Raw genomic sequence first — 288358 nt, 5'->3', positions numbered from 1 at the left:
CCATGTACAAAGTAAAGTCTCTGGGGTCAAGCATTGTTGCTACCGATTTCTTCCATCAAGAAACTTGTGTTGTTTCTCTGCACCTGAACCCTCCGGTCAGAATCTGAGTATAAAATCAAAGAATGCCATGAAGTATCTTTACCCGAACTTTCCAGCTTACTCCATTAAAGTGCTTGATCGATCTTATTGGAGTGTGCACTGTAGTCCAAAGAACAACACAGATGCCTTCTTTATTTTTTAATGCACGTGAGGTAAGCTGGTTAATATTATAAGATTATCAATCTGTAAGGACCCTTTTCAGAATTCTGTTTGTAGAGCTGATATTAATCCCTTCTTGATTCTATCTTCCAGATCTAACAGGAGCACTTTGGAAGACAGTTTGCCAGTTATAACTGACCCCCTACCCCCCCCAAAAAAAAACATAGACCACCTGGTTGATGACGTTGATAGAAAAAGACAAACACCGCTCAAAACCTGGTAGAGATGTAAGTCATGCACTCGTAAAATAAAATAAAAATATAATGTTGCCACTCCCTTAGGAGGCAATCACCTGTAGATATGTGACTTACGAATTGCCTCTGATGTGCCTATACCTGATCCCGGATTAATTAGGATCTTTAACTCCTTTAGTGTGGGCAATGTGGTGGTCTCGTTATGTGCCCTACCTTGCACCAATGACTGGGAGACCCTCTGGTGAATGAACCAGAGGGCTTCTCTTTATTGGCTCCCACATTGAGCTACTGGGCATCGCAACATCAGGCCTCGCTCCCTACCATTTTTACGGTCGAGCCTGCGTTGCATTCGCTTGCGCATTCGTATCGCAGCGAGATGCTTTAGTTATTAGAAAAGGGCTCGGAGCCCTGTCGACGTCACGTCAGTGTGTTTGATTGGTTCGTGGGCTTGCCTAGTAAATTCTGCTTGTTTTCATTAGTGGAAGGCATGCTCACGTCCTGCCTTTTCCGGTGGTTAGCCCTCCTCGAGCGCAGCGACCAAGTACCGAAAACATGCGTGCCTCGCACTTTTTCTGTCGGATCGTGGACTACTTTTTCTCTATTTTCCTAGCGCAATTTTGCTTGGCAGAAGTCGAGCGCTTAAACATTTCACTTCTTTACGTACATAAAAGCACTTTTGCCGATAGATGAAAAGTCGGGTTAGGAGTTTACAACGCGATCAGCTCTAACATGAGCAAACGCGAGACCCGTTGCATTGCAAATGCTTGTTTTAAAAAATGAAATGGGTGGGTGCTGGGGTACCCTGGGTGATTTCCCACTACACACCAGATAAAATATCCTTTAAAAAACAAAATTGTGAACGACCAGTTCATCCTAGCACCATTTTGCCTCACACCCATGCTTGACATTTTTTCTGTCACTCTGGGAGCAGACGTTGATGGCTTTACTTGTAGTCTATCTGCCCAGAAATGCAGAACGCTTACTAGGTACGAGGTAAAATATTGATGGGCAAGGAGCCAGCCCATCCTGGCATCGGGAATCCCCTCAGCCACATGCCCTAGCCAGGGAATGGCTGCAGCATTCATGCTTTGGGTCGGCAGGCAACCAGGGATTCCTACCAACATTTCTGCAAATAGGCACAGGGGAAACCAGATTATTGCGGCTTGCATGGAACACAATTTTCTTTCAAATCCAGAATGCACTGACTGTCGAAATTATGCCTCAAAACACCCAAATTCCTATTTCAAAAGGCGATACCTACAATTTTTGGACCGGGGTCATTCACCACTCAGGGAATCCTCCCAATAATGTGCATTTCTAAAATGTAGAGTCCCTGGGGATTCTCGGGTGGTGTGGCTTGGCTGGATCCCAGCATTTGGTACCCAGAATGCCCCAACTTGTTTCCCAAGCTTATGTGATGGGGATCGCTGGCTATTCCAGCCAATGGCAAAAGTCTTACAATTCAGCAATACTACATGTATCTGGAGAAAAGTGGTACCCCACATGTATGGGTGGGCCCAACTGATTTGACGCAAATGGATTCAAATGGTAACCCTGTAAAGACCATATTGACATGACATTGAATTAACATAGTCCAAGCTTTGACATGTTCCTGTATGGTACAATAATGCCATCCACAATTAGTTCTCATAAAAAGACTGAAGGTAAAACAAACAAGCATTTTCAATGCAACGGGGCTCGCATTTGCTCGAGGTGGAGCTATTTGAGTTGTAAACTCCTAACCTAACTTTTCTTGCCACACAAATTAAAAGAAAAAAAACACAGCGCGATCGCGCTATGTAAAATGCAGTGCAATTGCGCTGAAATTAAAAACGGAAAAACGGAGCGCGATCGCGCTATGTAAACCTCAGCGCGATCGCTCTGCAGGGAAAATTAACAGATAAATTAGTCCAGAAACCAGGCTCAAAACATCGAACCTCGTATGTTTCTAGTAGTTTACCGGTGCTGTGTAGGCGGGCTAAACACTGGAAAAGGCATGACATGTGCATGCCTTTTACAAATGAAAGCAAGCAGATTTTAAAGAGCAAGCCCAGGAACCAATGAAAGAGTCTGACGTGACCTGGGTGTGGTTTGAAGCCCAAAGAGAGATTACTTTATGGAGGGAGCGTTTTGCGCTCGCCCATAAAAAGGAAGTTTAGCAATTCTCTGTCACATAAATATGAGAAAATTATTTCATTGATACTTTGAAAAGTACACAGCATTCTGATTAATAAAATATGAAGTGATCTATACAAGCCACATCATCTCGGACTCCCCAATGTTTCTAATTTTCAGACAGGTTTCCTGGGTTCTGGCTCACACAAACCCAATTCCTGGTATGCAAACGTACTGAGATCAATAAATGCCACACCACACTGGATTTCCCTGCATCTCTAGGTTTCAGAAAACTCCAGGGTTGATAAAGCTCCATGTGTACCAGCTGATCACAGGTTCAACTAATGCAGTCGTCCACCAAACACCTCAAGAGGAATTTGGGTGTTTTTAGACATAGTTAAGAATTTGTCAGGACATTCTGGGTAAGAAAAAATAGGATGTGCACACAAGCCACACCACTCTGGACCCAACTGGACATCCATTTTTCAGAAAGGCCTGGGACTGATAGGTTTCCATGAGTGCAGGCTAGCTTGAGACCAAAAAGTGCACCTACTCACATCCCCAGAATTATTACAATGCAACGGAAAAATCTTAATGCTTCGATGACAACAGATATGCCCACCCACACAATCAGACACTGGCCCTCATTCCAACCCCGGCGGTCTCAGACCGCCGGGGCCAGGGTCGGCGGGAGCACCGCCGACAGACCGGCGGTGCCCCGCAGGGCATTCTGACCGCGGCGGTTTGGCTGCGGTCAGAAAGGGTAAACCGGCGGTCTCCCGCCGGTTTACCGCTGCCCTTAGAATCCCCCATGGCGGCGCAGCTTGCTGCGCCGCCATGGGGGATTCTGACACCCCCTACCGCCATCCTGTTCCTGGCGGTTCGCCCGCCAGGAATAGGATGGCGGTAGGGGGTGCCGCGGGGCCCCTGGGGGCTCCTGCCGTGCCCATGCCAATGGCATGGGCACGGCAGGGGCCCCCGTAAGAGGGCCCCACAAAGTATTTCAGTGTCTGCCTAGCAGACACTGAAATACGCGACGGGTGCAACTGCACCCGTCGCACCTTCCCACTCCGCCGGCTCAATTCTGAGCCGGCATCTTAGTAGGAAGGTTGATTTGCCCTGGGCTGGCGGGCGGCCTTTTGGCGGCCGCCCGCCAGCCCAGGGCAAATCCCAAAATACCCTCAGCGGTCTTTCGACCGCGGAGCGGTATTTTGGTGGGGGAACTTCGGCGGGCGGCCTCCGCCGCCCGCCGAAGTTAGAATCACCCCCCCTATTTCTATTGGGAGAAGTATGGTAAGATTAGGCAGTAGGTCTTTTGTCAGTCTCCATAGATACCAGAAATTTACCTCACAGGCAATAATATTATTTGTAGTGCCCAAATTAGCAGTCGTACAAATTACCCCTATTCCTAAACTGAGATTCGTGGGCCCATTTTAACAATCCATAGCTTTCCTTCATAAACATCAGTATTGATTAGATTTTACATTTTGAATTGATGCATAATTGAAACAATTGAAAAATCATTATGACACAACTCAGTTGGTGCCTCTTGGTATCAAGTTCTTTGCATAGCTGACAAGCACAATATCTCTCTGTGACTGCAAGAGTGTGAAAGATGTAAAGGTACATTACTTACGTAGATTTGCTTTTCGTACAAAAAAAATACAAATGAAAACATTCTCACCGGCTTCTATTTTTTCCAACTTGCATCCATTATTCTGTTATTTCAATTATTAGTGCCTTTGAGAAACCCGTAAGGAAATCTACACAAATGTCCCTTGTAGGAAAGTACCCCTTTATGTGTAGTCATCCCCCCCTTTTTGCCCCAATTCTGATGTATATGACTCTGTTAGTTCACTGGAAACCTGCTATCCAGACCCCAGTGCCTGTGTTCTCTCCCTAAATTGTTATGTCAACTTGGTGATTACTTAATTGGCAAGAATTTACCCACTTATAAGGCCTTAGTAAATAGTACCCAGGGTATGGGTGGTAAAGGGGTCCCCAGGGCTGCAGCATGAGCTTGTGCCACCCTGAGTGATTCTCACAACATACTGATGGCAGACCTGCAAATGCAGACTGCCAGAGAGGTGCAAACTGCTCGAGTTCAATTGTGCCCTCATCAAGAGGGGCACAATACTGTGCACTACCTTACATATATGGCCGACACCCTAAGGTAGGCCTCTGCAACCCAGCAGGCATGGGGTATTATATTTAAGGTGCAGACATGAAAGCATGAGCTTCTATGTCTCTAAAGAGCCCTTTCCATTAAGGTACTCTGTAAAGTGCAGGTCGATCCATAGGATAACATGGGACTTAAGCCCGGTTGACCAGGGCTGTTAGCTACAGTATGGTCCTGCCTAGATATGTCAAGTGTGGTGTCAAACAACCTGCCTTTTCTCCCCCCCAACATGATTCTCATGTCGAGGGATGGCTGATATGCACTCAGGTGGCATGCTAGTGCTTGCCCACCTGTTTGCCATCCTCCTTTGTGCTCTGGCTGAGCAGCCTGTGCTTTTTTTCCACACTTGCTGCTGCCAAGACGGTGTTGTGACCTCCTTCCAGGCAGCCTGGGTTCTCCCAGATGTCAGAACTAAGGGCTGAGGAGAGCAGGAGGTCACACCTCCCACCCCTCAGTCTTGCTAATGAATAGAGCAATCAGACTGGTGAGCTTCAAAGGCTGCATCCTCCTGATAGACATCAGCGCTTTCCTCCAGTGAAAAAATAGCCCTCCCACTGCCCCAAACACACATTTGTTCGTGGTCAGGTGGGAAATTAGATATGCAGGGCTGTGCACACTCCCACCTAGCTGACCAAACCTCTAGGCTGAGCAGCCCGGTCTGTGCACTAAATTTTAGTTTCTGCCATCTCAGAAGTGACACAAGAGAGGGTTCTGGGTAGCTAAGGTGATCTGTCCCACCAGATGTGGTCACCTCAGGGGCAGATTAGATAAAGCAGCTTGTGGCCATTGGTCACTAGTCTCCATGCCTCTAACTCCCCTAAATCCAGGATATAAGGGACACCCTGACACCAGAACCTCAGATTTAATCAACTTACTTTGAAGTAGAACCAGAAAAAGCTCTGCATCACCAACAACCAGACTTTGCCCACTGCTCCAAAGCAAAAGAGGGAAACTCTGTTCCTGAGGCAACAGACTGGGAACTGCATTATCAACCTTTGTCCTTGGCTAAACTTATCACTCTCGGCCAGGGAGACACCTGTGGAAGCCAGTCTCCCATGGACTAGTGGCAATAGTCCCCTGCAAACTGCAGGTAAATATTACCACTAATTCTGACGTTGCACCTGCCATCGGGCCCTCCAGGGTATTTTTAAAAAACAGGTGGTCCAATGTCTTCTGGGAGCTGTAGTCCAGCCTTCCACAAAGTTGCATGTCCCTCCCTTACTCCTTTGGACCCCTGCTACTTCCCAAAGGATCCCGGCACCCTTACCGCTATCAAGGCTTGTTGATCACCAGCCCAGTGAGTAATACCATCACTCAACACTGCAGGTGTAGGGCACAGTGTGTAACCTGCATCTGACATCTGCAACCCAGCTAAGATTTTGCATCTCCTTGTCAGCAGTGTCGTGCCAGTGGTAAAACTGTTTTGGCGTGAGTCCTGTTCAACACCACGGACAGCCAGGACACCTCTGCAACCGGACTCCAAGTACCTGGTCAAAGTGAACTGGCTGTTGTGTCCTGGTCCCAGGGCCATCACTAGCTAAACCTTGCAAGGGTTCCCTGCAACTCGGCCTCCAAGTGGTCATTTTTTCACCAGAGGCATCCCTGCCATTGACTTTAACATGAGTCCCGTTCAGCACCACAGACAGCCAAAACCACTCAGCACCCGGACTCCACAGGCCAGGTAAAACTACTCTGACTGTCGTTATTTGGTCTCAGGGACTGCACTAACTTAACCCCGTAAGGGTTCCATCCAAGTCGTTTGTTAAGTGCATTTCTGCTATATGTGACATTTTCTCTATTGGCTTCAATGCAACATTAAATGCCATATCTGCAGTGATTTTCTATTACTTCTAAAATTGCTATCTTGGTTCTCCTGAACCAATACTGTTTGTTTTGGTGTCTTAATGGATACAAAAATAAGCACAATTTTTTATAAATTGGTGTCAGATTACTTTCAAGTCATGTCAATTACTTATTGTCCATGTTTGTGCTGTGAAATGCATAACACATGCTTCTCTAAGTAAAGCCTGACTGCTCTTTGCCACACTACCAGGACTGAGCTAAGAATTTACTAGTGTGAATCCAAGGCCCATTTCTGGGGTATTGTGAGAGTACTGTATGGTGAGGACTAACCCACACACCACATAATACACTACTTTCCTACATCCTTTTCCTGAATTCAGAATTTTGTCTTCGTTTCAAAAGTGAATAGCTATTGGTGTCCAACTACGGGTTTCATGCTTCTTTTCCCCACAAACTGCAAGTAGGCAGAAACTGCAACACTTGGAAGTATTGACCAGCGCTCAGAAAATTCCAAAGACTCTGTGAAATATATTTTTTAAAACTTTGCCCGTTTCTGGAAGCTGAGAAGAGGGCAATATGAGAATAGCAATTTATATTTGTGCCAATTCCTGAAAAACAATGCACACTTTTTTGGACAACACATTCTTTCCCATTTTTCAAAAGAGAAGACAAACCATTGCCTTATTTCAGCTTTTTTCTTTTCTCTCTGTATGAAATACCACAAGCCCTAGGTACCTATTGAGCCCCAACACGTTGAGAAAAAGAACACAAATTAGGCCTGAGCAGTTTGTGTAAAAATAGTTATGAAACTCCTTGAAATATCAGAAACGTGCTCAGCAATGGGAATGGGAAGAGCGTGATGGATTCAGACTGGGTGGAGGACTGGAAGCCACAACATTTAAGATGGGGTTCAACTTACTGGAAATATGTTATGGTTTAGTGTTGGACCTGGCCCTTTTACAGGGTCATTCCCCAGACTTTTTGCGTTTTGCCTCATTATTTTCCTGCCTTTTGTTGGCTGACGTTTTGTATCTGAGTACCTTTTCACTGCTAACCAGTGCTAAAGTGCATGTGCTCTCTCTTACAAATTTGGTATGATTGGATTATACCTGATTGGCATATTTAATTTACCTATAAGTCCCTTATAAAGTGGTATCTCTATACCCAGGACCTGTAAATTAAATGCTACCAGTGGGCCTGCAGCGCTGCTTGCGCCACCCACTGAAGTAGCCTGTCAAACCTATCTAAGGCCTGCTAGCACAGAGCCTGTGTGCGCAGTTTTCTGCCACAGGGACATGGCATCTAAATTTACTTGCCAGGCCCAGAACTCCCCTTTTACTAAATGTAAGTCACCACTAAGGTACGCCCTAGCTAGCCCTTTGGGCAGGGTGCCATGTATGTAGAAGGCAGGACATGTGCCATGTTGCTTGGCCTGTCCTGGTAGTGACAAACAGCCTAACTTGGTGTCTCACTGCTGTGAGTGCTGCCTCCTCATAGGATTGCATTGGGAATGCCCTGTCTTATGTGTAAGGGGTATTGTCTGATTTATGAGGGGTAGCGTAGGCATTTTTGGTATGGTTGTGATGGTGGTAAGAAATGCTACGTACTGGTGTAGGTGTATTTTTTATTACTATCACAGAAATGCCACTTCTAGAAAGTGTGCATTTATCTGTGCTTATGACTTTGGTGTTTTGCAGCTTGTCTCCAATCCACGTCTGGGCAGACTGGCAGTTGGGGCTTTGTGCATACTTCTCAGACAGCCTGAACACAGGGAGGGTGGAGGTGTCACAGAGGTGCCTCTACATATTGTAAAGCCTTCCTGGGCTGAGAGAAGGGAGAGGCGGGGCACACCTGCGTTTGTAAAGACTGTGCGCCCTGGCCTCACACAAATAGGGTTGTTAAACCCCCACTGATGTTTGGAGCCTGTGCTGAAAGGAGAGAGGGGGCACTCCCAGAACCAGTTGTAACTGGATGGAACCTCCTCTCCCTACCATTGTAAAACACACTGTAAACCCAGTATAAGTACAGGGGAATTTTCCCCACAATTTGAACATTCTTGGACCTTGAACCTGGAGACATAGCGCTGATGAATGGACTCACCAGGAAACCACCTTGGACTGCTGCTGCGCTGATCTGTGACCGCCTGGTCACTAGAAGAAACTGCCACCATCTGCAACCCTTGTGCTGGCCTGTAGCTGGGCCCACCAGCCCTGTGCTTCATTGTGTCCTGTTTGTTCACAGGGGCAGGGTGCTGTGGCCCCTGACCCCTGCACCGATCTCTGTAGACTCTAGCTAAGCGCTTGGAAAGAGCGCTCTCTTTAACTGCAGAAAAAGATCACCGCCGCAGCCCAGGCTTTAGCTTTGCCCTAAGCGCTCTGAAAAGTGCTTTACTTCTACCCAAGAACACCGCCGCAGCCCGGGTCTCAAGCTTGCTTTAGCGCTTTGAAAAGTGCTTTATTTTATCCCCCGGATCACAGCTGCAGCCGGGTTTACTAATTAACTCGGAGTGCAGTGATCACTCTCATCTCAGTGCCCCCGGGGCACACAAACAGAAGAGCCGGAGCAAGCGTGCTCCTCCCGGCGCCCCGAGGCACTTCCCGCTTCTGGGAGCGCCCCCGGGGCATCAGCCACCTTCAGTTTCTGCAAGAAGCCTCCCGGCGACCCGGGAGCAGCTTCTCACACTTACGCACCACATATGGGCATGTCTAGCTGATATGTATTTGTATGACTTGGGAGATATTCTCTAATGTTTCTTTTATGGGTATTTAGGAATTGTTCATGACAAGTGCATATATCTTTTGCTATAACTCCTGACTACTGCTTATGTTGCAGAATCATGAGTACTTACGTGTGCTACTGTGACCACTGCATATTCTTGCAGAGTATTAGTAACTTGTGTAACATTCTGACAACTGCTAAGGTAGCAGGGTATTACTTACGTGTAATGTTGGTCTAATTATGTTTTGTCCAATACAGAATATTTTTACATAGCTCAGTGTTGTGTTTACTTTGTGGTGTACATTTTGCATCACTTGTGTTGTGTGTGTTGTGCAAACACTTTACAAATTGCCTCCAGGTTAAGCCTGACTGCTCGTGCCAAGCTACCAAGGGGGTGAGCAGGGGTTATCTTGGACGCGTAACTCCCTAGCCCTGACTAGAGTGGGTAGGTTCTGCCTGGCTGAGGTGCATACCCTAGCCAACCAGAAACCCCATTTCTAACATTTAGCATATCTGCTTTATAGTCATTGTTCATCTATCCCTCCGTGGAGGACCAATCTAAGCATATATAATGGCTCGCTGCATAATGCCCTTTCCCATAGATTATGTCTCTTCCACACAGATATGGAGTCCATTGGATATACTGGTATATGATGCAAGATTGAACTCAACAAGTATTCCACCTTTTCACGTCTGAACACTCCCTATGCTCATCTTCAGTGTGATCTAAACTGTACAATACAGACCCTTCATAAGCTGGTAGGTCTTTGTATACATTTTTCTCTTACAACATGCCTAGGAGTAGCTAAATGCATGCTGCAACAACACGATTTTACATCTGCCACACGTGCATGACACCAAAACACTTTCTATATAGGCCACATGTCACTCACATACTTCCACTCCATCCATACATTAGCATTTAATACTTAGGTATCATTCCCCTCACTCTTTTCTTCACACTTATGCACAGGCATAGCAACAAACATGATAAGAGCACACCTGTTATTCTCACACAAGACATCAAAACACTGCCCATACAGACCATATGACAAATATATGTCCACCCTTAGCACTCCCACACAAATAGAGAGCCACACGTCTGCAAATGTACTTAAGTACTCATCAGGGGAGTGAAGCGCTCTATGAAAGTTAGTATGAGGCAAAACAGTTCAATAACATTACAAATGAGCATTGCAGAGCTAATTGTTTTGTCAGTTATGTAGTCCAAACGATTTTCCAAGCTTTAAATAGTGCACAAAGAAGAGGTACACTGCCAAGTTGCAATGGCAACGTCCTTGCACACACAGGAGAGGTAAAGCAAAGACACAGCCAGCAGTGCAAACTTCACTCACACACATAGGACTGCTATAGTAGGGGCAGTAATAGGATACATTTCTCTTAAACACCCAGGGCGAATAGAGTACACACATCAAACAATGTTAGCATATAAAATAACAATGTTATCTTCCCTCACACACACAGAATATTGTAACACATGCAGTGACTGAGCAAGAGTGCTTCATACACTTAGAGCATGGACAGCATGAGAAGGTTACCAGACGGCTCAATACCCCCTGAAGATGCAATACTCCAGTCATGGGCATTTGAGCAAGAACCTCATTCCTCTATTACTCATAATCAGTCTTGATTACAATCAGTGAAGCTAGTTGGACAAAACTACCGGATTACAATGGTGGATAAATGTGAACTAAGGGCTAGAGCACTGCATCCTTGGTGAAAATCTCAAGCAAGGTCAGCATCAAGCCAAGCTTCCTTTAAAAAAGGGCAGGAGCTACAGGGGTAGTAGACCTGCAAGCTTCTCTTACCCACTGATCAGGTATACATCAAGAATTTAAAAAATGCTATGGACAGCATGAAATTTAAATATTAATCTCTCTTTACATAAACTACAATCTTGTCATCATGCCTCTGTGCTGGGAGAACTCTGGGCTAGGATTTACTCCAGACTCTATAGTAGCTCCTCTGCCAGTTCCCTACTCGTTGTAAGATACCCGCTCATTGCAGTGTCCTTCGTTCTAAAAGGAGAGCCCTCCGAATCTTGCTCGCATCCACTAACATGCATCCCAGGGTACAATTATTGTGAGCCATTTTTAAGGAATCAGAAGAGATCTCACTCATCCGCATAAACAATGGTCACACAGGTTTTTATGGAGTTTCACACACAAGGATCATCTTTCATTTTAAATCTTCGCATGTCATACCTGCGAGATGGCTGAACATTTAGATCTCTGCATTAGCTCTTCCGTATCCCATCACTCGCCATTTGACCCCACTTTCACATCCCATGTTGTTCTACATTACACTTCTATGGCCCCTCCATGCGTCTTCAAGCCTCACACTTCAGTCACTAATCTACAACTTGGCACTATTCTCTGTCCACAATATTGTGCATTTGAAATAATTTTTATATCAGTCAGTATAAATCACATTTACTTAAATCAGTGGCTCAACTTATTCTAGGTTTCACATAAGCACTACTAGAATTTGAACTTGCCAGTCAGAAAGGTACCTGTAGTAAAACTCCAGATTTACACATCATGTGCCATTCCAAGAGCAGCAGAGTGCCTGGGAGGGCCTTTCACACACAAAGTTCTATACTTTGATGAGCCCTCACACCACATCTCAGATTGAAGGCGATGTACCTCAGTTCCGCAGATGACTGATGCTCACTTCTTCATTAGACAAATTGCTAAAATGCTAGAAAACATATCTTCTTTTGTCTTCCACACAACTTAGCATCCTGACCTGCTGTCCTATTGACATTTATTACTCTTCCATCCACCTGCCCAACTAGCCTTTCCCCACAAGGAAGGTCCTAACCTTATTAAGTTGAGCTCTGTTCACAGGCATAAGACATGCAAAGCACATTAAGGTTGGGAGGGATGAGTGTATGGGCAATGTCGTTTTTAAGAAAGACAGATTCAACTAAAAACATTTAACCGGAGATCTTGCTCAGAAAATTTGCCTAGAAACAGATCATCTCCTGAATTACAGAAGCCCTTATGTGGGCCTTGTGATCACAGACTCTTACCTGGCTGTCTTACACTCTCCGGCAGCACATAAAGACACTCAATAAACTTGAAGAAAATCAACGGTAGATATCGAACAATGACAAACTGAGCCTAAGCCACCCTCTTAGATCTTCTGTCAGTCAGGAGTCAACCTTAGCTAACACCTAACAGTCCTCATGGAACAATAACCAACCATAGACCCCTCCTCCCCGCCTGTGAGTCATCCTTAGTCTTGTGGTTCCTCAATTTACCGTCATACCCACATGTAGCCCCCCTCTTGCTGGTACTCAGTGTTTATCAACCCCACCCCCACTATGTGTCCTTCACCTTTACCTGAACATCTCAAACTGCTGGCAGCCCAGCAGCTCCTGGCCCTCACAGGACCTGATGAATCCAAGGTTGTCCCTCACAGGGTTTGATAGAAAGATAGAAAGCCCTTTCCTAACCCTGAGAAGCAGTTAGCTGGGCCCACTTTCTCAAAAGCAGCCAAAGACTATGAACTGGCTCTCATAGACCCTTAGTTACTATGCATATGCCCTCAGTCAGTTATCAAATGCCCTAAGCTCTGCTCAGCCAGCCACATTAGCCACCAAGATTGCCTTTTCAGGCTCTGAGATTATTCATTCATCTAGTCCTGAAGAGCACCACAGACGTTCTCTCATGTCCCTGTGATGGCAGGTCTTTTACCCTCTAATCGTCTCTGTGAGCCCTGAAAAAGCAATCTCTCTTTTGAGGCTTATGGATACCTTTAGACACCCTTCACTAATCCCCCTATCGACGATCCTAGTGCATGCCACTGCCTACCAGCAGGGACCCAACCGCCCCAGACTTCCATGCACCTTTATTATTTTTGCAGCAAGGCCTCCGGTAACCTACAACTCGTCCACCTTCGCTGAAAGCAAAATCAAAACCACAAGCCTTGCTCAATTACAAAAAGAGATGGTGTGTGAGTGTGTGTGTTTGTGTGTCTGGGGGGATGTTTGTGTGTGTGAATGCATTCCAAGGTTCTTTCTTGAAAATCCAAATTCATTAATTATTTCCTTTTCCCATTAGTTTGTATAATTCTAACGTTTTCAAATGGTCAGGATATCAGGCCAACGCGTATTTCGCGAGATTAACATCCCTTCCTCAGAGCCACTAACACATGAGAAGTATCTAATTTACTTCACCAAAAGTGTAATCTTGACATCTGGTCACAAATCTTACATGTGCTCTTTAGTGCAAAGCAAGCACCTCAAGTTTAGAATTGTTTCATAGGAAACTTAATGTGACTTCTGATTAACAATACTTGAAGCCAGCAAGTCATAGGTTCCAATAATACTAAAATATCTCTGGGGGTTTATGAAGCTGTTGTACACGTACTTGTGTAACCTGCAACCCTCAAGTTTCAACCCTGATGTTATGAAACAGGTGCAGACATTTGCATATGATTTGAGTGGCGTAACTTTGAAATTATACAGGGGAATAAGCTTCATTGTTTGATTAACGAAAATCATCCACAATACTGTAAAAAACATGAAAATGATATCAAACCGTCCTATACAATAAAAATAATCACAGCCGTCCTTTTAGTATCATATACAAGTGCAAAGGTTCGTAAAAGAAAATGTTACAAGCAGAATTCATTAGTACTACTCACATTTCTATAGGCATAACAATGTATTCACTTCCTCTCTAGAAAGTGCATACGTGCTATAGACAAATAGGGAAGAGAAAGAGCTACAGCTCGAAGCTATAAGTGGCCGCTGTTCAACTGAGGCATTATGGGTGTGGTGGGCCTGCCATCACCACCGTACAAGCCCAGGATCAGGCCCACTGATCGATGCAGCCAACACAAGGGATGTACTTAGCTGGTTAGCAATGAGGTGGACCACGAGTGGTCGCTGCCCCCTTTATTTAAAAGCACGATACAATGTATGGTAGTGTCCGAGTGGCTCACTGCAATGAGTTACAAGATGTAAAGAAAAGCTAAATTGTTCATTTTCGCATTGTACATAGCTATATAAGGCAAGATTTTACATATAAGCAGAAGGTATACAGAAGCAGCTGTAAGGCATTCAGGGCCATATGTATCATGTACTTTTGCAGTTGCAAACGTCTGTTGAAAAATGCATTTTGGTATGTATGAATTCCAATTTGTGATTCGGTAATATGTTACCAAATCACAATTTGGAATTGCGCATACATACCTATTCAGTATTAGGAAGGGGCGTGTCAAGGGCGTCCCCTCCTAATACCAAATCACAGCGGTATGCTGACATTTTTTGTGACTGAAATGTGGCCACAAAAATTCACATTTTACTACCTACTTCAAGTAGGTGGCAGCCCATTCACAAAGGGGAAGGGGTCACCAAGGGACCCCTTCCCCTTTGAGAATGCATGCAAAAACATTTTTTTAAAGCAGGCAGTGGTCTCACGGACCACTGCCTACTCTTAAAAAATGAAAAGAAAACCTTTCATTTTTCTTTTTTAAAGACATCCTGATTTCCTTTAAGCAAAACAGGCTACGTTAAAAAAAAAAATGCTTTATGTAAAAGCAATCACAGGCTTGGCATTCTGCTGAGCCCAGCAGGCTACCTTCCCTGTGATTTTTGTCTTCCCTATTGGGTGGCAAAATGCAACCTACCGCATGAATATTAATGAGGTAGGTTGATTTGCGAGCCATTGGAAAACGCTAAATGAAACTCGTGGAGCTTCATACATTCAAATAGCAATTACCTAATTGCGATGCGCAGAAAATCGCAATTAGTTAATTTCTATTCAAAATAATGATACATCTGGCACTAAATCCTCATCAGTATGTGTGAAAGGAACGGCTCAGAGCCGCCCGGGGCTGAGTAATTCCAGCTAAACCAGGCGCTCCACTTCAAGGGCTGTAAGACTAGCAAGTACATAGGAGTCTTCTGCTGTCATTGGCCTGGGTTGTAACTGTTGCCTTGCTAGTTCTATGCAGCGTCAATGAACCTGACTTCCCTGCAAAACAACTGACTGTCTTCCCCCATAATGCACGCAGAGGTCGCCTTCCTAATTCTACCAACTCCCAGTCTTAAAAAAACAGGGCTTCAATTAAATTCCCGTTAGACTAAAGAGATATTGACCCACACATAAAACATGGGATAGTGATTCAGTTTTGTAGCAACGTCCTCTGCAGCAATGGCAGGATATCCCAGGCTGAGTACTCCAGTTTGCTCCTGTGCCGCCCAATGCTAGCCGTTGAAATCTGATGCCTCAAAAGTGTCGATAATATTTCAGGGTTGAAGTTTATAGATGCATAGCTCTGGTACCCAAATGAGCCCTAACATTGAAAGATCGTTTGCATTCTCCGTAAATTACACTGTTAATGAAGATTCTTTTACTAATTTCTTGAAAAAGTTTAATCAATGCCCTATCCCAGGCCTCATTAAGTCTCACGTCATCTATGATTCGAATGAGGTTCTTAATGCCATTCAGTTTATGGGCTTCCTGATATCTGCAGAGATTTCTCCAAAGAGCTTTCTTAAGTGTGCCGGTGCTACCTTTTTCAGGCCAAAACAGTACTTAATAAATGATAGATCAGCCGTCCTAACCCATTTGACAAGCCCAAATTCCAACCTTATCTGACAGACTGGGGTACATTTGGAGGCTCCAAAAATGGTTCTGATGGCAGTAGACAAAATTATTTCTAGATTTTTATGTACTATTATGCCATATGTGGATGAGCCATATAAAATTGCAGAAACAGGGCGATGGATGGAATGCTTGAATGAATCTCAGCTACTGTCAATCACTGAGGGCAGCATCTCAATCCATCATTTTTCACCCACCATGCCACCTCAGTTTGGTCCCAGCCAAATGCAAATCAGTCGTGACCCTGTTCCTCATGGAAACAGTCCACCCGAACTGCAGGCCATATAGAATTGTCAGCAGACATTTTGATCTAAGGAGTTTCAGTATGCAATCTCCAGAGGGGTGTTGGACCTGGCACTTTTTACGGGTTCATCCCAGACTTTTTGCCTCCCTCCTCCTATTTTATCTGACCTCTTGCTGTTGGTTGTAGGATTCTGAGCACTATATCACTGCTGATCGGTGCTAAAGTGCAGGTGCTCTGCCTTCTAAAGTTGGAATGATTGGCTTACACCTAATTGGCATATTTAATTTACCTGTAACTCTCTTGTACAGTGGTATCTCTATGCCCAGGGCCTGTAAACTAAATGCTACTAGTGGGCCTGCAGCGCTGCTTGTGCCACCCACAGAAGTAGCCTTTCAAACCTGTCTAAGGCCTGCTTGCGCAGGGTCTGCATGCACAGTTTGCTGCCACAGGGACCTGGCATTTAAATTTACTTGCCAGGTCCAGAACACCCTTTTTACTACATGTAAATCACCCCTAAGGTAGGCCCTAGCTAGCCTTACGGACAGGGTGCTATGTATGTAGAAGGCAGGACATGTGCCTGGTTGTGTAGCCTGTGCTGGTAGTGACAAACAGCCTATTTGGTTTCTCACTGCTGTGAGTGCTGCCTTTTCATAGGATTGCATTGGAAATGCCCTGCCTTGTGTAGGGGGAATTGTCTGATTTACGAGAGGTAGTGTAGGCATGTTTGGTATGGTTGTAATGATAGTGAGAAATGCTGTTACTGGCATAGGTGAATTTTTTATTATCATTATAGAAATGCCACTTCTAGAAAATGAGCATTTCTCTGTGCTTATGACTAGTGTTTTGCAGCTTGACTCTAATCCACGTCTGGGCAGATTGACAGCTGGGCTTTGTGCACACTTTTCAGACAGCATGTACACAGGGAGGGTGGAGGTGTCACAGAGGTGCATCTACATTTTGAAAGGTCTTCCTGGGCTGAGAGAAGGGGAGGAGGGGGAACACTTGCATCTGTAAAGGCTGTGCCCTGGCCTCACACAAAGGGCTTGTTTACCCCCAACTGATGTCTGGAGCCTGTGCTGGAGGAGACAAGGGGCACTCCTGGAATCAATCAATCAATCAATCAATCATTGAATTTATAAAGCACTCTACGTACCCGTGAGGGTTTCAAGGCGCTGGGGGGGGGGGGGAGCTGCTGTTACTGATCGAAGAGCCAGGACTTGAGGAGTCTTCTGAAGGTGAGTAGGTCTTGGGTCTGTCGCAGGTTGGTAGGGAGGGTGTTCCAGGTCTTGGCAGCAAGGTATGAGAAGGATCTGCCGCCGGAGGTTGTTCGTTGGATGCGGGGAACAACGGCAAGGGCGAGGATTGCAGAGCGGAGCTGACGGGTGGGGGTGTAGAAGCAGAGTCTGTTGTTCAGGTAGGCTGGTCCGGTGTCGTGGAGTGCTTTGTGAGCGTGGTTAAGAAGCTTGAAAGTGATCCTCTCATCCATGGGGAGCCAGTGAAGGTTTCTCAGGTGGTGGGAGATGTGGCTGCGGCGGGGTACGTCGAAGATCAGCTGGGCGGAGGCGTTTTGGATGTGTTGGAGGCGTCGTAGGTCTTTTGCTGGGATGCCTGTGTAGAGTGCATTGCCACAGTCTAGCCTGCTGCTGACGATGGCCTGTGTCACCGTTCTTCTTGTTTCTGTCGGGATCCACTTGAAGATCCTACAGAGCATGCGGAGTGTGTTGTAGCAGGAGGAGTAAACTGCATTGACCTGTTTAGACATGGTGAGGGAGGAGTCGAGGACGAAGCCCAGGTTGCATGCGTGGTTGGTCGGTGTCGGTGGGGTTCCTAGTGAGGTAGGCCACCTGGAGTCATCCCAGGCGGAGGGGGTGGGCCTGAGGATGAAGACCTCCGTCTTGTCCGAATTCAGTTTCAAACGGCTGCTTCTCATCCATTCGGCGATGGATTTCATTCCCTCGTGGAGGTTGGTTTTGGCGGTGCGCGGGTCCTTGGTGAGGGAGAGGGTGAGCTGGGTGTCGTTGGCGTAGGAGAGAATGTTGAGCTTGTGTTGTCGGGCCACTTGTGCGAGGGGGGCCATGTAGATGTTGAACAGGGTCGGGCTGAGGGATGAGCCTTGGGGGACGCCACAGATTATGTCGGTGGCTTCGGAGAGGAAGGGGGGAGGAGGACTCTCTGGGTTCTGTCGGAGAGGAATGAGATGATCCAGTCGAGGGCTTTTCCTTGAATTCCGGTTTCGTGGAGGCGTGTTTTCAGGGTGCGGTGGCAGACTGTGTCGAAGGCAGCAGATAGGTCCAGGAGGATGAGGGCTGATGTTTCGCCGTTGTCCATTTGGCGCCTGATGTCGTTTGTGGCGGCGAGAAGGGCGGTCTCAGTGCTGTGGTTTCGTCTGAAGCTGGACTGGGAGGGGTCCAGCATGTCGTTGTCTTCGAGGTGGCTGGTTAGTTGTGTGTTGACGATTTTTTCAATGACCTTCGCTGGGAAAGGGAGTAGGGATATCGGTCGGAAATTCTTGAGGTCCTTGGGGTCGGCTTTGGGCTTCTTGAGGAGGGCGCAGATTTCGGCGTGCTTCCAACTTTCCGGGAATGTCGCTGTTTCGAAGGAGATGTTGATGATCTTCCGTAGTTGGGGGGCGATGGTAGAGTCGGCTTTGTTGTATACGTGCTGGGGGCAAGGGTCTGACGGAGATCCTGAGTGGATGGAGTTTATGATCTTGCGTGTCTCTGTGTCGTTGACGTTGGTCCAGGAGGTCAGGCGGTTTGCACAGGTGGAGCTTTCGGGGGTGGGGTCTGGCGTGGGTGTGGCATTGAAGCTGTCGTGGATGTCGGTGATCTTCCGGTGGAAAAAGGTGGACAGCGCGTTGCAGAGTTCTTGGGATGATGGGATGCCATTGACGTTGGCGCTGGGGTTGGAGAGTTCTTTCACGATGCTGAAGAGCTCTTTGCTGTTGTGTGCGTTGTTGTCCAGGCGGTGTTTGAAGTGGGATCGTTTGGCTTGTCTGATGAGTTGGTGATGCCTGCGGGTGGCGTCCTTGTGGGCTGTGAGGGTGTCAGGTGTGCGTTCAAGGAGCCATTCCTTTTTTAGTTTCCGGCAGTTGCGCTTGGAGTTTAGGAGCTCGTCGGTGAACCAGGTGGCTTTTCTTCTGGCTTGGTTGTCGGTGGGTTTCTTGAGTGGCGCAAGGTTGTTGGCACAATTGTTGATCCACAGTGTGAGGTTGTGGGCGGCAGTGTCTGGGTCGGTGGGGTCAGAGGGTGGGTTCTAGGCGAGGGTGTTGGTAAGCTGGTCTTCGGTAACTTTGCTCCAGCATCGGCGGGTGGTTGTTGGGTGCGGTAGTGCTCGGTATGTTTCTTGTAAGTGAAGTGGATACAGTGGTGGTCGGTCCAGTGGAGTTCAGTGGTATGGTTGAAGGTGACGTGGGCGCTTGAGGAGAAGATGGGATCAAGCGTGTGGCCGGCGATGTGGGTGGATGTGTTGACGAGTTGTCTGAGGCCGTGGTTGGTGAGGTTGTCGATCAGAGTTGTGGAGTTGGTGTCGTCGTTGTTCTCCAGGTGGAAATTTAGGTCCCCGAGGAGGATGTAGTCCGTTGAGGTGAGTGGGTGGGTGCTGGTGAGGTCGGCGATGGATTCGCTGAATGGTGCTCGTGGTCCGGGAGGTCTGTAGATGAGTGTTCCTCTGAGAGTGGTGTTGGGGGTCGGTGTGGATACGGAAGTGCAGGTGTTCGGCGGTCTTGAGGGTGTCGTCCGTGTGGGTGTAGACTTTGAGGGTGGATTCGTGGGCGATGGCTATTCCCCCTCCGATTCCGTTGGTGCGATCCCTTCGGATGATCTTGTAGCCGTCCGGGATGGCTATTGCAATGTCGGGCGCCAAGAAGTCATTCCACCAGGTTTCGGTCAGGAAGGCTACGTCTGGGGCGGTGGAGTTGTGCAGGTCCCAGAGCTCGATGGCGTGCTTGCGTGCGGAGCGGGTGTTGAGGAGTATGCAGTGGAGGTGGTTTGTTCCGGTCTTTGTAGGTTTCCTTGTTCTGTCGCAGGTGAATTTGCAGGCGCGGCAGGAGAAGTGTCCATTGGTGTTCCTCTGTGAGGACTGGAAGCATGCTGTGATGTGGCCGGGATTGAGGGCGTTGAGCTGGTCGGCCGTATAGCAGCATCTGGAGGTGCAGGGGTCATGCGGACCAGGGGGGGGTGGCGCTGGGCGCGGTCCAGGTGCAAACGGGCGCAGGAGGGCTTGCCTCTGGTGCGCCTGTGGCGCGACCGCCATTAAGAAGGGAGTGGGGAGGGAGGAGCAGTTGGGAGGCGGGAGGGAGCGGCGAATGGGGGCGCGAGGGGGCGGGGCCACAGGGAGGCAGCGGTGGGGAAGCGGCTCAGAGAGAGCTGGCAAGGAGAGTGCACAAGGGGCAAAAGCAGGCAGAAATCCAGGAAAAAGGCACAAAAGGAAAACGGATGAATAAACGGTACAATAAATCAAGGCACAGAAAAACAAGTCACAATAACGAAACGGCACAATGCACAAGTCTAGCGATGCTTACCAAGCCCACTAGACACCAGGGATGAGGCGCAGGCGGATGCCTGTGGTGGAGGAGGGCCTCGAACACGCGAACAGCCGCGTGGGCGGGGGGTCAAGGACACGGGCACAGCTAGGTGGTGCTGCGGACGTGGGGGAGCGATCTCCTGACCAAAGGCAGTTGGAACTGTTTGGAACCTCTTCTTGCCCTCTTTGTTAAACCTCTGTAAAACTGAGTGTAAGTACAGGGGATTTTTCCCCACAATGAGAGACACAGAAACATATTTGGAACTGGACACAGAATCCTGCTGGAGGGACTCACCAGGAACCGCCTTGGACTGCTGCTGCTGTGCTGACCTATGAGTCACTAGGAGGAACTGACACTGTCTGCATCCCATTTGCGCTGGCCTGGTGCTTGGCCCTGCCGCCATGTGCTCCACCTGGGTGTCTCCAGAGGCTAGGTGCTGTGGCCCCTGCCTCTACAACCTTTGGAATTCCAGTGCTAAAGCACATGAGGAGCGCTCCGATTTATTATCCTAAAGTACCTTGAGAGTGCCTTCTTCAAACCTGCTGAAGCGCCTAAAGAGCACTTTCTGTTTTATTGCTTGACCGCCTTGAAAGAGCTTCCTACGCTCTGTTGGACAGGAAAAACACTGCCACGACCCAGGCAGCTTGTCAGACGAAGCGTGTCTGAAGCGCACTGTGTTGTGTGCCCCAGGGGCACCAGGAGCTGAGGAGTGGAGCGACCGTGCTCCTGGTAGTGTCTCAGGGTGGAGGCGTGCTGAGGGAGGCAGCCCCCTGGGCACTGGCAGGCATCCAATTTGGTGCCTGTTCATCCCTGCGGCACAGGCTGACTGTGATTGACTCGCGCACCAGATCAGGTGCAGGCAAGTTCTCGTCGGAGCACAGGCAGGGAGGAAGCCTCACTAGTGGCTCCCCATCCCCCAGGTCCCAAATGAGTGCCATGTGGATGGGTGAGAGGAGGCCTCATCAGAGGCTCCCCGCCCCACCGGCCCACACATTTGCTAGGAGGTCACACTGCTTGGCACCCTTGTTCGGTTTTTAGGCTCTGGTCCCCGTTCCCCCGGAGGGCCGGTCATATCCCGGGTGGCTACAGAGATTGTAGGCACCTTCTTTGGGCACAGGCCCCAGGAGGGGCCCATGTATAAAAACAGAGGAGGAGCGTGCTGCCCACCTCCCCCCAACCATAAAACAGCCCCCGTTTTGATGTGAAGGAGTGCCAGGAGCCCCCCTTTTCTTCCTTGTGGCACTGGAGGTGTCTCCAATATATAAATACAGGTACTTTGGGTGGCAGCATAATCATTTGAGGCCTTATGGGCTGATATGTTTTCTGAGACTTGCCTTATACTTTTTTAATGTTCCTTTAATGGGCATGCTGGAAATGTTATGCTAGCCTGTTTCTTTTTGTGATGTGCCATATGCTTGCTAATGTTCCTTTAATGGGCATTTATGCTAATATGTTTTTATGACTTGCCATGTGTTTCCTAATGTTCCTGGTATGGGAATTTCTAAGGATTTTATGATGTGCGCTATTGTAGTAATGCTTTTTCTGACTACTGCTTATGTTGCAGAATAATGAGTAACCTGCGTGTTATATGTGACAGTATTGTGTAATGCAGGGTATTACTGACATGTTGTGTTTGGTCTAATGATGTTGTGTACAATACAGTTTATTTTTATATAACTTGGTGTTTGTGTTTCCTTTGTGGTGGGGATAGTGTGTCAACGGTATTGTGTGTGTTATGTAAATGCTTTACAATTGTCACTGGGATAAACCTGACTGCTCGTGCCAAGCTACCAAGGGGGTGAGCAGGGGTTATCTTAGGTGTGTAACTCCCTTCCCCTAACTAGAGTGGATGGGTTCTACCTGGCTTAGGTGCATACTCTAGCCAACCTCAAACCTCATTAATAATAAGGGGCTAAGAATTTTTTAATTGTTTTGCTGAAGTTGGTAACACAGATAACTGGGTCTACTTAACAAAGCCTTGTACTGGATATTGTGGTGCAGGACACTGTCTTGCCAAACCCCCAAATACTGATAGGCATTGACTTCTTTGATGTGTTCACCAACAATTGACCGAATAAACTGCTATTTAGATGTTCCAAAAGAGATAGTGTCAGTCTTAGAAACATTAATTTTTAAGCTGTTGTCAGTGATAAATTTATAGAGGCAAGCCAAGGAATGCTTTAAAACAATGGTGGTAAGGTCGAGAAGAACTGTGTTATCTGAGTACTGGAGTGTGGGAGCATGCTTGGAATCTAACTTCAGGGTAAAGACCCTCATTATATTCAGTTCTGGAAGTAAATCTCCATATAAAGATGAAAAAGAAGCAGTGCCAATGGAGAGCCCTGTTTTAGCTTGCAATTAGTGGGGATATTTCTGAAGACCCTAGTGCCATCCCCAATTTCACCCTGACCCATGTATTCGTATACCACAGGTGGATGACTTCTAAAAGTGTCTCTGGTGTGTCCACATTTTTTAATTTATTCTGCAGAAACGCTCTATTAATCTTATGAAATGGTGCACTAAAATTGAGGAGGCAAACATAGAGCCCTGTACCACTATCAATTGCCTTTTGTGCCATTAGATTAATTGCACACCTTCTGAAACCTTCTCTGAAACATAGTTAGAAGATTGTTGACCTCTACCCAATCCTCTAATTGCCAGAGTCTAATACACGCAAAGAGTTTCCCCTCGCTATCGAGGAAGGCAATGGTTGTAAAGTTCTTCCGTTCATGAAGGCTGCCCTTTTTGTCCACGGGATGTAGGATTGAACCTCCCAAAAATCAATCATTATTTGTGTTTCCAAGATAAATTATACAGATGACAAAGTGGGGCTTCCATTGTCTCCTTGTTTGATTTAAATATAAAAATGGGAATCCCATATCAGGCCTGGAGCAGTTTTCTCTCAGCCTACTTCAAATGCCATGACAACCATTTTCACTTGAATGTGTGCTAAATATAGGTCTATGCATTCCAGTTTTTCAACTGAATACAATTCGGAAACAAACCTTATCCAAGTGTCTGCACCTAAGTTATTAATCAAATTTTTTGCACTTTCTGATGACCTGATTAGCACTCACATTTTTTTTTAGAGTCATGTTGGCTGCCCGTTCTTTAATATCTTGCAATTTCTTTAAATTGAACATATGATTTTCTTCCAGCATTTGCACCTATAGACAAGTGTTAAGACTTTCAGTTCCTGAGAATAGGAAATATTTCTGGAGTTAACATTTTTCCTCCTCTGGCGAGCAAATTGCTTTTTAATAAGGTCCAGTTCTTGTGTATACCAGTTGTTCGGCTCCTGCCCACGGGAGCCCTTGGCTCATTCTGTTGCGAGAACACAAAACAGTTAATTGACTTTGAAAGGACCAGGGACCATTCTGTAATGATTCTAGGACCCATTGACTGGAAAGCCAATCTGTTGATACAGCTACTATCAGTGGTGCTAATCCAATTGTCATAGAGCCTGGTTGAGTGCAAGTTCTATTTTATGTTCTTCAGTATTGGTGCTTTCTCCTTTACTGAGATGGCTTCAAATCACTTGTTTTGGCTAAGTCTCCAGTTCAGTTTGATAGCCCATGGGCAATGGTCGTTCTCTTTTCTATTTATTATTTTGTATGATCCAAATTGTTGGAATTGAAATGGCAACTCCAAGCTGTAGTCTAATAGATTGCCATTGGTAGCCCCAAAATGAGAAGGTTTTACAGCAATATGAGGAAGGATGTGATGATTCAAATTAAGTGGTGATATCCTAAACAGCCTCTCCCAATGGGTATGGTCAAACCTATCATTAGACTTGAATCAGATTCCATGGGAAGTATACCCCATAGGTCTGCAGAATCCTTTATTGGATCGGGCAGTAGATGCTCATAGTCGAGGACACTATTCGAGTCACCTGTAAGCAATAACTCAACATGTGTTGGTAAAGGTAACTGTGTTGCCAACTGTTTAAATAAAGCACTTTAAACTGAGCGTAGGACTTCGCAATGATAAAGGTAATACCATTGAGTTGGGTAGCCATGCTAATTAGTGCCAAAAACCTAATCCATTTGTATCGTCTGGTAGAATGTTCACTATTATAATTATACATATGTGTGACATTTTGGATATTTGTGGAGCGGTGCGGACTCCACCGGACGTCGCCTTCATCACTGAGACCTGGATGAACGCCTATTCGGCCCCCGACATCGCCACAGCCATCCCCGACGGCTACAAGATCTCCAGGAGAGACCGCACCAACCAAGTCAGTGGAGGAATCGCCATCATCTTCAAGGACTCCATCAACGTCACCACCTCCACCGAAGACACCCCCCTCGCTGCCGAACACCTGCACTTCCAGATCCACACAGACCCCAGGACCACCCTCAGAGGAACTCTCATCTACAGACCCCCTGGACCACGCGCCCTCTTCAGCGACTCTATCACTGACTTCATCTCCCCTCACGCCCTTGCCTCGCCGGACTACATCCTCCTCGGTGACCTCAACTTCCACCTGGAACAGAACAACGACCCCAACATCACCGCCCTGCTTGACAACCTCGCCAACCTCGGTCTCAAGCAACTGGTGAACACCCCCACCCACATCGCCGGACACACGCTCGACCCCATCTTCTCCACCAGCAACCACGTATCCTTCAGCCACTCCTCCATAATACACTGGACCGACCACAGATGTGTCCACTTCACCTTCCGACGTGAGACTCGCCACCTCCACACACAATCCATCCCACGCAGACATTGGAACAAAATCCCCGCAGAACAGCTTCTCTCCACTCTCAGCGACAACCAACCCACCTTCTCCACCGACCCCAACGACGCAGCCCTCAGCCTCACGCATTGGATCACCAACTGCGCAGACAACCTCGCACCCCTCAGACGCCTCCCAAGACAGACCAACACCAAGAAACCTCTTTGGTTCACAGACACGCTCAAGGAATCTAAAAAAAACTGCCGCACCCTCGAGAAAGCCTGGCGCAAGGACCACACCGCAGAAAACATGTCTACCCTCAAAAATGCCACCCGCGAACACCACCAACTGATCCGCGCCACCAAAAGAAATTCCTTCACAGACAGACTGGACAAGAACACTCACAACAGCAAAGAACTCTTCAGCATTGTCAAAGAGCTCTCCAACCCTAACGCCAACGCCAACGCCATCACGCCATCACAAGACCTCTGCAACTCCCTCGCCACCTTCTTCCATTGTAAGATCACCAACCTACATGACAACTTCGGACACCAGACCCGGCCAACCACCTCAGAACCTACAAACCCAGCCATCACCCTCAACGCCTGGACTCACATCAGCACGGAAGAGACCAAAGCTACCATGAACTCCATCCACTCCGGTGCCCCCTCGGACCCCTGCCCACACTTCATCTTCAACAAAGCCGACGACATCATCGCCCCGCATCTCCAGACCATTATCAACAGCTCGTTTGCCTCTGCCACCTTCCCCGAGAGCTGGAAACATGCAGAAGTCAATGCCCTACTGAAGAAACCTACGGTGGACCCCAGCGACCTGAAGAACTTCCGCCCCATCTCGCTCCTCCCCTTCCCTGCCAAAGTCATAGAGAAGACCGTCAATAAGCAACTTACCAACTTCCTTGAAGACAACAACCTACTCGACCCCTCTCAGTCCGGATTCCGAGCCAATCACAGCACAGAAACCGCCCTCATCTCAGTCACAGACGACATCAGAACTCTGATGGACAACGGAGAAACAGTCGCCCTCATCCTCCTCGACCTCTCGGCTGCCTTCGACGCCGTCTGCCAGCGAACCCTAATATCCCGCCTCCGCTCCACCAGTATCCAAGGACAGGCCCTGGACTGGATCACCTCCTTCCTCTCCAACCGCTCCCAAAGAGTCTACCTCCCACCGTTCCGCTCAGACCCCACCGAGATCATCTGCGGCGTCCAACAAGGCTCCTCGCTCAGCCCGACTCTCTTCAATGTCTACATGAGCCCCCTTGCCGACATCGTACGCAAACACAACATCAACATCACCTCCTACGCCGACGACACTCAGCTGATACTTTCCCTCACCAAGGACCCCACCAGCGCCAAGACCAACCTGCAAGATGGAATGAAAGACGTCGCAGAATGGATGAAACTCAGCCGTCTGAAACTGAACTCAGACAAAACGGAAGTCCTCATCCTCGGGAACACCCCGTCTGCCTGGGACGACTCCAGCCGAGGCCCACGGCCTTTGGCACCGCACCAACCCCCTCAGACCACGCACGCAACCTCGGATTCATCCTGGACCCACTTCTCACCATGACCAAACAAGTCAATGCCGTATCATCCTCCTGCTTCCTCAACCTCCACATACTCCGAAAGATCTTCCGTTGGATCCCCGCCGACACCAGAAAGACCGTTACCCAAGCCCTCGTCACGACCCGCCTGGACTACGGCAACACCCTATACGCAAGAACCACCGCTAAACTCCAGAAACATCTGCAGCAAATTCAAAATGCCTCCGCCCGCCTCATCCTCGACATACCCCGCAACAACCACATCTCCGCCCCCCTGAGACACCTGCACTGGCTTCCCGTCAACAAAAGGATCACCTTCCGGCTCCTCACCCACGCACACAAAGCCCTCCACAACAAGGGACCCGAATACCTCAACCGTCGCCTCAGTTTCTACACGTCCACCCGTCAACTTCGCTCCGCCAACCTCGCGCTCGCCGCCGTCCCTCGCATCTGCCGCACCACGGCAGGTGGGAAATCCTTCTCCTACCTTGCGGCCAAGACATGGAATTCCCTCCCCACCAACCTCAGGAACACCCAGGACCACCTCGCATTCCGGAGGCAACTCAAGACCTGGCTCTTCGAGCAGCAGTAACCCCCTCCCCCTAGCGCCTTGAGACCCTCACGGGTGAGTAGCGCGCTTTATAAATGTTTTTGATTTGATTTGATTTGATTTGATTATTAAATTAATGCCCATAGAACACAACATATCTGCTCTCTTTCTCTTGTTCGTTTGAATTAATCACTTAAAGGCACATTTGTTTGCCATGCTCGCATGCTACATGTGGCAGCAGAAGTTGAAATTATTTTTGGCACCTCATCCCTCACACCCAGGGCAACAGTTGCAAGCAGACTGGTGGGCCGTTTTGTTTAACTACATTGTGCTCTAATTTATGGCCAGAGCTGAGCCTGTAGTGCTGCAACTTGCTTCATTCTCCATTTGGCTCTTATTTTCGGTGGCTCCCTCCAACGTCCCCAGCCTGAAGGTGGCTGCTTTAGGCAATGCTGCTGCACTATGGGGCTGCTGGTTGGTGGCAGTGCCTTACAAATACTGAAGCCCCTGAAGGGATGGGTTTTTCAGTCTCAAGCATTGGCGCTGCAGAGTTGCATGAGAAGCTGAGCTGCTATAATGGGCATTCAGATGCAGAGCTGGCACTCAGAGGACATTTGTCCCGCAGCCACAAAGAAGAAGCTTTCTTTGTGGTTGTCTCATGGCGTATCTGCTACTAGAAAGCTTGCTGTTCAAGCAAATAAGGAAATGGCTAATACATCTGGTGTTCTGGCCTGAAATTCAGTGGATTCAGAGAAGTGTCCCCAGGGATAGCTGGCTTTCAAGGTAAGTGCTGGGGCATGTTCAAGATAAGCGCTAAGGCATGTTCAAGATAAGTATAAAGGTATGAGTGCAGATATGGGCTTTCCTTTTACCACTTCGTGATTCATTATACAAGTTTGACATGGGGGCGTGGTTCATGCCCAACTAAAATGTCCACACTGCAGGGCATTCCACTGCACAATTCTTACTACAAAGCTCTTTTGGAGCCTCTACCTCGCTGATCAATGCTGAGATGCGCAGCTGAAACACAGGGGAAAGCATATAACCAACCTGTGCTCTCTGGTTACAGTGATTCCCTTAAAGTGATCATCTGAGCCTGATCACACGTGCTGACTTATAACATGGCGCCCACCGAACGCCCCAAGTGAAGGCACATATCAACGGCAAATTGGTGCTGCCTGGGAACTGACTGGAGAGTTCAGCTCAGAAACAGAATTGGGCATACAAAAGACCCCAACTGTGATGTTCCATTGTCAAGTTGGATCAGATGCGCAGACATCCATCATCATGCATGCCTTGCACCCCAGTGCAATCAAAATATACAAGATACACTGTAACATTCTCTGTACACCTTTGTTCCTTTGTTCCACTCACAGGGAACTAGCTCGGTTTCAAAACTTAAGTTCAAATGTTAATATTGTCCATAGGAACCAATGTTACTAACATTGTGTAATTTGGAGATGCTATGTTATTCCCCGAGTGTATTAAACGTTTCTGGTTGTATTTGTTGATCACCGGTTTAATTAGCCTATATTTCCTCCATATAAATAACGACTATTATTTTAAAAGTAATAGTACTATCTAGAAATTGAGGGCTTGATTGTCTGAAAAGTCGAAAATTACTTCCCCACAACAGTGCAAATTGATGACTTTTTGGAATTCTGAAGTTTGTTTTTTGGTGTGCTTGGAAAATAGCATGATTTCCAGTCGTGGTCCTGGAAAGATTTTGAGAAAACAGCCCACAAAAATATACAGACTATGTAATCAGCATTCGGAAAACACCCTTGCCTGTATGAGGAAAGTTAAGTCAATATAATGCCTAGGTGCATGATCTCCACTTCACAGAGTTTTGATACAAATGCACTTACCAGGAGGCAAAACTTGCTAGCTCTCAGGAGAAAGCTTGCAGAGAAATCAATTCACACTTCTTCAATGGCGCTTCTAAATTTAAAATCATATTTAATGTAAAAGCACTGTTTTCATTGAGCCTTTGGGATCTTTCGTGGAGAACACATTTGAAGGAAAATGGATGAAGTTACCACCGCCTCAAGGAACACTTTTTTCACTGACTTGAGTTTCTCCTGTGGTCTCATGCAGCTTTGCCCGAGATTCTGACTACTTGCTGTTTGAAATTAACATTCACTTGGTCTTCTTAGTATGTATTTATTATTGTCATACTCGTTGCTCTGATACAGAATGTATCTCCCTGAGCTCTACTTACGATGACATTACAGCACTTCCTGTTCCTCCTTGCTTGAGCCACAGTATGGACAATGGAAAAGCTATTCTGCCTGCATTACTGGCAATCACTCATATCCATTTTGAGGTTTTGTGTGAATAATTATGCTCCCACTTTCACAAGTTGTATTTTCTCTGTTTCCATTAGCTCATGTGGTTTTAAACTTAATTCCTAGATTTATGGTTTCTTACGCCAACAATTATCAGTTGTATTCTTGTCTTGATTGTCTTTCTGCTTTTTAGGTGCAAAGGCCGTTCACTTGCATGGTTACCTCCACACTTCCTGTTACTAACTTCACCTGATGGGATTTTCATCTGTTTTGGGAGAGTTTTTTATGCTGTATTGTTCCTACAACTGCTTTGATACCTTCTATTGCCAGTCATACCCTATCATGTGGTCTACAATCACTTTACACTTCATCCTCTGCTCAGGAACCCCTGCTTAGATTCCCACATCACCAATTCACTTACCATACTTGCTAAAAACTATCCCATGCATACCTTGAAAGTGGTACCCCTTAACACCAAAGGGCTGAACAATACAGTAAAATACAAAAAGTCTGCAATAGACCTAAAAGTGACTTAATATTTCTTCAGTAGACTAAAATTGGTTAGAAAGAGGCTTACCCATGCTTTGTGGTTGGATATTTGATTTGTGTTGTCCAGCAGCAGTTTTAAAAAAAATTAACGATTAGTGTTATATCAAAAAATTAGCGCATCTCAGTAATTGCAGTGGAGCAACGCAATGAGGGCATATGGTCAATTACCTGCCTATAACGTGCTGACATTAAAATCTATGCTGCAAACATCCATGCTCCTAACATTGATGATGCACAGTTCTTGCCACATTTGATGGTCAAAATGGTTAACTTACCCCCTCATTGCTCAAATCGTTTTGGGAGGTGACTTGAACCTGCCAATGGATTCTGTCTTAGGTAGGCATTCTGCATTGAAATATAGAACTCCTAAACCTCACAAAAGAGTCTCAATCTCTGTACCACACATGGCCTATCTGATGGATGCAGACTCCATCATCCCATAAGCAATGATTTCACCTTCTTTTCACCACCACATGACTCTTTCTCGATGCTAAATTACATGCTAGTTGATGCCTCTCCTCCATGGTGTCATTGAACCTATGTTAGGTTCTGGCCACATCACTGTTATTATTACCCTGAAAATTAGCAATCATCTATACAAACAATACTTTTGGTGCATGAATACTGAAGTACTAGAGTCTGAAACTGAAGGTAAAAAGTGACTTGGCTCTGTTTATTCAAGACAACGACAATTATGTCTCCTCCCCAGTCACTCTTGGGGATGCCTTGAAATGCACCTTTAGAGGAACTTACATCAGTCGTATGGGTAAGAGAAACAAAGACATCAGATTGTCCCTAAACAAACTAGGGAATAATATTAAAGCAAAAGAAATTCTTTACAGACAGTCTAAGGGCTTGTCTCTTATCAGTGCCCTCAAATGGCTCAAATATGGAAATAACACGATAATAGGTGGGCAGGCGTATCTAGGATTCCAGGCTCAAAAGAGCAAAAAACGTTCTTACCTCGATGAAGCAGGGAACTCACTAGTAGCATACCTACAATTCAAACATAATAGTAGTGTAATAGCATTGATTACAGATTGTCACTGGACTGTTAAATCTAAAACAACTGAAAACCTAGAGGTTTCCAATTAATTATGTACCTCACTTTGCAGACCAGAAAAAAATGTTAGTATAAACTCATGCCCAGCCTTCTTGGGAAACACTTCAATAAAATCTTTATTTAACAATGATAGTCTCTCTTTAAAAAAAAAACAATAGAGAAAAATTAAATCATGAACACAATTAAACTATTTCTCAGTGGCAAAGTACCTGGGTCTGATGGTCTTCCTATTAACGTCTATAAAAAACTAGCTCCTACTCTTTTGGACCCTCTTTAATAATTGCTTAATCATTTTGCTTCTTTGGATAAAGTTTCTAGCACAGCATCCGAAGCCACCAAAAGACAGAAAGACCACTCTTACCTTAAGATCTTTAGACCCATCTTGCTGATAAATATGTAAGCAAAAATGGATGCTAAAAATCTGGCTAAACACCTTGAACCCCTTACAACCAAATTAATCCATATCTAACAGTTGGGCTTTGACAAAGGCAGGCTAGCAAGCGATAAAATCGGAATGTTCTGACATATCATCGAAAAAGCCTGTTTACCTCAGTCGCCTGCTACCGTTGCCGTAGTACGAGACACAGAGAATGGGGTTTGCGAAGTTGCCTGGCCATGCTTAGAGACAGTGTTTATAGATACACGGTGGCATTAGGGGGGTGCTGAGGGGTGCAAGGAAAGTGGTGCTCCATTGGGTGCAGTGCCACTTTCCTTAAATCATGCCCTAAGTTTCTTAAGTATCTAGACATGTGGTTCTGCAGTGACCTACCTGAGTTGATCACATATGAACACAAAATGTTCCAGAAAATCAAAGACCTACTTTCAACACCGTACCCTAAATACATTTCATGGTGAGACAGATTGGAATTCTTGAAAATGATGATGACCCCTCTACTAATGTTCTTTTTAGCATGTTACCTGTTCTTCTCCCTGAGACGTTTTTGAAGAGACCCCTGTTATGAGACCTACCCGTGGCCGCATACCCAACAAATAGTGACGATAGCCCTTCGGCCAGCATTTTTCCAATGGTGTACTTGCCTTAATATAGGAGGGTCTTTCGCCAAGTGTGGCGTTTTTTGCGTAGCTGTTCATGTATGTTTCATTTTTGTTTTTTTGAGTAGCTAAGTTTTTTTTGGTCCTGATGAAACGCCATTGATCCTTAGGGACTCCTGAGGCATGAAACATGTCGACCTAATAGGTAGGGCTGAAGTCAATGTCCTTTGCCCTATGTGTGTTTTGTTAGAGTAGAGGAACATTATTTCCCAGATACTCCTCTTGTTTTTAACCTTGACCGAGACCCACCATTCACAATAAACTGATTGTAGGGTGGCTCCAGAGCCAATTTTAGTTGTTTCTAGCTCTCTGTCTCACTTGGTAGGTCTGAATTCTTTCCTACTTTCCTTAATGGCACGTGCTCCTAAAAGATCTTGGGTATAGAGCCCCCTCACAGTGACCAGTTGGGCATTGCAGTGCCAGCCCGACGATGATCAAACTCGAGGATGAAGCATGACATCCAATGGATGTGTGAGGGTTTTAACTTCTAAAGCTAGAAGTGATTTTGAAAGTCACAATTAGGGGTGCATGACATTTTTTGTTGCAAAAGAATCTGTGAAGTCACGCTTTTAGAGTGAACTGTAAGCTGACAGTTTCTCGTATAACTTTTTTCACCCAACCGTGCACTTCAAGAAAAAAGACTCAGGAGATACCGACAAGAGACTAGTGCAGGCAGAAAAAGGTTTCTTGGTGAAATATTTTCTGTGGAAATGCAAAGTATAGAGAAATTTTGTGTAACGTGACATTCAGGAAGTAAGTTAATATCTTTGCTGTAATCAGACGTTTGCCCAGGCCTATGTGAAGAAGAGAACAGTGTAAAATATGTAGAAAAGAGAATGCAAATTAATTTTGACGAAGGGACGAACCATAGAGCCAACACCGAGGACTGCTGAGGGCGGAGGGACTGTACAATGAATGAGTCATATTTCCTTTTTATACATTTCAGCAATATTTTAATATCGTCTTCGTCCCTGAAGCACATGAAAGAAACCACTTTGGTGACGGAAGCAGTTCTTGTGCCAGCCCCCCGGCTGCTCATTCGCCTTTGACATGCAAGGAGCGTTTTCTGAAAAAAATGTAATCACGGATGTCTCATACCTCGGCGACTGATTCAGCTTTACTTTTTTAGACATAGCCAGAGTGTGGCGTTGTTTCGGGGGAAGTCTCTGGCGCTTTTTTTCTTCCACTGCATAAAAAACATCGATTTTTGTTTTCACCGTCGCAGCCATCATAACTTTAAAGGCAGGTGCATACACACAAAAAATCTCCTTTGGAAACTCCTCCCTAATGAGCGAGAGCCTTTCAGTGCATCCTTGTTAGTGGTGCTGTGGGGGAAAGGCAGGGACACTTAATTATGCGGCACGAGAGGACCAAATTACGTGGCACAACTGACTATCTGTGGCAAGAAAGGGCAAGCTAAGCAGCATGGTGCTGTACATTTAGTGGCAGTGTTACTTTATTATTTTCTCATTTCAACCATGCCTTAGCAAAGGTTTCGCCTCATTACAAACCACTTTAACACTCATATACAGCAATAAGATACTGAATAGTGAAGAGTAATGTTTTTGTTTCGGCTTTCTACGGTTTCTTGAAAATATAAAGAGAATGTTCAAAATTGGTTTATCTAGTATGAGAAAACTGAAGAAGAGAGTTTTTGTTACAGACCGCGTGTTTGTTAAAGTCACAGTTTCTGTCGGAAGGCTATTGCTTATCTTAGACAAACTTTTTCAAAGGAGCAGTTGGGGAAGTTTTGTTGCAAGTACCCGACTTGATAATCAAAACGTCTGGTTTCTTTATTTGATTCTGTTTCTGACTGAGAAAGACATTGGAAGCTTGTTTTCATATGCACGTCAAATATCAGTTCACACGCACATTTGCTCTATTTCTCAACAAAGTTAATTTTGCTTAACGTGTGTTTGCAAAGTATTCCTACACGGGGTTTGCGAAACATATTACCCTTTGAAAGCATGGTTTCTGCTGCTTATGTTTTTGCTCCAATTATCTGAACTCTGTACTATGGCAGGAGTGATTTGTGGGAGGCTCACGAAGATATGAAAACTGTGGCTATTAACTACTCTCCTGTTTATTACCCTTGGTTAAATGTGGGGCTATCATTACGTTTTATTTACACTCTTTGTCTCTTGAATTGACACTCATTTTTATAAACTTAGTGGTGAAGTGGCTGATTAGTGTCATGGCTGTTTAAGAGTTATGTTTACATTTTGTTGGCATGTGCATACTTTATTTCAAGCCTCTTAACTGAGGCCATTTGTTTGTCTGTGCCACCTTTTCATATCCTGAAATTTAGCCTCCAATATCTCCTTTTGTTGATAGTATTCCTGAATACCAGGTGGCAGATTTTTTTGAATTTCTTATTTTTCTGGCAATTTTACAATTGTCGGTTTTCTGCAATGTTTTTCCTCCTTGAAATCATTCAAGGGAACTACAATAATTGTTCTCATACCTCTTCATTAATATGTTCGTGTTTGCATATCTTACCCTGGGAATCTAAGACACTCCTGTTGGAAGCTTACAGTGAAAGAGCTAAGAATGTCTGTTTGCAGTCTGACTCTGTGTTCCCCCCTTAGCCAGGGGAGACGCACCTGCACCTCCTTCTTGTTTTTTGTTTTTAACAGAGGGGATTTAATATCCCCATTCTGAAATGTGATGGAATGTTTTTTGTTCAACTACTACCGGCTTTACATCAGTAACATTTTGCACAGATGGCTGATCCAAACGAATAATATATGATTACATCTGTTAGACTTTGCTTGATGCTTGTGCAGAAGTCCATGATACACAGGCAATGCTTAATTTGTAAATAAAAACGTTAAACACGCGGCTGCTGCAATTAAATGTGAGAACATGGAATAATGAGGCAGAGCAATACTGAAGCCATCTGGGGCTTCTTAATCAATTTACAGCCACTCCCTGCCCCTTCGGCTCATTCTTGCAGCTTTCTTCTTTCTCCCCTTGTGACGCTTTTTCGTTTTTCTCTTCCTTCGTCTTTCCCATATGTGTCTTTTACTCACAGTAAATGCGTGATACAGAAAAGTAAGTTCCGGCCCTCAAAAATAAGTGCCGGTGGCCCGCATCAGAAACAAGGAGCACAAATTAAGCACTATACACAGGGTCAGCAGTTACGTTGTGGTTTACATTTTTTTCAATGTATAATTGTATTCGTTAGTGTTTTCTTTATCAAGTGCTGTGTGATCTATATATCATTTGTTAAAGAAAATATTAATGACTACAAATTGAGGGCATGTATAAAATCTGTGTATTTTTTAAATGTCCCAGAGAATCTGATTTTAGGGGCAGAGCATCATTTGAATCATTTGCATTTCTGTAAAAAGCGCAATGCCAGGTAATTCAGAGGCGGTTATGTTTTTGTGGATAGTGACTTAAAATAGGAAGCCAATTCATCAATAGTAAATGTCATACCATCCTGCATTCACACACTTTCCCCATTTAAAAAGTTTGCCCCTAGGGTCCAAAGGAACTGAAGAAAGACAGAAAAGACCAAGAACGTGACTGTGAGAAATGCAAGAAAGAAGATTGGGATTAGCATAATTTTGGGGATGTGGTATCTGTTCTGTTGGGGCCCAGCAACTAGGGAAACTTAATCATACATTTTTCAGAAAACCATACACCCGGGGAAGTCCTGTGTTGTGCGGATGCATGTTTTCATGCAGCCAAGGGTATTCTTGCAACCAAAGCAGGTACCCTAAACCAGTGTTGCACTTTCAATTGTTTTGTAAATTTCTCAAGTGCATTACACCGAGCTATGGCCACAGAAAACCCAGGCATGTCTAGCACAGCCACAGACACAGATGGGGGTCAATCCTTGGCATGATTATGTTCCAGTGTGAGGGAAACTGAGGCAAATTACAATTGTTTTGGAAAAGAATTGCTAAAAACCACAAAGGCCATGTTGAGTGTGTTCTGCCAGCCAGCCAGTCAAGGCAAGGGAGTCCTGGCTTGCACCTACAGATTCCATAGGTATACAGAATCAGAAAAATCTATAGCTTTGTATTTTCCAGTGTTTGATATCTGTTTTAAAACGAGCAGTGTCCCGAAAACAATAATTTAGTAGTCTGCTTCATTATTAATTGATTGTATAAATCCTACTCCCTAGAAACCCCCCTCATATTTGGTATTGCTGGAGTCCAGACATTTAAAGCAACATTATCTCCAGGAATTATGTTTAACCATTTCAGAAATGCAACAAAATATTGAGCAAATTTGTTAAAAATGAACACTTCTCCGCATGTTCAAGTTGCAATGTAATGTTGATGTTGGGTTTGCACTATAATTAAATCTAAATATGCTGAAAAACTGTGTCATTTGAACTAGTTCACCAAGAAACCAAAGAGGAACACGCACTTGAACAACTCCATAACGATCTTTGAAAAAGGTCCCGCAAATAGGTGATTTAGTTTGCAGTCATTTTCTAATTTCTTATGAAGATATGACGAAAACAGTGGAAGTACTGGTTCCATTAAATCTTGTTTGCATGCAGACTGATTTACAGAAATGTTTTGTAACCCAAATACTGGGCGTTCCTTCCCAGCTCCAAGATTGCCAGCAAAGTCTGCATGACATTTAAAGGCATCAGCCTCAGAACGGCCAGGATTCGTGCTTAAGGGACAGACGTCCAAGACTTGTACAAAAAAGTCACTGCTTGGTACTTTACTCATACCTTACAAAACAAGCTAAAACATTGTGTATCAAGAACTGTAAAATTCAATGTACTTCAACGTTACCAGAAGTGTTCAGAACAATTCCTGTGAACACATAAATCAAATCATTAACATTTATAAAGCGCGCTACTCACCCGTGCGGGTCTCAAGGCGCTAGGGGAAAGAGGGGGTTACTGCTACTCGAAAAGCCAGGTCTTTAGGAGTCTCCGGAAAGCGGAGTGGTCCTGGGTGGTCCTGAGGCTGGTGGGGAGGGAGTTCCAGGTCCTGGCCGCCAGGAAGGAGAAAGATCTCCCACCCGCCGTGGAGCGGCAGATGCGAGGGACGGAAGCGAGTGCGAGGCCAGAGGAACGGAGGAGGCGGGTGGGGACGTAGAAGCTGAGGCGTCGGTTGAGGTATTCCGGTCCCTTGTCATGGAGGGCTTTGTGTGCGTGGGTGAGAAGTCGAAAGGTGATCCTTTTGCTGACTGGGAGCCAATGCAGGTGTCTCAGGTGTGCGGAGATGTGGCTGTTGCGGAGTACGTCGAGGATGAGTTGGGCCGAGGCGTTTTGAATGCGTTGCAGGCGATTTTGGAGTTTGGCTGTGGTTCCAGCGTAGAGAGTGTTGCCGTAGTCCAGGCGGCTCGTGACGAGGGCGTGGGTCACGGTTTTTCTAGTGTCGGCGGGGATCCAGCGGAAGATCTTGCGGAGCATGCGGAGGGTGAGGAAGCAGGCGGAGGACACGGCATTGACTTGCTTGGTCATGGTGAGAAGAGGGTCCAAGATGAAGCCGAGGTTGTGGGTGTGGTCTGCGGGGGCCGGTGCGGTGCCGAGGGCCGTGGGCCACCAGGAGTCATCCCAGGCGGACGGGGTGTTGCCGAGGATGAGGACTTCCGTTTTTGCAGAGTTCAGCTTTAGGCGGCTGAGCCTCATCCAATCTGCGACGTCCTTCATACCCTCTTGTAGGTTGGTCTTGGCGCTGGCGGGGTCCTTAGTGAGGGAGAGTATAAGTTGGGTGTCGTCGGCGTAGGAGGTGATGATGATGTCGTTCTTGCGTACGATGTTGGCGAGGAGGCTCATGTAGACATTAAAGAGTGTCGGGCTGAGTGATGAGCCTTGGGGTACGCCGCAGATGATCTCGGTGGGTACTGAGCGAAACGGAGGGAGGTAAACTCTTTGGGAACGGTTTGAGAGGAAGGAGGCGATCCAGTCCAGGGCCTGGCCTTGGATCCCGGTGGAGCGGAGGCGGGTGATTAGGGTGCGGTGACAGACGGTGTCGAAGGCAGCCGAAAGGTCGAGGAGAATGAGGGCGACTGTTTCACCGTTGTCCATCAGGGTTCTGATGTCGTCTGTGACTGAGATGAGGGCGGTTTCCGTGCTGTGGTTGGTTCGGAATCCGGTTTGTGAAGGGTCGAGCAGGTTGTTGTTTTCCAGGAAGGTGGTCAGCTGTTTGTTGACGGTCTTCTCTATTACCTTGGCTGGGAAAGGCAGGAGTGAGATGGGGCGGAAGTTTTTCAGGTCGCTCGGGTCAGCCGTAGGTTTCTTTACTAGGGCATTGACTTCGGCGTGTTTCCAGCATTCGGGGAAGGTAGCAGAAGAAAAAGAAGAGTTGATGACGGCTTGGAGGTGCGGGGTGATGATGTCGTCGGCTTTGTTAAAGATGAAGTGAGGGCAGGGGTCCGAAGGGGCGCCGGAGTGGATAGAGTTCATAGTTTGTGTTTAGGTTAGCAATGGACTCTCTTGTGCCCCTGGAGCATCCCTGAATCAGTAGAAGCACAAAGAATACTACTGTGTGACCGGAATACACTTCAGCATTACTGGAATGCACAGGGTACTCTCTGGGACACCACTTTTCCAGTAATGGTAGCCAATTGTTACAGCCTTGCCCCTCCCCCCTCTCCTCATCCAAGATCCTTGACCCTGTGAGAAGGGGGATCCCCAAACCCCTTTATAACTTACTGTGGAAGTAACTAAAGGAAGGTCCCCCTTTAACTGGAAAAATGATTGCTCGCACCATTCATTTCGTTTGGAGTTTGGTGTCTGATGTTTTCATGCATCATTTAGTATTATTACTTAACTGATGTGCCCAAGAAAATATCTAGCAAATACTTAAGAGGTGAGATCACCGGCAGGTGAAAAAGTGGCTCTGCCTAGGACCACCAGACTCCTAATGAGGGCCCTAGTCTTGTTTGTCTCACTGTCAGGGAGGAATACACAAAGCCAGCTGCCAAGCTATTCGCAGTTATGTGCCCCAAGACACAGGCAGCACACACCAAATGATAAAACCAAAAAATGCCAATTTTGTAAAAGTGTCAATTTCCGAATTGTATCTTAAATTCAACTTTACAATTAAAGGGGGCTTAAAATTAAACTCTATTTGAGTGTAAACATCAGTTTCCTATCTACTCCCTGCTGGACCTGGAATCATTGGCTTGGTTTTCCCTCTAACCTTTTGCCTCCAGACCCCCAGTTTTTGCTGCCTTTAAGACTCTGAACTCTTTAACACTGCTAACCAGTGCTAAAGTGCTAGTGCTCGCTCCTTAAAACTTAATAGATTGTCTTACAAACAGTTGGCATATTTAATTTACTTGTATGTCCTTTAACAAAGTGGTGCTATCTATGCCCAGGACCTGTAAACTAAATGCTACTAGTGGACCTGCAGCACGGATTGTGCCACCCACTTAAGCAGTACTTTAAAAATAAATGTTTCAGGCCTACCATTGCAGCCTCTGCATGTTCAGTTTAAAACTGCCATTTTGACCTGGTAAAGAAAACCTTTTACAACCACAAACTTTCCTTTTTAATAAATATGTCACACCCAGGGTAGGCCCTGGACAGCCCAGAGGGCAGAGCACAATGTATTTAAAAAGTTGGACATGTACTTTTAAGTTTTACTTGTCCTAGTATCCTAGTACTGAAAACCCTTAACTTAGTTTTTCTCTACTTCAAGGCCTACCTTTACCATACAATAGCATTGGAGTTACCTTATTACCTTTAATAAGTGTAATTTCCAAATTGGAATAGGTGACCAGGTCATGTTTGGTGTCTTTGAAATTGTAATGAAAAATCCTAACTTATGGTGAAGTCGGATTTTAAAATACAGTTTTGAAAAGGCCACTTTTAGAAAGTTGGCATTTTCCTGCCTTATTGATTTGGTGCGTGTAGCCTCCCTCTGGGTCACATGACTGGATTTAGTTGGGATTTGTATATTCATCGCAGACAGCCACACGCAATGGGGAGTTTAGTTGTGACTGGATGAGCCATCATTGGTAGGATGGGAGGGGGAGCTAGGTCCAACCCCACTTACACTTGAATAGCCTGCATCCTGTCTCCATGCAAATGGTTGCATACCCCCTATAGTTAGTCTGGAGCCAAGGTCAGAAAGGCAAGGTACCTGTACACACCAAAGGCATGTCTCTAGAACCTTCTCCCCATTTCAAAGGCCCAAAGGGGTATATGTACTGTACCTCAGACACCAACCCTTCAGTACACATCTGGACCTGTGGATACTCTACCAGGAAGAAGGGCTTCTTTGCTGCTGAAAGGACTGCTACTCTGCTGAACTGCTGCTCTGAAGGACTGCTGTCCTGCTGACATGCTGCCCTCTTGCCTGGGTGAGAAGGACTGGGCCTGCATCTCTTGAATTTAAACCCTTAGTAACTCCAAAGACTAGTTTGCTGGCCTATTGATCTGAAACCTCAGGGACACAACATACTTACAATAACCTTACACCTGCAGTATGCCATTTGTGAGTCCACCCAGGCAAGTGGTGCCACACCAGTCTTGAACCCTTGGAAGTGGGTTTAAAGGTGTCTACCAGCCTCTGTGGATCCAGCAGAACCAATGCATCTCCTCTGCTGTGCTGCCCAAGCCTGAGTAGAACCTATGCCACTCACTGGTACATAGATTGGACCTGTCACACAGACCTGCATTACATCCGCAGCTTTATTGTAACTGCCATTGCGCAATGCATCCACAGTGCAGGCCCTCATATCCTTCATCGACTGCAGCCTCCATGATGACACCAGAGTCTGCATGTAAGTCTAGCAGCTCTTCAGAACTGATGCATCATTCTGACTGTACACCACATCATCAATGCCAGACTTTGCATACAAGCCCCAGTCGATGGGACCCATGATGAAGCAGGCCATCTCATCGCAGCCCTGTTGCACCTCGGAACCCATGCATTGCTTAGGCTGCACAACACATCCTTGACAGGGATCCTTGCAATGCTCCACAAACCAAGATTCAAGTCACTCTGTTCAGCAGGCCTAACAGGATCCCTGTAGCCGCCCCGTGGTGCCATAGTGGTCAGCCTGAACTTGTTACTTTGTCCTGGTCCAGGGCAACCAGATATCCACAGTGGGTGCTTTGTACTTTTGGTTTCTATTAAAACAAAACAAAATGACTAGCACTGGTTCTCCTGATTAGATTCTGGTTGTTTTGGTCTTAGTTTATTTAACTAAGAAACCGCTATTTGTTTTAAGTTGGTGGGAATCATTTTTGTGTGGTGCTCTAATTATTCTTGCTGTTTGAAGTATTGAAAAAACACTTTCTACATTGTGCCTAAGTCAAGCCTGACTGTTTTGTGGCAAGGTACCAAAGGGTAGAGATCAGGTTAATTTTAGGATTAAATGTGCCTCCCCCTGACAAGGGTTGTAGTTGCTGCTTGACCAGAGCTCAGACCCCAGTCAAGCAGCAACCCAATTTTTAACACTCCCAAACTTCAGTTACTACCGCTTATAAAAAAATCTATATCTATATATATTTTTTTTTTCCACTTTAAAAAAACAAAGGTTACGGGGACGTTGTAGTTAGGCTCACATTTTAAACGCACAAAGTGATAGAATTTCTATGGTTTTGTATGTTTAAATGGTGAGCCTATCCATAACTTCCCTGTAACCTTTGTTTTTTTCAGTGAATTTCTTAGTTTTTTTAACGTAAAGTAATTTTAATTACTATAAGTTAATTCAACCACTGCTGCACACTGCCTTTGGCTGTGCACAGTAGGAGTCCTGTGCAGGGCCTGTGGCCACCCCTCTATAATCACCCAACCCTGCGTTGTGCACAGCCTTTGGCGGGGCGGGCCTCAGCCGCAGTTCACAAGAAAGAACCCACTCATCACAGTCAGTACATGAGATATTGTGCTAAAAAAAGGAAAGGATGCAAACACCTCCATCAAGGATTACAGATAACTTTTCAAGGTGAAAATGCAGAAAAAAACCACTTACTTTGCCCTGACTATGTGCAAGAAATTAGGATGATTAGTACGTTACAGAAGTGGAGCTTCAACTTTAGCATCTGCTTTGTTTACATCTGTAAGTGCTTACCGTTGAGGATTCATTTCTTTGAAATGTGCATCGTGCCAGAATGAATCCTGCCTTGTGTATTTATCAAAGAAGAGCCCACCACTTTGTGCAAAATGTCTACCCAAATGGAGTGCTTTCTACTGGCTAATTAGTAAGTGCTACCTCACTGGTTAAATGTATAGTGCATCACCTACACTACAGCTGCATAAAAGATGGCAGGTAATGTCTCCAGTTACCTGGTTTGTCCATAACTCTGTCAATGTGATTGTTCCTTGAGCCTCTTCATCAAATAATTTTCAAGGTGGAACAGCAGATCTGCAGTTCAACCTTGAAAACTATTTTTTTCCCCAATTTTTGGGGAATGGGGGGGGCCTCAAGGCCCCCGCAGTCCCAGCTGTCTTCCGTCTCCTGCGGGAGCTGTCATTGCTTTAAATATCAGCTCCCTACTTGCAAGAGCAATGTTTTAACCACTTTCCCTGCACGCATATTTGCGTGTGGTGAAACAGATGAAAACTACTTTCAGAAAGGGGGAGCTGTTGGACAGCTCCCACTTGCTGAAAGCAGAGTTATGTTTGCTTTTTCTTGGTGGGAGCTGGAAAAATCAAACAGCTACCTTCTGAGGGTGGGCACCTTGAGAGGTACCAGGAGCTATCCCTAGGGAATATCTGTCCCCAGGGCCATCTATGGCTCAACAAGGGGGGCAGCGTGACTCCCCTTCATCTTTGAATTTAGCCCTGGGAGCTGGTGGTCCACGGGGCTGGGTTTCTGTGACAGATCCCCTACATTGAGGTATTGGAGCCCTGGAAAGGTGGTGGTCACCAAGGGGGCAGCAAGCGTTCCCCCAATACATTGATTGCCCTGGTGAGGTGGCAGCCTCGTGACTGCGAGGGGGCAGCACAAGCACCCTGCTTTTATCAAAGTAAATTTGCCCCAGAGAGGTGGCTGCACGGGGGCTGCACAGGCCTGCATGCATCTATAATGTGGCAGTGCCTGATGCTTTGATAAGCCCTAGAAGGGGGTCTCTATGCACTCCCTCCTATCCCCTATTTTTCCTTCTAATGTACTGGGGACCTGGCCTACCCAGAGGCCAAATAAATGAAGAGAACAGGAGACCACATTAAAAAAAAAATGGTGGAAAAACCTACAGATCCATCTGCGTGTTTTCTGAGATTATTTAAAAAAAATGCTTTTTAGCCCTGGCGGGGTGCCTGGGGATCCCTGTGCAAAGGCTACAGGCTCAGGGTATCCCTACCCCGCACAATTTCATTTTTTTTAAATCATTTTTTTGTGGGACTTGGCTGAAGCTGAGTCCCAAAATGGCTGCCAGCACTTCCTTGTTTAAGTGCTGGCAGCCAATCAGACATCAGCACCGGGACTGCTGGCTCCACGGAGGATCTGTGTCACTAGATATCAATATTTTTCCCCTTGAAAATGTCAGAAACTACTGAACGGATTTACACCAAATCACACAAAACAGAATCTGTGCACCAAGATCTAATTTTCTGCCAAATTTTGTATAATTTCGTTCAGCAGCTCAGCCCGTAGGCACGTCTAAAGACCCTATGGGAATTAACACTGGAAACACACTTTCTTTTAGCCCCCCCCTTTTACTTGACCCCCGCTGGTCAGATCACCCCAAACTTTCCATGTGCAACAAGATCCTATAGGACACTTTTTTGGAAACTTGCATCAAACGGCACCAAAGATATAGGCAAGTCAAAAATTGCTTTTTCTATGGAAACTAGGTCCAAACTATAACTACCTACTAGCAACTACCAGTAGGTTATTTATATATATATATATATATATATATATATATATATATATATATATAAATAAAAGATAAGCATTTCCGATGAACCATTCTCACCGATCTCAGCCACACCATAATCCAGGATATCAACATTCTGCAACACTGGACCCAGCAGGACAGGTGAATTATATTTTATTTGAAGAAAAGCACCAACCAAATATAGCACGCCAGTGCGTTTTAAAACCCAATGTTATCCTATGGGAGATGGGCCTTGCAATGGTGAGAAATGACTTTCGGGGTTTTCCACTACCAGAACATGCAAAACCTAGGCCCACATATCTTAATTTTTGAATGCAAAGCCCTGTAGGGCCTACCTTAAGGGTGACATATATGTACTAACGAACAACTTACTGACCTTCGGTAACAAATAATCTGGTAGAGCCATATTCTAGTTGCAGATTCCTTACCTTAGAATTTTCACCAGGCGTCAGACTGGATCCAGAGATTTTTCTTCAAGCAGTACCCTTGCGCACCATCAGGTGGCATCAGTCAACTCCACATCCGTTGTTGGCATTGTGGTCATCATGTTGATGTCACATCGTATGTAGGGACCACCCCGGCGTGCTGACGTCAGTTTCTTTTCACAACTTTCCACGCCAGAAGCGTGGAGCCATGAATAATACTGAGACTGGTGCGCCAGAACTAGGGCCCTGAAAGGGAGTCCTGCTCCTAGAAATCTGTTCGAATAGCGGGGAGGATGGGTGCGTCGGCAAGGAATCTGCAACTAGAATAGGTCTCTACCAGATAATTTGTTACCAAAAGGTAAGTAACTTGCTCATCTGATAGAGACTTCTAGTTGCAGATTCCTTACCTTAGAATCAACACCCAAGCAATACTGTAGGTGGGTCTGCGAACCAAAATCATAATAAGTAGTCCTTCAGGACCGAACAGCGAAAATAGCTATCCCAGCAGATCTGACTGTCCAAGCAGTAGTGTTTAGTGGGCATGTGCAGGGATGCCCATGTTGCTGCCTGGCAGATATCCAGGACTAGAACTACAGTTGCTACCGCAGTGGTTGCAGTAGTTGCTCTGGTTGAGTGAACACGTAAACCCTCAGGGGATTGCTTCTTATCCAAAACAGAGCACATTTTGATGCAGAGAATAATCCATCTGGAGATGGTTCTCTTCTGCACCCCCCATACTTTCTTTGCACCCACATACCCCAAGAAAAGAGTTGATCTTCCATCCGGAAGTCTTTGGTACGTTTGAGGCAGAATGCCAACACTCTTTTTAGATTCAGATGCTGGAGTCTCTTCTCCTCACGAGGAGGATGTGGGGGTGCATAAAAAGTAGGCAAGGTGATGGAGTGGCCTACTTGAAAGGGCGTGACCACTTTAGGTAGAAAAGAGGCACTAGTACGAAGCACCAATTTATCAGGATGAAGGGTGGCTTCGACGAAAGAGCTTGCAGCTCACTCACTCTCCCTGCAGAGGTGATGGACACAAGGAAGGCTGTTTTTAAGGTGTGGAGCCAAACTGGACAGTTATGAAGAGGAAAAGCACACATGAGCAAAGTGAGTACCAGGTTCAGATTCCACTGGGGCATTATGAACGGGGTAAGCGGAAACATGTGGGTAAGACCTTTGAGGAATCTCACAACAATGGGAGGTTCAAACAAGGAAGGTTGATCAAGGATTCTGAGGAAGGCAGAGATGGCAGACAGATAACCCTTAAGATTACCCAAAGCAGAGCCCTGCTGGGCAAGAGAGAGCATAAACAAAAGAACCCCAGGCAGAGGTGCAGAAAGGGGATCAACAGTTTTGTTGGTACAACATACTTCAAACTTATTTCAACGACTGGCGTATACCGTTTTGGCGGAGGGATGGCTGCCTGCCAAGATAACATCACAGACTTTGGATAGAAGGTCGAAAGCTGCCAACTGCCTCCGCTCAATCTCCATGCAAGAAGGCAGAAACTGGACAGGTTTGGGGGTGGGGGAACCCTTCCCTGCTTCTGTGACAAAAGATCCTCCTGAAGAGGCAGTCTGAGTGCAGGATCGTAGTCCATGCTCAGAAGCTCGGGATACCATACTCTCTGTGTCCAGTCCAGAGCCACAAGAATTACTTGGGCCCGGTCTTTCTTGATCTTCTTGAGAACTCTGGGCAGAAGTGGTATTGGCAGAAAAGCATTCAGGAGGCCTGAGTTCCACTTGAGAGAAAAGTGTTGCCTTGGAAACTCAAACATGCAAACAGCTGATATTGCACATTTTCTGCAGAGGCAAACACATCTGACCACCGCTCTCCCCAGTGCTGAAAGAGACCTTGTGCCACCTCCGGATAGAGACACCATTTGTGATTGACAATTCATTGAAGGCTGAGTTCATCTGCTCTGGTGTTCAGAGAGCCTGCCAGATGTTGAACCACCAGGTATATGCCTCAAAGTTCCAGGCACGTCCAGAAATGCAGGCCTCTTGCCAAAGGGTCCACAACCACACTCTGCCCTGCTTGTTGCAGCACAACATGGTAGTGGGGTTGTCCATGAACACCTGCACTACTTTGCCTTGGAGAGAGGGAAGGAATGATTTCAATGCAAGCCTGAACACCCTGAGCTCCAGATGGTTGATGCCTCTGATCTCCGTCTCTCCCATGTAGCTGCCCCATCCCAGGAGTGGCACATCTGTCACTACGGTCAGATCTGGTTGGGGAAGGTAGAGGGATCTGCCTCTGACCAAATCATGGTTCGATAGCCACCACTGCAGATCTTGTGCCGTTCCCTTCAAGATTTGGACCATGTCGGAGAGATTCTCCGGATGCCGCACCCACTGGAACTTCAGGTCCCACTGCAGAGCCCACATATGCCATCTGGCATGTGTGACCAGTAGGATGCAGGAGGCCATGTGGCCCAGCAGCTTCAAAGTCATTATCAACGAAACGTGGGATAGAGGCTGAAACAACAATGTCATAGCCTGAATATCCTAGACTCGCCGTTCGGGAGGATAAGTGCAAAACTGCACTGTGTCAAGAACAGCTCACTTGAAAGGGAAAGACTGAGAGGGAGTCAGGTGTGACTTTGGCACGTTTATAGTGAACCACAGTGAGTGCAGGAGGTTCACCATAGTCTGGAGGTGGGAGACAACAGCCTGGGACAAACCCACCTTCAACAGCCAGTCATCGAGGTAGAGGAAGACTGAAACCCCTAGCCAGCACAGATGAGCTGTGACCACAGCCATCGCTTTCGTGAATAACCGAGGGGTGCTGGTAAGGCCAAAGGGGAGCACAGTGAACTAAAAGTGCTCATGACTGACCACGAACCTCAAGTAATGTCTGTGGGCAGGCAGGACGGGAATATGAAAGTAGGTGTTCTGTAAGTCCAACGCTACTATCCAGTCTCCAGGGTCTAGGGCAGGTAGACCTGAGCCAGAGTGAGCATTTTGAACTTCTCCTTTCTGAGGAAGCAATTGCGGGACCGGAGGTCCAGGATAGGGCGGAGGCCATTGTCCTTTTTGGGCACCAAAAAGTAGTGGGAATAACAACCACAACCTACTTCTGGCAGAGGGACCCTCTCTATGGCTCCCTTGGCCAATACAGCCATAACCTCCTTGTGGAGAAGTGGCAAGTGATCCTCTGTCGTCTGATCGTAGGATGGTGGCATAGCCAGAGGGGTAGTCTTGAGACAATTTGCAAAACCCACCTGTCCGTCGTGATGGATTCCCAGTGGGCAGGAGATGGTGAATCCTGCCTCCAACTGTTCCGTGATGGAGAAAATTCTGATACCTGTGAAAATCCCTCTCTGTGCCGGGGTCAGAATTCTTTATGCTAATTACGACACCACCACAATTTTTTTCCCTGATCAGTTTCAGTAGGTCCATTCTACAAAAATATAATGGATACAAAGTTGTACTACACAGCATTTCAGGTGAAATTTGGTGCAGAAAGCACCAAACTCTTCATGCAATACCTCATTTACCAGAAGAAACCTAGGAGTAGGAATATTTATGAAAACCGGTAAATACCACTTCTCAGTGTTGATATTAGTCTACCCTCCCCGGATCACTTGTGATCAGGGCCTTTGTGCGCACTAGACTGAACCGGCAACAGGTCCCTTCGAACAGATTTGCTCCAAACGTCGGTAAATTGTCTAAAAACCTCTTTAAAAGCTAATGATCAGAAGAAAAAAAACAGCAGTCATGAGAATGCAATGTGTTGAAGGTTTTTATATAAGTTTAATTTAAAAGTAATAGTTTTTTTGTTTCATCACTGAATGCTTTGCTACAATGAAATCCAGCAGTGGCATGTAGAATTGAAATAACATTAGCTAAGGTCATGCACTAGCCAAACTGTTAGACTGTGTATTTTTCTTTCATAAGTTTACATCCTCAAAAATAGACCACACCGAAAGTAAGAACCTCAAAACCCTTGCATCCCTTTTCGGCAAGTTTCTGAATGAATAGTATTCGGTCCATAAACAGGCAAATTTTATTTCTGCTGGTTTATCACAGGAAAAGTTAGTGGATAAACCACTGTTTTAAAAAAGTTCATCTTGCCACAAAGTTTCTTTTGTAACCACGTTAAAGCTTCGAGTCCCAAAGCTTACTCTATAAGAAATAATTTTAGAAGAAAAAGCTCAATATTTTACATTTAAACTTTACAGCAGAGTGGCCGGTTGCAATTTATTTTCTACTTCGTGAGGTTTTACTAAATACTTTGTAAGCTTTAGAAGCTTCGTGAGGATAGCAAAATTTAAAACAATGCAGAAAAATACAGAGGATTTAAATTTCGCACATAATAACTTTAAAACTGCCATTTAGTGTGAGAATTATACTGGAATGTTGTTTTGTGAGTACAATCCTAAGCAGAACATGTTTAAAAGAAATGTCACCCACAAATGAAGTTGGCATAAGTCGGCACCATCTTAAAGTGAAAAGATTATAAATTTTGCAAAAACACGTTTCCAATCCCTATTTAATTAATAGCCAACTCAAATCAGTAAAAGTCGAATGGCTATGTGGTTGCCTATGAATAAGCAGTCTGAATCTCTTCTATGAAACATCAGTCTAAAGAAAATTTGTAATCCCTCAGGTTTCTCTGGATTTGTTGCACCCAGGCTGCTAAATTAATGTTGTCCGATTTAACGTACAGAAATGATTAAACTAAATCAAATGCGAAATCTCATGGTCCTTTCTTTATCCAATAAATAGCAACCTGGCATCTAAACACTTCTCTAAAAACGTTCAATGTGCTGAAAATTCTACACCACACAAACAGACAAAGGGCATGATTTAGATCCTGGCTAAGGGAATGCTCCATAATAAATGTGCCAGACATCCCGTCCCTCTATTACAATCCCTGTAGGATGTAATGGGACCATTATAAGGCGGATGGGATATCCGTCATGTTTGTGGGGGAGTAACCTCTCCGCCAGGATCAAAATCAAGCCCAAAATCTCCTAAGTGGTATTGAACACGCTGGTTCCTTTCTCTTTATGCATTTAAATAAAAAAACTGTCCACTGTCCTTGGAGTAATGCTTACATTGTGCCTGTAGTTGTAGTTGGTGATTACTAATTTTTGGGAAAGAAAATTTAGTTTGTTTTAAAATTTATTTAAAGACTTTAACCTGAAAGAGAGAGGCAGAAAAGGAAGAATTGGGGAGAAAGAGAACAAAAGAAAGACAGTGACAAAGGGATAAAGAACCAGCCTGAATGAAATGAAGAGACAGTAAGTAAGTGGTGGTGGAAGAAATAAGCATGAAGTGGAATTAGGACATGACAGCCGTGGTATACAGTAACCCAAGTATGTGCCTGGTATTGGACTTTTAAGAAAATATTTTCGCCTCTTCTCTTAGAACTGCTTTGTACTATTTTTGTTGACTTCTCCACATCTGTGCCCTAGTGAACGTGCTTATGTAGAACTAAAATCTAACCCGGATGTACTAAGTGTTTTGAGAGTTGCCAACAGAGTGAATCTCTGTTTGTATCCACAAAAAAGTTTTTGCAATGTTCTAAAGATATTTTAGGAGTTGGTAAATGTTTATAGACTCTTAAATTGGTTGTTGCAGCTCCATACCAAAACGCTATTTGGAAAGAGTATGTTGTGGCCCTTCCAAATTGCATTTCAGTACAAACTGAATCAATAATTTTCAACTGTAACTCAATTTGCAGAGCACTCAAAATTACCAACTTAAAGTTGGGGCGGTAACCCATTTGAATAAAATAGGCTGCATTTGAAAAAAGCTGTCTTTATTTAAACATAGTCACAGACATTATGGTCTGCTAACCCTTTCAATCCTCCATGTGATTGTGGCCAATACGAGTGAGTTGCAATTTGAGACCTCCCACATGAAAATGAATGCGGTAGAAAGGATGGCAACCCACTCTGATTTGGAATTTTGGGAACAGATCTATTGGAACATAGGTTGGTTCCCAAAATTCAACACTGGTCCCAAAAATGGACTGCAAATTATGGTCAGTTTTTGCAACCACTACTAAGGCATATGTGGGCCTTAATGCTAGATTGGGCAAACAGGGCACTCTTTCAAAAGCATAGTGATGTCCTTAATCTGCCTGGATACATTTGTATGGTTCAATTGGAAAAGCTAAACTGCTGAGTCGTTAAGGCTTACGGCACGCTAATGAGGTTTAGAACCAGACCTGAAGAGCTTCCATCTCTGATAACATTGCAAAACAACCTACCATTTCATTTGGAAAACCAAAGATCAATCCTATAAACAAGCAATAGCAAAGCTAATAGAAGTACCTGTTACAAAATAAGAGAAAAACACATCGGAGGGATCTATCAGGGAGGAAAGGTAGAGATACAGGTATAAAGTTGTCACCTATGTAATACAATTCAAACACTTGATTGGAGGCAGTAGGTTTCACACAAACAGCCAATAGCATTAAGTGAAAGATGAATGTTCCACCGAACTGAGCCAAACTGTGATTCACACACTCTTGTGCAAATGGCTAGACGAGCCTGGTTGAAGAAAGTCAGTGTACGCTAGTCCACTCTATCTATATAGATAACAAAAGGTTTGTTTACCAACAATGCGGTCAGGTTCTAGATAGACCTAAAAAATGTTTGGGTTTCTAAAACGTTCCTGACCTAGTAAATGAAAACAATAACACCCGTTTCTGATTTTTCATGGGAGTTGGGTACATAAGAGACAGTAGCCTCTGTTCAATGGAAATGATAAGTCAAAGTGTGTGAGTAGTGGGACTTACTTCATTACAAAATGTCTTAAAATCCTTTGAAGACTGGTCACAACCATTAAAAATGTTAATGTTTTATTACTTGTAAATTAAGCCATCATAGAAAACAGTCGTGGTGTCTGCTGGTTGGAGGCTAGAGTTGGAGAACAGCAGAGAGCACAGTGTTTGGCAGGTATAAAAGGGTTTGATGGAAAAAGTTGTTAGACTAGAGGGACAGTGCATGAATGTGGTCTGGCTATTCCCTTACTCTATATATTAAAATGGTCATCAGCAAGTTTACAAAAACATGAGCATTTTTGACTAGACATAAAACACACACTCCACTGCAGAGTTGCTGCTACTGTCATGTAGAAGAGTGTCAAGCCAGTTATCAAGGGACTGTGGCTCAAGGGCAGTTAGTCAATTCTCATGTTCAGTATTTCCACAGTCCTTTCAAACACAAGAACTGGGTATTATTGTTAGCACACTAGCTTGCCAAGTACCTCTATACTAGGCTTCTGTCTTTTATGGTGTGGCAAGTCAAACAATGCATACTTTGAGGACGGTGTGTAGTAGATTGTCTTGTTCAGGAAGCACATGTATTACATTATTATGTTAATAAAATGTGTTCTTTTAGAAAACAAAATAAGGCTTATTATTAGCAATACAATATGAACATAAACATTTAGACATTTATGGCCTTTACAGTATTTCTGCATAATGTTCATAGTAACTGTAACTTGGTGGTTGTGAAAAATGAAGGATACTGTTACAACTGAACTGACCGTATAGCCAATCTGATAACAATATCGTAAATCAAAGCTACTAACTACAAAACGTCTCATTGTTTGAGGGATCACTGACTTGCTAGGAAGAAGCTTGAGCCATGGTTATTGCCACAGTGATCAGGAAAGAAGGTTTGATGGTCTCAAGCATTCACAGGTGCTACAAGCACTTCTCAAATACTTGCATGCTTCTGTAAAATTTATCATCAATACATGGTTGCCCGATGTAGGTCACAACTACACAGCCAAACTTGGTGATCAATTGACATATGGACAGATGATGAAGGTGCTCTGGCTTCTCGTGTTTACTGAGATGGGTCGGTGGGACAATGTAAGCAGTTCTAACTGGGTAAAGGGGCTAAGAACAGGTGATAGGCAACCACACCAAGGAGCCATGATGTGGGTCACACCGACATCCACACCCATACACACATGGCTCACCCAACGCCCCAGCCTTTTACCAGCTAGAATTCTTGTTTCTCAGTCATGCAGCTTAAAAGGATCAGCTTTTTCTGGTCAGACAGCTAGTGATGTGCCATTGCCAACTTGAAGGGATTTTCCAGCACTGTCTCACAGGATTACAAAACACAACTAGATCTAAGGCTCTGATAGTGCAAGTTAGGTTTTGACCACTACAGGCAGTTAAACTGTTTCTTCATTCAGCAGTGTTGATGACCAAAGGTATCATCATCATTGTTAGGGTATGGTCCTCATCACTCAAAGGGAGTTAGCCAAAGATTCTACTTGTAGTCCTCACATTGCTCAATTATGCTGGTTGGGTTCTCTGAATACACAGCTTGTACCAATCAGGCCCCAAGTATGCATTTTAACTGTGGGTAATAATAGTAATGTTTTAATACTTCACCATTGCATACCTACTACCAGTTTTATAACTCAGTAAAAACACACCCATTAGGGTTAAATGATTTAAAATACTGCTGTAGTGGTGAATCAAACCTCATGAATGATCAATCTTTGTGAGAAATTAGGTAACATCGTACTCACTTCTATTCTCCAGCAGAAATTAATATAAAGCATTATTACAAATCGTACTGCGATGACACTCTACTGATGAACATCCAACCTGGAAGTAAAATGCCACACATTGCCCAACTGCATGATTTCATAAGGCAATACCAAAACAATCTTTGCAAATCACATACTGTGATATTTTAAGTAACTGATCCATTGCAAATTTTCAAATTTGCCTTCACAATTACAGTAGGTTCCATTTTAACCCATTAGGAACGTTACTTGACTACCAGCAAATGTGACCACACGTTTAGCGCTGATCATCTTACCCATCTTAGCTTCCTTCATTTCATACCTTAGACTAATTTTCCTCACAATGATCACCACTCACCTATTATGGCCACCACTCACTCAACGTACCTTTGTTTTTCACCCACTATGCCGCGCTATACTGAGTCTTGTAATTGGCAAATCAGTCTTCATCCTTCTCCAATAGGAATATTTGAGACCGACTTGACTGACTAGGTCACCCAATATGGCCACTGATTAAACAAATGCACAAAATATCCAACATATTTCTCCCCATATGGCCACCACTCTAATCTGGACTTGAGAGAATCACACAAGGAACTGAAAGGAACACAGACTATTCCTCATTGCTCATTAATACAGGTAAAGTTTTAATATTTTTTAATGACTACCTAACATCCCAATAACTCTCCAACATACTAATGAAGACTGATTTCAAAAGCAATCCATATTTATTACACTAAAAGACACTTTGCCGCATTGAGTATGCTATATTTCAGTTAGAAAACTCTTCCAATGAATACTAAAGATTTTCTCTTTTTTTTTAAGTAGCGGTATTGTTACATATCAACACTAACTATTTACACAGGTATTGCACAAGTGTTTTATTGAAACATTTTCCAAATTGTTTTAATTTTGATATTTTGTTTTGATTAATCAATTGGCATAAGAAAGTTATTCTGGAAGATGTATCAGGTTCCAAATTCAAGCACTGGTGTATGAAAGTCAGTAGGGTGCATGTAGGACTTGTGAGGACACAGTCTGTCACGTACTATCGGCCTAATGTGTTGCATGAATGCCACAGTGTGGAATTGTAATGTGTGTCACTTTTTGTGTATTCTCAGAATGAGTAGCACATGAAATTATCATGCAAAAGACAGACACGGGCAGTATCCAAGGCATGAAGGACAGTACTATTAAAGTGTGAGAAAACTGAAAACAAGTAGATCAGAAAACACTACCACCCTCAGGAAGAACACCCTAAACAACACTTATGCTAGAATGAGACATTAATCACACCAGGATTCACTGATGCATTGTCATCGAACCAGAGATAAAATATATACCTTGTCAGAAGTGTGACAAGGAGTTGGGCAGTGGTATTTTGACTAGGAAGAGGCAGAGACAGCATTGCAAAATCCTGTTCCTGTTTAGTTGCCTGCTGTGGGGGCTTTCAGAGGCAATTAAGTAATCAAACATGAGGAATTATTTTATGCTTTTAAAATTAGTTTTGAAATATATTTGTAAGTATGCCAAACAATATTGTGCACAAGCATAAGAACAACCTAGATAGAGCATTAAAATAGGACAAAGAAGACAGCACACTTGTTTCCAACAAAATAACACTGAAGATGTATTTAATGATCCCCAATGCAATACTGAATGTAGTGTAAGTGGGTGCTATTGGGTGTTGAGAGAAGCGAGTATCTATTTGGCAGTTCTATCTGTTGTCCCATCGTATGCCACTGGAACCATAGGCTTTGTAGGGCAGAGAGTAGTGCACTGGAGACTGGTTCAACCATCGGTTCTGTGCATTTTTGGCCTCCTCATTCTCATTCTGCTGGGCTAGTAATCGCTGCACCTGTTCCTGGTCATTAAAGGGGTTCCTGCCATATTCCTGCCGCAGCCACACTCTGTACTGAAACACACAAATAAATATTCATTAGTAGAAAGACTGAGCATATACATGGCATTCCTGGTGCAGTATCCCAGTCGACAAGAAGGCTTGGTTGAGCTCTGACTTTCACACGGCTAAACTGCTAGCAACTTATTGCAGCAACATGACTAAGGACCTCATTACAAGTGTGGCAGTCTTCAGACTGCCACATGGTGGAATCATCACACTCCCGGTGACCTCACTGCCACATTACGACTTTGGTGGGCGGGACCACCTGAAGACCGCTGTCACTGCCAGCAATGTGGTTTTTGACGGGAAGACTGTTGTCTGAGTTGTGCTCAGCCACTGCAGCACTGAACTCAGCACCACCATGCTGATCACAACTCAGCTTTCCGTCAGCTTTTCCATGGTGATCTCCCATGGTGCCTGGACCCGCTGCCAAGCACTGTTGGAATGCGCATTATCTTTGCAAATTCTGAGGGTGCTGGTGTGCTGCGGTATTGGTCGACCAATACCATAGCACTGTTCCCATTAGTCAGCCCAGCAGGAGCATTGTAGTAAAATGCTGGGGAAGGACCCTGTTGGCATGGCAGTGGCATCCTCCCTGTGGTTTTGGCGGTCCTGCGGTGGGACCTCCAAAGTTGTAACGAGGGTATAAGTTTCTTCTTTATATGATTTTTTAATGTCTTTTCTTTCCTAGTTTGCAGCACTGAGACATAGTCATGACAATCATGACACGTAATCATCTCTGGTTATTTATTTTATTGTGGATATAAGTGTGTTTTTTGTAAAGCACAAAGAGGCTCTCATTATAAGTGGCCTCTTAGTTTCGACAATTTAATGTTTCAATTGTACATGATCAGATTGTATCCAGATGCAATTATAAAAATATATAACAAAGGCTTGAGACTTGTAAAACTCCTTCTTTAGAATAAACACTAGCTAATGCCAAGAGCACTAAATGCACTCAGGTGGATGCCAAACAACTAGAAGCAGGGTGCACAATTTTCACATAGCTAAGATTGATAGTCACAATAGATCACAACCACTTCACCAGAACTCCAAAGGTAAAAATGTTTTTTGCACGTCATCTAGGACTTAGGCCCTCATCATGACATTGGCGGTAATGACCACCTACCGCTGCGGCAACGGCTGCCAAAACACGTCGCTACGGCTACCTGCAGTCCGCCATAGACATGACCATATCTGGAATTCCATTAGAAGGCTGGTGGAATTCCGCCTACAGTCATGGCGGCAGACGGCGGTAAGGTGGCGCTGCTGCCAGCAACAGCGCCATGACAGTAGACCGCCACAGACCGTATCATGACCCATGATACGGCCTGGCGGTGTTCTGCTGGCGGACCACGTCCCGTCTCCTGCCTGAGGACCCCCTGCAAGCAGGTAAGTTGGGTACTCTGACAGGGGGGGGGTTGGGGGGTCTTGTGTGTGTGTGTATGTTTGTGTGTGCGTTCATGCGGGTGTGTGGCATGTGGAATGCGTGTGTGCATGAATGGGTGTGAGTGTGCATGTATTTGGTGTTGCGTAAATGCTTTTGTGCTTGTATGTATGTCAGTGTGTGTGGATGTGTGTGTGAATGTATGTATGTATGTATGCACGCGTGGGTGAATGTGGATATGAGTGTGTGTATGTTGGTGTGTGAATGGGCATGTATGTCGTGGGGGTCGGGAGGGGAATGGGGAGGGTGGGGGAGGGCCCTGGGGAGGGGGGAGGGGGAGGGTGGGGGAGACCCCTCTCAATGTCGGGGAAGGAATTGCCTGGCACTGAGAGTCATCATGGTTTTCGTGGCGGTAATAATGCCACAAAAACCATGGCGGTAGGCGGGGTAATAATCCCGCAGGTGGGACAGTGACAGCCACCTGACTGGAGACTGAAGTCTCCAGCCCGGTGGCTGTTACTGCCCTGGCGGATGGAGTGGTACATTGGCGGTTTGGCTTCAGCCAAACCGCCAATGTCATATTTTGGGAAAAGGTACCTCCAGTCTGTTGGCAGTACCTTTCATCAAAATACCGCCATCCGCCAGGGTCGTATTTAGGGCCTTAATGTTTTACATGTGGATCTATGTCACATAGTTCCAATTTCAAGAACTGTCCAGTTTTAGCACAAGAAGGTTGGAAGTGCAACACCATTTTGATAAGGTGTGCAGCTGAGGAAGACTGATATGTGTTCAAGGTCAAGGAATCATCGATAATAAGGACAACATTAATAGTAAGGCGATTGAGTTAAATTTATTAATAGAGGGTGTAGAAATAGGAAGCATACCAAGTAAGAAGTTTTATAGTATTCCTCATGTATGGATAACTACTGATGACACTGACATTCCTTTACTGGTAAATTCAGGTATGATGATCACAAGTATGTTGACCAAGAAATGCAAAGAGTGTTGGCCTGAGAAAGCACTGCTACCACCTGACATAATTAGTACTGCTTTCAAAGGTAGCAGAATTGATTAAAAACAATGTTTATGGGTAGTAATTGGATTTGAAAGTAAAAAAGACTGATGGAAATGTTTGTGTAGCCCAAAAAGGCATCAATGTGTGAGGATGCTGGCATCAAGCTGACTTTTGCATGGTTGTCTTGTTTTTCAAGAAAACGTTTTGGTACACACCATCAAGGTCAAGTAGGGTAGCACTCCAATTAAACACAAGCTACTCTGTGTACCACACACTGTTAAATATGAATTGTCACAAATACTGAAGAAAATACAAGTTGATGGTATAATTGAAACAGTGGATGCTTCTCTATGGCTTTCGCCAGTTGTTTTAACAAAAAGAAAATCTGACAAGTCACGGCTATGCATCAGTGTCAGATGTCTCCACAATGCAACTTCAGTGGAGAATTTCTCTCTTCCATGTACTGAAGACATGATAATGGCTGTAGGTTAGTCCAAATGTTTTTCAAAGTTGGATCTTTGTGGGAATGCCATCAGTTGGAGACAGATGTTAACTCTATTCACCTCACTGCATTTGTAATACCTTTCAATTTTGTTGCATGCCATTTGGACTGGCTTCAGCAGCATCAGTGTTCCAAAAGGTCATGATCAAAATGTTTGATAAGGTTTCCATTGTTATAATTTTTTAAGAAGATTGTTTGGTGTTTTAAAGTAGCAAAGACCTACACAACAGCACTGTTGGGAACGTGCTTAACATGCTACAGGAAAATAGGGTAACACTGAGAAGTGACAAATGCATTTCTAGCATAAACGAAGTCAAATATTTTGGGTATGCTCTTTCCAGTGAAGGGGCCAAACCCAAACAGAGCATTGAAGAGGGCATAGTTAGAATTCTTATCCCACTGGACATAGAACACCTTTGTTCATTCCTTGGGCATTGTGAAATTTACTCAAATCTCACAGAATGATTTAGAACCTTACTTAAGAAAAATACAAAATTTGAACGGTCCTTAATGTGTCAGGAAAATTATGATAAAATGAAGCAAAGTATTGTTTCTGTTATTGCGCTTCACTCTTATGTGAAGGGACACAAAACATTTATCACAGTAAATGCCAGAGCTTATGTAGTGGAGCAGTACTGTCTCAGTTATGCATGGGTAAAGAGGTCACCATCGGTTTCACATTCAGAAGCTTTAAAGATGTTGACACATGTTATTCAGCGATAGAAAAATAGATGCTAGCTTGTATATGGAGGAATTGAGAAGTGCAAGCCATACCTATGGAGAGGAATGTTCTTTTTCATAACTGAATGTAGACTTTTGATGAACATCTTGTTTGGGGCAAAGATCAAGAAAGAAATGGCTACATCAGCAAGACAGGCTACCAAATTGATTGAATTTAATTTCAGATGGGTGCACAGTATAGGCAGAACAATTTTAAAACTGACTTCCTTCCTAGTCTACATGTTTCTGACTAAGCAATTTAGGATAATCCTGAGGAAGATCTAGAAGAAAATATTATAGCCAAGGTGGAGCATTGTGTGGTTTGCCCAGACATGGAGGCGTGGCACACAAAACTAGAGAATGACACTGAATCGGAAAAGCTCATACATTTTGTGAAGATGGGGTGGCCTAAAGAAAGAACTTTGAGCAAACCTTTGCAGTTTTATTGTAAATTAGCAGATGAGTGTCATTGAAAATGGATTGCTTGAAGGGGTTATGTTACATTAATATTTGAAGCCCACTATCACATGCAGGAGTATCTGGGGTAACAAATTACTTCCTCTCTCGTCTTAGGCAAAGAATTTTAGTACCAGCTCACAGAGGTCACTTCAGCATGAGTGTCACTAAACGGAGAATTAGAAATGACTTTTGGTGACCTGAAGTGCAAGGAGAGGTGGAAAGACTGGTGCAAGATTGTATTTGGTGTGTATACAATGACAAACCTTTGGTTACATCAGTTCCAACTCCTGTTCCAGTTTTGTATCCCAGTAAAGTATGGCGAAGGGTGGTTGCCGACTTCTTGGGTCCTTTACAAATTCTTCCTGTTCATATGAGGTATTTTGTTCTGTTGGTGGACCATTTATCAAGATGGGTGGAGGTAAAATGAGTCTCTGAACCAAACACCTGCTCTGTCATTTGTTTTATTCAAGAGGCATTTGCCAGGGATGGAGTGCCAGATGAACTCCTAATTAATAAGGAAGTTCAATCTATGTCTCACAACATGAAAGAATTCTCAGAGAAGAGAAACATATGCGCACAGCATTTTATCACCAGCAAGGAAATAGAAAATATATTACTGGTACAGTGTATTCAAGTGCCATCAAATCAAAAGTTGATTAAGGTGATATTATTAGAAACCTACTTTAGGCTTATAGAACTACACCACATTCAGTCACAGGCAAAGTTTTTTTTTTTAACTCATGGGAAGTAGAAAAACAGTGTCTTCATTGTGTCCGCTTTTGGATGGTCAATCCTCTGAATTAACAATGTTATGTTTTGTCATCCAGCCTTGATGCCAAAGTAGCCAGAAATATACACAGTGTTGCTCAATTTGAACAGGAGGAGGGTGAGGTCTAAGAACTGTAACATCTTAATGGGAAAGTGGGTTTGTATCAAAGATCCATTATTGTTGGGGAAAGGGTTTCCAAGTTAAGAGACCCATCTGTGTAACTGAAGCTCTGGGCAATGCTATGCATGTGTAAATAGACAATGATGGAACACATCACAAATGGCCAAAGTAAGGCTGGATGATCGGACTGATATTTGGGTGGTCAAGGGATTGTAAGCAGAAAGTAAAAAATGTAGAATAGTCCCAATGATATGCTTAGTGTTGAACACAGCCGCAGTCATCTTTATTTCAAATACATTTTCACTGCTGTACTATGTAATTGTATGGACAGCTCTTTTCTTGTAAAGCACTCTCGTCTCTGGATGAGTGTTGCTCCCACTATAGGAAGCTACAACTAAATGAATATAAAAACAAAACATTTCCCTGGAACTCAAACTCATTGATCAGTGTTTTTTTGCCATCCCTCCACCCCAATCTGGAGTGTACCTCCCCACTCCTTGATCCTTAAAATTCTATGGGCAGCACCAAAATAGATTGTTTGTACATCCAATCAGATGCACATGTTTTCAGGGCAGATCGGTTCCTGCTCATGACTCATGCTTTCAGAACTCCCATTCTTCGCACCTTCATACTGAAGGCAATTTTCAGAAAGAGCATGAAGATGAACCTTTCCAACCAGTTTTTGGGCAACTTCACAACTGATAACCCTGGTTCTAGTATCATATTGGCATTACTGTTATCATCTTGTCATTGGGTGATTCTACTATAGACTTTTCACTTTATTAAATACTGCTCATGTGTGCATGCGTGTGCCTATAGATGGTCAATGTAAGACATTGGGTTAATATTTGAGGTAGGAGACTAATCACCTCAAGCAATAAGAACACCCATTATTACGGTGAATCCTTAAAGTAACTAAACTAACTTGATTTCAGACACCTGGTAGCTGTGGCACAGAGCAGACAGGCTTAACTTAGGACAATATCTAAAGTATTTATACAGTACCAAAACAATAATAAAGTCAAACTGCAAAATAATAAAAATCCAAACTGAATTAGAAAAATAGATGAACATTTGATTAACAAAATAATACCAAAATTACACACAAAAAATAATATCAATAAGTGGAAGCAAAGGTATGATTTTATTAAGTTGTAAGTAGACATAGCACTGAAAAACACAGAGTGCCAATGATAGTGACCGGCTGTGGTCGAATAGGACCTAGGCAAAATTTGGAGCTGACCATATTGGAATGCGGGATGGATTTACCAACCAGCTTCATTCTGGTCGAGTATTTTACCTTCTGATGTAGTTTTTAAGTCCAATTCACCACAGAAGTATACTTTTAAACCCCCTAGAAGTCAGGGGAGGCACTTAGGGATTCACAGGTTGCCAGACACAGATCAGCAGCAGAGTCCAATCCAGCTTCTTTTGCCACTGATCAGCTGGGAACTTCCAGGATAAGGCCTCTTGCATCTTGTATCTCTGTAGCTTGAATTGAATAGGAGGTCAGCCTTGAGACCCTTGGAGTCTAGTTCTTTGTGCTGGGTACAAGAAGGGGGCAGGTCCAGTCCTTCAGGCTTCCCTTCAGGTCACAAATAGCAGGTCCAATCCTATTCTGAACTTCCACAGAACTAGGAACTGTTCTGAAGTGGATTCCTGTAGGTGCCACATTTATGCCTGGCACTAGCTAGTGGGTGGGATTGACTACTCGGCATATCCTAAACCATAGGAGTAAAAGTACCTGGGCCAACTCTACTGACTTATACCATTTTCATTATGGCAAAAGTCTTCGCCCATACTAAACGTGGGTGGCTTTGTGCAATGGAGGTGAGTGTGTGAGTCCTCCCACATCTAACACTTACGTCCACCTTGAGGCAGCCTCTGTACCTACAATAAACTTAAAAACAGAAGTCTGGTAGGAAAGAAGAATAGTTCTTCAGCAAACACAAAAAGGACATGGATCCACAAATATTTTCTTGGTATCATGTTCTCTCCCCTTTCAAGTATGCCTCAAGTGATATATGTGAACCCCATATACCCTTCAAGCAGGATTTCACACTGTAGTGTCATAAAGGATGCCCACAGTCCCAATCCTGCATATTCTGTGGGGTTCAGAGGAGTCCTCTCTGCCAAATCAAGTCAGCCTGCTTGCTCCTGGGAGGCATTTCAAACCCATTAACACCTATTCAAGGCTAATTACTGGCTGGGATAATGTAGACAGCCAATGCAAGTTAGCCTACATGAACATCAAGCAGGGTAAAGGTAACTGTCAAAAAGTCATTTTTCCTTATTTACTAAAACTCCAATTTCGTAATTGAATTTGATTTTCAATAGCTATTAAAAATATTTTTCTAGCTTGTCCTGATATATAGTATTAGGCTTTTGTAATATGTACTCTAGTTTTCTAAATGGGACAACTAGGTCTGCCACAGTGAAAACAGCTTTTGAGTGCTAGTTAATGCAAAGATATGTTAACATTAAAGTTATACTTGCCTTACTTTTAAATACTCGCCTCATCTTGACTTTTGGGCTACCACCCCTGTCCAGGGGTGACCTAATAATATTAAATAGGAAGCTTACACTTGTCAAAAGGCGTTTATTTTGACAGGTCACGGTGTATGTTTTACTCTGTTACAGTAAGGCTTCAGTAGTTGACCTGAAGTCCAGTTTGCACTGCCACTATGGAGGATGGCATATAAGGGACTGCACTCCAGCAGTGGCATTTAACTTCCAGGCCCTGGGTATGTTTTATACCATGTATTCAAGACTTGCAAGCCAGTTAAATATACAAATTATGAGTATGCCAATTCGACCATGTTAAAAGGGGGAATATAGGCACTTTACTACTGATTACAGGGATAAAGTGCAGAATTCTAAAGCCAGCAAAATAGTGGGTCAAGCAAAAGGCGAAAAATCTCGAGTGGCTATGCAGAAAAAGCAGATTTCCTACAGTCATGTCTCAATTAAAATGCATGTCTCAATTATTTGTCTATAAACTCAACGATTTTCATGCCAGATTCTTTGGAAATTTGTGGAGTTAATCATGCAAAATCCACCCACTAGGAACCACACGTTTTAGGTTCAATTCCTCAGTGCTATATTGGAGCATTTACATCCCATTAGTTACAAAGAATCAGCTACCACTGTTGTAGACTCATTTCCATTTTGTAGGGTACAAAAACATATACAATATTATTTGTTGTGCAGATCAAAGTTATTATGTTTTTGCATTGTTTGCACATATTGCATTCCCATTCCCGAGTTGCAATAAAGTTGCCACAATTAAACATTTCTGCACTATCCAGGTAAAAATGGCTTTGCAAGCAGTAAAAAGGGGGATGAATAGCAATGCCCTAATTAACACATCAGCCCCTTTCAGAAGCTGCTTTAAGTGTGCAGTAAATGGATTTCCACGCAATTATCACAATTTAGTAAATTTAAGTCATGTAGTATTAGTGCATATACAAATAACATATTTAGCGCTGGAAAGCTGTGTCTGTACTCCCTAGCAAAAAGAACCAGCAATGTCAATAGTCAAGGACAAGCATGAAGTGAGAAGGAATCACATAACTCTCTCAAACCTATGTATCACCTCAATGCTCAGACTTCCAAGGTTAACAGCGTGGTGTTTGGCATCCTCCGCAAACTCTTCCCGCAGCGAGAAATAATCTTGTCAACAAATGGCACTGATTGCCCCTCTGGGTCTATTATGCAGTTAACAAAACCATTACCCTCAAGTCAAAAATCTCCAATCTTAGAAAGAAGCCCCTTGACTGAATATAAAGGTCTTATGGTTGCACCGTCTAGGAGTGATGGAGCATTAAATAAACAAATAACCGGATTACGTTACTTTATATCAGCAGTCTTTAACTTTTTGACTTCTAGACCCTCACTGAATCTCTACAGGGAGCCAGGGACCCCGTCCTACACAATTTCTACCACTGAATCCCAGAAAAATACACAAAAATACACAAACATGTATACATTAAACAAATACACAAATTAATAAATGTTATTTACTTTACAAACAAAAAAATCATAAAATGTTTATTTAATGAGAGCATTGGAGCTATGACAAAGCGATTTGTTTGTCTCTAATATATTACTTTGTCTTTTTTTTGCTTCAGATGAGTTCACCAATCATCAGGCCTAGATTCTGTTTGCTGAACCAGAGCTGCTCCCATGAATCAAGCTGAGGACACCCACTTAGACATATCTATCACCTGGAAATAAAGACGTGTACAAATGGGGGGAAATTAGCCAGCAAAGAAGGCTAGTCTAACTGGCAAATACAACAGTGGGCTGTGTTGAAATGGCAGCTGGATTACTAAGAAATGCATTGTATGACACCACAGGAATAAACCACTTTCAAAGTATTCAGTTATTGTATTTACAAACCGACAAGATACTAAGTCAATAAGGATCAGTCAAAAATCATTCTAATTTTGTTCTAGAGGCAACAGTAATTAGTGCTGGCGTAAAAGATTCGAGGATTGCTATTTGCCACTAGCTGAGTTACACAGTGTTGGTTCATATTCCAAAATGGCACATAATTTTGTTGTGTAGCCATTTTAGCTATAGTTTTATACATGTTATTTTAGCGAACCAGGCTTGCCGCTGTGCACTTTAACATAGATATATTTTATTTATATTATTTTAACATTAGCCACATTTGTGGTCTTGTTTTATTTTCTCTATCTAGCTGTTCTTCGCCTAGGTCAGCACTGCATTCTTAAACAAGACATTTATTTCACTCTGTGTTTTTCTCAAGGCTGCAGTAAGATAGGCTGCTGGGAAAAATGGTACGCTTTGTCTCCAATGTTCACAGAAACATATACACTCTTACATGGAACATCAGCTGATTTATTATAAAAACACTACTTTGACCCATGTACGTTAAAGGGAGATTCCTGCCAGATGACCACGACTGTATGCTGATTGCTTCGCTACAGCTGCTTATGTAGACTACAGGCCTCTTGCTCAGGTATGAGGGATGATGTCTTCCCAGGAGGAACCTGAAGGGCAGAATTAGAGCTTAACATGCTGTGCTCTAACATAGTTTAGGTAGGAACTATCCTTACAAACTTCAGTGACAGTATGGTAGCATTATTCTTGTGTTTTACTCTCCTTGTCACAATTTTAATCTAGTTGTGCTTCATCGTCCTAGTTATTGCAATTCATGCTTTATTATCTGAGATGCAGTTATTTCAATAAAACCTTATTGAACTTTACTCTGTCTCTGATTGTCCTTGCATCTGTGAGACTAATGTAATTGAGAGAAACGGATGAGATCTGAGTGACCACGATTCCCCTGATGAGTCATTTATGTCTTGCGCCTGGTTCCCCCAATCATCCCTACTCTTCAGTGGAGATGAGGCACTGCTAGTTCGCCCGAACCAACCCGGATTAGGCCGACTGGTGTCACATGGCGCGGGATCAGACTCAGTCCCCCGCAGTACAGGTGATTCTGCCGCCCAAATACAGCAGTCTCATGCGGATAATGAGAACCTATGTGACAATTTTAGACACTACCACAGAGTTAGCAAGCAGGGCAGAAAGGATCGTATCTTCAGTGTTTAGTCATTGTCCTCGCTAGCCTTCAGTAATGGGTGCCCATACCTAGGATTTTGCTGGTTTCAACCACGTGTGTGGCATAGCAAGTACAGCAAACTATCAAGCCCTGTGTCTATGACAATGCTTATGGCATAGTCTGGTGCTGCTACCAAGCTTCCGCTGCCCAGTCAGGCCATGTCTGAGGCAGAGAAGCATCGCTAGTTAATACATAGCCTTAGGGCTCATACAAGGTACTTACGAATGTCCAGGAGTCACAACATGAAGAATCCATCTGCCCTTCTGGTCCCCAGGAAGCTATAGCTCAGAGCATGACTCCAGAAGGGAGGGTGAAAGGAAGAGAGATTGAGGGATGCCGCTGCTGCACAGCAGATAGAAATGGGTGTGTCTCAACGGCTTATTGTGTGTTTCTCCTGACGCAGAACTGCACTATGTGGAAATGGAGCAGAAGGTGCGGGTCAGGCAGCATTTGGAATTGAAATGTTATCCTACTCCTTTACTGTTGCTGCAAAATGTGCTGCATTTGTCATACTTCCACTCATTAGCAAAGCACCTTAATGCACTCATCCTGTACCTACATTCCGCGGATCTCACCCAATAAATTGACATGGCATTTTGCACCACTGTCAGTAAAGTACGACTATGCCAAAATGCAAAAACACTACAATATGGTCTGAGATCTGACAAGCAAATCAAAAAACCCAAAAGGCATTCTTTACAGTTAAATTATACAATTACTCCATCACAAATATTGCTGATATCGTGTTCGGCATATTATAAGTGCATTACAGCCCAGTCACAGCCTGTTCTAATGGGCAAAGGGGGTTCAACCCCTCATCTTTTGCCTGAAAAGAACAGTGTGTCAGGCTAACCAAATGTCAGCCTGAAAGACACTCTGGCCAACATTATGAGTTTGGCAGTCAGCGTACCGCCGCTGTGGAGTTGGCAGCTGCACCGCTACAGGCCCCGCGGTGAAGACTGCCATATTACAAGTCCTGGGAAGGTACCTGCAGAACACAGCCTAGTCACCGTTTGGCCCGCCATAGCACAAGGTCTGGCGTGCAGACAGCAGCCATCTCCAACCTGGCGGTCAGGCAGTATCCCACGACCATATTACAAGGTTGCACACCGCCAGGATTTACAGGACGGAACCACCGCCACCAAAAGCCTGGCGGAAATGACTAATATGAAAGGGAACACCTACATTCAGGAACACAGACACGCCCATAGGCGCAATGGCACGCGTGTTGCAACTCCTTCCAGTCCTCTACCTGGCCCTACAACTCCCAGACCAGTGACAGCGACCACAACACCAACCATAACTACACCAGCCTAGCACACACTGGAGGGACTGACGTTAGTACACACACACAAAACATGGGAAGCCATGCCCACACACACACGCAAACAGCCGTACACACACACCCCGATACCCACAAACACCACACATACATGTTTAAGGAAAGCCAGGATTAGGTAGATAAGATCAACACCAACTGTGTAGTGCTGCATAAATATAATGTTTTGCAAAAGTGTGCAATAAACAATGAACATACAGGCCCAAGGGGCAGTCCAAAATCCATAGTGCCCCGAACATACAGGGCACAAGCTGACGCCCCAACTTGACTCCTGACTGCAAAGTGGAGGCCTCCACAGGGAAGGGGCATCAATAGGGAATGCAGGCACCTCAGGGGGGATGCCTTGGCTTGGTGGGGGGGTCCTTCCATCTGGGATTGGAAAGGGGTCCCTAGGGGTGAACTTTGATGAGGGATCCTTGGGCTTGCCCTTGGAGAGGTGGCAGCTTACCAAGGGGTGGGCTTGGCCTTTGAAGTGGAGGAAGTAGCGTTGGCGTGGGAAGTGGAGGGAGTGGGCTTGGGTTTGGCAGCAGGAGCAGTGGACTTGATAGGGGCGTAAGTGGAAGGTGGTGGAGGGACATGGGCAGGGGCAGTGGCAGACTGGGATGCAGAAGGCAAGAGCCTAGTACGGGTAGCAGGGTGCTTGGGCGGGGGGGCAGGGACTGTGTCAGTGGAGGGGAACAGGTAAAATGTTTTTTGGGGACACATGGGAGGTCAATCGAAAGACGTTTAGGAGTGGAGGGAGTGGATATGGTTGTGAAGTGTGTATGTGGATGTGCCTTGGGTGCTGGTGCATGGGTGGATGAAATGTGTGTGCTAGAGGACTGTTGGGTGGGTGAGTGCATGCATTTACATGTACTGGGAGGACGTGGGGAGGGGACGCAGGGAAATGGCATGGGAACGTGTGAGTGTATGTTGGGCTGGTGTCTGCGGGTAGGGTGGATGTGCTGCATGTGGGTGTGTTGATAGTTGTGGTGTCTGCACCAGAGGTGTATGGGGGTGCATAAATGGTGGTCAGAAGATGTGGTGACAGTGGAAGTGAGGGCACATGTGGCAGGATCAGTGACTGATGTGATGCTGACTGCAGGTGTGAGTGGTGTGTAGACTGTGAGGGGGGAGGTGATTGGGAAGTCCATGTAGGGTGTGGCTGTTGTCATGGCTGCATGTGTCTGTTGAGTGCATGGCGTGGTGGTGGCTGTGGTACTTATGTCTGTCCTTGCGTACCATGTTTGTTGATATGGATGCATGTGGGTCAGTAAGTGTGTAGGAAAGTACCATCTTGCCTGGCATGTTACCCCCATATTTCACTGTATATATGTTGTTTTAGTTGTATGTGTCACTGGGACCCTGCCAGCCAGGGCCCCAGTGCTCATAAGTGTGCCTGAATGTGTTACCTGTGTTATGACTAACTGTCTCACTGAGGCTCTGCTATCCAGAACCTCAGTGGTTATGCTCTCTCATTTCTTTCAAATTGTCACTAACAGGCTAGTGACCAATTTTACCAATTTACATTGGCACACTGGAACACCCTTATAATTCCCTAGTATATGGTACTGAGGTACGCAGGGTATTGGGGTTCCAGGAGATCCCTATGGGCTGCAGCATTTCTTTTGCCACCCATAGGGAGCTCTGACAATTCTTACACAGGCCTGCCACTGCAGCCTGAGTGAAATAACGTCCACGTTATTTCACAGCCATTTTACACTGCACTTAAGTAACTTATAAGTCACCTATATGTCTAACCTTTACCTGGTAAAGGTTAGGTGCAAAGTTACTTAGTGTGTGGGCACCCTGGCACTAGCCAAGGTGCCCCCACATTGTTCAGGGCCAATTCCCCGGACTTTGTGAGTGCGGGGACACCATTACACGCGTGCACTACATATAGGTCACTAGCTATGTGTAGCTTGACAATGGTAACTCCGAATATGGCCATGTAACATGTCTATGATCATGGAATTGCCCCCTCTATGCCATCCTGGCATAGTTGGCACAATCCCATGATCCCACGGGTCTCTAGCACAGACCCTGGTACTGCCAAACTGCCTTTCCCGGGGCTTCACTGCAGCTGCTGCTGCTGCCAACCCCTCAGACAGGTTTCTGCCCTCCTGGGGTCCAGCCAGGCTTGGCCCAGGATGGCAGAACAAAGGACTTCCTCAGAGAGAGGGTGTTACACCCTCTCCCTTTGGAAAATGGTGTGAAGGCAGGGGAGGAGTAGCCTCCCCCAGCCTCTGGAAATGCTTTCATGGGCACACATGGTGCCCATTTCTGCATAAGCCAGTCTACACCGGTTCAGGGACCCCTCAGCCCTGCTCTGGCGTGAAACTGGATAAAGGGAAGGGGAGTGACCACTCCCCTGACCTGCACCTCCCCTGGGAGGTGCCCAGAGCTCCTCCAGTGTGCTCCAGACCTCTGCCATCTTGGAAACAGAGGTGCTGCTGGCACACTGGACTGCTCTGAGTGGCCAGGGCCAGCAGGTGACGTCAGAGACTCCTTCTGATAGGCTCCTTCAGGTGTTGCTAGCCTATCTTCTCTCCTAAGTAGCCAAACCCTCTTTTCTGGCTATTTAGGGTCTCTGCTTTGGGGATTTCCTTAGATAACGAATGCAAGAGCTAATCCGAGTTCCTCTGCATCTCTCTCTTCACCTTCTGCCAAGGAATCGACTGCTGACCGCGCTGGAAGCCTGCAAAACTGCAACAAAGTAGCGAAGACGACTACTGCAACTCTGTAACGCTGATCCTGCCGCCTTCTCTACTGTTTTCCTGGTGGTGCATGCTGTGGGGGTAGTCTGCCTCCCCTCTGCACTAGAAGCTCCGAAGAAATCTCCTGTGGGTCGACGGAATCGTCCCCCCTTCTACCGCAGGCACCAAAGAACTGCATCACCGGTACCCTGGGTCTCCTCTCAGCACGACGAGCGAGGTCCCTTGAATCCAGCAACTCTGTTCAAGTGACTCCCACAGTCCAGTGACTCTTCAGTCCAAGTTTGGTGGAGGTAAGTCCTTGCCTCCCCACGCCAGACTACATTGCTGGGAACCACGACTTTTGCAGCTACTCCGGCCTCTGTGCACTTCCGGCAGAAATCCTTTGTACACAGCCAAGCCTGGGTCCACGGCACTCTAACCTGCATTGCACGACTTTCTAAGTTGTCCTCCGGCGGCGTGGGACTCCTTTGTGCAACTTCGGGTGAGCACCATTTCACTCCTCTTTGTAGTGCCTGTTCTGGCACTTCTGCGGGTGCTGCCTGATTCTGAGAGAGCTCCTTGTCTTGCTCGACGCCCCCTCTGTCGCCAGACGCAATTGGCGACATCCTGGTCCCCCCTGGGCCACAGCAGCATCCAAAAACCCTAACCGCACAACTTGCAGCTAGCAAGGCTTGTTTGCAGTCTTTCTTCAGGAAAAACACTTCTGCACAACTCTCCACGGCGTGAGGGATCCGTCCTCCAAAGGAGAAGTTCCTAGCCCTTGTTGTTCCTGCAGAATCCTCAGCTTCTACTGTCCAGTAGCAGCTTCTTTGCACCCACAGCTGGCATTTCCTGGGCATCTGCCCATCTCCGACTTGCTTGTGACTTTTGGACTTGGTCCCCTTGTTCCACAGGTACCCTCGACTGGAAATCCATTGTTGTTGCATTGCTGGTTTGTGTCTTTCCTGCAGAATTCCCCAACACGACTTCTGTGTCCTTTGGGGAACTTTAGTGCACTTTGCACTCACTTTTCAGGGTCTTGGGGTGGGCTATTTTTCTAACCCTCACTGTTTTCTTACAGTCCCATCGACCCTCTACAAGGTCACATAGGTTTGGGGTCCATTCGTGGTTCGCATTCCACTTTTGGAGTATATGGTTTGTGTTGCCCCTATCCCTATGTGTCCCCATTGCATCCTATTGTAACTATACATTGATTGCACTGTTTTCTAATACTATACTGCATATTTTTGGTATTGTGTACATATATCTTGTGTATATTTGCTATCCTCATACTGAGGGTACTCACTGAGATACTTTTGGCATATTGTCATAAAAAATAAAGTACCTTTATTTTTAGTATACCTGTGTATTGTGTTTTCTTATGATATTGTGCATATGACACTAGTGGTACTGTAGGAGCTTCACTCGTCTCCTAGTTCAGCCTAAGCTGCTCTGCTAAGCTACCATTATCTATCAGCCTATGCTGCTAGACACCCTATACACTAATAAGGGATAACTGGGCCTGGTGCAAGGTGTAAGTACCCCTAGGTACTCACTACAAGCCAGTCCAGCCTCCTACAAAGTGTGCCTTGGGTGGGTGAGGGGAGAGGGATGTGGAATTGGGAACAGGTAGCTGGAGGAGGGACGGAAGACGAAGGGACACTGGCTGCTGTCAAGGATGATGCCAGAGCTTCAAATGATCTCTGTAGGCCAGACAAGACACCATGAATGCTTTCCAGGAACGTATTGCACTGTTGCATCTGGGATGTCACTCCCTGGATTGCATTCACGATAGTTGTCTGCCCCACAGAGATGGACCCTTAGGAGGTCAATAGTCTCCTCATTGAGGGAAGCAGGGCTGACTGGGGCAGGGGCAGAGGTGCACAATGATGGTGCTGGGTGGTTCCAGATGGGTCCGCCACTGCCAGGGAGCCACCATCGGAAGATGAATCTGAAGATGTAGTTCTCGATCCAATCTCACCCTTGGCATTCCCCTTTCCCTACTTTCCACTGGTCCCCTCGGCTCTGCTGGTGTCAGCCTCCTGGGTCCCGTGGGCTGCAGCTTCCTCACTTGCCAGTGCCCCTTCTCCTTTGCCCAGATGATGCTGATGCACACAAGGACACAGGAGGACAGGGAGAGGGAGAAAGAGAGACAGGGTGCAAACGGTCACACAAGGTAGAACATCAGCATTTGATGCCATGCCATGATACATTATGCCCACCTCTGAACATCCTACAACTTGGGAACACCATGGGGGAAACCACAACAATGCACATGTCAACCGCTGATGGTCTGACTGATGCAAATATCTACATAAGGAGTGTCATACCCGCACACCTCTTCAGTACCTGCCCATTACTCATGACCATTGAGACAGGCATGCAAAGGACTGCAAACCCAACATGATCCTACACAGCTAGTTGGCAGGCCTCCTTGGCTATTGTCAAGTAGCACTATCACCACTTGGTGCACCCACCCCACTATACTTGCAGTGCCTGCCAGCTGAATGAGGTCATGGATACACCCCTGGCACAGTGGTTGGCCAGGACCAATCTCAATGCCCTGACACCCCAGGTCTAAAGATCATGTTGCCATGTGCTGGCAAGCAAATCTAGCAAGTAGGTAGCCACACAGTTTCAACATTGGAGGAGTCTGCCCCGCTACCATTGACTGCATGGCATTACTTACACCTGTGATGTCAATCCTGCCCAGATAGACACAACCCATAGTGGACATCATTGTACCTAGCTTCCACACCACAGTTACCAAATGGTGCCCACCCAGAGCCACCATGCCAACATATGCTGCAATGAGAGCGAGTACTTACCCCCATATGGCTGATGTGCTGCCCTCAAGCACCCATCCACCTCAGGGTAGGCCACTGCCAATATGCGTGCCATTGGAGGGGTCAGGGTCCGACGGGCACCCCTCCTTCATTGGAGGACATCTCCAGCTGGGCCTCCTCAGTCTTCCGGGTCCAGCGTCTCAGGTCCTCCCACCGGTTTCTGCAGCGAGTGCTCCACCGAGCATGGACCGGCAGGGTCCGCACTTGCTTGGTGAAGGTACACCAAATCCCCTTCTTCTGATGGGCACTGACCTGCATGGGTGACACAGACAGAAGAACACAGTCATGTAGAGTGGCATCACTGGGACAGTAGTGGACAGTACACATCACACTTCCACACCCACACATCATCAGCCAACATAGCCTTAGGCCTCTCACCCATGTTCATGCTCCATTCACACTGCCGCCTACCAAGGCCCCCATCCCCATGCGCACAAATCACATACAGGCCAATGACATTGGGCTCACATGCTGCTCTGATGCCCCATACAACTGTCCAAACAGGGGCAGGACCCTGTCCACAAGCCACTCCAACTCTTCCTTGGTGAAGGCTGGGATCCTGTCTCCTGCAGGACGTGGCATCTTAGCTACCAGAGTCAGTACAAGGCAGCACACGAAGTGGAGGTCTTCAGTGAACAAGGTTCAGTAGTCAAGGGATCATGAGCACATGAAATGACATTCACGGCCACCGTGGTCATCACAGTCACCGCTGGCGGTGATCACCATTGGCTCCTGCCTCCCATTGGCAACAGTGTGAACCAATGGTGAGTCGCGAGGCGGTTGTGACCGCCTACCGCTATGACGTGTTACACCGGTGGAATGATCTCACTTCCACCTGTCCCATGCATGCAGACAGGCGGCTATGATTTTACATTTCCAGCGTGTAATGTGTATGAAAATTTGTGTATCATGGGTCTATCGTGTACGACATTGAACCAACTCTCTCTCCTGTTCCCAGGTACGATGCAGCATTGAGGATGAGAAATGCACTGGTGTACAGGCCCCTAGTCGACCTTGCCACCCTGGAGGAGCGTCACATCATCCAGACCTATTGCCTGAACCGTGTGACCATAATGGAACTGGTGGCCCAGTTTGAGCCGGATCCGTTACCTGCCATTGGCTATCCCAATGCCATCCCTCCCACAGTGCAGGTGTTGTCAGTCCTCCACTACCTGGCCTCAGGCTCCTTTCAGGTCACAGTGGGACTCACAGCTGGGATATCACAGCCTATGCTCAACAACGTCCTGAGGGACGTACTCGGTGCCATGATTAAACATATGTCCATCTACATACGGTTACCCGACGTGCAAAATTGCCCACTGTCAAAACTGCGTTATACCATGTGGCATACGTCCCACATGTGATTGGGGCCGTTGATGGCACTCACATTGCCCTGGTGCCACCCATGGGGAATGAACAGGTGTACAGAAACCTCAAAAACTTTCATCCGGTCAATGTGCAAGTGGTGTGTTTCGCGGACCACTACATCTCCCAGGTGACGGCCAGGTACCCAGGCTTTGTGCATGATTCTTACATCCTACAGAACAGCAGTGTCCCACACATGATGGTACCACTCCAAAGAGACCGGGCCTGGCTCATCGGTATGTACCCCTGCATAAGTATGGCCTTCAGCTCTCTACACCCTTATGTCACTGCCCTATTGCTCTCCCGATCTTCACATGCCTCTTCCCTCAATACACACAGGTGACTCTGGCTATCCCAACCTGCCCTGGCTCATGACACCCGTGAGGCATCCAACCTCGACTGCAGAGAACAGTTATAATGAGGCCCACGGTCCCATTAGACAGGTCATTGAAAGATACTTTGGTCTGTTGAAGGCCAGGTTCCGGTGTTTGCACGTCTACGGGGGTGCCCTGCTCTAAAACCCATGGAATGTGTGCCAGATCATTGTGGCCTGCTGCATGCTGCACAATCTGGCCCTAAGGCGTCACATCCCATTGCTGGATACAGAGGAGGGGGTAGCTGTGCTGGTGGCTGATGAAGGAGACATGGGGAGTGATGAAGAGGAGGATGATGAGGATGCAGCTGACTCCAGTGCGGAGCTGGTTCGACATTACTTTGGCTGAGATGTAGGTATGTGTAAACTGTGTGGTATGTGTCCTCTGCAACTGTCTGCCTTGCCCCTGATGCCACCTGTTGTCTGTGACCACTGACGCTATTGGTTGCAGCTCCGACTCTGGGTGGGTTGGCAGGGTGTCACATGTGTCCATGACTTAGGTGGTCACAGTGTACAGGTCAGGCCTATAGTCAGGCAGCTGTTGTGCTGGTGCACTGGTGCCATCAATGTGTATGTAGTATGTTCCCTGAACTGCCACTGCAAGAGCTATGTGTGTGCCGCACAAGGTTGTTGTATGTGTGCAGCACCTATGCTGGGATTTGACATTGGGTGGCAGTGCTACATTGTTGTTGGTGGCAGTGAGTATGGGGTCAGGTATGGCACTGGGTGCTGTGTGGGTTGGACCACGGGGTTGGTACGTGTTGTTTTTGTGTGTAGGTACTGGCCATATGGTTGTGGACCTGACTGGCATATCTGCAATAGATTCCTGTTCCTACAGTGCATTTGTGTGGAGTTGGCATCTGTGACTCCTACAGTGATTGTTGTCCCTGTCTTGCTCTACTTTCAGGACAATGTTGTAGTGTTCTGTGGTCCCTGCTTTTGCCTGTTGCCTCCATTGACACATATTTCCAGCCACTGCCTGCTACACGTCCGCCCTCCTGGGATTTTGCTACCCCCCTCTGTCACCCTCCTATGAGTGTGCTGGGCAATGGGTTGGCAGTTGTACACGTATTGCCAGTTCCACGCGTACTCATGGCAAATAAATAAGTAGACATGAACAGTGCTCAATTGTCATTTATTTGGTATGTACAAGTGTAAGGGGTGATGAGTGGGATCATGGCGGCGGAGATCATCACAGTGGTGAGTCCAGATGTAGTCCAGGGTGAGTGTGCCATCGGTTGACTGTCCAGTGGCCCCAGGTGGCCCAGGCAAGTCGTGTTCATCCAGACATCCAATGGGGCCTTCATCCTGGGGAGGGCTGTCTGTGACTAGCGTTCTCTGCAGGGTGTCAGGGGTATCTGTGGATGGATACGATGGATGTAAGTTGTGTGACTGTAGTTGTCATGTCTGTTGTGATGCATGCAGTGGCTTGACTATCTTCCCAGTGCTGGCAATGACAGCTGCTGCATAGCAGACATTGATTTGGTTAGGACTATGGGAGCTGTGGTTCTTCACATTGTGGATGACATCCATGCATTAGGGGTTTGTGTGTAGGGATGGTGGGAGTATGGTGGGGTGGCATGCAGAGGAGGGGCATGGGGTGTTTGGGACAGGGGCAGTGGGGTGGGTTGCAGTGGGTTGGAGAGTGCGGGGAGCCATGCTGAGCATGGGTGTTTGGGAGGTATTGCTGACTTACCAGAGTCGAGCCCTCCGCTGATGCAAGTCAGGCCCTCGGGATGCAAGATGTCCAGAGCCTTCTCCTCCCAGGATGTCAACTGAAGGGGAGGAGGTGAGGGCCTACTACCAGTCTACTACCAGTCTTGTTTCTGGCTACCCTCTGCCTGGACGCCATGGATCGGACCTTCCCCCTGAGGTCGTTCCACCTCTTTCTGATGTCCTCCCTTGTGTGTGGGTATGTGCCAACTACGTTTATCCTGTCGTCGATCCGCTGCCACAACTCTTGTCTTTTTGGTTATGGATGTTTGCTGTACCTGAACTCCCATGAGCTGTGGCTCGACTCAGATGATCTCGTCCACCATGACCTGCAACTCATTGTGGGTGAACCGTGACGTGACATGTTGTGGGGTGAGTATGTGTTGTGCATGTCGGGTGCAGTGCAGGGTAATGTGGGGGGATTTTGCTGTGTGTGCTGGTGAGCCGTGGTGTTGATTTGTGAAATGTGTGCAGTGTGATACTTGTTTGTTGTGTTTGGGGTATGCTACGTCGAGTGTGGCTCTGGCTGCTCGTATCTGTCGCAAGGGATTGTTGGTGGGGAGGTGTTTTATGGTGGCATGGTCAGGTGTGCGTGGTGTGTGTATAGATCAGGTGTAGTATATTTGAACTAGGCAATGTGGTGTTGGCTACTTTATGTGGTACCAACAGTTTCCAATGTGCATGTTCCGCTGTGCTGGAGGTTGCTTCATAATATGACGGTAGGAATGGTGTCGGTGTGGCGTGGCTGCCGGTTGATCAGTCACTCTTTTGCCGTGGGTTGACTTGGCAGTGTTGGTTTTGTGTCTGTATTTGGGCAGTTTGTGTTTTGTGACACGTAATCTGTTGGTCGCTATACTGCCACCATTGTCGGTATGGTGGTGCCATTGCGCATGGCAGTCTTGCCCAAAAAATACCAAACTCGTAATGATGACCTCTGTGTTCAGGTCAGGCAGCCAGGAGCTAGACATGCCCTAAATGTGCAGGCTCCTGGGTGCCTGACTTCAACGTTGCCGACCTGAAGAAGTCACAGCTCCTGTGGATGTGACATATTTAGCCAAACAAAAGCACCTCCAGACCCTCCCCCCATGACAAGGGGGAGCATTGCTGATTGCTTTGGACCTGGGCACTTCAGTTCTAAGCCCTGAAGTGCCCAGGGCTGAGTCTCTATCAGTGACACCTCATCACAGAGTGGGGTGGGGTCAGCAACTCTCAATGATCCCATTCCATTCTGTGACAAGATTGGGACTGCTACCTTCTCATTTGCTGAACTTAGGTTAGCCAATGAGGGAAGGCAGCAGTCCAAACCCTCCTGAGACCTTTGAGGCAGAGCGTGCATGAATATATGGGAGTGAGCGTTGTGAATGGATGGGTGTGTGTGCGCACGTGTGAATGCAAGGTTGTGAGTCAGTGTTTGTGTGCGTTTGTGTCCCATCCACCCCCTTCAAGCTATAAGTACCGGCCACTACTGTATTGCCTATTATACTTGTAATAACAATGAATGGAATATCAGTCAAATTTGTGGTAGAAAGCCCTGACCACGAAGTTCTAAGTAAGACTCAAAGTTGTCTGTCTAGAGGTTGGCGAGCTTTAATGAAATATAGAGATAGCTCTGCAAACCAGTAGGGCTGGAGCAGACAGATTCAGGTTTTACACAGGCACCTGGCAGACTCTGGGCCGCCCTTTCAAATGGTCGGAATCCTCCAGAATTTTCTGCAACTAAATCCGCTCTGTGTATATCCACCTAAAATACAATGAAGCACAAGACAGAAAAGGAAGGAAAGCAAATTCAGACACGTTGAGTATAGCTGGGTATAATTATCATTCTGTATGATTAAGGATTAAACTAATAAGTAGCTTACTCTGCATTTATCTCATTTGTAGCACACTGCACTTTAGCCCCTTGAATGATTTTTTGAACTTCCCCTTTTCTTTGAGGTGTAAATTTTCTCAGACTATTCCTGCTTGTTTTATTCAGCTTTCCAGTACACTGTTTGCACAGCTTCTGGTACAGATTGTTTGCTTCTTTGTTTAAGGGCAGTGTGGGCAGGGAAAGCAGGTAATCTGTTAGGGAGCTGTGGGTTGTGTGAGGTGGATCTATGGCACTTGGCCACAAATAATGCAGAATATGTCATAAAGGTTCAAAATCAAAAGGCGTGTTACATTCATCTATAACCACATGTACATGTAGGTGTGTCAGGAGGAATTTTCTCCACATGGTGGGATAGCCAGCAGTGACTGGACAGGTTTCTGAGTACTTGTTTTTAACTGGTGTGCCAAGTATGTGTGGATTTTTTTGCATTGCTTAATAAATGCTAAGTTTTTCTATTTGAGCAGTGAATCTCCAAATGTGCGGTGATTATGAAGGCAAGGTTTACTGTAAGAAGTGATGTGGGTTTGGAACCTAGGGACAACATGACACAAAGTAATCGTCCTCTATAAAGATGGCTAGGCTAATCAGAGTCTATCTTTTAAAGAGTTTCAGGAGGTAATTTAGTCCTACTTGGAAGACCACCAAACCGTTTAGCCAAACTTACTATAAGTTTGTTCCAGGTATCTCAGACAGTGAGGTATAGGCACCAAATACAATGCAATGATGTTTCTTTCTAGGCTGTTCTTCATTCTACTATCTCTGTGGCTCCTGGTCAAGTAGTGAAACCAACAAATCAAATTCTCTGTGACACCAGAAAACTGAACACCTCTTCTAGTCTATATGATGTCTGGCTGGTATTCTACCCGGGAATTAAAGTCTGATGGGCTTTCTCCTTTTAGGGAAACTCATAGGTCTTTATTTGGTTGCATATACTTGATAGTTTCCAAGGGAGCATGGAACAGGAAGATACCTTGTGTTTGGCACCCAAGTGTTTCAAGGTCTTTACAGGCTCAAACTAGTAGTGCAAGCACCCTGTGATCTTTGTAGACTTAACGCCCACTGGAAAAAGGGACACATACTTGAGGTTTAGGATGTCACTGGGACCACAAACCTTGAATCTAGAAAGTTAAATGGTGCAAGGATGGTTCCAAACTAAGTGTTGATATCCGCAAGCAGTGCAATACCCCCAGGTGGTTTAAGATAGAAGAAGCAAGATGCATACATCTTTTAGAGGCCCAGCAATAGGCTATACATGTTACCACAATATCAAACCTCTTTCAGGCCACACATTAATATACCACTGGGCTATGAGCCCAGATGCTTACTTCTGGGCCATATAGAGGGTACTCAATGGGATAAGGTCACAGGGTCAATCCAATGCAGGCTGACATGTAATCACAGACCTTTGTCCCCTCCAGCCCATTCTTGGCCCCGTCATGACAGAAATGGAGGTGCTGCTTCTCAGGTGTTATCCAAGCCATCAGGGCTGGAGATCTTCATGGCTCCTGACATGGACTCTCCTTGAACAATCCTGTACGGATTATGCTGCCCATAAAACACTGTCCCTCTCTGATGCTCTCCTGTACAGATTTAAATATGAGGCACTGGCTTTGGAGGGCCTAACCTGAGCAAATTTGGTGGTAAGTCTAGTCCAATTCAGAATGTGTATCATCCTGATATTTCATAACCCAACCGAGTCAACGAATATAGGTCTCTCTATAGGCTTATTCTTAGACATTCTATGTTCATGGGAGGAGTAAACAAAAAGAGAAACAAAGGCAACCAATGCAATTCAGAAAGGGTTGTATCAGTCTTTTCCAGGCCACACTCCCTGTTTAGCACTGGGATTCAGGTGATCACTACCCAACCTGTAGGACCAGGGTGTAAGGATGCACCTCAAGTAGGCAGTGAAGACTAGCCAGCACATGCAATCCTTCAGTGTCCTTGGCAGTCTCAGCCCTTTCATGAAGGAGATGATCAAGAATCATTCAATTTCATCCCATCAGCTGGCCCCTGGTTAGGGTCTTCTTTTGGAATTGATCATAAATATAGTTGTCAAACAGCTGACCTGGGATCTGTCTTCCTCTCCTTCATTCATGCTCCTCTCTCAGCTAGGGAGCCCATATACCTGTCCTGTGAACAAGTCCTACAAAAAAGCCTTTCCTTCTGGGCCCATGACTAGCCATGGCATTAAAGAAAGCAGCAGAGTTCTACTTGTAGTGTACTATCTCTCAATTCCTACATCATCAGATCTTCCTTTCAAAGCCTAAACATGGATGAGTATTGAATCCAAGGGATCAATATCTATTACAAACTGAAGGACCCCCATCTTCTAACTCAATTTCCTTATCTAACCACAGCAAAAAACTTCTTCATGGTTTCCTGTAAAAGAAAGCGGAGAGCTCGGTCACTCGGATGTGTTTTGGAACCTCAATGCAGGTTCTGCTTTTGTCATTACAATCAACCTGGTTTTATAAATGAATTTTCATGGGATTAAGTCTCTGCAGAATGTACATTGTAGCCTAGAAATCAGACAAGGATGAAACCACTATGTCCAGGATGTCCCATATAGGTCCAAGAGGGCTGGCTAAATGTTAGATTTTCAGAATAATTAATTTTTATGTGAACCCTTTTCATTAAATGAAGCAAATGCACATTTATATTATGTGAATATCCAAAAGATCTGGATGGAACCAGCCCTCTAGGATTTACACTAACACCACTACATTGCAGGGTCTTTAAGTCACAGGCCTCCATGGTTGATATATATATATATATATATATATATATATACACATATATATATACACACATACACTGTGGCCTCAAAAATAACACCATCCTTGTTGGACACAGTCTCCATCCATAATACAGAGGTATACACAAATGTGTTGTGATGGGTGGAATGTCTGATTTAGTTTCACCAATGTGGTCCTGTGCTCATTGTGCCACTGGAACCAAGCTATACCCAACCGAAAAAGGGCAAAGTCAGTCTTGGGGTTTTTGTGTTGTGGTTCAGAGAGGACCTGGCTTGCAGTTTTGGAAGGACTGTTCCTACTGAAGAAAGATCAAGACTGATTTGCATATGGCTGTGACTAATGTGAGGGGGCACAGTAGGAAACAAAAGATTAACTGGGAGGAGGGCCCCAGTAATTACCAGTGGCTGAGATTAATTCAAGCATCCCGCCCATCACTTACTTGATGTGTAATACGATCACACAAAAACACAAAGTGAAGCACCCCAGTTATAGGACACTGAACGTACTTTAATAAGTGGCTCAGTATGCACATTTCCCAGCTGTATGGATAAAAATACTCCTGAATCTTCATATTCATTTAGTGGCATTCAACAGTCAGTGTCCTTTTAACATGTCAAGGGTGCAGAAGTCTCTCTCAATCATGGCTGTGGCCCCGGGGTAAACTTTGGGGATCTGCTGAGACCAGTAGGCAACTAACACAAAATAGGCCTTGCCAGAAAATTTAAAAAAAGAATATGATGGCAAAGCCATCAACGTAGTAGGAGGACCTTTGACTCAACAGTAACAAACTCACAAGATCATTGAAGAGTTTATTTTTGATGCACTACTAATGGTAGTAACAAAGCATGCAAAGATCAACCTAGTGACAGCGCCTTCAGCTCAGTGGTGTCCAAAGTAGTTCCAGGAGGACCAGCTCCATTACAGACTTTTAGGGTAAACTAAACATGAATTTGAGCTTTATTTGGATTCCTGTATGTACCTGCACCTCATGAGTTTTGGAAAGGAAATGAAATATGAAGAAAGTACGCTACATCAGACATCAGAAGAAAAAGTTCACTTGAAAACAGAATGTATGACCACCAAGGTCGTAGTCTGTTATCTTTGTAAATTAAAAATGTGATTGAAGAATGGGAGCAGAAGATTAAATTAGCCTACAGTATACAAAAACTGAGAAGAGATCAAATACACATGCATTCAAGAGTAGTGAATGGTTAGTTTGGTAAGCATTGTTAGAACTGCAATAAAGAATGTGTAAGAATTAGGTTAAGAGACATGATTGAAGTGATTTTGCAATAGGTTTGTAATTGCTAAACTTACTGCTTAACCTTTTTGTATTGTTCATATTTGCTATATAATTGGTTGCCTGTAAAGCAGCAAATTGAGACCAGCTGTTTACCTTTATGGAGATAGCTACTCTCCCTGCTGCAACAGTAAAAAAAACTCTGTATTGCCTTGCAAAGAGGAGTTCTGTCTTTTTTAAATTTCCCCACAATATTTGGAGAGCCAGGAGTCCTTGTTTGCCCTCAGTGGACTACTGTCACCAGAATACCTCCTCCCCCCACTGCATATATTTGTGCAATTCACTGATGAGGTAACCAGACACTATGTTCTCTCTAAATCTCTGCCTATTTGCGAGGGTGGGTTGGATCCAGTGTCTGCCATTTGATAAGGTGAGGACAGATGCAAACTTCATTCCATATTTTTTTTAATAAATTGTCGGACTTGTCAATCTGGCAATAGTAAACACAGATGTTATATAGATAAAAGCATATAAGGGTATTGGCATGCAAGATTGTGTATATGTGTTGCACAATATTAAGTTAAGGCTCTGCATAGTTGGTAGAGTGATTTTACAAACATATACAGTTGGATGATGTCAATGTGTGAGATTTGAAGTTGGGTTTCCAATATCTGTTTCAATATTTTGACATAGACAGATGGCTGAAAAGCCCATGTCATTAAACTTTACCTCCAAATACAATCTGAACACTCAAATTACCGTCCTGGACCTAATGTCCAGAAGTCACTCCATGGTCTATTAAACACCTGGGTTTGAGGGTTATCCTCTCGGACTGTGGAGGAAAGTGACAAGTTGCTAGCAACAGTATTTACTATTTAGAGTTAGAAAAATTGTGTTTCATATTTAGAAGTAGTTGAAGTGTTCATGTTTTTAAAATACTGATGAGTGTATGTGTATGCGTGTTAACAGAAATGTGGCCACAGAGTGATGATGTTAATATTGTATTGCGTTATTATGATGTATAATGTTTAACATTTGATTAGGAAGACAAGTTGGCAGATTTGTTTGTAAGGACTACTGTAAAAAAATTAAAGGGAGAAATATTGAGTGGAAAGATAAAAGTTACATTGCAAATGTTGTTAGAAGTACGGGGGAATTTTGGAGACTCCTTTAGAGCATATGCAAAAGGCCTTTCCAAATGACCAGAAAATAATTTACTGAAATATTGACAGCAGTAGTATAAGGCTACTCAAAAGCATCCGTATCCCTGGCCAAAGGAAGGGACATTTGATAACAAAATAATACAGCATATTTTGACACACCTTAAGAGCAAATATGAAGGAGCTAAACTGCAGAAGCGAAAAGCTACCTTACCCTTAAGGAGAGTTTTTTGTAAGAAGCTTATGGACTCCTCAAATGTTGATACCCCTAGTACCCCGTCCACTCCCCCATCTCTCTATGACTCAATGAGTACCTCCGCTATGACATACCCACTGACACAACTACAGGAAGCCAGAGTGGGATTTGAGAGTCCTGAAATTGAGACCCCTTCACAATCTCCAAAGGAATCCCCTAATGTTGCCATACAGATGTCAAAGCCAAGACATACAAGTACTGCCAGACAAGTAGGGAGTGGGTGATTCTCAGTTTTCAGGACAATTATAAGAGTAATTAGATAATTAGAAGCTGGATTGAGATCCAGCTTCTCCCCAGGAGGGTAGAGGGGAAAAGCAGAGTTTGGGAGACCGTGGCAGTCAGTCGCATGTTTAATTGACAACATCATACATATTACAGAAAAGAGATATAACCGGAAGGAAAGTTAGGGAAAAGATGCCTACCCTGCAATGAAGATATGCAGATGATGCAAGATGCAATGACTATGCAGACAGGGCTGTTTGTAAAGTGTGATGGCCAGTATCCCAAGAAAGAGATAAGGACTCTAGGGTGACTGAAGATAATCTACCACCTTGGCAGAAGGGGAATGTAATAGTTTCACCAGAAAGTGTTTGAGAATGGTTATCATGCAGTGAGGATGGAAGGGATGCAAGAGAAACAAGGGTAGAAGGATATTATGATAATGTCAGGGCAGATTCAGGGAAGGTTTGGTAAGAAGGCAAGTAAAGTAGAGTCAATACATAGGCATGTAGATAACATGGGTGGTATATTCGGATCTCCAGCAATTAGGCACTTCACTTATGATATTAGTACTTAAGAAATGCCTCTTAATGATCTTGACCATGCAAAGGGAGCAAAGAGATTGCCTAATCACACCGATACTAAAGAAAGAGAGAAGGACATGTTCTCTAGAGCTAGGAAACCCAAGCATCTGAGCTTGAGTGATTACGATTTCAGGGAACACATGGACAGCCAGACCCTTGGAGTGGGTCCTGTGAAGCTATGGTAGGATTGACACTACATGATAAACCAATGCAGCAGATGAGTGTTCAATCAGTTTTGTGCAGTACTGATCTCGCCCCTAGTGAAATAGTTGCTGAAAGAGAAAATAGGTGGAACAGTGTTGTACCTTATGTGGATAATTTCTCAGGATGGACGGAAGGGTTAGCCCCACAAATGTGTCCATGGCCATGAGAAGGGTCCTTGATCCAAGTGACAGGGCATTTGCTGAGGACTGTTTTCTTTATGGGGAGGGAGATCCAGACTGAGAATATCCCTACATGAGGAAATGTTTGCGCTTAAATAAACCTGATACCACAACCCCCAACATTTCTGTCACTCCCATATACCAGATGTCCCTGATACTTAAGCAGCTTGGGGCAACTCAGTATGTCCTTGGCCACAAATGCACAAGGAGAATCTTAAAAAGTTATTACCGCCACTTACAGAGAGAGCAGGGAAATGTATTAGGTCTTTTGAAAAGCAAACTGCAGGTATCACCCTGTCAGTAAGTGACATAATGAGTTTTTTAGAAAGCTGGAGAGAGAGGTTTACTCACTGTGACTAGGTATGGTGCTTCCCCATTCAATTTAATAAGGGCAGTAGTTTTGGATCAGTAGAGGAAAATGTATCCTGACAGACCAGATATTGGGTCCCTCATGGCTCAATCAAAGCAGCCAAATCAGGATCCTGCTCAGTTCCTCAGTAGGATGAAAGAAAAGTGGACTCAAGAAGTAGGTCAGGGTTGGGGAGTAATGGGTGAAATGCTGTGCTATTCTACAATGTACTGAAAAAAGGTTTACCCTCTGATGTACAGGACAACCTCGATCACATAGTGGCATTAGAAAACAAGCCCTGGACAGAAATACAGACACATATGATCCATTCCTGTAAAAAAAAAAGCAGGAGAGAGAATCAAGAATAATGTGACAGAGAAAGGAGCAGCCAAGTTAATGCAGCAAAAGCTGACAAAGAATGGAGTAGTGAAGGAGCTGTAATAGCAGCTACCACTCAGATGACTGCGATGTCTGTGGGATCAACCACAGGGACAAGCCAACAATACCCACAACAGCAGAATAGTGTAAGGGCACAGGGAAGTAGCAGAAGAAGATAAAGAAGAATAGGAGGAGGCAGGGTAGGTCCCTAAAGGATAGGTCAAGCCTGCCATTACTTTGGAGTTTGTAGGAGTAAGAGATGGGATGAACAAAATAGAAGGGCAAGTGTTTACAATCAGCCAGGAAATACAGAAGTGCAGCCTCAGTCAAACCTGCAAATAGTATATGTACCTCAGATGCCACAACAAAACGTGCAGCAACCAACAATGCCTCAGGTGCAACAAATGTCACCACAGCAAAGTTGCCAAGCACCCCCAATGACAACTCCACCTCACAGTGGACAGGGAGGTGTGATTATGAGAGGAGGAAATCCTTTACAGACAAATTATGTTGGAGGATACACACAATGAAGGTGCCTACAAAGTAGTTCCATGTTTCCAATATTGTCAGTGACTCGTAGGCCAGATGAGGAACCCACTGCGACAGAGCTGTCAATGATAAGAGGTGTGCATTCCTCATAGATACGGAGCAACCCAATCTTGTATTAGAGAGGGAGACCTTCCAATTGCGAACGGATCAATCGACACACAAGGATTCCCTGGGCCAGTAATGAGGGCTCCATTTACTAAATCAGTACAGGTGGAAATAGGAGGGAGATGCATTGATGGCTGTTTACTGTTCTCTCCATCTGTCCCAGCTAATTTATTGGGGCAAGATTGTCTGGCCAAATTAAAAATGAGTATTCATTTTGAGCCTGGTGGACCTATGATTTCTTCCACCCCTGGAGTTCCACCATCCAGGATCGTGGCTGTAACAGTAGATTCTCCTATAAGACATCAAATCAGAGCTTGACCTGCTAATACAGAAGCTGTCATTACAGCAGTGTATACAATAATAGCAGAAACACCAGAGTTATTAGGAAGAGAGGTCCAGTTACCTAAAGAGTTTCTTTTCCTGCAACAAGGGTAAGATTTTTAGAGACCTAACAATAGGTTTATATTACAAATGGAGTCCTGAAATAGGACACAAACCTATGGCACTCTGATAGCCAATAATCATAACCATGTCTTGTGGGCATGAGTTATATTCAATGAGCCAGGTAAAACGGTTAGAGAAATATTGGATGCTCAACCAATTGATGATGGTTCCAAGAAAACAATTTTCGCATACCATTAAGAATAGTACTAGAAGTAAAGATGCTTACACCAGTTAGAGCTTTTGATTCTGTAAGAGATGCAGATCTTTTCCAAGTACCAGGTACTTTGTGGACTAAGGGCCTCCATGATGTACATCTTATTCATACTGCTACTACATTTAGAATTACACTGAAGGAAGTTGCTATATTCTCTCACCACTGCAGCCTTTGTAGTGTAGAAAAGCACCTCCATTGTTATCGGGGCACCTTTGACGCTCTATGCAGAACATGCAGTGTGCCATCATTCAAAATGCTGACTACTTCAACTACAGAGTGTCAGCATAGGAGGTGATACTGTCACTACCATCTCTGAAGTTTGTGAAGTATTATACAGTGAACCCTGTGACATTCTTTGCTCATCCTATATTAGACTTTGAAGATGATGCGTATAACTGTGCAACATATATCTCTAATAAATCTAGTCAAGCAACAGAGGATCATTATTTACAGTAGTATTGTCTATTTTGTTGATGGTTCCTCTACTATTGACCAGGATACAGGAGAGAGATATGCAAGTTCAGCAGTAGTCAGCGTGATTTGTCAGACACACTCCACATCACAGAGCAGTTAACACTACCAACATATTAATCTGCACAAGGAGCAGAGTTGGTAGCCTTAATTGCGGCTCTTAAGCAAAGAAAAGGAAAAGTCATCATGATATATTCAGATTCAGCTAATGTAATTACACTGTACATTCGAGCATTATGAGATGGAGCAGGAGAGGTTTCCTCAAGTCAGGTGGAAGTCCTGTTCTGCACAGGAATCTTTTAGTGGCTTTAATAGAGGCACTTGTGTTACCAGAGATGGGTGACAGTTGTGGAGTGTGCAAATACAAATGGACAGAATATTGTGCCACAAGGAAATGCACTAGCAGATTGGTCAGCTAAGGATGCAACTGGGTGCACACCCTCACCTGTACCATCAGGTTCACAACATGCCTCTGTTTTGGTGGCCCAGACTGCCTTGCCGTCTGAGTCTGAATCTGACACTACTATTACTAATGTCATGCCTCATTATGTTGAAACAGCAATTTTACACATCTTCAAGAAATACCGGAAGTGTCTCCACTATATGAAAAACTGTTATGGGAGATTAGAGGATGCTCCCAGTCAGGGGATGACTTTGTTTATAGGAAAATGTTTACATATAAACCAGTGAGGCCTCGGGCTTTAATTATGATAGCTCTTGATTAATTGCATTTACCAGCCCACATTTTGAGAGATCATTTGTCTATGCAAATATAACAAGATTGGTTTGTTCCCAGCTTGCATAATATGCTTACTATGTACCTTCATAATTGTACTGTTTGCCAACAATTTTCTTCAAATCCCACACTGAAGGCAATAAATTCTACAATTACACGTCAACAACGTCCTTTTTAAAGCTCTCCATCTTGACATCGTGGACATGTTAGAAAGGTGCAACAACTATCGGTATCTCATCGGTGTAGTGCGTCATTTTTCATGATGGATTGAAGCAGGACTGTGTGTCCATTGTGATGCTAAGTCAGCTACTACTTTTCTGATTCATGAGGTGATTCCCCGCTGAGGAATTCCAGAATGGATAAGATCTGATAACGGTACAAACTTTGTTAATGCAATGTTCACAAATCTCACAACAAGGGATAAAATGTAAATTATATTCCTTTCATCATCCTCAGAGCAACTGAATCAACCGCCTTAATGGTCTGCTTAAGAATAAGATCAGCAAGTTATCCGCCACGTTGCATAAAAAGCGGTTGTACTGCTTACCATTGTCACTATTCTCCCTTAGAAACACACCTAGCCCTGATCATCACTTGATACTCAATTAGATAGTGACAGGGAGTCTTATGAAAAGGCAAATACCTGCCACCAGAAGTAAGGTGCAGGGAGAAAGTACAACTGAAATCGTGAATGACAAAATGCATGTTTATCTCTTAGAATGAACCAAAACAGTAAAATTAATTTCCAAACAGTTAACCAAGGCAAAGGAGAAGTGTGCCACTGCTGAGATCAACCTCCCAGTTGTACACATAGGTGATACAGTTTTTGTTAGGAATTTTGTTAAAAAATGAAGAGAGCTAGGGTTCGATGGACCTTTCACTGTGACTACGGTAACTCCCACTGCCCTCAAGGTAGATGACAGAAGCCTTGGATTAATTTGATTGAATCCTGCATCACGCCAAAAACTGCCAGAGACATAAATAGAACAGGAGGTCAGGAGAGATTGTGACCGTAAAGATACCCCCCTCAATCTCTGCCTTTGGCCAATTCTTTGCGTTTGGCAAACCTTTTGCACCAGCAAAATGAAAGGTATGTATTTTTTTGTTTTCTGTTTTTTTGTATCCTATTACTATCACTTCAACTGTTGCTCTTTCATAGTTATATATATTCTAGTTCTACTAGTTGCATCATATGCCGGCAAAGAGAATTTTCTACATATGATAATGTGTCCCATAGTATTCATACCAAGTAATTGGATAACGTAGCGCCAGCACATCAGACATAGGTTCAGAAAATGCTAATGAATCTTGTTTTGTTTGCTCTTTAATTTCTCAAGCCACAGGTTCAAATAGGTTACATTCAACTAAGGAAGTACCCCCAAGCACAGCTCTATGTCTTTTACATCTCTATTTGTGTAGGATTAAGTCCTGAATGTAGTACAGTTTTTAGTTAACGCCACAAAATATGACTCTTCAGCAGACGTTTTATACAGTCTTACAGATAGACAGTACATTAAAGTTGTAATACCACTACTGAAGAAATAAGGTCATCCTAACACTGCAGACTGTATACAAATGGTTTTAGTTTTATGGTTTTTATGAGTGACATGCCCGTTTACTGAGTGTAATAGTTATTTAATAAATCCTTTCCCCAAAGGTTGTGTTCTTAGGCCAGGATTTAGAATTACTGGATGAGTTTATGTCCTTGAACAATGGCATCCTGATATTGAATTTCCTGTAAGGTTATATCATTATGGAACAGAACTGACAGAAGTTAGTATGAGGTAAAACAGTGTGCAAATATCTGGGACCACAATGTTGCACGTTACATTTGGATAGATATTACAGTAAGTCCTCAGACAGTCACAAAATTAAGTCTGTTTCTTTATGTTTCAGAGGAAACTGCAGCATTAATGTAGGTAGAAATATCAACTTCAGTGCGACAATAGATAATACCTAAATGCAGTGGGGGCACCTCCAGCCTCATGGACTATTATTGGCAGTGTGGAGAACTACTGTAAGTCCAACTAACACCAAACTGGAATGTGCTTTGTACTATGGTCAGCTTGCATGCCCCTATTTTGGTAATTCCTGGAGTCAATTTGTCAATGTTTGATTAACACCCCATTAGCCGTCCAACGACTTTGTTACATTATCATTGAAGGGAAAAAAAATGCAGACTATTACGGCACTACCACTTGGAATGATGTTTCTCAAGAGTACCAGTTCTTTAATGATGCACAGTTGTACTTTGTAAGTATTCTGCCATTTGTGCAGGCAAAAGCAACTGCTCGAAGACTACAGATAACTCAATGGAAACTTATGAAGTCTATAAACACTACTAAAGAAGGACTTCATGCCATAAAAGAAGAGTAGCGCAACAAGAATGATGAAAACGTAGCACCATTATATACTTGACCTTATGAATGGCAGTGGAAGTGAGGTCTGTAAAAAAATTGAGACTGCCTGTTGTACTCACTTCCCAGCAAATTATGCAGCAAATGGAACTGTGTCATAAGCCATAAAAACTTTACATAATCTACAGAAGAAAATGGTAGATGAAGGAGGTGCCCCAGATAATTGGCTTAGTGGGTAGCTTTCTTTACTACCATCCTGGATGTCTGGGCTGTTGGTAGCCTTGTTGTCAGCTCTTGTGGCTCTGTTGTGGATATGCTTTGGTATCCAATTAATTTTAGCATGTTGTAGATGGATTAGTACAAAGGTGGGAGTGATGTTTAAAGTTAGGACACCCAATATGAGTAGTAGATTCTCAAGGATGGAGATATATATATGGATATATATCACCTAGTGACAAGTGCAAACCAAGGTTTAGATTCAATTGTTGATTTTATCAACTAGAGGGGTGAATGCTGGAGAGGAAATGAAATATGAAGAAATTACGCTACATGAGATATCGGTAGAAAGCAATATAAAATCACATGTAGTGAAAAAGCAGTGTAGGACTAAACTTTGTATTGATGGTGAGAAGTGAAGAGTTCACTTGAAAACAGAATACATGACCAGCAAGGTTGTAGTTAAAGGAAAACCCATGTTTTTAAGCCTAAAGGAATCTATAGTCTTAATCACACAGGCACGTATGCTGTTGTCTCACTAAATTAAAAACGTGATTGAAGAATGAGAGCAAGAGATTGAATTAACCTAGGGTATGCAAAAACTGATGAGATCTTGGGAGCAGAGTGATGAAGCACGCACACAAATACACATGCATTCAAGAGTAGTGAATGGTTAAAGGTTAAGGACATGGGTGATGTGATTTTGCAACAAGTATGTAACAGCTAAACATACTGTTTAACCTTTTTATATTGTTCATACTTGCTATATATGTGGCTGCCTGTGAAGCAGGAAATGGAGACCAGCCGTATACCTGTATGACGATAGCTACTTTCCCTGCTGCAACAGTAAAATAAACTCTGTTTTGCTTTACCAAGAGGAGTTAAGGTACCCTGCAACATGAGGATCATGAAAATCAAGCATGGATCAATCCCTCCTGGATCTATATGAGATACTTTGTGTTAGTGTGATGGCTCCTGGTTGATGAAGTGGTCTATCCTTAGGCATTTGAGGTCGATAGATAGTGGGCTTCAAAGAAAACATGAGAAGCTGGGATACAAGCAACTATTAAAACAGTCAGAATTGATAATCACCTCTCTTACTAAAGTCATCTGGTACTCCTGGAGCTGCTGCTGGAAACCCAGGTTTGGCCCCACATAGGGCCGAACAGCCCTCACTGCTGACAGACAGTCCTCCCAACCGAGGTTTGTGACGGTCATGAGGTAAGCCACGAGAATGGTGGTGCTTCGTGAGACTCCTGCCAAGCTGTAAAGGCAAGGTATATATATTAGTTATAGCAGAAATACTCAAGAACAAAAGCAGGTAAATGTGGAGCCAGTTCCGTTAAAAACAAGGACACGTGTAACAAATAAAGTAACACTATTTAGGTGGGGATATGATTTCCCTATGTGTATGTTAATAGGAAATTACAAGTTACTGGGAAGTTATGTCACCACACAGAGGAACAAAGTCCAAGTTCAGAGCACTTCAAAAGCATGGTTACTGAAATTGGGTAATAATTTAACCACTGCATTTTATGCAGAATTATGGGTTTATCATAGTTACCATATAATTTACCATCTGCTCTGTAACTTGCAGGTTTCAACAACAAAATAATGTGTCTAGCTCACACAGATCAAAGATTGCTAGAATAAATGTCCCATGGTGCACCACAGTGGCAGACACTTGGCATATATCAACTGGTCACTTTTCAGTTGCGCATTTCTGTAATCATGTATTAAATCGACACTACTGGGGTGAAAATGTTTCCAGTATTACTCTCCCCAACTGATGAACTGAGGATGGGTTTTTGTTTACCTCATCACACATTTAAAAGTTAATTGCACAAACAAGCTAAAAATAAGAACTCATGACATGATTTACTATTATTTATTCATGCAAATTTGAATTACATCAAAGACTGTGTTACAACCAAAGATATTTGATGGGAACATTCAATGTACAGAAAATATCTGAAGACTTTTTAAATCTCACACATGGCATTGATAGCTTAAATTTCTTCACAAAGCACTTGAAATGTAGATAAGTAATGAAAAATAACTGTTTTGCAAGGACATTTGTTTAATGGAAAGAAGTGCTTATAGATCCTCATAGTGCGGACACCAAGTAAAACTAAAACTGAAGACCAGTTCTAAAACAGAACTGCAATACGCAGACTAAAATAAGCTAATTATTGTTACAGAAAGTGAGCTCTTGTAACAGTCTTTCTACTGAACGCAACATTGTATATTTTTCACAAACTATTTAGCTCTAAGAGTTCAAATGACATTGTCAATATAAATGTATTACTGTACTTCTGTATAGAACAAAATTGCTTGGAGGTGAAAAGCATTTTCAAAAGGATCTTGAATGTGTATTTTGTTCTTTTTTAAGAAACATTTTAGTTGACATAGCATTGGGGTACTTTTGTATCTATGGGTTTAGAAAACGTGTGACAATCTTGCCACAGGAGTTGTTACATATTGCTGCATAAAATGCATTCTTTCCCCATAATTTAGTCAACCTTGCCACAGAAATTAGTCCTCTTTTGGTGCTTATTCCAGTGTCCCTCTTTACAACATTAATGGACTTCTATGTGGGACCCAATGTCTTAACATACAACAAGGAAGTCTTTATTTACTATAAAGCAAAGGGGCCTTGACACACCTCCTCCCCCATCACTTCTGTACTTGGTCTGTTGCTCCCCCTTATTAAGTGTTCTGGTAGACAGCATATGGAACTGTACTGTTTTTCCAACAAATGATGTAAACAGTTTGAGTGACTTTCCATGCTATGTCATTTAGGAGTGTTTGTAACATGCACATAAATGCCTACTGGGTAACTGGCAAAGCATTTTGAAGGCACAAAGTAACCAATCAATTATTTTAGTTAAGCAGTTATTTCATGTTCTTATTACAGGTGAGGGGCCATATCACAAATAGAGCATAAAAATCTACAGGTGTTTGCGAATTGCAAACTTTCATGTTGTTTAAGGGGTGTTACAGATCTTTACTGAGGCCACAAACTACCCTTCTTTATAAAAAAAATTAAAAAAATCTTCCACATAAAACTCTGTTCTGTCGATATTACGTTTATAATTTTAAACCTAGATCTCAGTGGAATGCAACATATTGTGGATATCTACTCAAAGATAACAGTACTACTCTCAGAAAGCAAATGGTTAGTGCTTCAAAAAGTGCATGAAGCACATGAACACAAGTACAACATTACATCACGGAGAGAACATTGGGAGTACCTTTACATTACGATAAGTTACATCAGAAGGGCCTCTACTTTGCACATTATATATCTTTTCTTTCTAAAAAAAATAAACTAATTTTGGAAGTATTTTAATAATATTTATTTTAATATTACAATAACAATAATACTTTTGAATGTAAATAATATTGACTTTAGCTTAAATTACGTTATTAAATTTAATATCATCTTAAACTATGAATCCCTAAAACCCCTTATTACCCTTTAATGCTACCATTCCTTTAACCCTAAAAAACATTTTCTATCCCTAACCACTACCATCCCTGAACACCAAACGTTTCTTACTAGCTCTAGTCATAAATCATCCCTGACCCCCAGATCTCCTTATTAACCCAATAGATTGCACGCCCTTGAATCCTAAAAGCTCCTTTCTATTCCTATCCACTATCCATCTGCAAACCTAAACCCTTTAATAGTCCTAAACACTCATCTCTGAACTCTAAAATCTTGTTACCGCCCCTAAACACTAGCCATCCTTGAACCCTAAAAAATCCTTACTACCTGTAAACACTACCCAACCTTGAACACTAAAACTCCTCAATACTGCTAATTACTACCAATCCCTGAATGTAAAAAAAAAACTTAATACTTATGTAGGTGTGTGTGTGTGTGTGCAACATGTATATATTATTTTTATAACTTACAACAATAATAAAGAAACTCACCTGCAAAGTAAAGACCTGTGAAATAAAAACCTGAAGACTTACCTGTGCTGTGACGGCTCCTGATGTAAATACTACAGATGTAACTCCTGCAATGTAATGGATCCCAGTGTAGAGTCAGCGATGTAAAGGTAACATACCAAAGCACACTGGGCATGAGCTGCATTGTAAGCCACATATGTGGCATTATTATGCTATTGCCTCTGCTCAGAACCTTTGAGTTCACACCTGTACATACTTGCACAATACATGGCCATGGTAGTGCCTTGTGTGCCCTATGCAGCTTGCACAGGTCATGGCTATAGCATCTGAGTACAACACGAAGAGGCCTGGGATATTCCTGTACTTACGGTGATAAGTTTCTGTTGATGTCACCAAAAATGGCATTAGTTAAGCAAATGATAACATTAATGAAAAGGAAATCAACATTCTTAATAAGTTTTCTTTGGGGACTTGGCCCACAAGCCAACATGGCAGATGTGTAACTACACAGTTCCGCTTTGGCCTTTTTAATTCCCATGCAAAATCACAAGCTGGGGGCCCATCTGACCCAGTAACTGCCTTGTAGATGACAGCAATGAGCTGGGCTTCATGGCGTGGAGTTTATTGATGGCCCGAGATGAGGCGGTGAAGCAGTTGTGATGGCCGACCTACGCAGCCTCGTGGAGGAGCGATTGTTTCCTGGTGGTTGGCAGCAGTTGGGGACATATGACCAAGTCACATTACCTGCAGCGGACCAGACTGAGTCTGAGTTAATCCCCAAGAGATGAGCCAACTGTGACTGAGGTAGAGGGGCTCAGTGGTGCGTGGCACCTCGTGTGTGTGGCCTGACTCATGTGTGCAAGCTGCGACCTGGCTGGACTTCCCTGCTTGCTGTGGCTGCCTTATTTGGTGTGGAGGACTTTGTTTACCACCCTTGATGGCATGCTGGCTTCGGGCAGATTACTGTCTCTGGAGACACCCTAGGAGGGGCAATGCTGAATGTGGTGGCATGGCGCAGCAGAGCAAGAATGTGCCATCAATCTGCCTGCAAGGCAACCGACTCTGAACTTGCCTGAGAGAGTGAGGAGCACAGGGACGCAACTCTAGAGAGGCCCAGACTTCGGATTAGGCTGAGCTGAGTACGAAGGAGCAGGTGGTTCTGAAGCGGGCCTCAGGAGAAAGAGGCTGAAGGGCTCAGAGCTGCTGGAGTGTTTAGGGCTAGGGCCCCTTGTAGGCTCTGGCAAGCAACTGGATGGCCTTGTTCCCTTGCCACACCTACCTGCCTACTGCAGGCCTCCTGGAGGCATAGGGAGGACTGGAACTGCCACCTTGGACTATGGCCCAGTCTGCAACCGACTGCCAGATCTACCACTTGCCTGGGATGCACAGAAGGGGTGTGGCCTACTTGCCTAGGAGGCAGCTCTCAGGCTGTTTGTGCATGGTGCTGCCGCTCCCTGCTTTGGAGGGCCAGCTAAGTGTGTGGAGGTGCAGCACCCGATAGCTGGGCAATAAGAGAATGAAAAGGATACTGTGACCAACCACCATCCCTGATGTTTGCTGCCATACTACCAGAGGTGCAGTTTATCACACCACAGTAAGGAGAGCTGCTGTGCGGCTGCCGCCATGGCACTGGTGATGCCCCCATACTGGCCACCTGGGCTGGATTCATGGTTCCCTCTGTAATGACACATGCTCCCTGAGACCCAAGGAGGGGGCTGTGAGGCTGCTTTGTGCAGTGAAGGCTAGAGGACCACCAGTTGACATGGCCTAACACCTCATATTTGGAGAGGCACTGGGAGAGGCGGCATGAGCTTGGGGACCTTGAGTGGGGGTACTCTAGGCTGGCAGGGCCGGGGCTTGGTAGGCAAAGACAGTGGAAACACTTCTACTTGGGAGGCCTGTGACCCCAGAGAAAACCTTAGAGACCAGAGTTCACAGACTTACGAAGAGCTGTTGTGTCCTTCCTGATCATCAGGAAAAAGACTGTGAACGGCTCGCATGTGGGAACCTAGAGGAGATGACTGGCCTTCAGTGGAGTGCCTGGCCATGATACAGCGTAACACTCTTTGTGAACGTACTAGAACTGCCTTACTTATTGATCGCACATGCCCATGCAGCCAGAGGCCCTAGCCCCTGATTGGCATCCCTCTAGAGAGAAATGGGGAAACCCAGGGCCAAACAGACAGATGCAGGTGCATCAGAGCATAGCCAGAACATACGGGTAGAAACAGAGGACCCTGAGGGTTTGGTCCCTCCACTATAACTGGAATTTGTCAGGATTCTGGCCGACACTGCCAACACAAAGGCCACTCTCCAGCAGGACATTGGAACTGTCTTGGTGGAGTTGGGCCTCCTGAGAGCAGAACACCATAAAATCACAGACAGGGTCAAGGAGGTGGAAGTGGGGCTTCAGGAACTGCGCCCAGCACATGTAGACTTAGCTCAGCATGTGGCAGCGTTGACAGAGTACACACCCTAGAATACAGGGCTGAGGATGCAGAGGGATGCAATCAGCAAACAATGTCTGAGTAGTGGGCCTCTCAAAAGGTATTAAAGGCAATGGCATGGGGGTCTAACTGGAGCAATGACTACAGACAAAGGTTGCCCCTAACTTCCTGACACATTTAGTCGCTCTTGAACAGGTGTTTAGAGTGCCTGCTCAGCCACACCACCCAGCAGTTGCAAAGCTCTTCCAATTCAGGGACAGGAAAACCCTCTTGAAGAAGGTGCGAGAGGGTGGCCCATATACTATTGGTAACAGTAAAGTGTCATTATTCCCAGATTACACAGCCATTGTCCAGGCTAAAAGGACCTCTTACTTGGAGGTGAAATGATCACTCAGTGGATACAATACTCCCTGATTTTTCTGGCAAAACTGAAGATCTTTCTTGATGGCAAGTCCCACTTCTGTGAGGACACCCAGGAGGTGTATGATTGGCTGGACACCGATACGTCACTATCAACCCAAGCGAACTCTCGAAGTTAGGCAAGCGACAAACTGTGGAACAAGGAAGAGACCTCAAAAAGCCAGGAGCAAGAGCGTCACTAAGAAACAGACTAGAATGGAGGCAGAGAAAGAATGGGTGACCGCCTAGCAGGCAGTAGCAGAAATCATGACAAGAACAGAGTCGGAGTCAGAACCGAACTCCCAATCTGATAAACTATGGGCAGATTCTGAGGTGGTGACCCCACAATCAGTCGAAGAATTTGTCTGACATTAGGGGCAGATAGCGCATGGATTGTGCTGTTGATAGCTATTGAATGCCCGCTGTGTTATATAACAACGCAATTAGGAGGGGCTACCTCTTTTGTGTGCTGTCCTAAATTACTGCTGCAGCAATGGGGGGGGGGATGGATGACCCAGCAAACCAACTATGCAGCTGTTCTACAGCCTGCTGGAATAAGGGACCGGCCTCCGGTGGGTTTGTCACATTTCAGCTGGAGTGGATCCACAACCTTTGGCTCATTCTCTCCAGCATACCACCACTTGCCCCTTCATAGGAGTTCTGTGGAGTCTATCCTCTGACTCTGTTTCTTGGTTATCATAATTTTGGGCAGGCAGCTATTGCCGTGTGGTTATGTGGAGTTCGTCCAACTCATCCGGACCACCAAAAGATCATTCTACAAACAACACATAGACAACAACACACACAACAGCAAGGAACTCTTTGCCATCATCAAAGAACTCACCAAACCCAAATCTTGCACCATCGACCCCCCACACTCCCAAGACCTCTGCAACTCCCTCTCCAACTACTTTCACCGCAAAATTGCAGACATACACAACAGCTTCACAACACCCTCATCATCAACACCCACCACCGCCACCACCGATACAACCAACAATACAACACCCTACCTCACCAACCGACTAAACACCTGGACACCCACCAATGACGAAGAAATCGGCAAAGCCATGAACTCCATCCACTCAGGCTCCCCAACAGACCCGTGCCCCCACCACATCTTCAACAAGGCCAGCCAAATCATCGCTCCCCATCTCCGTGCCGTCATCAACAGCTCCTTCGACACCGCAACCTTCCCAGACATTTGTAAGAACACCGAAGTCAACGCTCTTCTCAAAAAACCCAAAGCAGACCCGGAAGACCTCACAAACTACCGTCCCATTTCTCTTCTCCCCTTCCCCGCAAAGGTCTCCGAGAAGATAGTCAATGCACAACTATCTCACTTACTTGAAGAAAACAACATACTTGACACCTCCCAATCTGGATTCCGCAAGCACCACAGTACTGAGACCACCCTCATCGCCTGCACAGACATCAGGACCAGAGTGGACAAGGGTGAGATCATTGCCCTTGCCCTCATCATCCTAGTCCTCTCTGCAGCTTTTGACACCGTATGCCACCAAACCCTACGCGCACGCCTGTTTGACCCCGGAATTCACCACAAGGCCCTGAACTGACTCCCTCCTTCCTCTCTGAAAGAACACAAAGAGTTCGCCTCCCTCCTTTCTAGTCTACAGCCACCAAGATCATCTGTGGGGTCCACCAAGGATCCTCCCTCAGCCCCACCCTCTTCAACATCTACATGGCTCCTCTCGCTAACATCTTCCGACCCCACGGCATCACCATCATTTCCTATGCTGACGACACCCAGCTCATCATCTCCCTCACCAAGAACCCTGCTACCGCCAAGGTTAAACTGCACACCGGACTCCTCGACACCGCCAAATAGATGACAACAAACCACCTCAAATTAAACTCAAACAAAACAGAGATCATCATCTTTGGCCCCAACAAGACAGCATGGAACGACTTCTGGAGGCCCACCACCCTCGGACCATCCCGTGCACCCACCACCCACGCATGCGACCTTGGCATCATACTGGATTCATCCCTCTCCATAACCCAGAAAATAAACACCATATCATCCTCCTGTTTCAACACCCTTTGCATGCCACGCAAGACTTTCAAATGGATGCCCCTAGAAACAAGAAGAACAGTCACCCATGCCCTCATCATCAGCAGACTGGATTACGGCAAAATCCTCTATACTGGGACCACAGCCAAACTTCAAAGAAAACTCCAGCGAATCCATAACGCAGCCGCACAACTCATACTCAACCTCCCTCGCCATGAACACATATCCACTCACCTCAGATCCCTACACTGGATGCCCATCAACAAAAGGATCATTTTCAAAGTCCTCATCCACGCTCACAAGGGCCTCCACGACACCGGACCGGCCTACCTCAACGAACGAGTAAACTTCCACATACCTACTCGCCAGCTCCGCTCCGCCGCCCTCGCCACAGTCTCCCGCATCCAATGCACCACCTCCGGCGGCAGATCCTTCTCCCACCTCGCCACCAAGACCTTGGTCTCCCTCCCACCAACCTACGCAAGACCCAAGACCTACTAACATTCAGAAAGCACCTAAAAACATGGCTTTCCAAGCAGTAAGCAGCAACCACCCCCTCCCAGCGCCTTGAGACCCTACCGGGTGAGTAGTGCGCTTAACAAATTATACGATTGATTGATGTATATGTTGTTTTTTTATCTCTGGGGAGCTGTTACTGAGGGAGGAAGCAGTGGGACTGGTTGGGGAGTTGATAGGGACTACCGACAATGCACGTACCCATATGGCCAGCAAGAACACAGAGTTGAAGTGTAAATCCTGGAATGTGAGAGGGATGGGATCTACTGCCAAATGGTACAACATCCATATATATCTGAGATGCAGGAGTGTAAATATCGCAATTCTGCAGGAGACACGCCTTACGGAGATAAGGTGGAGCGACTGTATTGTATATAGCGGAGACAACTATACGCCACCTCTAATTCTGCATATGCCCGTGCATTACTGATATGGGTGAAATCCGGAACCACCTTCAAACCGCTGCAAATGTTGGTGGTCATGGAGGGGCAATATGTGCTGGTGAAGAGCAGGTTATTGGGGAAAGAAGTGACACTGGGAAGCATATACGCACCTAACCATGACCAGGTGCCTTTCTTCCACACTCTGTCGACCCAACTGGGGCAACTGGTAGATGGGGACCTGCTGGCAGGTGGAGATTATAATTGTGTTTCTGATGTGCTCCCGGACCGGTCTATTCCCCCTCTGCCAGGGACTCCTGCTCATAAGATAGCAACTGGCTTCTAGGAGTGGCTTCAGCAGTGGGAGATGACCGATGTCAGGTGTTCACTGCATGGTAATGAGCAGGATAACTCTTTCTATTCCCATATATATTCCCTACACACTCCCTCTTGCAACATTGCCATCTGTGACGCAAGAACACATAGGGAGTCCAGGGACTGCCCAGGATATTGAAAATGCCATTATAGACATGGCTACTGGCAAGGCCCCCTGCCCTGATGGCCTACCATTGGAATTCTATGTGACTGGCCCCTAGGTTGGAGGCACTTTATGCTGAGTCCTTGAGAGAAGGCTGCCTTCCAGATATCACATGAAGAACAAATGTCATCCCTCTCCCTGATACTAAAATCACGGGGGTGCCAGTTTCCGCTTTCAACCCATTGTCCAAGCTTAACTTGGACTTCAATATCCTGAGTAAGACCTTAGCCACTAGATTGCTCCCCCATATGCTGATAGTGGTCCATGGGGACCAGAATCGCTTCATTTCGCTATGTTGTACATCACTACTCTCAAGATACTCTACCACATCCTCTACACCCGTAGGTTCAAACCATACCAGAGGCTATGCCTATGTTGGTATTTCTTGAACAGGTCTTTGATTCAGTGAAATGGGATTACTTGAAGGAGGTTATGAGCAAGTTCGGTATGGGCGAGGCCTAGATTAGGTGGGTCTACCTGCTGTATGCAGACCAACTGAACAGGTTAAGACTAGCACTACCATTTCCATTTCCTATGCCGTCTCCCAGGGCACTAGAAAGGGCTGTCCGCTGTCACCCTGACACTTTGCCCTGGCCATTGAGGGAATTTTTTCAGGGGGAGGGGAGATGTAGTGGTACCCTGGTGGACGGATATGAGCATATCATCTCTCTCTATGCAGATGACCTCCTCCTTTACCTGTCTGGAGGCTGTGCAGGGGCCAGAGACACCTGGATGACTTTGGGGCAATATTTGTGTTGAAAGTTAATACATACAAAACTTGCCTGTTCCCCTGTAAGCAAGGTACTCCTACACCAATGGATCTCCCAGCAGGGTTTACTTGGTCTCCAGTAACTTTCAAATACTCGGGCAACTCGCTCCTGCACCTGGGTACATTTTACTGATATTATGTGGGGTAAGGTATGCCCTGTGAAGGTTAGAGAATTGTATAAATTTTAATCTGGAATTTCTGGATATAATTTTGGGGGTTGCTAGCAATCTCGTCCATTCTGCAGCATACGGTTGAGATCTGTGTCCCATCTTTGACAAAGTGTTTGTAACTATATTCCTAAGCGTGCTCTTAGGCCTCTATACAGCTATCGAATTAGGTTTGTACCCTGGCCCACCGTATGCAATGTATTGAGGAACTCAAATGTCATAGGTTCCATACCATCTGGTGCCCTAGGCTGGCGGACATATCGAATTAAGCTTACATGGATTAAGAGCAGTGTGTCTGGTAAGCCATGTGTCTCTACAAAGTCCAAATGCTGCATCAGTGCTCCGTTCGCGAATAGCAGGGAACAGTCATACTCTCCGGCCCCTCACAGCAGAATGTGGACCCGGCTAGGTATGGCCACATTAGGGCATAACAGCTTATGTAATTGCACATTTTGTATCTGTATTATTGTATACCTTGTTTCATGTAAATTGTAACCTGCTAACCAATACGCCAACCACTGCAATTACGCTGCTATGCAGTGTGCTTTGAGGTCTGGAGCACTCATTCCCCCTTCCAACACTGAAGCTGCAATGTTTTCAAACTTATTCTGCGACACCCTGATCCCCACACCAACCCAGTCAATAACGCATTCAAAGCAGCAAACACTGCGGCCGGAACCACCACTGGCAAATTTGCGAAATGATTTAATAGGTTTGGGAGGAGGACCATTTTTACAAGTGCCAGTCTACCTGCCATCGAAAGAGGCAATGTAATCCAAAAGGCTATTTGTGCTCTAATGAAGTTAACCGCCCGTTGCAAATTACCGTCTAGGAAATCCTGCAGATCTCTGTATATATTGATCCCCAGATAACAAAAAGTCTGGTTTGCCACTGGGATCCAGGCGTCCCCCAACGCTATTGTCCGCTGCTCTAAAAGCGGCTGAAATGCAAAAGCACATGATTTTGCAGCATTCATTGTCAGTCATGAAGTCTGTCGAATGTACACCCGCGATGTTTGGACATATCGTGACGAATATCTCTGATGTATACTATCATGTCATCTGCATAGAGAGAAGTAGCCTGTACCTCACCACTAAACAGGATACCCCAATCCGGTGCACTCTGTCTTAGTAATTGTGCTAGGAGTTCAATTGCCATTACAAATAATAAGGGCGATAAGGAGCAGCTCTGACGTGTACCTCTGGAGATGCTGTACGGTTCTATGATGCATCTCCCTGTTTTTGCCATTGCTGTAGGTAGTGAATATAGCAGACGCACCCATTCAATATAGAAGGTCGGCACTCCGTAGTGGGCAAGTGTGGATAACAGGAACTCCCAGTGCAGCGAGTCAAAGGAATGACGTATATCTAAGGAGAGGCAGCCAGCATGTGGGTGTTTTTCCCATGAACTGTGCATGACATGGAATAAGCGGCGTATGTTTAGCGAAGTGTTACAGTTTGATACAAAACCATTTTGATTGGTATGCAGTATTTGTGGTAGGTGTGGAAGAAGTTGCTTTGCTAGGATTTTGCTCAAAATGTTGTATTCTGTATTCAGAAGAGACAGAGGTCTATACAAGGTCAACTCCAGTAGCAATTTATTTGGTTTCAGTAAAGATGTAACCACCGCTTGCCACATTGTGGGAGGCAAGTGCCTCACCTGTAGTGAGTGATTATATAAGTTCAACAGCTGTGGAGCTAGTTTGTGTATATAAGTACTATAAAATTCAAAGGGCTATCCATCATGTCCCAGAGTCTTATTACGTAACATATCTCCAACTGCACCCTTAATTTGTTCCACTGTAAGGGCAGCTCCCAACTCCTCGTGGACCTGTGGTGTTATCTGTGGTAGGCGAGCCCTATTCAGGTATTCTATCAAGAGTGTGTCATGAGAAGATGTGGGGGCTGTGTACAGGTCAGCATAAAAGTCTTGAAACACCATATTTATCCCCAGTTGCGTACTTACCACTCCTTATATTTCTAAATGAATAGCAAGAATTGGGGTTGAGGGAGGAGCAGGCGTATTAATCGCACCAGCAGTGCACCTGATTTGTCGGCTTCTGTGTGTGACCTTTGGATATATGCCTTGTAATCTAGTAATTGTAAGTGCTCCAGGTGTTCCACAGGAACCACCCTAGTCTCTTGTAACTTCACCAGTTCTGTCTCCCCCTGGCCTCCACTCGTTCAGCCTGAGCCATTGATGTTTCTACTTCTGTCAGGGCTCGTATTATGTCATTACGTGCCCCTATTATCTTCCCAACAGTGCCCCCCAGATCCCCACCTTAAAAGCTTCCCACTCATGTGTTAATGAGGTTGCCGTTCCTGTACTTTCTAAAAAATAATTATATATTGCCTGTGATAGCGTTTTTCAAAAGGGTGCATCTTTCAAATAACTAGGTTGTAATCTCCAGGTGGGTATGGGCGTTGGGATTCTACCCCGCTGCAATTTCAATTCTAGAGGGTTGTGGTCTGATAAGGTCATGGCAAGAAAGGTGGAGTGAGTTATAAGAGGCAGAAGCTGTGGGGAGCACAGAAATCTGTCTATTCGTGTATGTAACTTGTGGTGATACGAGTAGAAAGAGTATTCTCGTAGTCCTATATTTCTGATGCGCCAGGCATTTACTAGGGACAAACCTGATGCCCACTGTTGTAGGGACACCGCCTGTCGCGACATTGCCGCACCAGGCAGTGGGGGATGGGATCGATCCAGGGTCATATCCACTACTGTATTAAAATCATCATCATCATCATCTAACTTTATTTCGGTAAGTAAAAACAAACCATTAAAGTACAATACACAACAAAGAGAAAGAGGACTTCTAAAAGCAGGGGAGTACTAAAAAAATAAGGTAAAAGCACAGTTAAAAGGGACAAGACAAATTTTTAAAAACAAACAAGAAATAAGCAGTCAGATAAACATCACTTAATATAATGAAAAGCAGTACTCAATAATGAGAATAGTTCCATGAATCAGCACTGGTTAAAGATATAATACACCAATATCTGTATACTGTAGAGTAATCACACATCCAATTTGATCAATATAAATAGATAAGTCTAAAAAGTTAATTCCCCACTCTTGCTCCTTAAAATTGCTGATGTCAGAATAATACAAAAATGTTCCCCTTTTTTCCCCATTAAAAAAAAAAATGTCTGGGTGGATGATTTTCGTTTTAAAATTCTCACGACATAAAATAGGGGATCAGTTCCAAAGGTCTATAAATAATCCATAGTGAACCAAACCAAGGTCTATGTCCTATGCAACAAAAACTACAATCATACATCCAAGTTGAGTAAATATACATAGATAAAACTAAACAATAACTACACAATTTTGTCCCTTAAACTTGCTAATCTCAACCGCCAGATAGACTCGAGAAATCTTGCCACTGGTAGAGCTATCTGGACGGACGGGTCGCATTTTAAAATTCTCTCAGCGTGGAGACAGGATCTAACCCCTAATTGTTTGCAAAGCGGGATGAGCCAAAGTGCTCTTTGTTTATGATATGCTTGACAGTGGAAGAAAACGTGTGAAACAGTTTCTTCACTTTTACAACCCATCGAGCAACCTTTAGATCGGTTAGTTGAACTGGACCATTTGTACGTAAGGCAGCACAGAGGGAGAGACCCAATCCTAAACCTGATAAAGAGGGCACGAGCAAATGGAGATAACTTTGCATCCAAAAAGAGCTCAAATTCGTAATGACATTTAACAAGTAAAAAATCACCTCCCAGCAGCCATGGGCAATGTTCCCAGTCACTTAGTATCACTGTTATGCATTCCCAAAAGACATCTTGGTCTGTATTTGGGGCATAAATACAACCCAGGACCACTGGGTCCCCATCATGCCTGCCCTTGACTAATACATATCTACCCTGAGTATCGATATGTGTGACTTGGGCCTCGAAGGGAACCTCAGCCCTGATTCAAATAGCGGCGCCTCTAGCATATCCGGAGTATGACGTATTAAAGAACTACCCCCTCCATCTACTCCGCAATCTAAGCGCCTCTGATGTAAGCAAACCAGTTTCTTGGAAGAATACTATCTGCGTCTGTCTCCTATGTATTTGGGCCAATACTCTATGCCTCTTATGTAATGTGCCTAGGCCTCTGACGTTCCAGGTCATGACTGTATAAGAAGCCATTTCCACCTGCGCCATGTCGTGTGCAGCAACACAATGTTGTGAAACAATTTATACAATAGTACTTGCTGATATGTTGTGACAAGGAAGCCTGCTACTTGCTGTAAACTTTGAAAAACGAAATACTCAGTCCAGCGCCATGTAGTCATTCCACCAAACTTTTTAGGGAACAAAAAACATATGTACCCCAAACCCCGTGTGCCTTCGCTTGTGTGGGGGACAGAAGCCATTAAATGTAGTTTACGTTCATTTGCTGCGGAGAGCAACCTAGACTCAGCCCCAGGCCATCTTATATATTTACTGTGCGGAAGTGTGTACTAGTAAATATTCAAATACAATACATGAACAATGATCCACCCGCTGTATAGTACCCACAGCCACTCATGAGACATGAGGGCCACTTCCATTTTAGTAAATCTGGGCAGTTCGGTCATCCAAATAAATATAATTAAAGATCACGTGCCAACTGTGGAGTCACAGAGGAAAACAAGGTCATACTTCCCACTGAGTCCGAGTCAGAGCCACCCTCCAGCGATGCATCAGCACTGTCCTGAGTCACAACATCGCACAGCTGCTAAGCTGATTGAAGCGCCTCCAGGCAGTCCATCAGAGCCTGTTGGGAGGAGGGCAGACTTCTGCCAGCCCTCTCGGAAGCTCTAGCTTTTTGGGGCTGCAGCTGGCATCTTCTCCTCTGGGGTCTTGGATGCTCCCAGGCCTCTCCACTGGGTTTGTTGAAGTCCGGGACGGTGGTATCAAGCCATGTACATGCCATGTCTGGTGAGTCAAAAACAAATTACTTTCTTGTCATGCTGAACGCATAGTCTGGCAGGGAACAGCAATGCATAAGTAACTCCAACCGTTCTCAAGTCACCTTTGATGGCTTGGAAAGTGGCTCGTCTCCTCTGTACTGCAGGTGTATAATCCGGAAACAATTACATTTTCACATTATTGAACTGAATTGGGGCCTTTACTCGAGAGGCCCTGAGCAGTGCATCTCAGTCACAAAAATGTAAGATTTTTGCGACAATGGGTTGTGGCGGGGCGCCCGGAGCCGTTTAATTTATGGTACTCTGTGGGCCCTTTCCACTACAAATATATCAGAGTCCTTCCGGGGCCACCACCGTCCAGAGCCAGATCTCAATCTATTGTGTTGGCGTCTGTCTGTCCGCTCCCTCCAGGAGCCCCAGGATGCGGACATTGTTCCGGCGGGCCCGTCCTTCAGCGTCCTCGGCCCTCTCCCGCAGGAGCTCCGTCTGTTATCTTTTTGAGCTCTGCATCCCGGGACGTGCTGGCCGGTTCCAAGATGGCAAGTTTGACCTCTCTACTTTTGACTCTGTCCACTAACTTGCGATGTTCATCTTTAATGGAGGATACTTCTGTGGTAAGAGTCCCGATTTTCTGTTGAATGACCAGTCGGGACTCCAGAAAGCTCCAGAGCCGTGGGAGGGGGACATAGAACAGGGAATTCTGAGACATGGAATCACCAGAAGGCAATGAGCAGGAGGGCACCTGGGAACCGCTGAGATCCGGCTTTGCTTTAGACTTACCCATCCCGCTACTGCCTAGATGATATAAATTATTTATTAGTGAGTAGTGTCACCATCAACAGGGGCCACCGGTCACCACTCACAGAAGAGCGATGAAACTGAGAAACTGGAATGTAAACTCCCACTCACTTCAGCCGCCAACTGCCCGCCAGCCTGCACAATTCCAAGGAAGTACCTTCATTCAATGATCACCACTCACATCGTATTTCTACAGTTATAAGTACCGGCAGGAAGTACCATGTGTGCCCTCAGTGCAGTTTCCTCCAACATCACACAGGCCTGAGGAATACTGTCCCGAACATGAGCGTCATGCTGCCCCTCGTCACAACCATGTCTCTGCCTACAAGGGACCTGCGCCTGAGTAATGCGGCTGGCTTAGCACCCGTGCCCCGCTCTGCCGACAGTGCCACCGCTCTCTAACCAGACCTCTCCGAGAGTCAAGGAAATCACATGGCAACATTGAGGTCTACAGCTGATGGCCACACGGAGCCCGTCAGAAGTGAGGTGTGGCCGCCTCTAATAGTCCACCTTCTCCCACTCATCTCTGGGCTTGAAAGGAGGCACCAGAACCAATCCAATCCGCTGCGGGGTCTTGAAGCAGCAGTACGCAGCAACCTAGAGCACCAAACTCCAGCCGCCAGACCCACAAGGTCCGTAGGCCGGCCCGGCACCCAGGCGACCCCGCCACAGCCAACGGGGGTGAGGAGCATGCCCCGGGGCCCAGTAAGACCAGCGGCCCTTCCGCTCCCACTCACCTTCTTCCGGACATGCTTCAGATGGCTCCTCCACCTCTTCACCACCAGGAGGCACCGCCGATTACTCCACCACAAGCTCCGACTACTCCGGGTTGGGTCAACCCAGCCTCACTCAAGCAGCCACACCCATCAGCGAAGGGCCGCGCGGGCTGTGCCATGCATTAGGCTGCCCAACTGCTCTTCCTGGCTGCCCAGCCCCCAGCAGCTATTTTGCAGTGCTGTCGAAGTGGGATGTTCCATTCCACTATTGTTACAGACGGCCTTTTTCTGGGGCTGAAGGATTAACAGAGTAACCGGGGTCGGTCCGGGAGCCCCTCTGCTACACGTCCGCCATCTTGGGCAAATAGCCACGCCCCTATAACCTGTATTAAGTTAATACATCTTAATGCACTTTAATGTGCATTTACAACTGTGAGGCTAAAGGTCAGGATAACATGGCAAAATCTGTGGCACGTACCAAACAAAGCTTTGGATGCATTTTGTGGGTGTTATTGGAAATTCTACTTCAGAAAAACTGAAGACCAAACTGATGAATTAATACAAATTGTACTAGTTTTTTATGTTAATGCGACAAGGATAACACCATTCCAAGTGGAAGAAAGTTCATTGCAGTATATGAATGAGCAAACAGTTCCAGGCAGATCAATAAGTAAACAATGAGAAACAAGTTGAAAATTGGCATGGAGTGTCCAACTAAGGTATTGGCAAGAAACTGATAACTTTCAATTCCATTTGGTTCAGAAAATCATGCTACGATTACTCATAACCTATGTTGGCCATTAAGAGTCTCACAGAGACTACTTACTATTTGGTTTAAAATTATCTTAAGGTGTTTTATGATTAGTCACCAGTAAGTGACATCAAACTTGAATATAGGAAAATGAAGCAATTGCGACAACTGTTAACAGTGGAATTTGGAATTGTATGCAACCATTTACAAATGAATTAATAATATAAGTGTCTGAGAGATATGGGTGGAAATCACCTATTAATTTTTTTTAAGTGTGACGTTAACAAACATTGGTGAGTGTTGTTTAAATTAGACAATAAAGTAATTGCAGCTGAAAGGTTTTATATATCCCTTTTTCAAAATATTGTATTACCACACAGGTTTAAAATAAAGAAAGTTCAATTTAAGGCTAATTTCCTCTTTTTAAATTTTGTATTATCTCTGATGTTCACAAGCTTGTCTGAAACACTTAATGAATACAAAGATTTTTTTAAATAATTTAAAAGGCAAAGTACCAATAAGAATCTTGAGTGAAAGATTTGTATAATTTATGCATATTGGGACATAAAAGAGTAATTACAAATGATTACTATAGATTAAATTTACATAAGGTTTATTTTGGGTTTTTGATGGATACCCTTAAAGCCCTGGAGAACTGGTTTACAAACTACAAAAAATGAATTGACGGCACCAAACGCACAGAAAATTGCTGCAAAGTATACCCAACTTGATTGATCAAAATATGATTAAAGACTCATGCTTTACTGCCTGATTGATGTTTAAAAAGTGTATTATTATACATATGTAACGAAACCAGTAAAATAATATTATGAATTCAGTGGAAAGTACATTTCTTTTTTTTTTTTTTAAATGAAGAAATTAAATAAAAGTGGTTTATTGAAAATTGTTACGAAAGAATCTATCTAGATGCTAATTTATTAAAAATGCTATTTTCCTTTTGATTGATGTTAACATTTGCTTCCCCGCAAATGTTTATTTGCTTGTTTGAATATGTAAGCCAGAGGAGATAAAGGATCCATTTATGAAGCAGCACAGGACCCTGGCTATCAGTTAAACCTCAGTATATATTTATTGGGAGGGCAGCTATGACTGCATAGCCAACCATGAAGGCTAAATTCAATGTGGTTTAAGTGTTTGATCGTGACCATTACATCCCTTGACTGGAAGCTATATTTGTAACACTTTAAATATTTATTTTTTTAAACAGGGAGGCAAGTGAACTTAGTAAAGAACTTAACATCCCTTACCCAAAGGTTATTAATGAATGGCTTACATGCTGTAACAGTTTACTTCCTTTGCTGCCCTGAGGCCATATCCTGTGAGCACAATTGTTGCCTTCAACAATGCCCTACAAGATGTACCGGAGTCTGCAGTACCAAAGAGGCGTGTCTTGTAGCTGTTCACAGTGATCACCACCCCTACCTCCAGCATGGTGTGCCATAATATCATACAGGAGCAAGCAAGTAATGGGCACATAGCATACTCTTAGGTCAATATCAGTGTGTAGCACTCCTGGCCACTGTATTTGACTGGGGCTGTTCCCTCACCTACTGCATACAATGCCATGTAAGCACTGTGTGCTTAGCATGATGGAACTGTATCTATGCCCACAATACATACAAGGGTAAAGAGAAGTGACTATAGCAATGATCTGTATTCCGATGTCATGTTCCCTATATTTCTTAGCATTTTAAGGCTTATTAGTCTAAACCGAGGTCCACTGACATCAAGAAGGATTTTGAAACACCCTTAGTATAAAAAGTTGGCCTAAAACTGTATGAACCTTTCACTGAGTTATGCAAACATTTCTCAAAAAGGAACAAGCTTTGTTGTTAATAGCACCTCTTTAAGCCTCTGGGCTGTTCTCTGGTGCCCAACAGATAATGGGGGTCATCAACCTGGCCCCACAATGCATTAAAAACATTTGCATTTTCAAGGCCTGTGGACCTGGTTTGTAAACATCAAAAAGGAATCTCTGAGGGCGTGCCGAACCATCATGGCCAGGCAGACATGATCCATGCATTTGCTTGAATAATCAAGGTATTGAGGCATCTTTCGCTGATGCTGTAAGGCCCTCCCTGCTGCAGGAGTAGCCAAGAATGGGGTGGGGGCATCTTGAGGGCTGCAACTTATCCTCCTAAAATGGTAAGGAGATACCCACTGGTACCGAAGAAGCTGACCAACACAAGGCTGGAGCTGCAGTGATCAGCCAGGAACTCTCGCTGCGGTGTGCACTACTCCCCTCACACCATAACAGAGGAGAGAGCCGGAGATCATCATTAGGGGCGTCATGCCCCATCCATCTGCACTGTCCAACCATGCTCCGGTGGAACTAACACTAGTGTAGGCAGCCCCCTCATCCAAACTTTGTAGCTAGTTCTTTCTAAGCTCTCTCACTGGAGATCGCCTCCTCTGAAACTACATGCACAAAGCTATCTGGGAATATTTCTGATTAATCAAGGCACTAATGTATCTACCACATGGGACGCCTTCAAGGAGGTGATCAAAGGTAACTGTATCTCCCATTTATTAGCACAAAATAAACAAAAATCCAAAGATAGTCTTGCCTTTGAAGCAGACCAGGTGGCAGAATGAGTTCATAAAAATGCTCCCACTCTACCTGTATAGAGAAAGGTCACAGCCCTGAGTGGGAAATTGAATGCGATTTCAACTAATAGAGCAGGATTCGCCCTGCTCAGCCTCAAACATGACATATAATAGGGGCAACAAGGTGGGCACTCACTTGTCATGACAGTTACGGGTCAAACATGAGAACTACATTAGCCACATTAACACAGATGGTGTTAATCTCTGAGCAAGATAAAGAGAATGCCTAGGTGATTTTTATGAAACCCTATACTGGGCTGAGACGCCCAGCAATGAGAGACAGCTGAAATATTTGGAAAGGGTCAATTTACCCATGTGTTGACTGACAAAAATGAGAAGCTGGATAGCCCCGTTAGTGAGGAAGAAGTTCAAATAGATATCCAGGCACTTAAAGCGCTCAAATCTCCAGGTCCCTGTGGGTTCACAGCCCAATTTTATGAAACCTTCAGTTCTGAATTAACACCTTATCTTACACTCCTATTTAACCACATAGCATCAATAAAATGGTTACTCCCTCTATGAGTGGCACTGCTCATGATCATCCCTAAAACACTATTGTACTTTCTATAGGCCCATAGCTCTGCTTAATCTAGACACAAAACTTTGCAGTAAGATCCTGGACACCAGACTGAAGAGGATCATGCCAGACATGGTCCATCCAGACCAGTTGGGCTTTACTAAAGGGAGACAAACACATGACAACCTAAGAAAGGTGCACCTGGTTGACAAAGCTACCAAAAATCACATCCCAGCAAATCTTTTGGTGCAAGATGATTAAAAAGCCTTCGACTGGGTGGACTCTACCTTTCTTTTCCACACGCTCCCCAAATTTGGCATAGATGAACGCTTCATTGCCATGGTCCAGGTGAACTGTGCAAACCCATGTTTGTGGGTAGTAGTTAATGGAGTAGGCTTAAACTTCTTCAAACTAAGATGTGGCACACTCAGGGGTGCCCAATTTCACCACTTTTATTTGCACTCAGTTTAGAACCCCTGCAGCCAAAATAAGAGCCACACCTGCGATCCAAGGCATCCCCTTCAACTATTTAGACCACAAAATCTCACTTTTCCTAGGTGGCGTGTTACTCTCCTTTACCTCCCCTTCCACATCACTGATGGCCCTGCAACAAGGATTAGCTCATTGTGAAATCGTAACAGGCTACATTATAAACCTCCACATATTTTTCCTTTAAATTTGACCCTTTCAACACCAGAGATGGAGACATTAGTAGGCATGACTCCCTTTCAGTGAGCAAAGAAAGAAATCACATATTTGGTGATTAAAATCACCCCCCAAGATCCCAGAACTCGACCCCACCTATTTTCCTCACTTCTTCACCAACTCAAAGAAGACCTTAAGCGATGGCCACTCATATAATAATTATTGTTAGGCTGCATCAACACTGTTAAAATGACGGTCTTTCCATGGGTTCTATACCTTTTCCAGGGCCTCTCGATCAAGCTACACTGGAACCTTTTATAGGAACTCTGTTCACTGTTGATACATTTCAGATGGCAGAATCATAGAGCCCGTCTCCCTTATAAACAATTACCCTGCCAAAGGAAGCTGGAGGACTGACACTGCCAGACTTCCTCTTATATTACAAAACAGCGCAAGTGACACTAATATCCAAGTGGTTGCTGAGGGAATCTGACAAGCACTGGCTCCTCATGGACAGAAAAGTGGTTAGTCGTTATATGTGGGACATCTTATGGAAACAGAAAATTGATCATGCCCCTAATGCATACCTCAGCACACACACCAGAACAACCTTTAAGGTACGGGACTCTGTGACTCGGATAACAGGATGGACTACTTTCCCCTCCCCCTACACCCCATTTCCACTTTAACCCAGCCTTCCCTCATGCTTTCACTCCAGGTTCCCTTGAACTGTAAAGAGAGAGGAGCTGCCTCACGGTGTGTGAACTGTTCCATGGGTGGGGCATTCTTACTTTTGAACATTGTCAACAAGACTTTGTCTTACCCACCTCTGAGAGATATCAATCACTATTCTCACCAGAAACATTGGGTTCTCCAACACACCATGTGTCTAGCAGCCATCAGAGATCTCCCCCCTGTCGAAAAATGTGTTGGTCAAATGGGAGGAGTTAAAGGTTTAATTTCCTTCCTCTATGCTCTTCTCCTCGCAATCTCCCCTCATCTACACCAAGTCATATATAATTATGGACCAACATTCTCGGTGTCCCAATACCAGATAAACAATTGCAGAACCTATGGAGGGACATTCCTTGATTTAATCACTCCCTGGGGATGAGGGAGGCTCATTATAAAATCCTGCTTAATTGGTATCTTTACCCCACCAAACTCTGTGCAAATTATACTGACACTTCTGACCTGTACTGGAGAGGTTGTTGGTGACTGTGTGACTTCTGACACATTTGGTGGGACTGTCTGATAGTTCAACCCTTCTGGGCAGAAATCATGGCAAGGATCAAAACTATATTGGGATATCCACTTCCATCCGCGCGAGGCTTTGCTCTTTTGGTTTTGCGAGACAAGACCCTTAAGCACCAAACCTCCAACGACTGCTCCATTATGTGGTTGTGTTTAGGAGGAGCTAAAGCAGCCTTAGAAGCAGCCTGGAAAACTAACATGGCACCCTCAATCTCACAACGGCACGCCAGGTTCTGGCTAGCACTAACGATGAAAATAATGGCAGATATATCATTAAGTAACTATAAAAAGGTTGAATATCAGTAGAAACCTCTTGTCACTTTCTTGATGGAGGACTCCTGCTTACCGTCTGTCCCACTCACACAAGAGCACTTCACCTCTTTCAATTCTAAACCTCTTGAAAGGTCTGCAGGCCTCCCCATGGTGACAAGTGATAATCCATTTGCAGTCCCATGACCGCCAGCTCACTTCCCACTCATCACACACTATAAGGACTCATTACACTCACTCACAGTTTATTGTTCAGGGTTTCTAGGAAGTAGGGTGGGTAAGTTGGCCATCAGGAAAACTCAACATTATGCTAACCTGTTGACAGAGAGGCAATTGACCCTGCTAGATATGTTCTGGCTTGTTTTTCTTAGCTGCTGACTATCATTGTCATTTTTAAAATATATATATATATATATGGAAAATGTCACTTACCCAGTGTACATCTGTTCGTGGCATGTTGGGCTGCAGATTCACGTGCTATACATATCGATTCCAACATCTAGTGTTGGGCTCAGAGTCTTACACAGTGTTTTTCTTCGAAGAAGTCTTTTAGAGTCACGGGATCGAGTGACTCCTCTCGGTTCCATTGCGCATGGTCATCGACTCCATTGTTAGATTGTTTTCCCGCAGAGGGTGAAAAAAGGAGTGATAAAGTATATAAGAGAAAAAGAGATGTCCATGCAAATGTAAATGTATATACATATGTACAAATGTGTTAACTTAAATAACTACAAGCTTCCAGGGAGGAGGGAGGGCGCATGCGAATCTGAAGCACAACATGCCACGAACAGATGTACACTGAGTAAGTGACATTTTCCGTTCGATGGCATGTGTAGCTGCAGATACACATGCTATGCATAGACTACAAAGCAGTTAGTCCTCCCAAAAAACAGCGGTGGCTAGCCTGTAGGAGTTGAAGTTGTTTGAAATAATGTTCTTAGGACAGCTTGTCCTACAGTGGCTTGTTGTTGCGATAAAACATCAACACAGTAGTGTTTAGTAAATGTATAAGGTGTTGACCATGTAGCTGCTTCACATATATCAGCCATTGGTATGTTTCCTAAAAAAAAACATTGTTGCGCCTTTCTTTCTTGTAGAATGTGCTTTAGGAGTGGCTAAAAGTTGTATTTTTGCTTTGAAATAACATGTTTGTATACATCTAACAATCCATCCTGCTAAACCTTGTTTTGATATAGGATTGCCTGTATGTGGTTGTTGAAAAGCTACAAAAAGTTGTTTTGTTTTTCTAAACTGTTTAGTTCTGTTTATGTAATACATTAGAGCTCTTTTAAGATCTAGTGTATGCAGAGCTCTTTCTGCAACAGAATCTGGCTGTGGAAAGAAGACTGGCAATTCCACTGCTTGATTGATGTGAAATGATGAGACTACTTTTGGTAGGAATTTTGGATTTGTTCTTAGTACAACCTTGTGTTTGTGTACTTGGAAAAAAGGTTCTTCAAGAGTGAAAGCTTATATTTCACTTACTTCTTTAATTAGAGTAATTGCCACCAGGAAGGCAACTTTCCATGTTAGAAACTGAATTTGGCAAGAGTGCATGTATTCAAAAGGTGGTCCCATAAGTCTTGTAAGCACTATATTTAAATTCCAAGATGGAACTGGTAGTGTTCTTTGTGGAATGGTGCGTTTTAACCCTTCCATGAAAGCTTTAATAACAGGAACTCTAAATAAAGAACTATGTTGAATAGTTCGTAAGTATGCAAATATTGCCGTAAGGTGTATTTTTATGGAGGAAAAAGCTAAATTAAATTTTTGCAAATGAAGTAACATACAATGTCTTGTATTGATGATTTAAGAGGATCTATGGTTTTAGATTGACAATAATAGACAAATCTTTTCCACTTGTTTGCGTAGCACTGTCTAGTAGTGGGTTTTCGTGCTTGTTTAATGACTTCCATACATTCGGATGGGAGTTTTAAATATCCAAATTCTATGACCTCAGGAGCCAAATCCCTAGATTGAGGGCATTGGGGTCTGGGTGTCTGATTTGACCTTTGTTTTGTGTTTGCAAATCTGGTCTGGGTGGGAGTTTGGAGTGAGGTACTACAGATAGATCTGGTAGTGTTGTGTACCACGATTGACATGCCCATGTTGGTGCTATGGGTATCATGTTGAGTGAAGTTCGACGCAACTTGCTTGACTAGAAATGGCAGGAGTGGGATAGGGAGAAAAGCGTAAGCAAATATCCCTGACCAATTGATCCATAGAGCATTGACTCTGGATAGAGGATGTGGGTGTCTGGATGCAAAGTTTTGGCATTTTGTATTTTCGCTTGTAGCGAATAGATCTATGTTTGGTGTTCCCCACTTTTGAAAGTACTTTTGAAGTACTTGAGGGTGAATCTCCCATTCTTGTGTTTGTTGGTGATTTTTGCTGAGGACATCTGCCAACTGATTGTCTATCCCTGGAATGTACTGTGCTAATAGATGAATTTGATTGTGAATTGCCCATTTCCAAATAGTTTGGGCTAGAAGGGACAGTTGAGATGAATGTGTCCCTCCCTGTTTGTTTAGATAATACATGGTTGTCATGTTGTCTGTCTTTATAAGAACATTCTTCTGTTGGAGTAGAGGTTGAAATGCTTTTAGGGCCTGCAACACAGCTAATAATTCTAAATGGTTTTTGTGTAGCTGTTTCTGTTTGACATCCCATTGCCCTTGAATGCTGTGATTGTTTAGGTGAGCTCCCCAACCAATCATTAATGCATCTGTTGCAATTATGGTCTGAGGCACAGGGTCTTGAAACAACCGCCCCTTTATTAAGTTACTGCGATTCCACCACTGAAGGGACATATGTGTCTGGTGGTCTACCAACACTAGATCTTGAAGTTGACTGTATGCCTGTGACCATTGTTGTGCAAGGCACTGTTGTAAGGGCCTCATGTTTAATCTTGCATGTAGGACTATTGCTATGCAAGATGCCATCATTCCTAAGATTTTCATGACAAATCTTACAGTGTATTGTTGATTTTGTTGTATAAGTGGAATTAGATATTGAAAAGCTTGTATCCTTTGTGCATTTGGATACGCTAGAGCTAGTTGATTATTTAAGATAGCACCTAAATAGGGTTGTACTTGTGCTGGTTGATGGTGTGACTTTTGGTAGTTTATAGAACAACCTAGAGTGTGCAGAGTTTCTATTACGTAAAGTGTAGGATTTTGGCATTGTGTACGATTGTTTGATTTTATTAGCCAATCAACTAGATATGGAAAGACATGGATGTGTTGTCTTCTTAGGTAAGCTGCTACTACTGCTAAGCAACTTGCGAACACCCTTGGAGCTGCTGTTATGCCGAAAGGTAACACCTTGAATTGGAAGTGTTTTCCTGGTATGACAAACATGAGGTATTTTCTGTGAGCTGGATGGATGGGTGTGTGGAAATACACATCTTTGAGGTCTAGGGCTGTCACAAAGTCTTGTTTTTGTAGCAGTGGGATAACATCTTGCAGAGTTACCATGTGAAAATGTTCTGATAGGATGTACAAACTTAGGGGCCTGAGGTCTAATATTGGCCTGAGGGTGCCATCTTTTTGGGGATTTAGAAAGTATAGTAAGTAAACTCATTCCTAGTTTAGACTATGGAACTAATTCTATTGTATGTTTGAGTAGTAGAGATTGAACCTCTTGTTGTAACAGAACTGTATGTTCTGGAGTTAATTTGTGATAGCTCGGTGGAATAGTAGGAGTGTTTATCAATTCTAGGCAATAGCCATTGCGGATAATTGATAACACCCACTTGTCTGTGGTGATATTTGGCCAATGTGCATGGAACTGCTGTAGTGTCCCCCCCCCACAGGAGATGTGTGGAGTGGAAGGGAGTGAGGAACGTCGCGTTTTGGTTGTGTTGCTGGTTGTTTAGAGGTTTGGAATTTACCTCTATTTCTAGCGTATTGTCCTCTGTATGTTCCTCTAAACCCACCTCACTGGTACTGGGTTTGATAAGTTGGTTTTGCTTGCGAAGTTGATGCCTTGGAGGATTATGGTCTAAAACCTCCTTGAAACTGAGGCTTACAAAATGACCACCTATATGGTTTAGTATCCAGAGAACCCATTGCCTTGGCTGTATAGGAGTCTTTTCGCAATTTTTCTATTGTAGTGTCCACCTCTGGCCCAAAAAGATGTTTCTTGACAAAAGGCATGGTTAGCACTGCCTGTTGGATTTCTGGTTTAAAACCAGAGGAGTGCATCCATGCATGTCTTCTAATGGTAATTGCTGTGTTCACGCTCCCTGCAGCTGTATCAGCCGCATCAAGGGCAGACCTTATCTGGTTGTTACTGATAGCTTGCCCTTCCTCTACTACCTAAAATGCTCTCTTTTGGTGCTCTTTTGGGAGATGCTGTATGATATCCTTCATCTCATCTCAATGGGCTCTATCATAACAGGCTAGTAGTGCCTGGGAATTAGCTATCCTCCATTGATTTGCTGCTTGGGACACAACTCTCTCCCATGCAGTGTCAAATGTCCTACTCTCTTTATCAGGAGGGGGTGCATCTCCTGAAGACTGGCTATTTGCCCTCTTTTGTGCAGCACTAACCACCACTGAATAGAGAGGCACCTGATGGGTGATGTAATCAGGGTCAGAGGGTGCAGGCTTGTACTTCTTCTCTATTCTAGGTGTGATTATTCTTGCTTTCACAGTCTCATTAAAACTTTGGTCTGCGTGCTTTACCATGCCTGGTAGCATTGGGAAGCATTGGTACCTAGAATGTGTTGAGGATAACATGTTAAACAAAAATACTTCCTCTAATGGTTCTGTGTGCATTGTTATCCCATGATATGCTGCAGCCCTGGCTATAACCTGATTGCATACTGTAGTATCTTCAGGTGGAGATGGTTTAGAGGGATAGGTGTCTGGGTCATTATCTGGGATGGGATCAGGATCATAAAGGTCCCATGATCTACAATGTCTTCTTGGGAATCAAAACAATGTGTTGGAGAAGGCATTGGAGGAGGGCTGGTGTGAGGTAGGTAGGTGTGGAGAATGAGGAGGAGAAGACTGAGGAGGTACGGGCTTCTCTTTTTGCTTTGGCACTTTAGCTGGGCGCTATGCAGTGTCCAGTTATTCTTGGAATGCCAGCTTTCTCTTTGTCTTTAGAGGAGCTGCTGTAATAATTCTCCCCGTCTCTTTATGGATGTGTATCCTAGATTGTCTCTCATCCATAACTTGTAGAATGGGCTCAATGTCCGACTCTTCCTTAGAGGTTTTATGGCTTTCTCGTTATGTTTTGGAAAGTCCTTGCCCCTCTGTATAACCTGTCTTTTTCGGTTCCGAAGTTTGATATTTTTTCGGTATAGAAAATGCTGTGGAAGGTCTCGGGTCCGAAACTGTTTTTCCAATGTTCGACTCCGAAAATTGCTGTTTTTTGCTAGAGTCCAAAATAGAGCTCTTGATATTTTTTGTCGACTCCGAAGTAGTCGGATGTGTGGCCTTTTTCGGTGCTGAACCCGAAGGTCAGTCACTGACCGTCTTTTTCGGGCTGAACCATGGCCTTACGGCAGTGATGTATCCAAGGCCTTCTGATGTTTCTTGTGTGGGTGGTGCAGGGGCAGACGTACTCACATACTGGCCGTCTGTGATGGGTCTGTCGTCTTTGGACTCCTGCTCAGACTCTCTGTCTTGGATATAGACTGCTGTTTCATCTGCTCCTCTTCGGTGACGTCGAGATGTTCACTGCTCTTCGACGCCATTTCCAGCCTTTTTGCTTTTTGGTCTCTAAGAGTCTTTTTTGATCGAAATGATTGACAGGCCTCACAGTTTTCCTCTCGATGGTCTGGAGAAAGGCACAGGTTGCAAACAAAATGCTGGTCTGTGTATGAGTACTTGGCGTGGCACTAAGGGCAGAATCTGAATGGCGTCAGATCCATCAGGCTCTCCACGTGGTCTGCCCAAATAGGCCCGAGTTGGGCGCGTGCACCCCGAAGGGCGAGCAAAGTGGTTTCTCAACGGTACTACTGGTTCGATGCTAGTTGGATAACGCGATCGAGACAATACCGATGAAAAGAAATGTCATTGAACATATACATAAATATATACACATACACACACACACAGATAAACTTCCAATTACGGGAAGAAATCACGCACAAGCCTGAAAAAAATTAATCCAATGAGGCTTGTTGCAGGCAACGCACCCAATGCGTTTCTACACTACACGTGTTTTGTTCACAAGTGACCAGTGAATAGTGAAACACACTTAAAAGGAAGTATCAACATAAACAAAGGACTGCAGAACAGTGGCAACAATCAGCGCCATATTGGAACTGACTTCTTCATCCAAAGAAATTATGAATAATTAAAAAGGCCTATACATAAAGGATGCAACAAAGTTCTCTGTGAATATATGGACTTTGAAAAGATTGTGCATACATATGAAAAAATATACATAACCTAATAGGCACTTGAAAAATTCTACCTGCCACTAGGCAAAACAATAAATTGCAGAAAAATTCTGTCAAAGTAAATAATAGCAATACACACAAACCAAACAAAGCATACATTTTCAGCATCATAATGCGAACTAATGAGCAGTACTGCCCAAGTGGGCACATAAACTGCTTCCACACCAAAAAGCACTGAACTACTGTATTAATTGGAATCTAATGAATATCAAGTATATCTGCTTTGGGCTCACCTCAGTAGGCTAAGAATAGTTTGGACAGGCTGGACAAAATCAAACGCAGCCCTAGTGGGATAAAATGCAACAATTGAATATTGTCTGACAATAAACAAAGAAAACAAAATAGCATCATCAGCTCTAACGATTAGGTGCTTTTCCACAGTCATCCCATCAACCACTTGTGTGAATAATAATAAAATAGGTTTGAAACTACAATATCAGAAAACTAGGGAAAAACAGAGAAACAGTTCTTATACAATACATATTAGCCCCAATGTTCAGCTAATTCTTCATCCACATTAAGTCCAAAAGGGTGAAGAGTACTGAATCTGATAATGTGCTTGGACTTCAGTCTGCACAGGAACAACACTCTGTCACCTCCACACACGTTGAGAGGGTCCTGGTCAATAAAAAAATTGCAAAAGGGTGTGTTTGCTGAAAAGGAATTGTTTAAAATGCCTCACAGCTGGATATTGCTTGTCTTGGTGAACTATGGCTCTCATATGCTCAAACACTCATTTTTTGGCACTGTGAATAGTGTTTCTTACGTAATACAGGTTACAGGGACATTTAAGCACAAACACACAAAAGTCAGAATTACATGAGAACCCTTTTCATAATATAAATTCCTGTCTGGAACCAGATGAAGTGAAGGATTGCACCCTGACACTGTTTACAAGTTTTGCAATTTCTGGAGGGTACAAACCCAGAATTATGCATCAGAGCAGCTGAATTGTGTGTCTGAAGGATCATATTTCTGCACAGAATGTCCTCCAAATTCTTGGAGAATCTAAATGTAATACTAGGCTGTGGGGACATATGTTGTGATAAGGTGTCTACTGTGTGAAGGACATGCCAGTGTTTCCTGAGGATGCCCCTAATGTTGCCAGACTGTCTGCTGTAGTCGATGATAAACCTGATTTGCCCTTGTTCCACTGGGACTTTTTGAGGGCTATCAGAAGATTTTCCCTTTTCATTGAATCCACTTTCTTAACTGCTGAAGATAGGGTTTTGGTATCATACCTTCCTTGCCTAAATCTCTGTAGCATCACTTCCTTTTCAGTCTCAAATGAGGGATCACTGCTGCAGTTCCGCCTTCCTCTAATGAGTTCCCCATAAAGTATACTACCAATAAAGCTGCTGGGATGACTACTGGTGGCATGCAATAAACTGTTCCCCTCAGTAGCTTTGCAGAACAGCTTCAATACAAGGTGGCCAATGAGAATTTTAAATTTGAGGTAAAAAAATTCAAGTGAAAATTGATTGATCTGATTAGTCAAGTCAGGTTAAGTGAATTATTGTTGAGTTCTCCAACAAACTCCTGGTAAACATGCTGCAATCCCTTCCAGATCACAAATATGTCACTGATATAGCTGGCCCAGAGCACCAAGTGGCTGTCATAAAGATGGAGATTAGATATGACACGCTGCTTCCACCAGCCCATGTATAAATAAACATAGATTGGGCCAAAGCAGTTACCCATCACAATGCCCTGGGTCTGATGAAAATACTGCCCATTAAACACAGAAAAGTTGTTGCGTAAACAAAAACTGATTAGGTCTAAAATCATTCCATTATGCAAAAAATATGATAGTGAGAAGGCTCTTAAAAATTTATGGTGTGCCTCAATGCCCAACTCATGTGGGATAGCTGTGTATAAGCTGCTGACATTAAGGCTCATCAGGAGGTAATCAGGCTCCCAGGCAATCCCATCAATGATCCTGAGGAAATCCCGACTGTTCCTCACATAGGATGTGAGAGCCTCAACTAATGGCTGTAAAAAGTAATCAACGTATCTCGAGGTATTTTCTAAAAGGCAATTCAAGGATTTCACAATAGGTCACAATGGTGGATTAGTGGGGTCTTTATGTATTTTAGCCAATAAGTATAGTATCTGGATTTTGGGATGTTTATTTAGGAGAAATTGATATTCCTCCCACGCAAGTAGCCCCTGGTCTCTCCAATCAATAAGCCTATCTAAAAAAATGTGGCTGGCCTTATTGATTTCAGACTTGGTGCAAGGTGTGTAGCATGAGCTGCCAGCTAACTGTAGTCTTCAGCTAGATATTTTTCATTTCTCCAGCCCACAACATTCCCACCCTTGTCAGAATTGCAAATAAAATTGCCATTCTAGCTTGTAATTCACTGAGTGCTATACTCTGTGCTTGGATCAACGTAAATGACTTGTCAAAATTCTTAAATGTGTGACTCTTAAGGTCCTTTATGATTACATTTTCAAATACAACAATTCCATTAAAGGGCATAGTGGGTAAAAAAGAAAAACAGATTTAGGGCGGAACCCACTAGGACAACTTAGATTGAGTGGTATCCCTAAATGATCAAGATTCAGAATTGCATCTTCGTGGCATTCATTAAATTCATCAAGGGCACTCAATATATGCAATGAATCAATGTCCCTGTTATACATATTAGACGGGGATTAGGATGGTGTAATTTCAGAAGATGATACATGCTTTTTCGCTTCAAACCATTTCTTAATTTTCAACTTCCTAGTGAAGCAAAAAAGATCAATGTATGTCTGGGTATAATCAAACACAGAGGTAGGGGAAAATGGGAGGGAAAGTACATCAATATGGGTTTTTGATAAGGGGAAGTCAGATAAATTTACCACATTGGTATTAGACCCCCATCACTTCATTGTGGAATTGGCTCTTATTGCCATTCCCACCGAGTAGTCTTCTTTCCTTGTATCTTTTCTGCTTTCACCTCTTGCTCCTTATCCTCTTTCTCTTGTTTTGCCGTGGTAGGGCTGGGAATCTAAGCGACTTCAAGTCATAACAACATGGAACTCTCTTAAAATGGTTTCTTCTGGGCCTGAAATGTCTGACTCCTCCCCGAAGTATCACCATCAGTTGCACTGGAGACAGCGCCTGTGTCCTGTGGCACAACTGCGGTACCTGTTTGCAAATTCCCTTTCTGTAATGTATCATATTTCTTGGCGAACATTAAGAGTCGCCCATTCTGGTAATCTTTATAGTCATGGTAAAATTTTCTTTGCTTCTTCATTTTTATTTTTTCCTCTAATTTGGCCAATTTCTCAGCAAGTTTTTTCCATTCCCACATCATCCTCCTTCTCGTCAATGATTTTTATCAATTTTGCAGTTAATTGGATGATTTAAGCCAAGTGTTTTTCTCTATCCTTCCACGCATCTTTGATGAAAATACGCAGCATCGTTGTTGAACAGCCATGCAAGTTTGTTGCCCATTCTTGCTGCATTTCGGGGTCAGGGTTTTCCTAAGTGGGCACCATCAAGTTCTGAGCCCTTGTTGAATCCTCCATCAATATATTTTTGTAAAAATAAGGCTTCCCACTACTTAGATAAATCTTTCTTATAAGTCTTTTATTGTTTGTTCCATAATTGCTTCTTTGACAAGGTCAAATCAAACAGTTGTTCTGCCACTTTTTCCCTTTGTTTACTGTCCAACAAATTTGTCATCCTGTATTCATCCACAGTATGACAAGACCAAAACTCATCAGGATGCCGAACACTTGAATAAATGCCTTGATGTGCAGTCATAAACTGTGGGCCCAAGCCCTACATTTGAGTACCCTGCTAGGCAAATAAATGCTAATTGCCCAGCAAAAATGTAAATCCCAGGTGTGGGAGGATTAGTAACAACAAACGGTGGGCATACTGTGGATGACATCGGATGGGAACTTTGTTGGATAGTAAATCAAGGAAAAATGTGGCACAACAACTGTTTGATTTGAAAACAATTGAGTCTGGACCTTATAATGGTACGAACCAGGCAACAGGGGGAGGGACCTTGTCAAAGAAGCAATTGTGGGACAAACTGGAAAAGACTAATACAAAGAGTTAAGTGGTGGGAAGCCATGTCTTTACAAAAATGTATTGATTGTGGGAGGATTTCATGAGGGCTCTGAATTTTGACGGTGCCCGCTTATGAAAACTCTTACCCGGAAATGCTACAGGAATGGACAATGAATTTGCATGAGAGTTCAACAATGATGCTGCTTATTTTGATCAAATATGCATAAAAATGAAGAAGCAAAGAAAGATTTGCTGTGACTGTAGGGATTATTACCAGAGTGTTTGAGTCTTAACATTCGCAATGAAAAACGATACATTCCAGAAAGGGAATTTGCAACCAGGTACTGCAGTTGTGCAACACGATACAGACCCTGTCTCACAACTGAACATGGCTTACAGGCAAGAGGAATGTGGGGACGCAATCAGTGAAACGGACAGTGTTACTTCTGGGGAGGTCGGACATTTTGGACTCAAACAAAACCCTTTTAAAAGAGCTCCAAGTGTTGACTCAAACTCATCACTTGTATCTCCAGCCCAACCATGGCAAAACAGATGAGGAGTAAAGTGGAAGAGGAAAAGATACAAGGCAAACAAGGAAATAGGACAACTCGGTGGGAATGGCAACAAGAGCCAACAAAACAATGAAGTGATTGGGCCAAATACCAATGTGGTCAAAACCTTACATTGATCAACTTTCCCCAGGCCTCTCCTTTTCTCTTCCTGCTATGTTTGATTATACCCAGATGTGAACCGATCTTTTTTGCTTCAATAGGAAGTTGAAACTTAAGAAATGGTTTGAATTAAAAAAGAATGCATCATCTTCTGAAGTGACATCATCCTACTCCCCATCTAACTTGTGTATCGGGGACATTGATTCATTGCATATATTGAGTGACCTTGATGAATTTACTGAATGCCACGAAGATGCAATTCTGCATCTTGATAATTTAGGGATACCATTCGATCTAAGTTGATTCCGTACCCTAAATATGTTTTTTTATCCACTATGCCCTTTGATGAAATTGAAGTATTTGAAAAATGAGTCATTAAGGACCTTAAGAGTCTCAGATTTAAGCATTTTGACAAGTCATTCAACTTTAAAAGAGCACAGAGTAGAGCACTCCGTGAATTACAAGCTAGGAATGACATCGTTATTATTAATTCTGACAAAGGTACATTGTGGTTTTGTCAAAGAAAAATACCTAAATCAGGGCCAAGACAGTTAGATGACAATGCATGCTACATACCTTGCACTAAGTTGTCGCGTAGGTTCTCATTATGGTAATGAGGCTACTGGATTGGGAGACAGGATCACATGGATTGTGGATACTATGTATGATTCCACACCACATGACACTTTTCAGCCTCATTCGGGTTCTCCTGCTAACTAGCAGCGCCTCATCTCTGGCCGAGATGTTTGTGGCAACCAGGCGCATGACAATAAGACTCCTCAGGGGAATCATGGTTGATCAGATCCCATCCCTTTTCTCTCAGTGACCAAAAACTCTCATTCAGGCAAAGACAACAGAGGCAGAACATAGTTCAATAAGGATTTATTGAAGTAACTGCATCTTAGATAAGAAGGCTGTATTGCAATAACTAGGATGATAAAACACATTAAAAGCAAGCAGATGCCTAACAGAGTAAAACACAAGAATAGTCCTACCATACTGTCACTAAGAATGGTATATATATATATTTTTTTTTTCTCCTACTTACACTATGTCTGAGCACAGCGTAATAATCCTAATCTGCCCTTTGGGTCTTCCCCCTGGGGGTACACCATCCCTCATACCTGGAGGAAGAAGCCTGTAGTCTAGAGAAAAACTGTCCCCATGTGGATCAGGGGTCCAGCAGTCTAGGCAAGGTGCAGCAGCGAAGCAATCAGCATACGGTTGTGGTCATCTGGCTGGAATCTCCCTCTAACATGTCTGGGACAAAGGGGTGCTATTATAATAAAACAGTTGACATTCTAAGAAATGGTCCCCACGTATGAGTGTGTGTTTTCTGTGAATGTTGGAGACACAGCTACCATGTTTGTCGGCAACCCTAGCTGACTGGAGCCCTAGAGAAAGCACAGAGTGAAATATATGTCCTACTAAGAATGTAATTCTTTCCTAGGCGAAAGTACAATGAGATAAAGAAAATAAAACAGCACTGCAAATGTTGCCAGGGCTGGAAAATTAAAGCAATGCTGATTAAAATGTAACAGGGTTAAAGTGCACAACAACAGGTCTAGTTACCATAAAGCAATGTGTCTAAAACATGGCTAACATAGCTATACAACAAAGTCTCACATCAATAAGGCCAATAAAGTGTTTTGGGATAGGCTTCTGGATTGGAGAGACCAGGGGCTACTAGAATGGGAGGAAATACCACAAGATATGTTGATTACTTTTTACAACCATATTTTGAGGCTTTCCCATCCCATGTGAAGGATAGTTGGATTTCCTCAGGATCATTAATGGGACTGCATAAGAACCTGATTATCTCCTGACAGGTCTTGATGTCAGCAGCTTATACACATAGGGCATTGATGCATGCGCTGTAATTTGTTTAAGAGCCAGGTCACTATCACTTTTTACATAATGAAATTATTTTAGACATTATCAGTTTTTGTTTACACAACACAAGGACAACTTTTGTTATATCTGATGGGCAGTATTATCATCAGACCCAGGGCACCGGGTGGATACCTGATTCGTCCCCAGTTACGCATATATATATACCCATGAGATGGAGGGAGGAGCGGGTCGTGTCTCATCGCCATCTTTATGACAGCCAATTGGTGCTCTAGGCCCACTATATCGATGACATATTTGTCATTTGGAAGGGACTGCAGCATCTTGCCAAGGAGTTTGTTGGAGAACTTATCAATAATTCATTTAACCTGAGCTCGACTAGTCAGATCAAACAATTTTCACTTGAATATTTGGACCTCAAGTTGTAAATTAGTAATGCCTACCTTGTAACTAAGCTGTTCCACAAAGCTGCTGCAGGGAACAGTTTATTACATGCCACCAGTAGACATCCCAACAGCCTTATTCATAGTATACCGTATGGGGAACTCATTAGAGCCAGTTGGAACTGCAGCAGTGATGCTGCATTTGAGACTGAAATGGAGTTGATGCTACAGAGATTTAGGCAAAGAGGGTATGATACCAAAACCATATGTGCAGCTGTTAAGAAAGTGGATTCAATAAAAATGGAAAAATCTTCTGATAGCCATCAAGATTGTCCCGGGGAAACAAGAACAGATCAGGTTTATCACCACCTACAGCAGACAGGCTAGCAACATGAGGGGTATTCTCAGAAACACTGCCATGTCCTTCACACAGTAGACACTTTATCACAACATGTGTTCCCACAGCCTAGTGCTACATTTGGATGCTCCAAGAATTTGAAGGACATGCTGTGCAAAAATATGATCCTTCGGACACAGGATACAGTTGCTAGGATACACACTCCTAGGTTTTTAGCCTGCAGAAATTGCAAAACCTGTCAATACAGTGTCAGGGTTAAATCCTATAGTACATCTGATTCCAGACAGGAAGTTATGATACGAAAAGGGATTTGATGTAATTCTGACTTTTGTCTGTATATGCTTAAATGTCCCTGTAACCTGTATTACTGATCACAGTGCCAAGAAACGAGTTCACGCATATGAGAGTTATAGCTCACCATGACAAGCAATATCCAATTGCAAGGCATTTAAAAAAATACCATTCCTGCAATAACAACCTTTTGCAATTTTTTTGTCATTGACCAGCTCCCTCTCAGTGTGTGTGGAGGTGACAGAGTGTTGTCTATGTGCAGACTGGAGTCCAAATACTTTATCAGATTGAGTATTCCTCACCCCTTTGGACTTAAAATGGATGAAGAATTGGCTGTACTATTTTGGCTAATATGTACCGTATATGAACCGTGTCTCTTCCTTTCCCCCTAGATTTCTGATATTGTGTTTTTTTAACCCATTGTATAATTTTTTTTTTTTTTTTTTTTTTACACAGGTGGTCGACGGGATGACTGGAAAAGCACCTGATCATTTGAGCTAAGGGTGCTATCTTGTTTTCTTTGTTTATTGTCAGAGAATATTAATTTGTTGCGTTTTAGCTCACTGGGGCTGCTTTTGATTATTGTCCAACCTGCCAAGCAATTTTTAGCCTACTTAGGCAGGCACCGAGCAGGTATACTTGATATTCATTAGATTCCAATTATTATGATAGTCCAAGGCTTTCTGGCAAGGAAGCAGTTTTTATGTACTCACTAGGGCAGTACTGCACATTAGTTTGCATAATGATGCTGCAATTGTATGCTTTGTTTGGTGTGTGTATTGCCATTATTTGTTTTTACAGTACTTTACTACAATTTGCTTTGGCAAGTGGCAGGCAGAATTGTTCAAGGGCCTATTAAGTTATGTATAGTTATTTCAGATGTATGCATAATCTTTTCAAATTCCATATATTTACAGAGAATTTTGTTGCATCCTTTATGTACAGATCTTTTTATTTATTCATTATTTTTGGAAGAACAACTCCATTCCAATATGGCGCTGATCGTTGCCATTGTTCTGCAGTCCTTTTTTCATGTTGATACACTTTCTCACTTCTTTTTAAGTGTGTTTCACTATTCACTGGTCACTCATGAACAAGACACGTCTAGTGTTAAGACATGTTGGGTGTGTTGCCTGAAATAAACCTCATTGGATTTATTTTTCATCAGGAGTGCGTGTTATTTCTTCCCGTAATTGGAAGTTTATCTGTGTTGATTTATCGGGTCCCCACACACGATCACACACACCCCTTTCTCCAGGTGACTAGTCAGATTTCAAGTTTAAGTTCAAAATTGGGTTTTTAAACTCAACTACAAATACATCAAAACCATTTGACTCGGTTTTTATTGTTCTTTTTAAATCACTGGCTGCATTTTCACAAAACCAAATAAAAACTGTAACTTCTAGTAACAGTTTAGTGTCAGTTCAGTGGTTTTTAGGCCTTGCCTACCAAACAGTGCAAGTTCTGTGGTTGGAACCTATCTTTAGTTAGCATACTAGAAATTACAGTGGACTTACTGCCTACCCATTGCTTACACTCTCATTTGCTTATTTCTTATTAGATGCCTTTCCTTGTCCATCTTGTTCCTAGCCCTCCTCTCAGGCATAGCGTATTTACCATCTTTCAAGCTCCCTCCCTTGTATGCATCCCCCTTTTGCCCGATATCCACTCCCTGCGCTCAGTGTTACTTTCTCACTTGTGTTTCAAGTTCTCTCGTGTACTTTTCCCCACCATACTCCTTCCCTCCCAGTGCTCTGTGCTGCTTTCTCAGTTGTGCGCTTCTACTGTGCCCAGTGTTATGTCCTCTCTTTTGCTGTTTTTCTCCACCCACTCAAATTGTGCCCCCATCTTTAAAAGCACTTTTGTACTACTTCTATTTCATTTTTTAAATTTACTGATCCATCTCAGATCAGTAAATGAAAACAAGCATTTGCAATGCAATGGGTCTCGCATTTGCATAAGTTAGAGCTATTGGTGCTGTAAATTCATAACTGTGCTTTTTTTCACGCATAAATTGGTCAACCCTGCCTCATAATTTGGTCTTTATCCGACACATATTTTCAGTGGCCCTGCATATAACTAAAGCACTTCCATTTACCTTCTTCCTCTATCTGTAGACAAAAATTTAAATGTTGCCTTTAAGCATCCTAATTTAAATCTGCCAAGCTAATTCCAACAGAATACCACTTTCACCACCCCATCATCAGAGTTGCTGGCTGGCTAACACAATTTCTAAAACAAGGCATCCATGGAGGAGTAATGAGATAAATAAACTAGATGGGTCACCCAAACATACCAAAAGTTTTCAAACAGTCATAGCGTAATAAGGATGTTAAGTTGGCCTGAATCATGGTCATGATTGTAATAAGAAGAGAATAATAAAACATATACAATCATCATATAAACCCAATAAAAACCTTTATCAGAAATACAGTTTGCTTTTAGACTGTAATGCTCAGAATAGCACCTAGAGGACACCACTATGAAAATACAATTTGTAAGAAACATGGTCATGTTACTATATAGTAAGCCCCTAGAGGGCATAACCACATGAAAACAAAATTACTACAAGTATATCAATGTAACCATATATTTAGCCCCTAGAGAGTGTAGTGCATTACACATTTTCAGGGTAGCAGGCCTACTACAATGATATTACAAAAAGGACCATTAAAACACAAACTACTCTCAGCTGTAAAACAAAAGTTCCAGCCATGAGAGAGGTTAAAAAGACACTGAAAGGAGGGAGTGGTTATTATTTTGGGGTCCCCACTAACCTGGTGTGGGGACCCAGAGATGCTCTAGACCATGGGTACTCACAAACTTTTTCTCGGGGGCCAAAATTGCAGTATGGTTTGCGGCCGAGGGCCGCACTGAAGTGACAGCGGGGGGGTGGGGCTTAGAGGGGGAACAACCACCCCGCCCCCTTTTTCAAAACATTGCTAAACAATGCTGCAGCACAGTTCTTACCCTTGCAGGGTCCGGTCTATCACACACAGCGCTATCTGCTCTCACCCCTACCGCCATCTGCACACAGCGCCATCTGCTCTCACCCCTACCCCAGTAACACACACAGCGCCATCTGCACACAGCGCCATCTGCTCTCACCCCTACCCCAGTAACACACACAGCGCCATCTGCTCTCACCCCTACCCCAGTAACACACACACACAGCGCCATCAGCTCTCACCCTACCCCAGTAACACACACAGCGCCATCTGCACACAGCGCCATCTGCACACAGCGCCATCTGCTCTCACCCCTACCCCAGTAACGCACACAGCGCCATCTGCATACAGCGCCATGTGCTCTCACCCCTACCCCAGTAACACACACAGCGCCATCTGCTCTCACACCTACCCCAGTAACGCACACAGCGCCATCTGCACACAGCGCCATCTGCTCTCACCCCTACCCCAGTAACGCACACAGCGCCATCTGCACACAGCGCCATGTGCTCTCACCCCTACCCCAGTAACACACACAGCGCCATCTGCTCTCACCCCTACCCCAGTAACACACACACTACATTAAAAACAAATAAATAAATAACCAAAGAGCCTTACCTGACTCAAAGCACTCCACAAATGTAGAACGACAGGCAGGCGGGCAGCAGACGTGGAGCCGGTGACAGGAAGCAGATGACAAAGCCCCGTAAAAGTTAGCTGCAAGCGCTGACTTTTATGGGGCTTTGGCTTCCAGGATCCACAGAAACGCCATAAATAATGGCCGCCGTAGTAAACATAGAGGAGGGCCGCTGGAGCATGCGCAAAGAAGCCACTGTTGCGCATGCTCCCGCGGCCCTCTTCTATGTTTACATACTGCGGCCATTATCATAGGCCGTTTGTTGTACGTCTCCGCGGGCTGCCAAGTTCGGTCCATGGGGCCGCTGGCGGCCCGCGGGCCGTACTTTGAGTAACGTCGGTCTAGACAGAAAGAGCAGGTTGTGGATGACCTGCAAAGCATTATGTGACGGCTGAGTGCAGCAAGTACTGTCGCATGTTGATTGTAATGCTCAGAACAGCCCCTAGACAACACCACAATAAAAATATCATTTGTTAAAAACCTGGGTATGTCACCATATAATTAACCCCTAGAGGGCATAACCACATGAACATAGAATGCTACAAAGTCATGTAGTGCAATCATGTATCTAGACCCTTACATATTTTCAGGCCTAGCAGGCCTACTGCAATTCTAAGTCCCTTATAACACTAACTACTCCAGGCTATAAAAATAAAAGTTCCAGACATTACAGAGCTTAAAAAGTGACTGAATGTTGGGAGGGATTATTATTTTGAGATCTGAACTAACCTACTGTAGGGACCCAGAGATGGCCTAAACAGAAAGAGTGTGTCATGCTGAACGTTTTGCTGGTGGTCCTGTTGTCTTAGAACCCCCACAGGTTGAGCTATTGGCAAAGAATGATTTGAAAAAGAATGCTTGCAAAGCATTATGGGGTGACTTTTCCTGAATGCAGTGAATATTGTAGTGTCAGCTCTCCCACTGTGTCAGGAGAGCAGTTGGGGATTTCTGTCTTTTTTTGGTAAAGCATTTATAAATTATGTGTTTTTGGGAAAGCTATGGAGCGTGAAGGTGAGAGCCAAAAGAAATAACTCTTAATAGATAACAGTGTGAACAATGAGACCGGCGCTCCAATACTGCCGATGGAGCTTGTGCTGTTGGTGCTGTTTGCGCTGAGCACTGTGAGGGACATGGCTGCCATGGAGCATGAAGAGGAGACAAAAGAAAAATAAATAGTTCACCCACGCTCAGTATATCGGCAGTCGTGCAATTATCCAAGTAACCGGGTCAGTCTGCAAGGCAGTAACAAAACCACTCCAAGGTCGAACAAACGTAAAGCAAATGCTAATGACATAAAGGGATTTTTGAAAGGCAAGCCCACGAACCAGAGAAACTGATGGGCATGAGGTGGGCGTGGTTAAAAGCCCGTAATACTTACAACAGGTCAAAGCCCTTGCTCGCTCGACCTAAAAATCTGATTATCTCTCATCTCTTCAGTGGGACATCGGATTGTGCACCATTCATGATTATCAGAGATTCCCGAACAGGTAAACAAAGAACCAACATGCCTGTCACATGCTGCACCCATTCCTCAACAAGCTTGATAGCTGGATTTCCTAACAGTTACTAATCTTCATTTGGAAGATTTTCAACATTCACCTCAGAAACCTACCTAGTAAAACTAGTTTAAGATGTTAGGAATTCTTGGATAGGGAAAATATTCCAAAGACACGTTCGACTGCTTGGGTCTCTCTCCACACAATGCTTCTTCGCCCATCATCACCCTGAAATCAGAACTTGTGATAAGGACAAAATACTTAATGCTCTGCGAATTCCTTTCGCAGAGTTATAAACACGATCCTGCGTGCCCTGGCAGTCTCAGACTCCACTCACACAAGCTAATGAGAGAAACTTAGGACTTGTGTGAAGGTTAGTATAATGCTGGAGCGGTTGTGGAAGGGGCAGGGTGGTGCGCGGGTTGTGGAAGGGGCGGGCGGCATGCAGAGGAGGGGTGGGGATGGGGGCTAATAAACTTTAAAATAAATGTATTTTTTTTTTTTTTTTTTAAACACCACTTACCTTTACCATGCCGTCCCACGCCCCTCTTCCCTGTTGGCTGGCTGCACACAAGCACAGGCTCCCATCCTGCCTTGCGGCCAATCCTGACACTGCTCAAAGCAGGGTGTTCCCAGGCAGACGGGAACCTGTGCAGGCTCTCCGTAGCCCGACAACTGTGTTGCTGGGCTGCAGAGAGCACACTGCGCATGCATGTTTGGCCGGCCCGAGACGGCCAGCCAAAGATACATGCGCTCTGAGGGGAAGTGCCGAGCACTCCCCCTCAGTTCTCGTCACAGCCTGTGGAACTGCCCCTTTAAATGGAAAGGATAATAAACAAAGTTAATATCCTTTTATTTAAAGGATTTGCAGCTGCTGGCTGGGTGGAGGGGGGGGGGGAAGAGGGTGGCGACGCTCCTCCGCCCTTAAGGAGGAGCCACCCCTATAATGCTGATTTCATGGAATGCATTTTAACGACCGCTCTCTTCTTCCAGCAGATGCCTCATAGCACATTACACATTCTGCGATGGCATCAACACAGGTGGCTGATGCCACGTCTCTCACAGTGGTGCTGCAAAATAAATCAATGGAGTACTTATGCAAAAGTTAGCTTTCTAATCGCATCAGAGAGGTGAAAATAACAGTACGATCATTTCTGGAGATTTTTAAATAACAAAGAGATAAAATGCTTGTTCCAGACTTATTCTCGCCAAGACTGGTGTTCAAAAGCAGTCATGTTAGCCCCTTGGCTTGTATTTCTCTTGAGTTTTGCACATCTTAAATGCTGGGTTTATCAAATAGTTTTCAACACTTTTTGAGACAGATTGTTTGTTGATCAGACAACCGACTCCATTAAATACAGTGAGGCGTTTAGGGGTATTACATATTTTTAGTTAGTTTGAAATTCTCCAAAAATATATTTTTTACTGTGACAGACAGTGCTTTTTTGCATAAAAAGAATCAATGCTAAGCTAAAACAGGGGAAAACAGAACATTCCTTGTAAAATACGTATTATGGTACTAAGTAGCACATAAGTGAAAATTTTCACAGTTTAAAAAAGTCTCTCATGCCATGCACTTTATGTAATGCTGTTAAATACAGTATTGCTGTAGCTCTGTATTCGGTATTAAGGCTTACAGTCTTATTCGCTTATAATATTTGCATAGGAGTTCCACGGCAGCAAACTGCAATCGATATATATATATTTTTAAATAGTTTCTTTTTTTTTCTTTCTTCTTTTTTTTTTTTTTTTTTTCTTTTCAAAAGGGAAAACGGACATCAGGCTTTGAAGCATTTATACGAGTGTTTTATCAGTCTTTCATGCGACTACCATGTATGCTCATTCGACTGCCAGATGAGAGGAAACATTACCATTCTCATATTTAGACCTCCATTAAGATGTGCACCTAGTGATCTGCAAAATTGCTGGTGCTGTTTTATGCAGTTTTCACAGAGCAAGATAATAAGGTAACCAGAACTGTTTTCATCTTCCCACCCTGTAAGCAAGATAAATACAAAAAATAGTTAATCTTGGCTCGATGCAGAGAATGGATTCGAGGGGGGGGATTGCCGACTGTAGGGAGGTCCCTCCCGGGGATTTTCGGGAAAGTGGTGCAGTCCAAGACTGCGTTGGGCTGTTTGGGCTATTGTTGGGGCTTCAGCCAGACAGGTATATTAGGTCACCATTTTAGGCACATGGTAGCATTTTCGGGCAGGTGACACAGTGGTTGGCAGCTATGGGGAAAAAAAACATAAATTTTCAGGTAGTGCAGGGTGGATTATCCATGAGCCTTTGGCTAGGTGTTTTTAAATATTGCAGCGGTGCGAGCCTATGAAAAAGAAAAAAAGAAAAACCCTCTAGTAAGAAGCAAAGGAAACATTGACTTGCCTGGTGCGACAATGGCTTTCGACGAATCAGTGCAGCAGGCCCTCTGTCTGCTTAGAAAGGCAGGCAGTATAGATTTGGTGCAGGAGAGCACTGGAAGAAATGTGGCCGACGCATACAGTGGCGAGCAGTGTGGCGGCGGATGCATAGGTCTCCTCGCTGCCACGCCAGGCAAGGATTGTTGAGCCAACTGTAACGGGGGGGTCGCTCAGGAGTGTGGGGAGTGGCCTCCGTCAGGGCTAGGGAAGAGCAGGGAGTGCGCTCATGGTCACCGCTGATGGCAGGCTGAAGAAGACTTGACGTGTCCAGTCCTGCAAGTCGGGAAGAGGCTCGCGCAGCGCACAGGCAATTGAGCTGTGCATTGCGCTGGTGGCCAGCGAGGCCTCACATCCCCAGGGGAGGGGAGGGGAGGGGAGGGTCCTCACGGACCTTGCGTGCAGAGACTGGGAAGGGGAGGTTTGAGATGACACGAGGTGCGTTAAAGAGAAGGAGGGTGTGGGGGAAGAGGGGAGAGCTCCAGCCAGAGCATGAAGGGCACCGCGGGGGGAGGGTGTGGAGGGGAGAATGTGGTTTCACGGGGCAGAAAGGGAGGAGCAGGCCCTGGATGGGGAGATCGGGTGTTGGGAGGAGAGCATGGATGATGAGGAGAGTGGGATGAGTGAAAGATTGGAAAGGAAAAAAGCAGTGTCCTCTCGCTTGCCCACCATTTTAGAATGGAGTGACAAGGAAGGGGAGGGAAGGGAGCAGGAAAATGGAGGGGATAAAGGGCTGGGAGAAGGGGAAGACCATTTAGTCACCAGACCCCTCCACCATAAAGGTATATGGCAAGAAGGCCTTGGGGGTATGTGGTGGGGATTTGAGGGGGGGAGAGCTGGGGGGGGCTGCCCAGGGAGTAGGGATAGAAGGAAGAGTGGGTAGAGAGTGCGGGGAGTGGGGTGAGGAGTGGGTAAAGAGTGCGGAGGGAGGGGTGGGCAGTGCCGAAAGGTGGAGGGAGATGGGAAGTATGATTAGGAGGGGATGGTGCCAGCATATCTGACCTGTGTTATTACTGGCAGGCAGAGACAGGTGAGATCAGGCATGACCCAGGTGGGCCAAGTATAGCTCGGTGACCCTAGGGGGAAGAGAAGGCAGAGCAACAAGTAGCTAGCCGGATGTCATCAACAGAGAAGGTAAGTGCTTGGTTGGGGCAAGTTAAGGATGCTTCTTCGGTGCCGTGTGATAGGAGGGGTAGTGCGTCCACCAGTTTCACAGCACCTTGTCCTACAGAGTGGCATGAAGGGCTTGTTGTGGCCCCTCAGCTGAAGCCATGGGAAGAACTTGCATGGCCGCGGGGACACAGTCAGCAGGAGGCGCTGGGGGGGCCGAGGCACTGAATGAGTATGGTCTGGCATCTATGGAGTCAACCTGGATGGATTTCGATTAGGAAAGTGCAGAGGAAAGGGAGATCAGGGAGGATGAGGGTGGAGAGGAGAAGGAGCAATAATGGTGAGGGGAGGGGCAAGAGGGTGTCATGATAATGCTGCTGTTCAACTATTGCAGGCACCTGTCGCGGCAGGGAGACCCGAGAATAAGCGGACAGTGAAAGAAGTGACCAACTGGTTAGGCAGAAGGCACAGGAGTGGCTGCGGACCTTAACACCAGGTAAGTGTGCAAATACAGGGAATGCCATGGTGTCGGTGGCAATTAAAGCCAAAGATGGTGGCTGTAGCAGGGAGGCCCACTTGTTTAAAGGAGTATATGAGACAGACGTAGGGGTGGCTACAGAATACCAGAAAAAAAGGAGCGATAAAAAAGCAGCGACTGGGGCAGAACAGGGTGCTACGGTAGGGGGGCAGATGATGAAAAGGCGGGGGAGACAATGGAAGGGGGAACTACTGACAGGGAGAGGATGGGAAAAAAGCGGCCTTACATGGGTACTGCTAAGCCGCTGGGGGCCCACCTTATGTTAGCGATAAAAGAAAAAATATGAAAGGGAGAGTACGTGGAAATGCTAAAACCTCTGCACAGAGAGGTGAAGTCAAAAGAGGGGTCAAAGAAGGAGGAGTATGAGCTGGCAAAGCTCCCCAAAGTCCTGGTTACTGTTGAGAACTGGACGACAGCACTTTTGATTTTCACTGGCATCTTCTGCGAGTGTTATCCTGAGAAACTGGTTGCGCTGTTTAAGTACATGGATATAATCCGCAATGCGCAGCTAAATTATGGTGTCTATGCGTGGGTACAGTATGATGAGGAGTTTCGGTTGTGCATGGCAACAGACCCTGAGGTTTAGTGGGGGGAGATTGACTTGGAGTTGTTGTAGCACACCATGAGCCGACTAAGTTTGATAAGACCATCTTTACAGCCAGTGGACTCCCTATCACGTATCGGCCCTTTCAGGACCACCCCACCTGGGGAGTAGTGGGAGCAGCAGGAGCATCGGGAACTGGGTCAGCAAACATTTGGGACCTGTTGGGACTATGACAAGGGGATATGCACTCAGGAATATGTAAATTTAAGCATGAGTGCTCAAAATGCGCGAAGCAACATGCTCTGGTCCACTGCTATGGAAATAACGCTCCCTCGACAAGCAGGACAGGGCAGGGGCAGCTGTCATATGGTGGAAGAGCCCAACAGGAATGGCAGGCACCATCAAGGGAATGGGGGTCAGGGTCTTGTGGGAAAAGGCTCATACTCCAGTTAATCTTGAAAGGCTGAATTTTTGCTTACAGCGCTATGACAAAAAGGGGGAAGCTCATACAACATCTATTGTGGCCAGAGGGCACATCCATGAATGATTTCATCCCGGAGGAGTTAATGAGGGTATCATACGCCTCAGCGGATGTGACTATTGAGATGGTGGAGGCGTTGGGTCCCTGAGCACTAATGGCAAAAATAGACATTAAGGGGGTCATTACGAACCCCGGCGGTTCAGCCCACCATGCCGGCGACGGCTGAAAAGCCTGCCACTGGCATGGCGGGCTGAACCTCCATATAATGAACAGCGTGAGGGCCATCATAGGCGGCCCTCACCCACTGCCATGCTGCCTCCGACAGGCAGCCTGACGGTGGAAAGCATCATTATCTAACAGGGCAGCGCTGCTGCCCTCCGGATAAAAATCCTTACTTCCCCCAGCCAAGGGCTGGTGGAAGGGGTGCTCTGGGGCCCCCCTGAGTGCCCCTGCACTTCCCATGCACTTGGCATGGGCAGTGCAGGGGCCCCTGTGCAGTGCCCCTTCCTGCAGGACACCGTTTTACGGGCAGTGATCTGTGGGACGGGGCAGCTGCACCTGCCGCACAGAGGCATTGACCACGGCTCCATATGAGCGGCTGGCAATGTCCCGGACAAGCATTCTGCTGGGCGGGTGGGCGGACGCCGGCCCAGCAAAATGTTTATTATGCGGCCAGCGGGATCCCAGGGGGGCTGGCGGTCAGTGGTCCACTGACCGCCGGCCTGAACACGGCAGTGAAAACTGCTGTGTTCATAATGAGGGCCTAAGTCAGCATTTAGATTGCTACTGGTGCAGCTACAGGATTTTGAACTCCTGGGCATTCAGTTTAAAGGGGAGTGGTATGTGGACAAGGCATTGCCAATGGGTTGTACCATTTCTTGGTCGCTGTTTGATTGCTTCAGCATGTTTCTGCAGTGGCTACTCGCAACGGTTAGAGGTCAAGGAGCAAAGACCCACTATCTGGATGATTTCTTCTTTACCACGCCGGCAGGTTCTGAACATTGTGCAGAGATTTGGGCTCAATTCAAAGGTCTAATGGGGACATGGGTGTGCCCCTGGCCCCTGAGAAGACAGTGGGACCAAGTACAGCACTATCATTTTTGGGATCGAGCTGGACGCAGAAGCATTGCTGTCCTGCGTGCCTGAAGACAAACGGGCAGCTATGCTAGCAGTCGTGTCTGAGATGTTGTGCAGGTGCAAGGTGACGGTTAAAGACATACAGGTGCTAAAGGGTCATCTTAATTTTGCTTGTAGGGTAGTGAGGGCAGGGAGGACTTTCTGTAGAAGACTGAGGATGGCTCTGGAGGGACACAAACTGCCTCACTACCATGTGAGGTTTAGAGCAGGTACAAAAGAAGACTTGCGCATGTAGTGTATATTTTGAAATCCTTCAATGGCATCTCTTTGTAATCATGGCAAGAGTGCGAGTGGGACGGACACATTTTTTCAGATGTGGCAAGAGCGACAGGTTTTGGTCTCTACTGGCAAGACGGTGGTGTGCTGACGACTGGCATGATAAGTGGAAGCAAGGGTGGGGAGAGCATAGCTTTCTTGGAGCTGTTTCCTCTGGTGGTGGCAATCTGTGAGTGGGGGAAGTATCTGGAACACAAAAAAGTTGTTTTCAGGATGGATAATTTGGCAGTGGTGCACTTGGTGAATAGGCAAGGGATCCACAGGTGCTGCAGCTGCTGAGGATATTTGTCTTGGGGTGTTTACGGCATGATATTTCCTTCAGTGCAAGACATGTGCCGGGCATGAACAATGACATCGCGGATGCTTAGTCTAGCTCACAGTAGGAGTGGTTCCATGAAATGGTCACGGATGAGGAACTAGTCAGGACGGAGATGCCGGAGGTGCTTTGGAGCGTGGGTAACAGCGGATGCTTCTCTTGGTGATGTACTCTTCCACGAAGCTGGCGTATGCGCTGGCATGACAGGAATTTTTGAGGTCTGGAGAAAGGAAAAGTGGGACAAAAGGGGAGTGGGTAGAAGATGTAGTGCAGTCCATTATGGACTTCATTGAGAGGGGACAGTCTAGGGTAACCATAGGGGATAAGCTGGCAGGGATTACCTTCGTAGGGAAGTTAATATGGGGGTATCCGCCATCGGCCAGAGAGTTAGAGAAGAGGATTCATGAAGGCTGGTTCAGGGAGGTTGAAGATCGATTACTCTAGGCTTTTTTAAAGGAGCCCCTGAAGACCCTCTGCACCATATGCGTCAGGGAGTGGGAGACACTGCTGTTTGGGACGTTAATGTCCTGGATGCTTTTTGGGGCCTTCAGAGTGTCTGAGCTGTTCAGTTCTAGGTACTTGGCGAGCATAGCCTGGAGACATGTGCAGACAGGCCAAAAAGGATTGAGTGTTTTCCTTCATAGTTCTAAAACAGACCAGGACAGGCTCATCAGTATTCCTGAGAAAGCACCCGGTAAAAGGGACATGCCCTTGTATTTGGGCAAGCAATTGTGGGATCAGAGCAAGGACTGTTCAAGAGGTGTTTTCAGAATGGGAATGGGAGGAAGGTAACCTCCGTACAGTTACATTCTGTCACGAGAAAGTGCTTGACGGCGTTGGCCTGCGACGCAGCAGCGTTTGAGACACATTCTTTCAGAACAGAAGTAGCTACAGGGCTGGGAGGCAAGGTTGGGGTAGGGCAGAGATTATGGACTTGGGGCGTTGAAGGTCAGATTGTTACCAGCCGTATGTACACAGAGGGGGAATGGTGAGTTTTGGGGGAAGCACCTAACAGTGTGTTTTGTCTTCACAGGTGTTGTTCCAGGCCCCAATGCAAGCTGCATCTCGATTTGGGTAGTGGGGCATTCATTTATAAAGTGGGCCCAGCGACAGGCGAGTGAACCAACATCGGAGAAAGCCTGGGATTGGACTGGGAGCGATATAGAGTGTGTTGGAAGGGAAAAGGTGGAATGAGGGGCAGAACTTGTTGTTGGAGTTGTAAAGATTGAAATACAGAGGTGCATGCCCTGACCGCTATTGCTACAGCTAGGAGAAAATGATTTAGTGGTGCAAACAGGCCTTGACGTGATGAAAGCCATGAAGAGGGATTTATGGGAGATCCAGAGGCAGTAGAGAGGGTGCTGTGTGATATGGACAGCATTTGTCCCGCAGAGGTCCTGGAAGGGAGCTAAGAAACCGGGGGCCATTGAGCATGTGCACCGAAACACTACTAATGTGAAGAAAGGCTTTTGTGTAGAAACAGGGATCACTTATCTCTTGCATGTGGACCTGAGGTACGAAGATGTGGAGTTCCTCAGGGGGGTGGGGTGCACCTGTCCTTCTTGGGCGTGGAATTGTACTTGTTGCGCATACGGGAGAAGGTGAAGGAGCTATTATGAGCAGTGAGTGGGGGGGGACAGAAGAAGTCGAGTGGGCTGCCTTTTTAGGGTCGAGCCTGCGTTGCATGCGCTTGCGAATGCGTATAGCTAGCGAGACGCTTTAGGAATTAGAAAAGGGCTCGGAGCCCCGTCCACGTCATGTCAGTGTTTTTCATTGGTTAGTGGGCTTGCCTGTTAGAATCTGCTTGCTTTCATTATTGGAAGGCACGCATACATCATGCCTTTTCCGGTGGTTAGTCCTCCTCGAGCGCAGTGACCAAGTATGGAAAACATGCGAGGCTCGCTGTTTCCCGTAAGGTTTGTGGACTACTTTTTCTCTATTTTCGCAGCGCGATCTCGCTTGGCAGAAGTCGAGCGCATTGCATAATATCGACCTTGTTACACAGTTAATTGCACTTTTGCCGGTTATGTACATAATTGCACTTTTGCCGATAGGTTTCATTACACGTGAACTGTAGCAGCGCAATCGCGCTGTTTTTTTCTTTTAATGAGGCAACAAAAATACGGTTGGGAGTTTACAACTGGTAATAGCTGTAACTCGGACAAATGCGAGACCCTAGTGCATTGCAAATGCTTGTTCTGGTGGTGGAGGCAAGGCGAGTTCACATGGCATACAAATAGGTATGGATAGTGAGCCTGGCAGTACACTTTGAGAACAAAACGGGGGTGGACAACAGCAGGCCAGGACAACACAGGAAGTAAAACACTGCATTAAGAGTTTTGCTAGTTGCAAATGTATTTGTTATGTTGCATCAGAAGGTGGTTAATGATATGAAACAGTTTCAATGGGGAGTAAACAGTCTGAACAATTTAAGGAGTACTAGATGGCAAGGTTAGGCTTAAAGGGCAGGAGGAGGGTATGGGAGCTTGTGAGGTTTGTTAGGTGAATGCCTCACATAACTAATTACCTCACTGTACAGCCAAAGGCCAGGGTTTGGAATTGTAAGTGCACCTGTTTCCAATAAAGCGCCTTTGTTGGTTATGCCCACTCTTCCCCAAACTCGCATTTATGCAGTAGTACACCATCCAGGCACATGTTGTTCTGTTGAGTGGCTTTAAAGGTTAAAGATTGTGCCGGTCTCCTCCTTTCAAGCAAACGGAAAGAAATGTAATTAACATTACTGGGAGCGGTGAGATTGTCTCTAACAGAACTGACAGCACTCATCAGTTTAAGAAGCAGTGGCAGTACTGAGCAGACCGTTTAACCTCGGCAATAACAACATGGCTCCCCCATAAACCCTTAATGCAGCGATTTGAGCAAGCCTGAATGTAAAATGTGTCCTTGCAGCTTCGGTCAGGCAGGGTGCAAATGAAGCAGTTTCTGGTGGCGCACCATGAGGGACCGGAGCCAGTTACGCTCCAGGGTCATTCTCCAGCATCCCCTTCCTTCCAAGGGGAGTGTGGCAAGCCCCGCTCACTCTGTGGTACACGAGCATCAATATGAAGCTCAGTTTTCTCTCGAGAGAAATCTCACAACCAACAGTTGACGGAGCAAAGCACAGTTGGCGTCAAACAATTGCAAGCAAAAAAGTCTGATACATGTAATCAAGTAGAACAGGGGCCTTAAGGCACTATGTTTATCCACAGCTACAGCAGGAAGCTGGCTTCAATTTTCACGTTGCGTTAATAATTTTAATGTGCCTTAAATAACAAAGGCTGCAGTAGACTGGCAACCTGTGTGAATCCCTTTACTAAACACTAGGATGAGGCGAAACAAACAATTGTGGCAAATGGTTCTTTTCTCCCCCCATCAGCCATCCACAAATCATCTTACACAGCACAGCACAAACCAAGGCTGCCATGGAGCGCTCTCGACCTAAAAAGGAGGGCGCGCAAAGTAAACTTTATGGTCGATAGTGTAATCCTCCCTGTAACAGGGGGAGTCTGCAAGGTGGTAACGACAGCACCCCAAGGCAGGACAAAAGTAAGGCAATTTCCGACGACTCAAGGGATTTTTGAAAGGCAAGTCCATCAACGAGTAATAGTGATGGGCGTGACATAGCCATGGCTAAAAGCCACAAATAGACTATAGCAGGTTGTTAAAGCAGCGCTTACGTACTGCTATGCTCAACCTAAAAAATGGCAATCACATCATATTGGAGGCATGCGCTTGCATCATCACCCATGTGATGTAGCCGCTGGATTGGACCTTTTATTTTTGTTTTTTTGTTTTGACCTTGCTGCAAATATTCTTGCTGATGCTGTACAAACAAATTCATATGGGCATTTAAATGGGAAATGGAAGGTTTGGGTCTCCCAATAACCTTTCATCCCAGTGACCAGTCTGCTGTTAAGAATGAAGCGTCTAATATTTTCTATAGTGAAGTGTTTCTTTTGTTACAATGTCTTTGTCCTATCCAGGGTTCGGATTTATGTGAGGCCTTTGATTGGGGAATAATGGCTTTTTGACTCTGCAGAAGTGGAATATAAAGTCTTATTTTCCATGTGTCATTCCAGGGGCATAACGAAACGGAAGCCCCCCCGCACAGAACAGGGAGGGGGCCCCCTCTGGAGTCATTCAGGCCAGGTGCTGTGCTGACGGGGTCACCTGGAGCTTGGGGCCCCCACACTGCTGGGGCTGCGTGGGCCTTTGTTACACCACTGTATCATCCCTCAGGCCTTTTTAGGGTCAAGAGCAAAGCGCTCCGTCCCGGTTGTAGTCTCTCTGTGGGCTTTTAGCCACACCCATGTCAAGCCCATCTGTTTGCTTGGTTCATCGGCTTGCCTTTCAAAATTAGCTTGATTTCATTAGTGGAAGGCATGCATACGTCATGCCTCTTCCGGTGTTTAGCCCGCCTCGAGCGCACCGGCCAACTACTGAAAACATTCGAGGCTCCATGTTTTCCGTATGGTTTCTGCACTATTTTTCTCTTTATTTAGTTGGCAGCGCGATCTCGCTGGTCAGAAATCGAGCGCTTTGCATGACATCAACCCAGTTACATGGATATTTGCACTTTTGACGGTTACATGGATAATTGCAATTTTGCGGTTACATGGATAATTGCACTTTTTTCAATACGTTTCACTGCAAGGGGACTTCTGTTTCCTTTTGTGTGTTTGCTTTGCACTCATGGTGGCCGTAATGCGCTTATGTGAAACTGTTTTACTTTTCAGTTTATGTGGCAAGAAAAGTCCGCTTAAGAGTTTACAACGCTAATAGCTTTACCTCGAGTAAACACAAGTCCAATTGCATTGCAAATGCTTGTGAAATAGATTCTCTCTGAGTCTCATTGTTTTATAAGGCCCTAGTCTGCTGAGTAAAAACTAAACAAATGAAGATGTTTACCTTAAGATGAGGATGGTGCACCTCAGGAAGGCGCTGTGCTGTACTCTGTTCAGAGGTCCTTTTTCTCGCAGAGGAGGAAGTGGTTTAAAACATGTTCTTCAGAAAAGTGAGTTATAAACAGAAAATGTTTGAGCGTTATTCACACGCTAATGCAATGAACATATCAGACCACGGACCCAGCACAAAGGGTTGTCACCGCCTAAAATACAACGGAGTCCATATCCTGCTACATAGAATCTACTACATTAAAATAAGCCCCTCTGAGATTTCCACTGCAGGGATTACCACTCCTGAGGTTACCACTACTGTGATTACTACCTCTGAGATTACCAATGCAGCGATTACCACTGCTGAATTACTACTATTGTGATTACTACCTCAGAGAGTACCACTGCTAAGATTACTACCTCTGAGATTACCCCTGCAGGGATTACCACTGCTGAGATTACCTCTACTGTGATTACTACCTCTGAGATCACCACTGCAGGGATTACCACTCCTAAAATTACCACTACTGTGATTACGAACTCTGAGATTACCACTACTGTGAGTACTACCTCTGAGATTACCTCTGCAGGGGTTACGCCTGCTGAGGTTACCACTACTGTGATTACTACCTCTGAGATTACCGGTGCAGGGATTACCTCTGCTGAGATTACCACAGTTGAAATTATCACTGCAGGGATTACCACTGCTGAGATTACCACTACTGGGACTACTAACTGTAAGATTACAATTTCAGGGATTACCACTGCTGAGATTACCACTGATGTGATTACTATCCCTGCGATTACCACTACTGATATTACCACTACTGTGATTACTTCCTCTGAGATTACCCCTGCAGGGGTTACCACTGCTGAGGGTACCACTACTGTGATTACTACCTCTGAGATTTCCAGTGCAGGATTACCTCTGCTGAGATTACCACCATTGAAATTATCCCTGCAGGGGTTACCACTGCTGAGATTACCACTTCTGGGACTACTGCCTCTGAGATTACCACTGCAGGGATTACCACTGCTGAGATTGCCACTGATGTGACTACCACTGATATTACCACTACTGTGATTACTACCGCTGATATTACCACTACTGTGATTACCATTGTTAAGATTACCACTTCTGACATTACCATTACATTGAGTAAAATAGATTCAAGAGTAAGTGTACTGACCCTATGCTAACCTACTCCTTAAAATGAAACCTTACTTTATAACTACCCCCACCCTATCTTTATGGTCATACACTGCCCTCTCCTTAACCCAGTGGTTACATTGCGCCAGGGGTAGCCAGTGGGCCCAGCAGTACATATTTTGGAGGACCAGGACTCTTCTACTCTGTCCCATGGTGGTCCTATTGATCTTTACAACGCATGGGCCTGCCCTGTCCATTAGTCCCACCCAAGCCCAGGCATAGACATGACTGTAGCATTCTTAAGTGGCAGGGACACCAAGCGCTTCATTTTCCTGCATCCATTCTTATATTAAACCATTCTGTACCCAGGCAAAGACACACTTTCATTTTCATAAAAAAATATTTTGTACCCTGTAACAAGTCAGGCATTTCAGGATTTTTATTGAGTATTTCCCTGTTCTTTGTCCATTTACACAGGCACGCTATCAGTTTTAGGTAGACCAGAACCTTTAATATTTTAGTAGACGCTGCTTTGTTTAACTCTTTGCCTTTTGTTTCCGTAGAAAACTAAAAATGTGTCCTGCATGTTCTAGACCTGCTTCTGCTTCATGAAGGGTGCTTGGGAAAAGGCAGCTGCATTTACTTCTTCACTTCCTGTTTCCCTGCAGTTCTAAATTGCCGGGTACTTCACTCACTCTAACTCACATTCTCTCACTTACTCATCCCTCACTCCCACTCAAGGGGAAAGCTTCAGTGGGGTATTTTGGGTGTTACTCCCCCATTAATAAATGTATATTCTGATGAATTGTTGGATACAGGTGCTTTCAGTTGGGTATGGTGAGTTGTCTGTCGGGTTTCACCTAAGATTTATGCACGCACACACTGACAAAGCACACACACTCTCTCTCATCTCTGTTTTGAAAGCCCAAAAAATGTTAATTATTTAAAAAAATATTATGTTTCTCTCACTTATTAAACATACCATTCTGCACTGCCCTCTCTTTCCACTGCCGCTAAAGCTACTCTCACAAAATATGCTTGTCATATGATGTATTTTAACAATATATGCCAGCCAGGTGCGGCTTCTGTAGGGGCAAAGCTGCGGGGCAGGGGCACAACAACATAAAGGAATTAAAAAAGAAACTCTCATCCGCTGCCACCGCAGCCTTGCCGCTCTTATGTCTCCCGCTCCACTCGCTGCAGGCACAGGCTCCCAGCCTGCCTAGCAACCCATCCTTATGCTGTTCTTGCATGAGTGCAGCATTAGGATTGGTCGGAATCCCCTGGCTTGGTGCTCCAAAGCAGAGTGAGAGCCTCTTCCTGCTCTCTCCAACCCCTGGCTTGGTGCTCCAAAGCAGAGTGAGAGCCTCTTCCTGCTCTCTCCAACCCGGCAACACAGTGCCAAGATGGACAGAGCCCAGTGTGCATGTGTGTTTGGTCGGTCCGAGACCGCCAGCTAAACATACATGCACACTAAGGGGAGTGCTGTGCACTCCCCCTCCGTCCCTGTCATCGCCCATGGCCCCGCCCCCTGAAAAATAAAAACAATAATAAACACTGTTTATTATTATTTTCATTTTGCAGCTCCTGCTGCTGGCGGGGGGGGCGACGCTCCTCGGCCATAGTCGAGTGGACTTCTGTTTCCTTTTGTGTGTTTGCTTTGCGCTCATGGTGGCCATTGGCTCGCTTATGTGAAACTGTTTTACTTTTCAGTTTATGTGGCGAAAAAAGTCTGGTTGGGAGTTTACAATGCTAAACGTGAGACCCATTGCACTGAAAATGCTTGTTTAAACTGCAGTTTCAGATACTTATATCTCTAATAGGAGTGTTATCACTTTGTAAAGATGGTGGATGGTAATATGAGTATAATAGGGGTTGGAGAAGCCTTCCGGCTTGTTTCTAAGGCTTTCTCAAAATGTAAATCTTGTAGTGTATAGTTTCCTAGAAACTGCAGAGCCTCTTAGCACGCCCAATAACGCACACTGTAGATGTTTTTGAAAAGTCCTCCAAGGAAAGGAAACTAAAATCTGTGGTGCTAGCAGGATATACCCCCTCATCCAGAGAAACACTTACTGAGCATCAGAAATACTCACAGAGAATGTTCCGGAAGTGCATTACAATGAAAGATCATTCAGAGAAGGCGCACAGGAGAATCAAGAGCGGGTGCAAGGTCATAGTGCTCCTCTAGGGAATTCCACTCACATGATTTTGAGTTTGAGAAGGAGCAGGGGCCTACAGATAGATTTAAATGTAAAAGAAGGAATAAAGCCACAAACTAAAGGTCACTGCTAAACATATTGCTCCACCCAAGCCCAAGAGCCTGACAGCGTCTGAAGGTTTGGGTACAGAAATATCCTCCTGTGTCAATTACCCCAATGGTTCAAAAAGCTCGAGGTAGAACTGATCACAAGATCTTTAAGAAAACTTGGAACTGATCTTTCTGCTCCAGTGGTAAAGTGTCTCAAATGATAACCTCCTGGAGGGGCTGCACCTTCTCCAAAGCTTCCCGCACAGCACCACACCAAGTTCCCAGTCTATTTAACAGAAGAACTTAACATCTGGGCGAGAACTGGCAAAGTGCAAATAAAGTAACCCACGAAGAATTAAATCTATGTGCAGCTGCTGAGGCTTTCCTCTCCGTCATTAATATGGTTAGTTAGAAAAAAACAGAAACCCAATACCTGGGAAACAAAGTCAGACTAGCTTAATTGCTGCAAAGGTGTGCCAACTCAACATCAAAGCCATAATATAGTGGCACGGAAATATAGTATAGAGGAAAATATTTTAAAATAAAAATAATGAAAAGTAATAGATTTTCTACACCTACCTCCACGTATATTTACCGGTGTAATACATGTAATTATTCAAGTTGAGTAGATGAGCAGTTAGGAATAGTAAATATATACTTCCTCTTTATACACTTATATTTCACTATTTTGGCTCTCAATATCTTGGCCACGATATTCTTAAATCATGACATGTCTATGATTTATATTCAATAGATATTCTGTAGCACAGTCCCACTAGGGTGAAGACAGGCCAATGTAAGTGTTTGCTCAGGATATTTCTGGTGAATAAATTATGTTACTACAGATTTGTCATCTAAATATTCCCCAGATGTTAGACTGGTCTGGGAAAGTTTTTGCCCAGCATTAGCTCTCCAGCACAGCCAGATAGCCCCATGTGGCTCCAGCAGGGACTCCTTCCACTGGATATGACATCAATGGCATGTGTAGACACCAAATTGAGTGCGGTCAGTTTCAGATACTTCTTTTCTGTGCTCTAGTGAGGCAAAAGGCAAGGAACCTAGAAAGAATTAACAATAGTGACAAGAACAGCGCAAACGCATTTGCAAAGCAAAGGAATTGATTATATACCACATTCGCCCATCAGGGGAGGAGGGGGAGTGGTGAGGAATCTGCCTGAAGTTATATATCCACAAGAAATATTATTACTAAAGGTAAGTTACTTCTGATTGATACTTATTTCTGCAGATTCTGCACCTTAAGAATAAGTCTGAAAGCAATACTCTGAAAGATGTGGAAATGAGTAGAGCCAATTAATCGAGGAAGTCATATTACACAGTTCTGTCAAAATATCTGTCAGTGCATGCTTGAGGTAATGTTTACTAAAAGTACACAGGAATGACTATGGACCTGCGTGGAATAAGTTCAACAATTAGAAGGCCTCTTATGACAGCCATGGAAGCAGACTTCACCCTAGTGGTATGGGCACATATGTCCACTGGAGGCCATTCTTGGCCAAGACATAGTAGATCTGGATACAGAGGATCAGCCAAGGAAAAATGAAGCATTTTTTCACCGCCTTGTCTTTCTTGACTTCAGCAACATATATACAAAACTGGGTGTGGTCGATGTAGTACGAGTTTGCATGCCTGGGTTCCAGTCTATGCGGCCACCCCTCCTCCTTTGAGGGATGAGAAGGAAGGAAGAAAGAAAGGTTGTGATAGATTGGGCCATCTAAAAAACAAAAACCTATTTGGGCAAGGAGGCTGGGCAAGTACACAGGAATAACTTGCCTGGGTAGAAAACCTTGAAAGGCAGACAAACAAAGAGGGCTTGACGTTCTCCGGCCATGTGAGCTGACATTGCTAGTAACAAACCTATCTTCAAAGAAGTTGAGCAGCACAACGGTGCAGTAGTTTGAAAGGGGGTGCCATTAAAACAAAAAAGCAATACAAGATTAAGGGCACACTGATGAACAAAATGCGGAGTGGGAAAAAACAGGTAAAGCAAAGGTTTCAGACAACGTACCACTAAAGATGCCCAAAGCAATTATAGTTTGTTAGGGAGACAGGGCAGCTAGGTAACTCTTGACTGTAGCCATTGCCTGTTCTGCTGTACTGGAGACAGTGTAAAATGAACAACATTTGAAAGATGTGATTTCGAGGATGCAAGCTTTCTGATTCAAACTATTGTACAAATGTGTTCCAGCAACCCACATAAACAGAATTCATAGCAGGTATCCTACAAGCCAAAATGGCATCTTCAACGTCAGCAGGGAGGCAAAAGGTGGCTAGCTGACACTACCAAATCGCTATTCATGCAGCTCCAGTGTTGGAAGATTGTGGTGGAGGAGCTGACCTTCCTACTCCAAGAGCAGGTCCACTCTGTGCATGTGAGGAGGAGGTGGTGAATACTGAGTGCTCAAAGATCTGGGTACCAGACCACCTTCCACGTCTTGGGCAATCAGGATCAGCTCAACCTAATCCTACTGCAGCTCCACAGGACCTTCAGTAGGATCAGAATCAGAGGAAGGAAAAGTGTGTTGGGCACAGATACTACCTAAACCTGAAAGCATCCCCAGGAGAAAAAAAATTTGGACAATATACAGCACAAAACTGAAGATGCTTCCTGACCATGTAAAACTGGGGAAGGGATCTGAAACTAAATAACTTATTTGATAGATCTTCAAGACATTTACCTTCTGATGTGCTACCAGGATCATTTCAGCCACCATCAATGGAGGAGCTGGTGGTGACTCCAAACGCAGCACAGTGTCATGGTCTTGGTGTGACACCATTGATAGCACTTAATGGATAGGAAATGGTGCTGTCAGCAACATCTTTCTATGCTCCAAAGCCAAACACTGTGAAGGCACAGAGTGGGGAGGTGTCAAGGTCTGAGTCAGCAAGGCCAGAGAAATGAGGCTGACCTTAGAGTGTGGTGCTGAGGGTACCGGAACCATCCTAAAGATATTCAGTGTGGCGTGGCATAATACCAAACCTGTGTGATGTCGGAAGATAGAGCAGTAAATTCAAGCTGGATCTTCTGCAGCTTAGGAAACAATGTTGGGGAACGGCACCGCAAAACTGAACGGTTCCAGGAATGGGACTGTAACCTCAAGAATAAAGAGGCTTTCTCCTTCCTATTGTGCTTTTTTGTGGATACACCTATTGGGAGATCATTCCTTTCAGAATACTTTGCCAGTATGAGAAGAGGTGTGCTTTAGCAAGTCACTGCATGTCTTGTCCAAAAATAACTTGGCCTCCCAGACATTAATGGCCTTTCATGCTTCAGGAACATGAATCACATACCACAGCTTTATAGTCAGAACAAATGCACCACATGTGATATCATGTCAATCCAATAAAGACATTTGTGTGTGGCACTCACAGCAACGTTTGAGCCCTGAACATTTTGAGGGAGACATTTCACCTAGCTGTCAAAGTGGGCAAAAATCACATTATTGAAGCACTATGATAGAGCTCTGCTTAAGCTCATCAGGAGACATGGAAAAAAAAGGAAAATGACATATGTTTGTGGGTTAGAGCCCATTATATTCCAGTGAGTGAGCACTTGAGAGCTACTGCTGGGGAAAAGCTATTCCGGACCAGTCTGATGCCTGGGAATATTGTTAAGGAGAGGAATCTTCATGAAGGTGTTTCCATCACAAGAAGGAAAATTTGCCTAATAAGAAAAACAAAGAATTTCTGTTTAAAAGGACATCTTCACACTGTACATCAGTCTTTGAATGAAGTACAGGTAATGCATTTGAAGAAAGAGAGTAGATTGGTTCTTGGACATCTTTCCAAGATCTAATCACAGGAGAAAAGCAAGTGATCATAATAATGTGGTTTACGAACCTTTGGTGAGGTACGAAGGTCAGGCAGTTAGAGTGAAAGGAACTAGACTGTGAGATCTGGCCAAGATCAGAACATAGTCAGCACCATTACCCTAGAGGAAGAGGAATAAATGCATTAAAAAAAGTTTGACTTCGCTGGAACCCAAGTAAGTCCGTGTAGGGTGAGTGGAATTGTTCATTCAAGATAGGCCACAGGATGGTTTGCTTACAAAAATCTTAACTACATCATCCTGAAATGTAATAGAAATAATGATCCAGACTACCATTTGGTGGATAAAGACCTTATAAAGATTAAATTAGATATGACGTCTGTGATGAACCGAAATAGAATCCATTCTCACAGTTGTCCATTTCATCCCTCCATTCTCATTAAAAGGAGATTCCAGCCCAAGGAAACCAATACTCTAAGAGCAGCAGAAAGCTGGATGTTCTCCTTTTCAAAGCTACCATCCACTCACCCACACCTCGCCCTCCTTTCAATGTCTGCCCCCAGAGTCAGTTTTACGCACCTGAGTTCTGGTCACCCTGTACCCTTAGCCCAGTGTTCTGCACAGTGGGGTGCAGGGCATCGATAAGACCCTCCTATGTGCAGATACACTGGGCTCTGGAATATGTTTGCTGGACACCCACCAGGGACCTTCATTTAGAGTAGTGGATGAAGGGCATGGTTGAAAGTGCTGTCATCTCCATGGAACCCTGCATTCTGAGCACTTCTGAGCAATGAGCGGCAAGGTGTTGGTAAAGGCTGCAGCATGCACACAGAGCTCACTGGTCCAGAGCTGAATGCTGCTTTTGGGAGTATTTAGTGAGCATATTGTGTACAGTGCTGCAACGAAATTCTACTTGCCTGCAGATGATGACTGGGCACAACATATTTGGTATGGGCAGGTTTATGTCCTGTGCACAGAGCCCACTGCATGGGGCAGAATGCTGCAAACAGCAGGATTTTGGGAAAGTGTTTAGTGACATGACCGAAACAAAGACCACTGCATACATCAAAAAGCTGTGTTAAGCGGTTACAAGTGCCTGGTGCAGGGTGTGGTCTTACATCCGGTCCTGTGCATTCCCTACACCTAGAGAATACTGAGCACAGCCAAATGTATCGAATGGGTTTGGGTTCAGGAGAGCTGGTCCCATGCATGGCTAAAAGCCAGACCCTGCTGTGTCTGGTCAATGGCTGCCTGCAGCTAGCTGCGTGGAAGGGTGCAATGCATGGTCAAAATACAGACCGTGTACAAAGCCTGCTGTGTAAAGCTGAGGCCCGCGCTCAATGGACTATGGTGTAGAGTTCTAAAGTGTGGCCTTCTCCCATACTTCCACCATATGGCTGAATGCTGTGCACAGCAACTTGTAGAATAGGGGTGCTGAGTGCACAGTAGACAGAGGTCAAGGCAAGCAGGATGTTTGGTGTGTGTGTGTGTGTGTGTTTTAACAACATGCAGTGATTTTGGGGTTGATAATCATAAGCACAATCCATGACCAAAGGCCATGATCTGTATGTATGTGTGTACATATATATATATATATATATATATATATATATATATATATAAATAACTTTACATACAACTAACTGGATATATTGGATCATGCATTAGCCTCAGCCTCTAAATTGATAGTGCATTGATTTGCAGATTGTATTTATTTTTTTAATTTATACTTAAAATTAGTCTGTAGATATTGAATTAGCATTAGAGGTGTTTTAAGAGATGTGGAGAAAAATGTACATTATAAAGATAAATTATAAAATAAAATATACATTTTTGGGATATCGCTACATTCATATACATGTGTAAAATATTTAATTTGTATGAAAGATCACATTTGGGGTAAAAGTGTCACTATTTTGACTTTGCCTCTTGCTGTAGGTGCTCTCCCAGAGTGGAGAATTTCACATCACTCACTAATTGATTAGTCATCATGTCAGTCATTTCAGACAACATATCCAAAAATAGAGAAATGTGGGGACTTCTGAATTAAAAGACCAGTCAGTAAAAGTGATCTCAAGTTACGCAGTACATTTTTGTGACCAGCCTTCACTTTTGTGATGCGGACTATGTACACATAGCTCACACAAACAAGGCAGACTCCCTAGTTGTGGGGGGTTCCAGAATGACATGCTTAACCCCTTCGCTGCCAGGCCTTTTCCCCCTCCTGTGCAGAGCCTTTTTTTGGCTATTTGGGGCAGTTCGCACTTAGGCCCTCATAGCTTTTTGTTCACATAAGCTACCCACGCCAAATTTGCGTCCTTGTTTTCCAACATCCTAGGGATTCTAGAGGTACCCAGACTTTGTGGGTTCCCCAGAAGGAGGCAAAGAAATTAGCCAAAATACAGGGAAAATTTCGTTTTTATCAAAAGAATGGGAAAAAGGGGCTGCAGAAGAACGTTTTTTCCCAGAAAATGGCATCAACAAAGGGTTTGCGGAGCTAAAATCACCAGCTTCCCAGCTTTCAGGAACAGGCAGACTTGAATCAGAAAACTCAATTTTTCAACACAATTTTGCCATTTTACTGGGACATACCCAATTTTTACGATTTTTTGTGCTTTCAGCCTCCTTCCAGTCAGTGACAGAAATGGGCATGAAACCATTGCTGGATCCCAGAAACCTAAACAATTCTGAAAAGTAGACAAAATTCTGAATTCAGCAAGGGGTGATTTGTGTAGATCCTACAAGGGTTTCCTACAGAAAATAACTGAAAATATATATATAATGAAATTGAGGTGAAAAAATCTTCAATTTTTCTCCACGTTTTACTCTAACTTTTCCCTGCAATGTCAGATTTTTGAAAGCAATATACTGTTACGTCTGCTGGGCTCTTCTGGTTGGGGGGATACATAGGGCTTGTAGGTTCATCAAGAACTCTAGGTACCCAGAGCCAATATATGACCTGCACCCTGCCTTGGGTTTTCATTCTATGCCGGGTATACAGCAATTCATTTGCTGAAATATAAAGAGTAAAAAATAGCTATCAAGAAAACCTTTGTATTTCCAAAATGGGCACAAGATAAGGTGTTGAGAAGCAGTGGTTATTTGCACATCTCTGAATTCCGGGAGGCCCATACTAGCATGTGAATTACAGGGCATTTCTCAAATAGACGTCTTTTTTACACACTCTCTTATATTTGGAAGGAAAAAATGTAGAGAAAGATAAGGGGCAATAACACTTGTTTTGCTATTCTATGTTCCCCCAAGTCTCCCGATAAAAATGATACCTTCCCCTTCCATCCCTGACTTTGGGGGGTGGGCGGGAACCCCACAGAGGGAGCGCTTGCGCTCCCTCTGGGCTGTGTGCCCAGGACGTAATGGTTACGTCCTGGGCACACAGCAGCACTGTGCCGCAGGACGTAACCATTACGTCCGCGGCACAGAAGGGGTTAATGAATACCTATTAGGAAGGTCACTATTTGTGACCCTCTGTGACCAGCTACAAATACACAGACGGTGGCCTGCAAGGAACAATAGACCACCATCCCTATGTTTGCATTGTGAAATGGGAAACATATTTTTTAGTAAAGCAGTCAATATTCCCTAAAGGTACCACTGCTGCTTTAAACAAAAACAAAATCTTGTTTCGGAGTCACCCTGGGGAGCAGGCGGTCACCAGGACCCCTGCCTGCTCACTCCCCAGAGGCTACTAACCCTTTGGCAAATAAGTTATCTTTCCAACTAAGGGGTCGATAACTCAGCAATTGTTTGCAGCTACAACTGTGGTTAAACAGCACTGATGTATTTTTCTCTGATTTGGAAATAGGAGGTGGCACGCCAGCATGGCACTTTACAAGACTAGTTGTGTATAAGGATCCAACTGCTGGTCCTCCCCAACCACTGTTAACAGACATTCAGACTGTGCTTCAGGAGAAGAGTAAACGTGCTGCTGCACAAAGTGACCTTGCACACTACTAGATTATTTCCTCAGGTTACTTGCTCTGAAGATTGACCTAATCTGGGTCATTCCTTCTACTTTAGCATAAGGTTCCTGGATGATGTGAGGCGAGATTCGAACTACTGAATGCTGCAGCCAGTAAGGATTGCATAACCAGCCCTTCAATCAGAAAATGTCTCAGTTTAGAAAAATTTCAAACACTCTGTGGGCGAGTCACAAAAGCATTTAGGAGTACAGGAAGTAGTAATACAGTGTACTCTTCAACATACTCGTGCATATCTGTGAACTGGTCAGGAAGCGTGCAACACCTTATTACTATAAAAAAGTGCAAAGATGGCAAAATTGTAGCAATTGTAAGTGAATATTCATTGCCTGAATAGTCACATTGTATTCCGATGTTAGATATTTCGGGGTTAATTCACAAAGGCACGTAAGAGCGTGTAAAATGTATTACAGGATTTGTTCTTTACATAGTACAAAACACCTGTGCATGTACGCCTTTTTGTGTCTCTTTTCCAGCACTAAATACTCTTTAATTCTCAATGCACCACTGGTCGTTCGTGCACAGCAAATTGTAGATGTATCGGGGATTAGGAGATAGTAGACAGAAATACAATGAGTATGATCTGTCAAGAGTCAAAGCCCCTGTTTCTTTACAGTTTTCACTAAAACACTAAACAAATCTGGAAAGCCAATAGGTCTTGGCAGTGAAATATTTTTCTCTTGCTAGGCCACCATGGATCTTGGTGCATATACAGTGACCATCCTTAAATGGGTATGTGTAAATATTAGAAACAGGATTCCTGGTGCCCATCACACAGGCATGCACATGCGCTATCGTGATGAGATGACCATACCTCGATCATGACAACAAACAAAACGGTCTGAAGGTAGGGATAAATTCAATCAATATTTGTAAAGACCAGTGCTCAATACTGTCTTTATGGATAAATTGCTTTCCAATATTTATTACAACTGGTTATGTACAAGGCCAACAGTGACCCATCAGTAAATTATATACAATACAAAATTATTTCCAAGACAACACATTACACACATACAATTAAGACAACATTTTCTTCTAAGTTCAACTGAGGCAGACTTATAGTTTTTCAAAGTCTTAACACTGACCAAACCGTCAGTAGAGGGTTGTGCCCGACAACGTTTCTTTATTGGTGGTTACAATTGAAAGATTGTGATTGTAATCCACTCGGTTGCGATGATTGGTGGTTCACATACAAGCAGCTATCAAATACCTATCTATTTTTTTAAGGTATTTTGCAGTGCGTATTAAGTGTTTTTTTGTAAAGATGACTTCATTTAGAGAACACAATCTCGCCAGAATATGTGTCAACGGGTTTCGGCCTCTTCAATCAGGGCCTCATCAGGACTATTGGAGGGTATCATAGCCTCTGTTTACATTAGTATCTGTATTATTCAGGAGACACCGTGTTTTTTTCTGATGTTTGCCACTAAGGGTACCGAAATTCCTCATAATCAATTGTAAAGGTGAGGTACGCATGTGCCGCGCTTATGACCCGGGGAGGTTGTTGTATTCGCATCAGCTTTAGCGCTCAAGATCGCCAGCAAATGGAAGATTTTCGCCTGTCTTGGCGGCTTAAAATCCGCCTGGGTAAAGTGCTACCTCGTATCTCGATCATGAGCAAGGCGCTGATCCGAAGCTCACCCTATGTATACTGTAAACCATAGGTCTGGTCAACAAACAGCTAAAGCTGTCTGTAGCGAAGTAGCGAAGTCTTTAAAGAGTGTAATTTTACTGTACTGGTGTCAACCACTCCCACACAGAACACTCATATTTCCTAACACAGGATTTGTACAGAAGTTATTTTCTATTTTCTCTCTGCAAAATAAATGACGCATTTATTTTCTCTTGTCGTACAACACATTTTCACCTGTAAAACAAATACAGCATTTATTTGGGTATTAATATGGGTGTGCCGCTCCTGAAATAGAAACGTTTTTAACATTTGTAAAGCGAGCAATATAATTCCACATTTCCAATTTACTTTCACTAAAAATGTGTTATTTCATACAGTGTTCCTACTTTATATATTAGTTTATTTTAAGCTACCTCTGAAGTCTGAAGTCTAATGATATTTGCAGGAGTAAACCCATCTTTCTGACTGCATTGTGTTTTTCTGAAGTATTTTTTTTATTGCAAGCTGTGAATTCTTATCACTAACTCTTAAAGACGAAGGGTACACTCAGGGCCAGACTGGAAACCCAAACCTGCTTTTGTTATTGGGGGCCGATATGGCAGAACCACTGCAAAACCGACCCCCACTCCTTCAAAACAGGTCCCCACCCTTCCAGCCTCCAGGGTAAGCACCCAATTCCTCCTACGGCCAGTCTGGCCCTGGATACACGTTGTGTGGGATATCTAGCCCAAGGATTAATTTCTACTCTTGTAGTAGGAATGGGTGTTAGTTGTACACAAGGTCTAAACATGTTTGATTTAGTAACTGTGCAAGATGAGTCCTCATTGTTGACTTAACACTGTTCTGAACCTTGTAAAGGTTCATGACGAAGCATGACGGTCCAGGTGAGACCCCTGCAGAACAGAACATTACATTCCAGGTGATGCCTCCTCACCTGAACCCAAAATGTGCCCTCTAGAACTCAACACAGTGAGTTGGTGAGGACTCCAGAACTGAGCATATGCGACCTCACCAAATATTTATATGGGGATTAATGGCATATTAAAGGCAAATGTTCTGGTCACATAACTTTTAAAACTTAATGAATACAGTCTACATGATTGTGTACGCTCTAGTTATCAGCACACCATCAGAACCCAAGTTGGCTTTAGTCAATGAATGTTGAACACTTTCACTCGCCCAGGAACCTCAGATACTGCATAGCTAAGCAAAAACACATGTTCATCATTTAATAAGGTGCTGCTATGTTACAAGTGGTGCCAACAAGGGCTGCAATTTCTATATTTATAAAGCAGAACAGGCTTTGCACTTCACGTTTCACTATACATGTCCTTCATATATTTAGACTTTCTGGCCAGAAATTCTGGAAACATTTGGCAATGCTATTGCGCCAGCAGCAAATGTTTGTAGTTCACAATTATCATCACTTTACATTTTCCACACACCCTCAAAAAAACAAAAACAAAATCTCAACTTTGCCATTAAGGAATTGAAAAGACAAAATGTGACAGATCTTCTGAAAGAATACATAGAATTTCTAAATCCACTGACCAGTGAACGAGGCATCCCCCACCACGAAGACGGCAGTCGTGAATGAACTTGACGCATTTCTTAAAATGCTGTATCCTACGAGAAGAGAAAGCGGCCATTACTCTTTTATGTGGTTACTTGTACAACACCTTAACCAGAATTATGAAAGGTTTGTGAAATTCAACAAATGTCTATCGGTTTGGTGTTTTTAGTTAAACACAGATTAAACAGGGGTGTGCCAGCCTGGCAAAGTTTAACGTCACCAAGTTTGTGAACTCATGTGTTTGCTTTTTTTTAATGCATTTGTAAGTTGCCTCTACAGTAGACATCTATTATTGTTAAAAGATGCGTTGGTTATTACATTTAGTGCATTATCAGCTTTTTAATTATCACGTGTATCGGCCATTTCTGTGAGCTTGTCAGTCCCCAGCAGAGCATGGAATGGGAACAGCAACTCATGAAAAATGTGTGTTTGTATGTCTTGATATGTTGATAATTAAACGATAACAAGGTTTTACATTTCTGTATATTAGAGCTTTCTACCCTCACATTTGATTCTGCATTACCATTATACATGCAGACCTGCTGTTCCCTTCCCGATTAACAAGTCCTGTCTTTGCAACAATTAAGTCAAATAAAATAATCTTTTGTAAAAGTAAAATAATTTAGTTTTTTTTAAGCCAACAGGCTTACACTTACTGGCCCTCTTGTTGTAATGATTGTGGAAGCATTGATATAGATGTTACGGGTCACGAGCTACAGCTCTAAAACTAAAGTCAGAATGTTGTTAAAATCTTTGAACGCTCCCTCTAAAAATTGAACTAAAATTAAACTTGTTTTTTTCACAAGAGCTGAATGCACTTCCTTTTTGTAAAGAAATGGGAGGTTTAAAATGTCAATTCTTGGAATAAAATAATTTAAAACGTGTTACTTTTGGACAGCTCCGACTTTCGACGGGATTCCCGCAAAAACAGAGGTGCAGTTGTAATTGTTTCTCCTCACAAAGTCATCTCTTACAAAACATCTCACCAACGTGTGCTTGAATGTATGAACCAAAGCATCTTTTAACAATAACAGATGTCTACTAAAGAGGCTGCTTACAAGTGCATTTTGGAGAATGTAGAGTAATATCCTGGAGTACTTTGTTACATTTCCATGTCTTAGTGAATTAGGCCTAAAACATCTCAAATTCGAATAAAATGGGAGCACTAAGAGAACGGGCATAAACAATGAATACAAATAGAAAAAAACTGAGCACTTTTGCTGCTGAGAGGGATGGTTTTGGGTTTGATTCACAATGGCATATAAAAGTACCCAAGAGAGTACTCCTATATTACTACTTGTAGTTCTCATTAATGCATTTGTGAATAGGCCTCTAACATGTCTACATTTACAAGTCATTCCTTATTTTGCATAATCAATCAAAATCATTATATTAAAAAGTAATATCTATATACACTTCTGTCATATTCTCTCCTATCGTCCAATTATTTATGCACACGAGCAATACTCTCCCATTCCCCCAGAAGATGCTTCCTAAAATCAAAGTAGTAAAATAATGAATGTTTTCACTAATCTTGTGGGTTTGCAATTCCCCTATTATTCTTATTTGTTAAACACCTATATATGCAGACCTATCTATAGGGAAAGGTAGCGACAATATGTGTTTTACTTTTTCATTGTGGTTCACATTTTATTGCAATGAAAATGTAAACTTAAATACTCACTGTATAGAAATGAACTATCTGACAAATTGTTGTCTGGAAAAATATGAACAACAAACTATGAACTCGGTTAAAAAAAAACCTGGAGCCAAAACTCAACTTCTTCTGCATGTTCAGGTTCTATTCCTTCTATCAACACAAGCGGACAGTCATAATGTTTCACGCGCCTTTGTCATACTTTCAGAGCTATGGCATAATGGTAACAAAGGGTCATGTAAGTGGTCATGAAAGTGAATGGAAAATACACATTCTTGGGTTTCCAGATCTTCACAAACCTTTTAAAATACATTCCCCACCTTGAGAAGCCATAAAGTTACTTTCAGGAAAGGTTTGGTAACACCTTAAAATCTATTTATATCCTAGAGTTGGCAGAATTTGCATGAATGGCATGTAATGCACTCACAACATGCCAATCGCTAACTCCACACTGCGACCAGGAGCACAAAGCATCTCAGCCCTCCCTCCCACTCCATAACAAAAAAGAGGAGGTGTACACCCAGGTGTGTGTTCTACCACAATGTAGCTATTTAATCTATTCAAATTCAATCAAGGAATGGAGGGAAGTTACCTCTAACAGTGATATAAAAAGCAAGTAAAGGCATCACAGATTGTACAGCAAGTGTGTTGGACCTTGCCCTTTCTGCAGGGTCATTCCCAACTTTTTTGTCTGCCTCCTCCTATTTTGGCTGAATTTCTTTTGCTGGCCTTAGGACTCGGTGTACTTTACCACTGCTAATCAGCACTAAACTGCTTGTGCTCTCTCCTCTAAACATGGTAATATTGGCTTAACCCCAATTGGCATATTTAATTTACTTAGAAGTCCCTTGTAAAGTTGTACTAAATGTACCCATGGCCTGTAAACTAAACGCTACTAATGGGCCTGCGGCACTGACTGTGCCACCCACTAAAGTAGCCATTTAACTATGTTTCAGGCCTGCAACTGCAGAGCCTGTGTGGGCAGTTGTACACTACCATGTCGACCTGGCAAAAAATCCTCTTGCCAGGCCCAAACCTTCTTTTTTATACATTTAAGTCATGCCTAAAGTTTGCCCTGGACATCCCAGAGAGCAGCGTGCAATGTATTGAAAAGGCAGGACACGTACTTTTAAGTTTTACATGTTCTGGTAGTGAAAAACTCCCAAAGTTGTTTTTCACTACTGAAAGGCCTATCTCCATCATAGGATACATTTTATAAGTATAATTTGCAATTGGGAAGAGATAGACTTTTCAGGTTTGGTGTCTCTGTTATCACAATTTAAAATCCAAACTTAGGGTGGTCAGCTTTTAAATTGCAACTCTTGAGATATCACTTTTAAACAGTTACTTTTTTTTTTTTTTTAACTTTAGCTATTTGATGCCTGCTGCCCATTTCTCACCACATGTCTGGGGTAAGAGACAGCTGGGATTTGTGCATTCTTTGTAGGCAGCCACAAATAATGGGAGCTTAGGTGTGGCTTAATTGGCCATCTTGGCAGGATGGGAGGGAGGAGCTGGGCACAGCCTCATTTACACCTGAAAAGGCTGTGATATGTCCACACATAAAAGGCTGCATACCCTCCGGTAGTGTATCTGGAACCAGGGCAGGACCTCTGTGCACTTAAATGGCCGGTCTTTGAAGTCTCCTTCACTTTAAGGGCACCACTGGGTGTAAGTACTGGACCTCAGATAGCACCTCTTCAGAACACTTCTAGACCTGTGGATACTCTGCCAAGAAGAAGGACTGCTGTGCTCCCGAAGGACTGCCACTCTGCTGGACTCACTGTGCTGGACTCCTGTTTTGCTGTCCTGACTAGCTGCCTTCTGCCCTCTCCCTCAGTGAGAAGGACTGGATCCACATCACTTGAACAGAGCTCAGATTGACTCCAAGGGCTAGTTGGCTGGCCTCTTGATCTGAAGTGTCATGGACATAAAAGACTTCTAACCACCCTGCTTCTGCACCTAGCCTCTGCCATCTGGGAGTCTAACCTGCCAAGTGGTGCCACTCTTGTACTGGACCCTTGGAAGTGGGCCTAAGGTGCTTACCAGTGGAACTGATGCATCCACTGCTGAGCAGTGCATCCTCAAGCAGAACTGATGCAGTCTCACCTCACTGCCACATCCCGCACCTTGGGTTCAATGCATCACCTTTGGAATCGCAGCTATACAACACTTTTCTTGGCCTAAGCTCCTCACATCTCCTATCGATGGCAGCCTTGACGACAATGCCGAAACTCCACATCACGGCTTTACGGCTCAACAGAACCGATACATTCCCTTGACTGCACAACACATCCTTGACACCGGCCTTCGCATCGCAAACCCTGTTGACATGATCTTTGACAAAACAGGACTTTGCACCTTAGCCGTGCTGCATCTTGGAACTGATGCATCATCTCAACTGCACAATGCATCTTCGACAAGGATCCATTTAGTTCTCCTCAATTAGGATTTAAAGTACTTTATTCAGCAGGCATCACTGGGTCCCTGTAGCTGGCCAGCACTCCACTGCGGTCAGCCTGAACTTGTTATTTTGTACTGGTCTGGCATGACCCAGTATGCCCAATAATGTTTTGTGCTTCTTGGAGTTATTTTTACTTGAAACCTTGAAATTGAATATCTCCAGTTCTACTTATTGGATTTTTGTCGTTTTGGTCTTATTTTATTTATTGAGGTCAGATCTATTTTTCTAACTTGGCGTTGTATCATTTTGTGTGATGTTTGCACTGTTTTACTGTTTGAAGTGTTGCACAATTACTTTACACACTGCCTTCAAGTTAAGCCTGACTGTTCTGTTCCGAGCTATTAGAGGGTGAACAAATGTAAATTTAGGACTGGCCTGATACTTACCTTTACTATGACTGTGGTTGTTGCTTGACTAAGGTTCCCACTCTAGTCAACCAACAACCCAATTTCTAACCAAGCAACACTTAAAATATGTACAGGAGTCAGAATTCTACTCCAAACTTTAGGAGAAATCTACAGGATTTACTTTTAAACGGATTTTGAGAGGAGCTTTGTGAATCAAGGCTGTCTAGATTGATAGGTTTGTTAATTGGACCATGTTTAATGGCATCTTTCTGTTGGGTGTGTACATTTATGGTTTTCAGCATTACAGTTTTCAGCAATAAAAAATGTCAATCTGACTAAAAACACAAACTAATCACCCAACTTTCCCACTTGCTCAACACAATGATCACATTTTTGTGCAGTTTCTTTCCCAAAATACGAATATTCCGAGTCCTTCCACAAAAGAAATAGTAAATCTACACTTGTAGTAGTAACCCTACGAACTGGTGCCAAATTGCTACTTTCTGCAGTTCACATTGGCAGTGGGGCACCTGGAAAGCTGAGCCAGTTGCAAGTTCCTAGGCATGCTGCAGCCAATGTCCAGTATGGCATGCCTAATTTTCCAATGTGACACTGTCACACGGGTACAGTTTCTCATGGGGAATGGCAGTCCTTCTGTGCAGTGCACATTTTTTGACTTTTTTGCATTTTGCTTGTGGTAAAACCCTGTTCCCTATCCTCCAACAAGGTTTGAGGTTTTTCTGTTCCTCTTCTCGTGTTTAAAGGGAATTTACTCCAGTCACTTCTGAAGCAAATCTCCAAGCGTTTCCATGGCAAAAGGGTCAGATCAGAGTCTGTGAAGACTCACAAACTCACAGGGGATATCCCAGACTTCCAAGGAAAGTCATGCCTTGATCCACCCGCTAACATTCTCTTGCCTGGGGTCTACTACTTAGTAATCGTATGCAGTAATGCATACAACTGCACTTTTATAAATATATTACCCCTGCAAGGAACCAACTCAGGGATTCCAGACAGTCTAGAACTTCACCTGTGTATTAAGCAAAATGGTTACTCCACGCAGGCATTGGAACAATATTTAATTGGTATCACAAAAAGGTGGAATAACCATTCAGACACCTGGTCTTACAGCGGTTTTGTGCGTGCAGCCAGAGATGGTAAATGTTTCTACATTTCAAATGTGTTGCATGACTTAAGAGGCTGGGACTCTGAAAGATTATGTAATGTTCCCACATTATCCTGTTTTAATCAAGTCGAAGGAAAAATTAATGGAAAATGTGGGTAGCTGGCGATCACAGTGCAAGAGTTAAAACTGCTCAATCCTGAACAATGTGAAACAATTAACTCTATAAATAAATGTCTCCTACATAGAACGGTGAAAGAGGGAATGTCTGGATCCTACAGAGGAGGAAAGCATCTTTAAAATTCTTAGAAGAAGGACCCTAAAAATGAAAGTCACCGAAGTTTAAAAAAAAAAAAAAAGCCCCTACAGCCAGGGGAATGCACACGTGTCAGGTTGCCACCTGTCTCGTGCATGACGTCTTCAGCCATACCTAGTATCTTGAATGCAGGGACTTCTGGTTCCCCTTATGGAAAGGCAAAACCACTAGTCAACAATGCACAGAGTTGTTGGCTGCTGCCCGAGGCACTACACGTGCCATGGGTTCACTTGGCAGCGATCGATTCAGAATGTTGGCTGCCTATCAAGTAATGTAACCAGCAAAAAGAGGGCGATGTACCTAATGTTTATAGCTTTAGAAACGAACGTACTTAATGTTTATAGCTTTAGAAACGAACTGCTGTAATTTCCGGAGCTCGTCCTTTAGATATACTACAGTACTGTAAATGTTGTTCCATAAATGCCATGAGCTATTCATCTAGTCTAATTTTATTTTCTTTGCATTATGGCACGTGCAGCTTTAATCTTCCCATTACAATTGCAGGACTACAACTACCACAAAACTTAAAGCAAAAAAATAAAATTGACGAGTTTACTTTGCAGCCATACTTCGGAGATGCAAGGATTCCCTTCTACAGTCTACCCACCCCCCATGACAACTCTCATGTTAGGAATCATTAACAAAACATCTCTACTGGAACATATTCACCTTCTCTTCGGTTTTCATGCACCCGAGGCATCTAAAATCCAATATATTTAAAAAGTGTGTGTATGTCCCATGCAAATAGAATTCTAGGTCTAATAGTCCTCCTTGCCCACTTCTAGATGTACCAGGCTCCTCTTCCTCCTCCTGATGCTCACCAGGTGACGCTCACCTAGTCATCAGTCCCTCCTCTTCCTCATCTTTGTGCTTTTCATCGTTCTGGTCCTCCTACTTCTCATCCTCATCTTTTGGGCCCCGTTTCACCTGATCCAGATCCTCCTGCCATCTTGGTACTGCTTCTCCCTGCAGTCCTTTTCGTGATCAGCCTAGTCTTCCTCCTGATCTTCTTCCCCCTCCTCGTCCTACTGGTTATGGCCCTCGTGGTGGTTACATCCTGGTACTCCTGATGGCCCTAACCATTCTGATGGTCCCACTCTTCCTTATCATCATCCTCTTGATCTGCGCCCTGGGCTGCCTCCTCTTCATCTTTCGAATCTTCTTACTCCTCCTCCAAGTTCTCTAGATAGGACTTCTTGGTCCTGAAGCCCTTGTCCTAATGGTCCTGATCTCTGGGTCCTCCTGGTCCAAATCCTTTGGTCCCCTTGGTCATGATCCTCCCCTTCCTCTGGTCCTAGCCCTTCTGGTCCTGGCACTGGTGCTGCTGGCCCTCGTATCTCTGGTCCTTCTGTTGGTTGTGTGATCATTCTTCTCTCCAAAATTAAAGGTTGGATACCCTCTGAATGAGCATCGGTGGCCCTGGCCTTCCTCGAATGGTGGCCTTTTAGTGCCAGTGCCTTGTTACCGCTTGGACTCTGAAGAAACTCTGCCACACTAAACAAGGTGCCCGACAAAGACCGAGTTACTTATCACCTACAGCCTGGGACTACAAAGAGTAACAGAAGAGAAGGCTCTGCTCCCGTGGCTGGCCTCAGAATCAGTATTTGTGCTGCCCTGGGTCAAGAGACACTGCCCTGACCTCAGGGACAAGTCTAGGGCCTGGTTGAGTAATTGACTGAAGGAGAGAACTTTCACTGTGAACCACAAGCAGCTGTAGTACAACTGACATGAATCATATCTGTAGCCAGCATCCTCACCAGAAAATCAAGAACTTGCTTGGCTCGCAGAAGGCCGATGCTGCTGAACAGCCTGCCCCCTCATCTTGGCTCCTCTACACTGCTTACATTCCGGTAGTAAGAACCAAGGTCTGTGACTCAGTGGTGGGCAGGATGTGTGTCCAATAGTGTAGACCATAATTTGGCTTTGTGTGAGCCTGCATCAATCATTTTTAAGCACAGGAGGAGCATTGGTGTCACACCTCTCTGCCTACATTCTGCTCGCTGAAACTGGCTGAACTGAATTTAGCACGTGTTCAGGCCACAATCTTCTGTCATAAGATCACTGAGTTATTGTGATTTGAAGATCCAATGACAGCTTAGATTACCCATAATATGAGGAGACTTTGTGATGGGCGCCGTTCAGTCCAACAGGTGCACCTGGACCCATGGGTGTCTCTTTCACTTATAAATTCTGACCACAACAAGTTTGTTCCCCAAGGTTTTTGGCATTGCTGGGTGCCAGGCAAGTGCATGCCAGATACATTCTATCCACATTACATCTATTCACTCATTGGAGTGTTACTAATTCCCTTCTGTAGTAGTCTAATGTCATTTTGATCTGAGAATAGAAAGCTGAAATAAGACTCATTACCACTCCCATTCATTGTACATAGTGTAAACATTTCACTGCAAATAATTTGGCCCTCACGGACATACTTTTCCAAGTTCTAGAATAAAGATTAGAGTCGCTGCTCAGTCTCAGATCGTCGTAGGAAATTTAGATTTATTATGGAAAGTCCTAATTTTACTACCCCAACTTTCTATTCTATTTATCGAAAAATATCATTTGTATACGTTTAATCTAATCAGAACATTGATTTTACTCTTAGTACATATTGTGTCATACTTACTTTGGCTCCAAACTGCCAACTGCATTCGACAGCGCGCAGCAGCTATTATCAAGAAGGAGTTATGAAGCTGTTCGAGATCAAGAAAGTAGTTATTGGATCTTTTTTTTCTCGCATTTTGCTTCCTTGGATTTCACAATCCCCAATTCCTAAACCCACTCAGAGCAAATGATAGCTAAACTCAAAAGCTACCACTCGTAAACCCAAGCATTTGCGCTGAGCCCTCTCCTCTAACAGTGCTGTGGATTGCCAGGGATTGTGCTTCCAGAAGGCAATATAGCGCGAACTCGACTCGAAGTTACTGGAGCGCTTTACATGAGAGTCAGTACATGGCATTTACACAAGGTCACATTATTTTTTTAGGCGTAGATAGGGAGATTACGTGATTTGCCCAGAATCACAGGATGTCGAGTGGTTCCCACTGTAGAGGATCACAATTTACCTACCACGAAATATAAATAAACTTTCTTCGATTTCCTATTAATTGTGCCTTTCTCAGAAAATGCAGGGACATTCTGAATGGTGGCGAGGAAGGTGGTTGCTAGGAAGGAGAAGCAAAGCCCGTTTACAAGAAATGCCTTTCTAAGCAAAAATTGCATCTTTGTCTTTTTTCTTGTTTTTCTCTCTTTTTTTTTTTTTTTTTTTTTGCAATCCTATCATGTCTGCAAAACGTTAGCCACAGGAAGGAAGCCTGGTCTAAAGTGCTATTTTCTGCAAATCGTTTTCAGAGTGGATTTCACAATCTCTGTTGGGTTTCATGGCCACCTCAGGCTTAAGGGTAACTTGTAATGAAAAGGGCTTGGAGTGGTGATAATGGAGCAAGGCGGAGACGCCAACGTGCAAACAGTGGTAGAAGAGGGTTCATTTTCCAGAAACCTGAATTCTGAGGGTATGTTTGTGTCTCCTTCTTTGAATTATCCACACCGGTGGGTTCCTGAGCTGCAAATAAAAAAAAAAACGCCGGGCAGTTGTGGGCTTCTACCAAAGGGGAGGTGGAAGGATGAGAGGTGACAGTAAATGTACAGTGCACCTTAAGAACGGTTCCAGACCCCAAAAAGCGTACTCCACTGCAGCATTTTTTAACTGGGGTTCGCAACACCTATTCACGCAGTCTGTGACTATTTAGAAAATTAAATAATATTATCAGATCAATAAAGCAGACACACGCACATATATATATATATATATATATATATATATATATATATATATATATACACACACACACACTTTTGTGATAACGCATTTTGGCACGCTCTACCTTCCACAGGATCGGAGCGCAATGAAACACGTTACAAATAAAAGGTATACTTTGGAATCTGAAGTGCCAGCTGTTTCCTCTAAAATACTGAGGAGGCATTTGTGGATTCAAACACCACTCATTGCTTTACACCTTTACCTGGCACCAACGTGTGGTATACATGTATACAAATATATATATCCAAAGGAGAAAAACCAAAGGTTACAGGGACATAATAGTTAGGAAATAGAATCTAAAAAAACAGAGAAAGTCACTGAAAAAACAAAGGTTACAGGTTCGTTATAGTTAGGCTCACATTTTAAACTTACAAAAACATAGAAATTCACCTGTTGGAGTTCACTCAAGTAACTATAACTCGTACCCTAAGGTAACTATAACTCGCGCCCCGACCATGCACAGTTTTTTTTCATCAAAAATATTACTGCAAATATTATATTGATATTATCAGTGATGTTATCAAAGATGTCAAAGTGCCGCAATTTGTGGGGTAATTAGCAGTGCATGGCTGAAGCCGAGTCCCAGAATGGCTGCCACCGCTTCATGGTTTGAAGTGTTGACAGCTAATCAGAGCTGTGCATTTCCCTGCATGACCTCATCATTATTAGCGAGGACGTCGTTGCGGCCAGAGATATCTAAAATTATTTTCCCTTTAATACCTCTAAAACTACTCAACGTCTTTAAACCAAAAAACACAAAGCACCATCTGCATGACAATAGTTATCTTTCTGCCAAATTTGGTGTAATTACGTCCAGAGGTTTGGTCTGTGGCGGTGTCTAAAGGTCCAATGGGAATTAACATGGGAAACACAACTTTTTTGACCACCCTCCTTTTTCTTGGCCCCCACTATACAGATCACCCCAAAACTTTCCATCTGCAACAAGAATCAAAAGGACACCATTTTTGGAAAAGTTGGTTAAGATTCTTCAAACGGTACCAAAGATATAGGCAAGTCAAAAAACACTTTTTCTATGAAAACATGGTCCTCATGGTAATAAAAAAATATATATATATATATCTATATCACAGAGTGTTTTTTGAATGGCCTATATCACGCCATCCTTGCAGAGCTGTAAAATGACAAAAGCCTTTCACCACTCCAGGCAGAGTATTACAGCTTTGGATTGGTAAAATACTATCCAAGCCAACCTGGAATGAGGAAAAGCAAACCCTAACGTGTTCTAGCTCATCAGAGAGGTTTTGCTTTGTCCACTAGGGACCACCCACTATAAGTGTTAGACATGGGGTCTTTGTTTGGCAGTCAGGTTACCCCCTGTCCAAGCAAGGACCCTCACTATAGTCAGGGTTAAGGAGAACCAGCCTCAGTTACCCCCCACTCACCCTCTTGGTAGCCTGGCACAAGCAGGCAGGTTTAACTTCAGAGTCTAGATGTAAAGTATTTCTACAAACACACAGTAACTCAGTGAAAACACTACAAAATGACAACACAGGTTTAGGAAAATAGGTAATATTTATCTAAACAAAACAAGGCCAGAACGACAAAAATCCACCATACACAAGTCAAGTTATGAATTAAAAAACAAAAAGAGTCTTAAATCCTTAGAACAACAGTGCCAACACTGCTAGCATGAAAAAGTACCTGGGTTGCGTCAAAATAATACTGCACGGGCGAGTGTGCATCAGAAAGGGGCATTGATGCGTCAATTTCTCACTCGCAAGCGAGACCGTACATCATTCCACCTCCGGTCGGGTCAGCATGTGTCGTTTTCCCTCTCCATAGGAGAGCGATGCGTCGTTCCGGACAGGCACCTCAGGTCCAGGCAGGCTTTGCGTCGTTTTTCCATGCCCAGAGAGATTTGCATAGAAAATCCTGCCGCACGGTATCAGCAAAACCGTGCTGAGTGGGTTGCGACGTTATCAGCCTCAGTCAGCGGACGTTGCGTGCCGTTTCTCCAGCCGCGTGCGTCGATCTTCCAGCTGCAGTGCAGGTGGAGCATAGATTTCAGCCGCAAAGCCGGCGGCTCGTCATTTCTCAGCCGTGTCTCGTAAGGTGCGTCGAAATTTTACCAGCGCTACAATCTGTGCGCGGATTTTCAGTCTTGGTCTGCCAGCTTCACCTTTCAAGGGCCCAGGAACTGGATAGGGCACCACTTGGCAATGCAGGAGTCTCAGCAGAGACTCCAGGTGCAGACAGAGGAAGTCTTTGATGGCCCTGACACTTCAACACCAGGAGGCAAGCTCTGGACAAGCCCTTGGAGATTTCTTCACAAGCAGAAATGCACAACAAAGTCCAGTCTTTGTCCCCTTGCACACGCAGAAGCAGCAACTGCAGGATAGCTCCACAAAGCACAGTCTCAGGTAGGGCAGTAATTCTCCTCAGCTCTTCTCCAGGCAGAGGTTCCTCTTGATTTCCAGAAGTGATCTAATCTTCAGGGGTTTGGGTGCTCTTCTTATACCCATTTCTGCCTTTGAATAGACATACTTCAAAGGAAAGTCTCTCTTGTTTGGGAAATACTGCTTTGGCCAGGCCCCAGACACACACCAGGCGGTTGGAGACTGCATTGTGTGAGGGCAGTCACAGCCCTTTCAGGTGTAAGTGACCACTCCTCCCCTCCCTCCTAGCACAAATGGCTCATCAGGATATGCAGGCTACACCCCAGCTTCCTTTGTGTCACTGTCTATAGAGGTGCAAACAGCCTAACTGTCAAACCAACACAGACAGGGAATCCACAAACAGGCAGAGTCACAGAATGGTTTATGCAAGAAAATGCCTACTTTCTAAAAGTATCATTTTCAAACACACATTCTCAAAATCAGCTTTACTAAAACATGTATTTTTAAATTGTGAGTTCAAATACCCCAAACGCCACATGTCCATCTGCTCCCAAAGGGAATCTACACTTTAATCATATTTAAAGGTAGCCCACCATGTCAACCTATGAGAGAGATAGGCCTTGCAACAGTGAAAAATGAATTTGGCAGTATTTCACCATCAGGACATATAAAACACACTAGTATGTGTCCTACCTTAACCATACACTGTACCCTGCCCATGGGGCTACCTAGGGCCTACCTTAGGAGTTTCTTACATGTACGAAAAGGGAAGGTTTAGGCCTGGCAAATGCCAAGTCGAATTGGCAGTTACAACTGCACACACAGACCCTGCAGTGGCAGGGCTGAGCCATGTTTACAGGGCTACTAATGTGGGTGGCACAACCAGTGCTGTAGGCCAACTAGTAGCATTTGATTTACAGGCCCTTGGCACCTCTGGTGCACCGTACTAGGGACTTACCAGTAAATCAAATATGCCAATAATGGAAATTCAGTTACATATACATTTTACATAGGAGCACTTGCGCTTTAGCACTGGATAGCAGTAGTAAAGTGCCCAGAGTAACAAAAACAGCACAAACAGAGTCCAGCACACATCAACAACCTGGGAAACAGAGGCAAAACGTTAGCGGAGACCACAGCCAGGATGCTAAGCCTAAAAATAAGTCAAAACAAAACCCTTTCAGGGTTAGAGTGACACAGATTTTGCTAAACGGAATAGAGAACTCTAGATAGTTCTCACGTTTCAGTGGAGAGCAGTTCTAGTATGGTGCACTCAGCAACACCAGTGACACTCAAGATTTGCTCACCTCAAATGTCTGTTTTTCTAGCAATGTTTTGAAGCACAGGATTAGTATGGTGCCATCCATGCCAAGCTAGAAGGGGACACTCTGCTTATGCATTGCTAATTTCCCCACATATTACATCAATCATTAAATCTTCTACGGCATCATTAATAATATCACTGCAACATTTGCAATTAAATTATTGATTAGAAAATTGTGCATTGCAGGGACGCAGGTTATAGTTACCTTATGGCACGAGTTGTTAGTTACTTGAGATAGCTATAACTGGTGAATTTCTGTGGTTTTTAGAGTTTAAAACACTATGTTGTTACTGAACATTTCACCTAACTATAACATTAACCTTGTTAAATTGGGAGCTAAAATGAAGTTGTTCTCCTTATCTTGATTTGTGGGAGAAGCTCAAGTAAAAGAAACGGAATCTTATATTGAGAACGGGTGGCCTCAATTGAAACAGTGGTATGGGCTGACAAAAAGAGACTTTCCTTTAAGACCAAAAAAGGAAATTATGTGGTACAGTGTAGAATACTGCTCTGTCTTTTAGAAATAAAAGTATAATTCAAAAATCTAAATCCTTCTAATTAAAATAAAAAAAATGATTTTTGTATATTTGTGTGAATTAAATAAAATATTTAATCATGTATGTATTTGTTTGATGTAAATATGTTTGGTTATTTTTGTGTATTGTTTTGAGGTTCAAATCAGAAATTGTTCAGACTAGGCTCTCCGGCTTCCAGTAGGCCTTTAGTGGGGGGCCACAGTACTCCAAAGGTTAAGAACCACTGCTCTGCTGTAGGAAAAAGGAAACTGACATTACACTGTGTTCATAACCATGCATTTCCACAAATCAAATCAAATCAAATCAAAAACATTTATAAAGCGCGCTACTCACCCGTGAGGGTCTCAAGGCGCTAGGAGGGAGGGTGTTACTGCTGCTCGAAGAGCCAGGTCTTGAGTTGCCTCCGGAATGCGAGGTGGTCCTGAGGTTGGTGGGGAGGGAATTCCATGTCTTGGCTGCCAGGTAGGAGAAGGATTTCCCACCTGCCGTGGTGCGGCGGAATGAGAGGGACGGCGGCAAGTGCGAGGTTGGCGGAGCGAAGTTGACGGGTGGGCGTGTAGAAACTGAGGCGATGGTTGAGGTATTCGGGTCCCTTGTTGTGGAGGGCTTTGTGTGAGTGGGTGAGGAGCTGGAAGGTGATCCTTTTGTTGACGGGAAGCCAGTGCAGGTTTCTCAGGTGGGCGGAGATGTGGCTGTTGCGGGGTATGTCGAGGACGAGGCGGGCAGAGGCGTTTTGTATTCGCTGCAGACGTTTCTGGAGTTTAGCGGTGGTTCCTGCGTATAGGGTGTTTCCGTAGTCCAGGCGGCTCGTGACGAGGGCGTGGGGCACAGTCTTTCTGGTGTCAGTGGGGATCCAGCGGAAGATCTTTCGGAGCATGCGGAGGGTGAGGAAGCAGGAAGATGATACGGCGTTGACTTGTTTGGTCATGGTGAGAAGTGGGTCCAGGATGAATCCGAGGTTACGTGTGTGGTCTGAGGGGGTTGGTGCGGTGCCTAGGGCAGTGGGACACCAAGAGTCATCCCAGACGGACAGGGTGTTTCCGAGGATGAGGACTTCCGTTTTTTCTGAGTTCAGTTTCAGACGGCGGAGTTTCATCCATTCAGCGACGTCTTTCATTCCATCTTGTAGGTTGGTCTTGGCGCCAGTGGGGTCCTTGGTGAGGGAAATTATCAGCTGAGTGTCGTCGGCGTAGGAGGTGATGTTGATGTTGTGTTTGCGTACGATGTCGGCGAGGGGGCTCATGTAGACATTGAAGAGAGTCGGGCTGAGCGAGGAGCCTTGTGGGACGCCGCAGATGATCTTGGTGGGGTCTGAGCGGAACGGAGGGAGGTAGACTCCTTGGGAGCAGTTAGAGAGGTAAGAGGTGATCCAGTCCAGGGCCAGTCCTTGGATACCGGTGGAGCGCAGGCGGGATGTTAGGGTTCGGTGGCAGACGGTGTCGAAGGCAGCCGTTAGGTCGAGGAGGATGAGGCCAACTGTTTTTCCGTTGTCCATCTAAGTTCTGATGTCGTCTGTGACTGAGATGAGGGCGGTTTCTGTGCTGTGATTGGCTCGGAATCCGGACTGAGAGGGGTCGAGTAGGTTGTTGTCTTCAAGGAAGTTGGTAAGTTGCTTGTTGACGGTCTTCTCTATGACTTTGGCAGGGAAGGGGAGGAGCGAGATGGGGCGGAAGTTCTTCAGGTCGCTGGGGTCCGCCGTAGGTTTCTTCAGTAGGGCGTTGACTTCTGCGTGTTTCCAGCTCTCGGGAAAGGTGGCAGAAGCAAACGAGCTGTTGATGATGGTCTGGAGATGCGGGGCGATGATGTTGTCGGCTTTGTTGAAGATGAATTGTGGACAGGGGTCCGAGGGGGCACCGGAGTGGATGGAGTTCATGGTAGCTTTGGTCTCCTCCGTGCTGATGTGAGTCCAGGCGTTGAGGGTGATGGCTGGGGTTGTAGGTTCTGTGGTGGTTGGCTGGGTCTGGTGTCCGAAGCTGTCGTGTAGGTCGGTGATCTTACGATGGAAGAAGGTGGCGAGGGAGTTGCAGAGGTCTTGTGAGGGCGCGATGGCGTTAGGATTGGGGAGCTCTTTGACAATGTTGAAGAGTTCTTTGCTGTTGTGAGTGTTCTTGTCCAGTCTGTCTGTGAAGGAAGTTCTTTTGGTGGTGGTTTGGTTTGGTGGTGAAAACAATGTCTTTCTCATGTGTTTTTCCTATAGGTTTCCATCGATCAACTAGATAAAGGGGCGAGGGCATTCTTAATGCACACTAGTGGTGAAAGAAATTTACATTTGCTGAGTTGACAAATTGCGCTCTCTGAGAAAAATTGCAAATCTTAGCACTTCACAAAGTTTCACCGGGTGATAAATTCTTGCCCAGAAATGTTGGTGGGAAATATATGTCCGTTAAACATTTTCTTCTCAAAATTATTCTCCCTCCTCTACTTTTACTGATTTTTTCAAACCTACTACAATAGCTGGATTAGGATGCCAAATTTTGGAAAGGATGAAAAGTTTGAAAACAATGTGTGATGTGTGCTACTGAAAAACTTAGCAACATTGCTCAATGCAATTTCATATATTAAGCACTGATACTAAAACTTCACATTGTGCTTTATATCACCTGTTTCCAAAATAATTTTTGGTGGAGTAAAGTTAATCTGATGTCAAAGATTGTATTTCCATCTTTGGTACCCTGATCTCATACCTCTCTTCTTTTCTTCCTTTAGGCCTTGGTGGAACACACAGAGTTTAACTCTGTGGAATTCTGCATACTTACAAAAAAAACTCAGCGAACGGGCAGAAATAGGCAAGTTGTACAGACTGTATTAGCATCCTTGTTACCCTGACATCATGTCACTCTCTGTTTCTCCCTCAATGAAGATTGCATTAAGTAATGATAGCTCCTGCTTTACTATTGATTAGGCCTGGGTGGAACTCAAGGAGTTTAACTCTGAGGAATTCCAAGGAGATGCAAAAAGCTCTGCAAGATTTACAGAAATTCTGCAAATGGGCGGAACTAAACATGTTGCGCTCCTCGCACTGTGACTTTGCAGCAAGAGGTTGTTCTGCACTGAAAAACTATTGTGAATGGCACTATGCAGCACCCCAGAGTGAACAGCTTCTCAAATTGATTTTGCTGCCACTCATGTAGATTTTCTACTCAAGCAGCAGCTTTCGGACTGTGAATAGTCGTGACCACTGACGTTAGAGAAATCTCACTAAGTCCCCTCCTAGCGATTGAAAATCACATTAGGGGATGCCAATGCTCAATTGCTCTCGCCAAATTACTGTTGGCAAGCCACAAGCGAGAAAAAAACTCCATCATGTGGCGGTTGGCATAATTTGGCCAGAACTCCGCATTACAAGTGTAACACGGAGTGGCCAAAACTCCAACTGTACCGATGGAGTGGAATACATCTCCCACCCCTAATAGTGATAGCTTTCAAAGGATAAGTGTTGGGTCGAAGTGCTGGTTGCAGGTTCAGATACCTTAAACAGTCACATGATAGTCTAACAATATTCTGTTCTAATTGTTTTTCCAAATTATCTTTTGTATATGAATGCCCTAGCAACACACATGCGATGTTGATCCACCAACACTGTTTTAATTGAAATGAATAAGTAGAGGCCTTAACGCTTTTAGAAACAATCTTGTATGTGACTGTATGTGTTTGTGTGCCCTTACAGTGTCTCATGTCCACAACACTGGAAAAATGTGTATGCCCTGGAATTTTGTGTTCTGCTGTTGCTAGGTGATCCTACTGTCCAGTCAGTTACAAACCAAATTGTGAGGCAGGATGGTAGAAGGGAGGAGGCAGTGGAACCACATGGGGTCTTTTCATCATCTCTCAAAGGCTCTCTCTGGGACATGGGATTGAGATTTAGTAGGGCACAAAGAATTCAATTCTAAACTAGTTTATTAAAGTTTTTCAATTTTAATTAACATTTTTTTTTGTTGCTTTTATATATACTTTATCATAGGCAAATCTCTGCCACCAGGAAAGAGATCTCCTAACGGTAAAGCTTAGGCAAAATTAAAAAAGTTTATTAAAAGCAGAAAAATAGTAAAAATATTTTTATGTTGAAATAGCAATGCAAATTATTTATATGTTTTCAATGTAAAAAAAAAAAATGATACTGAGCTATTAACTTAATTCTGAATTAAATATGTAATTACTTTAAATATATTAAATACAAATCATTTTTTTAAAGATTACAAAAACTGTCTTCTAAAGTAACCTTTTTGCATTTACTTGTGTATTAAAAATTACAAAATATATATAGAATTGAAATTTGTACAAAAAATATATAAAATTGAAGTTAATGTACAGTTTTCTCCAACACAAATTAGTTACATTTATTTTTCAATTAAAAAATGTTATTGAAATGTTATTAAATTATATTTTGTTTTACAATACATATACTTTCAACATTCATTTAATGTATGTCTATTTCTAAAAAAAAAAAAACAGTTGAAATACATCATCATCATCATCATCATATACTTTATTCGACCATAGGTCATAAAAGTTACATATTAAATTGTACAAAAAAGGTACGTTTTCTTCATTATACTTTTACACTGGCTGAAAATAGTAAGGTTTAGAATAGGAAAAGCTTCTATAGGCAATGGCCTACTATAATCCACCATTGATCCCGATACATAACTTAACATTTGGATACCAGGGTTTCTGAGACAATTACTTCATAACGTTAAAATAGTACAAATATTTAAAACTCTTAAAACAATATGGGGTGATTTCAAAATACATATTTCCCAGATGGTATCATCATCAAGATAAATACAAACTATCCGACCCAAGATGTAAAAATTTAAAGTGCTGATTTGATGTTACATAATAATATAATTCCTTAATAATTTAGATGGCATACTTTAACAAAGAGAGCCTACTACCGGCACAATCATTTGGCAAATTTAAGCACTGTCAAGTCGTTAAGACACAGTGATAAAAAGCTTATATATTAACTTAAAATGGTTATCGGATTCATGTTAAAATGGCACGAGTGCCAGACAGATGCATAAAAAATAGCTCTTTATGGCTAAAACTAGTGTTAAAATGGCAGAAACACATAATGATTACCTACATAATGTCTGAAAAATCTATTCCGAGCCCTATCCAACCCACTTCATCCAGATCATCTTCATCATCAACTTAGTTCATCAATGACCATAAAAGCACATAAAACAGAATATAATAATTCTTAAGTAAATAAATAAATACATGTCTGTAAATAGGTGTAAAATATTAAAAAAATAACTTGATTTGCACATATGGCTCTAAATCTTACCTATATAGAGATAAGACCTTAAATAACTTTTTGAAGATGGCAACGTATGCGCCAAGCTGTTGCTAAATACTTACTTACTGAAAGAATTACGTCAGCTGAATTATGGCTTTTTAGAACCCGTAGAGCCAAGGAGCAATTCTTGAATCCCATGTCCCTGCAAATCTTGCGGATCCATTTTGTTCGCGGAATCGCATAGGCTGGGCAGAAGAACATAAAATGCTCAATGGTTTCAAAAATACTGCCACAGGCAGGGCATGTATCGGGAAGATTAATCGACCCCCACCTATGAATCAATGACATCAGGGGCAGTGAGCCAAAACGAAACCTTGCGTATAAGCTCTTGCCTTGCAAGTCCGGTATCACATCCAAATAGGATTCAAACTTTGGGGACCATTTAATATCAGTAAAGGAATTAGTTAAGCGACCATGGGATTTATGGATTATGTAGTTGTCCTTAACATAAGACCAATAGGTTAACTTTAAAACATTTTTGTGCCGTCTCTCTAATTTGTGGGGATTTTCCCAATAGTCGCCCAAGCCCAAAAGCCTAAGCCAATGGGCCACATGGCGAATCCAGGGAAGAGTATTAGCATTTTGGCATTTCAGTAAATCGAGTAATGCGGTCTTATATATATCTAGTTCGGGGGTTGTCCATAATCTAATCCAATAAAGGAGAGGTCTTAGAGTAGCTAGATCTGCTACTCGGCTTAGCCCCAGATCTAGAAATATTGGAAGCAAGGGTGTAGTGCGTGGACATGCAATTAAAGCCCTTGCAAAGTTGTTTTCCCCCACACTGATCTTATTGCAGTTAGCATAACCCCATACCTCCGCTCCGTACAGGGCTGCACTTTGAGCCTTAGCCGTGTAAGTTTTTATTGCTGGGGAAACAACCTTTGTAAAGGAGCTTTGATAAAAACGCAATATGGATGAGGCTCTATGTTGAAGGAGCCCTGCACTTTTCGTAATCTGCTCTTCCCATAGTAGTTTACTGGTTAACCTAACTCCCAAGTAATCTATAGAGCTTACTTCCTTCAGCGGTACTCCCTCAATGTGGATGGAACATCTTTTCCTAGGTCCCTTGGATAAGACCATCAATTTTGTTTTGTTAATGTTAACCTCCAGCCCATAATCGCTACAGAATTGGTTAAACCGGTCAACAAGGGTCTGCAACCCCATTGGTGTCTTAGAAATGAGGAGTGAATCATCGGCAAAGAGCAAGATAGGGATTTTTTGTGTATTCAGGGAAGGGGCATCATTCTGGCCTGTGGACACAGCCTTTACTACTTCGTTGATAAATATAGTAAACAGTAGGGGGGCTAACACGCAGCCTTGGCGAACTCCTCTTCTGATTGGAATCCGTTCTGTCAGTTCGCCTTGTTCACCCCACCTCACTTGGGCATAAGTGTTCTCGTGCAGTCGTTTTAACAGGAGTAATAGATCCTCTGGGATTCCCAATCTATCCAGCACTTCCCACAGTTTGGCTCTTGGGACCAAATCAAAAGCCGATCGCAGGTCTATAAATACCACATACAGGCATTGTTTGGCCACAAGTACATATTTCCAATGCAATATGGCCAATCGAAAAACCTGGTCTATCGTGCTTGTTTTTGCACGAAACCCTGCCTGTAGATGGGAAAGGATTTCGTACTCCTCAACCCAATTGATTAACCTCTGTAAAATTTGTTTTGCAAAGATCTTTTGTAGGTTGTCTATAAGGCTAATTGGCCTGTAGTTGGCTGGGAGATTAGCATTCCCTTTTTTATAAATGGGTATGATCTCTGCCCCCTTACATGTACCTGGAATTTGCCCCCCTGCCGCTATACTATTTGAAATGGCATTTATATACCAGGACCAGATATGTGGTTCTGATCTATAAAGATCTCCAGGGAGCTTATCTGGTCCAGGTGCTTTGCCAGGTTTTAGGCTATTTATAGCCTCAAGGGTCTCTTCTATTTTAAAAATGAGGCAACGCTCAGGGACACACTGAGACTCCACTTGGGGGGCCATACGGGAATTTGGTTCCAACAATTCTGTTGGAGAGTGGGCCACATTGGTGTCCATTGGGCCCTCTGGTAGGGCATAGAGAGTAGTAAAATGCTCTACCCAGCTTTCTGGTTGGATATGGTTGCTGGGACAACTCCTACCTCCATTTTCTCTTTTAGACAGAAGCTCCCAGAAACGCTTATTGTTCTTCTCTCTGGAAGCATCTAATAATTCCTGCCACAGGGAATCCTCCCACTGCTTTTTAGCATTAGACAAAGTTGCTTTGTATAGGGACCTGGCTTGTTTAATTTCCCCCTGGGAACCAGACATTACTGCAACTCTTAACCCAGACTTAGCCTTTGAGCACCTCTCATCAAACCATCCCTTGCTTGCCCCTTTCCCTTCATGTGTCTTTGACCGCCTTGTTTTATAAAAAAAAGACCGTAGTTGGGTATACATGTTGTCATGTATTTTGAGAATCGGAATATTCCCCACTGCCTGGTCTTCATACTCTGCCAAATTATTTAAAAAAATCTGATATATTGCTCTGATATGATGAGGGTTGGACACCACTTTTGGCCATGTAATCTTGGTGAATTTGTTGTTCCAACAAGATGGCGGAATGATTGTGACATGGTTATTAAGTGTTCTCCTGAACGTTTCTCCAGAAAGAGTAAGGAGCAAGGGGAAATGGTCACTGTCACATCTTACTTCTATTTTCATATCTACCAATTGGGGCCACAACCTAACATCTACCAAGAAGTAATCAATAGTGCTTGTCGACATGCCCCTTTTAAAAGTAGGTGCGCTGTTCATATCAGATGGAGTTCTACCGTTACAGGCCCTAAGGCCATGATTTAAACATAATGTGGCTAATTGCATGGCCACCCAAGATTTTTTGCAAGGCTGGGTAATAGATAGTTGTGGGATCCCCCACTGCTCATCTTCTTCATCTGTTAAACCACTTGTGAGAATAGAAGGCTCGAAGGTACAGTTAAAATCTCCAGCTATGATTAGAATAGTTGAGGGGTGGAGGCTGCCTACAAATTCAGACAGAATAGCCAGGGTATGGGACTCGGAGCCATTTGGGACCGATCGTATATAAGCATTAACAATAACAATTGATAATCTTCTGTTAAACGTAATACACATGGCTTTTAGATCTACAGAATCAATTCCCAAAAGCTTGTAGTCACACTGCAAATTCTTGTTAACAAGTAATAAGAGCCCACCTTTTGCCCGGCCCCTCCCCTTCTCTGGAGGTATAGCAGGTGCACTAAATGAGAGAAATCCATCTATATTGGTGGCATCCTCCGCCCAAGTTTCCTGAAACAAACATATGTCTGTTTTTTTAATAAAAGAGGCCCATTCACCATCATCTAGTTTCTTTGCCAGGCCGGCAACATTCCATGACATAAGTTCTAATGTACATTTATCTTGGTTTGTCACCACGGGTGTGCATCCAGCGTCTACCACACTCGAGTCAGTACTACAAGTGTTTGGTGATGATGTTTTGTCATCCCCCGTAAAATGTAAGGCCTTGGAGCAGGCCGTCACATTAGTTACTAGTTCAGTAGTCAGTCATACAGGATTGGGCAACAGCCTGGGATTAACTTCCTTTCGTGCAGCATCTCCGCGGGAATTAGTTAAACCATCAGATCCTGCCAGTCCCATGGCTTGTCCAGTATTTTGTGGGTGTAACATGAGTCTAATTCCCTCCCTGGTTGTTGCATGTTCCAAGTGGGTACGACGATCAAAATCCATTAATTGTGTCACCATATACTTGTCTTCAAAATAGATAGTTATTATGTCAAGATTGGTCCCTGTGATGCTGCTTCTCTTGGCCGATATTATGTCAGAACGAATAACAGAGAGACAACTTCGTCGGGAACGTATCCAATGTATGACTTTGTTGATCAAGGAAGCTTGATTCTCAGCTAACCCTGGCGATAGTTTTGGAACATTAGTCAAATAGATTTTATTTGTTCCCTGACTTATAAACAGGTCCTGTTCTTTATTAACTATACTCTCAGTATTGTATCGGGAGAGAGTGATGTTGTTAGAGGGAGTCTTATGTGACTTGTTGGGGGGTTGTGTAAGGCTGGAGTCTTGGACAGTTTCCGGTGGGTCGGATTTGCTAGTCCTACCTCTGGCCCTGTCACTAGTAAGATTACTTGACCAACTACCTTGACGGTCTCTGTGCCTAGGTACATTTGTAGACCTCCTGGGTCTCATGTTGTCGATATTGGGATCACAACGGTAGTCTTCCCTCCCTAGAAGAGCTGTCCCCCTTCTAGTGGGGAGACAACAATTGTCCCTTAGCTCCGTCCCCATTGGTGGGGCAGATAATGGGAAGACTTCTTCCCCCCTGACCTCCCCACAGACTTTACAAAGTCCAGCACAAGCACGATTGCTCTTCATAAGATCTATTAATACTAAAACCAGTCCCTTAACTTCATCAACTCTCTGGAGAACTGTAGCCAGGTTGTCTCTACTAGCTGCTGGTTCTTTGCCTTCTGGCTCGAGCTGGGGGATCGGTGAAGTAACAATAGGGTTGGGTTTTCCAACTACTGACTTGCACTTGGGCACACTCGTGGGCACGGGCGAGTCCTCTATTACCAATAGAGGTTCAAAACGATTAGTACAGAATAGGCTAGGGACCACCTTGATCACCGGAGTCAATGGTAGAAGGGTTGGTGTATGTGGTACGTGTGGGAGACCCAGCTGGGATACTGGAGAACTCGCTATGTTATAAGTGGGTAACGGTAGAGGGCCCTTGCAATTATGCGGGCCCCCGTCTCCATCTACCCCTATTATAGTATCTGTAGGATCCCTTGACCCCTTCTTTTTAAATAACTCTGGGATTTTCCTATCGTTAGGGGGGCCTCTCTTTAAATTAGTTGCCCCTAGAGTTGTTTGTGTACCTAACATAGACTCAACTTCTTTAACTAGGAGATCTATTTCATCCAATGGGTTTAACCCATTGGGTATAGCTGGATTCAAAGGTCTACTTGGGCGTTTTTTTGCGATTTTAGTACCCTTGGATTGTGCTGGTAAATCTATAGCCTTCCTTTTCCCCATATTGGGAAGATGCCCACAATGGGGTAGCTTAGAGGAGGAATTAATGGGGGAAGGGCTGAGTGAAGAATAGGCTTCTCAATTTAGGAATAGTAGGATGGTGCTATAATCTGTACTCTCTTAAACAACTCTTAGATAACAAGTAATTCTCTTACTACAGGTGAAAGAGATGGGGCCCAGCCCAGCCTCCTCCGGTCTCTGACGGGCTAAGGACGGGCCCGCCCTTGGCCCGGGCTTCGCCCGGGCGCCGCCCACGCGCGTCCCGCGCTGCGGGAGCGCGAAGATAATTTAAAGGGCTCCTGCCCTATTGCTTGACTCTCCTCCCGGCCTCCCGGCTGTGACAGCGCTACCCGCGACGGCGGGAGCGCGAAGATAATTTAAAGGGCTCCTGCCCTATTGCTTGACTCTCCTCCCGGCCTCCCGGCTGTGACAGCGCTACCCGCGACGGCGGGAGCGCGAAGATAATTTAAAGGGCTCCTGCCCTATTGCTTGACTCTCCTCCCGGCTGTGACAGCGCTACCCGCGACGGCGGGAGCGCGAAGATAATTTAAAGGGCTCCTGCCCTATTGCTTGACTCTCCTCCCGGCCTCCCGGCTGTGACAGCGCTACCCGCGACGGCGGGAGCGCGAAGATAATTTAAAGGGCTCCTGCCCTATTGCTTGACTCTCCTCCCGGCCTCCCGGCTGTGACAGCGCTACCCCCAAATACATCATTTTTATTTAACATTATGTTTTATTTTAAGTCTATACCACCATTATTTTCTAGGAGAGGGTGTTGCAGTATCGGAGGTTGCCACCTGTGGTGCTCGACTTATTACTGCTCATTTTTTGCTACAGCAATTTACACTCTTAAATTTGGACCCACCCTCTGTTTCAAAGGTCGATTTGTTTAAGTCCACACTTTTGAGTTACTTTACACTCCTTAATGGTGGAAAGCCAAAAGTAGTAAAGCTATTCAAACGTTTGATTAAATTTACATGTGTAAGTTGCTCACGAGTGTAACTTACCTTTTTCATTAGTCCTTGTATGCGGAAATTGTATTTGAAGAGTCTAATAAACTCATGTTCCCGCTTCACAATGCATTGTCACATTACTTCTCATCTTTGAGGTAGAAGTGGCAGTTCATCAGGGTGTTTTTTTCTTTTTCCATAACATAAAATGCAACAAAGATGTACATCCTGTGTTTTGCTATGTAGTACCAAATTTCGAAATGTATAAAAATTACTAGAGCCACTTCCTGGCTAACAAAACTATAAACTTTCCATCAGCATGCATACATTTTAATAACAAAACATATAAAGTCTCATTTTGAACATTTATGTTTGCCACTAGATAAATGGTTACCCAATATTGTGCAGTCCCCCAGGGGCTCTTGGTGGTAGGTACAAACCTCTGTATAAGTTCTAAGTAATTATAAAAACACACAGCGCTACACAAAACTTCCAAAAAATTCCACACTGGCTACCTCCCCGCCAGACCCATTAAGAGTTTCCAGCTAGGCTGGTGGGCAAAACCTAGGTTGCCGCCCACCACCCTAGTGGGAAACAGGCTACAGCATTGCCTCTGGCTTGTATTCGAGCCAGCGGCAATTCTGTAGCCAGAAGGGTGCACCAGCACCCTAGCAATGTTCAAAGTCTGCAAAGCAGACAGTAAGCATCGCGACGGTGCTGGGCAGGAGGAGGCCTGCACTGCCCATGCCAAGTGCATGAGCAGTGCAGGAGCCCCCTGCACCTATTCTCTGCCAGCCTTTTAATGGTGGTGTTACGCCATGAAAAGGCTGGCGGAGAATGAGGTCATAACCTGCAGGGCAGCGCTGCCCTTGCGGTTTAGGATCTCCACCACCGCCAAACTGCCAGGATCCAAGATCCTGGCGGAGCTGCCAGTTGTTATGAAGCGGTCGGACTGCCACCGCGAGTGATGAAGCCCTAAGTAACTCTCAGCTGTGACTTTTGACTACTGACTGAATACCTCATATAATACAATAAAATCAATAGCAAATTATGTCCATGCAAATTCAATGCACAACACCAAATCTCCTCTGGCCTTTCTTGGACATTCTTGAACATTCATATAATTGTGAATATACTGGAATACTTTTGTTTTACTGTCACAAAACGGGGAAAAACAAAACGATACAAAACGCTGACTTTTTTCTATAAGAATATTACCTTGCTGATGAAAATTGGGTAGAATCTTTCATCAGGTAGCGACAATGGGCTCTTATGTAACATTTTAATTTAATATTTAATTCCAGCTTTCTAAACTTCTCCGAACATCTTATAGCTTTTTCATTCTAACATAGAGAACTTTTGTTAAATCTAGAATAACTTATACACGTGCAATAAAGCTCTCGTTTGCTCAAGACTCCGAACATATGCTTGACACTTTTGTAAAACGTTGGGGCAGTTTAGTCAAGTAGATACGCTCTTTGGTTGAGGACATTCTTCCTTTATTAAAAATAAATATCCGTCTGGCTGCACTTTTTCAGTAGCTTTGCTACAGTTTCTGCTTAAACTGGATGGTTCATATTGGTATGATGTTCAGCAAGAATTAACAAGCATTTGCAATGTAATCGGTCTCGCATTTGCTAGAGTAACAGCTATTGGTGTTGTAAATTACAATTTTTTTACCCATGTGTGTTGGTTTGGAATGGAGTGGATGTATGTGGTTTGGCCTGTAATTATGTGGGTCATGTTGTGTTATGTTATGCTATGTTATGTTATGCTAAGCTGTTTTATGTTGTGTCATGCTATGATAAGCTATGCTGGTTTATGTTGTGTTATGCTAGGCTATGTTGTCTTATGTTGTGTTATGTTAGGCTATGTTGTATTATTCGGTGTTGTGTTATGTTATGCAATGCTGTGTTATGTTATGGGATACTGTGTTATGTTGTGTTATGCTATGTTATGTTGTGTTATGCCATGTTATGTTGTGCTATATTGTGTTGTGCTATGTTGTGTTATGTTATATGTTGTGTTATGTTATGCTATGTTAAGTTGTGTTATTTTATGCTATGTTGTGCTGTGCTATGCTGTGTTATGCTATGTTATGTTGTGTTGTGCTATATTGTGTTGTGCTATATTATATGTTGTGTTATGTTATGCTATGTTAAGTTGTGGTATTTTATGCTATGTTGTGCTGTGCTATGCTGTGTCATGCTATGTTATGTTGTGTTGTGCTATATTGTGTTGTGCTATATTGTGCTATGTTATATGTTGTGTTATGTTATGCTATGTTAAGTTGTGGTATTCTATGCTATGTTTTGCTGTGCTATGCTGTGTTATGCTTTGTTGTGTTATGTAATGTTGTGTTATGCTCCAGGTATCTCAGAAAACACTACAACAACAAATACCTCTACCTCATCCTCAACCACTACCCCTACCTGAAAGGCATGTACTTTATCTGTCCGCACTGGTCTCTCAAAATCCGAAGTATAATTTAGACCAGTGCTCAAATTTAATTTTTCTTTCAACAAATCGCCTGGTTATTTAAATTCTGTGCAGTTGGCCGGATGGACCGACCACCTCAGGAAGCATTCTTGAGACTAGAAAGTACCGAGACAGGGGGGCCGGGGAGGTGGGGTTGACAGGTTTTAAAGTGCTGCGGTCGTGTGAACAGCTTCTGTGAGCTCATACCTGTCACACCAAAGCAGCCGCTCCTTACACACTGCCTTGTGTAGGCAACTGGTCGCTACAGTCAGTTACATGATGCTGTCATCTTAGAAGACAACAGGGCATGTCAGACGCAGCTGTGAAAGCCTGCTAGAGCTGGGGCAGAGTCAGTCAACCTATTGTGGTATCAGATACCGCGGATCCTGAAAATGTCACGAGTCAGGCTGGGTAAGAAAGACAAATATAAGCTGAAAAGAGCCAGTCACATGTCAGGTTCGGCTGTGCAAGACTTGTAGAGATGGTGAAGTCAGTCACATCCCATGGTGACTTATGTAAGGCCGACAGAGCTGGGAAAGACACAGTCACATTAGGTGTGGCTATGCAAGGCTTACAGGGCTGTTAAGAGGTCATTCACATGACATGGCCACTTATGAAAGGGAGACAGTGCTGGGATAGAGCCAGTCACATTCGGTTTGGCTGTGCAAGGCTCACAGGGCTGGTGAAGAGTTATTCATATGCCACTGTCAATTATGGAAGGCTGACAGAGCTGGGACAGTCAGTCGCATTAGGATTGGCTACGCAAGACTTACTGGGCTGGTGAAGAGTCATTCACTTGCCACAATCACTTATGGAAGTCTGACAGAGCTGGGATAGAGCCAGCCACATTAGGGTTGGCTATGCAAGGCTTGTGGGGCTGGTGAAGAGTCATTCATATGCGATGGTGACTTATGGAACGCTAATAAAGCCAGTCACATAAGATGTGGCTATGCAAGGCTTGCGGGGCTGGTGAGGAGTCATTCGCATGCCACAGTCACTTATAGAAGGCCGAAAGAACTTGGAAACAGATCCATGTCACCACCTACGGGAACAGAAAAGAAAAGAAAGAGTCAGTCACATGTCAGGATTGACTGTGAAAGGCTAGCCGAGCTGGGGAAGTGGCAGTCACATGTCTGACTGAACACTCAAAGGTCAATACGTAAGGAAGAGTCGGTCACTTGACTGTGAAACGTGGCAGAGTCTGGGAGAGTGAGTGACATGTCAGGCTTGGCTAAGGAAGGCTTGCTGAGCGGGGGAAGTGGCAGTCACATGTCAGGCTTGGCTGTGGAAGGCTATCAGGTCACAGACTGACTCTGTGCAGTAACACGTCAACTCTCACACACGGTATTAACCCCAGGCTAAAGGCTGAAGTCACAGTGTGCTTTGTGATGAAGCTGACAATGAAGTCTTGGAACCAGGGCCACAGTGGGCGTGTGGTGGCTGCCAGGCTGTGGCAGCCAGGGCCCCTGGCCAGTGTGTCTGCCCATGCGGCTACTGGATGTGGGCAGTGTCTGTTGGTTGCAGGATCTAAGTGGCATCTGCTGGTGCCTCTGTGACAACAGTCAGATGTAGGCAGTGTCTGTCGGTGTCTGTACCCATGGCAGCCTGGCAAAGGTGGTGTCTGCCAGTGTAGTGTATGTGGTGTCTGCCGGTGTGTGAGGTGTCTGCTGGTTTATCATGTATCTGCCGATTTGTGCGGTGTCTGACGGTTTATGCAGTGTCTGCCGGTGTGTGTTATGTTTGCCGGTGTGTGTTGTGTCTATCTGTGCGTTTGTTCCCATCCCAGGCCAGGGCCGGTATTCATTCATGCCATGGCTGGTACAGGCCCTGATTGCTTTTTGTCAGCTGAAGGGACAGGAAACTCAATCTGCCAACCTAGGACGGAATAAAGGCCAGGCAGCTATGCCACAGGCACTTTATTTATTTTTTATTTTATGAACCTCAATAACACGATCAAAGCCCCCAAAGGGTGGTATACAAGGGGCGCAACAGCATAAAACATATACCGAATAAAGAGGCTTATCTTATTTTCATGAAGGTGGAAGGAAAGTTAAAAGTGCATTATAGTTGTACAAAATATTCTGCAATAACAGGTAGGATTATATACAACAAGTTCACGCTGTTGTGCCTGTTCACAATGTGAGTGATGTGGCCGCCATGCAGCATGAAGGGGAGAGACAAAAGGAGAAAAAAATAGTTTGCACACGCTGAAGTATATCGGCAATCGTGCAATAATCCATGTAACAGGGGCAGTCTGCAAGGCGTGACAATAACAGCCTCAAGGCGGGACAAACGTACAACCTTTACCAATGACATCAAGTGACTTCTGAAAGGCTCACCCAGGAACAAATGAAAGTGATATGTGTGAGGTGGGCATGGTTAAAAGCCTATAATAATTATAACAGGTCAAAGCGCTTGCACGCTCGACCTAAAAATGCAACTTTGGAAAACTGGAACATTTTCAGCTTAACCCTTCGTTTGCCTGCAAAATAAAAAACTCTACATAACTGTGGTTGACTGCTTCCAATTTTAAACAGCTAGGGCAACAGAGACAAAGGGTAAGTGAGCAGGTACTTACAGGTTTTGACTTGATGAGTCAGAGGCCGCTATACAGAGGTAGGTCATTTCCTGGAAAAGAAAGAAACAGACCTCGTTACCACTTCCACATCAGAGACAGAAGAGACCACTGCTTTTGGCACAGTCTGCTTTAGAGTGAGACTGAGAAGTGGAACGTTCTCCACTCTGAGTACAGTCAGATATGTGCAGAGAGTAAGTATTTTGCAAATGTGTACAGAAGCTAAAAGGTGGGTATGTTTAGATTTGGGTTTCCATAGGAAAGGCATTTTGGCTTCTTAATAATTTGGTACTGTTATCAAATCTGCATGAAACTTTCTAAAAAAATAAATAAAAAAAGCTCATCCAGTTTTGCAATGTCTAACCTTGATCGATCAATGGGGTCCAACAAAAAGGGATTCCAAAAGGGTGATAACCCACTTTAATTCTAATAGAAAAATGTACTCCCCAATACAAAAAAGTAGTGAAACAAAAATCACACCAAATAAGGCATGAAGTGAGATCTTCGCTCAGAAGGTATGCCTGTTGTGATTTGGTGTAAATTCATTTTGTCATTTTAGAAAAATTAGCTTTTTAAGAGGGGCTTTATAGGAGGTTGGCAGCAGGGCCTGGGAACATCTCAGGGTTTGCAGACAACCTGTTGTGCAGAGCCAAAGGCCATGTACAGTGAAGGTTTGCTGCAGGTCAGGCACAGCCATTTAAAAAACATGAAACCTAACATTTCAAAATCGAAACAAACACTGAAATTCACCACATATGCTTAGTGAACTAACTATGACTTTCATCCCCATCATTCACTGCTTATGACCTCACGTGTCACTCATGAAGTAAAATTACATCATTGATAACATCTCAAATGGTATTGTTGATAACATCTGTGAAAAATCGTGCAATCCTTGTGAAAGTGTTATACAGGTTTCCTGGAATTTAAGTACTTCAACAACCTACATGGCACCCAATTTTGTGTCACCAATCAACTGATAATTAACATATCTGTTTGCACACATGATAGACAAATAGCATATCTGCCAAATCACCCCCAATTGGTTGATGTTACCCTATTTTTACTGGTATTCACCCATCTAACTAACAAAATGCTTACATCGACTTAATGGGATAACTCACTTTTTAAACCATGAACACCTACCAAACAAGCATTTGCAATACAATGGGTCTCGCATCTGCTCGAGTTACAGCTATTAGCGTTGTAAACTCCCAACCTAACTTTTTTCTTGCCACATAAATTGAAAACTGATAGTTAAACATTTTCACATAAGGGAGATGATTCACAGCGCCATAGCCGCCTTGAGCATCAGTGTGAAGGGACACACAAAAGGAAAAAAAGTTTGCTCGCAGTTAAACTTATCGGCAAAAGTGCAATTAGCCATGTAACAGGGGCGATGGCCAAGGCGGTAACAAAACCTCCCCAAGGAGGGACAAAGGTAAACCACTTACCAATGTCAAAGGATTTTTTGAAGGGCAAGCCCACGATCGAGTGGTAGTGATGGGCGTGAGGTGGCCGTTGTTAAAAGCCCAGATACATACCAACACGCCAGAAAAGCAGCGCATGAGCGCTGCTATGCTCGACCTAAAAAAAGAGTTAATTCTCTATTAACCTTAATGGGTTCAACCTTTTTAAGACTTCACATAACCTGCCATTTTAAGTCAATAGGCTGATGGGTATGGATTATCCCAAACACCTTAAGCCAGGTCCCATGAAAAATGCTTTGTAGTTAGCTAAACTCATTCCTGAGATAAACACAATGGCATACAACCTTACAGCTACACATACAACCACAGTGTGAGTTATAACATCTCTAAGTGGGCCACCCTTAACTTCTACATTATTTAACAATCTGCAATGCTCAACATCTTCAGCAATGTTATGTAAATAAACATCCACGCCTTATACATGTTCCCAATAAATAACATTTCTCTATAGCACAGTCTAACAAGTGTTTACTATGAGCATCTTTCCAGACAGCAACTGGTAGATAATATATTGTGAACAGAAGCTTAGGCTTTTCCTGTAGTTTTTGTGACACTCTTTAGCTTTAAGCCACAACCTACTTTGAAACAAGCCTCTGCAACCCACATCAGCTGAACTTATCCTTTACCTCGTTTAACATGGAGGATTGCCTGTACCTGAAAACTTACTGGTTTGTAAACTCTGCACCATATAACTCACCTTGCACAGCCACGGTTACTTCCAGTTCTTACGTCTTTATAACCATTTTAAAAAAAACAAAAAATGAGTAGATCACAGAAGAGTTTCCCTTTTTTCTGGTTCGAGAGACAAGATGACACCGTGCTCAAGTAGGCGGCTGCAGGGAGCCTCCTCTCATCATGACCCAGGCGGTGTAAGCCAGTTCGCCCGCTCCAGGAAATGCGGGAATCGAACGCAGCTGTACTGATCAGCATGGTGGTTGTGCATTACCGGCTGTGTGACAGCGTCGGTCCGCAGGGCTGTTTCAGCTCTGTTGGTGTGCCAGTGAGCAGCCGCGCTGTCATTAGAGGAAGGTGCTCGCAATGGTGGAATCGGCACCGGGGGCACAGCAAAATCCTAAGCAGGCATTTGGACCGACAGGAGCAAATGAATTTCATTACAATGGCTCCAAAGAACCCCTGCAGCACTCGAGGGAAATCTGGTGCCGGTGCTGGTGCAAGTGAACGGAGACAGCCTTTGTATATAGGGGCTGCATCCAATACTAGTCAGAAGCCGGTCCCCAAACCTCACAGGACTTTCCTTAACAAGATGTCAGCTCAATCTGTGGAGCCCAAGTCTGGGGCTGGAACGAAGGATGACGCACATCATAGAGATGGGCTTCCTATCCACAAGATGTTTAAAAGCCCTTAACACATGAAGCATTTACCGCCCCCAGCTGGGAGGGGGGTAATTACCTCTACTACTTTGCCGCAGTTACAGGAATTTTTGGAAGGTGCACACCCTGCAAACAACGACAGCCCCTCTCAGGTCAGTGCTGATATAAGTGATATTTGTGATAATATTACTGCAGGTCAAGAGGGCCCTACTGGATCATGCAACACAGTTCTTAGTTCTAAACTTTGAGGGCACACAAATCCCAATGGTGGAGGGAGAGAATTGCACCCCACATGTACTGACGCACAGTTTAAATGAAAATACAGTGCTACTTTAAGGTACAGAGGATATGAGGTATAATGGCGGGGTGGCGCTTGCTCACCCGCAGGAAGATGAAGGTCTTAGGAGTCATAGGGGTAGCCATGAAGCTACTGCCAATACTAGATCGGTGAAGGGTACTGAACTTGGACAACACAAGGCGGAAGAAATGTTTTTCTCATTATCAGATCAATCCGGGGATGGAGATGACTCCAGTATGTCAACATGTCGCGTAGGCTCTCATTATTCTAATGAGACTACTGGATTTTGAGCGGCAGAATCGCCCACGGTGTGGGAGACTTAGGCCCTCATTCTGACCTTGGCGGGCGGCGGAGGCCGCCCGCCAAAGTCCCGCCGTCAGGTTACCGTTCCGCGGTCGAAAGACCGCGGCGGTAATTCTGACTTTCCCGCTGGGCTGGCGGGCGGTCGCCTTCAGACCGCCAGCCAGCCCAGCGGGAAAGAGGCTTCCACGATGAAGCCGGCTCGGAATCGAGCCGGCGGAGTGGAAGCTGTGCGACGGGTGCAGTTGCACCCGTCGCGTATTTCACTGTCTGCGCAGCAGACAGTGAAATACATGTAGGGGCCCTCTTACGGGGGCCCCTGCAATGCCCATGCCAGTGGCATGGGCACTGCAGGGGCCCCCAGGGGCCCCGCGACCCCCCCTACCGCCATCCGGATCTCGGCGGTCCGACCGCCGGGATCTGGATGGCGGTAGGGGGGGTCGGAATCCCCGCGGCGGTGCAGCAAGCTGCGCCGCCGCGGAGGATTCAATGGGGCCGCGGTACACTGGCGGGACCCCGCCAGTGGTGCCGGTCCGACCGCGGCTTTACCGCCGCGGTCGGAATCCCCATTGGAGCACCGCCGGCCTGTCGGCGGTGCTCCCGCGGTCCTCCGCCCTGGCGGTCAAAGACCGCCAGGGTCAGAATAACCACCTTAGTCTAACCCACTGCGGGTGACACCTGTTGCTCCAATCTGGGTTTTGCTCCGGCCAACTAGCAGTGCCTCATCCCCATCAAAGGATGGTGATGATTGGGCAGCCAAGCGCAAGACATACTTGGCTTCTCAGGAAAGTCGTGGTCACTCAAGTCTCATCCGGTTCTCTCACCTACAATTCAGTCTCGTATATAAATAACAAACAGAAGCAGTATATGTTTCAATAATGAGTTTAATCAAACGACTGCATCTTAGATAGCAAGGTGTTAGCTGCCATAACCAGGATGACACAACATGACAGTATTAAAATTGTGACGAGAAGAGTGAAGCATAAGACAACGCTATCATATTGTCACTATTTTCGCTAGACTAATCCCTACCTAGGCTATGATAGAGCACAGCATGTTAAGCTCTAATTCTGCCCTTCAGGGTCCCCTGGGAAGACATCAACCCCCATACCTGAGCAAAGGCCTGCGGTCTGCGTTAGAGCCAGTCCAATAGTACCTTCACTGCCTCTAAAGCCTCTATGGTGGGGCTGAATAAGACATTATCCATGAAAGGAGCTAAGAAAGCGGACTTAACAAAATATGGACAAAACTGAGGAGAAAAAGAAAAAATCTGCAAGAGGGGCAAGAGCATTGTCATTGGATTATACAGCTACTCAGCAACTTCAAGATAACTCAGATAATCTGTTTAAGGGCCCCCGTGGACCTTGTCCTTGGTTTTGCAGAAAATTGTGAAACTCCTTCTCTGCACCTTATTTAACAAACAATGATGTTACAACATAAACAGATACAAAGTGTTAATAAGAAAGCCAGGGTTGCTAGCAAGCAGCTACAAGTTTCAGAAAGAAAGATTGCAAAGACTTGCTCGGACATTAGAAAGCACATCGCTACAATGGAGACCCGTACTTGTATGTTAGAGACTGATGTGGGTGCAGGTGCACAGTAATCAGCCAGGCATGAGTTGCAGCTTATAGAAATTCAGTGGAAGATGGAGGATTTTGAAAATCAGCAATGACATAATAATCTGCGTATTTTTGGGATTCAAGAGGGAGTGGAAGGCCAAGATATGAGTGTTTACATTATTAAACTATTCAAAAATGCCTTTCCAGAGTTAGAAAGCTGGGACTGGGAGAAGGAGATTCAAAGAGCTCATCGGTTTCCACTGCATTTGAAGAAACAAAGGGAAGCAGAAGAGGCTACAGCAAATCAGTCACGACCAAGGGATGCAATAGTTTACTTTGGTAACTATTTGCTGCGGCAAGCAGTCTTTGAGAAAGCCCAACCTGACTCAATAATTAATTGTGAGGGTGTTTCCTTTTTTAATCGCCCTGATTACTGTCATGCCACTGTGGAACGGCTTTGGCGTTTGATGCACATGATAAACCCTTTTCAAGAGAGAGTGGTAGAAGCATATCTACTGAATCCTGCCTTTCTCAAAACTGTGTATAAGGGTACAGTACGGGTCTTCTCTTCAGAAGTTAAGGCCAAAGAATACTTGCAAACCCCGACTTGATTAAGGACAGCCAAGGGCCCAAGCACACTGGACTACAGGGATTATGTATCATGAGAGCGGTAGATGGCATTTGATGCAATGATTTTAAATTTCGCTTACTCCAGGTGCTCAACATTAAATGGCAGTCAGGAATCAGGATTCTAGGATCAGAAGAAGCCCCCATGTTTCGGGGGGGGGGGGAACCTATCCATCTTACAAACCTCACAGTCAGGTTGTCTCATTTGGTGGGAGTAGGGGGAGGGTTTGGGGGGGCATTTGGGGGTGTTTGGAAGGGTTTGGGCCTGGGGGTGCCACAGGGGGTGGGTGGAGGGTGTCAGGAAGGGTAGGGAGGGGGAGATGCACAGTAAGCCAATGGTTTGAATTTAGAGCTGCAGTGGTTCAGGTGCTTGTAAATAGCGATTGAAATGAGACCTTGTAGTAATCTGCGAATTTCTACACTAAACATTAGTGGGCTAAATGACGTCACGAAAAGGCGTTTTGTAGCAGAAGGCTTAAAAACACTGAGGGCAGATACTATTTGCATGCAGAAGATGCATATTATTGGTCCCAAAAAGCATTTGCTTGAATCTCCTGGGTATCAATTATTGGCACATACTACACAAGGAACTACAACGAAGGGCGTAGCAGTAATGGCACGAAAGAAAATGGTAGAAGTTGTCAAGAAATCTGCGGACAAACTGGGCCGATGGGTGATTCTGGAGTGTATTATTGCCACATCCAGATTTATTCATGTTCAATTTATGGATCTAATTTTTATGAGCCGGAAGTAATTGACTTTATTAATATAGAACTAGTAGCTTGGGCCTTACCGATTATTATCTGTGGAGATTTGAATATACCAAAAAAACAAAAGTACACAGTTCCAGCCAATAGACTAGTACAAATGTAAACAGTAAGTAATAGAGTCTATGAGTCTGCTCTTATTAGAACAAGAGCCCTCACTCACCAAATGGTGACATGCTTCATCATCGGGCTTTTGCTCCTCGTCAGGCCGGCACTGCAATGCCTGACGGGCCCCTCGTGGGAGCTCTTTGCCAGAGATCTTTTGAGTGTAAAGAATGCCGGTAGCTGAGTTCTAGTATGTGGGATTGGTATATGGGTATGTGAAAATAAAAATGGCTAGAGGTATGGAAATATAGTATTTAATTAACCCAGACCCCTGTCATGATTAAAAACAGAGTGTGGGTAAGGATTAGAAGTAATGTCTAGTCCACCCTCAGAAACAAAAAAACTGTCAGTCCCTGAATTAGGGGAATGTGGAGAGTTAGAGTACAGAGCTAACTATACTTCTATCATCAGGGTCAACATGTTTCTCGCAAAAAATGTCTGTTAAGATCGGTGCGATTCGTCAGGACCAAAAAACGTACCTAATCCACATGTTATAACCCAATACGGGATTTCTTCGTACCACAAAAACCCTCCTTGTATTAACGGATGGGCCCCATCGGGATAGCGATAAGCATCAGTGGTCCAGGCTTGTATAGTCAACCTGCTTGTGTGGCCACCGGGTGGATAACCTACCCCTGCTCCGCGTCCCAGAAAATTTGAATATAGACATTGATAGTAGCACGCCCCGTCAGTCAGGTATGGTACATGGGGAGGAAACCAAAAGTATTTCAGGCTTTGCAAACTTTGGTGCAGAGCCACGGACTAGTAGATGTTTGGCAGCAGTGTAAGGCTTCCGATACCGGGTATACCTTTTTCTCTTTCAAGGAGTGCAATTTCTCCTTGCTTAAATTGTAACTTAAAGTCTCCCCTCATATTCCTGCCTTTAAGGCATCCCAAACCACCAGAATTGGAGCAGACCCCCAATTAACTTTAAAAAAAAAAAAAAAATCACACATAGAAGAGGTACATCTAAGAAGAAGCAGTGCAAGCTTCCTTCACACGTAAAAGAGAAAATCTCAGAAGAAACGGGGCAAGCTTACTTCCACTGGAAGAGCGATACATCTCAGGAGCAGTAAGGCAATCTTCCTTGACAAGGAGAAGAGGTACAACTTTGGAGCAGCATGGCAAGCTTCCTTCCGATTCACTTGACTTACATAGCAGAAGTAATTGGTAAGTTTACGTCACATGCAGAAAGGATACATCTCTGAAGCACCAAGGAGCTGTTTTGGACTCTCATAAGAGGTACGGCTCCAAAGAACAACGACTTGAATCTTTACGTTTTATTTACATGCCAAAGAGATACAAGCTCAGAAGCAAAGTGCAAGCTTACTTGACATCAAGAAAAGGTAGAGCTCAGAAGCAGCAGGTCAGGTTTCCTTCACACACAGAAGGCTTACAGCTCAGCAGCATTGCAGGCTTCCTTCACTCTCACAGGAAGAGGTACAGATCAGAAGCAGCAGGGCAAGTTTCCTTCACACATGGAAGGCTTACAGCTTAGCACCATTGCAAGCTTCCTTCACTCTCACGGGAAGAGGTACAGCTCAGAAGCAGCAGGGCAGGTTTCCTTTACACACAGAAGGCTTACGGCTCAGCAGCATTGCAAGCTTCCTTCACTCTCACAAGAAGAGGTACAGTTCAGAAGCAGCAGGGTAGGATTCCCTCAGTCATGGAAATTACACAGGACCCTGCAGCAGCGTGAGCTCCACGGATTCTGCTTAGGAGATAGCTTGCGCTTGTGGTGGCCCTGAGAGGCCGGGTGGGAGGGGTTTAAAATATGCTGGATGCAGTCATCCCACACTGTGGGCAGTTCATCACCTGGAGAAAGGAGGTAGGAACTGTTGACAGAACAGCATACTACTTTCCCGCATTAAAGGTTTCACGAGAGATCTCAAGTTGTTTCGTGTTAGAAGGGGTTTGCCCAGTCTTAGGTTTTCACCAGCATTCAAGAAGTGTAATTTTTTTTAACCGTTGTAAATGTAGGCATAGAATGGAAAATAAACAGAACGCAAAGAAAGTTTGAAAAAAGTTTATATTTGCTATTTAAAACAAAAGTATTTTTAAGAAAAAGAGAAGAAGAATGCCACAGCCCAGCCTGCAAAATAGAATCAAAGGCGTTAATCACAGCATAAATTTAAATGAAAAGATCATAAAAAAGTAATAAAATCATGAGAATATAATATTACAAAACATAAAATGGCACAGCATCTTAGGTGATAGTGGTGATAGTGCAGAATACGTCGCTCACACCGACATGCGCCATGTTTGGAACTCTGCAGAACAAGCAAGTGTAGCAGTGGAAGAAACATTACATTTAAGGCCTTTTATGTGATGCCTCCCTCAGCTGTTCAAGTGAAGAGCTGCGTTGGCCTGAGCTAGTCACTGGGACGGGCTGTTCCTGGGCGTGTCTGGAAGTCTGGGCCTGCTTGCTCTCCTCTCCTGTGACCTAGTGTTTACGTTCGCCGGGGCTGCGAAGTGTTAGGCAGACCTGTTTGACAGAATGGTTGACAAGGCGTACCTTACCCTTCCTGTCACCTTTTTCTCCCTGCTCAGACATATCCTAAAACTGTCATCTTCGTCTTTCTTTTGGAGTGGAAAGGGCCGGTGCCTTCGATAGATTGACTGGTTCGGCCTGTAATATCTCACTCGTGCGGGTATTCGGACTCCCCATCATTTCCAGTCAAGAGATTGGAAAATTAGACAGTCCAGGGCAACATCCTCACTGGCTCCATTCAACCATACAATTCTAATGCACTCGGGACACGCATGCAACATCTCTCCCGCCTCCCTCATGTCCGAGTGTCATTTATACAACCAATTCACTTTTGAATGATTCATAAATATACATTTAGTACCTCATTCTGGGTTCCCTGTTAAATTTACACGGCGATACTGGGCCGAAATTAACCAGCCGGAATCGCCTCATGAGTTAACCGGGATTACAAGCGGTTTCCCAAGGAAGAGGGAAACATATATGGGATTTGCATGTTCTTAAGCAACAAGCCCATGTAGGTAATCATGTGCCATAAGCTTGGAGCCGCTGGTAAACGCCGGGGCTGATGGTAGGGAATGTATTCCTTTACGTCAGCTGGGGAGATCTTCTTCTGCTCCCCTCATGATTAATTATGTGGGAGGGGCAGAGCCGGGCAGAGCAGCCCTTGCAGGCCCAGTGATGGATCCGGTGTGGCTGCGTCCATAATTATCAGGTCTGCAATTTGAGGAACCAATAAATACAGGATCCAGAGATGCTGCGAAACGTGTAGTTGGCTGGAGCGGTGTCCCCGACACGGGACAAAGTTCGGGGCAACTTGTAATGAGGACATAAAAATTAGACCCTATGATACATTTCAAATTTCACTCAAACACAGTGCTCTCTTGTAGATGTTCCGAGTACAGAAGAGAGTGCACATATACGGGGGGCTCATCAGAAAGCAGCAAAACAACCCTCGATTGTAGGTTAGGCTTTGATACCAATGTCTGCCACAGCTTTCCAAGAGTAAGCCTGGAAATGCTGTGTAAATTCTCTTGTTCTCTGGGCCCCTGACATTTCCACATAACATAGTGGTACATTCTGATAGAGACTGATAATATAAAAAGAGGAATCAAGATATGACAACTTTATGCATGACTTAAAACAGAGAAAGGACTGCCAAGATAACAAAAGAAAGACAAAGTGCAGCAATGGAGTAAACAGGGATACAAGTGTTATAGAACTGGATGGAGAACAATTAAAGCAAATTCTGAAATGTAAGATCAGTAGCACCAGGAGGTCAGAAATGTATAACGATAACAAAAGTTCTGTGCATAGAAAGAATAAAAGCTACAGGGCCTGAACGTTATAATTTGATTACAAAAATAATGTACAAGGAGAGTGTGATTATTAGAATGTATTCATGACTAAATAAATGACACTATGTGAAGCACTGTAACGTGGAACACTATCTTAGCTTGCAGGGAAAACAAGACTCCCTGATTTGAAGGGGATTCTGGAAAAGGATCTGATAAAATGGAAATTAAAGAGTGAAATGTCCATTGCCGACCCCCTGGAGTGGGATTCACTCATGCACAATATTATATTTTAAAGGCCTAATATTCAGAAAGCGTCACCATTTCTGCAAGGTCATCTTGAGTGCATCAAGCAGTGAATCGAAGTATTTGCACTCACATGTAAGCCTTATACAGGCATATGTTCAGGCGTCAGTATCTACAGACCGACCTTCATACACAAACCAGCAACTTTTAGAAACCCATATAGACACCATAGGAACAAATAGAGACCTGGTGCTTTCCAACTATACTACATTACTCAAACCATGCAGCTGTTGTACAGCGGAGGCGAGGACACGCTACTACAGCAATGCTAGATTTGGTCTCACAAGTGATGCATGGTCCACTTCCTTGAAAAGCACATCAAAGTGAATATTTTGTAGAGTGAAGAACCTAAGGAAGACCATATAAAACAAAAACAATAAAATTCAGGTTTCACACTAAATGAATACAATGCTAAAAAATAAACATAAGGATGAAGCCAAAGCCTCGCATGAAGCTACACTTAAAGAAATTATGAAGTCAGGCAAATTTTCCCTCAAAAAACTGCAGAGTTGATGACGTCAGGTGACATGAGTGACATCACATGTGACGTGGTATGTTTTCAGGCTTAAGTGCCTAGATCACTTTTAGCATTGCCTTCGAGTCTTCTGTAACTTAAACCCCTAAAATGTGACCGTAAGCAGAAGCTTCATACCCTAAAGCACAATAAAGGAAAGAGGGGGCAACAGATACTCATCGCAGCATCGCTTGTATTGTATTTAATCAGTGGTTTTCTGCAGTACAACCCTGAGGACCCAACCACCCTGTGGCACTCTTAAACCAGTGCAGAACAGCCATTAACATCCTCAGCGCAAATGCCACCCCTGCATTATCCTTATTTCAAGCCTGGCTGATGGCGAGACCCGAGAATATCCTTCTGCTTCGAGTGGCAAGCTTGTATTTCTACCTGTGCCTGCATAACTTCTTGTTTCCTGGACGCTTGGCGAGGCAGCGGCCACGCTGATGGACCGGGAGCTTGGAGTTTGACATCTGTAGTTGGTTTTGTGGTTCCGGCCTCAATCCGTGATTGACACATTGCTCAACCAACCACTCTTTTCCTGTTCCCCTTTCCTCGCTGCCACATGCCGTGCGATGTGTTGTAAGATAATCTCTGTGGCTCGCCAGACGTCTGAAGGATGGCTCCCTTCCAGCATCCTCGCCCTGACAGTCGTGAGAAATTGTCTCCCGAGACAGACCTCGTGGCGCCTCTCTGACCCCATATACAGAATACAATTCTTCTGCTGTAAAACACCTTTTCTACACAGTGCTCAATCCACGCAAGTGGCTTCGGTTGGTGGGTACCAGGAGGTATTTTTCATCATGGACTTGGACCCAGAGCAGGTGGAAGGAAGAAAAGTGGAAATGGAAAAGAAAGGAAACAGGGAGAAAAAGGGTGGAAAAGAAGCTGTGGTAGTGAAATAAACAGACAGGGGGTGCAGGGTGGGAAATAACGCGCATTGGGTGAAATCAAGAGTGGGCAGCCTTGTTACTTGGCAAACCTGTACTTTTTGGCAAATATCACTGCTTGTATGCTGCTGAACCACTTAAACCACAAAAGACAGATCATGCCTTTGCCACCCGCAAAGGGCATCTATGTTTCTATGAAGAACTTAATCCTGAATCTGTGCATCTGCCAGGCTGCATGAGAACAGGCGCCACACAGACTAAAATGTTTCTGCACATCATGCTCTCTGACTTTAAAGGCCTTTAACTGCCCCCGGACAACAGGGTATATTATGCATGCTTTTTACCTTCGTATGTATATAAAGTGTGTTTGATATCGATCATTTAATTCTTCAGCAATTAAAAAGAGGCACCCTACTACGATCATAAAAACAATTCATTTCTTACACCATGAAACAAAATAAACGAAGGCATTAGGTGTATCTGTAGCTTGCTGATGCAGCAATGAGAGTATGAAAACAAGAGCGAACATAGAGAAGTCACTGTCCTCGGTGAATGCTCCAACACTTACCTAGCCTCTCAAGTAAAAAAAAGTTCGTAAAAATAGAAAAAACACACTCAATCATGTATTGAGCCGTTGTTGACAAAACAACATTCCCCAGAACAGGAAGATTACACCAAACTTGCACAAAAAGGATTTACACCCCCAACTGAACTTCCCCATTCCTCCCTGTGCTGGTCCCCCTCCTGACGTGCACATGGGGGCAGTAATGGGGGGCGAAGGACCGAGAAGGGGAGGAAGACTTAGCAGGGAGAAGGAAGATGAAGCAAGCATTGTTAAAGCCAATAATGACCTTGGCAAGCTAGTGCATTGCTTAGTTTTTAATATGTATTCCAAGTCACAAAAATACAGAGGTATAAAAGAAACGTAACACCATCTAAACGTGGCCACCATGAAGATGCCTTAAAACATTAATTTAAAAAACAATCACTGATGTTGCTGGTTACTAGTCATCCTTTTATTTTTTTAACTAAAAAGCCAATCAAATACGCTAGGTATTTCCTTATTATCGTTTAGGAAGGAGACAAGATTACATATTTACTTACCCAGGGACTCATGCTGCTGCGGTCAGGTACAAGGTAACAAAGTCATTTAACCACTTTGCAACAGCAACTATCAAAAGAAGATGTAAACTGAAGGGCCACCCAACTCAGCACCAAAAGTGCAGGTAAAATAAATTAATGGCATTTAAAATGAATATGTCAAAACGTATATATAAAGCACACCTTGATCCAGCGTTGTCACTGAAGAGAAAGGAACTATTTTTGGGCAGATGTGAACATTGTGCTCAAGCTTTCGTCAGTCATTCGAAGTGAAGTGAGGCAGTGGGTAACGTGGAATGACCCATGGTCACATGCTGTATGCATGTTGCGGGCTATGGTGGGCGAAAGCGAATGACAATTTTACAGACCAATGGAGTAAGCCTCCCGTTTGTATATTATGCATAATTTTTGGGGAACAACGGCAGTCTGATGAAACAGCTGAAGCTGTCCAAAAGGCCAGACCTAACAAATAAAAAAATAGAGAGGCACGAAGATACACCCTGCCAATCGATCTGTTTTTTGTACGGTCTAACTTTTTTCCTGTGCTTCACTATCAAAGGTAAGGCATGGGATATGGTTCATTAACACAAAAAACAGACAGTGCTAGTGACAACAGCACAGGGTTTCCTCCAACACACAGAATGGGAACAATAAAAGCAGTGTACACTTTCCGCCGGAATCAGAACAGAAACAATATGTGCACCAGCAGGCCAAGTGCCCCTTCCATACAGCAGAGAGTAATGCTACAGGTAGCATCAGTGCATGCTTTCTCTCAGGCAAAACATTTACTGCAAATGCAACATAAGTGCAAACATCTCTCACAGTCCTACAATCGGCGCACCAAAGACATCAGCTTTGTGCACATTTCAATCCACACGTCAGTTTTGGCCTATACAGTGACAGTACACCTTTGCCGCGCCAACATGAAACTGGCAGTAAAAGCAGCAGTGCACTGTTGGACTGTCCCCTCAGCGGCTCAGAGCTCGAGTCACACTTACAGCACTTGTAGGACCCTAGATGTGAGCAAGGACTTGACATGGGGTTGCTGGGAAGGGATCATTCAGGGGGGAGCCAAAGAGGTTGGCTGGAGTCCAACGCACAAAAGGCAAACCTTACTGTGGCAGCCCTCGGTGCACCCCAGACTTTGCAGAAAGCTTGAGTGCAGCAGACAGTATAGGTGATGAGGACTGCAGGTGGTCACCATTCTAGGGCCCTGGTAAGGGCCTGGTGGTTCCCAACAGGAGGGCATGACCACTAAAAATGCTACAGTGAAAAGTACAGGCAGACTTGATCCTGCCTTGGAAAAAAATCTGCTAATCAGCAACTATCCTATTCACACAGATCACTGGGGTGTTTAGAGTGCCTCAGACAGAAGTTGACTCAAGAGGTAGTCATGCACGTAAAATCTTTGTGCTCATGTAACCCTATGGGTGTCAACCATAACCCCAGGCGCATGAAACTATTGTGGCTTCGAGTTCTTGTCCAACATGGCTGCCACACTACTTCCTCTGAAGTCTGGATTTCCATCAACAGGATCGGTCCATATTGGTAAGGCAATGAGCAATGCTGCGCATTCTTCCACCCAAAGGAGATCATGTAATGCATCGATCTACTGTACGATGTTGAGTCTATTTCTTGAAAAATACCACTCAATTAGTTTTCCTTGAAACGTAAAGGAGTCAATAATAGAGTGGAATCTGCAGCAATACCCCCTCCCGCCTAATCCTGCTTGTCCTCCGCTTGTCCCCTTCTTTTTAGGTTTTATGGCAACTACTGGAGATACTAGGGTCATAAATATACAAATTTAACTTGTAGGTTGTCAAGTAAACAAAACCGCAATATGGCAAAGGTTACATTTCAGTTGGCAAAAAACAGTGGAGAAAATTGCAAAAATGTTTTCTCAAATGAAAGATCATGCAGGAACAACTTGGGAGTATGTGAAAGAGCAGTGTAAAGGGACACAGGTCGTGCCTACATTTTCATTATCTGTAAATTGAAGAGGTCTATCAGCATGTTGCTATCACATAAATCACAGATATGATATTTCTGCATCACAGTTTATAAAATAGACATAAGCCAGGATTCTCGAGTATTAATATCATATTATTTCCATTTATAATTTAATTGCCACCATTCTTAGAATAGGAGGACCAGTAACATGTTAACATCTCTATTACTCATGCTTTACACTATTACTTTGTTAAGGTTGGTAGTGCAGGTGTTTTAATAAAAATATTAATGAGTATTCATGTATTCTGAGTAATGGATTTGGTTACAAATGTAATAACAGAGAAAATAATGCACGCATTTGAAAATGTGATCACGATGAGTAGCCGCCAATGTTCATGAGGTTCACTTATTAATATGAAAGATGAAGCTTATGTTTGATTAATGTAGTAATGCAGTGTATTGAGGGTTATGTATTATCTTTATTAATTGCAGGAATTAACTTAGTGGAGGTCTTGGCCTAGTTGTACGGCCTCATGTCAAGCTGCATTTCTTAACGTTTAATAGAATGGCTGTTCAGAGAATTAAACTGTGATTTGCCACTGTGCTGTCTAAATTTGCTCTTATCTAAAAGTCTTTCTCGTCAGAACCGATTGCTAGAAGATGCTATTCTTGCTAAATGTAACATTATGAATGTAATATGTATATGACTGACTTTCTCAGGAGAACAATGAAAACACTGACTGGAGTATGAGCTGCAACAATATTGTTACCTGGCGAGCCGGATGATGATGACATTACAAGAGAAGCTAATAAGCGACATATGAGCCGACTATTAGTAGACATTATAGATTTGAATTTTTAATTTTATTGGACAAAGTGTGAACATGCAATCTCTTGACCAATAGGGACTTGGGAATTCGTTTTAGGGAATCTAACTTAGCTGGACTGCACTGAGAAGAAACCAGCATTTGACATTTTGCAATTTGCCATTGTGCATCTGTCTTTTGCCTAGCCCAATTGCCCATTTTCCTTCTGGCCGAAAGGTCATTACTTTCTTGAGCGTCTTGACAAGAGACATGCTTAACTTTACTGCTCAAAGACTGCACTTGCTATACCTTGATGCTGAATCCGGATGCCTTGCTGACCGAACTGATGTCCTGATTATGAAGACCATCTTAGCTTGCCGATCCAATTGAGGAGATGTATATGAATTACTAAATGTGACTTGCAATGTATGTTTGCTTTTTCTTTCTAGGAACCAACCACACTGTTTTGAAAGAGCCATAATTAGATGTTTTCCAAATTTGTGTTTGCTAAATTGTTTTGCATGAAGCCCAACATGCTGATGTTAATCTGGTGTTAGGTGAGGGATCCTTACTAATTAATGTCTGCTGTAGGGAATAACGTTTGATGTCTTTTCTTTGCTGAATCAATGTATGTGATATCGTTTGCACAATTGTTATTATTATTAACTTGCACTGTAACTTTAGAATGTGTAGTGGTTCAAGCTATGATTAGATTACATTTCTTTCGTCGCTTTGGACAGCCAGTAATGTTTCTGTATGTGTATCATTTGATTTTGAGATTATCTTACGTGACATTAGCATTGTTAATATAGGGAAATAAATATTCTAACTTTTACTAAAAGTGTGGTTATTCATGACTGAAGTCATGGTGTGTGAAAATTACTGACTCCAATTGATTGCTAATGCTATTAATTATTAATGTTATGAATTAATTATTGATTATTGATCTGCATGTACTGGAGTTATGATGGGAACATCTTAATTGCAAATAAAAAGGTTCATCGACCTATTTGTGTCCCCTTGTAAGTTTACTTATTAAGGCCAGATGCGCCATCAGAGATGGTAGCAGAGACGGATGGTTTGTCTTCTTAAGAGCCAATCATAGACGTCTGGTATAGAATAACAGGTATTAGCAGAGATAGTAGTAAGATTGATGGTTTGTCTCCTTAATAAGCTATTATAGGTGTTCCAGAGACGGTAGCAGAAAGAAACAAATTAACAGAAATGGTGATGATCATTGCCCTTGAGAGTTCATTATTACTGAGATTTGGATTTTATTTTTCAATGATGTTAATTGGAGAGAAAATGTTTCCTTATGTCCAGAAATGACTTTACCAGAATCTCGGGTCTTGCCAATGGTTGTTTGAGGAAGTTCTTGGTGTTCTAGTGATAGTGTGAATGAAGAGGTTTTGCGCTTAAACAGCTTATGCAAATCGCAGGTGAATTGTGATGTTTGTGAGGGTTTAGGGAGTTTGCCTATTCCAAATGATGTTGTAGAAGGAGTGTGTTTACTCCGCAGTGTGAGAGTAGGGAAGTCGTCAAACTTCATATGTATGTGGCACTTTGTGCTCAAAAATTGTCCACGTGGTTGTTGATGTACGGACCCTGCGTGGTCTAAGACTCTGGAATATATTGAAGTGTATGAGACACTTGGTTTTATGTTGTAATTTGTCTGGTTTAGTAGGTCGATTGGGCGTGGTCGACAAGTCAGAGTGTGAGTCAAAGTGAGTAAAATAATTTTTCAACTGAGATGCAGCAAGTCCTATGTGCACCAGGATAGACCCACTGATCAGTTGAGAGTAAAATTTGCGGGTTGAATTTTGCTTGCGAATCTAGGAGACTCAGAAAGAAGGAGTAGCTGCATGAGTGAGAGCTATCAGTGAAAAATCCGTAAAGTTTCTGAAGCGATTGTGTTACCTTTCCCGTAGTAAACCAGCAGATTTGTGTATTTTATTTATTTATTTTGGGTTAGTGCTCGCAATTTTTGCATTAGTTTTGTGTGGATCAGAGTTTGGGAGGACAAACTGCAAGACTTTGTCAGCTGCAGTATGTTTGAGTGTGATGTCATTGGAGCCGCGCTGGGATAGGTCGGTTACTGGGAAAGGATCGCGCACGGATTGGCAGGTGTCCGTGAGAGGCAATTGGTTGAGAACATAGTTTAAGAGAATTCTGGGATTAAAAGTCACTTCCTGATTTGATTTTTAATAACAAAAAGGGTGAAAAGATGACATTTTCAAAGCTTTAAAGAGTGCTTTAAAGGAAGTTATGTACATTACAGCGAGTATAGGCGAGGCTACACCGCAAGAGGGTACATCAGCATACATTGTAATGGAAGAGAAGGGTGTCGTGCCATGTCTTTGGCTAAAGCAATGGTGCAAGGTGACAGAGACACTCCCCGAGATGTCACACTCTTGAGTCCATGCGTAAAGGCTGCCAAAAATCACCTTTTACTATGTGGGCCTTCGGTGAGGTGCTGTAAGTGAGCCAGGAGGGTTGGGACGACAGTTACGACTTGTTGTAGGACTGGCACAGTCGCCTACAAACATAAGTATAGTCATCCTTAAACCAGCAGTCTTGCCTAGAGCAAGAGTCAAACTACGACATGGCATCACCAACAATGGTGTTTAGGCACTAATCTACGGATACCCTGACTATCACTGTCTCACATCCAACATGTACCCTAAGTATCATTATACGGAGATGTCCCTGGTCTTGGGGAAGAACCTCCTCAGCTGAACAGGGAGCACCTAACCAGGCTGTAGGTTGTTCGAGCTCGAACTATTAAAAGGACTGTTTTTCCCCACTTGGTGTTCCATCACTTTATCCACTACACAATATAGCTAACGCCATAGACATTCACAAGAATGTTAGACATGCATTAACATTATATCTGATGGCTTATCAGATGAGGGCGGGATGTTGCATTCATCGTTGAAGCTAATGAAGCTTACCAAACAGAAACATTTTACTCTTGGGTCACCTTTCCTGAGGAAGACTCCAGATCATTTACATTCCACACATACAGAATTGCAAATGTACCAATACCGTACCAAGTATACCAGTACCTTGAAATACCAATCACTTGGTAAAAACTGGTTTAATAGCGCCCTACCACACGTAATACAACCCATGAGATTAGCTCCCTTAGGTAATGACAGACCAACGTGGCCTATGTTTGCCACGTACACACCTCACCCAGGTATACGGAACATGCAGACAGCTGATCTGCGCAACTTATATATTGAGCTAGTAACACTTTACAGATGACTTGTTCAGCTCATAATGCGAACTCTGAACGTAACACCAGCGCCACCAGCACCTGCTGGATACCAATTGGCTACTACTGGGATCAATCCACAAACAGTACATTCTATCATGGGTAAAGTGCCCACAGAACACGAGAAAATCCCATTCTGGATAGCCCAGAAAACAAATCATCTGGAAGCTGTGTATCCCCATACGGGACCACATGAAAAATATAAATTTCTCACAATATGCTTGCCCTTCGGGATGGTTCCCTCAGTGGATGACTGCGCCACATGGGGAACAGTCTTCACTGCAATTTATACTACTATGGGATACAGTTTTCACTGCAATTTATACTACCACAAGGTACCACGACACTTGCCAATTTACTGGAAGTGTTAAAACAAATTCAGAATGAGCAAGGGCTGCTCCAGCCCTAGATTGGAGGATGAAATTAATGTGTAACTTTGACGCAGTCTCCTCAATCATTCAGTAACATTAAAGGGGAAGCAGTAGCACTGGCTATACGCCAGCATCTCTGAGAGATCCCATGTTTGGATCAGGAGAAACAGTTACCAAAAATGATCTCCAACGTCTATACCAGTATAGGACGGGATAGTTTGGGAGCCAAGGTGAAGAAGCCTGAAATACAAAGTACCACCCCTAAGGAAGGAACTAAACTAGCACAGGAGAGTTCCAAAAAGGGCTGGGATAAACAAAACAATTTAAAGACAGATGAAGTCAGAGAGCAGATTCTCCGCATCTGGAGAACTCTGACAGGAGATATACTCTCAGAAATAGGGAAAATATACAAGCTCCTGACTTATATACTGATTCACATCTCTCTTGTTTCTTTCAGGCCGCACCGGATAGACGTAGCGAGAGAGGGACCCGTCCTGATAGATGTCCTGAATACGTGAAGCAGAAGGAAGACTCCCCACAGAATTCAGACAAAAAAGAAGATACATCCCCACAACAAAAGCCACAGTTTAAAAGGAAAAAGGTGGCAACACTGTCAATTAAATATGGCGGTACACTTGAAAACATTGCTGAAGAACAAGACGTGGACAGTGACACTGTTATACAGCGCAGCAGAGGTCACGGTATGTCGCCAGAGACTGAAAGATCATCTGGATGCAACAGCAACTAGCAATTTTTTTGCAGTTGAGACTGCGGACGGGCGTGTTCTCCCACCCGACAGCGCTTATGATTTAAATACCCAAATTGAGGGAGAAGTAGAGCACACCATTAGTGTGATATTTTGGGATGAACTTAGTCGCGACATCCTGCTGGCCGAAAGGGACTGGCCACCCGAGCACGTCCGTAAGCTCCCACATGGGGAAGATGTCATTATGCTTTCTTTCTCTGATCTTGTTCCGTAGGCAATAAAAGAAGCCTACGCTGTCTATTGGGCTTTAGCGCAGGAACCTGCACTAGGTTAAAGCACCAGTGAGGGAGATCCTCGCTCAGCTTGAGTACCAGGGAGTAATTGAGCCCTGTGCCTCTGCAATTAATAACCCGTTATTCCCCGTTGTAAAACCGGACCATTTCTACAGAATAGTCTTAGATGACAGACACTTAAACAGTCATACACATACATACGCTATACAAAATACACATAGCACAGCACTAATTAACAATATAGTGCGCAAAAGTGCAAAACAACTTTAGATATTTCCAACGTGTTCTTCTGCCAGAATTTAGCAAATGAAAGTCGGGACCTGAGTGCATTCTCATTTGGCTCACAGAAACACTTCTGACACTGTTAGACAGCGCAGCAGAGGTCATGCTATGTCGCCAAAGTCTGAAAGATCATCTGGATGCAACAGCAACTAGCGATTACATTGCAGTTGAAACTGCGGACCGGCATGTTCTCCCACCCGACAGGGTTTATGATTTAAAAATCCAAATTGAGGGAGATGTAGAGCACACCCTTGGTGTGATATTCTGGGATGAACTTAGTTGTAATATCCTACTGGCCACTCTGAGCATGTCCATCAGCTCCTACATGGGGAAGATGTCATTTTGCCTTCTTTCTCTGATCTTGTTCTAGAAGCAGTAAAACAAGGCTACGCTGTGAATTGGGCTTTAGTGCAGGCACCTGCGTTGTACCGCAATCATGTGGGTTGGGACAAGGATTCACCTTGTCATGTAATACCTATCAGGTCTGCACCCCAGCCATAATATCCTGTTAAACATGAAGCTAAAGCGCCGGTGAGGGAGATCCTCACTCAGCTTGAGTACCAGGAAGTAATTGAGCCCTGTCTCTCTGCAATGAATAACCAGTTATTCCCCAGTCCCCTCTCACTACCCAACAGGATATACCTCTTCCAAGGAGAAACAACAATACTTCTGACTACACAAGCATGTCTAACAATGCTACAAATACCTACTCGACCTTGGGGAGGGCAGAAAATGAGCTTTTGCTGATTCCTGTTACCACTTCAATGACAACACCTGTCCAAGATTTGGCTATTTTCTACATCAACACAACACAGACTGACGACGACGCCGCCATCTACTATGAGCCTCCACGCGAAGTAGAGCCATCCACCGATAATGCACCTGTTCCTGCATTTGCAGAGACTGCTTTTGGTTACTTCATCGATATTGATGACTTTTCTTTAGACTCATCTACTCCTACGATTGAAAATGTTTCAAAGACATGTAAGCTGTATGTATGGCTTAAGAATAACTATTTCATTCACCCATGGAACTATTTATAGTTCTGCTTGACATTTTTTGCATTATTTTTATGGAATGGTTTCGTGACTGTTTTCTATTTGCTTTTAAATGGTCATTACGTTCCTGAATGCTCCTCTGTTGAGCCTGTGGATGAGGACTTAACTTCATTTCATTCCTCACATAAGGTCCGAAGAGACTTGTCCCTTGTGAACATTTCAGCTTTACCAATTCCTGATGGGATTGTGTGGGACAACATTCCATTTGATTTATACGGGCCTACTGAGGTCATTCAAATTTCATATGTCTTCAAATTTTCTATGACTGATGTAATTACACCTGGTGTTGTATCTGATGATTGGGATGTCCAGACAGTTGATTCTATGTTAACTGAAATGAAGGACAATTCAGTATTTGAAAGTGATGATGTATACACAAATACAAAAAAATAAGGGGAAATGTTCTGCTATAACAACTGGGGGCATTACTACCTGCACCGTTCACTAGACATAAACCAGTATTTAACTACACACAGTGGGAACACTGTTCAATTCCACCTGTGGGGAGCTCAAAACATTATTTGGATAAATTCAATTATTTTTCTGGGCATGACACAAAATATCCAGAGTCATATTATTCCAAATTACCTCCTTCAAAAATTAGGATAATTTTGCTAACTGACACAAAACCGATTTATTCAGACTCCCTTGTTCCCCATCTTGCAGTTGAAGGTTACGAATACTAGAAGAACACTATTGACTTAAAGAGTGTATGGGGAACACAAGATTGGCAAATACAGAGTACTGAAGCTTTATTTAGAGCATGCCTTATTCCTGTGCAAATTATCTTTTTGATTGACACCTTTCAGCAGACATCCTTTCTGGGGTTAGCGAAAATGAAAGAGATGAATATGCCCAGTATCCCCACACAGGCAAAGTTTAATAATTGGCAATCCTTCCTGAATGTCACAGATGCAAAGGTTCAGGCTGGTACCAATAACTGTTCACTTTCCAGTCCCGGTGGGTGGTTGATTTGACCAATAGACATAATGGGGTGTCAAGCACGATTTGTGGATTCCTCAGGGGGTTTCAAGATTAGCCGGCCAGACCCTTGCTTTGTCTCGGGTCAACACATAGGTATAGTTACAACACACAGTGTGGGTAAACTGTGCCAACAATGGGTACAGACTAACATGTTGGCCGCAGTTAAGGAACATCTTAACACTCTTTCTGAAGATAGAGAATTGCACAACTTTTTCTTAGGTCCAAGAAAGCCACTCTCTAAAAGATTCATCTATGACATATATAATGAGATCTGGAAGCTGTCTCAGATAGAAGCTGCTGAGCGTTAAAGCAGATAGACAAAGAAAAGTTAGAAAAGGCTTTAGCTGTTGTCAATGATGGCATGAACACTCTGTCCTACAAGATTTATTCCCTAACAAACATAGTGTCGTCTGCGATAGATATAATTCATACAGGCATGTTCCTTTTATAGCATGGGCAAAGTCAGCTGCATTCCATCATGCAGTTAGATTGGACATTACAGACCTTGAAAAACGGCCGAGTTCAATGGTAGTATATTAACAGTAGTGACTTGTTTGCTGATTTTAATTTATCCAGGAAACAACAGACAATGGCTAAAAGGGAAGAGAGTTTCACCATGCTTCACACAGAAAAGTTAGAGAAGTTGTCTTTCACAGTTGCAGAAAGTCCATCAACAATATGGCTCCTACATTGCATTACTAATCTGCCCATTTCCACTTTTCGCTTTTCAAAATGCCTGAAACATCTTGCTGTGGGCAGGTATTAGCGGCTAGGTGACAGCTATATTAAAGAACAGTGGGAGTTGCCCTTTGAATATAAATGTCTGAACGGCGAAACAGAGGTCTCTCTCAGCGGAAGCGAATGTGAAACTACTGTTAGTCATTCAGTGATCTGCAAGCAAGTGCCCCTTCACAGCCTTTGCAATGTGGGGGTCGCGATCTTGGCCTGTTTTCTGAAGGGTACTCCCGTCCCTTTGATTCGACCAGCATTTCAGGTACCTTCGAATGGAAGTTATGTGGTGCTGAGAGACCAAAGCTGCTGCGGTGTGCAACCAGGAATTGCCTACGCAATTTAAGTTTCTAAGGTCGTTATGTGTTGTGAACAAGTTTTATTCCCCCCCACACGAGAGATAAAAGTATGAGAAATCTGGCCTCACATTGATACTGCTAATATAAATTATGACAAGCTGAGCAGACTAAAGGCACTACTGTTTCAAAAACAAGTCTTGTTGACATCGGATATAGACACGTATGCTCTCCAGATAGCAAGATCATCAGCCGAGATACAATCCCTATTAAATACCAACTTCCCCAAGCACTTTGGAGAACTGGTGTTAGACCTGACAGCCTTAGGGTGGTCACCCCTAACTTTTTGCCTGCCTCCCTCCACTTTTTGGACACTGTTTTTGCTGGCTTTAGGACTCTGCGCACTTTACCACTGCTATCAAGTGCTAAAGTGCATATGTTCCCTCCCTTAAAACATGGTGACATTGGTTCATACCCAATTGGCTTATTTAATCTACTTTTAAGACCCCAGTGAAGTGCACTACATCTGCCCAGGGCCTGTAGATTAAATGCTACTAGTGGGCCTGCAGCACTGATTGGGAACTTCGATGCACAGCCCACTGGATCAACGCATAGCTGAGCCCGAATGACACAGCCCAACTTCCTGCGAGAAGAATTGAGGCAGAGCCTGCCGTGCAACAGAAATTTCCCCCACATCGCCCACCAGATCAACGCAGCTCCTGTGACTTCGTACTGCATGCCCAGGATTTCACCGCATCGTCCCCGGGGCTTCCGAAAACCCTGCAATCCAAAGAGGATCCATGTCCGCATACCGGAAATCTATGCAAAGCCTTCCCTGCATGAAAAATCATCGACGCATCGTCTGTGTGCGCCCGGAGAAGCCGACACACACCTCCCCATTCTCCACACATCTCCTCTGCAGCCCCTTGCAGACAATTTGAACGCAAACCAGGTACTTTGTGCTTGCAAGAAACACTTGTTGCTTTTTAAAGACTAGAGACTCATTTTATCACTTCCCAAGTGATATTGCAATGTGTACTTATTGAATCTTGATCGTTTTGAGTTGCATTTATCCAGATAAATATTTTATATTTTTCTAAACACTGTGTGGTGTATTTTTGTGGTGCTATACTGTGTTATTGCACAAATTCTTTACACATTGCCTTCTAAGTTAAGCCTGATTGCTCAGTGCCAAGCTACCAGAGGGTGGGCACAAGATGATTTGAATTGTGTGTGACTTACCTTGACTAGAGTGAGGGTCCTTGCTTGGACAGGGGGTAACCTAACTGCCAACCAAAGACCCCATTTCCAACACTTGCTATCCAGAATTTTCAATGCTTCGAGCACTACAGGGATTGTCCATTTTTTTTTAAGGCTGTTGGGTCAGGATCTGTGTCCATCTTCGAGGCTGTCTTTGGAGTCATTCCGTTGGCCATCCATTCACTCTTTTCCAGTGTGTTTGGAGGCTTTGCTATAATTTTGACATTAAAAGGCAGAATACTGCTGCTATTTCTTCTGATTTGCAGTGGTAGTGCCTTTCCAGCTACGTGAAGCAATGGAGTCACTGCCAGCAGCTCAACTGTGCCGTGAACACATGGTTCAGGTCTTTAATACCCCTATGCTGGAATAATTGGAGCGTGATTGGTCATGGTTATTCTGACCACTCCTATGGTGCGTGCAGCCGTTTTTTTTGTTGCGTATGGTGCCTCTTCGAACATTTGTCTACAGTGTGTCTTGCTGTTACACCAGTGCCTCCTGTGGACCAAGCACTGCAGATGTCCCCGATGAGCGCTAATTCACGGTCATGCCCCTTGAGACTAAGGCTGATTCACGAGGCCACTTATGAGCTGCCCCTGTTGAACCATCTGGCTCTTTTTGGCACTGTGAAGAGTGCTACTCCGGCAGGTGGATCTGCACAAGATACTGCCGCGCACTACTGCCTCGTGGATCCGTCTACCTATCCTGTCATCGATCTAAACTCTGACGACATGGCCTGTTTCCTGAGGTTCTTTCCATTCAATGGCTTTGAAGATGCTTTTCAAGATTATGACTACTGTTAAATAGATTTGATGATTTATTTATCTTACCAAATTCAAAGTTTGCATTTATTGCCCTTATTTTGGCCTGCTGTGCTGGTCATGGTCGACATTATATCTCTTTGTATGTTTTTAACTGTTTTTTAACATGTTTTTAAAATTCCATTTTCAGCTAGTTTTTATGGATTTAAGCTTTTTAGTCCAGGGCATTTTTGCTGCATTCATTCGCCTTCAAATGGCATAATTCTATGGTGTCATACTTGTTATAGCAATAGGGAGGGTGTAGTGAATAACTATCTTGTTTTAATGGGAAACAGGAGTTAGCTTAGCCTTCTGGCTTGCGGACCTGTGCCCCTGTCACCTAGTGACTTTTACCCTACTTAGCTTGCTCTGTCTTAGTGCAATTATTTGATTATATGTGTCCAAGATGGCTGCATTGTTTCTAGTTAGGCCAATGTTCTAGTTTCACGTTATCAGTGCCACTGCGCTAAGGCATCAATATCAAGTGACAAAGATAAACAAACTGTAGGTATTCACATTAGGTACTTTCCCTCTTCACACCTTCGAGGGAATTGTTTACATAAATTGCCGTCCTAAGCAGGTCTTGTTATCTATTCATTGGAAACAGACCTACGTCAGGGGTCAGGGCAGATCTGTATAAATGCACCTCACTTAGACAGGTAGTCAGAGGGATTCCGACCAGATGCCATCGCTGCTATCAATGCTGCATGTCACCTTGATGCTGACCAAGTCTTCGTGTCCCTAAGGAGTCTGAGCTAGAGACCTCATTCCAAGGTAACAAGGGTTGGGGGGTTCTGCTCATGGACATGGCATTGGCAGATTAATTTTAACACACCAGCCCTCTTTAGGTTAAGGATTAGGTTCATCATGCTAGGTTATTAGGGCATATTTCATATCTTATGTCTTTTCATGTTACTGCAAGATGGTGGGGGTCTCTGTATTCATGACTCTTGTGTTCACAATTCTGTTTATTGCATTATTCATTATGCTTATCATTGCAGCCCATGCAATTTATCGTAGATTGCAGTTCTCTTAATAAAACCTATTTTAAATTTTACTGCATCGCCTTCATTGCCTGTGTTTGATTGAGACATGTTCATGCGATAAAGAGGTAATCACCCTTTAACCATGACACTCCCCGCGACGTCACACTCGAGTCCATGCATAAAGACTGCCACAAATCACCTTTTACTATTTGGGTCTTTGGTGAGGTGCTGCTTGTGAGACGGGAGGGTTGGGACTACAGTTGCCCCTTGTTGTAGGACTGGCAAAGTCGCCTACAAACATAAGTACTGTCATCCAAAAACCAGCAGTCTTGTCTAGAGCAAGAGTCAAACTACAACAAAACGTTTCTATGTGCAAGGTAAGATCTTGACTGAGACCAATCCGGGCCCTGCATGTGGCTGCAGTAAGCCTGAAACTTTTACTTTGTCCTGGGTCCTTGCGTTCAAGGATCACAGATTACTGTTAAGGCTGACAAGCTGTGATTTACATAACTTTTTGAAGTGAATTGCAGTGATTTATGAGAACCTTGCAAAACATCATAACTCCTGTTCCCTTCATCAGATTTTATTTTGGGGTCTATTTGAAGGTAGACAAAGGCAGTCAAGCTTGAGTTGTCTATGATGTCACTCAGAATCCCAAGGTAAAAAAACATCTCCGTAATTCACTTTTATTCATCCATAATTTTATGTTATGTACAGCCCATAAAGTCATATGCCACTACATTTGCATAACAGCCTCAATTTATTTCTGCACCAAAAGGTTAAAAAAAGCAACCTTTCCATCCATGACCAACTCCCACCACCTTTCCTGCCTTATTTCATCTTTGCTGCAGCTGACCTCTCTGCTTTCATTCAAAGCAGAAATGTAGAGCTGCAATGATAGGCTCATAGGCTCTTAGAGAGCCCTGCCAGTTGGTAGGCATTTATGACATAGCTACAATAGACTATTGTAGGAAATTGTGTTACTGGTTGAAGGGGGTAGGGGTGAAACCCTACTGAGGCAGCAATCACAAACCTTATCATGGTGAACTCACTAGCAAACTCTGTGCTTAACCCTCTGGTAGCTTTGCAAAAAAGCAGTCAGACTTAAATTAGAGGCAATGTATACAGTATTTATGCAGTATTTCAAACAGTAATAAAGTGAAAACACAACATGATAAAACTCCCACAACAGTTTAGGAAATAGAGTAGAGTTTAATCAATTATTTGAGACTAAAATGACAAAAATCCAATTAATAGCAGGAGATATGCAGTTTTAAAAATGTTGGTGAAAACAGTGTTTAGAAGCACAAAGCACCAACTGTGGTTATCTGGTCATGCCGGATCAGTACAAAGCCACAGGTTCAGGCCAACTGCTATGGAATACAGACCAGATACAGGGACCTGGTTAGACCTGCTGAGGAAAGTACCTTATATCTGGGATGAGAGGTCTTGCAACGAGGATGTGTTGAGCAGCAGTCACTGAGAGGTCCTGCGTTGCAAATGCGTTGTGCAGCAGCGATTCAAGGGGCTGCAATGCGCGGTCCTGCACTAAGGATGCTTCACTCAGCAGCGATTCCGAGGAACTGCGGGACTTCAGTGCTGAGGATACGTCACACAGTGGTGATTCCCAGAAGTGGGGTCTTTCATCAAGGATGTATCATGCAGCGGTGGGTCTGATGCGAGGCTGCAAGGCGATGCATTGCACTGCATTGGTTCTGCATGGACTACAGGTTGGGCTGTCAGAGCACCTTCAGGCTCACTTCCAAAGGTCTACGACTGGGGTGGCACCACTTGGAGGCAGGACTCACAGCAGACAGAATTCCCTGTTCTGGGTTTACGGTGGTTGGAGTATTCTGTCCCTAAGGCTCTGCTCAGGAGGCCAGCCAATTAGCCCTTAGAGTCACTCAGGTGGTCCTGGGTTCAAGATGCAGGTCTAGTTCTTCTCTCTCAGGCAGCAGGACAGCAAAATAGCAGGCCTTCTTCCAGAGCAGCACCACACTCCTTCAGAGTGATTCACAGGTCTGAAGGTGTACTGAAGAGTTGGGCCTGAGGTGCCCACTTTGAAGTAGAAGAAGGTTCTAGAGGCTTACACCCCCAGAGATGATTGGAATTTCCTGCCTCCAGCTTGTCTGAGGACACAAAAACTAGTGTCAAACCATTTGTGAATGTGTGATATGCAAGAATGGTATATGACAGCTCCTCCTCCACATCAGGTTAGAGATGGCCCATCCAGTCAACACCTATTCCCCCTTGATCTCACTGTTTGGGAGCAATACACAAAGACCAACTGCAAGCTACACCTAGTCATGTAACCCAGGATACAGGCTGCAGGAACCAAATGTTTAGGACAAGAAAACACCAACTTTCTAAAAGTGGCAATTTCAGAATTGTGACTTAAAAATATGACTTTAACTTTAAAGACCACACTTGACATTTTATCTGCTCCCAAATGAAAGTTACCACTTAGTAAATGTAATAAAGAGGCCCAATGTTATCCTATGTGAGAGGCAGGGGTTGCTGTACTGATACATTAATTTAAGAGTTTTTCACTACCAGGACATGTAAAACTTACAATTATATGTCAAACTTTTTGAGTAAACAGCACTTTGCCCTCTGAGCTGTGTAGGGCCTATCTAAGGCATGATTTGTATGCATTAAAAAGGAAGGTTTGAGCCTGGCAAATGGTTTATCTTGCCAGGTTGCAATGGCAATTTAAAACTACACACACAGGCTGCAATGATAGGCCTAGGACATGTTTAAAATGCTACTTAGTTGGGTGGCACAAGGAGTCCTGCAGGCCCACTAGTAGCATTAAATTTACAGGTCCTGGGTACGTACTGCTTAACTAGGGACTTACAAGTAAATTACATATGCCAGTTGGGTGTAAGCTAATTTTACCATGTTTTAAAGGAGACCGCACAGGCACTTTAGCACTGGTTAGTAATGGAAAACTGTGCAGAGCCCTAAAAGCTAACAAAAACAGATTCAGAAAACAGAAGAGTGAAGGCAAAAAGTTTAATGATGACCCTGTAGAAAGGGCAAAGTCCAGTAGTAACAATGTTTGCTATCAACTGTTGCTACATCACACCCATAGTTTATGAGATTTAAATGATAGAGGTACTCTATGCAAGCCATAATAATAAAAATATATACTATTTGTATAAATTGGAGTGAATCTTTTCATTGTGTTGTGTTTAGTAATAACTAGGGGAGGGCAGAGCTGATGGAGTTCCACTCTGTGGAATTCCAGAGAGTTGACTTCAAACTCTGTGGAATTCCATGGAGGCAGAGTTCCATGAGCTACGGAGTAGCACCCTGAATGCGCCCAATCGCTGAAGCGCTAGGCAGGATCGGGCTTGATTAGGCCCGACCCTTCTTAGCGCTTCCAAGAACTGTGCATTCAGGACAGGGCCATAAGCAGCAAAAGCTGCTATTTCAGGCCTTTTGTGCACCTGCCTTCCTGGTGTGCAGTCAGCGCAGGCCAATGCACAAGAAGCCTGAAACATCAGCTTTCACTGCCTATGGCCCTGGCCTGAATTCAGGCCAGGGCCGTAGGCAGTGAAAGCTGCCATTTCAGTCAACTTGTGCACTGGCCTGCCCTGTGTGCAATGACTGCACACAGGGCAGGCCGGTGCACAAGAGGTCTGAAATGGCAGCTTTCACTGCCTACGGCCCTGGCCTGAATTCTGGCCACGGCCGTAGGCATCGAAAACTGCCATTTCAGGTCTCTCATGCACCAGTGTGCACATAGAAAATAAAACGGGGACTTAGCTGTTCCTCATTCCCAGGGAGTCATTGTTGCCAGCGGCCTAGCTTTCTGCCTCTTCCTGGCACTGGATCCGGTGCTCTGGCTGGGCTGCCGGCAAACAGTTCCACGATGATGCCGACGTGGGATGAGGCCACACAGTGCAAGCGCAGACTGTCTGCGCTTGCGCTGTGTGGCCTATAACTAGGCTGCAGTGCACACGCAGTGAGCTCCGCTCCGTTGGCGGGGCTAGCAGAGTTTTTGGCTGAATTCTGCACTCCAATCAGACCACAGAGTGCCAAAAACTGTTAGCTCCCTCAGTGGAGCAGAGCTCACCACCCACCCCTAGTAGTAAATGGTTTGGTACTGGAAAATGCTTCACCAGTACCAAACCAGTTATTACTAAAACACAACACAATAAAAAGCTAAATGCTTTACACTGGTTTTCCTTTGAGTTAAGAATTATTTCTCTGCGTCACAGCTACCAAGGGCTGAGATAAAGTTTGATTTGAAGAAACCTAACTGAACCTGATACGGAATAGTGATATTATTACTTGGTGAGGTCTCATGACCACCTCAACTAATCCACTGTCTCACAAACAGCGTTACCAGCAATTACTTTCAGAGATGTGTGCCTTTGGTGAATAAGTATTTCCTCCGAACTCCATACACGAAACACTAAAGGACGAAGTAGAACCTAGTTGAGGACCTTATAATTCTCAGTCACTGCGGATAAGTCACCATGACACGAAACTGAACACTCAAATGTGCATTAAATAGTGGCATCTAAGTATAATGTGGTCTTCGATCTTCAGCCAATGACGACCACCTTCTCATATCAGTATAAAAAAAACATTTCCCCAGTCCAAGGACTAAACTTGTTCCTTCATTCTGGGTTCCTCACATGTTGAAGCAGATTTGTGAATTGAGAAAATTATTAATGATTTATATGTTGATTACTAATGAGAAAATGCATAGAAAGATTAATTGTAGAAAAATAATGTGCATGTTTGAAAAATGTGCCCTCGGGGTATGGTCACCACATGTACTAAAACAACTGAAAATTTGAAAAATAATGAAAATATATGAGAAAGATGTAGTAATATGTCATAATGAGACACATAACCTCTGTTTTGTATTATTAAGTTAGCTGAACTAAAGGCCTAGTTCCACTGGGCCTCGCACACTCTGAACATGGAGAAACCGGACGCCTTGCAAAAGACTGGAAATCGTGGACTGCAGCCTTGACCCATTCGAAGTTCAAGTTACTTAGCTAGAATTTTCTCCAAGGACTAAACTTGGTCCTTCACTCTGGGTTCCTAGTGAAACGTATCGGCAAAAGTGTAATTATCCATGTAACCAGCAAAAGTAGAATTATCCATGTAACTGGAAAAAGTAGAATTATCCATGTAACAGGGTCGATGTCATGCAAAGCGCTCGAATATTGCCCAGCGAGATTGCGCTACGTAGAAAATAAAAAGAAATAGTGCAGAAGCCATTCGGAAAACATGGGGCCTCCTATGTTTTCAGTAGTTGGCCAGTGTGTTCGAGTAGGGCAAAACACTGGAAAAGGCATGATGTATGCATGTCTTTCACTAATGAAATCAAGTGAATTTTAAAAGGCAGGCCCACAAACCAACCAAACTGATGGGCTTGACATGGGCATGGTTAAAAAAAAAAAAAGTATAACAGGAACAGCGCTTTGTGCACTCGACCCCAAAAAGAAGACAGAGGGTCACTGGGATTTAAAACCCTTGTGAGCAATGTTCCTTGTAAGGCGCGCGCGCGCACCTTTCCTTCCCCCATCGCGCAGGCCTCTTCGGCAAGCGCGCACGTTAATAAATAAGCCTTTTAGAGCGATATACGACCTCCCCTAAGGCAGATAATGCTCATATTTGAATCTGGATTGAAGTGAATGAAAACAGCGTTTAAATGCCGCGGGGAGTGTTTTAAACATCATTTGGCGTACTTTAGCATACAAGCGAGCAAGTGATATTTATGTTGAAAATTAATGGTTAATGAGCTAGGAAATGCTTCAGAACAGTAGGTAATATGCTGTTATCAACTTTTCCATCATTGTCATACTTCATAGTTGTTTATATGCATTATCACTTTCTCAGCTCAAATAAGCCTTTTAGAGCGATAGTCGTGCTCTCCTATTGCAGAAAATGCTCATATTTGAATCTGGATTGAAGTCAATGAAAACAGCGTTTAAAGGCCGTGGGGAGTGTTTTAAACATCATTTGGCGTACTTTAGCATACAAGCGAGCAAGTGATATTTATGTTGAAAATTAATGGTTAATGAGCTAGGAAATGCTTCAGAACAGTAGGAAATGTGCTGTTATCAACTTTTCCATCATTGTCATACTTCATAGTTGTTTATATGCATTATCACTTTCTCAGCTCAAATAAGCCTTTTAGAGCGATAGTCGTGCTCTCCTCTTGCAGAAAATGCTCATATTTGAATCTGGATTGAAGTCAATGAAAACAGCGTTTAAAGGCCGTGGGGAGTGTTTTAAACATCATTTGGCTTACTTTAGCATACAAGCGAGCAAGTGATATTTATGTTGAAAATTAATGGTTAATGTGCTAGGAAATGCTTCAGAACAGTAGGAAATGTGCTGTTATCAACTTTTCGATCATTGTCATACTTCATAGTTGTTTATATGTATTATCACTTTCTCAGCTCAAATAAGCCTTTTAGAGCGATAGTCGTGCTCTCCTATTGCAGAAAATGCTCATAATTGAATCTGGATTGAAGTCAATGAAAACAGCGTTTTAAGGCCGCGGGCAATGTTCTTCTGTTTTCTCTAACTGGGGTGTAGGTGGCACTTAACAGGTCATGTCCTTGGGGTGTGCAACCAGGTCACAAAACTGCCTTGATGCCCTATTGCATGGAGCAATGATATCCCTTTTTTGCTTTAGTGGTATGGAGAGGCTAATGCCAAAGATCTTGGCTAGTTATGCGCTGCGCGCGCGTGAATGGTCAATTTCTTGGCGCATGTATCCTTGGCTGCAGCGCACAGAGACCGCACACTGCCGCACACAGTGGGAAAAAATTAGAGGGAACATTGCTTGTGAGGCAAGCATCAAGTGCCAATACATTTCTGTGGACATGCTTTGTAAGGAACTAGACCCCAAAGTGTCCAGGTGCTGTCTCACCATGATTCTCATCTAGACATGGATAACTAGTCCAGTTTCCCAAATCAGAATCACATCAATAAATACAACTTGCTATTCGCAGTGGGGCACAGACATCTCTGTACTGTCTCAGTGAACACTGACTGGTTTTGGTGGGCATCCTGATTATACATCAGTAAGCCAAAAGCAATATGGCAGTATGGAAGTTAGACCCCAAAAGCAGTCCTAGGCCTTGGTGCAGCAAGAGCCCATCTGTACATCCACACTGCACGACCCACTCAGGGGCGTAGCTATCACTGGTGCATTAAGGTGCAGTAGCACCGGGGTAAAATGTGTTATGGCCCACTGCAGCACATTGTGGCTATCTTTTTCTATCCAACCACGTGGCGGGTGGTATTTTCCATGCTTGCAACAGGCGATTGCGCCCCTGCTACTCCTCTGTTCTCACTGCGGGAGTCTGACCCCCACAGTTCTGTATGCAGATCTGACAGATATGCTCTTTAGGAGTGCAAAATTTTTAAGCATCAGAGGACAGAAGCAAGGGGACTAATGCCATTACAACCTTCTCAAGAGAAGCTAAGACCTAACTCGGCCCCACACCCAAAATCAACTGAATCAAATTCCAAGGAGGAGCACTGGACACTTCAGGAACAAGTATTGTATCAGAAAGTCCACCTCTGCCGTCTGAAGCGGTGGATGGCTCCATGTCAACACACGGAGAACTATGTGTGTGTGCCACAGCAATGCACACAACGGAGACATTGTACCACAGATTCCCTTATTAATTGTAGTATTGGTCAACTGAGCAGACAGGAGGGTTGACTGGGCTTCTTTTGTAAGTGGGTGATATTTCTTTGAGAAGGTTTATCGAAGACCTAAAGGGGAGGATGCTTAGCAAGCCAGTGAATTCTCTTTACTCACCACTCCCTAGCATGACTCTGTAGAATCAAAGTTGGTAGAATGGTTAACTTGTGGGAGGAGGCCATGTCTTCAGGAAAGGAATTTCGAGGTTGTACAAATTAATGTGATGAAATCGATGGCATTTACAGCAGAATTAACAGAATTCAATTGCAACATCAATTCATAAAATATTAATGAACATTCAGAACATAATGCTTAGTCTCACAAACCAGATTATTGAAACAAACACAGAAATAACCATTATCTTTGCACAGAGAATGCACGAGTAAACAGAACTTGTGTGTGTGTTTTTTCTGATCTGGCTATACTTCCCTCTCTGACTGCCCTTGGAAGATATTACGTGCTAGTTTTAGCCAACCAAATGTAATTCAATCACCGAGAATCAGAATTCAGAAAGCTGAGCGAGTAAGGTGAGAGATTTGAGCCTGTAAACTGAAGTTTAGGGAAATATCTCTATAAAGGCTGGGGAACCCCATGAGCTATCCTAGAGGTCTATCTTCTCTCTGCAATGTCGAGTTTGGTGCAAAGATCCCACAACAATCCATCTGGCAGGAATAAGGGGGTTATGTGGAGACCGAGATAAGTTTCTAGGAGTCGCTATAGAATCTGTATTAGAAACCAGAAAGGCAACAGAAGTCCAGCCATTGGCGGCTGGGGTATCAGGCTCACCACCGGTGAAGGTCAAGGGGCGGGACTTTCAGGTCATGAATGACAGCAGGGCATTATCAGCAGTCCACTTCCCTCAGGAAGGTGTCTGGCAACGTTCCGAGTTGTATTCTCTCGATCGGCTCAATTTGTTCAACCTTATTGCCTCGCTCACCTTTGTTGTTTTGTTTACTTTTTCGTTTCCCTAAATTTCTTCCCTGAACTCTGACTTGCCTCTGGATTACAAACTGGTATTGGGTAATGTGCTTCTTCTCCCGCCTCCTCCCTGACTTCCAGGATTCCTTTTATCCTGGAATCCACCGCTGATATTACCAGCTTCGTTTGACTGTACTTTAGGTTCCCTGCGGCCTGCCATTCCAAGGCCAGTAAGCACTCCCACCAGTACCTTTTGCTCTAAAATAATCCCAATGTTTAGGTCGCATTGTAAAACCTTGTTTGTTTTTCATGCTTTAGCGTACATTTGGAATCCACCTTTGAAAATACTATTGTGAATCCCATGAAGTACATGGGTCTGTCTGTTGACATCAGAATACTCCTGTTGTCTCTCCGCTCTTCTACTCCCATTCCCCTTCTCTTCCCGGGATTGTTCTTGTCCAGGGGCGGCTCCTTTCCACCGACTGACCAAGAAGCTGAAAAATCAAACGATATTTTAATATTTTTTTGTTTTTAAGCTGCTGGCTCAGCCAGCATGTGCAGGGAGGAGTGGGCTGGTCTATGGTAGGGGGAAGGGGAGGAGTGGAGTCAGTGCATGTCAGTTTTGGAGGAGTGGAGTGAGTGCATGTCAGTTTGGGAGGAGGAGTGGAGTGAGTGCATGTCAGTTTGGGAGGAGGAGTGGAGTCAGTGCATGTCAGTTTGGGAGGAGGAGTGGAGTCAGTGCATGTCAGTTTGGGAGGAGGTGTGGAGTCAGTGCATGTCAGTTTGGCCGGCCGTCTTAGGCTGGCCAAACTGACAATGCCACTTAGGCTCCTCCAACCCGGCCGTGTTGCACAGCCCGGTTGGAGAAACTGCACAGACTCCAGTGCACTGTCGGAGTGGCAGACCAAGCCACTCAAACCAGTCCTGACACTGCCCTCATGCTATGCATAGCATAAGAGCAGCACCAGGATTGCGTGGGGAGCCTGTGCTGGTGTCCCAGGAACTGCTGGGACACAACACCATCGAGGGAAAAGGATTGAGATGGCAAGTGACGGAGGCAGCAGAAAGAGGTATGTATTTTTTTGTTGTTATTTTCTTCTCTCCCTCCCTATACTTGGCCCCTCCCCTTGAGATTGCGGCAGCCACCACTGGTCTTCTCGTTCATGTGTAATCACACATGGGTGGAGCTACATTCTGTTGGAGTGGGGTGGATTGTCTTTAGACTCTCTTGACCAAGACCTGCAAATCCTGACACCATCGCTTGATCCGATGCCGTTAACATGCAGTAGTAGTCAGCAGCATACTAAATGCAAAATGTGTTGGATGCCTCATTGATTCACCCCAGACACCACTGAAATTACAGCACGCACTATACTTACAAGTTAGTGTTTACACAGCACTTAGGGATACAGGCCTTCGAAGCGTTACATGTACTATGTATCATTCTCCCTCTCCCACTTGCCCTGCTCTTTGGTACTAATCAATTGGCCTCTAAAGAACGAAAGATTAAGTTCCACCAACTTTGAATCAACGGTAACCTGTAATCTGCACAAAAATCTCACGAGGGATGTGAGCTACAAAGCTGCACAAAGGAGATATGATAAGGACGGGGGAGTGGAGGAATGAACCCATGGGCTACAGAGCAACACCAGAGGCTACTACGAATGAAAACAAATCTTAATTGTAGTATCTGAAAAAACAAGCATTTGCAATGCAACGAATCTCGCATTACGTTGAGTTCAAGCTATTAGCGTTGTAAACCCGGACTTTTCTTGCCACATTAAATGAAAAATAAAAAAAAAACTAGCACAATCGTGCTGCGAAATAAAGAGAAAAAGTAGTCCAGAAACCATACGGAAAACATGGAGCCTCATATGTTTCCAGTAGTTTACTAGTGCTCTCGAGGAGGGCTAAACACCGGAAAAGGCATGACGTATGCATGCCTTTCACGAATTAAAACAAGCAGATTTTAAAAGGCAAGCCCATGAACCAATGAAAGTGAATGACATAACCTGGGCGTGGTTAAAATCCCCCTAAAGAGAGATTAAAAGAGGGACGGAGCGCTTTGTGCTCACACCTAAAAATGGATACAACAAATAGGAAGCTGTGGATGTTTCTCCTGGAAACTGCTGCCATCTACCAGCCAACGAGAATGTTTTTAATTTAAAAAGTTTCTTCAACATTCTGTCAAAAACATTTTGTCCTTTTTGCCCCTGTAAACCATTGATTGATTCTGAGTTTAAAAATGTCTTAATTAAAAAATAAATGGGCCTCATTCAGAAAGGTAAAACTGCAATCAAAAACAGCAGTTACACTTTGAAGTATGCCTTCTTTCTGGCATACATTTCAGAACAAACCGTATTCACGAGGACTACCCTTAGCCTTACAAAGTGTGGACATATGTTCAACCACCCCCTTTCCTTCTTTGAAAGTCTTTGGAAGGGTAGACATACATCTGAAAGAGCACACGGAATGCCACTAAATGTAACACAAGATTTGTAGTTTGCATTCCACCACATCTGTAATAAAGGCAGAATGCTACACAGTGTGCAACTATGCTGTGTTTCTTTTGAATGGGTGGCATAAGAAATCACCCACGTTTGACTGCAGTCACACGCCTGGCAGAAATTACAGCCTACAGCACTTCAAGTCTTTAAATACCCATGGCCACGCTCTTTTCCTCTTCTGCTTACATATGTTTTAGCACCAGACTTCCTCAACATCACTTAACATGTAGATCATTTAACTCAAGAGGAGTAGGAATGTGACTATGTGAAGAAAGGAAATGATGCTTGTATAAGGTATGCTGTTGTGGTGGTGATTGCCTTTACCCAAATAAAACCTACCCATTTCTGAAAACTAGAAACTATGGGAGAGTCTAGGGTGGAGTGACTAGCATAGACCCTGCAAGTTTTTGGTACCCAGAAGACCATAAGTAGGTCTGGGCGGAGTTCACGGAGTCCAACTCCATGGAATTCAGCCAGGTCTGACCCAGCTTAGCACTTCCGAGATCGGACGCATTCAGGAGGGCCATAGGCAGTGAAAGTTGCCATTTCAGGCCTCTTGCAGTGCACACTGGGCAGGCCGGTGCATAAGAGGCCTGAAACTGTAGCTTTCTTTCACTGCCCATGGCCCTGGTCTGAATTCAGGCCAGGGCCATAGGCAGCGAAAGCTGTCTGGCCTGTTGTGCACCAGCCTGCCCCATGTGCAGTGCACACTGGACAGACCGGTGCACAAGAGGCCTGAAACAGCAGCTTTCACGGTCTATGGCCCTGGCCTGAAATCAGGCCAGGGCCGCAGGCAGCGAAAGCTCCCATTCAGTCCTTGTTTGTGCACCAGTGTGCACAAACAACGATAGAAGAGACAAGGACTTACCTGGGTCTTCTCAGGGGTCCTCCTCCCCTCGTCGCCTAACAGAAACGAGTCTCCCCCAACAGTGGCTACCTTCCACAGTGCTCTGGTGTGCGCTGCAGCCCAGTTATGGGTGGCACATCCCAAGGGCAGACGGTCTGTGCTTGCACGGTGCAGCCCATACTGGGCTGCAGCACGCACCGGGTAAGTACCGCTCCGCTGGCGGGGCTAGCAGAGTTTTTGGACTTGCTCCACGCTCCAGTCGGAGCGCGGAGTTCCAAAAACTATGTTAGCTCCGCCAGCGGAACAGAGCTCCCTGCACACCCATAAAAATAAGCTTATAAGTCATAAATTCCCCACATTTATGTGACAGGAAGTTACAGATAAAGTGGCAAATAGTAAAAATTCAGCCACACAGGATTTTTACACGTCTTGTGACAATAACAGCAACCCACTTATGTGGGTGGAGCTTTGGCCCGGGACGGAAAATGGCCAGAAAAACTCCAAAAGGCATTATTTTGGAATGTGGACAGCTGCTGTATCCATCCCTGAGGTTGGATAGCACCTGTGACAGCCTAACAAGCCGAGACATTTCCAGGATGATGTCTCTTCCTTTCACCTCACTGTTTTCTTTTCCAAGAATTCCCTGCAAACATCAAACTTTGGGTGAAATCACAGAATTTCCTAATTTCTGTGTGGGATCGTTCTATAATATGCATAATTTGTAAAGAATGAGTAATGATGACCTAAGCTCTGCTCAGAAGATGGTGCCAAGTGCAATTAAATGTTGGCGCACTGAATATAATGTCTACATAGCCCTACATCCACCTAATGCCTCTAATTTACTACCAGACACTCTCTGCCCCTTTAGCTCAATCTTTCAGGTTCCTACTTTCTCCCTTTGTGTCATTATTTTCCATCTTTCCCCACTCCATCTTCCTGTTTTGTGTGTTTCTCCCTTTCTTCCTCTTGGTAAATGTCTGATGCAAAAATAAGTGGCAGCCCCTAAACATAAAGGGTGGAGGCCACCGCCAGCTCAAATAAGCACTGTTAATAAGTGAGAACTGATAGAGGTCTACTACCAAGCGTTCATACACTACTGTTAATAAAAACGATACCCAGCTGAGGAGAATGGGCCTATGACTGGGAAACTAAATACCCAGAAACTCACTGTTAAAACAGCAAAAGCTTTGATTTGAATTTATTTTGCTAGTCGGGCTGCGAGTTGCTGTGGTATTTGGGCCCAGGCTCAGCTGGCACCCAATGAAATCTACCAAACTCGGATAGTTCTGGAAGCTAAACGCCAAGGCTAGCCTAGGATAGTATGACTAGCGCGAATCTCAGTAGATGTTCTTACCAAGAATGCGCTGCAAATGTTCTAACTAAAAAATATCAAGGGCCATATTTATACTTTTTGACGCAAAACTGCGCTAATGCAGTTTTGCGTCAAAAAAATTAGCGCCGGCTAACGCCATTCTGAAGCACCATGCGGGCGCCGTATTTATTCAATGACGTTAGCCGGCGTTAGCCGCCGGCGCTGCCTGGTGTGCGTGAAAAAAAACGACGTACACCAGGCAGCGCCGACGTAGGGGGATATGGAGCTTGGGCGCCAAAAAATGGGGAAAGTCAGGCTGAGGCAAATTTTTCGCCTCAACCCGATTTGCGCCATTTTTTTCGACTCCCAACCCCCATTGAAATGACTCCTGTCTTAGCAAAGACAGGAGTCATGCCCCCTTGCCCAATGGCCATGCCCAGGGGACTTCTGTCCCCTGGGCATGGTCATTGGGCATAGTGGCATGTAGGGGAGCACAAATCAGGCCCCCCTATGCCACAAAAAAATAAATAAAAAAACACTTATCTGAACTTAACTTAATGTCCCTGGGATGGGTCCCTCCATCCTTAGGCGTCCTCCTGGGGTGGGCAAGGGTGACAGGGGGGGTCCCTGGGGGCATGAGAGGGCGCCTCTGGGCTCCTTCCGAGCCCACAGGTCCCTTAACGCCTGCCCTGACCAGGCGATAAAAAACGGCGCAAAAGCGGCCGTAAGTCATTTTTTTTTACCCTCCCACTCCCGGGCGCGAATTTTGCCCGGGAGTGTAAATATGGCGCACATGCCTCGGAGTCAATTTTTTAGACGGGAACGCCTACCTTGCATATCATTAACGCAAAGTAGGTGTCCACGCTAAAAAATGACGTAAACTCCATGGACTTTGGTGCTAGACGCGTCTAACGCCAAAGTATAAATAAGGAGTTAGTTTTGCGTCAGAATTGCGTCAAAAAAAACAACGCAATTCCGGCGCAAACAGAGTATAAATATGCCCCCAAATGTCCTCCCACATTCCGTACGGAATGGCTGCAGTAGATGGGCGAGTGTTGACCAGCACATATAGATTCTTGCAAACCATGGGCTTTTTTCTGAAAAATGGAGACCCGGAGGAAGTAGTGTGCATGTGGCCTGCAGTGACTATGGTATGGTGCAGTGGCATAGCTATCAATACTGCAGCAGGTGACGTGGCAGTGGGCCCGGCGGCACAAGGATCTGCACTGCACTCCAATGACAGTTGTGTTTTTACTATGAAACCAGTGGATGGAGAGATGATCACATACTGATGCGGTCATGCAAGTCGGTACTTTGTTCAAGCACCTGTATAGGCTTCCCTGCAAGGAACCTCTGACCGCCCCTGTCCCTGTGCCATAACCCAGTAGCCTGGCAGTTGCTTGCATTCGAAAGTACACGTTTTGTGGTAGTTGCCACGTCTCGCAGTTTCAGAGGAGTAAAATGCCGATACATGTGCACTTTGGTGCACAAAGCACCAAACCCCGCATGTTAGGCCCCATTTTAAAGGTCAAATAACTAGTAACAGGCGATCATTATCGCACTTTTTGTTTTTATTCCGATTCCCTGCTGCACTGCATTTAAAAGGTGCGATAAAATGCGCCCTACCGGATTAATCGCTGGTAAAGAGCACCCCGGTGAACTATGCCGCATGTTTGTAAATGGCATTTTTCAAGAGGGCCCATCATATTTTTGCTTTGATTGTGAACTCTAAATTAAACTCTTACTTTTCCGAATACTTTACGTACAATATAGCTGTGCATTGCCAGGCCAATGGAATATAGATATGGTAATTGCTGTTTTTTAATCGCTAAATAATGGCTCAGAGTTTCGATATGTAAAGCAAATCTTTCAACTCATTTACACTTTTTATTGACAATTGTGTTTTTTTTAATCGCCTTAACATAAATAAATGAAACACATTTTAAGAAGTATTAGCAAACAAGTACATAATATAACAAGGGAGAATTGAGAGGTAATAAAACGGGTGGAACCGATGTCTCCCGCTTTAATTACATGCATTTACTTATGAAATGTATATGTATGTAATTAACAAATATAAGATAGTTTCAAGAACAGGGACAATACGTTTATAGATGATGCAACTCTGCCATCTACTGGCCATAATGATGTTAACGGCTAATTAAAATTACGGTTTTACGTTTTTTAGTGGATTGTTGATGGGATTAACCCCAAATGAAAACATTAGGGACCCGAAATTAATTATATCGGGATGAAGCTCCTCAAATTAAAGTATAAGTAATTTATAGACCTCGAGTAGACACATGGGTATCGTTTGTTATTCTTTACTTCAAAACGGTGTACTGTGGTCTCTTATTTCTTGCTGTACCTAGTTTTAAGTGGTGTCTGGCACGCAGGAGACTCTAAAGGAGGGGCAGCGACAATTATTTGCTCCATTGGTTTTAGTTTGGATGTTGCTTTCACTAACTGAGGACAGAAGGCTGCATAGGCACGAAAAAGGTGATGGTTAAAAGGCCGCATTCCAGTTCATCCATCAAACAGACCAAAGTACAAATTAGCATTTGGAGTAGTTTTCTCGATATGTAAAGTAAATCACCAGCGCCAAAGATTATCAAGGCAACACAGATGTCTACTTTTGTTCACAATTTACAATAGTACACACGAAAGTACGGGGTTCTCTAGAAGCGGACGTCGCGGATATTAGCGTAGTCCTAGGTTGTATGTATTCCTATTTGGAAGGGTAAAGTCAGTGGAATGTCAGTTGGAAATTACCGAGTGGAACAGCGAGGGGTGGGAAGAAGGGAATTTCCTTTTACGGACTAGGTGGTCTCACACACTATATAGTGTCATGCTTCATCATTTGACCACCTAGACCCACCCAGGTAGGACAGTGCCACCTGGGCGGACTCAACCTCACTGTTAAAGGAACAGGAGGGAGTGCGTAAATAAACTTGTTTCTGGAAAGATCGGGATCCAGCTAATCTACTGAAAAACTAAAAACACCTAAGCAGACACCTGTGAAGAGCAACAAATTTAATGGTGGTGTCTGTCTGGTGTAGTTAAAAAGGGGGGTTGGGACACCTCTGTGAGGACAAGGACTCACAGGGTCACCTAACTAATTACTAGCCAACATGTTTCTGCCCTCAAAAGTGAGCCAATGAAGGTCTCGGGGCATTCGTCAGGGCCTAGGATCCCTACGTCTCACGTTGGAGGAAAATACTCTATGGGGAAATCAAAGAGTGAGAAAATGAAAAAAGAATGATCTACATTACCCAAGGAATTACCTTGAGGCGGCCTATGGGGAGAAAAACAATTAATTAGCACTCTGGTGGCACACAGCACTGCAAAACCAACCAACTACACACGTGTCAAGGGGATGCATTCATGCACGAAACACATATGTTCAAAAAAGGTAAAATACATGCGTGGAGTGACTGAGTGGGTATATCTACACAAGTGGACAGTCCTATCACTGCAGGGAATTATAGTTCTTACCCTTTTCTTAGAGGCAGCTAGCCTCTGGTATCCAGGAGGGGGAGTGTCCCCTTATAGTCACACACTAAGGGATAGAGATGAACATAAAGACGAAGTGAGGAGAGGAACAGAAGTAGGCAGAATAGATACAGAGGGAGCAATAGGGGGGGGAAAAGCAAGTTCCCATTAGGAACCCACTATTGCTGGTAGAAAAATACTGGTTAAGAGAAACCGAAGTGACTATAGACAAAAAAAGTAAGATTAAAAGCAATAAGGGCTTATCTGTGTTGCCTGTGATCCGGTATGCCACTCACTACATCAAAGGGGACGCTCGCCGTGCGCCTACTTCGTCCTCTCCTTGGACCGCTTGTGACAAGTGGCTGAGGGAGAACGGTCTATTTATGGCTGTAAGAAATTCCAGGTGCGCCCTGTTAGCGCGTAAATTGGAGTTCAATTAATGTTAATCACCGCCGCGGGCCTCTTTGCGTTACTAGCCTCGATATGATTGCCGTAATGGCGGGCGCACCGGCCAAGCCGGGGCGCCGGCATGAATGTGATCGAGTGCAAAGGCGGGCCTCTTTAGGTTGATGGCGCGATGTGCTTTGCCGCACCCGCGGGCGCCCCAGCAGTGCTGGGGCGCCGGCATGAATGCGGGCGAGTGCAAGGGTGGGGCCCGAGCCGGAAGATTCCGGCCCGAGCGCCACCAGCGGAAGGCTCGCGTTTACAGTGGCCGCTGGGAAATGTAGTTCCCAGCGGTCCCGTAGCCCAAAGGGCTAAGAAAGAAAGAAAAAACGAGGAAAACGAGGGAAAGGATAAAGAAAAGGAAGGAGAGGGGGGGGGGGAAAAGAGGGGGGGGAACGAAAGAAAGGGAGGAGGGAGAAGGGATATTGTAGAAGAAATGCAACCGGGGGGGGGGGGGAAGGGGAAGAAAAAGATAGAGCAGAAGCGGACGGAAGGGAGGACTCATAAATTAGTCAGAGAAATCATTTATTGAGTGTGAACCAAGGGATCTCATCATTAAGACCATTGGTGTCCGTGTGTAATCTCCAGACCCAACGTTGTTCGGTCTGGAGCAATCTCTGTGTCATATTGGAGGACGATGGAGATAGTTGCTCAATGACCGTCCAGTGTAAGTCATCTGCCGAATGTTTTTCCAGAAGGAAGTGGTTAGTCAATTTAGTAGCCTCTCGTTTACAACGGATCGTACTCCTATGTTCACAGATTCTCGTGGCGACCTTTCTAGATGTCATTCCCACGTATTTAAGGTTACAGGGGCATCTAATCAAATATATCACGTTTTTGCTGTTACAGTTGGTTAGGGATCTTTGAGCCCATGGAGTCTTAAGGTCTAGGTCTATTGTGGTTGACTTTTTGGTGAAACAGCAGACACTGCAGTTGCCACATGGGTAGTGTCCTCTTGGTGGTGGGAGGCCCCATAGTGTGGTTAGTGTCGTCAGGGAATTGTTTTTTTCTTCTTTGGGTCTTGTGTGGACAACCATGTCCCGTATGTTTGTGGCTCTTTTAAACGCATGTAGTGGCTGCTGAAAAGGTAAACCACCAGATATAAGGATTTTCCACTCATCATTGATGATTTTCTGAATCTTATTGGATAGTGGATTAAAGGTAGTCACACACACAATTTGTTCAGTGTCAGACGTCCTAGTGCGTGGTTGTAGTAGTTGGTCCCTATTATTATTCCCCGCTCTTTTGTATGCTCTCTTCACCAGATGTGTGGGATAATCCTTGGTTTGCAGCTTACTAACCAATTTCTCAGCGTGTTTGCGGTAGTTTGTGAGGGTGGAACAATTCCGTCGTAGACGTAAGAATTGACCAACAGGGAGATTCTCCCTCAGGGACCTTGGGTGGAAGCTTTTGAATTGGAGCAGGTTATTCCGATCTGTGGGTTTATAATAGACCTCTGTGGCTAGAGCCCCATTGCTTTCATAGATTGATAGGTCAAGAAATGCTAGTTGGTTGTCACCTATGGTCATGGTGAAGTTCAGGAAAGGGTTAGCTGTATTTAACCAATTTACAAAATTCATCGCCTCATCTCTAGTTCCTGTCCAGACCAATAGAATGTCATCTATATATCGTTTCCAGAGTTTAATCTGCTGGGAAAACGGGTTGTCATCGTGGTTGACTACCTGTCTCTCAAAGTGATCAACATAGAGACATGCTAGGCTAGGTGCGAAAGTGCTACCCATAGATGTACCCTGTATTTGCAGGAAAAAGTTATCCTCAAACTTGAAGTAGTTCCTTGTGAGAGCCAAATGTGCCAAGTCAAGTATGAAGTCAGGCGGTGTACGTGACTCTCCTCTATTGGCTTCCAAAAGGTCGCTAATGACCTGCAGAGTGGCCTCCTGGGGAATGTTGGTGTATAGGGATTCTACATCCAGGGTGATCAACAGTTCTCTAGTTGTGTCAAAAGCCACAGAGTCTAATAAGACTAACACATCCGTCGTGTCTTTTAGGTAAGTAGGATCCTAGGGTTAGGATTCCCTACTTTTATATTCTCCCTAAAATGCATAAAGGGAAAATTCCCCCACCAGGGAGACCTATTGTATCCGGGATCGGATCGGTTCTAGAACCCCTGTCTCAATTTGTGGATTTCTTCCTTCAGCCATTGGTCAGAAGAATTCCTACTTACCTAAAAGACACGACGGATGTGTTAGTCTTATTAGACTCTGTGGCTTTTGACACAACTAGAGAACTGTTGATCACCCTGGATGTAGAATCCCTATACACCAACATTCCCCAGGAGGCCACTCTGCAGGTCATTAGCGACCTTTTGGAAGCCAATAGAGGAGAGTCACGTACACCGCCTGACTTCATACTTGACTTGGCACATTTGGCTCTCACAAGGAACTACTTCAAGTTTGAGGATAACTTTTTCCTGCAAATACAGGGTACATCTATGGGTAGCACTTTCGCACCTAGCCTAGCATGTCTCTATGTTGATCACTTTGAGAGACAGGTAGTCAACCACGATGACAACCCGTTTTCCCAGCAGATTAAACTCTGGAAACGATATATAGATGACATTCTATTGGTCTGGACAGGAACTAGAGATGAGGCGATGAATTTTGTAAATTGGTTAAATACAGCTAACCCTTTCCTGAACTTCACCATGACCATAGGTGACAACCAACTAGCATTTCTTGACCTATCAATCTATGAAAGCAATGGGGCTCTAGCCACAGAGGTCTATTATAAACCCACAGATCGGAATAACCTGCTCCAATTCAAAAGCTTCCACCCAAGGTCCCTGAGGGAGAATCTCCCTGTTGGTCAATTCTTACGTCTACGACGGAATTGTTCCACCCTCACAAACTACCGCAAACACGCTGAGAAATTGGTTAGTAAGCTGCAAACCAAGGATTATCCCACACATCTGGTGAAGAGAGCATACAAAAGAGCGGGGAATAATAATAGGGACCAACTACTACAACCACGCACTAGGACGTCTGACACTGAACAAATTGTGTGTGTGACTACCTTTAATCCACTATCCAATAAGATTCAGAAAATCATCAATGATGAGTGGAAAATCCTTATATCTGGTGGTTTACCTTTTCAGCAGCCACTACATGCGTTTAAAAGAGCCACAAACATACGGGACATGGTTGTCCACACAAGACCCAAAGAAGAAAAAAACAATTCCCTGACGACACTAACCACACTATGGGGCCTCCCACCACCAAGAGGACACTACCCATGTGGCAACTGCAGTGTCTGCTGTTTCACCAAAAAGTCAACCACAATAGACCTAGACCTTAAGACTCCATGGGCTCAAAGATCCCTAACCAACTGTAACAGCAAAAACGTGATATATTTGATTAGATGCCCCTGTAACCTTAAATACGTGGGAATGACATCTAGAAAGGTCGCCACGAGAATCTGTGAACATAGGAGTACGATCCGTTGTAAACGAGAGGCTACTAAATTGACTAACCACTTCCTTCTGGAAAAACATTCGGCAGATGACTTACACTGGACGGTCATTGAGCAACTATCTCCATCGTCCTCCAATATGACACAGAGATTGCTCCAGACCGAACAACGTTGGGTCTGGAGATTACACACGGACACCAATGGTCTTAATGATGAGATCCCTTGGTTCACACTCAATAAATGATTTCTCTGACTAATTTATGAGTCCTCCCTTCCGTCCGCTTCTGCTCTATCTTTTTCTTCCCCTTCCCCCCCCCCCCGGTTGCATTTCTTCTACAATATCCCTTCTCCCTCCTCCCTTTCTTTCGTTCCCCCCCCTCTTTTTTCCCCCCCCCCTCTCCTTCCTTTTCTTTATCCTTTCCCTCGTTTTCCTCGTTTTTTCTTTCTTTCTTAGCCCTTTGGGCTACGGGACCGCTGGGAACTACATTTTCCAGCGGCCACTGTAAACGCGAGCCTTCCGCTGGTGGCGCTCGGGCCGGAATCTTCCGGCTCGGGCCCCACCCTTGCACTCGCCCGCATTCATGCCGGCGCCCCAGCACTGCTGGGGCGCCCGCGGGTGCGGCAAAGCACATCGCGCCATCAACCTAAAGAGGCCCGCCTTTGCACTCGATCACATTCATGCCGGCGCCCCGGCTTGGCCGGTGCGCCCGCCATTACGGCAATCATATCGAGGCTAGTAACGCAAAGAGGCCCGCGGCGGTGATTAACATTAATTGAACTCCAATTTACGCGCTAACAGGGCGCACCTGGAATTTCTTACAGCCATAAATAGACCGTTCTCCCTCAGCCACTTGTCACAAGCGGTCCAAGGAGAGGACGAAGTAGGCGCACGGCGAGCGTCCCCTTTGATGTAGTGAGTGGCATACCGGATCACAGGCAACACAGATAAGCCCTTATTGCTTTTAATCTTACTTTTTTTGTCTATAGTCACTTCGGTTTCTCTTAACCAGTATTTTTCTACCAGCAATAGTGGGTTCCTAATGGGAACTTGCTTTCCCCCCCCCTATTGCTCCCTCTGTATCTATTCTGCCTACTTCTGTTCCTCTCCTCACTTCGTCTTTATGTTCATCTCTATCCCTTAGTGTGTGACTATAAGGGGACACTCCCCCTCCTGGATACCAGAGGCTAGCTGCCTCTAAGAAAAGGGTAAGAACTATAATTCCCTGCAGTGATAGGACTGTCCACTTGTGTAGATATACCCACTCAGTCACTCCACGCATGTATTTTACCTTTTTTGAACATATGTGTTTCGTGCATGAATGCATCCCCTTGACACGTGTGTAGTTGGTTGGTTTTGCAGTGCTGTGTGCCACCAGAGTGCTAATTAATTGTTTTTCTCCCCATAGGCCGCCTCAAGGTAATTCCTTGGGTAATGTAGATCATTCTTTTTTCATTTTCTCACTCTTTGATTTCCCCATAGAGTATTTTCCTCCAACGTGAGACGTAGGGATCCTAGGCCCTGACGAATGCCCCGAGACCTTCATTGGCTCACTTTTGAGGGCAGAAACATGTTGGCTAGTAATTAGTTAGGTGACCCTGTGAGTCCTTGTCCTCACAGAGGTGTCCCAACCCCCCTTTTTAACTACACCAGACAGACACCACCATTAAATTTGTTGCTCTTCACAGGTGTCTGCTTAGGTGTTTTTAGTTTTTCAGTAGATTAGCTGGATCCCGATCTTTCCAGAAACAAGTTTATTTACGCACTCCCTCCTGTTCCTTTAACAGTGAGGTTGAGTCCGCCCAGGTGGCACTGTCCTACCTGGGTGGGTCTAGGTGGTCAAATGATGAAGCATGACACTATATAGTGTGTGAGACCACCTAGTCCGTAAAAGGAAATTCCCTTCTTCCCACCCCTCGCTGTTCCACTCGGTAATTTCCAACTGACATTCCACTGACTTTACCCTTCCAAATAGGAATACATACAACCTAGGACTACGCTAATATCCGCGACGTCCGCTTCTAGAGAACCCCGTACTTTCGTGTGTACTTTGAATTATAGGGAGCTAAGTACGGAGTGTTCCTCCATAGTTATCCCCCCTCCTCCCTCTTCCTCTCTCCATGTGTAATCACAATTTACAATATGCAAGTACAAAATTTAAGTATGTTTATTCATGTAACATGTTGCAAATACTTGGTGGCAGCATGCATATCTGCAGCTTAGATTAACAATTCAAAAACATTTTCACTGAACTTATTTGCTCACAGCATATTATGTAAGCCATTAAAGTAGTCAATGATGTCTTAGAATGCAGAGGCTGTCAGTGTTGTATTTATTCTAACAGGGACATTCCTGATCATGGGTGTGAGGAACACAGGTCATTAAATGGGGGGCGAGGGAGGCCCGAAACATTGAGCTCCCACACAGTTAAGCACCCAAAGAGGCAAAAAGCATATTTCAATGCGGTATCCTGGCTTACCCTGGTAAACGTGACTCCGAAAGACAGGATTCTCTCGGAGAAATTGTATTTACGTAAACAAATTATATAGAAATATTCCAAAAATGTAGAAAATAATATTAATTTAGGAATTAAAATGACACCGAATAGCACACAGAGGTAAAGAGGTTCAAAAGTTATCATTTTTTCTTTAAAAGAAAAGCATATTGCATCCTTGAGCCTTGGTGACGTTTCAGGCTGACTGTGATGTAGGATGAGCCAAGTAAAGCTTAACAGTACAGCCCCGTCAATACTTCACTTTTGGACTTAGTCTCCCAGATAGAAGTCAAAATTCTCCAGCAGGGCAAGGTTGGATGCTCTATAAACGGTTGTATGACGGAACAAGACATTATTTACCGCTTATTTTTTAGCACGTATTTGATTTGACCTTGCATGCCATTATCACGCATTATTTGTCTAGCTAAGGTATTAGTAAGGTAAGTTCAAATATATGTTTATATATTTATCGTTTTGGGTGGAGACCACCCAAACCCCGATACCTACACCTTGAATGGATGCGTGGTAAAAACGTGGGTGGTAAATGCGTCGTAAATTTTCTGCTTTGTAAAAATCGCGTTTTGAAGATTGGTTTCCCCCCGGTAGACTAGCTTAGAGATCCTGCTGAAATGTGTAATTTTATGTGTCAAAAGATCCGAGTGGGACCGATTTGAAATATTTAACATTTGACTTCTACATTAATTTTAGGAGATGCATATAATTAATTTCAGGTCCCTATTGTTTTCATTTTATGTCCATCCCATCAAATTTCTATGAAAACGTAATTTTAATTAGCCATTAACATAATTTTGGCCAGTAGATGGCAGAGTTCCGTCATTTACAAACATACTTTCCATTTTCTTGTAACTATCCTATACTCAATGTTGGAATCACTTGACTACCTTTGCCTACACTTGATCAGGATTTGGACCTAGTCACCTTTTTGCAGCTCAAAATCGCCGATGTGGGGCAAGGATCAAAGCAGCTGCTAGGCATTGCTTAATGATGTTAAATACTTGATTTTGTGGTACTGCTGGAGCTTCCAATCTCGCTGTGAAAAGTTGGGTAAACCAAGAAATCCTGCTCGCATGAAGTTGCATCCTTGTCAGATAATTTTGGCTCCCTTTCCTTATCTTTCTGATGCTGAAAAACATTCGGCAACCTGAGAAGTTTTTATTTAGCCTATTTTCCATCTCATCACACCTAAAGTTTATAGACTGCTATGGACAGCTTCTAGGGTGCCAGGGCACATGTACCAGTGGGACCCAGGCTCAACCACTCTCTTCAGTCAAGCACCAACACAAACTCAGTCCCAATCGGTCACGTGGGTCTTCGGCGAATATGCTTTTATTTGTCCTTCATTTCTCTGGCACTATATCAGGGCCGCTGGTCTGAGCCCTGACAAGCAATAACACATTTTGGACACACTCCAAAGCAGAATCCGAGGCCCCAGTCTTCTCTCAAGCAGATAGCAGCAGGCCTTTCCTCCTGCTTGTCTTCTTCCAAGTCCAGTGGTGCTTCCAGCTGAAGGCGGTGACAGCCCCAGGATTTAGTAGTAACTGTGCAGTGGTCGGTAAAGAACCTTTACCACATCCCTCTTAAGGTCTCACACTGGATCCTTCCCATATTTTCAGCAGTTCTCTTGCGGTCTGGCTGATGTAACTTCAAAATGCCCTGTTGCAGAAGTTTCCAAGTTGGGAAAGCATCATTTCAGCTGCTAGAGCTCTCCTACTGCTCTCCCCCCAGCAGTCCCACGGAGGAAGAAGGGGGAGTTTCTCTTCTCCACCTGTGAAGAGGCAGTACAAATGGGAACTGGTCCCCTGACACCCCAAGGAGTGAAATCAGCCTGGCGGAGACCAGATCAAACTCAAATTATGTTGCTGCCTTCACATAAAATAGACAACAGGCACAGTTTCTGTGCTTCTTGTAGCCGTTTGGTACCCACTCTGTCCCCTTCGCTCGCATTCATCAAATGATCGAAGATCCCGTGACAACCCTGTCTTCTGACCAGGTAACCTCCAGAGAAGCAGCTGCACCAGATAAGGGCCATAGACACCTCATCTGGTCAATGCTGCACTGGAGAAACACAGTTCCTGTCACTGCCGGAAGAGGGAGTCTTGAAGGCCCACTTTATTTGCTGCCATATAGTTCAGGCAAGGGGGGGGAGGGGGGGATGGGGGAGGGCTTTTTTTCTAAAAGTAAACTTTGTGCCATTTGACTTAAAACCTAGTTTTACCAAAGTATGTTAGAAAGACGTATCTTCTAGGTACGATAGTGTGGGATGTTATCCTCTAACAGGCTTTTGCAAAAGTGAGAGCCTGCTTCAGCCCGTGCTGTGAGAAAGCACACCAGTGTTGTATTTCACAGGTCCCGTTTATATACATTATGCACCTAGGCCTTATGAACTCCAACACACTTTTTGCAGTTGGCATAGCTAATGTTAGAAGCAGGCTTTTCAACAGGTCATAAAGGTGTGACTTGACCTGGGCCTTCTGCAGCTTTCACCCATACCAGGCAATGATGCTATGTTTTAAAATGCCCCATCTTAGCAGTGCACGTCTACCCTGCAGGCCACAAGCAATACTTGACTTGTATGCAACTTGTGCAGTTGTTTAACATTTTTACTGTGGCCTTGTAAACAATCATATAAGCTATTTAAAGTTAGTCAATTACGTGTCATACGCATGTTCTGTGAGGTGTTTAGCAACCTCGTAGTACAGAGCGATACTTCCAGCAAATCCAGGCGAAAACATCTGGGGAGATCTGAAAAACAATTACACTGTCCTACACTTTTTTTTTTTTTTTTTTAAAGCAATACTGCCTCCCTGGCTACCTTTCCCACACAAAGCTCACAAACGTAACACTATTTACCCTGTGGGATCTTCACCCGCCTAAAAAGTTTTATAAAGACCAAAATATAGATCTGCCAGTTCTATGGTGGAGGTCACCTCTCAACTACAGAAAACAGCTTCTTTTTTATTTTTAAGCAGAGTATTTTTTTACTTATTGTTTTGTAAACATATGCATGTTGTCTTTTGATGGTAACATGCTTACCTATTATTGCTTTCACACTTTGAATGTCTATTTTATGTTTGCAAAAAGGAAGATAAATCCCAAGCTTATTAAGATTTATTAAATACCTATGCGTTTAATATGGCCATTAAAGAAATCATTAAACACTTTAATTTTACACACGTTATCCAGTAAAAAAGTCTAGCATGAAAAGACACAAGAGGACCTGCAAGGAAGCAACTGGACCCTTTTCAAGCATGGGTTCAACCAGGAAGAGGGGCAGAATATGGATAAGCTGTGGCAGAAAACAGGCGGCGCCTGCCTGAGCATCGATCCTGTTAGACATTCAGCCATGTTCACTGTCACATCACCTGAAGTAGGTTGACTTAAAACACTTTTTTGGACCATTATAAATGTTTTGCACTGATTTTATTTCAGATGAAAGACTTCCTTATTGTAGCACACACTGAGGCTTGCTGCATACCCCATTTTTGTTGAATCTCTATGGCCTCATCCTAGAGTTGCTAGTTGCATCTTTTGAAATCCTCTTTAACTACTGATTCTGTTGACACCTAAATGAATTCTAGTAGATTGGGATTCAACAGCATTAATCCTAAGAGAGAGATTCAGCACCATCTGTAACTGCATGATAATAAAAAGGCTGGGATTAAATGTCAATAAAGTTGGAGTGCTGGTCACCTGGACAGAGACAGGCTCCGGACCCCTAGTTCAGGCCTGAATCTATGAACCTTTTTGTTTCCTCTGCACGGACAGATGGTTCATCCTGGTCAGCTTCCTTCGGCGTAGCAAATTGTTGTAACCTCTTCAGTATGTTCGGTATCACCCAAATACCCTTTAAAATTGCATTTTTTGCCTCTTAACCGGCTTGGCTCTATATGTATAAGCAAAGGCTATAGAAGATGTGCAATGGAAACAGCAGGTGCTTGGTGCAGGAAGGCAAATTACCTGAACAAACACTTGCAGTGTATCCACAATGCAGCTATACATCATATATCCTCTCCTTACATATAATTTGCAACTACAAATGTCTGGGTGTTACTCAAACAGCCTGCTGGTGATGATGCTTGCATTTTTGACTGTGAAGTCCCATCAGTATGTCTCTGTGTATGCACTATGGCCTTCCTAGAACATACTTTGAGTTGCATCATGCTTCAACATAGTTTGTGCTGGGGAGACACCCTTCTCCTTTTTAGACTATGTTATGGAACTAGCTGCCATTAAACGTTCAACCAACCTTGCAAGATCTGGTGTGTCACCGATTAATCAAGACCCGGCAGTTTAATTGATAAACCAAGGTTGACTATAACTTTCAGTGGAAAGTTGTCATAGCTCAAAGAAATCCCCACTGTGGCAGTGTATTTAAAACAATAATACCACTAGATATGTATAGTGGTAGAACAATTCTGGAATGACAGTAGTTCAAAGAGAACATCAACTACCTGGCAACAAAATCAGTGAAACCAAACTGAAATAACTTGTTTTGTATTTTGTTTAGTAGTAACATGTTTAAGGAATCTGGCTTGTAAATGTATCCATTACATGAAACTTTAGGTAAACTTTAGATAAAGTGCCATCTGAGCGTCTGATGGCACGTTCAGGGCTGCACTCGGAACCCTGTTCAAACAGGAGTTTGCACAGGAATCAGAATCATGAATTGGGGCATAATTATCACATACTAGCAGTTTCTCTGGCAGGACAAATCTCCCTTCATTTACTGGGGGAAAATGCCCATAATAAAGTCAAAACATGCATAATTAGTTTTTTTAAATACCAGTACTGCATCTTATGTTTTATTTCCAAGCTGAAGTCCTAGAATACTAGGTATTTACCGCACCTAGTAACTCTTCACCCAGAGTTACTTGCATTGAAGTGTGGCAAATGAATGTATGTCGGAACGACGCCTGCCGGAACAACGAATGCTGGAACGACGCCTGCCGGAACAACGAATGCCTGAACAACGAATGCCTGAACAACGAATGCCTGAACAACGAATGCCTGAACAACGAATGCCGGAACAACGAATGCCGGAACAACGAATGCCGGAACAACGAATGCCGGAACAACGAATGCCGGAACAACGAATGCCGGAACAACGAATGCCGGAACAACGAATGCCGGAACAACGAATGCCGGAACAACGAATGCCTAAACAACGAATGCCTAAACAACGAGTTCGGAACAACGACCTCGTTGTTACCATTAATGCCTTTACCACAAATGCGTTAACAAGGACTTTTCGTTGTAAAGGCATTCCTGGTAAAGGCATTAGTGATAGGCATGCATTGTTCCTGCATGCGTCACCCCTGGCCCCCCACCCCCACCCCTAAAAATTACTGTGACCCCCCCAAAACCATACTAACCCCCCCACCCTTGCCCCTAAAACTACCCCAACCCCACCTCCTCCTTAAAATTACTGCGACCCCGACCCTACCCCCAAAACCTAAAACCCCCACCCCATCCCTGAAGCCTAAAGTACCCGAACCCCCACCCCTAAAACTAGTCCGAGCCCCCCACCCTGCCCCTAAACCTAAACCCCCACCCCAAACTTACCCGACCCCCCAACCCACCCCTAAAACCACCCCAACCCCCACCCCAAAACAACCCCAACCCCCACCCCAAAAACTAAAAATACCCCGAACCCCCACCCCACAACTAAAACCCCAACCCCCCACCCGCCCCAAAAACTAAAACCCCTACCCCCCCCACCCCGCCCCTAAAACTGAAAATACCCTGACCCCCCACCCCATCCCTAAAACTAAAACCCCAACCCCGCCCCTAAAACGGAAAATACCCCGACCCTCCACCCCTAAAACTAAAACCCCGACCCCCCACCCTCGCCCCTAAAACTGAAAATACCCCAACCCCCACCCATAAAACTAAAACCCCGACCCCCCCACCCCGCCCATAAAAATGAAAAAGCCCGAACCCCCCACCCCGCCCCTAAAATTAAAACCCCAACTCTCCCAACCCCCGCCCCACTTACCTGAGTCGTCACCTCGTCCTCGTCAGCCGATTCCATTGTTTGTGCCTTAACCACACATGTGCGTTGTTCAGCACATGTGTGGTTAAGGCACAAAACAACGAAGTCGTAGTTAAGGAAAGCGTAGTTCTGCTTTCGTTGGCCACAACTTCGTTGTTCCGGAGTCGGCCTTCAGGGCGTTTCCCGTGGCAAATACCCCATCCTATTCCGTACAAACTGTAATCGGATTCCAAGTCGAAAGTATTTCAGTGTATTTATTTCTCTGCATGTGCATCTATGTTGTGTGAATATATATTTAATGTTTGTTGGCAATTTCATAAAGTTTCATCTTTTATTTTTTTTGTGATTTTATTTGGGTCCTATTTAATAAAATGTACGTTTGTAGCCCCTTGCAAACATGCATATGGGTACTCAAACCTGAGCATGTTACGTGTGTGCTTTTCATTTGGATATTAAAAAACTACAGCACAAAAATAAACAGAACCACCATCAAACATGTGAAAGACAGCTACTATTTTTCGATCTTTTTGTTCAGTTTCTAATGTTTTCGAGTGCATTCTCCGAAAGGCGTGCAGGCTGTATTCTCAAACTCACCTCCAGTCGAGGTTCAGCGTTGTTGTGCACAGATAAAATGTGGGTGACTCCATTCTTGGCAAGAGTTTCTTTGTCTTCTGAATCTGTTGACAGACAGTTGTGCACAATAAAAAAACATGGTGTGGCCTGGTTCATAATATTACAAAGGTCTTACCTGTGACCTTTCAGTATTTCAGGGTTTATACAATAACTTACCCCCACAGTCAGTATGTCAGCAGTGCAAGGGTGGAGATCAGTGTCTGACCCACAAGACCATGTTAAAGATAATCGGTGGGAGGGAGAGTTCATTCAGTTGTTAATAGAACACAATGTGTGTCCCTCACCTGGGATTTGAAATTTACAAGATCTCTCAATAATATCTAGCTAAACTATGGGGTTACGGTCTGCTTTTGGCAAATTATCTTTTTAAAGAAGATTTCCCCTCATTTCCACCAAAAGGCATTTGTGTCCTCATAACTATGCCACTTCAATGTTCCTTTTCATGGCTGTCAAAATAAATCAGCTCAAAGCCATAGATAGTTGAAAATGTGGAGGTTTGTTAATAAAACTTCACTAGAGACATAATGGTACTTTATTAGCAGAAGTGACTCAGCCGGCTTCCAGTGGAAGAACTGATTGGGAGTGTGGTAGTCCCACTGTGCACTCTAGCAAACTGGTCCCCATCCATCCCTATCTGAAAAACTATTTCCTACCATCACAAATAGAGAGATAATCTGGCAAATTCACTTCTTTGAAGTGCCTAGAATTAGATGAAAACAGAATCAGTAATCAGGATTTTCACTACTATTTGCGGATTTCTCTACCACTGACCATTCAAGCACAATCATTTCATTACTTATGGAAGAAACCTACGAAGGGCAGAATTTTCCAGTAACAACCCATCACTACTGCTGACCAATATCATTCTTAGCACCAAGTAGCCAAAGGGTAATCACGTGCTCTACTTTGCTTGAATGAAATCAAGAAAATTGTACACATATCCCTAATAAACATGTTCCTTCCAGCAGATAATGTGTGTTTAAGGTTCCAGGCTCGAGTCTGGGTAACTAGCCCATCTTGTATAGGGTGGTGATGTGACAGATTTACAGAAGGATTTTTCCTAATCTTAGCCATTAACCAAATGATTTGTAATTGGGGCAATCCACTTGATTAGGGTTATGGGCAGGGTTGCAGACTGTAGGAAGTCCGGAAGATCTCATCTACAGCTAATAGTTGTAGTAAAAGAACTCCCTGATTAGGCTGATAATCAGAGACAGGTCGCATTGGAACCTCCAGGCCCATACAATTATACTGTAGGCGCACTGGTCTTCACTGGGCGTGACCAGGAACCACAATAAGTACACCCTGCAGCTCAGGGTAGGCTAGTGAAAAGATGGGACATGTCAGTGTGAACAAACTAACCCAAGCTGTCAGTGAGGGGGACATTCAGTCTCCTCAGCCAGTGTTTCTTGAAGATAAAAAGCTTCTACATTAGTATAAAATCTGCCAAGCCATGAGTTAACGCTGTTGAGGCAGTTGAGGATATGGCCTGCCCTAGCAACCCAGTGGGTAAAATGATATCATCCAAGGCCCTCAAACCTTGCAGGGGGAGTTGGGTGAGAAAGAAGAGCAGCTTATATTGGAAAACAGAATATGAGGGACTTCTTTATGCTGGAGGAAATCAACAGCTCAAGGTCCTTTCAACAGAAGCTGCATGAGGACAGCCAGTTTATCGGTAGGTTCCTTGCCTGGTCTCAGTGAGTTAAACAAAATTTGTAATGTAGTACTAAGATCCTAAACCCTGCTTCAAATCTTGTCTTGTCTGAGGACGGAGATACTGCACAATTATTTCTCCATCACCATAGAAGTGTGCATCAAGATGTGTGTGCCTAATTAGGCTAGCACAACTTGACTGAGCTCAACAGACAAACTTAACTACTAGCATCTCGGAGTAGGAGGTGATGACAGCTTTGCAGAACATACCTAATGCCAAAGTCTGCAGTCACAATGTCTTTCCAACCGAGTTTAACAAAGCAGTTTCGAAGGAGCCGCTTCCTTTTTTGACAGAGTTTTTTAATTCAATTAGTGAAGGCCATCTACTTTCAAGTAGTCAAATCAGTACTCGGATCTCTTTTTCCTTAATTATAAAGCAATGTTAGCTAAAGTCAAAACCCTGTTGGCAAGATGGACGACTCTCCCATTGACCTCAATCGGGCGAGCCACTTTGGTCAAGATGTTCATTTGGCCTTTATTTCTTTTTCTATTCTCAAATCTCTCCATGAAAATCAAAGGATTTTTTAGGGAGCTAGATTCTCTTATTATTAACTTTGCCTGGAATGGCAGGACTTTGCGAGTCAAATATCTTATCCTACAATTAGATAAGGACCAAGGTGGGCTGGGTCTCCCAGATTTATTTTCTTATTACTAGGCATCATGGCTGGACACAATAGACCGTAGGGGGCGGAGTCTCATGGATTTAAAAAATTTCTACTTTCTAGGATGGCCCACAAAACCAGAATTGATCTTCCTGCGCTTCTAAAAATGTCAAGTTTACCGAAGCGGACAAGATCTATAGTACTAGTCAACACAGCAGCTGCTTTGAAACACTTTTATAGCAAAAGGCAACCACCATCTTGTCATGAGTGAGTGCTCATCCTTCGGATTAGATATTCCTATTTCTCAGGGTGTGAAATATCCATGGACATGTGGAGGTTGTGGCGCAATGGCCATAGCTGCTGACTTTGCAGCTGCAGAAGCAGGTTGGAGTCTCAGCATTGCCTCAACATCCTGCGATTGTGGGCAACTCACTTAATCTCCTCATGCCTCCCGAAAATGAATGTTTCCTTGTGTAAAGTAACGGTGCTCATGTAAAGCATTCCAATACCTCCGGGTCGAGCTCAAGTTATACAAAACCACAAAAAAAAAAAAAAAATGCTAAGGGACTTTTTATTGGATATCTGCTGCAAACCGGACAGGTCTGGGGTCAGACTGTCACAGCTTCTCACATTGCTTCCTGCAGATTTCAAGGTTTCTTGCAAGTAACTGTAGGAGATGAGCGAATCTAGTCAGGCCTTCATAAAATTGCTTCTCTGTATGAGGCTGTTGGGGATTGGTAATTGCTATAGAGCGTTATCGAATGGCGTGGGTCTACCCCTGATTAATAACTTTTTAGACAAACTTGCATAAGTTCTTGGGTGTCGGATGTCTCCTGACGAATAGGAGAATGTCTCCATGGTTGGATATTTTAAAAGCATGGACTTTCTCTTGAGCTGGTTGGCCTATTATACTCCATCTGCAATTCATAAAATGTTCCCCAGTATCCCAAATCAGTGCTTTAGAGATCAGTGGTTCCCAACCTTTTGACTTCTGTGGACCCTCATTTTATCAAAGCCCGGGGACCCCCACTGAATCAATATTGGAATCCGGGGACCCCTACTGAGTCATTACTGATAGTTGGAACCTAATATTATTACATTTTCTAAGTAGTCGCGGACCCCCTGACGAGGCTTCGTGACCCACAGGGGTCCCCGGCCCTCAGGTTGGGAACCACTGCTTTAGATGCATGCAGCAGGAAAAGGAGTTGCACATCTTTTATCTCTATCCTAAGTTGACCTGTTTTTGTCAGGATGTATCTTCAACTCTTAGCGAATGTTTGCAGACCACGATTTTACCTAAGGATTTATTGGTCTTATTTGGGGTGTCCCCCGCTACTTAGAAGGGTAAGTTGCATGTGCAACGTTTTCTATTCACCTCCTCATCGGTCGCTCGATCTCTGATCTTACAATACTGGTGGACCTCGAAGCTATCTACAGTGAAAGGCTGGCTAGATAAGCTTAGGAGATCCTCGACTTCTGAGGAAGCATATGCCTGGCAAATTGATGCTTTAAAGCGTTATGCAGATATCTGGCATCCTTTATTTAGGTACTTGAATAGTAAGGCACTTCATGCCTGGCTGCGCACCACAGGGAGTGGTTGTAGGCCATGAGTAATGGCAATAATGATAGTCATAGAAACTGAAATAACACACTCATGCACTTTATCACTCTGCCGGAATTTGCACCGTCAGAGTAACTAATCCTCCCTGCACTTAAATACCATTATTCTTTGTTTGCTGCTATTGTTCCAACTGGCCTGATCCTGGGGAGGCCAGGCATGTCTGGTATCTTTTCAGGATATACACAAAGGCCAAATCGATTGACATTATACACTTCTGCACTTTACTCTCTTTAATGTTGTTTTTTAATGCTCTCAGACCCTGATGATCTAGACCCGTTGCAGTTTTTATCTTCCAATTTAAGGTGAATACCAAGTGAGATTATATTTATGGTTTGAGCAATGCACTTTCTAGTTTTCCGTATGTACTTTAATTCTGTTTTAAGTGTTAAAACTGTGTACGTCGATTCGGCTTGGGTGTGAGGGGGCTATGAACGCATATACATTTTTCTCTATTGATTCGCTTTTTTTTTCTTTTTTCCCCCAAGTATATCTTATGCTGCCTACTCTTTACTTTTTCAATATTACTGATGTGTTTATAACTCTATTTATGTAATTAGGTAAAGCTACTATGTTAGTGGCGGACTGTCTCAGTCATTGCCTATGATACCACTGCTCAATGAATTAATACATTAAAAACAATTTAAAAAGGTTTTTTTCATACTCAACTAACTAATCTCAAGTCATCAAACTAGGCAGTTCCTGCATCAGGCCATCCACTGTGCTCCAGAGGCTCTCTCAAGAGTTAATCGTTTCTCCAGCACTATTCAGCCTCCACCTCAAACCTCTGGGCAACATTATCAAAGAATCTGGCTTATCATACCTTTGGTATGTGACTTTTACACAGCTGTACCTGACGGTCATCACTTTGAAGCACATCATCCAGGTCCCCAAAACACTTGGGAACATCCAAACCTGGTTGACTGCCCATCACCCCAAACTCTATGCCATCAAAAAGAGTTTCACCTCATCTCTTCTTAGGCTTGCCACTCCCTAATTCAGGAATCAGTCCTCTCAGCCAACTCCATAGAGTGGTATTTGTCACTGATCGGCAACGTCAATCCCTGGGCTTCATTCTTAACTCACGATCATACATTTAGAAGCATTAACTCCTTAGGCAGCAGTACTCATCTCCAGATTGACTTAGGTTACAGGTTCAAACAGCTTTTTATAGATCTAGATCTCATGTTTGTGACCTAAGCTCTGGTCCCATTGGAATTGTAAGCTAGGGAATCAATACTTTCAGTCATTCACAAAATGTACCTTAATCCACTAAAGGTACCCTTGCAGTCTGCAACATGCCTGATCTCTGGGAAAGGTCACTCTCAACACATCTCCCTCCTGCGTGCTCTTCGCTGGTGATATGTTAAGGGCAGAGACGCTTTCTGACTTGCTTCCCTTGTCCACACATTTCTTACTACCATACAAATAAATGTACGAATCCTGAAGGATCCCGGCAACTATGCAGTTCACTCTCCTGCTGGAAACCCCAGTTTTAAAAACATAGATTAAAATAGTCGTTCTTTGGTTGTGGTACAGTGACCTGGTACAACATTCTGCCATCCATCCATATCATCTTCTCCTTTGGCACATTCAAACAAGAACTCAAATCCTTTCTCTATTTGCCACGCCCTTCTCCTAAAAATAGTTCCTACCTGTCTCCTCCAACCGAAGAGAATTGGATTCTTGATTAAATGTATATACTGCTTGATTGTCATTTTGTGTGCAGTACATATATCACTCATTTAACAATTGTTATTACATTCACCTACGAATTACATTAAACATGTTTGTAAACTACTCTGATGCTGCAGGGCTATGTCACACTCTAAAAAAACATAATAAATAAAGCAAATTAAAAATATAACTCACCTCTAATATTTCCAAGGTAGAGCCCACCAATAACCTATTTAAGACAAACACATGACAAATTAGACTTCTTGCAAGAACCTAATGAACATCAGTCTTGGTTGAAGAATTTGAAAAACAGTCACAGTCTCCGCCAATGACCATCTAAGAACACCAAAACCTATAAAATAAAATAAAATGTCTGTAAAATGTACACAAAAGGTAAGCATGGGTCACATTAGAGACCGCCGTTTCAGTTGTTAAAAGCTAAAAATTATGTAATAAAGCCCTACAAGCCGTTTTGTTATTCAGTTCTATTGGGGCAATTACACCCCATCAATTAGTGACACTTCAGGATTCAAAAGTTAGTGATTTTCTGGTTGGGCGTAAGGGTAGTGAAAAAGTTTCATTTACGACTTTTCTTAGGACAGAGCAGTGCAAATGTAAGTTATAAAGTGGGACCTGTACTGCTTCCCCCAGGAAGGCAGTACGGAGGCAGATAGATGGCTGCCCAGCAGCTCCCCCTTCTTTCTCGGGTCTTTGCAGACCAAAGGGAGGCAGGCTGCTGTGAGTGGCCTCTTACTCTGCAAACAGCCGTCTCCCGTGCTTGCTTTAGATCAGGGCAAAAACAAGGCAGACAAGATCTCTCTCTGTGATGCGAGCTGCTCTAACATAGCTGCTGTACGTCTAGCACTCGCTCTCCCCCGTCTCATTCTAAGGTGAGCACACAGCCCTCAGTTTATGAGGGGAGAAACACCCACAGAAAGGCAGCATGCAGTGTTTAATTTGTAAATACAATTCGAGTACCAGGGTCCAATGATTTCTTTAGGAGCCAGCCACCTACTTTGCTATTCACCAAGGCTGATGAGAGACCTTATAGAGCATAACATTGTAGATGGGTAACTCAGTGAGGACAGGTCTTCCATCTCAGGGTGCAAGTGGTATTGTATAAAATGTTATGTCCTCTGGTATCCCAAAGTGAAAGACAACCACATATTGAGAACTCCTCAAGTACACTTCTGTTTACTGCAAACCCCTTAATTAACGATCTGTTAAGGTTTTGTTGGAAGTCGCTGAGCAACATTAACAAACAAAACCAAAAAAATGTTGTGGGGTATTGTCATAGAACCAAAAAATGACAATTTACGCAACTACTCCACTTTAAAACTGCTGATGGCACTGGGAGCGCAATCACAAGCCTTCTAACCCACTTGAGCGAGGCTGGGAACAAGCACGAAATACTACAAACCTGGGTCAGTGACATGAAACTTAACAGTTTTGAGTATTGACTTGTACCCCAACTTTCACCAAATGCCAAGTCACTTGGATTTACCTTGGACACCAACCTTACTTTCAAAGGACACACTGTCAAAAGAAAAGTCAGCCTCCTACCAGTTCTCTTGTTTAAAGACAAGAGAAACTGTTTCTTCCAAGCAGCAACTTCAGAACTGCTGTTCAAGCCCTAACGCTCTTGCACCTGGCTGGTGATGACACCCTGTTCCATAGCCTCCCAGACTCTACACTGGCACCTTAAGGGCATCCTACATGTTGCAACACTTCTCATCCAGATCCTGAAGGAATATGATCATTTCTACCCCATATTGATGGAACACCATTGGCTCCCCTTGCCGGCCTGCTTCATCTTCAAAACAAACAAGCTACATCATTTACAAAGCCATCACAACCAGCACCCCTCCCTATCTTGCAGACAAGTTTACCATTTATGGGGCTTCTCAGCACACATGCAGGACACCATCATACTGCAGATTAAGTTGTGTAAAAAAAATACAAAGTGGCAGTCTTTAACATCTACCCATATCCATCAGGGCCAACCCCAATGCTGCCCCAATTTAGGAAAGAGTTAATAGCTCACCTCTTTAAAGAACATTACATTGCAAGTATTAACAGTCTCACTTGTTGACTTTATGCTTGTCTTTGGCCCTTCAGAGAGCCCCAATGCCTGTTGCCTAGGTTTACACTATAGAAATAGCACATGCATGCATACATGTGAAAATGCTTCTCTCTAGAAACTGAGCAACGAGTAGGGTTAGGGAAACTACATTCCTCCCCAGCCATTGGCCAAGACAAGTGAGAACAATAAATGCTTCTACCAGCTTAAATTATTTTCTGGAATGGAATTATGACCTAAATATGCATGTGGCACAAATCACATTCCATGTGTCATGCTTGGCTTGACCGGTTTCCATTAAGAAGAAAGTGAACCTACTACGTTAAGCAGAAAATAATTTACACACATTCCAAAGAGAGAAAATTGAAAACTTCACAAAACATAGCAGAATACAAAGTCAGAAATTGTACATCCTATAACTCATACTAGATGACTGCAATCTACTGCTTACACTGAGCAAGCTTAAAATAAGTGAGATTTTCAAAACGTGATTTTCAGATGTACCTTCATTCTAAGATGCACCACAAACCTACTTGAGAGAACTATGTTCCCATTCAACTTAAATGAAAAGAAGCACATTAGAAGGTGAATTTATTAAGGGGTGAAACACCAACAGTGAAGAGTGAATTCCAATTAGAATTTAGTGCATTAAATTAAAGTTGTGACTGAAGCCATGTAATATTATAAATATTGTAATGAACACAATAAGATAACACAATAAGCTATCTTAACAGGAATAGTCCATGGATCTATAAAAATTAAATATGAGTACACAAATAAGATGTAGTTTGATTTAGCACATAGTAATGGGCAGGAAACTGTTGATTTGGGACGTTTCGCAAAAAAACAAAGTGTGACAAATATATCTTCTGGCGCTTAAATTCAAACCAGACCCTTTACAAAAAGCATAAGAAACAAACACAAAAGAAAGAAGTCTAAAAAATGTCCATGCATAGTTGTTTATAAATTCGGTGTAGGGACTTTTCACGACCATTCCCACACCTATTGTGTTCTAAAGGTGTACAAAATGTGGAATATGTAGGATACACCTAGGCATTTTGGGGCCTATTCACAAACTGCATTTTGTAGTATATTTAGAAGTACTACAATAGTACTAATAACATACTACAAAATGTTAATCACTGCCTAAGATGCAGAGGTCGATGCCCCCACCTCTCTCGTCTTTTATGTGCAGATACCTACACACGTAGGTATATGTTTTAGTAGTAAATGTGGGAGGGACGGGGGAGTGGTTGGAAAATGGAGAATGCTTACTATTAAAGCGATGGTATTTTGGGAGACATAAGGAGGGACTAAAAGAGAGCGTTTAGGGAGGGAGATACACCCAACAACGAAAAAATTAGCCCATTTGCTATTCACAAAATTCACTTCTATAGTGACTAAAGTCAAAAAGGGCCAGTATCAGTTGTAAATACACTTCAGCTCAGAGCTGCAGTAAGTACAGCACCACCCATGGCCACTCACAAGTACTGCATCATTTTTCGATAGAAAATTATCGAGGAAGAGGCTTAAAATAAAAACCCATGGAAAAAAAATGTTAACATAAATTAATTTATTTGAACTTTTGAAAATATATGTACGTTTTGTTAACGCCAAAGAAAAAAATGTTAATTTTAAATAAATATAACTTTGTTAAAAAAAAAATGAAATATTTCAATTAATTAAAATTAATTGTATGTATATCTTTTAGTAACTTTAGCAGAAAGTACATAACATTTTAATGTAGGTAGGTGTTATTTCTTTAAATAAATATTTTAAATTTTATTTTAATTTAATATACCTAGCTAAAATTTTATTTCAAATTTAGTTAATAGTGTTGTAGCATTTTCAAAAAATAACCTCTATTTAAAATAGTTATATATGATTTAGATTAATGTTCAACTTAGAAATATTTTAAATATTTTGTAATATCAATTATCTTTTCAAAATTAACCTACAGTTTTCTACAGGAAGATCGCCACCATGTTTTGGGACGTCTTTGTCAAGTAAGCGGACAGTAGTAACTTTAAGGTTGTACCCAACATTTTTACTGACTCCATCCTCTGTTACAGGGAGTGGGTTCATATAAGTCTACACTTTTGAGTAACTTCACAATCATAAATGGTGAATAGCTAAAAGTAGTAAAGTTACTCAAAAGTGTAGTAAATTTACACAAGTCAATGTACTCATGTGCGAGCATACCTTTGTGACTAGACTCCTTATTCTAGAACAAGCAGCAAACATATAAAATGCAACATTTTATGAATTGCCAAGTTTGTTTTCTTTTGTAGTCTATTCATTGCCCTTGAAAATAAGATATATTCTTCAACAATACCATACCATACGTAGTGCTAGGCACACACACCTTCTCAGCGCCAGGATATCCTCGCAGGTGATAGGGCACTTTACAAATGCACATAACATAACAACACAGGAAAACCATTAAAAGAGCAGGTAAATGCCAACCACAATAACAAATATATGTGAAGATCATCACAGCAGAAAAGAATGTATAAAATGTTTTGGGACATATAGTGAACTCTTACACAAAATAGGAGAACATTAAATCACTGTTCAATTGTGAAACTAATGGACTGCTGTAGCCCTAACTTTCCCAGTTATCTTTCTAGCTCTACTGCCTTTCCCAATGATGTGTGCTGGGGTAGCCACAGAGCCAGTAACATAGCAAAGGTGCTGTAATGATATTTGTATTTGACCACTGACTCCCTTTTGCACTTAGCTTAGCCACCAGCATACCGTCACCTTGGTGGCCACCAAAACCATTTTGATTTTAGACTCAATTTTGTAAGTAACTTAGATTTAAGCATCATGCAGGTATTTTTCCGTGCACGTTATGCAATGTGTTTTTCGCTCATGTTTTCACTCTGCATGCTCTCTCTCATCAAGGGCTAGGACATAATATGGGGAAGTCAGAGAGATAAGGATGTACTATGAGATGTTTATGGTATGGCAGGCAACGGTTTAGTTTTGGGAGAGCACCTTGGGATCTTGGCCAGTCTTAACGTGTTTATTTCAAAACTGACCTGAAGTAGCCAGCGTTTGAATCACAACTCACCAGGTGGGAGGGGGTTTCTAGAATTCTCCTCTCCTTCTTGTTTAAGGTGTATAAGAGACCGATACAAGATTGACTTGGAATGGACTGAACTCTGGCAGGACCGGGATGCTGGTGCCTGCTGTTTTCTCTGGAGGGTAGTTGTCTCTCTTCATGGTCGACTGGGTTCACAACCTGTTCCTGGCAAAGAGATGAAGCAAATTCAAGTTTGCTCCATGGTGATTAATTTATTACTTTATTTTCTGCTTTGCATTGTGCATGAATATATATATTTACTGTTTATAGACTGAAGGAGAATGTCCTTAGCGCATGTTTTCAGGACTATTATGATTTTCTTGCAGTGATTCATTTTGAATGTGCACTTTTGGTTGTACACTTTTAACCTTATTCTTCTGCAGACCTTGCAGAGTGCCTTAATAAATCCAATTCTCCGACTAAGAGTGTCATTTTCCATAAATTCTTTCCAGTGTTTGTGTATTTCCTCGTGGTCTGCAGTGAGGCAAAACAAGTGCAAAGGTCCAGCAACCAAAATTGCCCCACTGTTCTTATACCTGGCAGTACTGGATGCTGAAACCGCCCAGTCAAATTTTATCCAATGGAAAGGCCAGCCAATTAAACTAGTTCTAAATTAGACATGTGCTGCAGGTAAAAGCTTAGCCCGACCCAAGCAGCCCGATTCCTATGATACAGGGAAGTGTGCAATGCTTCACTCTGCCAGTCTGCATCTTGCTGTGTCCCTCACCATAGATAGGTCCCCTACACCCACTTAGCACTTAATCACAGTAGGTATTAAATAGGACAGTTCTTGTCCCCAGATTCAGGAAAATTAGTGCAGAAAAGAACCTAGTGATTGTAGATCCACATGGTTATTTTGAAGTCTGGGAACACCACCACATAATTACATGATGCAGGAGTACAATTACTGGTTGAAAATGGTAGCTGGAGACCTTGTAATATTGCCACTTGTGCATGGTGCAACTAATAATCGGACCATGTAATGTTTGGTGTACATAGAACTTCAGAACTGTAGACCCTGCCTCTGTTAACACTGGTCAAAACCATGAAACAGACAAAATATTTACAAGTTGTCAAACAGTAAATCAAATTTTCCAACACTAAAATGAAGCACTAAGTCCACTTTTAACTGTGGCAGGTTTAAATAAAACTTAGAGCAAAACACATAAATGATGTTTAGTATTTAATCAGTATACAGCAGGCAAAGAAAAAAAATACAACTTTACTGGGCATCCTAAAAACTATTCTTGCTTAATCTTGTGGACTCTGAGATCAGTGGGGAAATGGAACACAGTTTGGGGGATTTTCTGCAGGTTTCATGCTTTGGATATAGGCTGTGACTTGGGGTTCTTTGTTCTTATCCAATGAGGTGTGGCAGTCTAATGACGGTGTCCTGAGGAGACCCGTGTAATTGGTCTGGGGTAGAAACATCGAAATACATTGACCAATTTTGAGCTGTGGAAAAAAACCAAAAAGATGGCCAGATGTTGCTAGGCCCCTGGCCTTAAACATGAATTGGCACAAGACCATGGGGTGTATATAGTGTCTTTATAGTTTATTGATTGCTGTTTGTTAATTCATGTTAGTGTGAAACAATAGTGCAGACAACGCCGTGCACAATCACACCGTTTGAACAACAAATATTTGTGTGAGGATAATAAAGATACTATTGACATTTTTGGAGGTCCATGTCTTTATTGATTTAATTTCTATCATACAACTAATAATCTCAACAATACATACTAGGAAATTATGGGAGTTTGAGATGCATTAAATTTACAGACTAAGGGGCTGATTATGAGTTTGGCGGACGGAAACATTCGTCCGCCCCTCTACCAAACTCCTGAGTGGGAGGTCGCAGCGGTGCTGGTGACCTGCCCGCCGGCCCCATTATGACTTTCTACTGGGCTGACCAGCGGAAACCAAGGATTTCACCGGTCAACGAAAGTGGGAAAAGTGAGGCAGCATTGTTGCCGGCTCATAATGGAGTCGGTGGCAATGCTGCTGCACGCAGGGGGCACAAGCATCCATGAAATGCACACTGTCTGCACAGCAGACAGTACACATTTCAAGGGGTCTCCTGCCAGCCTTTTTATCGTGGTGGAACTGCCATGGAAAGGCTGGCAGAGAACAAGCTTGTATTCAGCAGGGCGGTGCTGAGTTCATCGCAGCCCTGGCTTATTACAACCAGGACCACAGTCAGCTTGACGGGATCTCAGATCCTGGCGGGGACGGTGGTAGGTTGGCAGGTCTGCCCACCAACCTTGTAATGTAGCAGTTGGACTGCCACAACTGCAGCGGTCCGACCACCACAATAAGGCCCTAAGTAAATTCTAAGTAGGGGACAGAACCCTCTAATCCACAAATGAGGTTTCTTACTCTAAAATGAGTCCCACATGATGTATTATTTGTGAAGCAGAATCTTCAGCAACAGCAGTCAGCCAAGATCATAACCAGAACTTTCGGATATGCGGAGAAAACAAACACTTAGACAACTGAAATGGAACAATGTTAAGAGGGTTCCTCAGGAGCTGAGAATTAAGCTAGAGAAAATTCAATGGAAGCGCAGGACTCTGATAATGAACTGGTGTCCCATAAGCCTAAGATACCAAGAAACATAGAAGGAAGGGTACAATGTGAAGTAAAATGGCCAAGAACTGAAAGTAGAAAGAAACGAGTGCTGCCCAAAGTGACAAGACAACAGGCAATTGATAAAGAGCATGAAGACGAAGAAGATCATGCAAAAGAGAGAAGAAACTCAACTGGAAGTACACTAGTCCTGACTGGACTTACTTTATGAAGAACTACAATAAAGCAGATGAGTGCTTGACTAGTACCTCCTTGAATTAAGTTGCAGTGACAAAAGACATTCAATACATCTTAGACATCCCAACTAAAGACTGACAAAAGTCAAAGGCAAATAAGCGAGATTAGGGTAATGGTCAGAGTACCTTACATCCTTATGTATCTGGCTGACGTAGCTTATTTCATAGTATGTTTTGACATAGACAAAAGGTTAGGAATAAACTGCAAGTAACAAAGAAGAAAACGTATTCCTTTGATCTGAAGCAAGATTAACATGGAGCTTAAAAGATGTCAAATTGTCCTAGTAGTTTTGGTATTTGCCATAGCTGTATCTGTAGTTTGGTGGATGTTAGATGTATATCTCTTGGAGAGAAATGCTTCACCAAACATGATTAGTGTAACTAAAACAATATCCGACAAAAAAGAAACTCATGTAGGTAGAACTTCTTATGTTCCACAGCCTGGGAACATTTATGGATTATAATGTGTATTTTCAAATGTTGGCTGAATATGTTAAGTTAATGATAATTAATAACTGTTACATGTGCTTGTATGTTCCAGCCTCAGAGATAGAGGGCCTGTCTTATTTTCATCTGCCTCTTTCATATGCTTTTTCCTGTAGTGTGCTTTTGAATTTATTTTTTCATCAGTGTCCAATTAAGCTATTATATTCTAATTATTCATGTCCTTTAGAAAATGTCCCTGTGTCAAAAGGTTTGAATATGTATGTTTGACAACAAAGCATGTGTATCAAGTTTCAAAGGCCTATAATCAAAGAGACAAGCGTAGGTATGTGATAGATTGTTTCTCTCCACTGACTAATGTGGCCCTTACTAATGCTGACTCGCAGGAATTACCTGGTAAACTTAGCCAAACAGGAAGAAATTTTGCAGATGAGTTTATCGAGAGGATTAGATGGGAAAACTAAAGATTAGTTGAATGAGAGGATTAGAGAAGAAAAAGAAGGTTGGACCAGGGACAAGGGAAGAGGAGAGTAAGGGAATGGATTTACACTCAAAATTGAATCAAGATCTAGCAAAGAAAGGCACTTAATGCGTAGTGTGAAGGCAAGCAGAGAATGAGACTGTCGAGGATGTAAGTTGGAGTGAGTGTAATCATAATTATTTAGCAAAGGGTAGAGTGTTTGCAGAGCTTGAAGTGAGCACTATGGACACATATAATGTGTGCATCAAAGCAGTACAGTTGCAGTTGCTGCACAAATGGGTAGGAAGCTATGCGGCTTTAGTTTTACCAAAGATTTATCACACAAATGATGTGGATTTGAAACTGGACCTGTACATAAGGAGGAGTAAGCTGAGTTTTTGGCAGAGCTTGAGTAATATTTTTGGAGCAAACAGTCCCTCAGGGAAAGTGACACTGAACGATGTGAAGATTAGAAAACTGTCAACCATAGTAGACAGATTAGCAAAAAATATAGCAAACTTTCTAACAAAAAACTGTTTGCAATAATAGCCATGATAATATAAAACTGTCTCACATTAGAAATGCTTCTTGCAAAGGAAGGTGGCGTTTGCATGGTATTACACGCTAGGATGGGTTGCGCTTACATACCCAAGGTAAATATGACCAGATTTACAGCTAAATTGCTAACATAAGCAATGTCACCCGTGAACTAACCGAATTGGAAGAAACAGTTGCCTAAGAAGCAACAGGAGCTGCATTTGATTCTACTGGGAAGGGATTTGCCAAAGCAGGTGATTGGCTAGGAAGTATAGGTGGAGGAGTACAAAAATTGCTTTTGACTTGCTTGCTGGTTATACTAATCGATGCAGCATGCGCGCTTCTCTTTCTAAAATGCTGTAGAAAAATGTCATCAAACAGAGGGTTGACATGTGGGATAAGGAAGGTGTCAGCAACAAATGGAAGAAAGAGAACGGAACTTAAAGACAGGAAATATGAAGTGACGTAGATTACAAGATGAAGGAACTGGAAAAAGCCAATCGAAACAGTCCACACCTCATAACAACTGTTCTATGACAATATGTGTGATGATTCTGGTAATCATTATATAGGGGACTGAGGGTTCAGGACTGTAATGTTGGTAACCGCAGAAATCGTGCTTTAAGTTAATTAGGCTAACTTGCCATCTGGTGTTGTACTGAATCACATGATTAACTTTGCTATTTTATTCTGTGCTAGAATAAAGATTATTAAGCACAGAGCAAGTGATAAACCCTGTTGAATGTTCTGAATGAAATGCAATTTCTCAAGGTTGAATTTAGCTGCATCATACTGAAAAACATACTATGCAACTGTTATGTCCCCATGCAGTAGATTGGATTCTGCGTTCACAGAATTTTACATAATAGTGAGAAAATCCACCAATGTATTCTATTGCAAATGTTTTTCTTTACTTTATTTCTATATGTCAAAAGCATGACAGTTCATGTACTAATGCTGTGAAAGGACGAACTTTTGTCTAAAATACTACAAAAGAATGTCATGTTGAGAGAAAAGGAGGAAGGCCTTTCCCCCCACTCAAAAGGTGAGTCTATGTTGGTTTAATTTCAGAAACTCTCCTGAGTTCTTGGTTCCCTGTAACTTTTGGGCTTAGTACAGCAGACTAAATTCCTATTTGACTAAATGCAATTTGTGCTTGTGTACTTTGAATTTTTTAGAAGTAAACCTGTAACATGAGACTTTCGACTCTGCCTTTCTTGAGCCTCTTAAGTGATTGAATAACAAGGCAATACCGATTTTCTATACACAACAGAGACAGGTCCTTCTGGGGTCACCAAAGTCTGTATCAGAATTATACCGCTCCGAGTAGGAAAAGCAGTGCACTCATGGCTAAAAAAAAAATTGGAGGTTTGAGCGCTGTCACAAGGCATCCTTGGTATTCAGCAAACCTGGCGTGAATTTAAGGCCTTGCACTTATGTTTTACAAAACAAGCACTAAGCTTGAAAAACATATTCCAAAAGTTGGACTAAAAAAAATGTTATTTTACAAATTTGAGCAATGTTCTCTAAGGCCGCCTTTTCACACAGAATGATGTGGCGTGTTTGGTCTATGTCATGGAGGAAGGGAAGTCAATTGGTTACAGCATTATCACGCGCTGACCAATTACGTATTTGCACCATCCCACTTGCTGAAGTCGAGTTGGTGAGTTAAGGAACTTTCAGTTCATTAAGTCGCAAAATGGTGCATTCCCAACGTCGGTGCACTGCACTTCTGGCCCACTCACCATAACCATTTCTGTCAAGATTCCCAGGTCCATTGCGCAACCAGAGTTTGAAGTCCTGTTTTTTTACTGAGTTAAATAAGACTACAAGTCCCAGAATTCTAAGAAAAAAAGCGGGACTTGCCTAACTAGTCAAGCATGGACCTGAAGATTTGGTCCACGGTACCCATACGCCATTCCCTAAAAACTCCTGTGGTTGGAGTAGACAGATTTATTGTGGGGCAGCCTATTTCTGGATAGGAATATGTTATATTAAGAGCTATGTTGGGAGAGCGAAAACTGGCAGGGATTTTGGGGGGGGGGGGGTTAGTGTGCGTCACAACCTGGACGTTCCTTTAAGTTCATGCGTGCCTCTTCATCGAGGGACGTTTCTAATTTTAGATTCGCCAACTCATGGGCACCCAAGCTGCTGGCCGGCACCCAAGCTGCTGCAGGGCAGCGCCCTGCTACCCTGTGCATTCAGTAATCGAATGGACCCATAAACAAATCCATACACAAAGCAAACGTAGCATATTACTACCAATGCCAGAAATTACTAGACGAGTATCGCTCTGTTCTATGGTGCTCCCTTAATGAGGCAAAGATGAAAGCCGAGTCAAGTTGTCGGAAGTTGATCTTGTGAATTGAAGATTAAGCAGAGAACTGTGCAGCAGACGCAGTGCCTTAAATGTGCAGGAACTGTCCGGTACTGAATACCTTCACTTCTGTAGTTCGAAGAGGTGAATGAGTACCTGCACTTCTCAACACTGCTGCAATATATTTAATGGGAGAGTACCGGCACTTCCCAGGAGCAGCAGGTACTCTAGGAAGTGAGTACTTGCACTTTTATATTTCCATTTAAAGCACTGGCAGCAGGTACCCACCGAACTAAGTGAGATCGGACCCGTAGGGATTGGACTTTGTATCGTGTACACATAGTTCCCCTAGCACTGACTCGTCCCCCAGGGCTGGTGGGATTTAACCCGTGTCCCTTAGATTATAGACAAATTCATGCAGCGGACGCACCACGAGCCTGATTCCCACTGTTCATAAACGCTTGGGACGCTCACCACAGGGAGTGTTGTGGTGGTTCCTGACTGGGGCCCTGGCAGAGTGTGAATTCAGTGCCGGTGCCGAGGAAGGAACTGACTGGCGTTGAAGTGCAGGTGCCGGTGTCTTACCTGGCTCATGCCGCCTCCCATGGCTCCCAGAGGTGGCTGGCTGGTAACCAGGCGCGCCGGCCGCAAACAACACAAGCGGGCGCGGCGCTACGAGGCCACGCCCCCACAGGCACCCTGCTGACTGCCGAGGTCACATGAGGTGGTGACGGGCAAGGAGGAGTCGATGAGAGAGAACCTGGGGACACCGTTTACAGCAGAGAGAGAATGACGTTGCTCGGTGGGTTGAGTGCCTGCTGCAAAATTCCTGCTGTGCACTGCCTGGGATAAGGTGTAAAGGAGCACCGTAATCCACGTGGATCAATAAAAGGTTCACCAATATCTGGAGCCATAACCGACACAATATAACATTTGCTGCTTGCTGTCTACACGACAATGATGACTGGCCGCTTCGCATGTTGTTAGCACAAGGCGTGCACTGTGTGCACAATGAGCATCCGCAGCGACCACACAGGGAAGGACAATGAACGCTAGAATGGGCGTTGTGTTAGCAAACAAATCCTGTTTAAAGTTTCCATTTCGAACATTTAAAATGTAAAAGTACTTTCGGAGGTAGGTCTTAGATTTAATTACGAGGTCAATACATAATGTTCTTTACACGTTCAAACCAGACGAACTTTACTTTTTTGGCTGTCGCAAATTATCTGTACACCACGCCTCTCCAAAAACGTTTGTCTCCCCACACACATACTCCATCAAACCGGCGTCAATGCCTGTCGAGTGTGTGCTATAGGCTTGATGCATGTTTATCTTTTTTTTCTTCTATTGAATTTTGGACTTCCTAAATGTATATTTTACGGTCCATTGGTTACAGCACAGACGTTTCAATAGCTCGAATAAATTACCGTGTCCCAATGCATTATGGTCATTGTAGTTATTTGCATGGGGGTACATTCCTACACAGCATGCTTCAGTGCAAACAATGTTAAATATTTGAATCAGTTTGAAGCCCAAAAGAGGAGTGCCGCAGTGCTGTTTGAAAGTATGTTCATAAAGATGTATATTACGTGACCGTTTGATGCCTGTAGTCCGATTTGGAAAGGCTTCCTTTTGGAGATGACATTGTCAGTAAAGTTCTCTTCCTCGTAAATCCAACTCTGAAGTATATTTATTTGTTCCACAAGGCACCACGGGGCCATGGAAGTGACCCCCGAGCATTACATGAGGGTTCACGGGGGTTCTCCCCGATGAATCTTGTGGAGAGCTTACGTGGTGCAGAATACACCACGTGTTTGTAATACACTGGCTAGAAATAGTTTACAATCAGCTGTGAAGAGGAACTAATTTAATATGTCGTTACTTAAGAGATCGCAATAGTGCCTAGAAGCATTTTTTCTCTATTGCAGCAAGGGTGCGCGTGCGTTTTAGGAAATCGTGCATCTGCAGATAACACTCTGTGCAGCATGTGAATATATTCGTGACGTAGGAGAATCAGTGCCTATTTAAAACAGCGTGCCCCGATGTAAACATTGGCAGTGAAAACACTGATGGAATTAGTGCAGTGACGTCAGTGTAAATTCTGCGTCGGAATATGATTCTTATCTCTGTGCCTGTGCCATTTAAGTAGCCCATTAACACTTCTGAGAGAGAACAGAGTCAATTCCATTCCATACTATTTAAGCGCTTGTCCTAAGGTGTTGCTGCCAATAGGATGTTCAGGTATGAGCCTCACAAGGGGTGCATGGGCAATAAAACAATTATTTTGGGACGAAGTATACACTGAATGCCAGTCAAGCGTCAGAAAAGCAGTTACAGCAGGAGATAGACTGAGTGTGCCTGCCTGATGGAGTGGTCACTGGTGCTCAAACATGCCTGCCCACGCCATGATTGTTCATGCTGCCAGGGGTCTGTTCACAGACGAGGGGTGGGAATCCTCAGAGTTGAAGATACTAGAGCGGTTGCTCAAGGCGCTATGATAGTTGCGGGTTACTCTTACCCTAAGTTATTGTATTGGAGGCTCATGACAGTGGCGTGGTCTTAAATCATGGGCCCTAGTTCAAGGAAAGAAATTATCCCCTTGGCTGCCGCTAGATTTATAAAATACAGCAATCATCAGGATTCAGTTGGCCTCTCATGCTTGTGGGCCTTGGTGCCACTGCACTTGCTGCACCGATGGCCGCTACACCCCTGGCTCAGGACTCACACAGTAGCATTCGCCACCAGTTTATAGATATCCCCATGATGCCATCTTAATTTCAGCACAGGCCTAGTAGGAAGTGTACAAACTGACGTCATTTTCCCTTACCATTCCTGGTAATTGAGCCTCCATTGCATTTCCAGCCCCCCCCCCCCCAGCATTGTAATGTAACTATAGTACTGGTTTCTGCATAGTAACAGTGGTAAAAGCGCACCTGCCATTCAAGGGCTTATCTTCTCTTCCCCCATCTTTTGCTTTTTCTTCCATTGTCTCCTCCTAGGCGCAGGCCTGAAGAAATGATGCAGGGTCAGGAACCTACTCTTCCTTCATTGGCAGTGAGTCAAACCACTAACCCGTAAACACCCTGCTCCCCAGACACAATGTAAAGAGGGTACCTGGTCTGGAACGGAACCAATGTTCTAACATGGTAATATCAAGTGTTAGTGATCAGACTGAAGTTATGGGGCCTGGAAGCTCGCTTTCTCTTCAGATTCAAGATTAGTGCTTGCTGGTACCTTGAAATATTAATATCCCCCGAGGTGAGGGTCTTAGCATTCGAGACCTAAGAGCTCTACATCCAGCTGGGACAGATGACCCTATTTCTGGGGAGGAGACTACAGTCAGAATCTTGGGTGGAAACAGAGTGCGAGCACACAGGTACACTCTATGACCACATAGGACCTCTTAGAGCTTTCTGGACATGGGTAGGGCGCATGTCAGATATATGCTGGGCGTCTGCACAGAAAAGCGAGGGGGCACATCTTTTAGCATTTAGACCACTGAAGCTGTTGTTTGCCCATGCTCATGCCATGTGGAAGCTCCTGTGTGCCAGGTAAGGGCAAAGTCGTAATTCGCAACATGCAAACATTTCTTTCAGACAAAGAGGGTAATTCCGACCCTGGCGGTTGACTACCGCCAGGGCCGGGGACCGCGGATGCACCGCCAACAGGCTGGCGGTGCATCCATGGGCATTCTGACCGCGGCGTTACAGCCGCGGTCAGAAACGGGAAACCGGCGGTGTCCCGCCGGTTTCCCGCTGCCCTAGGGAATCCTCCATGGCGGCGCTGCAGGCAGCGCCGCCATGGGGTTTCCGACCCCCTTACCGCCAGCCTGGTTCTGGCGGTTTTGACCGCCAGAACCTGGCTGGTTGTAACGGGTGTCGTGGGGCCCCCTAACAGGGCCCCACCAAGATTTTCAGTGTCTGCCAAGCAGACACTGAAAATCGCGACGGGTGCAACTGCACCCGTCGCACCCCTTCCACTCCGCCGGCTCCATTCGGAGCCGGCATCCTCATGGAAGGGGGTTTCCCGCTGGGCTGGCGGTCGCCCGCCAGCCCAGCGGGAAACTCAGAATTACTGCGGCGGTCTTTTGACCGCGCAGCAGTATTCTGACGGCGGTACTTTGGCGGGCTGCCTCCCCCGCCCGCCAAAGTCAGAATGACCCTCAAAATCTAGAGATAAAAGAAGCAGGAAGTAGCAGTTAAGATGGGTCTTTCTTCTCTGTTTATATGTGGTCAGCAGCCATTCTCCATTGTGCGATGGTAAAGTAGAAAAATGCTTGTGATCATCAAAGGATAGCTGTAATCATAGGTGTTATTCAGGTGATCAGTCTCCTTCCACACTTTTTCTGTTTTTTTGCAGTTTTGTTTTGCAGAAACCATTTTTTTATTGCTTGTGAAAATTCACATTCATAAAAAAATACAAAGGGGCCTAGTTTCCCACAGGTTACTAGACTTAGTTTAAACAGTGAGGTGAGTGGGCATCACCCCTGGGGGCAGAGATGGTGCCCCAAAGCCTGAACAATGCTGCCACCAGCCAGAACTCCAGAAGAGGTGTCAACTTGGCTATGCCCTCAAGTCTACAGGTTGGGCATATCAATTCAGTCTCGTGAGTTTCCCTGAGAAACACTTAGATTTGCATTTCCATTTTGAGGGCTCTTGGGATGAGGGATCCTTGAAACTCAGCCTAAAAGTAAAAAAATGCAGCAAAACCTCCAAGACAAAATAAACAAGCATTGGTAAAGCCTATTAGTGTTGCTTATGCTAGAGCAATTGGCTTTGTCACTATGTTTTAGCCATAATCTACAGCAGCACAACTGAAACTAAAGAAAAATAGCTCTATCATTGAAATAATGTGTTTGGCTAAAGTACTTGCTTGCGAGGTCCTGCAATGGTGTTTGTAATGTGAACTGATGTGAGTATGTGACAAAGATATGTGTATGAGACCCAGATGTGGTGTTCGTGAGATACTGAAGTGGTGTGTGAGACACTTACATCCAGCGTTATTACAGTTAAGTGATACATGTAAGACACAGATGCGACATGCGAGGCCCATACATGATGCATGCTTAATATTGAAATGTTGCTTGTGAATGTTTGACACGGAAGTGATGTGTGTGGCACTGAAATTATATTTTTGATACTGAAGAGCAGTGCTCAATTTGTAAATAAAAAGGTGCCGGTGCCAAAAGCCCTACTTTTAAACACGCGGCTGCTGCATTTAAATGTGTGAGCATGGAATACTGAAGCAGCGTAATCCTGAATCCATCTCGGGTCTCTTCAATCTATTTACAACCACTCTCTGCCCCTTCAGCTCACTCTAACAGCTTTCTTCTTTCTACCTTTGTGACGCTTTTTCGTTTTTCTCTTCCTCAGTCCTTCCCATATGTGTCTTTTGCTAACAGCAAATGCTTGAGGCATAAGACTAAGCACCGGCCCTCAAAAATAAGTGCCAGTGTTCAGCACCAGAAACAACAAGCACAAATTAAGCACTGCTTAAGAGGCGTGTCTATAACACTAAAGTGATGTGTAAATGTGACAGTGAAGTGATGTTTCACTAACTCAGTTCATACCCAAGTGTGACAATGAAATGGTGTGTATTCACGATAAGTACTTGATCTATGATAGTGTTTGTACGTGGGTGTGTTTGGCACTGAAACAATGTGTGTTTGATGTTGAAGTGATTTTGTTGTGTGGTACCTGTGTGATGTGTGTGACACAAAAGTGTTGTGTATGAGTGTAATTGAATTGATGTGCGTTTGGCATTGAAGTGAGGTGCACCTAGTACTCGAGTGATGTGTCTGTGTTTGGAACTGAAATCAATTTTATGTGTGTGGTACTGAGGAGGAGATCAGGGACACTGCAATGATGGGTACATGTGTGTTGAAAAGTGGATTATTGGTAAGGGGAGGTAAGTACCTACACTTAGCAACAGGCCACTAACCCCCAGTAGGTCCAGTTTGGTATCAATAAAGTAATCCTAGCGTAACCCTTGGTAGCTTGGCAACGAGCAACAAGGCTTAACTTAGGAAACAAGTGTGTAAAGTATTTAAAAATCACAAACCAGTGAATAAGTAAAGCACAATTTTATTAAAAATAGATTATATTTTAGCTTTAAAATGACACTAAAACCACAAAAATCCAATGTAGGGAACAGGAAATATGGATTTTTAAAGATTGAAAGTAAATCTAGCGCTTAGAAGCAAATAGCGCTCAAAGGGTTATAAAAGGTCATACTGGATAGGGTCAAAGTGCAGAGTTCAGGCTACCCATGATGCAACACCATTACACTTACTTTCAGAAGTATTTCTTGATACAGGAAAATGGCCCACAGCACCAACCAAGGGTTCAAAGGCTCGGGTTTGCCTCTTGGTGTCTGGGACTACAATTCCCACAATGTACATCTTCAACTTATGGAGCTGTTTACAATTGCTCCAAATCTTTCCAAGCTTCTGGATCTTCTTCCAGATGTCCATTTTGGGAGCTTAAAGTGTCCACGAGTTGATCCAAGGTTACAGAAGCTCTGAGTTGCTCCTTGGGATTTGGGACTACAATTCCCAGAATGCACCTGGTCAGAATCCTCAAATGGCCACTGCATGCTGTTCAGCTGGGCTCTTCTTGCAGGACTTGATGCAGGGGACTCTGGGCAGCTCCTTTGTACCTGTAGCTTACAGGGAGTCCACTTGTGAAGAAGCAGAAGCAAGGCAAAGTCCTTTTCTTGTTGAAGCCCAAAGCGTGCAGTGGGTGCAGTCCTTGTGAGTGCAGTGTCCAGGTGCAGGCAAGGGGTCCAGCAGGGCAGTCCTTCTTCTCCAGTATCTTCTTCCAGCAGGGATCTGAGGAGTGGGTGCAGCTTTGCCATATTTATCCGTGTCCCTGGCATGGAAAGCAGGGGGCAGGGGGGGCAACTGTCCAATCGCAGGCAGGCCACAACCCTCTTGGATGACCACTTCCTGGGAAGTGTGGCAAAAATCAATCACAGGAAACAATATTCCTTAAAAATCAAAAATGGCAGAATCTGAATTTTGGAGGTTAAGTCTGGCTGAGTCCATCCACTGGTGTGGCTAAGATTCATTAACACACCCTTTTCTGCCCTCTCCTATTCTAATCAAGGGGATACCTGGTTGTCTGAATTTGCAGAAAATGGGGGAAGGTCCTGAGCTGCTCCAAATGTCCTTCCATCCTTTGAAGACCGGTTTGGCTGTTCTCCCCTCATCCTGTTTCACCATCTGCTGAGGAAGATTTCCTCCCTAGGCACATCCTTTGTCCTCAGCCCAGGCCACTTCATACCTCATCAAGGCAGCCTGGCTACGCTGCCAGAGGCTGGCCAATCAGAGAAGGGCACTACAGAGCTGAAGATGGCAACTTTCAGGTAGAGTTCTAAAACTCTTTCCCCGAACTACTTATATTAAATTCAACAATGGCAAGTTGTTGGACTTATTATAACAATACGTTTTATACCAAAATTGATATATTTATCTCCTTTTGGGACATTATTAATTTAAAATAAAGTCTCCCCATTTTAGCCTATGGAGCCTACTCACTACAATGAGGGAAAATTAATTTGCCTATTTTTCCTCACGGGGCTTATAAAACATCTTTTATAAGGTCCCTGCTTATAGTTACACTGCATCCACTCCTGGGGGCACTTAGGGCACACCTTAGGGGTGACTTATATGTAAAAATAAGGTAGTTTAAGACTTTAGAAGCATTTTAATTCCAAAGTCGAATTTGAAGGTAACTTTAATTTAAAAGCAGCCAGCAAGGCAGGCCTGCCTTTAAAATGACACTGGGCACCTCAGCAGTATACCTAGGACTCACTAAACCTACATGCCCTACCTAGGGCATGTAGGTAGGACATGTAGGGACTTATAGGTAGGTTGAGATAGCCAATTATAATTAGCCTAATTTGCATAATCACTTTACTCAGAGCACAGGCTGGTTAGCAGTGCCCAGGGCACCACCAGAGTCAGGAAAACACTAGCAAAAAGTGAAAAATGGGGGCAAAAAAGTTAGCCCAGTTTTCTCCCACAGCCCCTCACCCCCAGCCAACACGCTCAAGAGACTCAGCCCAACCCTGGGGGAGTCTTCCTGGCTTGTCAGGCGAGGGAGGCAGTGAGGAAAACTGACTGTCCTATTGCAGGGCCTACTCTGCCTTACATCCTCCTGTCATGGTCACTCCCTCTGGGTAGTGAACCCATCCCAACTGTAAAAGGACCCATTTTCAACTGAAACATCCCTCTAGGAGGGGCTTCCTCCTCTCTCTCTGCCAACTTGGGTAGTGAGGTGCCCACCTCCCCTATCCCTATCTTTCCTGGGGCAACACCAACTCACCCAAAGAGGTCACCCAACACTTGAGCAACACCACCATGACCAACAAGGTCAGGGGACCTACTTTGCTTTTGGCCATGGGGTCTGCTTCCCGGGCCAAGTGCAGTGCTGCCATGAAGGCCAGTACCCAGCATAGGCTACAGACAGCTGCCAGCAACCAGAACCACATCCTAAGCTCTCCACTGATAGGTGGGTAAGCTGTGTTAGGGGCAACTGTGGGGTTATGGCACCCCTCTGGCTGTTTACAGTGTAGGGTTACGACCTCCTGTGGCAGACACCCATCGTCCACTCTCCCTTCTGTCGGTATAGGGGCAACACCCGGCAACTGGGCAGCTGCCTGACCACTCAGCACTTCCTTGGAGTCAGGTGAGGCCTCACCAGTGCCAACTCTGGCCCTCTCACCGGGGCAGAAGGCCTTTGGGTCACTGGAACTGTCTTTTGGAGTGGCCTACCCTTCTTTTTCTTGATCCCTTTTCTTGGGGACCCCTGTCTCCTAACTGTAGGCACTGGCTCCTCAGGACTTTGGTTTGGGTGGGGGGGGTGCCCCGAGCGACCACCCCTTCTGGGATCAGACTCACCTCTGGGAGGTCTTTGCCCAGGATAAAATTTAAGTGGAGGTCAGCACTGACCACCACCCCAAACCAGTCAAGATTACCCTCCCTCTCTAGGGGCACTATGGCTATAGGTTTGGTGGTGACCTCACCTGTGGCTATACTGACTCTCCTTGTCTCCTTTGGGACATACATATCTGGGGACACCAACCAGTCACTCACTATAGTGTGACTGGCACATGTGTCTCTCACTCTCAGGCTGGTGGTAGGGATCCCATTCACCTAAATGGGGAGAAAGTGCCTACTCCCACCCTCAAAGATCACCAGCTTACCATCTGGACCTGCCTCCCAGCCCATTGCTATGAGGACCTCATCGTCTGAGGAGGAGTCCTCTATGGCTACACTGGACAGCCCAGTGCTAACCACCCTCTTGGGAAAGGCGGCAACTCCTCTGAAGTGACCTGTCTGCTGACAGTCAAAGCAGGCCTTATTGCCCAAGAGGTTCTTTAATCCTGGGTCTCCCTGCCTCTGCTTGTCAGAGTGGGAGTGGGATTTACTCCCCTCCTAGGGGGTCTGGGGTACAGAGGCAGTCTCTGTGGTGGGCTTACCATCCCCATCTTTAGGTTTTTGGGGACCTGACCCCCCTTTATTGTAGTCTCCCCCCTGGGACTTGAAAACCACCCTGGTTCTCAACCACTCATCAGCTGCATCCCCCAGCGCTCTGGGGTTGGTCAGCTTAGAGTCCACTAGATGCTAGCGTAACCTCTCTTGGATACAATTGGTCAAGGTGTGCTCCCTCATGATCAAATGGTACAACCCCTCATAATTATTTCCTTTGTTACCTTGTATCCAGCCCTCTTGTGCCTTGAGTGAGGGGTTAACAAAGTCAACCAAAGACTGGGTATTGACCTTCTGGGTGTCCCTGAACTTCATTCTGTACTGCTCTGGGTTCAGACCAAACGTTTTGGTTAAACACCTCTTCATACTGGAATAGGAATCTGCTTCGTCCCCCCCAGGGCCAGGAGCCTATACCTCCCAGATATTGGGATCAACTCCCATAGTGAACCCCAATATTGGGGCTTAACCCTTCTCATCCGGAGAGCCCTTTCCAAAGGCTTCCAACCGTTTGTCTATGTAATCCCCCTCTACATAAGCAGGAACAACCGACACTTGGGTAGCCTGGGGCAAAACCCACCACCCATGGACACCTCAACCTCTCTGTCGCTGCCACCATCTTTTTGTTCACTCTTTGCCCACTCCTTCCTTCTCTAGGCTCAACTTCTCTGCCTCCAAAGCAATGAGGGCTACGTGAGCCTCAAGTTCCCTTTCCCTGAGGTCCAGTTCTTCTTCCTCCTGGGCTGATACCACAGACCCTCCCCTCCCACTAGCTCCGGATGGGACCCTAGCTGCTGAAATCACAGTTAGGCAATCATACTCCTCCTCCATGAAGTTGAAGAGGGCATCTTTCGTCTCCATTCCTACCTCTGAAACTTTCTCTGCTGCCATTTGCACTACCCAGGCTTCAAGGGACTTGATCATCACAGTCTTCCTAAGGTTGTTAGCAGCAGGCAATCCCCTCTTTCTGCACAACACCCTAAGCTCAGCTGCAGTGACTGTGGGTAGGCTAGCCAGATCAGGCTTCCTGGTCTCTTGGCGAATATTGCACATTTACAATGGGATGATGCTATATTTTAAAGTATGTAGATTTGGTACTGTTCCTTGGTTGGCAATAAACTCATCACATAGCTGACACTTCTAACAGACAATGTGTTCCTCTCCAGCTAGTTCAGAGGGTTGAGAGCCTGCTACACAGATGTTCATGTAACATTCAAGTCAAAATCCACATTTACTAGCACAGGTTTCATGTTACGAAAGTTGGTTAAATGTGTAATATTGGCTTTTCTACTGCCATTTACAGGTAAAACACAAAAAGAAATGTTAGTTTATGGGGTGCGACATATATATATATATATATATATATATATATATATATATATATATATCCACTGAAAAAAGGTTACATGGATCTTATAGTTAGGAAATAGAATAAAGATGCACACAACTGTTTTCTTCTCAATACTTTTACCTTTTACTGCAGATGTTACACTGATATTATCAATGATGTCATAGAAGATGTCATGAGTGATGTAATATCTGGGGTAATTAGCAGTGCATGGTGAGGGCGTGAGTTATAGTTACCTTAGGACACAAGTTATAGTTACTTGACAAAAGTCTAACAGCTAAACTTCTATTTTTTTGCATGTAAAATCTGAACCTAACTATGACATCCCTGTAACCTTTGGTTTATTAGTGAATTTCTAAGATTTTTTTAGAAATTCTAGTTCCTAACTAGAACCTCCCTGTAACCTTTTTTTCAGTGAATTTCTAGGGTTTTAAAAAATTAAGTAAGATGCTCATCCCAGTGCATGATTCGGGGGGAGTGGCCCTGTCCCCTCCATATTGCTTTCTTTGCCACACTGCCATCACGCTTGCCCTGTGTGGTGTATTGTGCTGCTGCAAGCCCTGGCACCTGCCCCATAAGATAAGTTTGGTGTCCCTGCCCATCTCCAACCTGCCCTCTGTCAATCGATTCCATATTCCTACTACATTCCTCCTACCCCTGTGATCCAGTGCACCATACTTCCCAACATTTTGAACTTGGGAGGAGGGAGATTTTATTTAAAAAAACCTGGGGAGGGTGCATGTTTCAGTTTGCATATCAGAATGTTTGAATGAAATAGAAGAGGAAGATATTTGAAAACTCACTTAAAATGTGTCCTAATTTTTCTTCTACAGCACTAGCCATAACTTCCATGACAAAGTGAACCCCCTCATTTTGTTCATTTCTAAATTTTATGTTTACGTTTTACCAGTTTGATTCAAATGAAGGTGGTTGCCGGTCTGCCACACTTTTGTGATAAGTAAGACTGTTAGTGCTCTAGTTGTTCTTTAGAAGGGAGGCTGCAGAAGAACACAAAGGAGTCAACTGACAGGCTGCTCCTGTTGGAAGTAAATGTTTTACTGAGAATGTCAGACTTAATTCTCATATGGGTGAGAAGGATAGAGTGAATTTACAGAAAATATGCTCTCATTTTAGATTTTGGAGCACCTTTCATACCCTCTATGGAAAAAAAACCCCTGAGAAAACAGTTTCATGAAATCCCAGCAGAAGGCTATTTCACAGGGTAAAATTGCCTTAGAACAAACCACAATTCCTAAAATTAGTATGGTACCATCAGTAAGTGATTTATATTGTAACTAAAATCAGTTATCACCCTTTATATGTTACTCTTGTTGTGACCCTCAAAACCTGCCATTCACTACAATGCATTTCAATAGGTCTATGCCCCAGAGTCCTGTACCGGCTGCCACATCATGATATATATATATATATATCTTCCACATCCCCGATGGCATACAGAGGTCGGGGCTTCGCCGGCAGATGCCACTGCCCGATACATTCAAAATTGAAACTCATCTTCCTCAAGTAGGAAAGACTAGCCACTCCAGTAAGGTGCAAATGTTTATTGTTTATTGAAGTTTCGGCAAAGGAAAACAAATGACACATTCGACCTGACCGGCCATGATCACATGACCAGTAACCATCACAACTCTGTTATAAGCAAATTAAGTTCAAATATCACGAGGGCAAAAAAAAAAATACTAATATAGGAATAGTATCTTTATCATAATTTTAGGTCACACCTACATATAAAATATACAGGCTGTAGTAGCTCATATAGCACTCAACATGCAATAATACAAAGTAAAGCTATAGTAGCTAATTCATGTCCACGTATCCCTAGTCAACGTATCATATCTCTTTACATCAATACATTATTAATTATTTAGTATCACGTGGTTGATTATTATCACCATGACTCCTGAAATGTATCAGATTGAGTCCTTCCGATCTTGTACTCAAATATTAAATGAATTCTGAAATAAAAAATAATGAAAATAAAACAAAGAAATATCAAACTAAAGCAGAAAAACTTCAAACAAAATCATTTAAATCCACAGTTACAGATCACATCTTTAAAATACAACATCTTCACATACAGACAACAAAGACGGCCTACATATAAACATACAATTCCTCATCAGAATTCATCCCTGTAGGAATTATGCAACCCCTCTGTAGGATCAACCTGGATTCCAGCCTTGTAAGAGAAGCCACTCTATTGACCCCACCCCCCTTGGGGTTTTAGGCACTGTATCCAGGCCAAAATAGCATGCTTTGGTTCAGTCTCCTTGATGATGATCTGCAAAATGTTTAGCTGTACCATAGCTCAGGTCCCTGGTTGTAATAGCCTGCCAGTGCTCCAAAATACGTTTCTGTACTGGAAAGTTTGTAGACCCAATATACCACATGTCACACGGACATACAATGGCATATACCAAAAAATCTGTTTTACAGGTGATAAATGTAGGTATCCTCTAGATCTTCCATGTACGTGTTAGGGTAACCTCTTGCACATCTACACTACATCTGCAAGCTTTGCATTTCCTGCAGTGTTTTTAAGCCTTTCCCCGACATCAACCAGGTGAATTTTAAGGGGGATAGAAAACTATGTACCAAAAGATTTTTCAAATTTCTCTGATATGTAGTTAAGGGGTATGGATAAATTTTCTCGCTCAGAATCAGATCCTGTGATAAAATATCCCACCTCTTCCTAAGTATAGAACACAAATCCTGTGCTTGCTGAGGGATAAACCTGATGGACTCACCCTTCCCAGATATACATTTATGTGTGGTTCTAAAAAGGGCCTCTTTGTTATCCACCTTGTCAACTTTGGAGCTATCTGCAGAGCTCTATTAGAATACCCCCAGCCTTTAAAATGTGTATCCTCTGTTCCTTGACTAAATTGTAGCTAGATTCTGTGCAACTATTTTGCTTAGCGCGAAGAAATTCATTATATGGAATGAAGAAGGTATAATGCTTCACCCTGAGCAGATGTCTGCAGGGATGGGCAGTGCTTCCCACTATAGTGGTACCCATTGGAATGCAGAGGGGTGTGTGGAAGCAGCTCTAAAAGACTGCAGGAAGGGGTGAGAGGGACAGGGGTACTGAAATCCTTCTGTCTATCCAGCACAGATGTGTTTTTGGTAATCAACGAGGAGCAGCCTCCCTGAGAAGTGTTTTCCCAGTAAAGCTTTACCATGAGCAGATGCCTGCAAGGATGGGCAGTTCCTCCCACTGTAGCAGTAGCCATTGGAATGGAGGAGAGAGTGGGAGGGACAGATTGCGTGCAAGCAACCCTTGCGGAATGTGCGAAATTGTGGGAGGGACGGGAGCAAGCAACAACAGAAGGTGGGCAAGGTGGAAGGAGTGAGTAGAGATGGCCTGCACAACAATGCACTCTTATAGAATGCTATACTAGAAAAGACAAAAAGTACCTCAGCAAGTGTGTTGCCAGTGGAAGGACACTGGCTGCTGTCACGAAGGTGTACTTGCCCAATACTCCATGGAACCTGATACACATGCTGGATGAGAACGAATGGGAAAGCAAGAGGCGCTGACCAATGAGAAGCCAGGAAATGAATCACGTGAAACCCAACCAAAGGAAAGGAATGGGCAGACTCTTCGCTTTTAAAGGGTTTTTTTGTTGTTTTTTTTATTTACAAGAAACTGGCAAGCAGCAGTTCATGTGCTGTCTCAGGAGAAACCTAAAAATGTGAATATGGAGCAGTTGCTGAAGTTGCAAAGGATTCTTTACAAAAAGCAGCACTAATACCAGTCTTTTGGAAACAAAAGAGGAAGAAAAGTACAAAATATTACAGAGAGTACTCAAACCAGTCTTTATTCGGGATCTAGACCATCAAAGTTAAAATAAAATGTACATTGCTGTATATAATATCATCATTCCATAATATACACAAAAGTACAACAATATAAATACAATGAGTATGAGTTTACATCTAGACAACATTTTACAAAGTTTGTCATTAAAAAGCAAAAGGAACATTAAATAAATAAAAAAGTGGCAGTACATCAAAAGACCCCCATAGAAACTATAAGAATTAGATACAGCACATCCGGTGACTCATTGTCTGAATCTGTTGGAATATTATGTACTGTAACTAACAATAAAACACAGCAGTAAAATGCAATTGTGCATCTCGGTAAAAGAATTACACTACAGTACATTATTCAAGACATTCTGATCGTCAAGATCCTTCAAGCTACCAATATACTTGAATTGTCAATAAACACACCAGCAAAGTGCATTGTCCATAGCGATGAAAGCGTAGGAGTACAATATGTTATACATAATAGTAGCTGTAATTGCCAAATTATGTGGATCACAATCTGCAGCTACATGAGAAAATTATGAAAAATAACTTTGTTAGCTGCCCACGCTTTACCCACACACTAAACAAAAACGGCTAATAGAACATACTACGAACTCTGACGTGTCAGTACTCAAAATTCGCTGCGCACCAATGCAATGAGTAACCCTCATAATTAGGAAGACTGGAGGAAACCATTTCCTGCGCGCATCACAGCACTCTGGGCGGACATGCATAACGGGAACTAGTGTTTTGGGAGCTACACCACATGCTGGGAAAACTAGGGAGTCATGATCTCCCCGCCAATTGGCTGTAAAAGATTTTTGTTGGAAAAGAGCTGAAACTGAACCTCACATACAGGGTCTTGGCCAACGGTGGAAGGATGGCGTTTAAATAGGGTTCAAATGCAGGGGCTTGTTTGACTAACAAAAACTGTTCAGTCAGGTGACCAGGATCCTTCCTTATGTTTATTTTGTCATATATATAAAACCAGAGTGTTGCTTTTAAAATCTTTGCATCCTTTTTGGAAGCAGACTCTGGTGCCTTCCATAATTTTGTGAGACCCAGCTTCTTGCACCAATCTTGTATTAAATTTAAGCAGGGAAACTTTGCAACTTCCTTATGGAATAACAAATCTAACAAGGAATTCCTGTAATCCACCAATTCAGGGGTCGATCATATCCAAATCTAAAATTGCAAAGGTTTCAATTAGGCCAGATCAGCTGCCCGTCTCAATCCCAGGTCAAAATAAAGCAGAACGATAGGGGTGGTGGCCAGCATAGAAGCCAACACTCTGATTGAATTATTCTCAGCCACCTGTAATCTGTGCAAGTCACATAGCCTTAGATTTCGGCCCCATATAAAGCAGCACTCTGGGCTTTGGACCTACAGCCTCTGAGGCAAGGGATATAGAGTGAGTGTATGTGTTCTTATGAAATCAAAGTATGGCTTTAGATCTATGTGAAATTACCAGGGAGCTTTTGTTGGCTTCAGACCACCATCTATATTAATCAGTCAGGGCCACCCCTAAATAGTCAAAGCCGTAGACCCTCTCTAATCACTCAGTCCTACCATAATGGTTTGACTTTAGGAATAATTCAAATCTAGTCCCCTATCCGCACAAAATTCCATGAATTTGTCTACCAAGTTTTGCAGGCCCATCTAGGATTTAGAAATTAATAAGGAATCATCTGGGACCAGCAGAATAGGTGTTCTTATCTCATTTAAAATGGGGCAATCATTGACACATTCCATTAACACCTTAACCACGTCATTTATATATAAGGTAAACAAGGTGGATGCAAGTTCACAGCCTCCCCACCAGTCCTTAATTTGTGCTTGTTGTTTCCGATACGGAGCACCAGCACTTAATTCTGAGGGCCGGCGCTTAGTCTTCTGTCTCAAGCATTTACAGCGAGCAAAAGACATGTGGGAAAGACAGAGGAAGAGAAAAACAAAAAGGGTCATAAAGGGGAAAAGCAGGAGGTTGATAGAGTGAGCTGAAGGGGTAGGAAGTGGCTACAAATGGACGGAAGAGGCCCGAGGTGGCTTCAGAATTACGCTGCCTCAATATTATGTGCTCGCACTTTTAATTGCAGCAGCCGCGTGTTTAAGAGGGGAGCTTTGAGCACCGGAACCTCTTTATTTACAAATTAAGCACAGCCCCCCATGTATTAGCAATGCACTTAGTCAATTCCTCATTATTTACCCACCTAACCTGGGCACAGTTTTGTTCATGCAATTTAATTATGAATTCAATTAAACACTTTGGAACCCCCATACCCTTTAAAACATTTCAAAGCTTTTCACATGGGACCAGATCAAACGCTGCACGCAAATCAACGAATGCTACATATAACTTTTGATTGCTCAGCAGGACGTACTTCCAGTATAAAAGAGAGAATCCCAGCTCTTGATCTAGGGTGATTATCTTGGTACCAAACCTAGCCTGGAGAGGAGACAATATCTGCACCCTGTCCATCCAGAATTGTAATTTAACACTTGCCTGGCAAACATCTTTTGGAGATTGTCTATCAAACTAATGGGTCTATTATTGCCATGTCAACCAGGGTCACCCTTCTTGTAGATATTACGGAGTGTAATTATTGTGCTATGTAAGGAAGAAAGTGAGTTTACTATGTATTCCAGTTGAACTACAATGTTGGATAGTGATAATAAGATACACGTTCAGAAGCAGCATAATATATTCATCCCATCTGATTGGAAGGGCTGGAGAGAATTCATTAATTCTAATAATAAAGCTCCCAATAATAATAAAGACCAGCTGGTCCAAAACGGAACCGACCTCTACAGATACTCCTCTCCTGTAAGACTTTCTCAAGCCACACAGCCTAAAAAACTACACTTAAAACAAGCACTTGCAATGCAACAGGTCTCGCATTTGCTTGATTTAGAGCTATTTCCTGCCACACAAATTACAAGAAAAAAAGACAGCGCAATCGTGCTATGTAAAGTGCAGTGCGATCGCGCTGAAATTGAAAATGGAAAAAATTAGCTCGATTGCACTATGTAAACCCCAGAGCGATCACGCTGCGTGGAAAATAAAAAGATAAAGTAGTCCAGAAACCATTCTGACAACATCGAGCCTCGAATGGTTTCAGTAATTTAACGGTGCTGTGTAGGTGGGCTAATCACCGGAAAAGGCAAGACGTATGCATGCCTTTCACATTGAAAGCAAGCGGATTTTAAAAGGCATGCCCACGAACCAATGAAAGTGACTGACGTGACATGGGCGTGGTTAGAAGCCCAAAGAGAGATTACAGCATGGGACAGAGAGCTTTGCGCTCACCCATAAAAAGGATATACGCTACTCAAACTTTAAGAATGTGGAAATGGCTAATTGCCACTTGCACCATGGTCATGTGGTGAGCATTTGATTATTCAGGGTCTGAAATTCTGCACTTTAGATACAGGATGTTTATAAGAATGTTGCAGCCATGGCAACATAAAGTAATATAAAATCAAATAACTTGGTAATATGAAGAATTTTAAGCTCAGAAAACTCCCACACATTAACTTTTTAACTTTGTCCTAAAATTATTTTGTTGAACCTGCTTGTTTTAGGTTTGGGGGGGATCTGGGAAGGCATGGGCAGTTTTACTGACACCTTTTTGGTGCTTTCTTGCTCTGCACTGTTTGCAGAGAATTACACTCCTTTTCGGCCATTTTGATTGGGCCATGCAGTTGGAAAGTGTTGCCATCTAGTGGGCCGGTACATATCAGAAACAAAAAGCCCAACTCTCTATAAAAATTGGACTGATGCATGAACACACAGTGGGTGCACCAGAGACAAGCACGTCTGTGCCCGCCAGCGCCCGGACAGTGCCAGGGGCCAGAGACTCTGGCTGTTCAAAGAGCCAGGTCTTTGGCTATTATTCCACCTCCCAGGTGCTGACCTTGCACCCGCGCCGCCAAGTGTAGCGGTTTTATAATCTGCCCTTCTTCTAGGGCCGAGTGTGCAATGAATGGCAGAAGATCAATAAGTTTAAACATGTTCAGTATTAATTGTCTCTCGTTGGTTCGCCATCATGCTAAAATTTTGAATTTTACTACTGATCGCTCACCTGATGTGATGTTTTTCACTGAAATATGGCTACATCGGTCTGCTCACACGGATGCGGCGCTAGCTCCTCCTACTGGTTATCACATCAAAAGGTGTGACAGAATTTTGTGCGGGGTGATTGCCATATTTTATAAAAATCGCCTTCACTTGCCTGCTAGATCAATGTAATGTTCCGGAGTGTGACAGCGCACTGTTTCAGATTCAAAAGAACAATGATTTTACTTTTTCGGGCTTATTGGTCTGTTGATCCCCTGGCCCTGGGCAATGTTGTAGGGAAACTCTGGTGGGCCAGATCTCCCCATTAGTTCAGTGATCTTAATCTGCACTTTGAGAGGCCACATCTAATCAAGTATCAAACGTAATCAGGGATCTCGAAGCTATCCAACTGTCTCAATTAGTGATGGGTCCTACACACAAAGCAGGGTGTTAATTGGATCCTATTTCCTCCAACCTGCCCAAACTCCAGTGTATGTCTGTGTGTGTGTGGTCGTGTGTGTGTGTGTGGTCGTGTGTGTGGTCGTGTGTGTGGTCAGACCACTTTATGGGCCCAAAATATTTGATAGCACCATGTGCGTCCGGGATGGTAGAAGTAAAAATACATACTGGTAGGCAATGGCATAAATTACACTTTAAGAGGTTCTGTAATTCGATCGAGGAAAGTATTCCTAAGTTTGATTCAAATGTCGAGACAGCAGTTCAGAAGATGAATTCCTGGTTAGTGTCTGTTTTGAAAGCTTTGATTCCTGTGTGAACTAACAAGCAGAACGAGGCCTTCTGCCCCCTGGTTTGAGGCGAACTGATTGAGAGGAACAATCACTATAAGGTGATAGAACTCATATGGAGGAAATCTTATGATGTTACGACAAAAAATAAATACATGATGGCAACTAGTTTATCATAAAATGGTCAAAAGAGCCTGTAAAAAGGGCCTATGCTGAATTCTTTACAAGTAAAATTGAGAAAAGTGGCAATCCTTCTAAAGAAATCTGCCATAGTTCAAAGCCTGGTTATGCCTGAAACTATCTTGTCTCTTTGTAAAGCATCGGATGACAAATGTGATAGGTTTGCAGATCAGCTTATTTAAAAAAATCACTGATGTCTACGCACGCTTTTTGGGTGTTAATTTCAGTTCCTTGTCTTGATGCCATATTCCAAAGATTTGGAACATGCCACAGAGTGACAGGCTGGTGGAGATTGAATTTATGAATGGCATTTCTTTCAAAGCTTCTATGTACAAATTCCGGCTCCCCTGATGACCCAATGAAACCAGATCTGCTACTCAAAGCCGAGGAACTACTCATCCTCATCTTTGTAAGCCTAGCTAATCTTTTTATGTCCACTGTGGTGGTGCCTATCACATGGAAACATGCCAAAATCATCCAATTCTAAAAAAAAAAATCTACATTAGACCAGCCCCTGCCTGAAAATTATCAACCCATCTTGTGAAGTTCGCTTCTTAATAATCAAGAACAAAGAAACGTCGAGTTTCAATTTATGTCTTTATTCTCTGTCGCCCCAGCCATCGGTCTCTTCAACCGTTCCAACGCCCGTTTCACTCGCTTCTCGCGCGTCTCGATAACCTCGCGCTCTCCCTGATTAACACGGAGATAGCGCGCGCTGTTCTCTTTGACACGCAACATCACACATCTCCTTTTTTATATTTTACAAACAGAAACAGAGTAATATTTTTTTTACCTTAAACAAAAATTTGTTCTATACGGAATGAACTAGATTTCCCATAACACAGTGAGAAACTAACTGCCAACTACAACTCATACAACCTTTATCCAAGTACATAGTCTTTAAAACGTTTTGGACTGACTTTCCTTCTACCACTTCTCCTTGTTCCTTCACCTCTATCATTTCCACTTTGAATGTGATTAGGAGATCTTGACAATACTCTCCTTTGGTTCATTATTTCTCTTTTGGTATCGGTACATGGTTCTGTCACCTCCTTCATCCGCACAACTCGGTTCAGATTCTAAATCCTGCCATCAGAGGTTTTTATGGCATTCTTGAATACCTTGACCACTGTCAAGGGTCTCGTGAATTTTGATCCGTCCATACACCCTAAGGGAGCCTTTATCTTTACCATCTCACCCACAGCTATATGTACTTTGAACACCTTCTTCCTAGTATCGAACTCTTGCTTTCTTTTCTCCATGAATCTTAGTTCTCTATTACGCCATGTTGTATCTGTCAAATCAAACTCATTTTTTCTCCATCCCATCCAAGCTGGAGATAATTTAGTGTTGGGTAATCTTCTCTTAAACAATTCAAATGGAGATTTTCCCGTGGTAGAATGTAGTGAAAACCGATAAGCGGTAATCCTTTCCATAAGTTCTGTTCGCCAATTCAAAGTGTTCACTTTTGCCAGCTGAATGCTCTCTTTGATATATTTGTTGAAACGTTCTACTGCACCATTCGTTTCTGGATGATATATAGCTGACCTTTTGTGTATAATGCCACATTCCTTCATAAATTCTCCAAACATCATTGAACAAAATTGCGGACCATTATCAGATAACAATGACTTAGGGAAACCCTCTCTCCTGAAAATCTCTTCCAGAAAACTTATCATACTACAAGAAGAGACATCTCGTACATTTTTAACCTCCACCCACCTGGAATATAAGTCAATCAATACAATCAAGTAAGGAGTAGCATGTTCACCTGATAAGGGACCAACAATATCTATTGCAACTTCATCCCAGGGTTTACTTGGTAAATTCCTACAATGCATTGGTGTATTTCGAGTTTTCAAAATCTTGTCACTCCGTGAACATTGTATGCAATCTCTGACCACACGCTCTGCTTCCAGATCCATACCAGGCCACCAAAAGTTTGCTCTTAAATTCCCCTTAGTTTTGACAATACCTAAATGGCCTTCATGAGCTTGATCCATAACCCTCTTCCTCAAAACACTTGGCGGGATCAGCCTAGTACCCCTCAATAACATACCACTTTCCACCGCCAATTCATCTTTTATCAAACCCCACACTTTACCAAGGGAACTAAATTCCCCATCTTCTAACGCCGCACAGATCTCACTCAGTTCAACATCCTTCTCCAGTGCTTCTTTCCACTCCTGCTCAGTTATTACACCATACATAATCTCGCTCACGTTACAGAAAACTTCACAGACATCACTCTCCTGCACCAATAAACCATCTTTCTCACCCTCCACGGCATCCTCCCTCACTAATCTGGATAGACAATCTGCACTCACATTCAATGAGCCTGGTAAATATTCCACCCTAAATTTGAAGTCTTGTAGACCGATAACCCACCTCCTAATCCTTGCAGAAATGCAATTTAACCCTTTACTGCCAAAAACTTCCACCAAAGGTTTGTGGTCTGATAACACCAAAAATTCTGTTCCCCACACAAACTGTCTAAATTTCTTAAGTGCCCAGAAAATAGCCAAGGACTCTCTTTCTACCACAGAGTAATTTTTTTCAGCACCATTCAATGCCTTAGATGCACAGGCAATCATGACTTTCTTTCCTTTATTCTCCTGCATCAAAATAGCCCCTAGCCCTTTCGCACTGGCATCTGTGACTATGACAGTCGGTCTGTCTGGCTTAAATGCCTGTAAACAAGGGGCATTATCCAATTCTTCCTTGATAAGAAAAAATTAATCTTCACATTCGTTGCTCCACCGGAACTCTTTTTTTCTCTTTAACAAGTCTCTCAAATTTACTGTTTTCTCTGATAAGTTTACAATGTATCTCCCATAATATTCTACCATTCCTAAAAATGAACTCACTTCCTCCTTGCTTTGAGGAGTCGTCAACTGTTTTATTGTCTTTACCAACTCCGGTTTAGGCTTTACACCATCACCCGTAATCAAATGTCCCAGATATTCAACCTCAGTTAGACCAAAATGACATTTCTTCCTCTTAAGAGTGAGACCAGCTTGGCTTAAACATCCTAACACCAATCTCACCCGTCTCCAATGCTCTTCTGCTGACTCTGCATAAATCAACACATCATCTTGATAACATTTTACACCACACACTCCCTTTAAAATTCTGTGCATGATGCGTTGAAACACAGAAGCTGCGGAAACCAGCCCAAACGGCATTCTTTTGAACTTGAAAGCACCAAAAGGTGTAATGAACGCAGTGAACTCTTGAGAACTCTCTTCCAATTCTACCTGGTGGTACGCTGAGGTTAGATCCAACGTGGAAAAATACCTCGCTCCCCCAAGCGTGGACACTATTTCCTCAATATTTGGAAGAGGAAATTTGTCAACTATCACCTCTTTGTTCAAGGCTCTAAGGTCCACACATAACCTGATCTCTCCATTACCCTTCCTTGCCACTACAATGGGCGCCAACCACTCCGTTGCTTCCACCTCCTCAATTATGTCCAAATCCTGTAACTTCTTAAGTTCATTCATAACTGGTTCTTGTACAGCAAGTGGAATTCTCCTCACCTTCGCTATTATAGGAATGGCACCAGTCTTGAGCTTAATTTTATGTTTGTAACCTCTTAAACATCCTAAAACCTCTGAGAAAACCTCTGGAAATTCAGTGACCAAATTATTTTCTTCACTCTCCACACTCTGCACTTGTACTTGGGGTTGTGCATTGGGATCTAATACCACTCCCAACAATCTTTGATGTGCCCAACTTAAGAGATTATCACCCTGACTAGACACATAAATCTTCCCAACCAAATGTCTCCCTTTTAACTCAAGATGTCCCTCAAAATACCCTAACATTTTTATAGGATGTCCCCCATAACCACCAGGATTCACATCCATTTTGCGTAACACACTCTTTCTCCCTGATATGAGATCATAACTCTTCTTTGAAATTATTGTTAAATGTGAACAGGAGTCAAATCTCATCAATAAATCAACATCTTCCACTCTCACTATCTCACTGGGGTGCTCACCACACTCTATCTGAGTTTTCACTTGAAAAATCGCCTCCTGGGATACCTCCTTTACTTCTTTTAACATGTTACTATTGCTACACTTCTTCTTTTTGTTACGACAACATTTATAATAGTGTCCCCTTCTCCCACACCCATTGCATAACACATTTAAAGCTGGGCAATTGCTTGCGTTAGCCTTATGTCCGACTTTCCCACACCGAAAACACTCCCCTTTAAATTTAGAAAACTCATCCTTATTTTTCTCCACTCCAAATTCTCTGGCTTTCACCTCGCAAACCACCTCTTCAACCTTTGCACACTCCCCACTCCCATCTTTATTTCCACTTAGCTCCTTAACACACTTTAACATATGTTCCACCCTCTTTGCTACTATAACCACCTCCTCTAATGGTGGTTCATCTTTTAACCAGAGTTCTTCCCTGATTTTGTCGCTACAACACTTCAATACGAATTGGTCCCTAATTCTTTCGTCCACCAATGTACCAAATTTACACGACGCTGCCAGCTTCCTTAAGCTGGTTATGTATTCCTCTACCGACTCATTCTTTCCTTGTTCTCTTTTCCCAAAATAATATCTTTCCATTATTGTACTTACTCTAGGTACATAATGTTTGTCCATCTTTTTTATGCACACCTCATATTCATTCAAATTTCTTGACTCTTCAGCACTTAGGTCTGGTAAATTTTCAAGTACCTCCTATCCCTCACCTCCTAAACAATGCATTAATAATGCATGCTTCCTCTCTGCACTCAGAGTCGGTCCACACACCCTCGCATAATGTACAAACATCTTCTTCCACTTAGTCCAAGGATATGTGGGTTCTCCTGGACTACTTAGAAAAACAGAGGGGGTGTTACATTCTGCATTATAATTCTTATTTGTACTACAGTCACAATCTAGAAATGTGCTCCTGTAAATGACGTTCTCCCGCTGCTCCTGAAGTCCCTTCTTCTTGGTTCACACGATCTTACTTCCGGTGTGCCTGTCCCTGCACACTTTGTACGATAGACAAAGTAACTTAGCTCAGGTGTGCCTATCACCGATCCAATAGGCAGTCCAATCACAATGCCATTTTATACTCAAGTTTAGTACTGTATGAATCCTTTACTCCTGTTTTAATCCTTTATTTGTTCCTCTTTAAACCAATTAACTTCTTGAATCAATCTTGAAATATTCCTCCCCTTTAAACTGTGCTTCAAATTTCCCTTTGAATTGAAAGGCAGAGCTTTGGTGGCAATCCCTTTAAGTACACACTTTCTGACAATCCCTTTAAGGCAGATACAGGAAGCCACGCCTTCTGTCAATCACACAGTTTCTTTATCCAAGTTAAAACAGTCTTACTTGGATC

General features: G+C 44.0%; 1 protein-coding gene across 4 annotated transcripts; it reads right to left on the bottom strand.

The window, feature by feature from the left end:
• Positions 1-54006: 54006 nt before the first annotated feature.
• Positions 54007-264098, bottom strand: LOC138268113 (dual specificity protein phosphatase 22-A-like). 4 transcript variants are annotated; one of them, XM_069217501.1, is made up of 8 exons: positions 263934-264098; positions 251793-251826; positions 245949-246031; positions 190799-190931; positions 189348-189397; positions 159023-159097; positions 91315-91477; positions 54007-55059 (listed from the first exon to the last, which is right to left on the bottom strand). In XM_069217501.1, exons 3-8 carry the CDS (start codon positions 245999-246001, stop codon positions 54862-54864), a joined length of 672 nt encoding a protein of 223 aa, XP_069073602.1. In that variant the 5' UTR covers positions 246002-246031; positions 251793-251826; positions 263934-264098; the 3' UTR covers positions 54007-54861. The 4 variants fall into 4 exon arrangements, with proteins under 4 accessions (XP_069073602.1, XP_069073600.1, XP_069073601.1 ...); XM_069217499.1 differs by having other exon boundaries at positions 91306-91477; positions 263934-264096; XM_069217500.1 differs by lacking the exon at positions 263934-264098 and adding an exon at positions 256754-256847 and having other exon boundaries at positions 91306-91477.
• Between the last annotated feature and the right edge of the window lie 24260 nt (positions 264099-288358).

Source organism: Pleurodeles waltl, chromosome 12 (assembly GCF_031143425.1).
Source record: "Pleurodeles waltl isolate 20211129_DDA chromosome 12, aPleWal1.hap1.20221129, whole genome shotgun sequence".
Classification (NCBI taxonomy): domain Eukaryota; kingdom Metazoa; phylum Chordata; class Amphibia; order Caudata; family Salamandridae; genus Pleurodeles; species Pleurodeles waltl.
The sequence above is the reverse complement of the archived record's forward strand: the minus strand, read 5'-3'. Positions and strand labels throughout refer to the sequence as shown.

Bases quoted from the DNA above. Each gene is read 5' to 3' on its own strand.
- LOC138268113 (XM_069217499.1), bottom strand. From the start codon at position 246,001: ATGGAGTCACCCACATTTTATCTGTGCACAACAACGCTGAACCTCGAC. The intron at 190,932-245,948 runs GTGAGTTTGAGA...CTCTTTTTTTAG, and splicing joins ACGCTGAACCTCGACTGGAG to GTCGAGCATAGCAGCGCTCA. The intron at 189,398-190,798 runs GTAAGTGGTTTA...TTTCTTTTCCAG, and splicing joins CAAAAAATCCTTTGACATTG to GAAATGACCTACCTCTGTAT.